Source organism: Heloderma suspectum, chromosome 1, assembly GCF_057233095.1.
Source record: "Heloderma suspectum isolate Gila_16-S chromosome 1, 16-S_ref, whole genome shotgun sequence".
In the NCBI taxonomy this organism is placed as follows: Eukaryota; Metazoa; Chordata; class Lepidosauria; order Squamata; family Helodermatidae; genus Heloderma; species Heloderma suspectum.
The window spans coordinates 193,660,754-193,949,111 of record NC_139458.1 but is presented as its reverse complement, the minus strand read 5'-3'; the positions used below and the strand labels follow the sequence as shown (position 1 = coordinate 193,949,111).

The window sequence follows — 288,358 nt, the reverse complement described above, 5'->3', positions numbered from 1 at the left end:
TAACTATGCTCTTTTCTCATGCTAGGCTGGCAGTCTTGGTCATTCCTCCCCACACTGCCAGAGTAATGTGAGAAACCCTGGTTCATGTGGAAAGAGTCCATGTCGGTCCTTCCCAAACCAACATTGCCCCAGTTTACAGAACAGCATCTTCTTAGACTCCTTTAGTTTATAGGGATGCTCTTTCTTCCCTTTGTCCCCCCCCCCTTTTTTTTTGCTCTTTCCATGTGTCTTGGGACCAGGGCTAGCCCAACATACTTGGCTGCCTGAGTTAAAGGACAAGATGGTGCCCCTTCCCATTCCATGTACAAAAGTTGACTGGACTGGCAGTTGAATCTTCTTTCAACACTGGAAAGGGGACAGCATCCCTTACCACATCTGAAGACAGCAGGATAGGTTAGGGGGAAGGCTGCTTGGTACACAGCTCTCTCCTCCAACACCTTGCTGCCACCTCCCAGCATTTGCCGCCTGAGGCAACCACCTCACTTTGCCTAATGGTAGAGCTGGCCCTGCTTGGGACTTTACATTCCGTCAGCCCAACAGCAGCGTTGTGTCCCATACCCCCAGTATAACAACCCAACCGAAGGTTTAGATCAGCCTTCCTCAACCTGGCACCTTCAAGATGTGTTGGACTACAACTCCCATGACCCATGGTCACTGGGAATGATGGGAGTTGTAGCCTCATATACCTGGAGGGTGCGAGGTTGAGGAAGGTTGTTACAGCAGGTAGGGTTGTTGCATCTTCTCTTTTTCACTGGCTCTGCCCCCATGCCTTTAAACAGCAGTCTGGTGTGCTCAAACACAGCAAGTGAAGCTTTTCCCACCATTTATTGTCAGGCGACACTAGGTGAAGAAGGCACACAATGAATATGTCAGTGTAATCATGCCTGGAAATTTGTGCTTGTGGGCATCGCACAGTTGTTTGAAGTAGGCGGAGACGCTCAGAATCATATCAAAACATTATATGTAATAAATCCCTGGAGTTCCTGTTTCTTTTTCTTTTTTACATTGTTTTGTAAATGCCAAAGAAACTGAATGACAAATCCCCCCACTATTCAAAAGCATAATTATGTTTGATATGAAATAAATCTGTGGAGTTTATTTTTCTTCTCTGTTTTTACATTGTGGTGTAAAAGGCAAATCAACTGAACAACAAAAATCCTTACTATTCAAAAGTGTAATTATGGTTTATTTTTCATACGAAATAAGTCTCTGGAGTTTATTTTTCTTGTCTTTCTTTACACTGCAGTGTAAAAGCCAAATCAATTGAACAACAAACCCCCTTACTATTCAAAAGCATAATTATGTGGTTTTTTTGATAAAATAATAACAAACATTTGAACCAAAATGAAATAGGCCACTCCCATTCAGAGCTTTCCCTCTATTGTGCACTTACGCCTTCACATTGTTAATAAACAATGGATGTGTTTACAAGGGGAGAAAAGGCTTTCTGGGGTATTTTTAACCACAAAGGGTAGCATAAAAATAAAGTCCTTCATCTCATTTACTCTCTTTTGTGAGGGAAACCTCAGTAATTACTATCTCAACCAGCTATTTCTTTACCCCAGGTAGCAAAGCTAGAAAAATGGTCTTATCTGGGGTTGCAAATGAATCATGGTTCACAAGGGCTCAGCCGTGGAACCTGTTTTGAAGGCTAGGGTGCAGGCTTAGGACATGTCAGATAATACTACTATGTCTCTGAGAATATGCAAAGTGCCTTTGTCTCACCTTTAGGAATGGAAGACACAGATCGCGCCATTTCAGTAAAGAACCACTAAGGTTGGTTCATCACAGTCCATCTCCTCCCTCATCACAATCTGGACACGCTTGATCTCATAAACTAAGCAGGGCCAGCCCTGGTTAGTACTTGGATGGGAGACTGCCTGAGAATCAGGCTTCCTGCATTGAGCAGGGGGTTGGACTAGATGGTCTTGTAGGCCCCTTCCAACCCTACGATTCTGTGGGTGCAATCCTATGCATGTTTAGACAAAAAAATGTCCTACAACCCCCAGCATGCCCTAGCCTGCCATGTATGTACCAAATATATACTTAGATTTCATGGAAGCATGAAATCTTTACCTGGCGATCCAAGAAATCCCTTCCAGGTGATCTGTGGTAACTGTGCACATAGCTGGTTTTTTTTTTTTAACCATACAAAGGCTCAAAGAAAAAGAAAGTGCAATCAGCTTTCAGTTGAACAGTTAGTTACCTGACCTTTTTTCTGATCAAAATTCAGGAAAGCAGGAGAGCAGTTCAAAGTGTGTGTGGGGTGGGGGGAGAACTGGTCAGAATGAACAGGCATTCCAGAACATGTGTGTCAACCCTACAAGGGCATTTTCTTCATGGCATTTCTCCAGGCTCTTCCACTGAGCTGATTGTGGTACCAGGAGAATATTTCCATTTCTAGCTTCATGAGCTACATGGAAGTATTTTTTCAGAGGAGACAGTCACACTACTCCTTAGGGTGAACTGTATATCTATTCAACCTTATTTTGTACCTCTCATTCTCAATAATAACTTCCTACACTGCCCTCCAGCTAATAAATGCAGTTTAGGGAGCAATCATATGCATGTTTAGACAAAAAAAAAGTCCAACACATCCCAGCATAGCTGGCTGGGGAGTGCTGGGAGTTGTAGGACTCATTTCTGTCTAAACATGCATACTATTGAGCCTTTGAAAACTGAACTAACCAGGGACTTTAGTTCCAGGTTAGTACCCGATGGGAGTTTAACTCCCATCATGGCCCTGATGGGAATTATTTGGTGTTGCTACCTCCTGTTAAAAAGGCAGTTAGCAGAGAAAAACAGAATGAGCATTTACCAGTAGGGATATACGAACCCCCCACTGGCCGGTACAGGGAGGGGCCAGCTGTGGGGCAATTTGGGCCACTTGGGGCCCCATGGAGTCCTCTGGAGCCCTGCTGCATCCACCGGAGTTGCTGGAGCAGCTCCCCGGCTTTCTAAAAAATGCGATATGTTAATGGCGGCTGCCATTAGCCTTTCATGGGAAAATTACAGCTGTAAATGGTATATTTTGCACCATTTGCGGCCATAAAGCACTTACTTTTACCTAAACTGCAGCTGTTTACAGCTGTATTTAGGTAAAAGTAAGGGCTTTACAGCTGCAAATGGCACCCAAGTTACATTTACAGATGTAACTTTCCTGCAATAAGCTAATGGCAGCCACTATTAGTGTATTGTGTTTTTTAGGAAGCTGGAGAGCTGCCCTACAGGAACTGCTCCAGAGCCGGAGGTAAGTGCAGCCCGTCTGCCACAGACTCCAGAGTTTGGATTTGACTCATATGAGTCCATGGTGGGTTCCTCCAGCATCCCTATGTACAAGTCCCACATGCACACAAAAGTCTGAGAGAGAGAGAGACCAACCACACCTTTCTTTAGTGAAGAAAGAAAAATAGCTTTACTCACAAGTATTCTTGCAATATAAATGCAGGCACAGCATAGGGTTTCGAGAGGTGCTTGTTCAGTCCACTTTATGTTCCTTTACACAGGGCAGGAGCGAAAGAGTAGGCAGGGGGGAGGGGAAAAGGGGGAGAACAGGAAACCACTGCAGGCTGCAGAGATGCTAAGGCTAGCTATGCTCATGCATTAACTAACTGCAACACTGCCCCCTTCCCCTAGGTTGCAGACAAGGTTGCAATATTCCCAACAGGTCCATGGGCCAAATTTGGCCGTCCAGGGCTCTCCAGATGGCCACTCACGTTTCCTTGGCTTCACCCCCTTTCCACTAACCATGGGGTAGGTTCTCAGCCTTTGTGCATTTTTTTCTCATTCTAAATGGTTAAAATGCCTCTTCTAAGATCTTATTACTGGCCACAAGAGCTAAAATATGCCAGTGTTTACTTTCGACTCCACCCGCCATTGGGATGTGGCCTCCCCGGGCTTCTCCAAAACAGAATTCAGCTTTCGGGGTAAAAGAGGTTCCACACCCCTGCTTAACTTAGAGTTTACATAAAGCTGGAAAATCATCATATGACTTTAAATCTCCTGATGCAGCGGGAAACAAGGTAGCCAAATTTTCATCTGCTGTTCCCTTCCCAACCCCTTTGCCCATTCAACTCCAATTGATAGGGGCTCCAGGTGTGCCACACAGCCAGTAGGGGAATGAAACAGGGAGAAGAAGTCATGACTGCCTTTTGTGACCCCAGGTAGAAATGAGGAGGCAAGACACATAAGTTGGGTAAATTTTATTCACTTACAACAAAGAGCTCTGCAATGGAATTTATTTAATTATATTTGTATCCTACCTTTTTTCCTCTTGCAAGGGAGCCAAGGTAGCTTATATGGTCCTCCTCCTCTTCTCCATTTTGTCCTCGCAGCACCAGCCCTGTGAGGTAGGTTGGGCTGAGAGTCCATAACTGGCCCAAAGTCAGCCAGTGAGCTTCATAGCCGGGTGAGGACTAGAACCTGGATCTCCTGAGTCTCAGTCCAACACTCTAACCACTACACCACACTGACTCTCAGAATTGACTGTGCAGGATTCAACAGTGTTACGGGTGAACTTACCCCAGGTGGCCCAAATAGCCTACTGGATTTGGACTGGACAGTCCTTCAAATAGAGGGCTGTCCATGATAAAGAAGGACAATTGACCACCATAATCACAATCCTAGTCAGAGATCAATTTGGTTGGCTCTATAAACACTGCAAAGGCAGATTTACCGCAAGGGTCAGTGAACTGGAAAGGAAAATGGGATCTTTTTAAAAAGGACTTTATCGTCATCATCATCTGGGAAGTCCTGAGTTTATAACAAATGCAACAGCAGCTCCTGACACCACCACCCACCCCACCTCTTCCTCAGTGTCAAAGTTCTTTCATGGATGACAAATGTGGCCCAACCAAACTCAGCGTGAAAGTGCCTGGGTCTAAATTTCATGATGTGAAAATTCAGCAAACATGAGACAAATTGGTGATTAGGTAATGGAGCGGATGGTTCCATCTGCTCTGGGGTTTAACACAGCAAAATTAACCACCTGATGCCACCCTGCCTCTTGTTTACTGAACTCAGTTTATTATTGCATAGCTTTTGCTATTGTGGGTAGGTAGATTTGTGTACATAAAAACCTATTTGAGTAAACTAATTTTGCTCTTAAGGTGCAATTAAAATTCAATTCATTTTATTAGATTGCACATTGATAACACAATTTTCACTCTTTGGGTGGGTCTGTTACTTCCTTGGAAGATCACTGTTTTTATTTTATATGATTTTTTAAAATGTGTCTTTATCTTTGCTCTAAGCTGTTCTGAGAGAACCCAGTAATAGGGAGGCCAATAAATACTGGAAATGAATAAAATCAATAAACTTAAGCCTTTCCAGGGCCTCTCAGGCTCTAATCCTATGCCCGTTTACCTGGGAGTGATCCCCACTGAACTCAGTGGGACTTACTTCTGAGCAGACCTGTATAGGGCTGCAACATAAGAGAGACAAGTTGAAGAAAAAAGCAATGCAAGAAGCTGAACAAATGACTGACTGATACATCACAATTGGCCAGTTATTGATACTCATATGAGTTATCAGGGTCACTTGAAAATATGGTTTCTTGATCTTAGCGGTTGACAGAGCTGCATCATTTCTTCAGTTAATAACTCCCACTTTGCACTACTCATGTAAATTCATCATGTGTGGGGGGCAGCAGGAGGGAGTAGAAAAAATAAACAGTCATTTCTGATGCTGGCCAACTTCAAAGAAGGACTGCTTCATGCGACATTGGATTGGTAGCTCTTCATATTGCCATAATCACCATCCACATTGTCATTCTTCTTCAAGTGTTTCTACATTACTGCACCATCTTTCCTCAACCTTGTTTTTAGAATAACCATGGTTAGAGAGCATTCTAAGTAATTCTATGCACTTGGAAGAAGTCCTACAGAGCTGAATGGGGCTTGCACCTGAATGAGCTTGCAGTCCTATGCACACTTCCCTGGAAGAAAGCCCCACTGAGCACCGTTGGACTTTCATCTGAATAAACATGCACTGGATTGCACACTGTACAGCCTTATGGTGCAATTATATGCATGTTTATTCAGATGAAAGTCCCACTGTGTTCAATGCGACTTACTCCCAGGGAAGTGTGCACAAGATGCAACCCTCTCTCTGTTCAGCACCTCTTCTGAACTGCCCGCATTCGCTCCTTTTTCAGATATGGACACTTGTCCACAAAAGCAGAGTCCACCAATATCTGATAGACTAAACAAACCCAAAACAAAACTCAAAGGTGTTTCTATTTTTTACAAAGTGCTTCAATTAAAAAAAAACAACATTTGACAAACATTTATGAATTCCCAAAGAAGACATTCAACTGCTAAACACACATTGCTGCATTACAGAGAACTGCTTTGGGTGTTTCAGGATGCATGACTAAGTAGGAAGATACAAGAAATAGCAAGTGTGTTGAGACACTATTGCCAGTACCGGGTGCCATTGTTTTTGAAATAAAAAATTTACTTATCAAGGTTTTCCATGAGTCACCCTGTTTATAGCCTTTTTGATACAGACTATAAAGACTTCATTTATTTGCTGGTGCAATTGTTAAAAGTAGGGCTGTGCAGGGACTCCCTGATCTGAAGCTTCACAGCTTCCAAGGCAGGCCCGATTCCGCTCAGGCAGATTTGGTGGGGCCCCCAACCTGCCTTGGCCCCAAAGTGAGGTTCGGATGGCAAACCCTCATTCGGGTCCCCCCCAACACCCCTGTGCAACTCCCCAACTCTTTTCCTGGGCAGCCTCCTCCTCCGCCACCTTCTCCGTCACGCCGCTGCCTTCACCACCTGCCGCTGCCATCTCCTGAAGCCTGGATGCATGGCGACTCGTCGTCTTGGAGGGAGTCTTTTAAAAATGGCGACTCCCTGCAAGAAGATGAGTCGCCGTGCATCCAGGCCTCAGGAGATGGCAGCGGAGAAGACGGCGGCAGCAGCAGCAGCAGCAATGGAGGTGGCGAGGATGGTGATGGCAGCTCAGGTAAGGACCTGGAGGTGACGGGGGGGCTGGGGGGGATCTCCAAAGCTCACCGAGTGCTTTGGAGAGCCCCCAACCCTCTCCGGATCACTTCGTGGCCCCTCTGCTTCGCCTCGGTAGGGGCACAAAGTGACTCGAAGCAGCCCGCTTTGACTCGAGGTTTGGGCCAAAGCGGTGCACAGCCCTCATTAAAAGGGTGCTGTCCCTCCTTCCCTTTGTAGCAGTCTTCAAGCCATAACTGAAGAACTGGAAAACCAGATGCCTTCTTTCTATTAGCTACTTGTAAGCAATGAAGAAAGCTAGTCTATCTTTTTAGTGCCTTTGCAAATCATCAAGGGGTGTTTAAGCATTATGATTAGCTTCGAGTAAAATCTTGGAGAATAACCCAAATATTGAAACTACATTTTGCCCCTCAAATACCCACAGCTTACATTACAGAACAGGAATGCCATTTAGAATCTCTTCTCCATATGGATAGAAATGAATTTTAGGATTACTTGGCTTACTTTAGCCATGTGGGAGTACTAGAACTGTATTTGAGTCAATGTGTCAAATGGCATTCAATAAAACAGAATAATAATTACCATTTGGTCCAGCACTGAATCAGAGGTCACAATTTCAGAGACAGCTTTCAGAGAGTCTCAGTGACAAAGCTTCCTTCAATTAAGCCAGCATGGTGTAGGGGCTGGAGTGTTGGACTGGGGCTGGGAAAACCTCTTCCTGAAGCTTTGGAGAGCTACTACCCGTTAGTGTGGATATACCAGTGGTTTGGTTCAGTATAACAATGCAGCTTCAAGAACCGTCTGGAGTTCACAGTAATCATAAGTGGACAGCAAGGCAATATATTTAAGGCTACCTCTGCTTCCCACACTCCTGCTTGGTGCCTTACAGTATGATCTCATACAAATCTACTCAGCAGTAAGTCCTACTGAGTTCATTAGGCCATACTCCCAAACAAGTAGGCGCAGGATTGCAGCCTTAGCGCTCAAGTGAAAAGCATTCTGATTGAAGTATGCCTGTGGAAAAAGCAGAAGCAATCCAGACATCCCCATGCTAATGCTTCACCTCCTTGTGCAATGGACATGCAATTAGAAACTGCCCTGCAATAGCTGGGTCAGGCTCAGCCCGCAGGCAATCCCACTCAGTAAAGGCAGCAGGCAGGCAAAACCTTGAAGCATAGTTTTATCAGTCCAGCAGAAGGGCAGCTCAAAGCAGAAGCAGGCACTAGGCAGGGAAAAGGTCAAGAGCACAGAATTACCCATCCAGCAAATAGGCAGTCCAAAAACAGAGTCTTATCAGGGTCCGGGGAGCACCGGCACAAGAAATCAGCCCAGGCGGTAATGACGTTTCAACATGCTGGGAAAAGGTTGTTCCAGCAGGTCTCAATTGCAGGCCAATATAGCCAGGTCTCCCAGTCTACTACACCCAGATACAGCTGCAAGCCGTTAGCCTAAGCTTCAGAGTCTCCCTACATCTGAGGAGTCCCTTGCTGTCAAGTAGATCTTTGCTCTCGGGGAGCCTGGTTGTCTTGCCTCTGAGTAACAGCCTGTGTCTGCACCTTCTGGAGCTAGCACCCTCTTGGGATGGGCAGTCGCTCAGCCTCCTCCCCTGACACCGTGGGTGAGGCACATCCCTCAGAGCCCATGTCCGTGGGTTCCTCAAGGCCCACCACTCTTGAGGGGCCTGGTTTAGCTTCCTGGCAAAGGGGCCTGGGCTAGCAGTAGCATCAGAAGGTTCCACGTGGTCTTCAGGCTCTCCAGCTGAAGAGTCATCCTGGCCTGAGTCTGAGTCAGACGTGACAGAACCATAGAATCCGAAGGCCATTCAGTTCGATGCGGGAAATCTGGTGCTAGGGGATCTTCTAGCAGGCAGCTATCCGGCCTTTTTGTAAAAGCCTCCAGCAAGGGAGAACCCATCACCCCTCTAGGTAATTCATTCCATTATCAACCTGAAAGTGGATAGGGAGACATTTTTCTCCTTCTCTCATAACACTAGAACCAGGGGTCATCCCATGAAGCTGAGATTCAGGACAGATAAGATGAAGGACTTCTTTACACAGCGCATATTTAAACTACGGAATTCACTTCTATGAGACATAGTGATATGACCACCAGTTTGGATGGCTTTAAAAGGGGGTTAGACAAATTCATGGTGGAGAAGGCTATCAATGGCTACTAGTCCTGATGGCTATATGCTGCCTCCAGTATGAGAGGCAGTATGCCTGTGTACACCAGTTGCTGGGGAACATGGGTGGGAGGGTGCTGTTGCACTCATATCCTGCTTCTGGATTTCCCATGGGCAGCTAGTTGGCCACTGTGTGAACAGAACACTCGACTAGATGGACCCTTGGTCTGATCCAGCAGGGCTCTTTTTCTGTTCTTATGTTCTCTTACTGTCCGGATGTTCCTCCGAATTGTTCCCCATGTACTTTGAAGACAGATGGGAGAGTTCAAGATGGTCTGAATGTAGGTATTGTATAGGTACCTCTGGGCTGGATGCACAAAAATGTTATGTCCAAAGATGCAGTACCATCTTATGTGGTCAGATCCATATAGTAAGATGATTTCTGGGGTAACACTGGACGCCACCTTATACCAGGACAGACTCTTTGTCCATTGCCCAGTATTGTCTGCTCTGACTTGCAGCAGTGTTCCAGGGTCTCAGGCAGGATTGTTTCCCTTCACCTGCTGAGATATTTTTCACTGGAGATGCCAAGGATTGGGATCTTCTGCATGCAAAGGGTTTTATCCAATGTTCATCCTACTCCTTGGCAATGAATGGGACTCAAGTTAGTCATGACCAACTTATGTCCTATTTATTTCAACCAGTCTGCTCTAACTGACTGGCATCTGACATTGGATAAAACCCTTTGCATGTGCTTTACCATGGAGCTATGGTTCCTCCCTGAGTAGTGGAGCTGAGTTTCTTCCATTTCTGACTCATGGATATGACCCATCATCATACTTCATGTTTCCCCTTCTTAGCAGCCAGTCACATTGATTGGATAATTTACTTCCCAGCAGGAGGTCCATGGTTCTGATCTTGTATTCTTCCCCTCTACCCCCCCCCAAAAAAAAACCTTATTAGTAATCCTTTAGGCAAGCCACTGTCTCCCATCCTCAGATCTCACCCCCACATCTGCAATACAGAGAGAATAATACCTTACAGGGTTGTTGTAAACTTTCCTGAAAGAAGGTATGTGAAGAACTCTCAAGTACTACATACATTTGTGTATTTATTACATTTTGTAGAATGAACATAGGAAAGCTCATTCTTAATTTTTACAGAAACCAGTTGACATTTGGACTGACTTGGGGCACAATCCTATGCAGATAGGTGGCCGCCTCCGAACTCAGAGGTGACTGCCTATGCAATGCAGGGCAGGAGAAGCACGGAGGGGTTCCCTCCGTGCTTCTCCTGCCCTTCATTTTTGGCTAGACAGCCGATTGTGGCTGTCTAGTCCCGGGAGGGTGGAGCGGGGTAGGAGGCTGCCGGACAACACATTGGATGTGTCCTACCAGCATTTCCACCCTCCCCGCCCAGGAGTGCCCCACAGCACGCCCCGTTTTGGCCGCTCTGCCCTCCTCTTCCGAGCGCGGAGCATGGGGCTGTTCCACGCTGCCTGCGAGGCAGCACGGAAGGGGGAGGAGGTCGGTTCTCCAGAAACTGACCTCAGCACACAGGCTCTGAGGTCAGTACCCAGAAAACCACATATCCTATGGCTGTGTAACCGCTGAGTAGCGGCCATAGCATTGCTCCCTCCATTGATTTTAGGTTGGTTGGTTAGTTGGTCTTTCTTTCTTTCTTTCTTTCTTTCTTTCTTTCTTTCTTTCTTTCTTTCCTTCCCTGCGTTGCTTCAGATTGCGGTACCCTAAGATAGAATGGCTTATTAACCACAGATCAGAAGGTTAATAAGAACATCAACAAAACAAATGTACTAAATTAGAACAATGCATTAACATTCATTAGTAGCCCTCCATCGATTCCTTCAGCATGCTGCTTTTGCTATTGCATTAGCATCCGACAATAATTGTTATGTCAAATGACGGGGCCCTCACAGCTCAGCAAGAACCCACTGGGAGATGTCCTCATATGAAAGTCAATCAGAAAAGGGATCCTGTGAGGAAACACTTCATCCACCAGGGAGCAGCTGTCACTTCGTCCACAGTCATTTGAAAGGCTCAGCAGCTTCTGAAAGAAATAGCTTTGTGCCCTGAAAAAGGCACCTTTTTGTTGAAGTGTCCCAGTTCTAGCACGGACCCAAAGCTTTGCCTATTGTGATGATGGGCTCCACAGAGGTCTTCAGTGATTATGCATCATTAAAATGCTCTGCCAGACTGGAACTGGTCCATTAACTCAGATGACATGACCAGACATTTGCTTTAATAAACTAGGCAACAGTTCCTATACAGGAACAACAGCAGAATCCAAGGCTCTAGTTATGCGGGTTGGAGAGCCTTAGGACCCTGAGCAGACCATGCCAATGGTACACTGACATTAGTGAGTCACCAATGCAGGGGACCATAAGATTTGCCACTCGATGCTGCAGTCATTCAGACATGGACATGCATGCATAAGGGATCTCCCAATTCCCTAGGGAGGTGGTGGGCTCTCCCACACTGGAGGCATTCAAGATGAGGCTGGACAGCCATCTGTCAGGGATGCTCTGACTTGGATTCCTGCATTGAGCAGGGGGTTGGACTCAATGGCCTTGTAGGCCCCTTCCAACCCTACTATTCTATGATTCTATGAAGGGTGCAATCCTATGCATGTTTAGACAGAAAAAAGTCCTACAACTCCCAGCATCCCCCAGCCAGCCATGCAGGCTGGAGAATGCTGGGAGTTGTAGGACCTTTTTCTGTCTAAACATATCTAGGATTGTGCCTTAAATCAATTAATCATTAGCAGCAGAATGTTAACACATCTGCTCTGGTTCAGCCAGAAAGGATGTCTTCTGTACCAGACTGTGCATAGACATGCTGCTCTCAATGACCTAGACGTGCCACTTCTATTAAATCTCTCTCTCAATATCATACAGTCAGAGAAGACCAAAAAGGCTACCTAGGCTGGATCACAACAGCATGGGATGCTCAGGTAGAAGGCCAAAGAGTAAACTGTACCACTTCAGATTGCAAGCCACACCATTTCTGAATGCTATTCCACTTTAAGACAAAAAACAAAACAAAAACATCCTGCAAATAGAAAACCAGCACATCAGAGATAAAAGATTATGGTTGAGTGTTTTCCCTGCTATGCTAGCTTTCTACTTGCATGGAGGTTTTTGAATGTCATCCTGTGTGACTCCCTGCAAATAGAAAAATACATAGGAGTGACTAGAACCTTTCTCTTTGATATGCTAGTTTTCTGTTTGTATGATTTATTTATTTTTATGTGGAAAAGCATGCAAGAATGATGAAATGGCACAGTCTGAAGTGATATAGTCAGAAGTGGTGCAGTCCACTCTATCTCCTTGGGCCTGACCATCTTGTTCAGAAATGTGATCTGATCCCCTACCTGCATTCTGCACCCCATTTTACATTCCAAGATTCTACCACCACATTTTCCACCTCATTCTACTGCAGCTCTGGTCCTGCCCTTGCCTGAAAACTCATAATTGACTCAAGGAAGTGAGCTAAGCCACATACTAGAAGGGACAGGCATACTGATGGGAGTAAACGGAATTTATTCTTTGCCAGCTTCTGAGGCAGATTTTACTGCCTGTGGCTAAACCAGGTAGATGCTTGCTTGAAGCATTCATTCCCTGACTAATCCAGATGACTCCCCAAACCACAGGAAGCTTTCTTCTTTAGATGACTCATACTTTTCAACGGATATTTATGAAGTTGCAGGCAGGCTTTAAAAACTGCCGTGATTTTGGAAACCAAGGCCAGATTCTGTTCCTGCTTTTGTATCTCTAGTGCATACCTCTGTAACAACTGAATTCACCTCCTGCTTGTTCCTGTTTTATTGTACAAATTGTTTTGACAAGCTCCCCATTTTATCTTGAGCCTTATACCCAATGGGCTTAAACAAGTTTGCACAGCCTAGTTTCTGTGTAACATTCCTACTCATCATTTGCTTGACTGAAAAGAAAAGAGAAGAAAAGAAGTTAATTAACAGACAAGGACCTGGCATCTCACTCCTTGTTCCTTCGAAAATACAGACTCGGCATATAATAAAGATCCCACGCTGTTGCTAAATGCTTTTGTTAAACTTTACACTAGTCTAAGAGAGGGCTGATATCCACTCTGTGGAAATCTATCACAGTATAGCATTTGTTTTTCAGAATTCTGCTTGGATGACCATTGGCAATATCGTCTAGATGGTGTGAATAAAGGTGGTAAAATGAATAAACATTTTCATAAAGAGACGTATACACATCCCTTATATCCCTGTAAAGTAGGGTGAATGTAGTTAGTATCATCATCATCGACATACTGCAGATGGGGATGTAAGACTGAGAGACTAGTGTTTTGCCTAAGGCAGGAGTGGTGGATCTGTGGCCCTCCAGATGTTGATGGACTACAGCTCCCATCAGCCCTAGCCAGCCTGGCCAATAGTCAGAAATGGTCACCCAACAGGAGTGCCATTTCAGGTCTGGGGGCAGAGATATTTCAGTGTCAGAGGAACAAGCAAATTTCAATGGCCTTGTATAAATTCAAGATTAAATTGCCAAGAAAACACACATACGCATACTCACACACACACTGCATTTTAAATAATGTTTGGTGAGTGTGTGCATATGTGTGCGTTTATTTTAATACTTCATAATAACCAATGAGATTGGTGTTCCTGAATAATGTGGTCTGAAATTCAAGGTGAGGAAGAACTGCCCTTCTCTGACCTCCTTAAATAGTGCCCCCCCCCCTCGACTGAATTTATGGTAGAGGCAAGTTTTGGGTCAGGCAGTGCCATGAATAAATGGGGGAGCAGGGCCCGAGTAGATTTTGCCCTCGCAGATAAAACCTTTGCTAACTGAAATGTCTCTGTTTTTCAGGATACTTTTGTGATGCTGCCCCCTCTCTTCCTTCAAGTTTTGCTTCCTTCAAGTCCCTTGAAACCCCACCAGTTCCTCAAAAATGGCACAACCCCTTATAGTGCTTCCCTGCATGCACAACTGGATGCTCTGTTATCTGCACATCCACTTCCCCCCTGCTTCCTCTGTTACCTCTCTCTGTGTTAAATTTTCAGGATGGGGTCTGTCTTCTGTTCATAGTCCTATAAAGCGCTCTAGGTATAACACATGTATAACACCTGTAACTATACAGGTAACATACATTCCTGCCCTCTTGCTAAGATCATTGGAGGCTCTTCCCTGGGCGCCACTGCCCAGAGTGTTGCAACGGGTGGCTACCAGGGAAAGAGCCTTCTCTGTAGTGTTCCCTTGTCTGAGGAATGCCTTTCCCCGGGAGATCTGCCTGGGGACTTCATACATCTAGACGCCAAGTTAAGACATTCCTTTTCCAACAGTCATAGGCAGAGCTATCCTATGGTGCCTGGGAGAGCATCCCACGAACCATAGGATATTTTGGATTCCCCCTTCTGAGACCGTAGACTCTCCTATGACCTTGAGAGGTGGAATCTGATATCAGATCCCTTCCCCTGCTCCCTCCCTTGCAGCCATCGCAAAAGACCCACACCAGCTGCTTTTGTGTGACCTCATAGAGGTCTAAAAGTGGGTGTTTTGGTGGGTGGCAAAGGGAGGAGAGAGGAGAAGCCAGGACCCCAGAATCCTATGCCCTCTCCGTCACTCATCCCTGGCCACCAGCAATAAATCAGCTAGACAGGCTCACAGGCTTGTCTGGCTGTTTGGGTTTGTTTGGAGGAATGGGAAGTGAATTGCCTCCATCCTCATGCCATGCCGGCAACAGCCCAAAGGGCATAGGATTTTTGGAAGCCTCCAATCTTGGAAGCTTCCATCTAACAGGCAGGAATTTCATAAGACTGCGCCCTTAATTTTTAATCCGTTGCTCTGATTATAAACTTTACTGCTGGCTCCTTAATATTGTTTTAATGTTTCAATACTTGATATTTATGTTGTTGTATGCATTGTTGCAGTTGTTATTGAATGGTTGGTTTCTTTATTTATCATTGTAAACTGCCCTGAGGACACCTGCCAGTTGGGCGGCATATAAATTTGATCAATAAATAAACATAGGCAAACTGCTGCTAGATTTTATTTTGGTTTTTATTTTTTTTGATATTGTAGTTCTAAATGTTTATATTGTATTTTATAATGTTGTATTTTATTGTTTTAGGGAGCAATCCTATGGCTCCTAGACAGAGTCGGGTGCAAAGAGGGTAGGATATTGCGCTCCAACCCCGCTTCCCCTCGCCCTCGCAGCTGGCATGGAAAGAACTGCGCTGGCTGCCTCTCCAAGGCCAGGAAGTTGACCTCAGAGAGGGGCTAAAGGGGGTGTTCTGGTGGGAGGGGAGGGGAGGAGACTGGAGAGACCAGGAGAATGGAGAGACCAGGATGCGCGCTCAGAGCACCCGCCCCAGGTAGATGGGCAAAAAAGCCCATCTAGTGAAAATGCACAGCGGGAGGAGCAGGGAGGCAACATCACCCCTGCCATTCGTCCCGCCCTGCATTGGGTGACTGTAATCCTCCAAGTTCGCAGGCTTACAAGCATCAGGATAGGATTGTGCCCGTAATTGTTATGAATCGCCCAGAGAGCCTCGGCTATTGGGTGGTTTAGAAATGCAATCATTTCTATAATAAAACCATTGGCCCACTTAGCCCAGTGTTATCTTCTCTGGCTGGCAGTTGTTCTCCAGAGCTTCAGGCAGAGATTTTCACTTCACCTCCTGCTTGATCTTTTTAGTTGAATATGGTAGGGATTAGGCCTGGGCCCTTCTACATGCAAAGCATGTGCTCTAATACTGAGCTATGGTACTTTATAAATAGTAAGATTAGTCACTATATTTCACATTAATCTTCTGATCCTAAACTTATTTATTAAATTTCAGTAAGACTGAAATCCAATTAAGTATGTTTGGAATTACAGCCTTAATTCCAATTCTAATTTAAGATTCTATTTATGGTTTAATTTAACTGCTATGTACTGCTAATAATTTATTATTATTATTATTATTATTATTATTATTATTATTCCAAACAGAGAACAACAATGGGATGCTTTCTTTTTCTGTCTCATAGAACTAAGTCTTAGGCAGATGGGAAGATTTGCCTTTAACAACAGCATGGCAGAAATTCAACAGGAGAAGCTTTTCCTAGCATGGATATAAAGCAATGGAAAGTGTCACCTGTTGAATTTCTGCCTGTTGTGCAGGAGCCCTGGCAGGAAAAAAAGTGGCAACCATAGCTACCAAACTGAATCATTTGGACCTTGAGAAATAAAACAATCCAGATGGCTTGAGTAAGTGAGTCAACACAAGGCAGTAAGGCAAGTGAGGGTGCACCTGCCTTCCCCTATATACACCCAGTCGAACTTCAAGATCTTCGGAGAAGGACTCATTGGCTGTTTTGTGATCCATATAATGTTGCCATGTAATATCATGAACATGGGGCCTTCTAAGTGATGCCCACTCTCTGGAACACCCTCCCCTGTATAGTTCAAGAGGAAGAAAATGTGGCGAGGTTTTAAATCCTTCTGAAAACTTACTTGTTTATGCAACATTTCCCTGGCTTGTAACTGATTATCAAACTGCTAGATTTTATTGCTTTTATTTGTTTATTTTGTTGTTGTTGTTGTTGTTGTAAGATGTAACAATTCATTGCTATTGTATATATATATATATATATATATATATATATTTAACAGTGGTTTTTAGTATTTTTCTATGTAAACTGCTTAGAGATTATATTATATTAACTGGCTTATAATAAGTATTATTAATACATTCTAAAATGGAAACCCTGAAGCAAGGGCTCTAATTCAGAGAGAGAGAGAGAGAGAGAGAGAGATGGAAGTAGTGCTGAGCTGACAAGAAAAAGGTGGAAGGGGATGTGAATTAAACATTGGTAGCAGTGGAGACTTTTTTCTTCCTCTTTGCTTTCTAGCTGCTTCAAATTCTTGCATGGTTCTTTGTCTTCCTCCCTTCTCAGGAAGAATATAAAAAAGTGGTTTGGAAGGAAAAGTGTTCGCCCCTTTGTTATTATACCACTTAGAATCCTATGTGATCCACACTTGATACTCATGTGGCTTATGAGTATCCAGTGCAAAGCAGGAGGCATGGCAGAGGTGATCCTCACCTCCGCCATGCCCCCCGCTCTGCATTGTAGCTAGACTGGCTTTTTCACCCATCTAGCTGAGGCGTCGTGGAGAAGGAGGGAAAGAGGCTGGAGTGGCCTGAGGATACTGCACATCCCGGCTTCTCTGGTCCCCTCCCCTCCCCGCCCACAGGAATGCCCCATTTACCTCTTCTCTGAGGTTGCTTCTCTGACCATGGAGAGGCAACTGGCGTGGTTCTCTCTGCACTGGCTATGAGGGGGAGGGGGCTGGGAGCACAGATTCCTGGGCCCGAAGTCGGAGCGCTGTCTCCAACCTTTGATCCAGGAATCCGAAATATCCTATGCTCCCCCCCCCCAACATTGCTTGGGGCCATAGGATAGCTCCCTTAATGTCTTCTGCTTAAAGAATCCTAGCAGTGCCTGAAGGAACCCATCTTGACTGGCTAGAAGAGGCAGAATGTGCCAAGTAATTTATCAGCAATGGGATGAGCCCCTTCTTCATAAACGATGAAGGCTACAGTCCTATACCCACTTGCCTGGGAGTAAGCCCTGTTGCGCATTCAACTCAGAGCTACTTCTGAGCAGACATGTATAGCAGAGGGCCCTCAACCTTATCCAGCAGCCTCTGCGGTCACCCATTCCACTCTGTACCTTCCCATTCCAGCCACCACTGTTGCCGCATGGAAAAGGAGAGAGTGACCCAGTTCGCATCATCATGGATGGGGAAATAAACCACGGTGACTTATTTCCCCCGCTGCATGAGCCGGTCACATGCCAGGGGGATTAACATAATTACCCTCAGCAGCGAAGCTTGTCATGTCATGTGAACCCAGCCAGGGGGGCTTGTTGCCTTGGGTAACAAGCAACCCATAACCCAGCAGGAGACCAGCACGCTCAGGCTGCTTAACAAACCACCATGGCTTATTAATCACCCTGCGATCATGCAAACCAGGCCAGAGACTGGCAGGTAGCTTGGAGGCTCAAATGGCCCCTCCATTACTTGGAGGAAATGTGGACCTTGATGGAAAAAAAAGCTGACCACTCCTAATGTATAGGATTGTGCTATTAGTACATTTTCCTTAAAGCTGGAGTCTTAGCCAGTAACCAGAAGAAGCAGCATGACTGGGAACTATATTGTGCCATGCACCTCTTTAGTGGGGGGTGGGGGGAGAGAAGGGCAAGATAATTTTCTGAGGGGGCAGTTGCTCCTTTGCCCCTATCCTGCCCCATGGCACGGTCTTACTTGCTGGTTCACGGTTCTGAGTCTTAGCCACTATGATATACTAATTATAGCATAGCAGCACTAGCAGTGTTACATTTCAACCTCAGAAAGAGCAGCTTATGTGCTCAGTTTTTCTTCTTCTTCTAGAAATAACGCAACTACGTCAGATGTATATTTTTGGATCATCGAAAGCTTTTGGGGGAGGATGCACAGCTGTGCCAGGGTGGGAAAAGGTCACGTCCCATAAGATAACAGATTAGGAGCCCCCAAATCAGAGCAGGAAACACGATGCAGGCTTCAAGCCAACAGATGTTCACAATGTTACAGACGCCGTAACCCACCCATATGTTTTGTGAGCAAGCTTCTGCCGCGACGGCTGAAAGATAGGGATCTGCTTCAGTTACCAAATTATAAAGTGCTCAGCTTGTTGAGCCAAACTGAGATCATTCCTGTAGCACTGCTTATGCACGATAGCAACCGGCACAGTAAGAACATGGAGTGGCAAAGCTAGTGCAGATATTGTGACCGGATGTTTCCCGCACACCACCTTTTCCTCCCATTCATTTGTGAGATTGAATGGCTGTCCACTGGCACCCTTTTGGCTCTCGAAGTAGCTTTTTTTTAATTTGGCATTGTTGTTCAGCACGGCAAATTAGTGCCCTGAATATCAAGATAAGCTGCATCTCAATGTCTTAAAGAGAAAACACATAGCTTGTCAGTGGTGATGCTTTCAAAGACCAGGGTAATTATCTATATGGCACATGAAGGACTATGTTCCGTAACAAATGCATGGTTGCCTGGAGATTTTCCCCAGGGGAAACATGAGCCACAACTGCCAAGAGGCACAGATATGATTATCTCAGTAAAAGCAGGTGGGCCTCAAGGGAAATATTACAAGTGATATTCCCCGAACAGCTCTGCCTTATTGATGGTAATGGGGGTTTGCCAGGTTAATGGAGTAATGAACAGACCTACCCAGATTGATGGTCCCATTATATAAGAACTAGGGTAACAAGCTTTAATTGGTTTAATTGGTAGATTAATCAACAAAAGTTTTAGTTGATTAATATGGTGAGGGCACATTAATATGGTGAGGGTGGGACTGAAGCCAGAGATCACATTTGTTTGACTTTATTTTTAGATTATTTTTGTTCTGATAAGTTATTTTTTCATTGCAATTGAAAAAATGTTCTGATGAGTTACTTTTTCATTGTAATTTTACTAATTTATCTCACACTTCATTCCATATCTCACAAAGGCACCTCTAATGACTAGGTAATTAGGAAATTTATTACATCTAACTGATTAATCCATTAAAAGCCATATGCTTAATTAACTAAAATGCTTTTATCAGTTGACAGCCTTAATAAGAACATATATATAACAAGCAAGTGATCGTATGAAAGGGTATTTATTTGTGACTGAGATTACAACCTAGTATTAAGTCCACAAAATAAACACTATCAACTTATTTTAACTTTTGTGAACTGCCCAGGGAACTTTGGCTACTGGGCAGTATAGAAATGTGATACATACATACATACATACATACTGTTTGGGCAGTTGGATGCGGACTAAGTACAACTAGTTCATTGAAATCAGTGGGACAAATAACTGAACTCCTATTGTTTTCATTAGGAACTCAATTCAAATACCTTAGTCTGCATCCAATCTGTTGTGTCCATTGCTCGATAGCAGTGACTTAGTAAACATTTTTACTAAGTTTAGAGTAAACATATATAAAATACACAGAAATCTACTGCCTGCCTCTGCCTAACATGAGACTTGGCCTTGACTTTAGTAAAATCAAATTACTTAATAGAATGTATCAATATTCTACTACTCCAGCCGAATATTTCTATTACTTCAATAGAATATATTATACATTTAATGGAGACTGCTACATTCTCTCTCTCTCTCTCTCTCTCTCCCCCCCCCCCTACACACGCACAACACACACCCTACAGTTTTACTACTGGCTTTCAAAACAACTCTATAATACTACAGACATGCAAATGCCTTTACAACCAATGTTGCCACCTCACAAAATGGTACCATCTAATAATGCAAGATAGCCACAGCACCAAAAAAAATACATTTTGATTTCTAGTAGATTTTTATAAAGGGATAATAATCCCTTTATAGGTACAGTCAGACACCAGAATCAAACAGGTTACACAAACCACAAATGACAGTGCTATGTGTAGAAGGATGCTGGACATTCTGCCTTGGTTAGTAAATGGTATCATCAACAAATTCAGCCTGTCCCCTCATTCACAGGGAAAGGAATGTGAGGGCTTTGTTTTCCTCAATGATATCATTCCATATGATTGGCACCATGGCTCTGTGATGTCCTCATGTGATCCCTGATTGGCTGGGATATTACCAGAAAGAACAACACATGTTTTGTTTTAAAGTGCAGAAGGAACTGCTAACTGGGCCCATAAACAGTTGAAGACTAGCACAAAAATGTAATCTGGAAGGGGGATTCAGTGAATATTTCAACCCCCAAAGCCTCCCTCTTCTGCAAAACTATACACTAATGATAATTGCAGTTGGAGTATATATCGAACTATTTTTAAGCTAGTTCTATGTAAGGGTCTACTACCTCTTCTTCCCCCACTAAGCCTTCTCACTTCCTCAATGCAACATAAGAATCTATTTTTATCTGACAGGTGTTGGAAAGGGACTTCTATGTGGCTATTTTAACTCACGGGAAATGCTCAGCTATTAATTAAATATTTCTTTAAATGTACACCTTGGATTCATATGCCTGATTCTGCAGGGTTGCTTCACAGATACCCCTCCTTTCCCCTTCACACAGCATGTGTTTGCATGTATGCATATGATGTTGTAATGTGTACGCCTAAAACATGTGTGAATACAACAAACACTCATTTGCAGACATAAGAGTTAAGCGCTGGGCCAAACTACACCTGACAAAGGAGATCATCACTGGATCTCTTCATTATTTGGGGTTTGTGTTTTTAGGCTTAAAAGCAGCCATGAGGGAAGGGTGTTTAGATCAGGACTATGGTGCTGTGGAAAAAGCATTAACCTTCTTCACTAGCACTATTTCACCAATTTAAATCACATATGCTAATGTTGCAGTAAACTGTGAAGGGGAAAAAAGACAGATACCTGTAGCATCATGGCCCCAATCCAATTCTCCCCCCCACACACACACACACACTGCCCTCCCTATTGCAGAAGGAGAACTGAGATGGAGAGAAAGTGGTTTGCCCAAGGCTATTAAGGTCACAATCCTATATATGTTTAAACAGAAAACAGACTCCTACAATTCATAGAATCATAGAATAGTAGGGTTGGAAGGGGCCTATAAGACCACTCAGTCCCACCCCCAGCATTTCTGGGCATAGGACTGTGCCCTTAGTGAGTCTGTAGCTCAGGTGAGATTTTCACTTCCCAGCTCACACTGCTACATCAGCTCTGTCTGTGTCAACACTCTGTCCAAAAAAATCATCATGATTTCTGGATTGAACAAACAGAAGGAACAGGTATCATAAAAAAAATAATCTGTTTTTTCTCTGGTTAACAGTTTGGAACTTCTGCTGCCCTTAGAACCCAATTCGGGGCAGGCAAATATCCCTTCCCAGGCCAAAAAAATGCAAACAACAGCAGCAGCAGCAGCAACAACAACAACCAAACAAGCAACCACCACCACCTCATGCTTCGCATGACTGCGGAATGTAACAAGCTGTTCCCATTCATCCTCCGAGGCCAGTGAAATGTGAAGCTCAAACATTCAAAAGTATTAAAAGCTCACATCTCCAAAGAAAATTTATCTTACCATATGTTTTTCACCACATGGCCCTACCAAGAAAAGAATGTCCTTTATGGTGAATGGGAGGAGATAAATCTCCAATATCAATTTAGATCTTTCAGCATTGCTGCACACACAGCTGGTGACATGGAACTATCACTTACACTTAAGTCTCTAATGCTCCTTCACCTACATATTCTACTGTCCATGTGTTCACACAATTTGCAGTCATTAAAAAACCACAATTTGTTGTTGCTGACAGGTCTCTGATAGCAACCTCTAGGTCCCATTTACCAAAGATTAACTGTGATCTTTTGTAATTCTCTACATTTAAGGATAAAGTGGCGTCCTGCAAAAATATAGCTGAGGAAAGGAAGGGCCTGCTTTAAATATAGTTATTACCTAGCTTAGTTTATCTGTATGCCAGTGGAGGCTGGTGGTTGCTATGTCAACGGGGCAGTGAATCTACCCTGGGTTTCAGTCAGAACCAGTCGGAACTCTAAAGGAGCTATCTAAGGTGCTGAACCCTAGCCCCAAAATGGGTTCAGCACCATGGATAGATCCTTTAGAGTTCTGACTGGTTCTGACTGAAACCCAGAGTGGATTCACTGCCCCACTGACATCGGAGCCACCAGCCTCCACTGCTGTATGCTTTCTTTTAGTTCTATAGAAGATTTTCCTTTTAAAGGGACTCCTAATAACTCTCTGTTATGCTTAGAAGCAATATTTGCATTCAGATTCCATTACTCCATTTGTTTGTTTGTTAATATGAACTGGAGCAGGGGAAGGTGCTTGTACTATGCTTGGTTCAACCCTCACAAACCTGAGAACAAATGCCAAAATCCTCCTGTCAGCTCTAATGGCTGCCATGATGTGAGGCTTCCTTGCTACTGCCCTTCTATTTCCCTGGCTGTTGCCATGACACCTAAAATGGTTGCAAACCAGGAAGTGGTGGCACGGTGGCAGATGTGGAAAGTTAAAACAGTGGGTAAAATAAGGGGTGTCTCATAGCCTTGTCATACACTCTGATCAAATAGCTGAAACGGAGTATGTCCAATATGGGTCTTCCCTGAAACCTCATAAACAACTCTCCTAACATAGCTTATTTTAAAGTTTGGATACTATCTTATTCAGTATGAGAGCAGGACTGTATATTGTGATGGATGTGTGTGTGTGTGTGTGTGTGTTTCTCATAGTGCTTGGCTCTGAAGTCCTAGAAAGAAAGACAAGGTGGGAAAAGATATTCTTCCAGTGTTAATGCTAGGCAGGGCCAGCCCAAAACATTTTGCTGCCTGAGGCAAAGGTCAAGATGTCACCACCTCCATTTCACATACTGAAGCTAACTGGACTGGCAGTTGAATCTCACTTCAACACTGGCAATGGGATACTGTCTTCCACCATACCTGAGGGCAGCAGGCTCACTTAGGGGGTTCAGAGCAGGCTGTGTGGATGTCTGGGGGGCTCAAGAGGAATGGCTGAGTGGCTGCCACCACTGTCCCCAGAATCTGCCTCATTCTGCCTCCAGCACTATGGGGCTTTGTCCTTGTGTGTGCAAAGCATACACATCTCAAATGTGGACAACAAATGAGGATGAGTCACTGCTCTCACATGCCAGCAGTTATCAACTTCTGTCTTGTGGTAAACAGATGGATAATTAGGATGACTCTGTAGACTTAAGTCTTTGCAGGGCCCTAAGCCAGTAGTTTTCAGTGTTTTTAGACCCAAGACCTACCATTAACCTCAACACTTAAACCCACTTTTATTTTTATTTCACACTGCATATGTCTGCCTTTCTCCTCCTCTTTGCCTTTGTTCCTCTTTCTGTTCCTCCTACTTACTTCAGGCCCACACAGCTTGTGACCTGACAGGCCACACACCACCTGTGATATACGTGACTGCATCTTTAAAGAGGCCACTTCCTGTCCCTCTTGAATATCCGTGGGTGCATCTCTCCCTCATAGTTTGATTCTGGCAGGCAGCCATGTTCTGTACTGTAGTTGGAATAATGGATGCTGTTCTGCTGGTGGAATCAAAACGCAGTAGCCAGGAAGCAGTTCTAAAGGAAGGGCCCAACCTCCTCTGATTCCCTAGGATTCAAGAGTTAGCCACTTCTACAACCTTGCAAGTGTGAACAAGCTGTGGGCTATAATGGCTTATGAGCTGAAGGCAAGGAGTCTTAATGGTCTCCATTAAGTGGCTCCATTAATGGTCTTGAAGAAGACCATTAAGAGTCCTGTGTGAGAGCTAACATTTGAGGGTTGCCTTCTCTGAGAACAGTAAGAATATTTATCCCACTGGCTGCAGCAACCTAGAGCAAGATCAAGTTAAAATGATTGCTGTTGTTGAGCTTAAGGGGTTTGGAGGATGGAGAGTGATCTAGGTCAAGGAATTCCATTCATTTGTCAAACAGAAGGAAGGTGTAAAGCAAGATGACTTGCTGATTTAAGTAAGTATCAATGTGTTAAAGCTAAAATCATCCATCCATGCATCCCACTACTGCAGGGGTAGGGAACCTCTTTAATCCTGAGGTCCAAATTCTATTTCAAACAAGCTCTCTTTGGCTGTGTTCTAGTGGTGTGTGGGGCCAAAGCAAAGAGGGCAGGACAAAAATATTTTATTTATTTATTAAATTTATTAATCTCCCACCTGGCTGGTCAACCAGCCACTCTGGGCGATGTGCAAAGTATATAATGAAACAGTTTAGAACAATAAAATTCTACAGTAAAAACATTTTCTAAAATACCCTAACCCACTCCAAATGCCTGCCTGAACAACCACATTTCTAATACACGGTGGAAGCTCATTAAGACACCCCCCCAAATGCCAGCATGTTGTAGCTTAAGGCTCATATTGTACCAGTAACTAAGGCGTAGGAGTGGCATTTCAACCTTTTGGAATGCAGTGTATTGTATTGTATTGTACTGCGTTGCTTGCAGTGCAGTGTACTGTTGTGTATTTTACCAGTAACTAAGGCATAGGAGTGGCATTTCAACCTTTTGAAATTCAGTGGGGTAGGGGGACTGTACAAAAGCTGGAAACCACCAAATAATTGGTGGTTGGAGGAAGGGGGCTGGGGCCAGTGGAAGGAGGCATGGCTCTCTGGGAAACCCCAGAGGGCTGCCTGGAATTGGCCCCCAGGCCTGAGGATCCCCACCCTTGCTCTTTTGGATATAACCCTCAAGGGAGGACCCTTGCTTTTGTACCTGCTGTATGCAAGAACATGGTTTGGAAAAAACAGGGGCCTTTGTTTTTGCCATCCCTTTAGGCGAATACTTCCAAAACACTAAATGGCATTGAAAATCAGACTGTTGTTGATGTTGATGTTGTTGTTGATGTTGTTGTTGTTGTTCATTCTCATGGTACCACCATGAAATATACAGTGCTGTTATAAACTGTAACATTTATCCTGTTTTTATCTATGCAAGCCAGGGGTGCACAATCAGATATGGGCCCATGACCTCCTCCCCCCCCAGCTGCTGCCAACACTTCCACCTATCGGGGTTGCTGCTTCTGCACTGCTAATGGTGATGAGTAAACAGTGCTCCCAATTGGAGCCGGTTGTCAGGGCTCAGCTTCAGTACCGCAGTGGGCCTTGTAGGTTATAGCCAGGATTTGATTGGAAGTAGCCTGGAAGGGCTTGGGCCTATTCAGCCTCTGGAATGTTGGAGTCTGTGTGAGCTTATCTCTGTCAGTGTTCTCAGAGCAGAGCCAGGGGGAGTCACCCCACTCCCTGTCCACCTGCTGGTCTGGCCTTGGCAGCTAGGGAGGCTGGAAGCTGTCCGTGAGAACCTGACAGAGGTGGGGTGGGGTTTGCAGAAGGGCCGCCCAGGTTGAAGAGTCACTGCTGGAGGGCTGAGCAGTGCTGACCCATTCAGACAGGGGCCTTGCTGAAAGGCTAAAGGCCCGTGTCTGTCAAGGGATCTGCAGGGGGTGTCTGACAGACTTTTAAGCTGATGCAAAGGCAAAGAGCCTTTGCTAGGTACATCTTGTCTTCATTGCCCAAAGCCTTCTTTGTTTGGATCCATCACCGTCTGGGCTTTTGGAGGCACTCTGCACATGGACTGGAACTTTGGATTGTTAAGGACTTGCCATTAAAAGTACTGTGAGGCTTTTCGTAGACTTGAACTCTCATTGCTGTGGATTGCATTGCTGTGTGTCTGTGTTTGTAGTCAGCTCAGTGTACAGCAGGATGGGTTTGATCTATGACTTTTGGACTTCCCTCTGCCAGAACTCATGCAGTGTGGAGTTGCCACTGTGAGAGCGGTGGCCTGGAACTCCTTGCATGTGTGGGTATGCCCTTCGCTTGATCTTGATGGGCCTTGACCATGTAGCCTAGAGTTATCAACAAAAGATTCAAAGTTGGACTCTATGGGTTTGGGTTGTTTAGGCCTTTCAAGAAGTTATCCCCTGATTGCCTGATGGGTTCATTCCAGGAATCATTCCCTTTCCATGTCCGGTGTTGGAGCCCCGTGAAAGGATTGTCTGCGTTAGGTACCCAGGAATACAGAGTCCCTTCCTTTGTGTTCAGAACCGTGGAGATGGCAATGGAGAAACCATGTTGAGGATCTCAGTCACAGTAGTAGTGTTTAGCTTTGGACTGTTCTGGAATTACATAGGGCCTATAGCTACTGACCATCAGCTATATGATTTCTGAAGAGTGTAACCATTCAGCTTTTGCCATGGGATTCCTTGAAATAAAGAAATCTTACTGATTTGGGTGTTCAGTGTCAGACTGCCTGAACATGTGAGCTGGGGGGATTGGGAAACCTGACACAGCTGGGCTATGGAGGAGGCTGTAGCCTTCCCTTCCCCCAGTGACCACAAAGCCCCTGGCATATGCTCCTCCGTCTTTCACAGAAAGTGAAACACTTTCTCTCCAACAAGAGAGAGTAAAATCTCCACAATGAAAGAGCCCAGCCCATCCTTAAATGCCTGTGGGAGGCATGCTAGAAGGACATAAATTGCATGAGAAAGATGCGCAGGAAACAGGAACAATATTTGTATATGCTTTTCATAGGACAAGTATTCTACTGAGGTTAGGTTAAGGATGCATACCCCCACCCCACAAACATCTATAGAGGTATATAAATCCAACAGAAACTATTATTGCTTTAAAGGTGGAGAAGATACATGTGGATACTTTTTTAACATGTCAGTTTTTCAGACTACCGTACTGTAATAAACATTGATTATCACAGAAACCAGACACAGACATCTTTGTGGCTATCAAGAGAGCTCCAATCAGTTCTTGACATCCAACCAAGACAAAATCCTTCGAAACAACCTGGCACGTTGACAACATGCCGTAATGATCATCCTTTTGAATGAAATTCATTGATGAGTGGCTGAGATAAGGCCAAGAACTTCTAGAACCAATTCATCTTAAGCACAGAACAAAGAGACCCATTGAATTGCCGTTTTTGAACCAAGAGGCAGGCAATAAATAAAGATGTCAAATGAGCAAGGATGAGGTTGGGAGGAAACTGCTTAGGTCAAACAGGAACATATTAACTATAGCACCACCAAGTGACCACATTTAAAACATCACAGGCATATGTTGCAAAGAAATAAAAAAAGCGGGGACATACCAAGGCCTGAAATCTACATGAAAAAGGGGGAAGTCATTCCAAGAGTTCAGCATCTACATGAAACTGCTAGGAAAGGTTAGGGTCTCCCCAAATATGCTCACCTGGTCCCTGCATTATGGTCTCCCTGTCACCAGGTGAATATCTTTTTATTTTGCTAGGTAGCTTATAAACTGTTTTTAGCGCTTTAGACTTTGCACAGTTTCAGCCTGGTTAATGGTTTGACTTTTGGTTTTTATCATGTTCTCCTGCTATTTTCATCCTGTTTTTATCTTCCTTTTTATTATTATTTTATCATTTTTATTACCATTGTTTTATTGTTGCTTTGTATTTTATGTTTTAATTAGGACTGTGCATGGACCCTCGCTTCACTTTGGATGCCACTTTGGACCCTCCAAAGCAGCCCCGCTTCACTTCAGACTGATTCAGACCCAAACCCCTTCGCTTCAGATTCAGCCATCCGAATCATCCGAATCATACTTATATGACATTTTTCCATTGTCTTGCATTGGAAAATACAAATGGCTATAACTTTTTCTGTTTTCAAGATAAATACATGATATTTGGAGATCTGTCAGTCCCCATGGAGGGGATTACCCCTGCCAAATGTCAGGTATTTTGGCCCAGTAGTTTTTGTGCTAGACACAGGTGCAATTTGATTTTTTTTTCAGCAAAAACTCTCAAAGAGAGCTATAACTTGTCAGTGTTTCCACAGAACCGCATGACATTTGGGGACCTCTCAGCCCCCATAGAGGGGATCCCACCTGCCAAATTTCAGGCAGTTTGGCCCAGTAGCTTCTATGCTATGCACAGGTAAAATGTGCTATTCTCAGAAACTCAAACCAAAGGTCATAAAGAGATAATCAGAGAAGTTAGGTGTTAGAGCGGTAATTAGGAGGAGGTCGCTATCCCTAATCTCTGCTCTAGGTTTCTTTGAAGTGCTATACCCCTCTCCCCTTTCCCATTCAGCTTCAGAGTGGATGACCGCAGGCTTTCTTTGGGAAAACAGGCTGCAGTAATTTTTGTGCTAATGTGCTTTTTTTTTTTTTAGAACACACTAAATTAATATTTTATATTTAGTTTATATTTTAATTTAAAAAAATTAGCCACACCACACCTGCCAAAATTCAGACAGATTTTAATTTAAAAAAATGATGCAAGTGAACGGAAGGAACTGAGAGCGTATCAAAGTGCACATCTTTATCCAGTTTATATTTATATAAGCAGTTGGTGATCTGGTCGGGTGTTGGAAACCTCCACTTTGTGGACCCCTACTTCCCCCACCCCGTCTCTCCCATGGTGGCCGGCCTAAGCCTCTTGGGGGTGAGAGACGGAGAGCTTGCAGGGGTTCTGGCACTCCCAACACCTGCTTGCCCCTGCTGCCTGCCTGCTGGGATGTGGGGCCTCTTCCCCGAGCAAGACCGATTGGTGCTGCCTCCTTCAGTGCAGGAGCAGGCCGCTGCTGGTGGTGGCCTGGCTGTTTCCCCCGCTCAGAGACGCCATGCAGTGGTGGTGCTGGGATCCACTCCCACTTCTGAGTGGCCCCGCACCATGCTCCCTTGATGTTCTGTGCAGACAGACTGCCTGCGTTGAATCTTGGGGGTCACTGCACGAGCAGGCAAACAATGGAAGCGGGGTTGGGTGCTGGAGCCTCTGCCTGCTGCTCGTCCTCCCCACACCCTGGAGGATCTCTTGACCCTCCACCACACTGAGGACGTCAGACACCTCTGATGTAACGTCCATCAGCGGGCTGCCCTCTTCTGCCACGGAGGGAGATGCCGCTCCTTTGGCAAGGGTGCTGCTGCCCACATCGGGCTCTTCCAACAGCGGCCTCCGGGCCCTGCGCCTGGCCTCCACAGTCTGCTGCCCATGACACCAGGACACACTGGGGGAGAGTCGGCTTGCCTATCTGTGCTGCTAGTCCCAGCAGCACCTCGTCCACCTCTGCCCCTGCCAGCGAGACCCTGAAGGTGCCTTGTGTTGGGCTTGCATGCTTTGCCACACAGGGTAGTATAAAATTTAAATAATATATATGTTGCATTGTGCTTTGCCCACTGTTTTTTGAAATGTGGCCTGTGTAGTGCTTTGCCACACACCGTTTGCTTGTCCACAGCACAAGCACGCGGGTGCGCACACGCACACACATGAGCGAGCAAAATAAAAGCAAAGAACTAAACTACAAGCAAAAGGGGGGGGGGGCTAACTATAATCCTAACAGAAGAGAAGAGGGTTTTGAATTTTTTCTAAGGAAAAAGAGATCAAAAATGGGAAGGGAAGGAATACAGGAACTGAGAAAGGTGGGGGGTGGAGAGGAGCAAAGAACAAGGACAGGAATGAAGAGACAGAGATAGAGATAGAATCAAAATAAGGGCAAACTAACGGTTGAGAGAGAATTGAAAAGGGTGGGAGGGGAAGCTAAAGAATGAGGCAAGGCAACTAAAGTAAATTTTTCTGTTTTTTTAAATGAGCAAACAAGAAGAATGAAAGGTAAAACCTATTAGAGAAGGGTGGGGTGGGGAGACAAAGAACCAGCAAGGGCAGCCTGATACCCCCTCTCTCTCTCTCTCTCTCTCTCTCTCTCTCTCTCTCTCACACACACACACACACACACACACACACACACACTGTTTCTTACACCCCCTTCTCTTTCTCCCTCCCTCCCTCTGTATGCATCAGGCTGCTGGGGAAAGGACAGACGGCTCTTGCCAGAGGTCTGAACTGATTGCTTCCAGTGGGCTTTTTAAATTAGGCTGAGGGCTTCATGAGGAGACTGGGGGGCCACAGGTCACCCCATTCTTGTCTTAAAGCCTTGGCAGAAAGCCATGGGAATACACACTGGTGGAACTTGGAAGTCAACCCCAGCTTTAAAACTGTCCCCTAAAAATGCTCTGGAACCTCGCATCAGGTCTCCCTGGGGCAAACAAGAGTGAAGGAACCTCAGGGCATGAGCAAGTCTTCTTTTGCTAGCAGCTGATGTTTCTTGTTCACTTTCTTGTTCACTTTGAAAAGGCAGAGGTGCTCAATTCCTACTTTGGCTGAGTCTTCTCCCAAAAGAGGGTCTATGACCCCCCTGGCAAAGGCGAAGTACAGGCTGAAGGGGCAGGATTGCAGATTGAGATCGATAGGCATATGGTCAAGGAACACCTCATTACTTTGAATGAGTTCAAATCTCCAGGGCCAGATGAACTGCATCCTAGAGTAATAAAGGAACTGGCAGAAGAACTCTCAGAACCGCTGTCTATTCTCTTTGAGAAATCATGGAGGATGGGGGAAGAGCCAGATGACTGGAGGAGGGCTAACATTGTCCCTATCTTCAAAAAGAGTAAAAAGGAGGAACCTGGGAACTACAGACCAGTCAGTCTGACATCAACACCTGGGAAAATTCTGGAGCAGATGATAAAGGAATCCATCTGGAAGCACCTTGACAACAATGCAGTGATTACTCGAAGCCAACATGGATTTGTCAAAAACAAGTCCTGCCAGACGAATCTGATCTCATTTTTTGATCAAGTAACCTCCCTTGTGGACCGTGGGAATGCTGTAGACATCATATACCTCGACTTCAGCAAAGCTTTCGACAAAGTGCCCCATGATATCCTGATGAGCAAACTAGCTCAAAGTGGGCTAGATGAAACAGCGATCCGGTGGATCCACAGTTGGCTGCAGAATCGGACTCAAAGAGTGCTTATCAATGGGAACTTCTCAAACTGGGGAGGGGTAACGAGTGGGGTACCGCAGGGCTCAGTCCTGGGCCCAGTGCTCTTCAACATTTTTATTAATGACTTGGAGGAGGAGGTGCAGGGAATGCTGATCAAATTTGCAGATGACACAAAACTGGGCGTGATAGCTAATACTTTGGAAGACAGAAACAAAATTCAAAGTGATCTGGATAGACTGGAGCGCTGGGCAGAAAACAACAGAATGACATTTAATAGGGATAAATGCAAAGTTCTGCACCTAGGAAAAAGAAACCAAATGCACAGTTACAAGATGGGGGATACGTGGCTCAACAACACTACAAGCGAGAAGGATCTTGGAATTGTTGTTGATCACAAGCTGAATATGAGCCAACAATGTGATGTGTCTGCAAAAAAGGCAAATGCTATTTTGGGCTGCATTAATAGAAGCATAGCTTCCAAATCCTGGGAAGTACTAGTTCCCCTCTACTCAGCACTGGTTAGGCCTCATCTGGAGTACTGTGTCCAGTTCTGGGCACCACACTTTAAGGAGGATGCAGACAAACTGGAGAGGGTTCAGAGGAGGGCAACAAAGATGATCAGGGGACTGGAAACAAAGCCCTATGAAGAGAGACTGAAAGAACTGGGCATGTTTAGCCTTGAGAAGAGAAGACTGAGGGGAGATATGATAGCGCTCTTCAAGTACTTGAAAGGTTGTCACAGAGAGGAAGGCCAGGATCTCTTCTTGATTGTCCCAGAGTGCAGGACACGGAATAATGGGCTCAAGTTACAGGAAGCCAGATTCCGGCTGAACATCAGGAAAAACTTCCTGGCTGTTAGAGCAATACGACAATGGAACCAATTACCTGGGGAGGTGGTGGGCTCTCCCACACTGGAGGCCTTCAAGACGAGGCTGGACAGCCATTTGTCAGGGATGCTCTGACTTGGATTCCTGCATTGAGCAGGGGGTTGGACTCGATGGCCTTGTAGGCCCCTTCCAACCCTACTGTTCTATGATTCTATGATTCTATGATTTTTTTCAAAGAAGAGACATCATTCTGTAACTGAGAATGAAAGGCTAGTGCTACTTCCATCATGAGATTAGGAATATATAGACTGTGTAAAATCCGTTCCATCTGTGTTTCATGCATTGTCAGGGGCCTTTTATTCCATCCTCCACCCATCGATGGAATCAGATTTTTTTGTTTTGTTTCTGAATTTGTGCAAATGCACATTTGCACAATTCCACATGTGTGAAAATGTGCAAATCCCCTCAAAATGCACATTTTCATGCTTTAGCCTATGAGGAAAATGTGCATTTTGGCCAGTTTTTTTTATTTTGCATGTTTTTCTATGAAATTTGCACAAAATTCAGGAAAGCTAGAAAGAAGGTCTGCAAGTCTGTGGAATCCGCCCAACAGGGGGAAAAGCTCCCCGCTGTGGAATTTGTGGGTTAGATTCATGAAAATCTGAACGCATTTTGTTTCATTGCAGATTTCTCTTACATCCCTGCATGAGATCAAGCTAGGGCCCCCAAATTGCCTCACTTTCTACAAAGTAATGCAGGACTTTGCTTTGAGCCTCTTCCCAGTTCTAAGTTAGAGCCACAGTGGCCCTGTAACAATGTCATAACCCCAGTGACTTTTGTTTGTTTGTTCTCTACGCAATATTGCCTTTTTTATTTTGTAACTTACTGGATGCAATAGAGCTGGGGATGATGGGAGCTGTACCCAAACATGTCTGGGTGGTGCCAGGTTGGAGAAGGCTGAAATAGAGCAACAAATCTCTACACCAATTAGTAGGATATTTTATTAAGCACCACAGGAAATCAATATCGACACAGGAGCTAATAAATTCAGCAGGATTTTTTTTTTTTTAAGCTCTCCTGTAGGTGGAGCTACTCTCTTAGCTATCTTATAGCCTCTCTCATCCTCATCACTTTGTTTGGAAAACACTGACTAATGGTACTCACAGAAGATTTACAGTAAGTACTGGCTGAGAATCAAACTTATTAACTCTGCTGTATAATGAAAAATGTTAATCTGAACACTAATCTAATTGAAGGGCTTAGTAAATGCTGGATGATTTCTCCCTCTCTGGTATTTATAATTATTAATGTTCAGTTCAAAGTGAGTGTACACAGCCTATAAATTGCAAGGCTGTTCCCATGCACACTTCAAGCACAAGTAAGGTAGTAACTGTATCTTTATTAGAACAGTAGTGAAATTTCTATCACTGGTGTGTGTGAGTGAGTGAGTAGAACCTGTATATTACAATGAACTGCCTGTCGAGGAAGCCATGCTTGTGGGTTTCCTGTTGACAGCTTGTCAGTCACTGTGTGAACAGAATGCTGGACTACATGGACCTTTGGTCTGATCTAGCAGGGCTCTCTTTATGTTTGTAAGTTCTTGTTGTCAGGAGTGGTAGGTGGGTTTTGACCCAACTGGAATGTTGTCCCTGAATCCTGTGCTTTATTTACCTCTGCATGGATGGGTGGTAGCCATTTTCTTATTTGGAAGGAGGTAAAGAAGTACAGTTAGGGCACCATTGGGGGTGGGGGCTAATTCTTTCCCCTGTGATCCAGTAGCTGGAGAGAGGGCCCGGTTTTATCCCCCTTTCAGCTGTGTTCCAGGCTGATGACACCTTACTTTGACCCACAGAATCGCAAAGGCAACCACTGAGAATTATGTAATTCCACATCAGCAAAGCCATTTATATCTATCTTGTCCTGGCCCCAGGCCAAGAGCCTTTGTAAGTGGAGTTCTTGAGTAACAGCTGCTCTGAGGAGGAGTCAGACTTGCTCCCCCCTCTTTCTCATGTATGCGTCCTGGATCCTGCACCTTACCCACTGACCCCTGGGGAAGTACCACTGCCATTGGACTCTGAGGAGCAGACCTCAGACTCCTCCAATGAAAAGTGAGGCCGAAGAGCATTGCCCACCAGTTCACTTGCCAAACGTCAAACCTCGCCCCCAAGAAGAAGCCAATGAGTGCGATAAAAGATACTGACCCTTTAAGATGGCTAAATGTAGCACTTGAGGGGGTGGAGCTTCAAGGTGACTCTCTTCGCCAGACCACAAATCTTGGGCGGTTGCTCCAGGCCAGTGTGCTGAGTAACTTGCCTCCTACCCATAGCTGCAGGATTGCTGTCTCTGGTTCTGAAACCTAGCATTGGTCTTTGGGCCAGCATCTCCAGTCTTGTCTGCAAACCATATTCCTGCTCCAGGACTACCCCAGTTTACAGTTTTGCCCTTTGCCTGAGTCATTGCCTCTCTGTTTCAGAGGAATTTATGATGGATCAGGACTAGGGATGGGTGAGAATGTTGTCTCAGTTCAGTTTTGATAAGAATTTATCAACATTTGCTAAGCTCTCAATATGCAGGGCAAAAATAACTTTTATTGTTGTAAGCCACCTTTGGAGGTCTTCTGCCCTGAAAGTTGGCCAAGAAATATTTTAAATACATACATACATACATACATACATACAGGAACTTGAGTTAAAGAAGAAGAATGTGGGAGAAGCTGAAACTGACAGATTTGTCCATCTAGGACCAAGGCTTTGAGTGCTTGGCTCTGAAAGGTCTGGGTTTGAATCCCTGCATATTCAGCATAATTAGTGCTGAAGTAGGATTGCCACCTCTCTTTTTTTCTGGCAGGCCCCTCATCTTTAACAGCTCCATATCAGGCAGGTACATCACAGAAATAGCTGCACCTATTGAATTTGACTGGTGCAGATGGTTGAGAATTTTGTTTCCATTCATTTTTTACAAGAATTTACCAAAATCCACAAAGTTCACCATATTTGGGAGAGATAGAACTTGAGATTAACAAAATTTGAATGGAGGAGAAAGTGAAACTGACAGATTCACTCATCCCTGATTAGGACACATGGGCATCTCTCTACCATGGTGAGTTCTGTTTTGTTTTTTTTTAATGTTGACAGTACAACATGATTCTGGAGCAGTAGTTTTTAAAACTGTGTTCCATGTAACCTTGGGATTCTCCTACAGTGAAGTCTTCTCAGGGGGTCCTCAACACAAAGACAAGCTCTATTGAAAGACAGCTTGCCTACCAAATGCCAATTTTCTCCTGCCATGAACAGGCACAGGGCAATGCCGGATGTCTTGCTGGATGGCACATTGGCAGCACATGCAGGATGATGATGAGACCCAGTAGGTTTGACCATGTGAACTGAGTGTGCAGCCTACAGCAGGGGTGGGCAGAAGGTAGACCTCCAAATGTTTCGGGGTTCATCTCCTGATATTCCTGACCATTGGCCATGCTGGCAGGGGCTTCTGGTAGTTGAAGTCCAAACCATCTGGAGATCAACCTTCTGCCTAGGAAGATGCCCAGGAACCCTCAGCAATGTCCATGGGATGTGTAGTGCAATTGCCAACCATTGTTTTCTAAGGAGGGAGAACAAAATCAGTTCCTTTAAAGCCCTAAGAAGATTTCAGTTTAGTGTATATGTATATTGAGGCAACAATTTAATCTCACCAAAGCTTTAGATAATCTGTAAACACCTGTGTTTGCTGTTTTTCCATCCCATGACTGTCCTTAGCTAAAGGGTGTATTTGTCTTTACTCATGGCAGTGATTCTTCTGCATCTGGCACAAGTTATTATAACAAGGCATTATAGATGGCAGCTAATGTAGCTCCTATGAAACCTTGGCCTGTTGTTCATTTTGAACCATTGCATCTCAGCATCCCTCTAAGGCCATGGAAATGTACATGGTACAATAATTAATCCACTATTTCAGAATGCAGGTTGGACATTACATATTGAATGTTTCCCATTTTTTAAAGTAATCTCTCTGCCAGTGGACAGCTAGCATTTTAAGCATTTTACCCTGACATGCTAGTTTTCAGCTTAGAGGAAGCGTCTTGCATGTGGGAACATTTGAATATATGATTCCCAACCTGTATTTTTTGAAAGTGTACACTGTGGTGGGCAGAGCCAAAGGCAAAAGGTGTGGGGCCAAAAATACCAGCATATTTTAGCTTAAAGCTCTTACTGCCTTAACTAAGCCTTAAGAGAGACATTTTACAATGGGGAAAAACTGCACAAAAGCCAAGAAACCCCCAAACAATCAGTGGTGGGGAAAGGAGGAGGGGCCACTGGAAGGAGGCATGGCCATCTGGGAAATCCCAGAGTTCAGTATTAGGACCTCTGGAATGCTGGATTTGATCCCGAGGTCTGAGGTTCTGCACCCCTGAGTACAATTTGTACAGTGTGATTTTTTGTAAATGTGTAGATTGGGTCTTAGATATAGGACAAGAAGTGTATATCAAGAAAAGGCTAACAGGTGACTGGGTGTGCTCTTTGGAACTGCTGCTGTACATTTTTGCAGGGTGCAGAGCCACACAGAACCAATCCTATGTATTTCTACTCAGAAGTAAGCCCCACTTGAGTTCACTGGGGCTTATTCCCAGTTAAGTGAGCATAGAACGACAGCCTTAATGTATGTGTGTTGAACATGCGCTAGCTGAGCTGTTTGCATGGCTGGATTCTTCAGGAGGAAACACATTTGTTTTTCCTGTGGCTCTTGCTGCAAGCTGCAAATGCCAACTGCACATGGCAGAAAGCTGCCATGCAGATTGCTCAAAATGTGGAATTCCAGGAAAGATGTATTTCAGTGTGGAGAAAGGACGTTGTGGAAAGCCAGCGAGGAGCACTGGGTTAATGTACATTGGGCCCTGTAGTAAAAAAAAACAAAACAGGCCATGCTCTCTCTTATCTATATGCAAGCTGAAGCTGGAGAGTCAGTTCCCCCCCCAGCCCACATCAGCTTTTTAGAAAATGGACAGAATTTATGGAGTAGTCCTCTTGACTTGTTAAGACTTCAGTTTGAGTTTTCTAGTTATTTGAGTATGGTACCTATGCTTTCCCACTCACTTTGTTTTAAAAGAGAAGCTTCTAGCCCTCATGATAACAGGGAAGCAGTTTACATTATTATTGTTTGCTTACATGCACAGAAATAGGAAGGTGGGTCAATAATGGAGTTCAATTTACAGTAATAGGAAATCTTAGGCGGGCTTTCAACCAATTAAAACATGGGGGTTATACCAGAATAATCCATTGGGATCGAAATTGAAGACAAAGGTGTTGTGTTTTTTTAATGCACCAATTTTGTATAGCACAGAAACTAATTGCCTATAAGGATTAAAGCACATTTTAAAACTGGTTCTTGAGATACTGACTCTGCACGTTTATACATGCAGTTGACTCCATTTTGGAGTACCGCTCTTATACAATCTGCTATACTGGATGTACGGGGTGCTGTTTTTATGACCACAGGACCACATACAAGTAAACATTGATGGCAAAGAGTCTTCTGTGCATGACATGGCTTTAGCTGTGAAAGGAATGCATCACAAATTCACAATCTGTACTTTCACTCTAAGACATTCTATGGCATGCAGTGGTGGCTGGTGATTCCAGTTCCAGGGGGGCTGGGATTCCATTCCAGGTTTTAGTTTCAACCAGCCAAAGCTCTAACGATGCTACACAAGGTGCTGGACCCATTTTAGGGATAAGGGCCAGTACCTTGGGTAGCATTTTTAGAGTTTAGGCTGATGTTAACTAAAACCAAGAATGGAATTACAGCCGCTGATGAAATGTGCATTCAAAAATTGTACAAACAGTGAAGCAATTGCTTCAGCCGGCAGAGTATATCTCTTAAAATACATTAAGATGTAGAGCAACACAGGCAGGATCCAGATTTAGTCATACTTAATTTAGTCCCATTGATTTCAAGGGGTCTGCTCTAAGTATGCCTAAATCTGGATCCAACCTGATGTGTATTTTGACTTGGCTGTACCATCTTCACATGAAAGATATCATGTTGATTCCACTTAGATACTTGTAGTCATGTCTGAGTCTCAAAAACTGAAGCAGCATGTTTGTTTCCAGGACAGAATGACATCCGCTTGCCATCTGACCATTTGCTTCTCTGTGCCATGATTCATGCTGAGAATACTGCATGCTTTAAGAGCAGAAAAGAAGGCCTGCCAGGACAGAAAGCAATTTCCCATGGCAGGTGCAGGGAGCAGGTGGTACACAGCATTACCTGCAACAAAAAGGTAGCTTTGGCCTATGATTTTTTTATTATTATTGTTGAACATGGAAATCTCATTGCATCCTGAGCCACTCCTGATGAGGTGCCAACCCCGCCCCCCCATGTCCGCAGCATGATTTATTATGTGGAAATACCACTGAACTAATCAGTAGAGTCACTAATTAATACGGATCTGCATTTTTGCATAAGCAATTAGTGCAAAGAGAGGGTGCAAGGGTGCGGGGGAAGGAAGTTGGGCTTGTTTAATCTCAGCACCTATTCAAGTGGAAAGGCCCACCAGGGCAAGGCTGAGGCCTATCCACATTTGGAATTTCTTTCTTTTGATTAGTTAAAGGAACGTAAAGGTCAGATTATCAATATTTAATACAAATGGAAATGAGTTTCTTAAAGAGGAAGTTTTTTTTTTTAAAAAAAACCCAACCCACAGGCTGTGCACAATATTTTATTTATTTAAAGGTTGAGACTCTTGGGTAAATGCCCAGATCAAAAATAATGAGATTGTCCACTTACAAATCCTGTCTGAGTAGAGTCCTAGTTCCTATTAATAGAGGAGGTTGACATCAATGAAAAAGGTTGCAGGGTGGGGGGAGATGAGGGGTTCTGGCAAGGTAGTGGTTTGTCTTCCAACAGGGCTGTGGGCAGACTTCAGGCTTGTGGGAATCTACTTTTCTTTTTCTTTTTTTACTAGAACCCAAATTTCCACCTACTGGAAGCTGGTGCAGAAGACATACACTTAGAATGAAAGAATTCTGAACCCAGGATTTTGTTTTGAATACCAGAACTGAATGTCCTTCCACACAAACCCCCACTCCTGGTTACCCCAAACTTTCTTCATTTCATGCAGAGTCATTTTGTTGCTGCTGTTGTTAAACCATTGGGAGTTGAAACCCATGCTGATCTACAGCAAATCATCCAGAGATCTACCAGTAGATCCAGATCTATCTTCTGTCCACCCTTGCCTGACAACCCTCTACACGTAGATGATTGTGTGGCCCCAGTTTTTAGGTGATTGGACTTATTTCTTCTTTAAGTAAAATCTTCTTTAAAAATCTATTGTGGTTTCATAATTCTATGCCAATGAGCAAAAGGCTCACTTAGCAAGCAGATAATTAAAGTCTGGGTCTGGATGTAATTTCCATTAACTAAATAGAAGTTGTCATTTATAAAATTAAACAATCTCATTTAGCAAGGAAGGGGAGAAAAGGGAATAGGCTATTCAAATGAAGATGTTATGGGGATGCCAAAATTAAAAAAAATGGCCACAAAGATCTTATGCAAATCCATTCTTAAATACAGGTAAGGTTCATTTCTGTTTCAGCTCACTCACTTCTGAGTAGTTTGTTTTGTTTTGTTTTTTGTCCTTGTGAGCTTACTCCAGAGAAAATATTTTTGGAACTGCCACTGACTGTCTTTACAGTCACAGCACTTAATCTTTTTTGCTGGTGTGTAATATAGGGCCCACTGCAATCAAGCGAAATAGGTCTTTATACATAAATATTCCCAAACACACTTATTCCTCTCCATAAATATACCTATTTCTTGTATATGTATGCAATCCATCTACATGAAATTCAGACTAACAAAAAATCATCCCCATTTTATGGTTTTGGAATTGTAGAGTTGAAATGTGGATATAGACAAGATTCAGAACACAACCAAAGCCTCCAAAAAGGAAAAAGTGTTTTTTCCCAATGTGCTGTAATGTCACCACTTGCTCTTTGAATTTGCTTTTTCGAATAAAATCTTTCCTTATGGGCTTATCTTATCTCCAGTAGCTTCCACCCAATTACTGAGGGCTTCTGAGAACAACCTCTGTGGATTTTCTTCCGGAAGGAAATTCAAGAGAACTTTTCAACCAAAAATGGCTGGGGGTGGGAAGGATAATTAGTTGTGGCTCTTCCCTGCACTTTGGCGTGTCCCTTTTTAGCAGTGGTTAGCCTTCTGAAAGAAATATGCAGGGGGCGGATACTGACTTCCATCTGGCAGTTAAAAAGAAGAAGCTTTCAGCAGTTCATCGCGAAGCTTTGCAGGCCATCGGGGACCAGCTAGCCGCAAGCAAAAAGAAACGACCCCGGCAAAACCTTTCGCCTCAGGACAATCTGAGGCTGCGAGCTGTCCAAGGTGCTGATCTCCCCGCTTTCTCTTCCTCGAAATTGCAAATTGGCTGGTTGTCCGCAACTGCTGTCCCCGAAGTTAGCTTCGCCCGGGGTGTTTCCAGTCTCCTCCCCCCACCCTCTTTCCCCGACTTAGCTTGTGCTGATTAAACCCAACAAAATCGATAGATCACCTTTGTCCGTAGTCAGGGCCCTCGCCTGTTACCTGGCTCCGGCTCTCCTCAATCTGTTTCTATGGCAAACAGGTGTGAGACTTTTACCTCAAACCCGGGCACGTCGCCCTCCATGTACTTCTTTGGCATATACAAAGCCCCAAAGCTGGGTCCTTTTTAATGAGCTGGGCGCTTCTCTTGGCAAAATCCGCCAGCCTCGTACATCTATGTATACTGCATACGATTTAAACTTTTTATTATTTTTATTTTTTTAAGATAATGTTCTGGCTTAGTTACTCTCTTGCAAGGGTTAGGAAATTCAAATAAACAGCTCTGCCCTAGCTGCTGCTGCCATCGTAAATCACTCAATATAAGCCAGGCTTCCTCTTTCCAATAGCTTTAAGCTATGATGGGGGGAGAAGAGGGGAGCGACTGAGAATCCTTTTCTCCCTTCATTCTCGCAGGTGCAATATGAATCAATTATCTTAATTAAGATAATGCCGCAAACCCCAGAGATTTCCTTGGGATGGATTTTGCACTCTCTGGACAACTGTAAGGCATTTTAATAACATTTCCACTGCCTCCCACGCCGCCTTCCCTGGATCTGTAGTAAGTCGCAGTGCTTTGCATTTTAGGTCATCCAGTACTTTGATACTCCCCTCCCTTTAAAAGGAAAAAAAAAGTTTCACAAAGCTCCCTCCCACGCACGCCTAACAGAATTTTTAAATAAAATAACGCTCTGCCTTGGTTGTGGCTTCTTCAGTTCAGTGTTAGATGGAAATATATTTTAGGTAAAAATGAGCTTTGTCTGAGGTGCAAAATTAAAAAAAAGGTGTGGGGAGGAGAGAAGAGAGACAGAGAGAGAGAAGAAAGAAGGAAAGAAAGAAAACAAAGAGAAAGAAGGAAAGAAATACAGAGAAAGAAGGAAGGAAGGAAGGAAGGAAGGAAGAATAGTATTAAAACAGATAACCAAATATTGAATGTTTGGGGAAATTCGAGTGATTTAGGAACGCACCCGCGAATAGCAAAGATGAGGTCTCCTGTCCTGGCCTGTTTCTTTCGACCTGTTTGTCTGTACCATCACCGCCACCGCCACCGGCTTTCCCCCTCCTGCCCTGTCCGGACGCTGGTGCTGCTGCTGTTAGCGTGGGCCCAAGAACTGGAGGCGGCAGACGAGCTGCCAGCGGGCGGCGGCAGGGCAGAGCAGATTTGGGACGTGGCAAAGGGGTAGCGAGCCGTGAAAGCGGCTTGTGTCGACAACGCGTGCCGCTCGCGTGCCGCTCTGCAGGCAGACAGGAGTGGGGGGCGGGGGGCGGAGTGTTTGTGAGTGGTCGAGGGGAAGCAGGAAGATTCCCTGGGAAGGAGGGAGAAAGGGGGCAGATGATGCTTTGGATTTCTCTCTTGTTTCTTTCCAGTGAATGTGTCCATGCTTACTCCGAACTACCCCCCCCCCCATTCAGTGTGGTGCTTAGAGTGTTGGATTAAGACTGGGGAGACCTGGGTTCTAGTCCCCACTCGGCCATAAAGCTCACTGGGTGATTTCACTGACTCTCAGCTTAAGCTACCTCACGGGGTTGTTGTGAGGCTAAACTGGAGGAGAGGAGGAGGGCCATGTAAGCCGCCTTGGGCTTCTTGGAGGAAAGGCGGGATGTAACCCATAAGCAAGCAAGCAAACAAATAGAATGTAATGATATATAATAAACTATTATTATAGTTTATTATATATTTAAATTTATATTTAATATATTTATATTTAGCTGCACTAAAACCAGATGGAGAGGGCGGAGGGGGATATTAGAAGTCAGTGGCTGGAGATCAAAGTGATGGATTAGATTTGCAGGCTACGGAGGGCTATGGAGGCCATGTGGGCTTGGTGGTGATGGTGGCGGTGGTGGGGAGACACCATTTAATAAGTCACAAATTGGAGCCGTGCAGCCCAATCTACAGTCGTGACTCAAAGGTACTTATGATCGCTTGTAGGGCCCCACAATCCTTGGGTGAGCCTTCCACCCCAAATCGACAGCTCCCCCCCCCCCCCCCCAGCAAGTCCTAAAGCTGCTCTCTCCACTTGCGGGACAAAGTACCTTAGCCACTTCCAAAGCTGAGATTGGACCCCAGAAGAACCAGGAACTTGCCCAATGACCATCCAGGGACCGGAATCCGGCTCCAAGCTCAACGTTCGATCCACGTGGCTCTATCAATTCAACCCAGGTAAAGTTGGGTTACTACAAGTAGGAGAAACCCGTCCTATCCGGGATTCTCTTTAGAGGATTTGGCTAAATGGAGGGCTTATTGGGGGTCGAAGACAGAGCCAAGAAGAAGAGAGAGATTGGGGGGCGGCAGCAGCGAGGCTAAATCCGCAAGCGGGGAGCGGGAGAAGGAGAAAACGCCTCCAACCAGAGAGAATCAGTTCTGTAACCTCCCTGGTTCTGTTTTCTAGCTCGCCTTACTAGTAGCTGAAGCATCATTCGCAGATATAGACGGCCTACCTGCAAGTAACTCTCCGGTTCCTTCCCGTCTGTCCTCAAGCTGGCCTCCCCTGGCAGACTTGCTGGACCTCCCTCCCTCACACACGCACACAGAACTCTAAAGAAGTTATCCAAGGTGCTGAACCTAGTTTGGGGATAGGGTTCAGCACAGTGGATAGCTCCTTCGGGGTTCTGGCGGGTTCTGACTGAAACCTCGAATGGATTCAGAGCCCACCGAAATCGGATCCACCAGCCTCCACTGCACGCACACGCGCGCACACCTGCCTGCCATTTTGCCTGTCATTTCTTGGAACGGGAGAACTTGTTAAAGGGAAGAGAAGGAAGTTAATACAGGCGAACAGCGCGCGACGCTTATTGAATCGCCTGTCTGTAGTAATCGGGGGCTTTCTGAATTGCATTGTACATTCTGTCCCCGGCTCTGTTGGGGAGTCCCTCCTCGGTTCCCTCTCCTTTCCGAGGTTGTGTGAAAAGGAGCTCTCTGCGAAAGGGAAGAAGGCGTAGTGGTGGCTTATGTTTAATCTGCAAAGCCAGCAGCAACCCAAACCGAAACTCGTCGAAAATGTTCGCGTGCAATGTTCACATCATTCATTTTTTTTCACTCAGCGTGCAGACGAGAAGAAGGTAGGCCTCCGCAGATGAAACGAGATAACTTGCCTACTCTTCATGAAAGTGAAGGGACCATCGATTCAGAAATCTGACCCAGCCGATTACCTTCTCCAGAGCCATTGTTGAGGCCAAGAGGCTAGCCAAACATACGACAAAAAAAACAAAAACCGGAGCCTCTGGAGTCTCGGTGTGTGTGTGTGTGTGTGTGTGTGTGTGTGTGACAGAGCGAGCGAGAGCGTGAGCGAGCGAGAATAACACCTCCCCCCGAAATTTAGTTTTCTAAATATTTCTATTACTATCTGTTAACCTGACACAAATAAAAGGTTAAATACTGAGAACCTAATACAAGTGAAAGATTACAATAAGTGGTACCTGCTGTCGAGTAATTTTAGACTCGGGGCTTAATGTTCTGAGGAGACCTCTCTTTAGATGGCAACGTGTATAACTTCACTTAGGACACAATTCTATGTATGTTTGGACAGAAAAAGTCCTACAGTTCCCAGTATTCCCCAACCAGCCATATTGACTGCTGGAAGTTGTAGGATTTTTTTTTGTCTAAACATGGATAGGATTGCGCCCCTACTTCAAAATGTGTCCAGTCAGCCCCGTTTGGGTGGACCTCCTGCTCTTTCTCCTTGATGGCACCACCTGGTTAAATACTGAGGCCATGAGAGAATTATGAATAGGTGGATTTGCCCACCCTTTAAAATATCTAGGTAGGCCAGGCCCACCCTGCCCATCTGAATGCCACCCCTGCTATCATTTCAAACGCCCCTCTCCGCCTCTACTGTTGTTCTGCAATTGTGGTATCTAATGCCGCCTCCCCAAAACCCTGTGAGGTAGGTTACCAAAGTCAGGCTGAAAGTGGTTTGCTCCAGGCCACGAAAGTGAGCTTCACAGCCATAGCCAGCATTAGACCCTTATGGTCGACTTCGTGTTAGTCCAGGAGAACGACCACTCCCGGTTCCACATTCACCGCCACTATGGGTGGTGACTCAGATCTCCCCTTCCCTTTACCTGCCTTGACTGTGAGAGTGACGCGGATGACCGGGATAACGAATCTTGCCTGGAAACCACCGTGAGTCCGCACTTGAGGCGAGAATGTGAAGAAGAGGTCCAAACCCAAAGTTCCCCTCCACTGCACCATATTAGAAAGGGAGTCTTAGTAGCCCGCCCACTTTGTACATTTTCTGGACGGCTTGGTCTCCAGAAATACCCACGAGGCAAGACCAGGCTGATGCTTCACTGCCTCTGACCATAGGAGGGTACGCGGGCAGCGCTCAAAACACAAGGAGTCAGAGCGGAAAACACAAGCCGCAATGCCTATGATCCTATCCTCTGCCTATGATCCGTCCTTCAAAGGATCATAGGCAGAAGAATCGACACCACCTAGAAATACTGGCGGGCAATCAAGAAAAGGAACGTTCTCTGCCTTCGGATGTCTCATAGGGCGCCATCGGGATTTAAAAGAGGCTCCGAGTTAGGTCTCCCGCCGAAGAAACAGCAAAGACGAGTTAAACCGCAGTCACCGCCAGGCAGAATCTATACTGCAGCCACCGGCTCGTGTTTGTAGCTCACTAATTCAAAGCCCAAGGTCTATTGATTCCCTGTTTGCCTTTTTAGACTGATGCCTCCCCCTAGCCTTCCCAACCCTGGCACCCTCCACTTGTGTTGGACTGCAACTCCCATCGTTCCCAGCCAGCCGGGGTGGGGGACATGTGGGGACTTTTCTCTTTTGTTCTTGAAAGAAAGGGAGAGTTATGAGGAGTTCCCAGTGGAAGCAACCTGCAGGACGCCCAAACACACGTCTCCTGTTCCATCATAGAAGTGCTTGAAACTCTATCCTAAAGTGTTCTGCTTATTCTTCTTTGACAAGGCTTCTCCTTGTCGGAATGAAGAAGGAAGATTCAAACGGATCCTTCTCACATGTTTGCAAACGCGAGAGGTTTGGGGAGGGACTTTCCAGGTGATCGGCTATCAATGAAGTTTTGAAAATATGGAGTGGTGCAACGATGCCATTGTTAGAATTAAGTTGGGTTGACGTGTGAGGTGAGGGAGGGAGGAAGACTGATGTATAATCATATGCTTTCAGGGCTCGAAAAACCATTTATGCACACACACCGAGTAAAAGTGGCCCGCTTCACAGGCTTTTCCCAGAAATAGCTACAGTGCGATCCTATGCATGCCTACCCGACTGGGACTTACTCCCAGGTAAATGGGTGTAGGATTGCTGCCTAAATGGCCTAGGGCAGGAGTGCCCTACAAGTGTTTTGGACTACAGCTCCCATAATCCCTGATAATTGGCCATGCTGGTTGGGACTTGATAGAAATATTTATTTATTACATTTACCGCCCCAAACCCTATACTCTCGGGAGGTATAGAAATGTAATAAATAAATAAATAAGATTAAAAAAAAAAGATTAAGAAGTTGTAGTCCAAAACATCTGGAGGGCACCAGGTTGCTTATCCCTGGCCTAGGGAATGACCTAAAGAAATACACAGACCGAATGCTGAAGGTAAGCGCAACTGCTTGGCCCAGTAAGGAGTCGGGTTGGGAGTTTACCGGGGAGCCCCATGGAAACAGCTCTGAATTCTTTGGAGGAAGCTCGGTCGACTTGTGTCCCATTTCCCGGTAGAAAGGCGGGGTACAAATCAAATCAAATCAAATCAAAGTAATAAAAGCTTTCTAAGGGCACAATTTTTGTCTCCGTTTCACCTCTTCCTCCTCCTGGGCGAATAAAGTATTAAGTATTCTTTAATAGTCCTAGGTGTATTAAGATGTGTGTGTGTGTGTGTGTGTGTGTGTAGACAGATCTTCAATGTAACAACATTTGAAAATTGATTTCTTTCCTTAACCATTTGTGTCCTCCTCGGTTAAGAAAGTTGTTTGGGGTTTGTTTGTTTGTTTGTTTAAACGATAAGTATAAAACCACCTTATCCTAGGGACGGGTGGGTGAGGCTCCTTTTCGCTGGAATTTCAAGGGGAGAGCCTCATTTCGGGAGACCAGACACACACATCTCTTGCCCCTCATCCCCACCCAGACTGGCTGCTATCTGATGGGTGGGTTCTTGCCTGCGGAAGCTCCTGCCTCGGGATCAAGTTTCTCGGTCTCTGTCGCTTGCTCTGCCACAGAGCGAGCACCGCTTTTCGAACGGATGCGGCACGTCTGTGCGAGCAGCTCGCTGTGCGATCTCTTTCTCTCGAGCAAACGTGCAATGCGGACCGCTTGGCGGTGCGGATGAAGCTTGATTTCTTTGGGAGGGAGGCGGCGAGATGCTGATGCGGCGAGGCTGTTGCTACCCTGGCCCGAAGGTGTATCCGCTGACGCCTGGCCTGTCTCGCTCTCCACACAGACGCGAGGCAGGAGAGAACTCCGAGTCCTCAGGAGCGGAGTGACAACACCAGTGGAAGATCGAAGGAGGAATAATCCCCGACCTTTCCGGATATTAGGCTCTGGCCTGTGTGCGTGTGCGTGTGCGTGATGCGCTGAAATCGTTCACCAGCGTGTGACTGTGAGCGATCCCAGAAAGAGCTGCCTTTTCCACCTCAGCGCCTCCAGTTCAGCAACCTTCGTCCACTGGGGGAACACGTGGACGGGCAACTGCATCGCTTGGGACAAACCAGAAGAGACTCTGGATAAGTGGAGGCTGGTGGCTCCGATGTCAGTGAGGCTGTGAATCCCCTCTGGGTTTCAGTCGGAACCAGTCAGAACTCTAAAGGAGTTCACCAAATGGGCTCAGCACCTTGGATAGCTCCTTTGGCATTCTGACTGGAACTCAGAGTGGATCCACTGCCCCACTGACATCGGGACCGCCAGCCCCCACTGTCTGCCATGCTCCTTGCTTCCTGGCGAAGGACGTCGGCGATCTCGAGAAAAATCCCTCCCTGCTGGCTTTCCTGTGCCAAAGCCAAACAGTTTCGCCATCCAAAAAGATAAAAATAAAAATAAAGGCAAGGGCACAATTACCTCCTCCACACATTTACACCTTTCTCCGTCTGCCCCCCGCCCCCGCTTCTTCGAGCAGCCAGCCGCAAGCCTCTGCCCATCGGCGAAAGGGTTAATCTCTCCTGCGGGTACAAACAGGTCCGCAGAGTCTCTGGCTGGCGACAGATGGCCACGTTCTTCGGGCCACAAAGGGATGGGATGGAGAGGCGGGCGGCATACAAATGGGCAGCTCACGTGACCCCCTCGGAGCTTGACGTGGGCGACCATATGGCGCGTGCCGGGGAAGTCTGCGGGGGGGGGGGGGCGAGGGGGCGGGGCTTGCCACTCAGCCCTCACCAGGGGCTGCCTCCAGTCCCCGCCCCCTCCCCTTCCCCCGGCAGGAGAGCCTGGCTATATAACCGGAGCCTCCTCCACGCAGCCTCAGAGGAAAATAAAATAAATAACGCACCCTCACCCAAGGAAAGCTTTCCAGGAGCAACAGGGTTATGAGACCATCACTGCAAAGGACACGCTGAAGAAGGAAAGGTAATTCTGAGCCTTGATTCCCTGGGTTGGCTAAGAGGAGCGCTTAGGCATCGACTCTTCTCCAGGCAGAATCGGTGACTTCCACGAAAGATGTTCGTAATTGAAAGGGGGGGGGGGGAGAGAGAGAGAGAGAGAGAGAAACAGCCAACATCCCATCGCATGGCTGACTTTATTTCTACAGGATGCGATGGACTGTATTCTAATTCAATATGGAAAGACCGTTGAATTGCTTTTCCTATTTTCTTGTTCTTGTCTTATTAGGAAACCCTTTTCGGCGTACATTGGGTGGGATTTCCAGCCCGATCCTAATTATATTTACTCAGAAGTAAGCCCCACTGATTTGCAACCTTAGCGGCTCTCCAGATTTTCCCTCCTGTTATAGAACTAAGTCTTGTGGCGGGGCGGGGGGCAGGGTGAGAAATGCTATAGAAAAGATCCAGCGTAACTGTCTGTTGTGGCTGGCTGGCACTGATTTGGGGAAGCAAAAAGAATCCAGCGGATCTTGTCCATCCGGCTGGAAGGAGCGGGCTGCTTTCTAGAATCGGGGTTGTGTCCATTGGTAGTCTAACTCAAGTCCCATTCGTTTCAATGGGTCTACTCTAAGTAGCACTAACATGGGATACAACCCTTGGTGTCTATGTTTTGAGGGTGATGCGGCGGCGGGGTGGGGGGCGAGGAACAATTGCCACTCATTTGATCCTGCTTCACTGTCGTTTGAATGAAGTTTGGAAACTAAAAACAAAACAGGGAAAAATCAATTCTGGAGAGGGGAAAGAGGCAGCAGGCGGCACAGGGATGTTTTGAAGGGCTAGATGAGCAGAAGGTCTCAGAAGCCACTAACTGAACTACGGGGCTCAACTGTTGCGTTTTTTGATTGCACTGGAAAGGAGACTTAACTAGCATCGCTTGCCCTAACAGCCTGCAGGTTTCATTCCATCCCCCTCATTAGCAAACGTTTCCCCAGAACATTGACGTTCCTCTAAGACAACCAAAAAAGGGGGGGAGGGAGGAGGGACGGTTTATTAGGCGATTGCTGCACCTGATCCCCCGTCTCGACGGCAGAGTTTTCCTTGACTCTGAACAGTTGGGGAGTCTGTACAGCTATTGTACAGGACGGAATCGGCAGCTATTGTGGACAGGCAGAGAGCATGAAAAGGAGACCAAATAAAGGAATAAATGTTGCCCTGGTGGAATCATTATTGGCAACTTGCCCTGTTGAATTGGCAGCCTGCTTCTTCTTCTTCTTCTTCTTCTTCTTCAAGTGCATGTTTTTCTTTTCCGTGGTGTCACTCAAATTTCCTTCTACATATAATCTCCTTAGAGCCATTGGCACGAATATGAACAAGTTACATAATGCTATTTGAGGCGATAGATCGCACTGTAGTGCCGAGAAAGTTAGACGTTTTTTGCTCGAGGGAGGCGGAAGGAGTAAGAGAGAGTAATCGGGCAACATCTGTAAGTGAGTTCAATAAACGATTGGGATAGAACCAATCCATAGACTCGCTTGTAAACGTGGAAAGAAGGTACTGGATGGATATCTTGGATGAAATTCATTGCAATCAATGATGACCTTTTCATTGATTTGAATGCAGTGACAATTAAAGTGCTTCCCAAACAATGCTGATCATGCAATCCCATGGTTGTTTACTCGGAAATAGGCCTCGCTGTAGTCAGTGGAGCATACCCCCTAGCAGTGTATTTAGGACTGCAGCCTGAAAGAGGGAATCTCTGTGGTGCCCTCTGTTCACTGTGTCCCTCTCGTGATCTCTTCTGTGTCCAGGATATCCCAGGATGACCAAATCGTACAGCGAGAGCGGGCTGATGGGGGAACCCCAGTCCCAAGGCCCCCCTAGCTGGACTGACGACTGCCTCAGTTCCCAGGACGAGGCAGACAAGAAAGAGGAGGACTTGGAAACGATGCACGCCGAGGCCGAGGTCGACTCACTGAGGAACGGCACGGAAGACGACGACCTGGACGAAGAGGAGGAGGAGGAGGAGGAGGAGGAGGAAGACGACGATCAAAGGCCCAAGCGGCGCGGGCCCAAGAAGAAGAAGATGACCAAGGCCCGCCTGGAGCGCTTCAAGCTGCGGCGCATGAAGGCCAACGCCCGCGAGCGGAACCGCATGCACGGCCTCAACGCGGCGCTGGACAACCTGCGCAAGGTGGTGCCCTGCTACTCCAAGACGCAGAAGCTGTCCAAGATCGAGACGCTGCGCCTGGCCAAGAACTACATCTGGGCCCTGTCGGAGATCCTGCGCTCGGGCGAGAGCCCCGACCCGGTCTCCTTCGTGCAGAGCCTCTGCAAGGGCCTGTCGCAGCCCACCACCAACCTGGTGGCCGGCTGCCTGCAGCTCAGCCCGCGGACTTTCCTGCCCGAGCAGAGCCCGGACCTGCCGCCCCACATGCAGCCGGCCAGCGCTCCCTTCCCGGCCCACGCGTACGCCTACCAGTCGCCGGGCCTGCCGAGCCCGCCGTACGGCACCATGGACAGCGCCCACGTCTTCCACGTCAAGGCGCCGCACTCGTGCGGGGCCGCGCTGGAGCCCTTCTTCGAGAGCGCCCTGGCCGAGTGCGCCAGCCCGGCCTTCGACGGGCCCCTCAGCCCGCCGCTCAGCATCAACGGGAGCTTCTCGTTCAAACACGAGCCTCCCAGCGAGTTCGAGAAGAGCTACGCCTTCACCAGGCACTATCCCGCCGGCGGAGGCCTGGCCGGGGCGGCGGCCCACGGATCCCTCTTCTCCTGCGCGGCCTCTCGCTGCGAGATCCCCCTCGACGCCCTCCTGCCCTACGAGAGCCACGCCCACCACGAGCGAGTCATGAGCGCCCAGCTCAACGCCATTTTTCACGATTAAGCCCTCCGCGGCGCTCCGGAGTCGCTTCGGTGCCCAGGTGGAAACGAATCGACGGGGCGTCCAGCGACTGTCTTGCTGAGAAAGGGGGCCGCCGTGGCTGCCGAGGGCAAAAACAGAGGCGGGGGAAGGAAGGAAGGAAGGAAGGAAGGAAGGAAGGAAGGAAAGAAAGAAAGAAAGAAAGAAAGAAAGAACCTTCCAGGCGCCAGAGTCATCTATATGTATTATCGTGACTGCCTTCAGGACCAATGGGGATGCTACACTTGTCCTGTTCCCCTTCTGTAATTTCCCCCCCTCTCCGCCCCGAATCGAAACCTGCGCTGGGGGTGTAGCAGAGATTCAGCTCGCCTCCCCACTGATCTGATCGGGACAATAAAATCACGAGCAATAATTAGGATCTATGCAATTTTTTTTTCTAAACTAGTCATGGGCCAGTTACAAAAAAAGAAAAGAAAAAGTATATATAAAATCTCTATTTTTCAATCAGCATTTTTTCCTACTTGTTACCTTTCCCATGCTGAATTATTTTGTTGTGATTTTGTACAGAATTTTTAATAACTTTTGATAAACTATTTTAAACCATGCAGCTTCATCAATTTTTATACGTATTGGAAACAAAGTAGAATTATATCTAATTTATACAGAATAATTTAAGTAATTTAAACCAGCAGAAAAGTGCTTAGAAGAAGAAAAAGTTGTTCTGTTGCCTTAGCACCTCTCCACCCCCATCCAATTTCCTTTTGAATCCTTCACACACAAAAATTGCACAGAACCAGCGACTTATTTCCCATGAACCTTTTTATTTCTCTGTAGTAATAATCGGAATTCTACAGTCTTTTTTAAAAGGATAGAAGAAGGAAAATATTCTTTTTTTCTATTAAAGTATATCATTCCAACATATGTTTTGCAAAAACTTGTGTAAATATACACCCATATTCTAATGAGGAAATGCCAACACCCCTCCCCACACCCAATCAAAAGCTGCTTGACTATCAAATTCAATTTGCACTGTTTCTTTATGATCTTTGGACCCCACCTCCACCCCTTAGCATCGCGTGATTTTGAAGAAAAAACAGAGATAACTTGAAAACACTGATGTTTCCAGGCAATGTTAAATGCATGATTTATTATACATAGTCACATGAATCTGTGGTTTGTCATATTTCTGTCCAGGAGTCGAAAGCGAATCAGGTTTATGATGGTTTGATTATATAATATATACCGATTGTAGTCAGTAGTCTCAAACCAATTTCAAACCCCTTGACTTCGTAATTAGGACAATATAGTTATGCATGTACAATGCAATCCAGAAATAAGTGCTGTCTGAAATGTAACGCTGGTTCAACTGAAATCAATCTGTACTGTAATTTTGTTCGTAATCCTGTATATGACGGTGTAATGCACATTTGGGATTTTAGGAAACACAGCTTTGCAACGAGATAGTGAGGAGCCGGTGGTCAAATGTTGCATTTCTCTTTAAGTGTGATTCCCCCTCTTCCCCCCACCCCGCCCCACCTTAGTGGAATTCCTATGGGATTATTGTAATAGTTCCTAAAAGGTGCAACCTTTACTATTTGTCCAATAAAATGAAATTTAAACGACAGGACCATCTTGAGGCGCTATCCAACAGGAACCTGGGGTGGGTGGAAACTGTGGCAGACGCGCTAAACTGGCGAACAGATGTTCTCTGGGCAATCTGATCTGTGGGCTACAGCGAGCTCGGCCTCCCCGCCAATCGCGTGCAACACAGCAGGCGCCGTTCACGTGCTCGCCTACGCCCGCCGAGGTTCCATGTAGCCGTCCGCCTCCGCGCGGCAGGGCGGCAGTAACCGCGGTCCAGCAAGGCCTGGCCCGTTGGCCCAACGCCACCTGTGGTCGAGATGCTGCTGTGGCTGAAACCGGAAGCCAGGCGCTCCAGCCCGGACGCATTTCTCATTTCAGTCCAAGGTAAAGAGAAGGGGAGTTGATGATGGTTATTCGGAGGCTTCTCTCCATCATTTTGCATCTGCGATGGTCGAGCTGTGGAAATGGAAACGGGGGCCTGAGGCTATGTAAGTACACTGGAGGGGTGATGGTTGGTCTTCCTCCCTGGGGCAAGTCATATTCAGTTCCATTCCTATCTGGGGCTGCCACTTAGGTTAGGTAGGGGGAGACAGTCACCCCTCCGTTGTGCTCATGCCACGGGCAATCGAAGTTCAGGGGCACTGCCTCCTGCACACAGCACTGCCCAGTGGTCACAGATCTCTCCAGTGGAGGTTGGTGGCTCTGCTGTCAGTGGGGCGGTGATTCTGTCCACTGTTCCAGTCAAAACCACTCAGAGCTCTAAAGGGGGCTTCACACCTTGCATAGCTCCGTTAGAGTTCTGACTGGTTCTGACTGGAACCCGGAGCGGATTCGCCAGCCCACTAACATAGGAGCCACCAGCCTCCACTGGATTTCTCTCTGTATGTTTTTTTTTCTCCTCTTCCCACTGGATCATCTCAAATCTGATTGAAACAAAGGGGTGCTATTTGGGGGGGGGAGAGGACATTCCCTCCACCCCTGTTTTTCATATCACATGGGATCATTGTTCAAGAACACCTCTCTCTCTCTCTGGTTATTGTGAGCTATAAAGAAGTACCAAAAAACTATACACACACCCCTCATTTTATCTTGAGTGTATACCAGAGCGGGCTGCTGGTCCTTCCTGAGAATCTTGTCCCCAACCTCCAACAGAATCTCTTTGCTGGTCCTACTAAAAACTGAAATGACACCCTTGCTGCTATCGCTGACCTGGGGTATGTGGTGTTTTGGATAGTGCTATGACTAAAATGTGTCATAGTGAGCTCCCGTCTTCAGTCCCAGCTCCTGCCAACCTAGCAGTTCGAAAGCAAGAAATTGCAAGTAGATAAATAGGTACCGCCTCGGCGGGAAAGGTAACAGTGTTCCGTGCACCTCGGTGTTCAGTCATGCCGGCCACATGACCACGGAAGCGTCTTCGGACAGCGCTGGCTCTTCGGCTTAGAAATGGAGATGAGCACCGCACCCTAGAGTCGGACACAACTGGTTGGGGACACCTTTACCTTTTTATGACTAAAATGTGGGGCTCCCAGGCGTTCTGAAATCAGGTGCTGCTCTACATCCAGTGTCAGCAACATTTTCCCCCTCAAACAATATGGGTTTCTCTTGGAATGGGCTAAGGAATATATCACGAAGACATCCAGTGATTGTGAAGCTACCTTTGGTTTAGCCCTTGCGTTTCTACGGCACAGCCCATCTCGATTTAAACACTGAGGAACGGCAGCAGCCGGATCCGTGGAAGTGCCATGTACTACTAAATGAATGATCACAATAAGTTCAAGAATAATTTCAGTGATCACAACAAGGATGTAGCTCAGTGGCAGCACAACATGTTTTCCATGCAGAAGGTCGCCGGTACAATCCCTGGCCAGTAAAGGCTGGTGGCTCCAATTTTGGTGGGGCCGTGAATCTAATCTGGGTTTCAATCAGAACCTGCCAGAATTCCAAAGGAACTGTCCAAGTTGCTTGCTCTATCCCCAAAATAGGCACAGTACCTTGGATAGCTTCTTTAGAGTTCTGGCTGGTTCTGACCGAAACCCAGAATGGATGTGCAGCCCCACCAAAATTGGAGCCACCAGCCTCTACTCTCCCTGGCATGTCCAGTGGGAGGGAAAACATCTCAGATAGCAGGTGATAGGAAAGAGCGGACAGTACTAGGCTAGATGGGCCAGGAGTCTGATTTCGTATAAGGCAGCTTCCAATCACTGCTTTCCAAAAGTCCCAATCTCATTGCCTTTAGTGAGAGTGCTGGCTGAAATTCATGTACTTTGATCCAAGTTAGAACAGTAATATTATCCCCATATAGATGGAGAGCTGAGCCTGAGAGAATAGTGCCTTGCCTAAAGCTACTCAGAGAGCCATGTTATCTGTGTTGTGTTCAGTGGGCATACTAGGATTGCTACAATGGCCCCTTGCCCCAGAAGAACAATGCTGTATATATGCCAGCATAATTAGACCGATGGTGGTGTGGCCAGAAGGAAATATTAAAAGGAAGGCTTTAAGTTATGGAGGCCACATTTCAATCTTCTAGGAGTGGGACCCAAACCCACATCCCCTGTTTCTTCTTCTGGCCCTCTTTTCCCAGTGAGCTGCTGTGACCTTGCTGTGCATTCTTCCCTGTCAATACTGCTCCTTTCCCTCTCCCTGGCAAAATGTGGGGCTCCCCCCCCACACACACAGACGCTTATACACACATATTGTGTGCAATGTTCTGGGTGTACTAGCTCTGTGGAATTATTGGCATCCCAGCACGATTCCAACCTTTCTCCTGGGAAGCCTGTTGCCTACAGATTCTACATGTAAGCCTGCTAACCGTCGGGCTATGGGAACACTTTTTGGATGGGCAAGGGACTGTGGGGTCTTCCTCAAAAGTGTGCGCTAATGCAGGGTGTGGGAAGGGGTGTGGACTGGATTCCATGATATCACGGCTATCAGGCTGTAGGAGGGTCTAGAACCACTGGCCTCTTGATCTTGGCACTTCAGCCTGTTGGTGGTGAGCCACAGGAAAGGCCTGAAACACAAGGATTCCACTTCCCTGGCTGTTCTCAGTTTCCCAAACAAATCTAACCATAACCACCCTGAACCAGGTCCCATTGGCCACCTTCTTGCAGGAAGTACTAGAAGTGTCCCAAAGAAACACAGCAACCTTGTTGGGACAACCACAGTCCTGCTCTGTTATCCTGGCTAGCAGACAGGCTCTCCTTACCTGATCTTGAACCCTGGCTTGTTCTTCCACTATGCGTGTGTTTGGGTATCTTGGGGTTGGCCACCTTTTTGCCCCTGCAATGGGCAAAGGTGGTGATGGGTATGCCCAGGGACAATATCCCGGTCACCCCCACTTCTTTCCACACATATAGAACCTTCCCCTGACTCACTGTCATATATAAACACGCACAGCCTCACTCACTCACTCACTCACTCACTCACTCACTCACTCACATGCACTCTTCCTCCATACCTGTCTCAGCACCCAGCCCTGGCTGCTGAGATCCCAGCTTGCCTCTCCTTTCCCCACTGCCCAGAGGATTGCTGCTGGGAGCAGTTGAGGGGTGCGCATCTGCGCACTCCACAGCTTTTCCCAATGGCAATTAGTGGGAGGCGCACCATTTAAATAGGGGAGATGGTGCATGGGGAGAATGATTTAAGTAGCGCCACAGAGCCAGCCTGCCCAACAGCTTTTTGATGCACTGAGAGGAAGAGTATTCAGTTTGGGGCAATAGTGCACCAGGAGAATCATCCCAACATGTGGCCTTCCCTATTGCAATTGTGTTCCTGGCAAGAGTGTTATTTGGGGTGGCAGTGGCAGGAGGGCATTCATGAGCTACACTAGAGGCATCGGTGGGCCACCTACATATGATATGGCATTGGGCTTGGTGTCTGTGGTGCTGGCTTGTCCTAAGCCCCTGCTTGGTGATTCTGCTCAGTCCTGACTTCAGGTCTTCTGCCTTGACCTCGATCCCATCCAGTTTGTTCCACCACACTCCCTGCCTGTTCTGCCCCAGGTGCCGGCTGCTCATTGATGCTGTTCACATCCGAGCATGACCACGGCATTACTGCCATTTCTGCAGGTTGATTTGTGCATGGATAATGCAGAGTCTTCACTGATTAGCATCCTCATGGTTGGTGGCCAATGACATAGTCGCCAGGGATGCTCTGGGCATGGCTGTTGGTGTTGCTACATCAGCGCTGGTTGTCTGAAGGTATTCTTGTACTTTTGGCTTTGCTTGTGAGGAAGCATAGGGCCACTGCTATGGGATGCCAGTGAACTAACCTGGTGTGGGTGTGGGCAGCATAGCAGGGCCATAGGATCCTCATGTGAGTTTGTGACTAAAGGGAGATTCGAATCAGGATCTTCCCAGCTCATTCTCTTAGCAGGACACTAGTGAAGGGGTAGCAAAAGCAGCCCGGCCAAAAGCAGAACAAAGGAGTAACAAATCGAGAAAAAGAGGAACAACTAGATAAAACTATAGATGCCCCTTGCTAATGACAGTTAAGCCACTATCACTACTAGGCTTCCAGATGGTGGACAGGTCACCACCTCAGTCTTACCCAAATCTCTTATGAGATCCATCTGGTTTCTCCTCATCTAATGGAGCATTGGCAAGGACCAGCCATCATGAATCAGAGTAACTCTGTTGTGGATAAGTGTGTCAAAAGCAGGTGCACAGCTAGTTTGCATATACAGGGATGCATGCTTAAATCAGCATGTTTGACGCTGCTCAAGTTGAGATGAATTGAATAACTCTACTGTTTCTTGCAAATGTGTTATATGTGTAAGGTTCATTATGGCCTTAACATTAAAGCACCGAGTCTTCATGCTTGACATGATATGCAAAAACTGTTTGGATTCCATTAATGCCATGCATGCACAGAAGAAGTGCAGAATGGAGTATTATGCTTCTTGAGAATCTCAGTTTTCTTGTTTCTTTAAAAAGCAAGTTCCTAGCCCTTATGATTGCAAAGATAGTTTATGCATGTACATATGTAATTTTATTTTGTGGATTTATAGCATAAATATAAGTATACACATTTTATACTGTGTCTTTTGAATGAATTATCCTCAAGGCAAATTAATAAGAGTTTACCATATTATAAACCAAACAACAAAAACTCTGATATACGCATACATCCAAGCTGTCTTCAGTCCTCCAGACGATGTATGAGGCCAGAGTGTGTTGCAGTCATTTCTGCAATTCCAGGGCAACTGGCAGTTATAACGTGTTATTTCTGGTGTGTGTGAGGGTGGGGTGGGGGTGGGGAAGCAAGCCCCTCCATAGCTGCTCCTTCTCTGGCTGATGTGCTGGTTTTCCCATGCCTAGTAAAAAGTGTGCAAGGCTAAGAAGCCAAAGGAACCACTGAAGAAGATTTCGAGTGGGCAGGCAAAACAGTAAAAACTGCAGAACAAAGTAAGCAGAGTAAGAGAAATGTTTTGCCATTGCCTGATTTATACATCTTGGTATTCTGTTTTTTCTTGGTGTAGAGTGGTTACCTTTGGCAAAGACTTTTTAGGTTTGTTTGTTTGTTGAAGCATAGAATATGCATAGCCATCAACATGCTGGGTATGGTGTTAAGACTGCCCTTTCAAGTTCACACGCTGATGTGGAGAAAGGACAGAATATTCTGCTGGCCTAGAAACTGGGCTGCCTCTGCTTCCTGCCTGCCCTTTACATGGCAACTTATTAAGCTGATACCCTTTCTAGCATCAGTAGTTCTGGAAACAGAGAAGCAGTGCCTGACTATCTCTCCCTTGTGCTTAGTGACTATGAAATGAGACCTGCATCCAGGTTCACAGTGAGAAGGAAAGAGTGAATGCAATCCCCATGCCATCTCTTGTTTCCTCCCTGGATTGCCTGACATTTGAAAGTGAATTAACACACTGCAGTCTCCCTACTGCTTACTCTTGGTGCTTCCAGGTGGAGGGTTCCTAGTGCTACCTGCCAAACTGCATTGTGCGGCTATTCCGTCTTTCCCTTCTTAACAGATTTTTTGTGGAGAGAGAAAAAAAGATGGAAAAACATGGGAGGGTTATTAGTGGGAGATAACAATGTCTGGACCCCCTGCAAAATTCCATAAATGAAAAAGGGATATTGCACAATAAAAGCCTTGTCTCGAAGCACTCTCTGTCCCAGGAATGGGCAGACTTCAGGCTTGCGGGATCTGTTTCCCCCCCTAGAATACCGAGATCTACAAATAGGGTCCCGGCACAAGAATTCCGAGCCCAGGAATTTCTTTTGTGTAGCAGAACTGAACGGTGCCTACAAACAAAATCTGCTGCTGCTTTTCTCTCCAAGCTTTCTTCATTTCAGCAGAATAAAAAAGGGTCATTTTGTTGCTGCTAGTGTTAAAGAACTGGGAGCCAGAAATGCTTGCCAATCTACTGCAGATCACCCAGAGGTTTACCAGGATATCCAGATCTTCCTTCTGCCCACCCCTGTACTAAAGTGCCACCCTAATGTTTTCTCCCACAACCTTCAATCTTGGAGTGCCTCCCCTGCTGCTGCATACCACACAATCACCTTGGCTGAAAAAGCAGTAAGAAGCCTGCTCAGAATATAATGTCTGAAGAACAATTTTTTGGCACCACCCTCTAGATCAGCCTTCCCCAACCTCAGGCCCTCCAGATATGTTGGATAAGAACTCCCATCATTCCATGCTGGCTGGGAATGATGGGAGTTGCAGTCCAACACATCTGGAGGGCACCAGATTGGGGAAGGTTGATCTAGTACTCAGCTGCCATATGATACCCCTTTCTAAATGCCGCACAGTTTTCTTCTTAGAGCCAAGGCCACGATCTCAGGGCCACCCCAATTTATTATGCACTGAAGAAGTCACAGACATGGTTTTAAATTATCTTGTTCTTGTTCTTTCAAGGTGAACATAAAGCTACCTAATAACCAACAACAAAGCAGTTACAACCTCTGCATACAAGAGGTTAGAGCTTTGTTATCACAAGTACATGAAAGTTATTCCAAATCATATGACTGAAATTTGCAGGGGGTAGATCCCTCACTCCCCCCAATTTCACTTTTTCATTGACTGTCTGTCAAGTCTATGGCAGGGCTCCAAAGAAGTGTACAACTAATTCCATATGCCACAGGGGACTTTGGGCTTGTGCTTCTCAAAAATCAGCTCCCGTCTTGCTTGGCAATCCATAGCAGACAGAGGAGACTTTCAAAAGTAGTTTCTGAAATTGCTGTTCAAAGACAAAAAATAATAAAAGTAAAAAACCTCACCAGCCGTGCTTGATCTTGGACACAGCTAAAATAGCTCTTCGGAGCCCAGACTGTTTATAAACATATGTGAAGGTTAATTGCTACTTAATTATACAAATATAGTTGCAAAATGAATAGTCGGGTACTTTTTTTAAATTGCAGGTTGATAAGCAACAGCGTAGATCAAAATGTACACACTTGGTTAACTTATTCCAGAGAGTTATCTCAGAATGGGGGAAAGTCAGATGACAATTATTTTTTAAAGAAGGAAAAAGAAAGATTTGCTCTTGTGTTTTGTTCCTTTTGGTTAAGTGCTTTCATTCCAAATAGAAGGATTCTTCCAGTCAGTCAAGGGGCAACTCACATACCACCATCTTTTATTCAACGGCAGGGCACAGATGTTCCTTCTGCAGGGGAGGTTTTAATTTATGAAAATGATATTGTTTATGCATGAATGCACTCCACATAACACACAGCACTTCCATCTGATGAGAGAAAACTGCAGAACCAGTGCCAATGTGAGGAACATATTCTGCAAATTTACTCGCTTAAATGTTTAATGAAGATTTGGAAGGCGTTTACAAACCACAAGAAAGCTTTTCAATTACCTACTCTTTTTTTCACAGCTAACAGTAATGTTCACCTTCTCCAGCCAATGCAATTGACTTTAGAGGCCTGACAAATGTTTGCTGCTTCAGTACTTCAAAAGAAATAATAAGTATGAGAACAAACAAGCTAAATAGGATATTGGTGAGAGTTTGAAAATCCTACTCGGTATTTTATTTCTCCCCCTTAGATAGCAAAAAAAGAAAAGAAAAAGATTGATAAGAATTCTGTTCTCAGTGATATCAACAATGGTCAGTGTTTGCACACAACTTTTGATATCAGCAATGGAAGTAAAAGAATATTTAATAATCTCTCTGCCTATACTTCTACACATTTTCCACTGGGCTGATTAGTAAATTGGTGGAAGAAGGCCCTTGAGAGTAATCCCGTAACTTACAAGACTGGAGTCAGTGCTGTTATTTTGGCCCACATTTGTGCAGATGGTGTTTCCTCATCACTGCTGCCATAACAAGCCCCATCCATTTTCCTAAAGCAAGTATGGGTGGGATACAAGGTGGCCCAGGCTTAAGTGTCTTCCATCCCAAACTCCCATCTTCTCAGGTAACCTCATTGGTTTGGATCCAGACTTGATCATACTTAGAATAGATCCACTGAAGTCAATCAGGCGTAAGTTATGACTAACTTCAGCCTCACTTATTTCAATGGGTTGTATCCAAAGTTAGTCCTACTTAAAGTAGATCTATTGAAATGAATGAGACTTATATTAGACCAACATTGGATACAATGCAATGGTTCTGTTCTAAGTATGACTGAGTCTTGATCCAACCCATTACTTTTAAGTAGGAAAGTATGCTTTTCCAATTCTCAAGATGCATTTTTAACAAAATAAAATCTGCTTCAGTCCTTAGAAACTTTTTTTTAGTAAATTGTTATTACTTAATATTCATCAAGCATCATGATCCTAGCATTATATAAGTATCAGACACACTTAAAAAAAAGAGAGTTAAATATCTTTATCTCTTGGTTCTAAGAGATCTCTTTTAAAAGTACAGCTATCTATATTCTATCAAACTAGATTGTGTTAGAGTGACTGGATTTATTATGCACTTTACCATGGCCTAAATATGCTATTTAGCTGAAAGACCACTAGTGCAATTGGGTCCCCCCCGCCCCAACTACTCATCTACATAAAATATATTAATGCATATTAATGCATAAAATATATTAATGCATATTAGATTGATGGGATGAAAAACTGAAAATAGGCTGTTGTTTAAATGCCTACAGAAGTGGTTTCCATAAAAATATTTTACTGAAATATGTATTTAGCATGCTGTCACAAGTAAGGTAATCCAAAATTAAGCCTGACATTGGTCTTAATGCATTTGCTTATACTGTTAAATTACCTACAGGGTATGTTAGTCGCTGAATTTTCAGTTTAATTTTAATTTTCAGTTTCCAAGCTTGTAGTACGTTGCATCACAGTGATATTTAATATGAAAAGCATATGTGATCAATAATTGTGATATACAAAATGTAGCATCATTCTGGTGGGACCAACATATAAAGTGAAGTGATCACTGGGCAATGCTGAGAGCAATGCAGCTGGAAGACTGCTTGTCTTTTCAATGAACTGAAATGAATGGATCATGCATATAACAGTAGTGTTTGGTGCACAGTGTTTGTTAAAATGACATGTAGTGCAGTTAAAAGGGCAGGGGGGGATGAATTCAATATCTCTGCTTTGTGACTGCTTGAAATAAGGTGCAATGATCATAACGGACCAGAATTTCCAGAAATTCACCTTCAGTGAAACCCACATGGAACCTTCTCTCTTTATTCAAATTCCACCTTTTTAAATGAATCCTTTGGCATAACCACTTAGATAGCAATTCTAACCCCCTTGGACGAGGGGGCTAGAATGGGGTGGACATGCCCTTCCACTGGCAGAAAAGAGCCCCACTGGCAGGGAGGGGAATGTGTAGGTGTTTCCCCACCCAATCAGAGGGATTTTTTTTCAGATCACTGGCAAGAGGAAGGGAAAGATGGGCCTCCCCACATGTGACATGACCCAGCAGTGCTTTGAACTTGGTGAATGATCCATTCCTCCCCCCCCCCTTCTACTTAGGATTGCTCTGCCCATGTGAAATGAACCTAACCCTAACTACAGGCCAATTCACACACCAACCAGCATCACTGCAAGCAACATCCCCTGGGCTTTCCCCCATGGAATTCTGCACATGTGTATGAAGGAACAATGGGAAAGGAGCTTCCATGTTGCTGCTGGTGAGTGTTTATTGACTGCACTTGTAACTGCACATGAATGTTTGCTCACATTCACTTATCCTGTTCTTCTCTTCTTTCTGTTGGCTGTTATTCTTGCCTCTTCTCTTTTGTCTCCTTGACATTTAGGGCCAAACTAGATATGATGGATCTCCTACAGAGGCTTTTCAAAGCCAGAGTAGACACTGGGGCATGTGATCCAACTGAATTGGGTGTGTGTGTGGCCTGAGTAGTCCCAGCAGCTGAATGGGCAGGAAGCTTCAGTCTGTTTCCCACCTCCCAGCTGAGCAGAGCAGAGCAGAGGAGAGCAAGCTGCTCCAGGGACTACAGAAGCAAGCCAGCTCCCAGAGAGTGAGCAGCCAGAGCGAGTGGCCAGGGGGAGCAAACAGGAGTTGGCCAGGGGAGTTCGGCAGGGGAGGACAAGGGGGAGGCCCCTAACATTTTTTTTCTTTTTTAACAAACTTTTTTTTTCTTCATTTATTTGTCTTGTAACACACACTTCCACACCAGTGGGACTCTGCTTTTAACCTCTACTGAGTAAAGGAGCAGGCACAGTCTAGTCTAGAACAATCACAAAGCTAGACACCAAAAGGGAAAAGAGGCTATGGAAGGACAAGACTCTCCAGTGGTGGTGACCTGCAAGGTGTGTGCAATGTTTGTTTTCTTGCCTGAGAACAACATGGCCTACACCTGCAACAAGTGCAAGTTGATCACACTGCTGGAAGAAAAAGTAAGTGGACTGGAGCGGTGACTGTCGACCCTCGGGGGAATAAGAGAACACGAAGAGTTCTTGGACAGAATGGGGGAACTATAGCAGCAAAGGGAAGACCAGAAGCTTGAAGAGCAACAGCAAGATGAGGCAGAAGTGGGAAATGCTGAGGGGAGGAAAAATGCAGTAGAGGATACTCCTTGGAAAAGGGTGACAGTTAGGAGAAGAAGAACTAGACACCACTCTGCACTAGTGGAAACAGTGGAGCTGTGGAACCGATTCCAGGTACTTGAGGATGAGTCTGGAGGACAGCCTGCAGAGGAAGAATCACAGGGGAACCTACATGAGAGTGAGCAAGAGGCTGAAGGTCAGTCAAGCAGAGGCAATGAAACCCAGGCCTACAACAAGAAGAAGAGAAGAGTGGTAGTAGTGGGAGACTCCTTGCTGCATGGGATTGAGACCCAAGTATGTCGCGAAGACCCGTGGACTCGCCAGGTATGTTGTCTTCCAGGAAGATGGATTAGGGACGTGACTGAAGGGTTGCCTGCACTCATAAAGCCCACTGACAGGTATCCCTTTCTTCTCATCCATGTGGGAACAAATGATACCGCCAAGCGGAGCTACGAAGAAATCATGTTAGACTTTGAAGCTTTGGGAAGGAAACTCAAGAACTTTGGGGCCCAGATAGTTTTCTCATCCATACTTCCAGTAGTTAGAAGAGGGATAGAAAGGGAACGAAAAATACGCTGGGCGAATGACTGGGTACAAAGGTGGTGCCGACGAAAGAGATTTGGATTCTGGGACCACAGGCTACACTTCCTGGAAGATGGGCTATTGGCAAGGGACGGATTGCACCTCACAAAGGATGGGAAGAATGTGTTTGGCCACAGCATGAAGAACTTCATCAGGAGGGCTTTAAACTGAATCCTACTGGGAAGGGAGATGTAAAGCTGGGGGTAACAATGGACATAGGCTCATGCACTGCAACAGAGAGAACACACTAATAGTGCCCAATAATAGTCTTCAGACACATGTAGGAAGAAAGCCAGACCATGAAACACATGGTCTTTGATGTCTATATACTAATGCCCAGAGGATGGGAAACAAACAGAACAAACTTGAACTCTTAATACAGGAGGGGAATTATGACTTGATAGGTATAACTGAGACTTGGTGGGATAACCCTCATGACTGGAATACAGCAATTGAAGGATATAACTTGTTCAAAAAGAACAGGAGGAACAGAAAGGGAGGTGAGGTTGCACTGTATGTGAAAAATACATATCTCTGCACAGAAATACAGGAGGAGGAGCTTGGTAGCCCCATTGAGAGCATCTGAATCAAAATAAATGGAGCAAAGAATAAAAGGAACCTGGTGGTCTGAGTCTACTACCGGCCACCCAATCAAGGAGAAGACGAGGATGAAACTTTTGAAAAGCAAATAGCCAATGTTTTAAGGAAGCATGATGTAGTAGTAATGGGGAACTTCAATTTCCCCGATATTTGTTGGGAGACAAATTCTGCAAAACATGGCCTCTCCAGGAAATTCCTGACTTGTGTGGCGGATAACTTCCTCCTACAGAAAGTAGAGGAAGGAACTAGAGGATCAGCTATCCTTGACTTGATCCTAACCAACAGAGATGACTTAGTGGATAAAGTAGCAGTTACAGGAACCCTGGGGGAAAGCGACCATGTTGTACTTGAGTTCTTGGTTCTAAGGGAAGCAAAAGCCGAGTGTAGTCAAAATGTGCACCCTGGATTTTAGGAAAGCTGATTTTAATAAACTCAGAACAATAATCAGTAAGGTCCCTTGGCAAGCGACGCTAACGAGAAAAGGAGTCCAAGATGGGTGGGAGCTTTTAACAAAGGAAATTCTCAAGGCACAATTACAAACAATTCCAACAAGAAGAAAAGGTGGAAGACAACAGAAGAAGCCAATGTGGATTCACAAAAAGCTTAGAGATGACCTGAAAACAAAAAAGGACACACATAGGAAGTGGAAAGAAGGCCAAGTAACAAAGGAAGAGTACAGGCAGGTAGCACAGAATTGCAGGGATGGCATCAGGAAGGCTAAAGCTGAGAATGAGCTAAGGTTAGCGAGGGATGCTAAAAACAACAAAAAGGCTTTCTTCAGCTACGTACATAGTAAAAGACAGAGGAAAGAAATGGTTGTTCAGCTATTAAATAAGGATGGCAAAATGATAACAGATGACAAAGAAAAGGCAGAGGTGCTCAATTCCTACTTTGCCTCAGTCTTCTCTCAAAAGAGGGTCTATGACCCCCCTGGCAAAGGCGAAGTACAGGCTGAAGAGGCAGGATTGCAGCTTGAGATCGATAGGCATATGGTCAAGGAACACCGAATTACTTTGAATGCATTCAAATCTCTAGGGCCAGATGAACTGCATCCTAGAGTAATAAAGGAACTGGCAAAAGAGCTCTCAGAACCGCTGTCTATTATCTAGGGATGTATGAAAGTGACTTACCTTTCGCAGATTATGTTGATGGTGGGGCGGGAGGTGCTCCGTCACTCCCCCTGGAATCCTCGCTCGGGGGGAGGCGCTCCGTGCCTCCCCCCTGGAATCCTGGCCTGCCGGCTGTGCTCTGCAGGGATTCTGCGGAGCCGCCGGCCGGCTCCGCCAGCAGCCGGACATCCGGCCACTGGCTAGCAGGGACGCAAATGGTGGCGGCCGTAGCCACCGTCGTTTGTGTCCCTGTAGTCAGCTGTGATAGGCTATGTAAATCTTTATGTAGCCTATCACATCTGACTTAAAAAAACCACACACACGTGCGTACGCTATTTGCGTTCCCCTTATTTTTGCCGTCTTAGTCTACATAAATATTTACGTAGACTGACGGGCCAAAATAAGGAACGCAAATGGCGGCGGCCGTAGCCGCCGCCATTTGCATACGCACGCGTGCTTTTTTTTAAAAGTCAGACGTGATAGGCTACGTAAAGATTTACGTAGCCTATCACGTGTTTTTTTTTTTTAACCTAGAGTAAAAACATAATCCATCAACATAAAAATTTGTTTTTAGCCAACGAATGCAGACACAGCGATGGTTAACACACTCATTATCTGGGTGTGTTAACCCTTCTGGGTGTGCTGAGCCTTTGTGGGTTCTTCCCTGTTTGGAAGTAGTTGTAGCCTCATAAAAAAACAATTTTTAAATCCAGGAGTTTCCTGTGGCTGGATTTGGGCAGCAGTACATCTACCCCAAAACAAAACAAAAGGTGGCAGTAAAGACAGGTCTTTACTATTTTTTTTTTAGTTCATAAACATTAAAAAATTGCCTTGACAGTGTGTACAGATATAGTTCATCCTTGTTATACACGTATTGCAGGAGGCAGGGCTGTGGTTGAGCAAGTTCTATGTCAGGAGCGCCCTAGCGGCCTCTTTCAGTAGACTCCAATAGCCAACTCAAGACACAGATGAAAGGATTCTTTTCAAGACTTTAATCCTTTTACAACTTAATGACTCTTTCGGATGCTAATCACCAGCGACTAAGCAAGGAACAGCAGAGTGGCCTATGCTCCGAGTAGGCAGTTGATCCCCGTTTGAAGGAGAGTCACTTGAAGACCCTGAACTTATGGGCTAGGGAGAGATCCTCCCTCTTTCCCTTGGGTCCACGGGAGGCGGCCATTGCTTGCGCGCCAAATGGGCGCTACACCTCCTTTCCGCGCCCTCTGTTGCTCGTCGCTCCCTGAGTCTACGTTGAGCATCTAGCAAGCCCCGTTCCCGCACTTTCTCACTATCTATCTCAGGAATGCCAGCAGGAGGAATCTCTGCCAGCTGCTGTGCCTGTGAGGGATGAGCTGGCTTCTCTCCCACGGATTGCTGATCCTCCTCAGAACTGCTCTGGGGTTCTATCGGCTCAGTTTCCACCCTGACATTCTACGAAGCAGCTCAGGCTGTTATTCCCACTTCGTGGAGAGGTGTGTGTGTGTTATGAGTACTGGATGACAACTCTGCAGTGTAGTCCGGTCTTGCTGGTGATTTAGGCCGCAATCCTATGGAGGCGACCGCCTATCCAATGCAGGGCAGGAGAAGCACGGAGGGGATTGTTCCCTCCACACTTCTCCTGCCCTGCATTTGCTGCTAGACAGCTGATTTCAGCTGTCTAGCCGTGGGAAAGTGGAGCGGGGGAGGAGGCTGCCGGAAGACACATAGGTGCGTCGTACCTGCATTTCTGCCTTCCCCGCCCCGGAATGCCCCGTTTTGGCCGTTCCGTGCTGCCTGCGAGGCAACGCGGGGGGGGGGGTAGCTCGGTTCTCCGGGAACTGACCTTGGAGTGCGGGCTCTGAGGTTGGTTCCCAGAAAACCACATATCCTATGGCCGTCTAGCCACTGACTAGCGGCCATAGGATTGCTCCCTCCGGGAAATACAGATGGGGCTTTGAGACTGATGGAAGCAGCTGTGCAATTTATGAAGGGTTAGAATGGGTTGTTGTGATACATACATCTTGCAGGAGGCCCAAGTGAAACCTCTCCCCACATCTGTCTATTAGTGTTGGCCTTGGAGCTGAAACAGCTCCACAGAAGTTAGGGTTTTCTCATGTATTGTAGAAATAAAGAAACCTTTTGTGAAGGTACCTGAATCTATTGTGCATCGCCTGTAGAGCAGAACCTAGCAGTGGCTTCAAGCTGAGTAGGTCACCCACCCCTGTTAACCATGCCCTTCAACCCTGTAATGGCCTTTGGCCCAAAGGGCCATTACGGGGGTGAAAGGAGTCATGGAAAGAACTGAGGGTTTCAGCTGTGGGTGGAACAACACTGTCTGGACACCAGGTCTACCCACTGAGAAACAGCAGAGGGGTAGACCTGGTATACACATTTCTTGGAGGGCAGATATGTCTATCTTGGTAGACCTGGTGCCCAGGCCTTATCACTGCTCAATTATGAGATCTACCAGACCTGTTTTCTGATGCTAACGGGGCTTTTTTAAAAATGTGCAACCATACACAAAATGTTCAGTTCATGGAAAAATGCAATTCCAAAAGAACTTCACTGTAGTTCAAAATTCAAGCCATGCAAAAGTTGTATTGTTACCTGATATAAAAAGTGGCTGATAACAATGTGAAAAGTAATGTGAGTAGTCCAGGCTCCTGTAGAACCCTAAAGCCTGATCCAGCACACTTACTTTCCCTTCCACTGCTAAAGGCACTCCCCGCAGCCTCCACTGCCACTCTCCACAGCTGTCTTCCCCATTCTGGTGCCCTTCAGATGTTTTGGACTTCAACTCTAATCAGCCCCAGACAGCATGGCCAGTGGTCTATGCTGCAATGCTGGGGTTGCAGTCCGAAACATCTGGAGGGCATCAGATTAGGGAAGACTGTTCTAGAGAGTATTGGCCAATGTTTCCAAGATGAAGGATATCGTTCTAGGATGAGTCATGTGAAGTTATCAGTGTTATGATAAGGGCAGTGATGCCACAGAATATGCAACATATTATTAAGACAGCTGTACTGTGTTTGTCTCCAGCAAAGGAGATCGTTACTTTGTCATGGTGCTGGAGCTTGAGCACCTCAATGATGCCATGACCTAAACCGTGAAGGGACACCCAAGACGGGAAGGTCATGGCAGAGAGGTCAGACTAAATACGATCCCTGGGGAAGGTAACAGCAAGCCACCCCAGTATTCTTGCCGTGAAAACTAAATGGATCAGTACAACCACAGATATGTCGGTATACCATCGGAAGATGGGACTCCCAGGTCAGAAGATGGTCAAAATGCTACTGAGGAACAGAGGATAAGTTCAACTAGCCCCAGATGTGATGACACAGCTAGCTCAAAGCCGAAAGGATGGCTAGCAGCCGACGGTGCTGGTGGTGAACGACGAATCCGATTTTCTAAAGATCAACACACCATAGGAACCTGGAATGTAAGATCTATGAGCCAGGGCAAATTGGATGTGGTTACTGGGGAGATGTCAAGATTAAATGTAGACATTTTGGGTGTCAGTGAACTGAAATGGACTGGAATGGGCCACTTCACATCAGATGACCACCAGATCTACTACCGTGAACAAGAGGACCACAGAAGAAATGGAGTAGCCTTCATAATTAATAATGAAGTGGCTAAAGCAGTGCTTGGATACAATCCAAAAAACGATAGAATGATCTCAATTCGAATTCAGGGTAAGCCATTTAACATCACAGTGATCCAAATATACGCCCCAACCACAGATGCTGAAGAAGCAGAAGTAGATCAGTTCTATGAGGATCTGCAGCACCTACTGGATAATACGCCAAAAAGAGATGTTATTTTCATTACAGGAGACTGGAATGCTAAGGTGGGTAGTCAAACGACACCTGGAATTACAGGCAAGCATGGTCTGGGAGAACAAAATGAGGTGGAACATAGGCTGATAGAATTTTGCCAAGACAACTCACTGTGCATAACAAACACTCTCTTCCAACAACCTAAAAGACGACTTTATACATGGACTTCACCAGATGGTCGACACCGAAATCAGATTGACTACATCCTTTGCAGCCAAAGGTGGACGACATCTATACAGTTGGTAAAAACAAGACCTGGAGCTGACTGTAGTTCAGATCACGAATTTCTTATTGCACAATTTAGAATCAGACTAAAGAGAATAGGGAGGACCTACAGATCAGCTAGATATGAGCTCACTAATATTCCTAATGAATATGCAGTGGAGGTGAAGAATAGATTTAAGGGACTAGATTTAGTAGATAGTGTCCCGGAAGAACTATGGACAGAAGTTTGCAACATTGTTCAGAGGCAGCGACAAAAAACGTCCCAAAGAATAAGAAAACCAAGAAGGCAAGATGGCTGTCTGCTGAGACACTGGAAGTAGCCCAAGAAAGAAGGAAAGCAAAAGGCAACAGTGATAGGGGGAGTTATGCCCAATTACCCCTTCATGGATCACTGCCTTGTTGTGGCGAAGGGGCTTGCATAACTCAGTGAAGCCATAAGCTATGCCGTGCAGGGCCACCCAAGACGGACAGGTCATGGCAGAGAGTTCTGACAAAATGTGGTCCACTGGAGAAGGAAATGGCAACCCACTCCAGTATTCTTGCCAAGAAAACCCCATGGAACGTATCACAACGCTAAAAGAGATGACGCCGGAAGATGAGCCCCTCAGGTCGGAAGGTGTCCAATATGCTACTGGGGAAGAGCAGAGGGTATTTCCAAGTAGCGCCAGAAAGAGTGAAGCGGCTGGGCCAAACCCGAAAGGACACTCAGCTGTGGATGTGTCTGGTGGTGAAAAGAAAATCCGATGCTGTAAAGAACAATATTGTTTAGGAACCTGGAATGTCAGATCAATGAATCAAGGTAAGCTGGAGGTGGTCAAACAGGAGATGGCAAGATTGAACATCGACATCTTGGGAATCAGCGAACTAAAATGGACAGGCATGGGCGAATTTAATTCAGGTGACCATCATATCTACTATTGTGGGCAAGAATCCCTTAGAAGAAATGGAGTAGCACTCATAGTCAACAAAAGGGTGGGAAAAGCAGTACTGGGGTACAATCTTAAAAATGATAGAATGATCTCAGTATGAATCCAAGGCAAACCATTCAACATCACAGTAATTCAAGTCTATGCCCCAACCACTGAGGCCGAAGAAGCTGAGGTTGATCGGTTCTATGAAGACCTACAACACCTTCTAGAACTAACACCAAAAAAAGATGTCCTCTTCATCATAGGGGATTGGAATGCTAAAGTAGGAAGTCAAGAAATCACCGGGATAACAGGCAGGCATGGCCTTGGTGTACAAAATGAAGCAGGACAAAAGCTAATAGAGTTTTGCCAAGAGAACATGCTGATCACAGCAAACACTCTTTTCCAACAGCACAAGAGGCGACTCTACACATGGACGTCACCAGATGGTCAATATCGAAATCAGATTGATTATGTCCTTTGCAACCAAAGATGGAGAAGCTCCATACAGTCAGTAAAAACAAGACCTGGAGCTGACTGTGGCTCAGATCATGAGCTGCTTCTTGCAAAATTTTGGCTTAAATTGAAGAACGTCGGGAAAACCACTAAACCGTTCAGGTATGACCTAAATCATATCCCTGATGAATATACAGTGGAGGTGAGGAATAGATTTCAGGGATTAGACCTGATAGACAGAGTGCCTGAGGAACTATGGACGGAGGTCCGTAACATTGTTCAGGAGGCAGCAACGAAATCCATCCCAAAGAAAAAGAAATGCAAGAAAGCAAAGTGGCTGTCTGATGAGGCTTTACAAGTAGCTCACGAAAGAAGGGAAGCGAAAAGCAAGGGAGAAAGGGGAAGATATACCCAACTGAATGCAGAGTTCCAGAGAATAGCAAGGAGAGACAAGAAGGCCTTCTTAAATGAACAATGCAAAGAAATCGAGGAAAACAACAGAATGGGAAAGACTAGAGATCTCTTCAAGAAAATTGGAGATCTCAAGGGAACGTTTTGTGCAAAGACGGGCATGATAAAGGACAAAGAAGGCAGGGACCTAACAGAAGCAGATGAGATTAAGAAGAGGTGGAAAGAATACACAGAAGAACTATACAGGAAAGATCTGAATGTCCCTGATAGCCATGATAGTGCGGTCACTGAACTTGAGCCGGACATCCTCGAGAGTGAAGTCAAGTGGGCCTTAGGAAGCATTAGTAACAACAAAGCTAGCGGAGATGACAGTATTCCAGCCGAGCTATTTAAAATCCTAAAAGATGATGCTGTTAAAGTGCTGCATTCAATATGCCAACAAATCTGGAACACTCAACAGTGGCCACAAGACTGGAAAAGGTCAGTTTACATTCCAATTCCAAAGAAGGGCAACGCCAAAGAGTGTTCAAACTATCGCACAATTGCGCTCATTTCACATGCCAGCAAGGTGATGCTCAAAATCCTACAAGCTAGGCTTCAGCAGTATGCGAACCGAGAACTACCGGAAGTACAAGCTGGGTTTAGAAGAGGCAGAGGAACTAGAGATCAAATCGCCAACATTCGCTGCATCATGGACAAAGCAAGAGAATTCCAGAAAAACGTTTATTTCTGCTTCATTGACTACGCTAAAGCCTTTGATTGTGTGGATCACAACAAACTGTGGCAAATTCTGAAAGTGATGGGAGTACCAGACCACCTTACCTGTCTCCTGAGAAACCTGTACGAGGGTCAAGAAGCAACAGTAAGAACCAGCCATGGAACAACCGATTGGTTCAAAATTGGGAAAGGAGTACGACAAGGCTGCATATTGTCACCCTGCTTATTTAACTTATATGCAGAGTACATCATGAGAAATGCCGGGTTGGATGAATCAGAGGTCGGAATTAAGATTGCTGGGAGAATTATCAACAACCTCCGATATGCAGACGATACCACCCTAATGGCAGAAAGCGAAGAGGATCTCAAGAGCCTCTTGTTGAGGGTGAAAGAGGAGAGTGCAAAAGCTGGTTTGAAACTCAACATTAAAAAAACGAAGATCATGGCATCTGGCCCCATCACTTCCTGGCATATAGAAGGGGAAGAAATGGAAGCAGTGACAGATTTTACTTTCTTGGGCTCCAAGATCACCGCAGACGGTGACTGTAGCCATGAAATTAAAAGACGCTTGCTCCTTGGGAGGAAAGCTATGGCAAACCTAGACAGCATAGTAAGAAGCAGAGACATCACCTTGCCGACAAAGGTCCGTCTAATCAAAGCTATGGTTTTCCCAGTAGTAATGTATGGCTGTGAGAGCTGGACTATAAGGAAGGCTGAGCGCCGAAGAATTGATGCTTTCGAACTGTGGTGCTGGAGAAGACTCTTACGAGTCCCCTGGACTGCAAGCAGGTCAAATCAGTCCATCCTAAAGGAAATCAACCCTGACTGCTCATTGGAAGGACAGATAATGAAGCTGAAGCTCCAATATTTTGGCCACCTAATGCGAAGAGAAAACTCCCTGGAAAAGACCCTGATGCTGGGAAAGACTGAAGGCAAAAGGAGAAGGGGACGGCAGATGATGAGATGGCTAGATAGCATCACGGATGCAATGAATATGAACTTGAGCACGCTCCGGGAGAGAGCGCAGGACAGGAAGGCCTGGCGTGCTATGGTCCATGGGGTCACGAAGAGTCGGACACGACTGAATGACTGAACAACAACAACATGCCCAATTAAATGCAAAATTCCAGAGGTTAGCCAGAAGAGATAAGGAATTATTTTTAAACAAGCAATGCGCGGAAGTGGTAGAAGATAATAGGACGAGAGACCTCTTCCAGAAAATTAGAAACATCGGTGGTAAATTCCAGGCAAAAATGGGTATGATCAAAAACAAAGATGGCAAGGACCTAACAGAAGCAGAAGAGATCAAGAAAAGGTGGCAAGAATATACGGAAGATCTGTATAGGAAGGATAATAATATCAGGGATAGATTTGACGGTGTGGTCAGTGAGTTGGAGCCAGACATCCTGAAGAGTGAGGTTGAATGGGCCTTAAGAAGCATTGCTAATAACAAGGCAGCAGTAGACGACGGTATCCCAGCTGAACTGTTTAAAATCTTGCAAGATGATGCTGTCAAGGTGATGCATGCCATATGCCAGCAAATTTGGAAAACACAAGAATGGCCACTAGATTGGAAAAAATCAACTTATATCCCCATACCAAAAAAAGGGAAACACTAAAGAATGTTCAAACTATTGAACAGTGGCACTTATTTCACATGTCAGTAAGGTAATGCTCAAGATCCTGCAAGGTAGACTCTAGCAAATCATGGAACGAGAATTGCCAGATGTACAAGCTGGGTTTAGAAAGGCAGAGGAACTAGAGACCAAATTGCCAATATCCGCTGGATAATGGAGAAAGCCAGGGAGTTTCAGAAAAACATGTATTTCTTTTATTGACTATTCTAAAGCCTTTGACTGTGTGGATCATAACAAATTGTGGCAAGTTCTTGGTGGTATGGGGATACCAAGTCATCTTGTCTGCCTCCTAAGGAATCTGTATAATGACCAAGTAGCAATGGTAAGAACAGACCACAGAACAACGGACTGGTTTAAGATTGGGAAAGGAGTATGGCAGGGTTGAATTCTCTCACCCTACCTATTCAACCTGTATGCAGAACACAACATGCGACGTGCTGGGCTTGATGAATCCGAGGCTGGAGTTAAAATTGCTGGAAGAAACATTAACAATCTCAGATATGCAGATGATACCACTTTGATGGCTGAAAGCGAGGAGGAGCTGAGGAACCTTATGACGAAGGTGAAAGAAGAAAGTGCAAAAGCTGGGTTGCAGTTAAACCTCAAAAAAACCCAAGATTATGGCAACCAGTTTGATTGATAACTGGCAAATAGAGAGAGAAAACGTGGAGGCAGTGACAGACTTCGTATTTCTAGACACAAAGATTACTGCAGATGCTGACTGCAGTCAGGAATTCAGAAGACATTTACTTCTTGGCAGGATGGCAATGACAAGTCTTGATAAAATAGTGAAGAGCAGAGACATCACACTGACAACAAAGGTCCGCATAGTTAAAGCAATGGTATTCCCCGTAGTAACCTATGGCTGCGAGAGCTGGACCATAAGGAAGGCTGAGCGAAGGAAGATAGATACTTTTGAACTGTGGTGCTGGAGGAAAATTCTGAGAGTGCCTTGGACTGCAAGATCAAACCAGTCCAGACTCCAGGAAATACAGCCAGACTGCTCACTTGAGGGAATGATATTAAAGGCAAAACTCAAGTACTTTGGCCACATAATGAGAAGGCAGGATACCCTGGAGAAGATGCTGATGCTAGGGAAAGTGAAAGGCAAAAGGAAGAGGGGTTGACCAAGGGCAAGATGGATGGATGATATTCTGGAGTTGACGGGCTCGACCTTCGGGGAGGTGGGGGTGGCGACGGCCGACAGGAAGCTCTGGCGTGGGCTGGTCCATGAAGTCTTGAAGAGTTGGAAGTGATTGAACGAATAAACAACAACACTGTGTTTGTGCATTTGGTTTTTTCTCTCTCTTGTTATTAGGTGTTGTTGTTTTTATCCCTCACTCCAAATAAAGTTTTGTTGGAGTTCAGAATACGTCTTGAATATAACGCTCCTCTGCATTTGTGCTGTTTAATTCCCAAGATCTTCTACTACTCTGCTTAGGCTTCTAAATGTCATGGAATGAAACACTAGGCAACAAAGACCACACATAAGGGAAGCGCACAGGTGTGTTGTGGCAGTGTGTGCTATGTACACAAATTACAACCACAATCTGCTGTGCAGCTTTGCCCCCCTCCCCGGAAAAATTCCAGTGGACGCCCATGCTAGGAGGCTTATGATCATCCTATGCTCGTAAGGGTGGGAGGAGTGGCAAAGGTGACCTTTGGCCCAAATGGCCATTACAGGGGTGAAGGCGATCTTCACCTCCCCATCCTCCCACCCTGCATTTGTTGCTAGCTGGGGCACTTCAGAAGGGGAGGCTAGAGAGGCCTCAGGATAACTCATATCCTGGCCTCTCCATCCTCCTTGCCTCCCCACCCAACAAAACACCCCCTTTCCTCATTCTCCAAGGTTGCTTTCCCAACCTTGGAGAGCAGCCAGCATGGTTCTTTCCATGCTGGGTGTGAGGAGGAGGGGGCTTGGAGCTCCGATTCCCCCCTCCGAGGTTGGAGTGTTGCCTCTGACCTCAGATCAGGAAATCTGAAATATCCTGTGGCCCCTCAGAGGCTCTCTAGGAGTCATAGGAAAGCTGCCTCTGTCTTTAATTAAAAAAGGACCTGAGAGATCCACCATCATGTTTAGTTTTTTCTTTAGACTGTTTGCTTGATCAGAAAAGAGCTGTTCCTTCTTCTTTTCTTATGTTGTTATCATTTGTGTCCTCCCCCTTCCTCCACAGAACACAAGGCAGCATGCATGGGATTATCCTATTTTGTCCTTACAACAACAAAGCGAGGTAGGCTGAAAGACAGAGTAATTGGCCCAATGTCACCCAGAGGGCTTCATGGCCAAAAGAGAGTTAATCAAAGTTTCCCACGTGGAAAATGCCAACATCTTCTCCACTACACTATCTTTGCTGTCCGTCAACTATCATCAACAGTGCTGGTACTGTATCAAAAAAAGAAACAAATCTATCCATAGTGATGGGATGAAATAGCCACCCCTCCCACTTTTTATTTTTATATTTTAAAAATAACACATTTTCTTATTGGCCGCTGGGATCGTTTCAAAGCAAAGTGAGGGCCTCTAGTTGTTCCCGTCTTATTTTGCCATGAATGCCTCTTGGCCACACATGAGGCTCAGAGACATTCTCAGGGAATGGAGATGGCAGGTGGCTGCAAACAGATGCTTTCATCTGCAGCACACCATTTTGTGGTGGTGCCCAGGACAGTTTCTCAAATTACCAAATGTGCCCACAGGCCGAAAAAGGTTGCCTACCCATGGGTTATCCTATGCCCAAGCAACAAAGAGTGAGAGATGAATATATTTATAAAACCCAAGTTGTATTTTTTTTGTACTGTAGATCTCTTCTTATAGAATCTAATGTTACATGTGCTTATGTTACATTCATTATATTATCTATGGATGGAAAACTGCCAGTTTGATGTATGAATATTGACATGGGGTGAAAGCAGAGTCCATTAATGTCAGCGGCAAACTTCCCACCAGCTTTTATGGAAAGAGGGTTTCCCTACTGTGTGTATAAATGTCATTATTAATCCTTCTCAGAGAAAAAAAAATAAGTAAAGAGAAGGCAACATCTCCATCCTTGGGTTTATGCAAGGTTTGTTGTGGCTTGGAATAACTTTAAAACATTAACCTTAGATACAGATTGACATCTAAAGAAAATGTAACCATCATTCTCAGTTCTGACAGCTTACGGATTTAAACTATGAGAATCAGACAAGATTGCCAAGATTTCAGTGTTCAGTATAGCATTTAACAATGTTATGCCTCAGTTTAGTAATTGTTTACAGCAGGGGTGTTGAACCTCAGGCTTGCAGGCCAAATCTGGCCTTCCTGGGCTTCCAATATGGCTCTCCGAGGTTCTCCAAATGGCCATGCCCCCTTCCCCTGGCCCCACCCCTTTCCGTCAACTACTGATTGCTTGGTGGTTTTCTGCCAGTTGCACTGTTTTTACCACCTACTAAAAGGCTGAAATGCCTCTCTTAAGGCTTAGTTATGGGCAGTAAGAACTTCAAGCCAAAATTTCCTGGTTTGGGGGGTATTTTAGCCCTGTTTCCTTTTGCCTGTCATTTAATGCCTTGCACAAATGGAAGCATACCTCTGGGTTTTCAGTTCATTTTTATCTTGCAAAGGTCTTGTGCTGCCAGAAAAAAAACTTTGGAAGAGATCTTCTGCTTGTTGCAGGTAATCTCTGGATCTAACCCCAAAACTTGTGTTAGTAGCCAAGTTATGGAAAATTCTTGTCAAAATTGCTGCAGCAGTCTGCACTCTGCAGTGTGTTTAGGGTATACAGACAACAGGGATAAGCTTACAATGAGATTTTAGTATAGGACCATGTTACCAATATTCAGGCATGGCTGCAGAGTTGGCATAGGATTTAACGGAGTCACACACACAAAATGTTTTCCCCAAACTGGGGAATCTTCTTCAATTACTTTGTTATTGTAATTGTTTCATAACAAAGTAGAGAGTAAAGGCGGTGGTGTACTGGTAAATTTTGAAGTGTAGGCACTCACCATGGCAGCCCCCATAACCATGTACCCAAGGAGAATCCAAAATTCGGCAGCTCTGTTGATCTATATCTATATATGCGTGTGTAGTGTGTGTGTATATACATACATACATATACATACATACATATCTACACACACACACAAATATCCCAAGAGCAGCAGTACACAGCGTAATACTCAGTTTATTCGGATCAGCTGACAGTCATAGAATAGTGAGCTGGCCAAGGGTAGTGTAGTGGTTAGCATGTTGGATTTTGGCTGGGGAGACCTGACATTGCATGAGACATGTGACTGGCATGTGCAGGGAGGGCAAATAAGCCACTGTGACTTATTCTCCCTCGGTGATTGTGTGAACCCACCCAACATGTCCCCAAACAGCCTAAGACTACCATATTGTTCTCTGTTGTAATGCAAAGTATTTTGGGGTAGTTTCGTCTGTAATGGGCAATGGAGGGAACAATCCTATGGCCGCTAGACAGCATCTGAGGGGCCATGGGATATTTTGGATTCTCCAATCTGAGGTTGGAGACAGCACTGTGCCCTTAGAGGGGGTAATCGGAGCGCCAACCTGAGTGGGCTGCTCTCCAAGGTCAGGAAGTCAACCTCAGAGAAGGGGAGAAAGGGGGTGTTCGGGGGAGGGCACTGGAGAGGCCAGGATATGAGTTATCTTGAGATCTCTCCAGCTTTCTTTCCTCCCCTTCGAAAGTGCCCCAGTTAGACAGGCAAAATAGCATACTACATGCAAAAAAAGCCTGTCTAGTGAAAAATGGAGGGTGGGAGGACATGGAGGCAAAGACTGCCCCCGCTGTTCCTCCCTCCCTGTATAGGATGATCATAAGCCTTACGATCATTGAGGGCGCAACCCATAGGACTGCATCCTAGGATCCTTTAGCTTTCCTAAAACTCTGCTTCTGGTGATGAAAACTGCTAGAACTATGGATCAACGCAGCTATATACATTTTGGGACCCTTCTTGTGGGGCATAGCTATGGGGGGGGGGACTATCATGGTGCATGCCTGCACATCAAAATGTACTGCTGCATGTGACATGCACGAACATATCCAAGAATGCATGTCGTACTAAGCCTGTCATGTCATATGCCTGTGATGCTCGTTCTGAATGGTTGCCAACAAGTTGCAAGCAGACTAAAGGTATCTTTGTGAAGAACAACCACCTTAGCTTTTAAAACAGTGCACAACTGCAGCAGTCTCAATGAACTGAGCGTTTAGCAGAGTAGGGTCTTCAGCTGTATGTAATATTGGACAACCCATCAGGTAGCAATCCTTACAATGCAACCCTGTGCACATTTACTCAGAAGTAGGTCTCAGTGTGTATGGCTTACCATAGAATAGCGGGGATGGAAGGGGCCTATAAGACCATCGAGTCCAACCCCCTAGGAAAGTGCATATAGCTCAGCAGGCTAAGGGCTTCATCACACACCGTTTTTATCCTGCGATTGAGATGGCTCCTTCACGGAAGTTTGCAGGCTCTTTACATGACGCTGTGACCCTCCACAGCGTCTCCTGCACTAAATGCCCTTTGTTCCATTTTTAAATCGGTAAGGAGCTATCAAATTACCCTGTTGTGTTCTGCTTCAGTTTCTCCCGTGAAAAGCGCAAGGAGTGAGATCAATGAAACATAATGGAAGACTCAGATACCGGGGGAAGGGTGGGTGGGGAGGAAGCACATGTAAAGGGAGTCAGTGGTGATTGTACACTTAAAACGGAAGCAGAAAGCCCCATTTAAAATGCAGGATTTTAGGCTGGTGTAGAAATGCCCACTCCTAAAGGAAATCAACCCTGACTGCTCATTGGAAGGCCAGATACTGAAGCTGAAATATTTTGGCCACCTAATGCGAAGAGAAAACTCCCTGGAAAAGACCCTGATGCTGGGAAAGACTGAAGGCAAAAGGAGAAGGGGACGGCAGAGGTTGAGATGGCTGGATAGCATCACCGATGCAATGAATATGGACTTGAGCACGCTCCGGGAGAGAGCGCAGGACAGGAAGGCCTGGCGTGCTATGGTCCATGGGGTCACGAAGAGACTGAACGGCTGAACAAGAAGAAATGCTCACATTGTAGGAGAATAGCGGCATTACATTGCAGGGAGCCTTTTGTTTCTTGATTGGATAATGTAGGCCTTCCCCGACCCCACCCCGCGGATTCCAGCATTCTTCTGCGTGGAGGAATCAGTAGGGCCCAAACCTAATCTCGCGCCTGGCGCCTTTCCCGCCTTGCACAAAAGCGCCCAAGGGAAGTTCGCGTTCTCTCCCGCCTGCGGCTGCGGCGAGGCCGGCCGGCCCCGTGACCGGGGGAGGCGGCGCGAGGTAGAGCGGGGCCGCGCTCTTCATAATGAGCCCAAAGCCAAAGGCGCGCGCTAGGCCGCTAATTCCCCTCCCCCACCCCCTCGGGCGGGGGGGAGGAGGAGGAGAGCGGCTCACGGCTGCCTTGGCAGCGGCCGCGACGCGCCGGGGCTGCTCTCTCTTCCTCCTTCCCCTGGGCGGGCGAGGCGCGGGAACGACGCCGCGAGCGCCCCCGAATGCAGCGCCCCAGGAGAACAGCGTGGGCCGAGAGCCCCGAGGGCGCCTGGAAGCTGAAAGCGGCCGCCGGGCGGAAGGGAAGCGACGCCGCCTCTCGCTCCTCTGCGGGAGAGGAGGCGGCTGCGAAAGGGGAGCCCCCTCCGCAGGGAAGCGCCCGGGCGCGCGAGGAGGGGACGGCGGGGGGCGAAGGCGACCGGCCGCTGCTCAGGGGGATCTTCGCGATCCGGAAGAAGAGCTGCGACGTGGTGCTGAGCGCCCAGAGGCTCAGGTGGAGCCCAATCCGGCCCGAGAGCCCCGTAGGTGAGGGCGCGCGCGCGGGAAACACGCACGGAGATAAGCTCCTGCTTTTATTAATTCCGCGCGGCGCCTCGATTTCCTTGTGCGCAGTTCCTCGGAAGTAAGCGCCACTGACCCCAGTGGCGCTTACTCCCGCGTTAAGGGCGGAGGGGTTTGCAGCCCGCGCGCACGCAGGTTTGGTCGGAAGCAGATCCGCTGAATTCAGCGGGGCGCCCGCTCCCTCCCGTGAGCGGGCACGGCGCACCCGAAAGCCCCCTTCCAGGACAGACGCCGCCTCTGTGTATCAAAGCCGTTCAGTTAGGGAGGGCACGAAAGGCCTGACGTCGGGTGGAGTCGCCACTCCCCTTCGGGGGCAGCGCTGTCGAAGAAGAGTTTCCTTAACTTCGTGCCTCGAGGGCGCCCGGTGTGTGGCGAAGTAGTCTAAGAACAAAATGCTGCGCAAGGCAGCTGCTGGAAATCTTAATGAGGAAGAGTCAATTTTCTGTTAAGCGGGGGTTGAAATGTCTCTCTCCCCCCTCCACCTACCGGGGCGCTTCCAAACGAGGCTTATATTGTGCAATTGCCATGCTTCAAACATGGAATTTGACCTGGGGTCCAGACCAGCCGTGTTTCCAGATCAGGCGTTTATAGAGCCATCCCCTCGCCTCATTCACGGAATAGTGCGGGGAGGGGTGGGGGAGCGCTCCGGGGTCGTCAGAGCCTTCCGCTTGTAACCCATGTTTTCCCACCATTTCTTCTACAGAAAATCCGTTAAGGAAAAAACGATGGAATAGCTTCACAGTACCTTCTAACTGGTAGAACTAGGAGCCCGCTGTCTGGGCACATCCCACATCATCTTCCTTTTGTAATCCTCTGGTATTTTCCCAACACTTCTTCATTCTTTTTTCCTTACTACAAAAAAAAAAAAAAAAAAGGCTGCTGAGGAAGAAAAGGTGAAATAAACTGCATAGTGCCTTTTGATTGGTAGCGCTAGGAGCTGCCCATCTGGAAGCACCTTGGATTGATTTAAATCAGCAAGAAAAAGTTGTTTTCAATCAAGTTTCCCACTGATACTATTTCATATATTTTGTAAACAATGGTGCAAATCTGACCACTAAACTAAAGTAATTTACACCTAAATAGAGTATTATTTATCCTGTTATTTCATTCTTATAACCAGGCCTTTCATCTGTTCGTTGCACTGTATATATTTTCCATTCTTTTTTTTTTTTTTACCCAGAGAGGAAATGTCTTTAAAATATTCCCTCATAAGGCTTTTTTTAATGATCAGCAGCCGTGACGGTTTGTAAGTATGAGAATATAAGAATCTGAGCACTGGACAGTTTTCTTTCCAGTGTTGCTCTTTGGCCCAGCTCCAGCTTCACAAGAACACAGTAACAAATAAGAATGAAATACTCATGACTGATAGCAGAAAGTTTTGGTAGTAACTGGGCAGACTAGAGCAATTTATTTTCATAAGTGAGAGTTTGTTTTGATGGCTGTATAAATATTCATATTTGAGAAATGATCAAATTGGTTCTTCATGTATAAAGAAAAACTTCCTTAGAAGGAAGCCTCTGATCTCAGAGGCTTCCAAATATTCAATGCCCTGTTGGCTGCTGCAGGCAGGGTGGGTGGGAGGCGGGGGGCAGCAACAGAGGCGGTTTTCATCTCTCCATCCTCTTTTTACAATATTTTTCCTCTAAGGCATTTGAGCCCATCTAGAGAAGGTGTGCTGTTAGGGGCTGGGCCGGGGCTGGAGAGGCCATACGATTTCTCATATCCCGGCTACTCCCCTCCCTCCCTCCCTCCCTCAGGAACATCCCCTTTTCCCTTCCTCCGAGGCCACATTTGCAACCTCCAGAAGCCACCGGCACAGTTCCACAGTGGCTGTGAGGGAGTGGCAGCGGGGTATCAGAACTTGGAGTCCCCTTCCTGAGGTCTTAGTAGTGTCTACAGACTTGGGAGGGGAACTCTGAACAACCCTATGTTCCCTGGGATGGTTCTGGGCACCTGTGGTCCCCCAGATTCTGATTTTTCAGATTCCTGGATCTAAGTTGGAGACAGCTCTCTGACCTCGAACCCAGGAGTCTGCGCTCCTTGTGCACTTGTAGCCAGTGTGGAGAAAACCACACTGGCTGCCTCTGTGAGCTTGGAAGCGCAAGTGGTAAGGAGGGAAAGGGGGCGTTCCTGTGGGTGGGGAGCAGACTTTGGAAGAGGGGATATGACCTATCCCTTGCTGTCCCCAGCCTCCGCCCCTCCCCCCCTCCCCAAAGCCTCCAATCCCCCTAGCTAAAATGCAAGGGGGAGGTGCAAGGCACCTCCCGCTCTGCATTGGATACCCATAAGCATCCAAGTTGGAAGGCTTATGAGTACATCTCACAGGGATCTTTGCCATTCCCCATGGCATGTATCTTATGATGTATCTTATGATGTGCTGCAGGGCTTTGTCTTGTCCCTCCACGCTGTTTTAACATCTACATGAAATCACTGGGAGAGGTTATTAGGAGATTTTGAGTGAATATATGTGGATGACGTCTAGCTCTACTTTTCTTCTTCATCTAATCCAGATGAAGTTTTGAATAACTTGAGTCTGGAGTCAGTAGTAGGTTGGATGAGGTCTAAAAACTGAAACTGAATCCAGGCAATACCTGGATTATTGGTAGATGGAGTGGACCATGGATGTGGTATTCAGCTTCTACTGGTTGCAATGCACCTTAAAGGTTACGCATGCAGCTTTGGGGTACTCCAGGGTCCAGCTTTGCTGCTGAATGCCCAGGTGGAGTCCATGGATCAACGTGTCTTTTCTAACTGTGCCTCTTCCTGAAATGTATTGATCTCGCAACAGTTATCCATACTGTAGTAACACCTAGACTTGATTACTGTAAAGCATTATTTGTGAGGCCCCCTTTAAAAAGTGTTCAGAATTCTGGTCCAGAATTCAGCAGCTAAGATACTGACAAAAGCTCCTTACTGTGAACCTACTATGCCAGTTCCTAAAGAACTACACCTAAAAAAGGATATTGTAGAGTTGGAAAAAGTGCAGAAAAGGGCAACTAAAATGATCAAAGGGCTGGAACAGCTCCCTTGTGAGGAAAAGTTAGAGCAGCTGGGATTGGTTAGCTTAGAAAAAAGGTGAATAAGGGGGGACATGATAGTAGCGTACGAAATTATGCATGCTATGGAGAAAGTGGATAGGGAAACATTTTTCTCCCCCTCTCATAATACTAGAACCCAGGGTCATCCCATGAAGTTGATTAGTGGGAAATTCAGGACAGATAAAAAGAAGTACTTCTTCAGATATCACATAGTTAAGCTAAGGAATTCTCTTCTGCAAGGTGTAGTGATGGCCACCAATTTGGATGGCTGTAAAAGGGCATTGGACAAATTCATGGAGGAGAAGGGTATTGATGGCTACTAGTCCTGATGACTCTATGATACCTCCAGTATCTGAGGCAGTATGCCTACTTACACCAGTTGCTGGGGAGCATTGGCAGGAGGGTGCTGTTGCACTCATGCCCTGCTTGTGGGTTTCCTGTGGGCAGCTGGTTGGCCACTGTGCGAACAGAATGCTGGACCAGATGGACTCTTAGTCTGATCCAGGAGGGCTCCCTCTTCATATGTTCTTATGTAAACTGACTCCCAGTTACATTTTGGACACTATTCAGAGTGGTGGTTTTAACATATGAAGCCTGAAATGGCCCGAGACCAGGGTATCTAAAGGAACTCTTGCTCCTGCATGAACCTGCCCAGCAGCTGAGATCTTCATCGGAAACTCTCCTCTGGATGCCCCCATGTGTGGAGGTTAGGCGGGTACTGGGGGTAGGGCTTGTTCTGTGGTTGTATCCTGATTGTGGAACTTTCTCCCCAGGGGATCTGCAAGGTGCCACCGTCATTATCTTATAGGCACCAGGCAAGGCAGTTCCTTGTCAACAAACTTTTGCTATTTGTTTGGTGTGTTTATCCCTTGGTTAATTTGGCGTTGTTTGTGTTCCAACTCTACGGCTACAATATCTGATATTTTGCTTGTAGGCCCTGCTGATTTATTAGCATGTTCTTAGTTTGGCCGCTGTTACATTATATTTTTTATCTTGGGTTGGATCCAGACCAAGTTAGGTGCACTTAAGTCCCATTGAAATCAATGTGAAAAGCTAGTCATGACTACTTAAGTCCCACTGATTTTTCAACAGGACCCAAGTCTGGCTAATGTTTTTTAAAATAATATATCTTTTTACATTTTTCCATAACAATAATGAAAAAACAACCAACCAAAGAGGGCAGTATACAGATTATTGGAGGCAATACTATTCATTAATTGTTGATTATAGACAGATCACATCTATTGAAAAGAGTCCTGCCAAATTGTTCCATGGTTTTCTTTCAGTGGCTTCATTGCTGATATAGTCCATAAAAGAATACCTTTTACTAGGAAAGGAGTCTGTTTCTTGCTGCCCTCAGAGTATCCTTACCTGGTTGCTGAGTTTTTCAGCCAGTATTATAAGTCTAGTTTGGATCCAGCTTGTATTTTTATGATGTTTTACTCTTTGTCAAGCCACCTTGAGTGCAATTTGCAGAAAGGCAGCGTATAATTTAACATAAATAAATATCACTCTCAGAGGGTGATTAAATTGTTGTATCAGAAAGCTTTATTTTTCATAGCTAGGTTATAAGATTGTTTTCCACAGCTAGGATACATGACAGGACAGAAATGAAGGGTACCAGTGCTTTAATGCATTTTAAAATGTGCCCCTAATTACCCTTGGTTTGTGGTTGCTAGCCTACGTTTTCCGTGTAGTGTAAAGAAGGTATGAAAGAAGTTTAAAAACGATAAACCAGTAGTGACTGCTTGTTGTCAAGCACAAGTATTATCTTTGCTTGTTGTCTTGTTTGTATAAGCACATTGTGTGTGTATTATTTTGTGAAGTTCTATTTTTGTTAATAGTGAAACTTAGTATCTCTATATAGCATTTACAGATAAAAACTTGAATAGCTGTGAATTCTGAGCAGTGTGTGCTTTGCATGCTTTAACAGACTGTCACAATTCTTATGTAGTTGCTTTTCATGAAAAAAGCATTAATTTCTGCTAGTTATGCATTCTTATCAGAACATTCTGTTGAAACATAACGTATTGGGTATTTGATACATATATTACTATCCTACCATAAGGGCCTGCTATTATTTTAGACACCAACTGATTTTATGATAGTATTGGATTTCTTTCACATATGCTTATGTTTTTGTCCAGATGAACTCAAAGAACATCTGTTACTTTTGTGGTGGTATCTGCTGTTTCCTTTTAGAATTTGCCCTTTTGGTTAATTACAGCTACAATTCTGCAGTCTTTCAGTATTGTAGCCTCTAATACAAAGGAATATTTTGCACTAATCAGCTACCAATGGATTGTTCAATTCTGTCATATATTGCCTTATCTACATAACAGAACTAGTTGTAAAATGGTCCTGGTTATTTTAAATGTGGTGTGTTACGCTTTATAATTAGTGAAAAAATAATTCCGTTCCATATTTGCGTGTAGAAGATTTGTAGTACAGGTTTCTTGATATAGTAGATGTTGGGAATCAGGTATTCATGGTCCAGTTCTGCAACTAGAATGAATACACACAACACTCAAACACACACACAAGGTAGATTATATGAATTTACTTTTTCATCCTAATCCAGTAATGTACAGAACTGTTTCTGCTTACAAGTTGACCTCCTAGATCTGTACCCCCCAAACTGGCTGCTGAGAAGGGCAAATCTCCACATCTAGCACCAAGAGTTGTATCTTGATAGATGAGTGGCATTGTCAGCATGAAAACATCTCTGGATTTAAACCACTATTTGCATCTGCTCACAATAGTCAGATTTTAAAAGAATGTGGAATATATTGCGGGGAGGGGCAAGGGAATGCTGTGATAGAGGGAAATGCACAAGAAGTGGGGTTGAGTCTGGTAAGTGGACTACCTAGCCAGGCTTGCTTTAATTTCTGAGCCTCCCCAGCCATTGCCTAAATCATCAAATTCTGTATCCGATACCATTTCTCTTGTAATGTGTTCATTGGTGTGATGCTAGAATTTGATGCATTTATGGGGCGGGGTCTTTGAAGAAACCCAGTTTTTAAAGAAAAATTGTATGTTAATTGGCCTGATAGCATAATGTATGATCATGGGCAGGGCTTCTTATTGAGTCCTGTTGACTTTCAGAATTTGAAGCCATGACAGTATGTATTGCTGCTTGGGTTGCAGCACTCCTAAAGTTGCATAGGTATATTGCCAGGCTCAGCATAGGTCTGTCCCCTTTGTTCTGGCAGAAAGTTAATGTTGCATGACACAGTCCATCCATGTTAGTTGCTGCTCACTAATGATCCAAAGCATTTAAAGCTGCTTTTTGGACTGTTTTTAAACAGTTTTATTATCTGTCAAAGTGTTGGGTAGCTTTCAAGTAAGTGCCACATGTAGGATGTCGAATAAGTCGTTAAACCCTCTAAAATTGTGCTGTTGTTGATTTGAAACTTGACTTATATGTTCATACTTTTTTGGGATAAACAAATGCTCATTGAAATGTTGAAAATGGCATATTTGCACATGTGTTCCAATGTTTTTGGAGCTCTGCAAGAGTGGAAGATATCAGATGAATATTTTGTATGTAGATTCTTTTCTTTGGGTTCCTTTACCTCTTTGGTTAGAGTAGGACAAGTCTAGGTTAGATTAGGACAATTCTTTGACAAGTAAACGTCTAAAAATCTGACTTCGCATGATTTCAACATTTCATTTTAACTGTTTTAATGCATTAACGTATGTTAACAACACTGTATTTTGTACTGGCTAAACTTTTTTTTTTATTCCTACATTGAAGAAAATACATCTCTGGCTATATAACTATATTATTCCAAGATGGTTAGAACAGAACATTATCAGTACAGGTTTTCTAAATAGTAGAGCTATATGTGGTAAAAAATTAGTTTGCCATGTTCAGTTTATTTAAACTAAGACAGTATTTCTCCCTATAAGTTAGGAAAGTATGGTTAGGTAGGTTCTGCAAACCTTTCAATCTTTGAAGCAACAGATGTCATGCTCTTGCATAGTAGTGTGTATCATGGAAACAGAAGGATTGCTAGAAAAATAAAAATTGGCTGAACAAATGACATCATTACTGGTACCAGCAAAACCTTATTGTTTGACCATGATACGATGTGGTTATGCAGATATTTTTGAAAAAGAAGATTATGTGAGAAACACTAAATGCAATAATGAAAAAGAACTGAAGCTATAACAAATACATGTTTTAGTTGGTTTTCCCAATACTCTAAAATAGCTCTGTCAGTCACAATGGGTTTGATCCTGTTCTTTGTACACAGATGGGAAACTGCTGCTGTTGTGAGATAATGGAGGGGAAATGGGTAAGCTGGCCGTGGTGCCCCTCCAACCCAGCATAGCCCAATGTTTTAATTGTGGCCATGCCAGGAGTTGGGGATGGTCCTACCTTGCCCAGTGCATTAATAATTAATTGATTAAATTAAGTAATTAAATAATAATTTATTAATTATTGTATTAATTAAACAAGTTCTCTTCCTACCCCTCAGTCATCAAAAGAAGCATGCCTGTGTTTCCCACCTGGATAGATTGCAGTTGGAACTGTTGGGCTGATCCCTCCATGTACTCATAGCAGGGGCAGGTTGTACAGGTGGCCATGGCTATCTGTTGTCCAGGGAATTGGGCATTCTTGCCTTGCTATGCCGGGGCAAGAAAAGTTGGGAATGGGGGCTGTTTAAAAAAAACTGATTTGATTATTATACTTTGTTTCATACTCAAGAAACACATTCCTAGCCCATATACTGTGTGTGTGTGTGTGTGTGTGTGTGTGTATATATATATATATATATATATACACACACACACACACACACACACACACGCGTATGACATCATATCCTTTCTGTTATCCTTACTTCCCCAATGCTGAGTACAATTCTGAATATGCATTTGTGTTTCTGTTTGGAGGCAGTTGGTATGCATAAGACAGGGAAAAATATTAAGAGAAGGGAAGACGATGACTGCAGAGAATGGTAGGATTAAATATTGTGGTTACCATGGATGAAGGCTGCACTGTAATAATGAAACCTACATACAGGATTAGTTTTACTCCTTATGCAGCTGACACATATATTACAAATAAGAACACAGACAATTCTTTTTCAGACCTATAAATCAATTTAATCCAGTCTTGTGTTTTGCAGTGATTGGTTGTTATATTAATGCCTTTCATTTATGCAACATCCTGTATATATCTACCTATTATTAGAAATGTCAGGTTTTTTAATTACATTTCTGATGCATGAACTTACTATTTTTGACCTGATTGACAAATCTGATTCACAGGTGGACATTATGATTACAAGCACCATGCAGGGAGACACATGGCATGAAACAACATGGGGGAAAGGGTACACAGTTTGAACTGGAAATCATTTTGTGGTCTGAATGCTATATGCATGTCCGTTGCATGTATGTCTGGTACATAAGAAGCACACAGTATCTTGATGTTTAAGGCATACAATAACATATGAACACTTCTAAAATTGACTTCATTTTGTGAAAATACACGCACGCTTTGGTGAAGTATTACAGTGCATACAAATACTTCTTTGCTTAATTGTATGTGAAAAACAAAACACTGTTTATAAATATACTAATACCTACAGCTTATGTTCTGCAATGTAAAGTGTTTCAGTAACTTTCTTTTAACACTACTGTTAACACCTACAGGAAAATGCATGTATGATTACTTGATGGCTGCAGCATCAAATGATGAGTGGCATTTGTTAACAGTCATCACAGATCAAACACCACAGAAACAACTTTCATATCCATTTATGTTGTCCCAAACAAAGTGGGGCACTTCAAATGTACAGCTTTACGTCATTGAGTAATAAATTACAAGGATATGAGATACCAAGAGATGAGCATGCATGGGTGACTACTCCTTGGATTCACCCTTAGTTCTGCTGCTCTTAGTGCTAAGTGGCTTTGAAGTGTTTGAGTCTTAGATCATTTGATCCTGCAGATATACCTACAGCAGTCCAACCAGTATAGGTTGCTGTATCATATTTAGTGACACTACATTCTTTATAAAGAAGGTATTTTTAAAAGGAACCTTCATCCATCCAGAAGCAATAGACTTTTCTAAGAGATTGCACAGTATTATTTAATACTCTGATTTCTTGCTGTGAGTGAAGAGTCATTTTGCTTCAGATGGATCAAATCATATTGCTATCGAATTTCTCTGGAAAATGTTTGACAGGAGCATTGAGCATATTAGCTTTGTATAGTGGGATTTACTTCCAAGTAAGTGTGCATAGATCACAGCCTTATAGTTAAAGAATAAGATTTATAGTACGTGACCATTGTAGATTAATCTAAATGGTGTTTTTAATTTGGCATAATTTTGTAAGACATAAAGCTTGACTACGCTATAACTTGTGCTCTTTGTAATGTAGGTCTGGGGTATAGGGGAAATGAATCTTAAAGCTGGAGACTGAGAACCTCCAGGGTGAATCATTATATGACAGTTTCTCCCATGTTGCTGAACAGATAGCACTTTCAGCCCTAGCAAAGGTGGCCCTCAGCTGGTGTGAAAGAGGAAGGAAGGGGTTGGAGTTATTCCTGTCATCCCCAAACAGGTAATTGGCGCTGTCAAAACTAACAGTGCTAAACATTTTTTTCAGTACTGCATGTGGGGTGCAGGAGCATCTGAAGTGAATGTGCATTTTTGTTATTCTGTGGAAGACTCGTTTGAATGGGCAGGACTCTCTCCAGAAGAGCAACCTGTATAAAACAATGCATTCACAAGTTTTACCAACTGCAATGGTACATATACATACATGACTAGTTGCAGAATTGCACCCCAGATGAGTTTATTTTTACTTTACTGCTGAAATCCTGATTTTAAATTATTTTCTAGGCTTCAAAAATAGATGAGCATATCCAATTGCCTAAAGCCTTGTCTCTTGTTTTAACCTTTTAACAAGTAATTATTAGGTGATGTTATAAGATTAGACCAATTTAAAATGGTATGTGTATATCCAATATGGTGTGAGACATTGCATTCAACAGAATGTACAACTGTGTATCCACCTCAGTGTGCATTCCACCGAAAGCAATGAAGTGGTGACAAACCATCTACATCCTATATACCTTGGGTTCAGTGTTATGGGAATGGGGAGTTGGACAACGTGTGCCAAAGGGTGCATGTTCTCTGGCCAGACCCCCACCACTTGGTCACTTAAGTTGTGGAGTGCTACTCTTGGGTAGCAGTACACAAGAGGAACCAAGGAGCAACAATATCCCTAAAGCTTGGGACACAGCTGCATTTACCTTGCAGCTTAAAGGATTCTGTGAAAGCAGGAATATGGCTCAGCTGACACGCACCTAAGGGTGTGTTTCCTCTATGACGAATTTTCCCCCAGTCCACAGTTGCTTGAGGAAGCAAGTGAAGAGAATTAGGAGTCTTCCTCCACCCCCACTGAGTCCAGGCTGAACAGAAGTGTGAGGGAATATTCAACAATAATTTGGATATTAATTAAGGGAAATTCTAATCTGAAACTGTTTTGGAAGGGCTCAGTTACTTAAGAATATAATATACCTTACCTAAGTGCTTAACACATGCTGGTAGATGTTAATGTCTTAGCCACACTTTTTTTCATGCTGTATTTGAAAAAGTGGACATGTGCAGAAACTGTGAGTACAATTAGTGTCAAGCGGATAAATCCAGCTCTAATCCTGTTTATGCTCTGCATCAGGCAGATGTGCCAAAATTGATGTAGACAAGCTCTTGGCTTATAATAATACTTTTAAGAGTGATGTAGTATTGTTTTTGTTAAGACCTTTCTTAATGTTAAGTGTCATTAAAAAGAGAAGAAAACCTAACAAGTGTAACCTACTTTATGGAGGTCTCTTCTCTTATGGTGATGGAACAACCTAGCAGGAAAGATTATCTTTATTCCTTGTAATTAAATTGACTTTAAAAAATACAATGGGAAGTGGGTACTGAATTAAATAAATAGCATGATATCTAATGTATACCTAAATCCCTTGTAAGAACAGATGGTACTCTGTATCCTTCTAGGTAATATGAGAGGAGAGTTAATGTTTTGAAACAGCTAGCAATAATCAGTATGACACTAATGAACAGATAGTTCTTGAATGGAAAACATAATTCACAGTAATTTTTTAAAGCAAGTTAGAAGATGTACTTTTTAAAAGCAAGTTATTTAGAAGATTTTAAATATGGAAAATAAAATATTTTATTTTAAAGTTTACTGAGAAACTAGTGCTGAAATTCCATAGCTTCAGATGAAGTTAAATGTTTGAAAATAAAAACTTGACTTCTAATGTTAATGATTTATAACTGTTGTACATCAACTTGAGCAACCACTAGGTTGGAAATGTGTTTTTAAAATGGTAAAAAATAACACTGATTTCCTTGCTGTGCAGGGGACGGGCTGCAATCCAATCCAGTGGATCATCTTCATAAGACCAGTTAATCTAGAGTTGGAAGGCATGTTTGTAACACGCTAACCAAAGGCAGTTGCATTCTTTTTTTCTTCCAGTACCAGCAAAGAGATCATCCTATACTGGCTTCTTTCATAGCGAGGCAACAACAGCAAAGCAAAAACAAAAAAATGTTTTTTATTTGGTCGACTAGTCTTTGGCTTACCGTGTGTATAAGTGGCATGTAACCAGGGGATTTGTCAAAGATGATCGCTTTGCTCCCTTGATTTTATTGGCCCTGGGCCTTTGGCTGTGACACCTCACCAGCTGCAAGACCAGCCTCAGTGGCTGAAAAGAGACATGGAAACGGTTTTATTCAGGAGCAGGTGGCTTCCCTGCTGCATAGGTGCTTTATATTTAGCCCTTTCTAAAAGGTAGAGTGCATCTTCAGAGACACGCACAACTAGGGAAGTATATGGGAAAAGGTTACTTTTCTTAGGGCACAAGAGTTGTAGGCCTTTTTCTGTCTAAACATGCATAGGATTGCACCCTTAAAAGCTTCAGAAAGAGATCTGTAGCCACCTTGGTAGTCTACCGCAACAGTTGTGATACGTTTCATCCCCTTTTTCATGGCTCTGTCCACAGTGGGACATTGAAAGAAGAGGTTAAGCCTTTTGGTCCAGGAGACTCCTTTTTCTTCTTGTTAAGCTTGTTCTGAAAGAGGACAATTCAAAGAATGGGATCCTCATTTGAGGGCTGTTCATGCTGTAGGTCATTGCATAGCTGCACTGAAGTGGAGGCACAGAGATGGGTCTCAGAAAAGCAGTCGCAAAATCTTGGCTCCTTCACGGGTACCATGGGCCTTGAACCTTCAGCCATGAAGAACATGCTCATGGAAATTGGGATCCAAGCCGGTGTCTTTGCTAGACTGGTGTAGTTTTAAGTTTTGTAGTTTTAGGGTGCAATCCTATTCATGTTTAGACAGAGAAAAGCCCTACAACTCCCAGCATTCCCCAGCCAGCCTTGCTGGCTGGGGAATGCTGGGAATTGTAGGCCTTTTCTCTGTCTAAACTTGAATAGGATTGTGCTCTTAGTGTACTCCTAAAGGGTAAGGCAACCAGGGCTGGCTTGAAAAGACTTATCATTCTCTGGCCTCTTTTCAGTTTGATACTAGAGCATTGGTCATGCAAAATATGTAGTTTAGTCCTTGGATCTGGGATGAAAAACTAAAGTTAGGCTAGCAGCTGTGTATTGTTGCTGTTGCTGTTTTGTGTTTTGTTGTTATTATATAATGGATTAAAAACTTTTATTAGCATTCATAAATGCAGTGGGTGAGGCTAAGGATAAGAATGAATGACGAATAAGAAAGCCCTACCAATGTCCTACTAGCAGGAATATGACTCCTTTTAATCCAAATATCAATTTTGATGTCAAGAGACAACCAAATATAGTTTGACTTTTGCTTCAGCTACTTCAGGGTAAACAACATTGTGCATCTCTACCTGCACAGTGCAGTGACTTTTTTGCCTCTCTAAGGTTTTCAGGGATTTATTGACTTCAGTATATGAACCGTTTTGTGAGGGAAAATCAAGAATGGGAGATGATGATGATTAAACAGATACAGTGATGAGAAAAAGTTTGTGAACCTTTTAGGAATGTCACATATTTTCAACCTAAGATGTTATTAGTTCGTAATCTAACCCCATAATCCTAGATAAAGAGCAATAGATAATGCTTTTTGCTTAAGCATGATGATGATATTGTCCATTCAGTCATGTCCGACTTTTGGCAATTCTATGGATCATCTCTGTCCACATATCCCAATCTTGTACTGTTTCTTTGAGCTGTTCCATGCTGTGGTTGGTATCAGTTTTGATGGTATCCAGCCATCTTGTTCTTTGGCGGCCAGGTTTCCTTTTTCTGCTAACAAATCCGAGCATAATTGCTTTTTCTAGTGAGTTCCTCCACATAACATGGCCAAAATAAGACAATCGCAATTTCATGATTTTTCCATCCAGTGACATGTCTGAGTTTATAAGTTCCAATACTTGCTTATTTGTTATCTTAGCTGTCCAAGGAATGCGCAGGAACCTTCTCCAACACCACAGCTCAAATACATCAGTTCTCTTTCTGTCTTGTTTCTTCATTGTCCAACTTTCGCACCCATAAGTAACTATGGGAAACACGGTGGTACAAACTAATCTGCATTTAATTGTCAAATGTCCTTGTTTTTCCATACTCGGTTCATGCTCATCATTGTTGCACGACCCATCGCAATTTGACGTTTTATTTCTGAGCTGCATTCACCGCTATGATTGATCTGCGATCCTAAGAAAATAAATTCTACACATTCAAACTCTTCACCATCAACTACTATGCTGATATTTCCGTTCTTCACAGTGGACATTAGCTTGGTCTTTTTGATGTTTAAGGAGAGGCCAAATGTCTCATTCTCTTGATCGTATGTTCCAGACCTCCTTTGGTTTCTGAGAGGAGAGTTGTGTCATCAGCATAACGAAGATTATTTATAATCCTTCTGCCAACCTTTACCCCGATTTCTGTTTCTTCGAGCTCTAACTTCCCCATGATCATTTCGGCATAGAGGTTAAAAAGAAAAGGTGAAAGAATGCAGCCTTGCCGTACTCCTTTCTCTATTTTAAACCAATCAGTATCTCCGTATGATGTTCGAATGGTGGCTTCCTGATTTGTGTACAGTGATTGTACTAACTTGACCAAATGTGCTGGTACCCCCAGATCTGGTAGTGCTCTCCACAACTTGTCATGCTCAACATAGTCAAAAGCTTTCTTGTATTCAATAAAGCATAAGTAGATGACCTTTTGATATTCATTAGATTTTTCCATGATCCCTCGCAGATTTGCTATGTGGTCACGAGTACCACGTCCCTCTCGGAAGCCAGCTTGAACATCTGGTAATTCCCTTTCAATGGTTGGTACCAAGCGCTTTTGTATAATCTTAAGCAAAATTTTGCTAATATGAGGTATGAGAGCAATTGTGCGGTAATTGGAACAATCTTTGGAGTCTCCCTTTTTTGGTAGTGGAATAAACACTGAACGTTTCCAGTCCCGTGGCCATTCATTGGTTTCCCAGACTTTCTGACACAAAACTTTGATAATTTTGGATGGTACAGGCCTTAACAATTCTACAGGGATGTTGTCAATGCCTAGGGCCTTGTTGTTTGGTAGTTGTCTCATAGCCCATGCAATCTCTTCCTCAAGAATGGATGGTTCTTTTTCCACTTCACAATCCTCAGCATCCAGCGGCAGTGCGTCTTTGCTGCCAGTATACAGCTCTTTAGTATATTCTCGCCATCTGTTCTTGACATCTTGTTGGTTGGATAATATTTTCCTTTGCTTCTTTTTAATAGTACCTTTGCGAGCAGTAAATGATGTTTGAATCTTTTTAACTTGCATAAATGCATTCCTCATATGGCCCCTCGTGTAGTCCTCTTCTACGCGAAGAAGAGACTACTTCTATTGCTCGCCCCAGTAGACTTCATTATCTTTCCTTGCTGCCCTCTGGAAATCTGCATTCAGTCTTCTTGCGACTTCCCATTTTCCTTTTGCTTTGGCTATTTTTCTCTGCTCTGCTATTTTGATAGTTTCACTTGAGAGCCACTTACACTTTTTCTCTGGCTTCCTATATGGTATATGCTCAACTGCTGTTTCAATGATGATCTTATAAAGCTTATGCTTTTTCAGCATTTATTTATCCACAACTGATTCAGCAACGTTCAATATCCATGTGTGAAAAAGTATGTGAACCTTTAGGTTCAAAATTGAGTAGAACGGGGTGTGTGTGACTAGAACCAAGGGTCGGGGGAGGGGCTTTGCCCTCCTCTAGCCATTTTTTGGCAGGGTGTGTTCCCTTCCTATTAAAGCCAATAGATGAATTGCTCCATTGGCTTTAATAGGGAGGGGGAAAGCACCCCTGTTCAAAATTGGCTGTGCGGGATGAAGGTCCCCTCCCACCAAAGATCCTGTTGCTCCAAGGGGGGCAGTACACTTCGCCGTCCACTCCAGCCATTTTTCGGGAAGGAGGACTTTTTCCCCCTTGTGCAAGTGAGGGGTGACCTTCACACTGCCAGAGGGGAAAAATAGCTTGGCAGGCACCTCAGCCTGGCCTTGTGGGTGCAGTAGCACCTGTGGGTGCCACATTGGAAACCCCTACAAGACATACTTAATTCAAATGCATAAATCATTAAAATAACATACAATAGGAGCGGCAGGTAAAACCCTTAGTTAAAAGCATGGTACACTAAAATGGACCAAATGCAGACCGGAATATATAAGTCTTTAAAATCTTCCTAAAGGCCAGGAAAGGGGGAGTCACACACACACTGTGGGAAACAGCATTCCAAAGATGTGGGGCCACCACAGAAAAGGCACTTTCCCTGGTACTTGCCAATTTGATGCCTCTTATTGGTGATAACTGTTAGATCTGTGGTAAAGTTTTATTGCATATCCCTGCCTTTTAAGTTTTGGAAGGGGAATTTAGAGCACTTTGCAGGGACTTTTTATTAGAGCTGTGTGCAGATGGCCTCTCAAAATTCTCTAGCCTATTTGTGGGCAGAGAAATTGGGGGGACAATTTCATCGAATTTCCCCTAGGGAAGGAGGAATTCTCCAACAGTTTCTCACAGACAGGGCTCACTATCAGCAGGGGTTATAGCACAGATTGTTTTCCCCTCAGGGTTTTTGGTTTACTGCACTGCTTCTGTAGGTGGCAACAGCATCAACTGTATTGTGACTTCCACTTTTTTGAGGCAGAATTTTGAATTTGTTTTGGTGGTATTTTTGGGCTTTCCTAATCACTGCAAGGTGGCCAAGGGTGCTGAGTGTGTTTTCTCTCTCTATTACACATCTTTCCATTGCTCTGCAGCCTCCCAGGCCACCTGCACTTCCTGAACTGAAAAACCCCCATGGAAGGAATTGCCTCATGACGTCTTCCTCATGATGGCTTTAACTGAAGTGCGGGAAGCCGAGGAGGCTACAGGCTGCATTGACAGACAGGATGCTCATGCACACTCTTCAGCCACCTCATGAGTAAGGTAAGCACAAGAGCCCAAATCCAACCCATGAGAATTTCTCTGAAATTTCTCCTCCTTGAATTTCTTTTCGAAAGCAATTTCTTTTATATCAAATTGAATGAGAATGGTTGAAAAAATGTTGGAGACATTTTCGGCACAGCACTACTTTTAATTGTTAAGGAAATTAGGAAAAAAAGGCTCTGTGCTCATCCTCTCTTCACTGTGGCCAGTGTTTCTTTCAGACAGAAATGGTGACAGTGGTTTCCTGGCTATTTATGTCTACAAGGAACACTGGCCACAGTTCAGAGGATGAGCATTTACCCCTTTTCTCCACTGGAGAAAGAGAGTAACATACTCTGAAATGAAATTATCCTCCCTACAAAGAAGAAAAATCTTCTGCCTCTTTCATTACTGAACATAGCATGGGAGCAGCTGTATCTCAGCAAGCCCCACAGTACAGCTAGTAATGTAAGTACTGGGTCTGAACAATCCTCAAGTGTAAAATAACGTTTTAAAGGGAAGGATCTGAAAAAACAGTATTAATAGATAATTTCTCTGCATACCTTTATTTAGGAAGAAACCATAAGTGATTAAATTGTGATTTACTATGAGACTTAACCTTTTTTTCATCCTTTGGACAGGTGGATCCAGTATGGCCTTGCAGCATAAAGAGGAATATGTTGAAATGAAAGATGTATTTTCTGTAAAACTGAAACGTCGTCGTTTTGTTGGGCAGCCAAAAGGTGGCTCATTATTAGGTATCACAGTATTTGTGTGTCTAAAAAAAGAAGGAAATAAACTTGAGGATTCCATCATCCATCTAAGTAACATAAGCGAAGACCATTGTCACTTGTGGTTTAGATATTTGAAAGAAATATTGAATGGTAAGTACTTTACAGGAATACTTTATTTCTGTTTTTTTCTAACAGCTCTTGTGTTAAAAAACACACATCAATAGCCTATCCATGTTTCTGAATAACAAGTTCTGTTGATCTCAATAAGTCTTATTTCCAGATAAGCACACTCAGAATTTCAATCTTATTCTGTCACCTAGATATCACATATAGCTGATTTCTTTAGCTAAACTATTACTTGTTTTATAGACCAGTAGCACTAAACTCTGATTTAGCATTACATACCTGAGCATGGTCAATCATTTTCTGAACTTAAGAAATCACCTGATTCCTTACTGGCTTGCTTGGTTTCTGTGCTCACCAAAAGATACCCTCCTGGTGGGTATCCAAGGTTTTGTCCATCATAGCTTGGAATAGGGCCTTCAGTACTGTAGCGGCCACTCTGTAGAACTCTATAGCACTACAAATTAGGCAGGCGACAACCCTTCTGGATTTTCGGTGCCTACTGAAAACCACAGGTTGTGCTAACAACTAGTTTGCCGTTACACCTGAATTCACAGGCAACTTGGCAAAGCACAGTTAGGGATATTGCTTTGTCTCAAGATGCTGTGGCATCATAGAAATGGTTGTTGTTCTGCCTCAAGTGGATGCTGCGTTATGGAGATAGGAGTGGATTTATGAAAATGAGTCCTCAGCAAATGGGAAATAAAAGTGGATCAAAAGTACCTGTTATACACTTGAAAGTTTAAACTCTGGTGTAATGTCCTTAACTGTAGTTCGCATAGCCTAAATGTGATCAATGAGCTCAGATAACACTTTTTAATTATTTCATCTGTGTTAGAATGGTGTTTGACCCTTCGGTTGCCTAAAACACTTCACGCGCACAGCTTGCACAAATTAACAGTCTGTTTTTCTGAGTGACACGGAGGGCATTCTCTACTTTGGGAACGCACCTCCTCCTGGAGCTTGTAGGCAGCATCCACATCTAAATTTTATCTCTCCAGGGGAGGGGCCGTCCTATATCCCAGACCAGCCCTGCCTAGCAAGCAGAGCGGTTGGTCATGCTGGAGCTCTAGAGAGCTTCAGCCTACATCTTAGTTTCACTTTTGTTTCCTACATAGGAAAACAGCTTTCTCTCCCTTTATTCTTCTCTGTTCTCATTTCTCCCTCTCTCTCTTTCCTTTCTCCCTCCCTACCCCATCTCCTGTTCAGCAGTAGCTAGAGTTGGGGAACACAAGTTAGAAGGGGGGAAGGGTCTTCCTCAGCCTTTCTGCTGAGGCCTAGGAACAGCCTGCAGCAGACACCCCACTAAGGCATGAGCGCTTTATCGGCAGGAAAAAAGAGCGAGCGGCAGCAACGTTTGCAAGGCTCCAGGGCTGGGCGCAGCCTGCATTCAGTTCTAGGCGTGGCTCGGCTGGAAGACACAGAAGATGCAAAGGTGTTTCTTCCTGCCTTACAGGGCCACAGAAGGCCCAGACTGCCACTGCCACCACCACCGCACCCATTTCCAACTCCCTTCCATTACAGATGGGGTTGGTGGGGAACAAAAGGGGAAGAAACGGTGGTCCTGGCCTGACTCCTTCAAAAGAACATGGAGAGGGCTGGGGACCAGCCAGAACAGGGAGACAGCTTCTCAACGCCAAGCAACATGGAGTGCCAGAGCAAGGTGGGGATGAGTATTCCAACATTGCAAGCCCGCACCACGGAGTTGTTCCAGGAGGAGATGGAATTTCACCAGTGCGTGAGACATATATCCCAAGAATTACTGGGTCAAGGGAAGGGGCCCACCAGGAATAAATCCCGCCCCCTTGGTAAGAAGCACAAAGGGAAAAGTAAGAGGAGTAGACATGAGTCTAGAAGCTCCACTAAACACAAGGATAAAAGGGAAAGGAAGAGGGTTAGAGTCACTTCCTGAGATTCCAGATCTTCCAGCCCATCTTCATCATCCTCCACCTCCCCACCTTCTTCCCCCAGATTCCATAAGGGTAGCCCCCCACCAAAACCCCTTGAGGCCTCGGATGGGGGCAGAAGGAAGCTTTCCAAGGCATGTAAACTATCCAAACAGGACTCTGGTTCGAATTATGAGGAGGAAGGAGAATTGTCAGAGGAAGAACTGGATTCCCCTACTGCTCAGAGACACTTCTTTTCAGTAGAATTTTTTCCAGCCCTGTTAGCTAAAGCGAGTAACATTCTTTAGATTAAGGAGGATATACCTAAACCAGAGGATTCTACACCCCCCTCTACCTTTGCAGGGGCTAAGATGGTCTTTCCATCTGCACTACCCAAACCCTTGATAATCCCCTTCTCAGAAGTCTGGAAGGCAGAGTGGCCTCACTGGGGAAAATCAAGCAATCACACAAATTGGCTGATAAACCTTACCCTGCCAGCTAAGATTATGGATCAGCTGAAAGTCCCGGTGTTTGATGCCCCTATTGCTGCACTGACCTCAGCAGCCCTGCCCACTGATGAGGAAAGTGGGCCTAAAGATTCTTGCAATAAGTGAGTAGAAGCAGCTCTATGCAGAAGGTCTGAGGCAATCGCTGCTGCTTTCAGGGTATCATCAACTAATTCCTTTTGTGCTAGGGCAACTTACTTGTGGAGAGAGGAATTGGCAGGCTCAGATTTGATTCCCAAGCCAATTAAGGATGAGTTGAAGAAAATAATTCATTCAGCAGCCCTTCTTGCTGACTCTTCCTTGGATGCGCTCCAGTTTGGAGCCAAAGCCATGGCAGTGAACCGTCATGAGGCGTATGGCTTAGGAACTGAGATGTGGACCCAGGCTCCCAGATTAAGCTGGCCACTTCACCCTTCGCAGATGCCTGACTTTTGGGGGAAGGGTTTGGTTGAAAATAAGGAAAAAGAAAATGTGCTTCCTTCAAAGAAAGAAGAATGGAAACCCAAATCACAGCAGTCCTTTTATCCTAACAGACACATGCACAGAACAAACCAACAGGGTAGTTGGCAAAGAACCTACAGAACTGACAAGCCTAAGATGCAGGCAGCATCCTCAAACTATGCCTCAGAGTACAGCAAAGGGCAAAAGAAGACCTCATCCATCTGACGCCAGTCCAATTGTGTGGGTGCCTTGGGAGGGTGGCTGCTAAACTTTGTTCCCACATGGCTCCAGACTACTTCAGAGAAGTGGGTGAGAGACACAGTAACCAAAGGTTACACTCTGGACTTTGCCTGTCTTCCTAGAGAGATGTTTACAGCCTCCCCATGTTCACACAAGCATTCCAAGCCTCAGAACTTTTTAAAAGCTATCAATTACCTATTGGAAAGAAAACCTATAGAACCAGTCCCAGCCAGAAAGATCAAAACTGGTATTTACTCCATCTTTTTCATAATTCCCCAAAGGAATGGGGATATCAGAGCCATTTTGGACCTCAGATGGTTAAACACATCATCAAAAGACATTTCAAAATGGAGACTCTGAAACTAATTGCAGCAACTCTGAACTATTAGGATTTCCTAGCATCCATAGACCTGTCCGAAGCATACTTGCACGATCAGATCAAGAGAAAGCACCTGAAGTATCTGTGGTTTTGCTACAACAGCCAACATTTTCAATACAGGGCTCTGCCGTTTGGACTCACCTCGGCTTCTCGAATGTTTACAAAGCTCCTGGTAGCTGTTGCAGCACATCTTAAGATGAAGAAGGTGTACCTCTACCCTTCCTTAGATGAGATTTTAATCAGAGAGTGATTGGAGCAACAGTGTACAGACAGTACCCAGCTCTCACTGAAATGCCTCAAGTACCACAGATTTCTGGTAAATATGAAGAAGAGTGCCTTATGCCCCATCCAGCAGCTAGAACACCTGCGGGAGATGCTGGACACCGCTCAGTTCAAGATGTTTCTCACACAAGAACAGATTGGGGAACTATCTCAGTTGGCAGTGTCCATTCACTCTCAGAAACCAGCAGACCTGATGGCCCTGGCTCAACTATTGGGGATGAAGTTGTCAGGTCAGGGCTTGATATGCTGGTCAAGATTTCACTCACGCCAACTTCAGAGCTTGCTGCTTCCATTTCAGAACTATATTGCCTCCCGCATGCACAGACAAATTGACATTCGGAAGCGACTACATCAGGAACTGGAATGGTGGCTGGACCTGACGAGGTTGCAAGAAGGAATGAGCCTAGAAGATCCAGATAGAGTCACCATAACAATGGATGCCAGCCTCCTGGGTTGGGGCAGGGCATCTGGAACACAGAGTGGCTCAGGGGGTCTGGAGCCAAAAGGAACAACAGTGCAACATCAGCTGGCTTGAACTAAGAGCCATCTGGCTAGCCCTAAAGAACTTCAGTCAGGAGTTAAGAGGGGTGCACATCCTCATCAGAACGGACAGTGTTTCGACCATAGCCTGTGTGAACAAGCAAAGAAGGAACTCATTCAAAATTTCTCATCAAGGAGGCCCACAAGTTACTGATGTGGGCAGGGAAACATCTTCAATCCATCAAAGCAGAGCACTTAGCGGGGAGTTCCAACAAGGTGGCAGACTGGCTCAGCAGGATGTCCATCAGAAATCAGAATGGACACTCAATCCACATATTATTTTCAGGTCAATCACATTCCGGTTTGGGATTCCGATCATGGATCTGATTGCTGTCGGACAGAATGCCCAAGTATCCAAGTACATGACAAACCTTCCTGACCCTGGTGCCAAGGGGTTGGATGCCCTCACATCTCATTGGCTGGAGGGTCTACTCTGCGCCTTCCCCCCTTCCGCAGGTGCTCAAGAAGATCAAATGCACAAGGGCGACAGTAATTCTAATTGCCCTTCACAGGCTTCGCTGTCTGTGGTTCTCAGGCCTCCAAGAATTGGCGGGGACAAATTACTGGAGACTACCTCTCAGGAGGACATGCTGACTGAGGGAACAATATGTCATCCACAGCCAGGACTCTTCAGTCTGACAGCCTGGATGTTGAACGCTTGTGGCTGAGGCAGATGGGATATACGAATGAGGTACTGAAGACTCCGCTGTCATTGCAAAAACCCTCTACCAATAAGGTTTACAGCATAGCCTGGAAGTCTTTGTTAGCGTGGTGCACAATGACGGGGAAGACCCCATCACCTGGAAAGATAAAGTGATCCTGGGATTTCTCCAAGAAGGATTAAACAGGGGTCTGAGCACTAACACCATCAGGAGGCAGCCCTCAACAGCATCCTGGGTTGCAGGGGAAAGATGTCACTATCTTCTCACCCTCACTATAAGCTCTTCCTAAGAGGAGTGGGGGTGTTAAATCCACCTACAGTACACAGAATCCCCACTTGGAATTTGAATTGGGTATTAACGACATTGATGAGGGCTCCATTTGAGTTGATGGCCAGGTGTTCCTTGAAACATCTGACACTAAAAGTGATGGGGGAGGGGGCTATTGCCTCTGCCAGGCGAGTTGGGGGCTCTTTCATCAGATTCACAACTGTGTGTCTTTAATTTATACAAGGTGGTTCGTAGGCCAGACCCCTCCTTTATCCCTAAAGTCAATTCCCTGTTCCATAGAGCCCAAGCCCTTACCTTCCTTCTGTCCAAATCCTGTTCATTCTCAGGAGAAAAGTTGGCACAGGTTAGATGTGTTCCCAGCACTTCGATTTTACTTGGATAGGACTTCAGATTTTAAAAAACTGGAAGCCCTATTCATGTCTTTTCAGGGAAACTCCATGGGGAATAAGGTCTCCAAGTCCACCATTTCCCGATGATTGAAGGAATGTATCATGGGGGTGCATAAGGCTCTGGGGAAACCACCTCCACAGGGAAATCATGGCCCATTCACTTAGGGGAGTGGCTACCTCAGCAGCCCTTAGAGGATGTTATTCTATTGAAGTGATTTGTTGGACAGCCACTTGGGCTTCTGTACGTACGTTTGCAAAATGTTATAAAGTTGATGGGTGTTGCTTCTGCATCAGTAGCTTTTGGAAGGCGTGTGCTCCAGAAGGTGATAGTACAATAGCATGACGTTCTTGGAAGCCCAGCTGTAGTTTACACAGCTCCGAAATATCCCAAGGTGGAGAATGCCTGTGTGACTCAGGAAAAAGAAGAAATTCTTACTGTGAATTTCAGTTTTCTGAGTCCCACAGAGGACATTTGGCCTGCCTCTACTTCCTGTCAGGCATTCAAGGAACAGGATGTGGATAATTAAATGTGCAATATTTGTTGATAGTTTAGAGGCTTCTGCCACTGCCATACATAGCGGGTGGTAGGCAGCTTCTAGGAGTTCTTCTTAACCTCTGTTTCTTTGATTACCTTGAGTATCTGTTTGTAGTCTGACATGCGCTATTGGTGTAGTTTGTCATTTTTGTATTAGGTTAATGAGGGGTGAGGAGCATTCACTTTTTCCAGTCTGGTCTGGGAGACAGGACGGCTCCTCTCCCTGGAGAGATAAAGTTTAGAAGTGGGCCCTGCCTACAAGCTCCAGGAGGAGGCGCCTTTCCGAGGTGGGGAATACCCTCTGTGGGACTCAGAAAACTGAAATTCACGGTAAGAATGTCCTCTTTTTCTATATTAATGCCAGCCAGCTGTGGGAACTATCAGAATGTTTTTCTGTTTAAATTGAGAGCATCATGACACCAATCAAGGACATGCACCTCTGTTTTCCATTACTAGCAGCAACTTATTTCTTGAAATTGGCCCTGACAGGTCTCCAGGCAAGCTAGTCTGCTGAACAAGGGGTAAAGGGATTTGTACGTAGTGGGTTGGAGGCAGGGGAATCTGTGTGCTTTTGTGGTACAAACATTTGTACTGTGACATCTACTGTGGTATTGTGTGTGATGGAACAAATGTTACCATCTTTAAGTTGCAAATCTACCTGGGTTTAGTTCAGTAGGCTTTACTAGAATAGGTCCAAGTATTATAAACGTATCATCTCATATTCTAGTGACAAGTTCTTTCGTAGGTTGAATCTACATAGGTTTAAAAACAAGTTGGGGCTGGTTGGTGCGGAGTTAGTACAGTGAAGTTGGTGCAGGTGCATGTATGCATAAAAGGTTGGGGAAACGACTTCCTCATTCTTGAATATTTCCTACTGACCAGTGTAAATCAAGTAACAGGTACTATAGATGACAAAGATTCCACATATACACTCTGTAAGAGTATCTCACCACTCTGGAAAACTTAGGTTTGTTTTTCACAGTATTCCTGGCTCTGTAGTAATTTATTTTTCTATACTGTCTTTCAGCCCTAATGAAACCACAAAGCAGTTTACAAAAGAACATACAAAAACCAATTTAAACAATAACAGAAATAAAACAGGTATTAAAAAGAAGAGAATTAAAATGTTCATCTCAAACACCATTAAAAGTCAGGCAGAATAAAAATGCTTTTGCAGCCAGCCTAAAAGTAATCAGGAATGGGTCTAGTCTAACCTCCCTTGGGATGGAATTGTGAAACTGGGGTGCTGCCACAGAAAAGGCTCTCTAGCATGGTGCGCCTTCATCATTCCTGCCCTTTCCTGATGGCGTTTAGGGATCCTATCAATCCTACCTGGATAGGCGGCCGCTTCCAAACTTGGAGGTGATCGCCTATCCAGTGCAGGGCAGGATCCCCTCTGTGCTTCAGCTGCTCTTCATTTACGGCTAGACAGCCTATTTCAGATGTTTAGCTGCAGGATGTTGGAGCTGGGAAGCGACAGCCGGACAACACGTTGGATGTGTCGTACCGAATTTCTGACTTTACTGCCCCAGGAACGCCCCGTTTTCACCGCTCCACGCTCCACTTCTGAGTGGGGAGCATGGGGCCATTCCGCACTGCTTAAGAGGCAGCTCAGGAGGGGGTGAAGGTCGGTTCCCGGGAACTGACCTATCCTATGGCCATCTAGCTGCTGACTAGCAGCCATAGGATTGTGACCTTAGTGATATGGATGATATGGCTAATCCATTAGGGGAGTATGCTTATGAAAAATTCTGCCTTAATACAGGACATTGTGGTTCCTATAGTGAGCTCATCCTTATGTTTTCACTCATTCAGGTAAGCAAAACCTTTTTTAAAAAATAGCCAGAATATTATGCATACTGGTTATGTTTTACCATATTATGTTTTTTTGCATCTCATTTTGTATGAATAGAACACTGATGATAGTTGTTGTTACATGCAGGCTAGTACAAATGGGAAAGGTGATTACTAAAGTAAATATTATCTATATGTGGTCTGCTAGATGCACGTTTTGTTTTCCTATCAAATATGAATAATATTAATAATAACAATAAAACAAGGGTGAGCTAACCAAAGTTAAGGTTTATTTTGTTGAGGACCACTCTATAAACTTTTTTGGAAAGTTATAACAAAAAGAATGCCCCTTTTTGGAAAAAAAATCTCAATAACTTTTGATATGAATTATTCTGTTGTGTCCTCACATCTCTTTCCTGCTGGAAAGCCTTCCTTTAAAGAATTATCTTAAAGATTCTAGTGAGTGTGATTTTGCATGTGTCTCTAGAGTGACACTGTACAGGGACAATTAGCAGCACCTTTGGAGAGTTTCAGGCAAAAGTCTGATTTGCTAATGTTTTTAAGAGCACAAATATTAAGGTACAAAAGGAAGTCATTTTGAACTTGATTTCCAGTATTATGCTTTAATGTTCATTGTAATGCTCATCAGTAAATCTGATTTAAGGGTTTTAAAAGCTCTTTTAAAAAGGAGAAACCAGGTCTTTATAGTTGAATGAATAATAGTTCAGTGAAGAATCCTTTGTGTATAATAAATCTGTTGATTTTATGGAATATTAATGTAAAACATCAGAATAGGCTTATTTCAACACAGCCATTCTTTTTTTTTTATCTGTAATCATCTTAGCTTTACTTCGAACTAAACCTACAGAATATAACCCATGTCTTAGAGATATTTGCATTTGTGAATCTGAAATGTTGTTTCACTTTAGCAGTGAGCAGTATATAGCTGTGCTTCCAGAACAAAAGACAGAATGGTTATTTATAGAAGAAACGTGTTATCAGATCTCCCTTGCAACATGCCTCCCACACCAAGTTCTAATGCGAATGTCTAAAGCTTCATGCGTGAAGGTTTAATTATCCCATTAATGTTATACATTAACAGTGTAACATCAACAGTGGTATATCTCTAGTTAGCATGAAAAATGTTTATTCACATCATTACTTCTGTCTCTATGTAGCAATTTTCTTATTGCTTGTTGTATAAAATATTAATAATGTATATGACAGTGACATCATTTCAAGCTCTTAACTTTTGTAAACATACGCCTGCTGCCATAAAACTGAACACTAAAAACAGCACAGATGTGTGTCTGAGGGCAGTGTCTCCGCCGCCCTATGAGCCTTTGTTTTCAGTACACCCTGATTAACCCGTACCTTTCATGGTTCATTGATTCACTGATAGATCAAGTTTAAACTAGTGCATATTAGCACATTCTTACTACCAGAAGAACAGTTGGGTATTCTCTTTTAAAGTGCTATTTCAGTTTAGAGGGAAGCTACAATAAGGAGTCCAGTAGAACATAGATTCTGATTATACCAAAGGCTGCAGCTTGTGTATGCTGGTAATGAAAGCTGAAACCTTTTAACATTATTAGAGTATAAAATCGTTTGCTGTAAGACAGCTGAATAATATGCTTGTGGGAGGTGAAAAAGATATTAGATAAAATAATACCTGCCTAGGCAAATCAGTTTATCCAAACCATTTGGTATGGATTGGGAAATGTTCCGTTTCGATTGGGCACTTTGCTGGCAGGAAGTTCTGGTTCAGCTATAACAAGCACAATAAACCATGGTTTATCAGATTGAGCATGTACCTTGTGCCTGTACATTCCCTCCCTACCATTCCCTTTCATTCCCTTAGCCTTTGAAATAGAGTAGCTAAGTGGGCTGTCTCAAAAGGTAAGAGGTCCAGGGTTCCTCTGAGCCCCCCCCCCCCCCAGCATTGAACACTGCAACAAGGCCTCCAGCCCAAACAGCAGAATCCAGCTTCTCTCTGTGTAGTTCCTAAAGACTATTTGAGTTGGAGTTCTCCTGCTCATTCCTTTGCTGGTATTGCGCCAGATATAAGTTTTAAGGAGTTAGTGTAGCTGTTCCATTTGGCTGGAAAGTTCTCATGGACATCAAGAAAGCTGGAGCGTGTAGGGTAGGGCAGGAGACCCTGATTAACAGGAGGGTGTATCTGACCAAACTAGGGGACACACATCTGGTACCCTCTCAGATGTTTTGGACTACAATTCTGATAAGCCCCAGCCAGCATGGTCATTGGTTAGGAATTATGTAGTCCAATGTAGTCCAAGCCATCTAGGGCACCAGGATCCCTATCCCTGGACCAACTCCATGTTCCTATTCATGGGAAGATAGGAACAAGCAGGCAGCCAGCAAGCTAAAGAGAGATTCTTTCTCAGGGTGTTACATAGGTGGATTTGGATAAACACCCTGAATAACACCAGTGCAGAGCTGGAGACCAGACTGCCCTTCTCAGGTGCAGAGGCACAGAGAGACATGGTGGAGAAATCCAAACTGGGTGGGCCAGGGGGCATGGAGAGCCTTTGAACAGAGGTGGGCAAATCATGGTCCAAACTGTAGTCTTCTAAAACAGTAGCAAGGGGACTTTTTCAGAAGGTAAGGGGTGCTTCTCCCATAATTCGAACACTGATTAAGAAAGAGAACTTGATGACTTTGGCATAAATATATGCAAAAGACTGGCCACACAAAACATGTTAGTATGAGCATAAAAACAGTTCCTGGGCTGATTTTGAAATACTTTCTTGGTGTGAACCAGGAAATGACCTATTCAGACAGTGTGATGGTTATTTCTACCCTTTATATACCTGGGGCCATCTACACGGCACTGCTTTCAACCTTCACTTGTCGTAACTGCACAGCATTACACTTGCAAATTAGCTTCTGCTGCAGTACACACACGATTTACTGTGGACTTCTCCAGTGGGAAAATCCGTGGTGCCCTGACACACGGCTGTTGAAGCAAAGTAAACTGCATCAGTTGCGCTGCTCTCTTTTTTACCATTATATTTAAATGCGCAGCTGTGCAGGTACGTGGGGGTGTGAGATTTTGCGGTTTAGTGGCTGTTTTGTATTTTAGCGGTTCTTTGGTGTCTTGCCGTTCCTCGTTAGGTAAAATGTGGGTGGGCTTCTCCTTCATTACCATGCCAACTGTTTGGCAGTTCTCCAGCCCAAGACTCTCACGATGGTTTGCACACACCAAGGCCTGCCCATCATTCCAAAATGGTGGCTGGAGCAAATTTGGCCCTGGACCTTTTGCTCCCCCGACACCCCCCCCAAGCCCTTGGCCACTGACTCCAAAGCAGCCTTTGCAAAGATACGAAGCTGCGAAGGTGTGGTTGAAGAAATGAGCATGCTTCTCCGTGCCTCTGTAACTGCGCAGCCGTGAAAGAATGGGGAGAAGTAACACAAGCACTAGGCACGCCTACCATATGCCCACCACAAGATGCGAAGTCAGTTCAAGGAAGGGATAGACAGCTTGCAACCGCTGGAAACCTTCAGCAAACCAAAAACATCGCAGCAAAATGCCTTTTTGGAAATCCGCATTTTCTGGATGAAAACCACGGTTTGGCTGCAAAATGGCGACTGCGTCATACGTCCTGAAGGACCTTGAATTGCAGCAGACCCAGAGTAAATGGCGCATGTAGATGGGGCCCCTGTTTCCTTCCTTCTTCTCCTTCCAGATACTTCAGTCCCTTGCCCACTCTGGGAACCTTGTTAAACAGCTTCTCTGTTAATGATCTGTCCACACAATATGATTCTTTCTATCCTTTTTATATAATGCATTTCTTCTGCCTCCAATTCCAGCCACTTCATTCCATTTTCCCCTCCCACCCAGTTGTCAGTTCTCAATCTTGTTTTCTCAATCTGTTAATGGCTGGTTTTGAGGGGTTTCCCCCACTTAGTGTTTTTTCTTAACATTTTTTGTACTCCTGCACACCTCAGGGTTGCCTCAAGCCTGCTGATGCTTCCCTTTTGTGCATGGGTGGTGTGGTTTTGGCTACAGCTGCGTGAGCGCAGAAAGACTTGAATGGGAAATAGAAGGAATGGTAATATTGCAGTGCCTCTGAGCATATCCAAAGGTCTGTTGTCACCACTGAGAAACTGTAGCCCAAACATGTGAACACACACAATTAAGGCAGATGGCATATCTCCTGCACAATTTAGAATCCCAGCATCTCTCTTGATTACCAATTCCAATTAAGTACTAATTCCATCAGCATTGCCAGAAAATTGCAACCAGAGACAGGGCTGGTCCTGTCATCAGGAAGCAGATGCCAGGGGACAGGAAGCAGCAGGAAGGTGTTAGAGCTGTGTGTGCTATGCAGCCTGCTAAATGCAGTGGAGGACACTGCCCAGTCACCAGTGTTGAAGTAAGATTCAATTGCAGACCCAGTCAGCTTCTGTATGTGGAATGGGCGTGGGGTGGCATTTTGTTGTTTGTCTTAGGCAGCAAAATATCTTGGGCTGGCCCTGACCAGAGAACTCATACATTCTGTTCCCATCTGTGCAACTATTTACTGCTAGTTTCCCCTCTCGCATTCTTTTTTGATGACTTCACAAAACACGATTATTCCCCCCCCCCACACACACACACAGTTCTTCACCTTTCCTTTTTTGCATATGGGAAAAGGCTCTGTCCATTCTCCACCCCCCACACCCCCAGACTTAATCTGTGCTGAGACAACAGGAGCCTGTTTCCAATACAAGGGCTGAGTCCTGGAGTATCTGAACATGTGCAGTGTGGTTTCCTTTCAGCACTGCAGTTTTTCCTGCATACTTTTAATTCAGGTGTACATCACCTCTGAGCAAATGCTTAGCCGAAGCTTTTCAGTATAAGGGCAGAGCTCATAGTCTTTCCCGCCAGAAAAAAATCCGTTGTTGGCATCCTCTACCCCTACCAACTTCCTTTATCCCAGCAACTCAGTTAGCAAAAAAAAAAAGTAGTCATTTTCTTCTTTTTTATAAGACAGTTTACCAGGACAGTGGAAGAAGGTATTTTTTCATTTTTAAATTATCTTTGACTTGCGTACCTTATCAATGCATTAAGGGAATCAATGGAGGGCTGATCCATGCACATTCCTTGTCTCACTTTCTCCTCGGCTGTTGTCCAATCCCTCTGTCCCCCCGCCCCCCACCCGGCCTCAGTTGGGCTGGGAGAAGCAGAGAGAAATTATTACAGTTACATGATCAACAATTACAATATTACCGTCACCATAAGGTAAAGAATATGAAGAATGTAAAGGTTTGTAAACAACTTTGGTGGGCAACCTCTTTGTAATGCCAACTCTCAGGGTTTCAGTTTTAGCTAATGAAGTTCTTTATAGTACGAAAGAAAAAAGAAGTAGATCTGTTGCTTTACATCATGATATTTAGGTCTGTGATTTTTTCTGGGATTGTTGCTATCCTGGGAAAGCTACAGGGCAAGTCATTCATCTACTCTTAAACAAATGACCTTCTGCCTCTGTAAAGTCTCATCTGATATAAACATTGAATAGCACTGATGATGAATAAAAATGTTTGGTAGTTTGGAGGTAAAGATTATTAGGGTGTGTTTTTTAACTAACAAAAATGTAGAAAATCAGCTACATGTTTTGGCTAAAATGTGCATTAAATAATACACATTTTGCCTTGTTCTCCTCTCATACCCTTATTTCTTGATCCTTTAATCAAGGGCAGATTTCTTTTGCACCTGCTCCTTCTGTGTGGCATGATAGATAATCTGTAAATCCTGAAAATTGTAGTATCAAATCTCTGTACCAACTGTGAAGGAGTACTATTATCAAATCCTTGCTGAGAGGCATTTCCTTTTAAATTCTCAGGAGAATATTCTCTCTCTATCTCCCTCCCTCTTTCAGATTTGAACCATGACCTAAAACTGCTTTCGTTATATCTGTCACATAATGCTCTCGATAATGGTGACTGACTCATTTGTACTGGTTATTCTTGGCTGTAGACTCATAAGTGAGTTAGTGCTCCAGTTGCTCAAGGATATTACATAGGTGCTTGATATAAGTAATGAGCATCTTCATGTAAAAAAAAAAAAGTTTCTAGACAACCAAGAATTGCTGTACTTAATGTCAGAATGTATACATATCTACATGTGTTAACATTTAAAATTATGCTTAATATTTTCAAGGCTGTGTGTTGTTTGAATAAATCTAAAAAACATATGTGTTTTTGTTTTGTTTTTAGGTTTTCCAAGTAGGCCAAAGTCATTAAAAGTGTTTATCAATCCAAATAGTCATAGAAAAGAGGCTACCCACATTTATTATGAACATGTTGCACCTCTCTTTAAGCTTGCTGACATCAGAACTGACGTTATAGGTAAGATGCTCTGCAGAACTTGATTTAATCCATTTTTAAAGCAAACAAGGCAGTCTGCATGTATTTCTATTTCAGCGACCCCATTTTGGATAAATGAATGCATTTAAAGAATTCCATTTCTGGTCAGTGAAGATTATTTTACATGGTTGTGCCGGTTTTTTTAATTAAATATTTAAATTACATTCTTGCCTTTTTAAAATACCTCTCACCAATCTGATCACTGGTTACTGGAGTTATAGAAATTAATGAACATTAGTAAAAGTACATGATTCATTAACGCTGCAACAAGCATATGTGCTTTCTAAGGAGTAAGGGTGCAATTCTATACTGAACTCAGTGGGTTTTGCTTCTGGATAGATACGCATATGATTGCGCTATAGGTCCCACAGCATTTATTTATTTATTTATTGCATTTATATCTCGCCTTTTTTCCTCCTTGAGGAACCTAAGGCAGCGTACATAGTCCTCCTCCATTTCATCCTCACAACAACAACCCTGTGAGGTGGGCTGGGCTGAGAGTCTGTGACTGGCCCAGAGTCACCCAGTGAGCTTCCATGGCCGAGTGGGGACTAGAACCTGGATCTCCCGACTCCCAGTCCAACACTCTCGCCACTACACCACACTGGCTCTCAGAATTCAGTGGGACTTATTTCTGAGTAAGTATGGATAGGACTAGGCTGTTAAGGATAGAATGGAAACAGTCTGGCCTCTTTCTAGAGATTCTCCTGCACAAGATCTTCCTCTTCTTTTAGTTGCTGAACAGTTGATTGAGGGTGTCAGTTCTGACAGACCAAATAGTGTATCAGAGGCTGGTGTTCTGTCCTCAGTCCCCTTACCTTTCCAAACAGATGAACAGTGCATTCAGAAATGATAAACAGGCTTGCATGCCTGTTGTATGAGCATTAGATATGTCCCCCTAAGAGATAAATGTGGAAAATGCCCTTCCGCATGCCAAGGAAATCCAGCAGGTTTTCCATGCATTGACCATCCTTGCTAAAGAATCAGTGACCAGGGGGGTGGGGTGGGAATCTTCATGACAATGGAATGAGAAGTGCGTTGGAGTACTAGCCACATTTCTGTGGAATTGGCTTTGCTCTGTCAGGGACACACCAAACAAGATAAGCCGAGTGTACCGTACCTTTAAAATCTGGTTTCCAGGGGTCACACAGTGCTTGAAAGGAACATATTTTTGGGTGGGTGTGGGGAGTAGAACTGAACTTCATCAAACTGGCAGGGGCTGCTTAACCAATGAGAAAGGCTTGTCCACCCCATCCAGGCTCCCTCTTGCTACTACATTATTATGAAAGGAGAGCAACTAATTTTTCCCGTGTGTGCAGATTTCCCTGAAAAAGCCAAAATCCCCAGTTCTCCAATGCAGCATCTGAAGGGTCCCCTTGAGAGCTTTCCCGCACCCCAGTTTTGCCCCATTCCAGCAATCTGCCACGGAATTATTGCTCCTATCCATTTTGCCCCATGTGCGCACTTTTGCCTATTGCTTCCACACACACACCCTTTTTCTCTTTCTCCCTGTTCACAATGAGAAGCTCTCCTAAACCAAGCCTTTACTGCAATAAAGTCATAAAGTAGAGAAGGGGCTTTACATAACCGAGGAGAAACAACTTTACATCAGAGAAACTACAGAATATCAAAGAAGCACAACATCCAGTAGCAATTTAGGGCACAATCCTATGGGGATAGGTGGCCTCCTCCGAACTCGGAGGTGGCCGCCTATCCAATGCAAGACAGGAGAAGCACAGAGGGGATTGTTTCCTCCACGCTTCTCCTGCTCTGCATTTGCGGCTAGACAGCCGATTTTGGCTGTCTAGCCTCAGGAAGGCGGAGCCCGGGAGGAGGCTGCTGGACGACACGATGTGTTATACCGGCATTTGTGCCTTCCCCGCCCTGGAACTCCCTGTTTTCGCCGCTCTGTGCCCTTCTTCCGAGCGTAGAACGCGGGGCTGTTCCAAGCTGCCTGCAAGCACAGGAGGGGGGGAAGGTCAGTTCTCTGGGAACTGACCTCGGAGCATGGGTGCTGAGGTCGGTTTCCAGAAAACCACATATCCTATGGCTGTCTAGCTGCTGACTAGTGGCCATAGGATTGCTCTCTCCCGTGAAGAGCACTTTAGGGCAAATTACTAAATAACCCTTTCACTGCAGGGGAGTGAGATTTCTTTCTTCCTTCTGAGTAAATATGCACAGAAGGGGGGCTATGTTAAAGATTAAAAGCATGCTACCTAAGGTGAATGAGTGTCCTCACTACTGCGGTAATGTGAGGGGTCACTGCTGCCTCCCTGGGGATTTTCTCAATGGGAAAAAGTACTTCCACTGGGGAAAGAAGAGGGAATGGGGCATCCCACCCCCTTGACCACGTCACTGCCAGGGCACAGAGGCATGCCCAGGATTTAATGCGGGAGGGATGTGGCACACTAGTAAAACTGCCAGGGGAACACTTTTAGTAAAAAAGCTGGAGTAAAAGGAGTTTCAGAAAATGAGGCTTTTCAAGAGGGAGGTGGCTGGTTGGCAGCGGATGGGTGATGACATCATCTGTCACGAAGGAATTCAGACTGCTCTAATTTCGTACTAAATTACCTGGCTTTGCACGATCATTGCGGCCCATTGTGGCTTATATAAGCCATGGTGGCTTACATACAGCATGTGCCACCCCCCTTTTTGAATACTCAAGCAGGTGGTCGCTGTGGCTTATCGTGTTGTGTTAACCCAGTGAGGATGGCTCATGCGAATGTTAAACACCCCTAATATAATCCTAATGGGTAATGCGAGGGTTGTTTTACTCTTGCATAAGCCACTCTCGCTGGGTTCACGCGGTATAAGCCATGGCGACTGCCCACTGCGGCTTGAACATTCAAAATGGTCACCGGCATGAGCTTGAATAAGCCACAGAGGGCTGCGGCAATCCTTCTAACTGGCCCAGTGTCTCTGTGGATTTTTCTTGACTAAAGAGTTAAAATATTCAGTAAGACACCAAACTAAACATCGTCAGAAGGTCAAAATAATTGAATATGTAATCTAATCTGCCTAAGGAGTGCTCATTCTATCTTGATGTTTGTGGCTGGTCTATAAGTTTTGATTTCAAGTGTCAAAATAAAGACACGTCTCTTTCAGAAGTGGCTTTTGCTTCAATTGCTAAAACTGTTTTTGCATAATTCCAGCAACTCAGTAACCAGTTGACAAATAAAACATTCATAAAATAATCCTTTGGCCCTCTTTTCAAAGCACTGATGTAAAACAGTTTAAATAAAGATAATTTAACTCATTTTTTTAAAGGATAGGATAAAATTAAACACATGTAAGGTCTATACATTTTGTAACAATTCAAAGCATACTGCTGTATTTATTGGCTAACACTCCACCTACAGGATACTTTGGCAAATTGCAAGTACTTCAGTTTTGTCAAATATATTTTTATTTAAGAGAGTAATTCTTGTTTAATCAAATCGCATGACAGTTCATACATGAATGTCTGAAATATACATTTCTTTCTCAATATTAAAAAATACATAGAGAATGTATATCGGGGATGTATATGGGAGATAGAGCTCTCCTTCAAGAACTGCAGTAGACCAATAAAAACATGTCTGTTTAAAACCTTCCCCCATTCTAAATGCTTGCTAGAATAAAAATGTGTTAGCTATGGTCAAACTCCATATTTAGCTCTAGCATTATTTTACATTTAACTCCTACATTATTTTTGTCATGCATAGAGTTTGCATTGTTCAGCCAGTAGAAAGCAGATTGTGTTAAAGCTTTTCCTAAAGGTTGGATTGGGGTCCACCCCATCCTAAAGACGCCCTGGTGTCCTTCAGTAGAGTAGGTAGGCTTTAATTAGCAGATTGCCAGATCCTTCTTTTTTGTGGTAAAAAATTTCTCCACAAATTTGAGATGAAAGACAGGCCTTTGTATACTTCTCATTAAAATCATATCAAATCTGGATAATAATCTGAATTCTGCAACTTGTATGAATTAGCAACTTAAGTATTTGCCTATATTTCCTTTTTTGAGGGTTTTTTGAGGCACTTGTTTTCTCTCTGGCTGTATTTGGATGTAATGCTAAACTATGGTTTAGTACTACGTGAAGGAGCCTCAGGCTCATATATCCTCCCTCCCTTTCCTCTGGCAAACCTGCAAAGAGATCAGAAGCATTTGCTTCTGTTTTCAAGTAACTGCAGTTTGTTGTTATGTCTGAACATAACTTTTAAGGTTTAACGCTGATTTGTCTGAACAAGCCAGTTTCAGATCTTGCTTAATTCTGGATTGTTTGGATAAACCATAGTTTAAACTAACTGTTTTGTCCTGGTTAAGACCTAACAACAAATCACACAGCAAATGCTTCCAAAAGTAAATGCTTCTGATCTTGAAACTGCACTAGAGAAGAAGAGAGGAGCAAGCTTGTGCATGTAACACTAAACTGGTTTAGCATTACATCTGAAGACATCTCTCTCCCTGTGGCCCCTGAGTCTTTGCTTTGCATTCCAGTTTAGTTTACTGCTTCATATTTGCCCCCCTGGTTCAGAAGAGGGCATCAAAGGAGCAGGAGGAATGGTCAAGGGACTGTTGTGTTAATAATGAAGGACAGGAGTGTATCTCTGAACATGTGTGGAATACATAATTATTGCGGTAGTGTGAAAGGTGGGATGGATAGGGCCATAAGAGCATCCCAAACCTGCTTCCCAAGAATTAAAAAAAGGTGCATTTTTTGTGTTATAGCTTTTCATCTACCTAGCTCTACATCTTTGAAGGATGGTGGGGCTAATTTGCACATTAGTGATAATGCCACAATGATGCTTCCGGCTCTGCACACTGCTATTTGGGCCTTTAAAGGCTAAGGGTCAAGAGTATAGCATATGGAGTGATGACACCATAGTGCTGTTCCATGGCTGGAGTTCCTTATTTGAAGCCGCAGGCCAGAAACTGTGCAGTGGTGTTCTGCATGTTACTCGACCTACTCACTTTAAGGACATTGTTACCTATTGTAATGAAGTAGGTCAGTGGCTAACTGTAAAGCTTTTTAATTAGAAATGTTTTTAGATATCCACACAATAAATTTAACAATATTTAGAAACACTAGACAAGAAAGAATGTACTATCACAAAAGACAGACAGGCATGAAAGATTAATGTAATCTTGCATATACTAATGCACATTCTTACACAAAAAATCCATCTGGAAGTGTCATGTCAGTCAGCAGAAATCTTTGATGAGTGGATGCAGCTGGGCTGTCTCTTCTGGCAAGGATGCCCTAGAAAATGCTAAATGTAGTTATGATGCTTTATGCCATCTGCACTATGCTAGCTTATTCTTCCTTTGCTAGCATTGACTGTACTGTATAAGGTATCAGCAATCAGAGACAGCAATGTAGATTGACAGATTCATTTCCTCCAGAGGTTACAGATTCTGGTGTATACTTGTACCACCACCCTCCTGTGTTATATTCTTTTGTCACTGGTATCCAGCTTTATTATTTCCACAGATAACTAATCCAAGTTAAATATTTGTATTTACCATTGCATTGTGTTTTCAGGCACTTCAGTTCTATGTGATAAAATGATTACATCCAGTAGAACAGGGATGGGCAGCCTTTAGACTTGTTGGATCTACTTTATCTTTTTACTAGTACTGCTAGATCCACCAACCAGAATCAGGTGCAAAAGACATAATTTACTATTAAAGAAAAGAGTGCTTCTGAGCACAGAAATGAACTGAGCTGAACTCAGTGCTTACACGCAAAAGTCCACTCCTGGTTACCCCAACCTTTCTGCATTTCAGCAGCAGAACTATATGAGACATAATGTTGTTGTTGCTGTTGATAAATAACTGGGAATCAGAAGCCCTTGGTGAACTATTGCAAATCACGTGGAGATCTACCAATATAGTAATCTTCACTATTTTTCAAGCAGGAGACACTTTGGTGTCAGGCACTGCTGCTGAGGCCACTTTGGGGGCCTTTCCTCTCCTTATTTATTTATTTCATTTCTATACTTCCCAATAGCCAAAGCTGTCTCCTTGCCCTTGGTCAAGTGGTGTCACTGCTGGAAGCCTGTTGGGGCCTGTCCTCCCCATTCCCCTTCATGCCATCCAAGCAAGGCCTCATCAGTCAGTCACAAGGCAGGCACATTCCAACAGTCTCATTTAGTCCTTGGATGGGGATGGATCTTTTCCTCATCACTGAGAGAGTGCTCCACTCTGCTCAGTGCTGCAAAATCTCCCTACATTGCTTATGAATGCACACACATTCAATTCCCCCTCCGACTCCAGCACCTGCCCTGTGCACTGCTGCAGCTAGCCAGTCATGTTGCTCTTTCCTCTTCAGCTTCTCCCATACAAGAGTTTATTGGCTGATTGCTCCTGCATTGTCCTCCTCTCCCCCGACCTTTACAGGGGGAGTAAAGCTTTACAGCTGATGAGTGGCAGGTCTTGTGGCTCCCTATCCCCGAAGTGTTCTTTGGTAGCCCAGATCATAGCAGCTGGCGCTCCGCTAAACAACAAGGTAAAGGTAGAGAGCTCCTGCAGAGCATGTACAGCTAATGCAAAAACGAGAGAGGGAGAGAGAGAGGGAGAAATTCATATTTGAGGTGATGGTCCTTGCGCCTTGCAACAAAGAACACTGTACCCGTAGATCATGATCTACCTTCTGCCCATCCCTGTTGTAAAAGATACCTGTTTATTCTTGTGCTGACATGTATACCTCATAAGTCAATAACTAGTGTTCTATAAATGAAATATATCTATTGTCTTGCCTGAGAAATAGGAGATGATTTATGTAGCTTAAGTATACAATCTACTCTTCATTTACAAAACTGTTAAGAAGTTATTACAACTTTTTTATGTTCCAAAATTAGAGGGAGAAATAATTTCCATGACCATAATCCATAAAAACTAGCGGATTGGTTCCGTATGCCCACAGGGGTTTTAGAATTGTGTTTCTAGATCTGCACTACCACATACTGCATAGCAGTCTGTTTGGAAAAGTCAGGAGAACTTGGTATTTGTCTTTGAGGTCTGCTGCTCTAAGGGAAAAGGCACAAATCCCACTGGGTACACTGAGTAGCTCTTTGGATTGTAATTTATGGCTTCTAAAACACGCTTATTGTTCTAAATTGAGAAGCTGAGTGTTTAAAATGGTCTCTAATCATTTCTGTGTTATAACGAATGATGTATCTTTCATAGTTACTGAACATGAAGGACATGCTCTTGCATTGCTTAAGGAATGTGATCTAAAGCCTTTTCATGGGTAAGAGTCTCTTTCACTGTTTTCCTTACTGTAAGGATGCTGTTAACTCAGGGAAAATATCATAAGTGACAAAGGAGCAAAGGTTTTTAAATAATCCATGGGAGTCTATCTCTTGCATCACAACAGAGGTTTTCCGCAAACCCGCTATTTGAGACAGGAGTTCCATTGTGCACACAGAATTTCTCCACCAAATGAATCGGTCTATGTTCAGAAGACCTCAGTGCATCAGGGCACTTGTAGGTCTTTTAAATCAAGGTGTTAATTTCAGATGTGTACAAATGAAATAGGTGTATGGGCCCCATAACCTGGAATTCAAGTATTTAATAGTTATCATTTTCCTTGATCATATTTAGTACATGCGTTAATAATTGAAATAATTATTAATGCATATACTGAATCTGATGAAAGAAAATGATAACTCTTAAGTTTCGAATATTTTAATTGGGCAATCGGCAATTAATAAATGTTCTCATTTCCTCATCTCTCATGCTTTCTTACACTAATAAAATAAATGTTAGATTTCTCTTTCAAATAACCAGTTTATTGGAACTGCTAACAATGTACAACCGAATACTACTTAATGCCTATTCAAGACCATCTGTACCAGTTTGCTTCTGATGGGATGTACCGAGTGCTGAACCTCTGAAACTTGAGGCGTTGGTAGTAAGATGTTATTTCAGGAATGCTATGCAGATATATAACTGTAAACAAATAAACCTGTTCAAAAGTTTTGGACCAACATGTTGGCATTGAAGAGAGGTGTAGATTTTGTTAATACTTAATACATTTATGTCTCGTCCTTCCTCCAAGAAGCAGATCCATGTATTCTGTTTGCTTTCTTTGATTTTATGCTTTCTTTGATTTTATCCTCACAACAACCTTGTGAAGAAGGTTAGGCCTGTCTTCCCCAGCCTGGTGCTCCCCTTGTTTTAGACTACAGCTCCCAGCATTCCTGACCATTGGCCATGCTGGCTGGGGCTGATGGAAGCTGGGTGAGGTGAGAGATGATGACTGGCCCAAGGTCGCCCAGCAAGCTTCATGGCCGAGCAGGGATTTGAATTCAGATCTCTCCAGTCTTAGTTTGTCACATTAACAACTACACCATGTCGACTCTGTTCTAATGTAACTGTTAAAGGCAATAAGAATATGGCCGTTGACAAAACTGGGATAAAATCAGTTATGCAAAATTACTATGATTTGAAAACTGCTGTAGCATAGTGACTAAGACTGAGATACAAATCAGGATGTTGCTGATTCAAATCTCTCCTCTGCCGTGAACTTACTAGGTGGCCTTAGGTAAGCCCCCCACCCCCAGCCTCTGTGCAATATGAGGCATATAATACTGACTTACTTTACAGGGCTGTTGTAACAATTGTAGCTAGATAATGCTTGTGAAGAGCTTTGGACACTTGAAAGCACCATACAAATGATAAGTATTATTGTGTGTATTATTGTGCATTATTAAATGCAGAAGTATAAAAGTTAGTAACTCAGTTATGGATAAAATAAAGTCTATTTGTTTGAATTTGCCCATCCATATTTTTATGGCAAAGAGTCAGATATATTTTACAAACTCATTCTGCCAGATTTGGACTCTACCTTGTAACAGATCTCTTTTCCACATACGACTTGTCAAAAAGTGTTGTTTGATTTGAAATTATGTATGTATTTATAACATTTTATCCTGCCCTTCGTCTAAGGATCTCAGAGTAGTCTACATCGTTCTCCTCCTCCTCCTCCCATCTTATTTTGTCCTCATTTTGTTAAAACTAGTAAAATGAGGGTACAAATTACAATAGCAGGCTGTAGTGTAAATTGCACTGCATTAAGTGAAAAATAAGAATTGCATGCTTGTAGCCATTAAAAGAAGGAAAATGTGTTTGTGTGCATGATATTCTTTTCTACAGTTGAATTCTATTCTTATCCGGTTTCACTGATCAGAAAGATCAACCTGGAAATTATCATATTTGTAAAGGTTAAATAAGTCAAAATTACGTAAATAATTGTACTGGAGTGCATGTGGTCAATATGCTGCCCTAGAAAAATTATAAAAGTAATCAGTTTCAACTTGATCATACACGGTGCCTGACACTGAATTGCATTCCTTGCCATTTTTTCTGCTTTAGGGTTGTCTGTGTTGGTGGAGATGGGACTGCCAGTGAGGTCGCTCATGGTCTTTTACTTAGAGCCCAGATGGATGATGGAAGGGACAGTGATGATATACTTGTACCAATTAGAGCACAACTTCCTCTTGGAATAATACCAGCAGGTGACAGTATAAATATGAAGAATACTACAAAATAGTTGTTGTGGTGTGATGATTTAGAATCTCCTCCAAATTTGATATTGTGTAGTGTGTTCTTAAAATATATACTATTATTGCCTACTTATCCTTTGGATTATTCAAAAGATTCCAGTAATCTGTCCTTGCTAATGACACATGCCATACTCTTTGGCTGGCTCTCAGTAGAAGTCTGTCTTCTCCTCACAGACTTAGGTATGGCCCCCGTAAAACCAACCTTTGGCCTTAACTGGAGACCATTTATGGAAGAACAGCAAAAGTGCTGGCCGTTGTTTCAGTGTGGATTTATCCAGTGGTGTCATTCTGCTAGTGCAAAGTTTCTACTGCTTGGAGAAACCCTGGCTTTCTTGCACTAGTGTCAAATCCAGTACTTTGATTCTGCATGTGCAAGCTGTTGTGCATGTGGCTGCACAAGGTGTTTCACAAGTTGTTCTGGAAATCATTGCACAAGACATTGCACAACTCATTACGACTTTATTAGACTATGTGTTGCTTGCACTAGTTGCACTGGTTCTGGGTTATAACCAACATTATGCTAGCGGAGAAATTGTAAGAGTTGGCGTTGTTCTGCTAGGGGTTGGACAACTGCTATCAGAACTAGTACAACTAGTGCAAGCAACACCTAGTCTAATGAAGTTGAAATGGGTCATGTAGCACCTTGTGTAGCGATTTGCAGAACAGCTTCCGCAACAGCTTGCACAACGGCTTGTGAATCAGCCAACTGGCAGTAGTTTGCACAAGCAGAATCAAGTATTGGATTTGACACTTGCACAAGGATAAAAATGGTTTCTGCAAGTGGTAGAAACTTTTCACTAGCACAATGACATTATTGGATACAACCCTATATGAGCAATGGTTGGATGGCAGCAGACCTAAGCTAACACTCTGGGTTGCTGTGGAAAAATATGCTTGCAAAGAGGTGGCTGCCGGAGTAGAAAAACCCCTCTCCGATCTATCAGTCAATGTTAGATTTTTACACATTCATAATCTATAAAGATGATTTAGAGCAACTGTGCCAGTTCACCTTGCATTTCATTTCTCTCAGTGCTATTGTTTAAATGTACCTTAAGTAAAACGTTAAAATAAAATGCAGAATGCTTTGTTTTGCTATGGGTGTTATATTGACTTTGAGACATACCCCCCCCCCCTACACACAATGTAAAACTATTTAAACTTGGCAAACAAAGTTGATATATGAGTTAGAATAAGATGAACAGGGACTGAGTTAGCAAGAAGCATGAAATAATACTAATTACATGGAGCAAACAAAAATTAGGCTAACACTCTTGACCTTCACTTGTCATTATAGTTGCTGTGAAAGCTAGGTGACATGGAATGGAATCTCTCCAGATCTTACTCTGCACAGTTTAGAAGGCTTAGTTCTCTGTATTAATAAGAATGTGTGTATCACAAGTGAGAGATGTTTGTGTCAGACTGCAAGGTGATGAAACGGATTTAAATTAGCATCTAACAAATAATTAACTTTTAACATTTTTCTTCTAAATGCATTTTAGAGAAGCTCTTATATTAGACTTGCTAAAGTCTATAAAGGAGATGTTTTGGGTGCTTGAAGAATATGCTATTAGAATGTTAGCTTTGTACAGGAGTACATTTTATAAAATCTGAATTTAGCTGGTTATGAAAACAAAATTCTGAGTAAAAGACTGCCACCCATTTCCTGAATTCTGACAGCCAATATGTGCCTCAACTGTAGCTTTCCAGGCTTTATTTATATCTATCTATCTATCTATCTATCTATCTATCTATCTATCTATCTATCTATCTGTTCTTGAAAGAGGGTGTCCTCTGCAGGAAAGAAGGTTTTGCTAGGCCAATATATCAAGCTACTATACTGTAGTCAAAATAAAACCAATCAGATGGAGGCAGCCTGTGGTGGTACTGCTGGCCATTTAGGAATAGCGTTTGTTGCTATGGGAACTACAGCTGAGGAACAGTACAGAGGGATTTGGATAAAAAGGAGAAAAACTGGAAGGACGGGGAAAGCCGTTTAATTGCTGTAGAACAAAGGGAAATGTATATATGGACTGTAAATCTTATAGTCCTAAATCATTCACTTACATTAATTCCTGCTTCCAATTAATTTGTGGAGAATAAAATATTGTTATGAGACACTCAGTTGTTTGGGCAAAGAACCACAATGTTGGTGCAATTTTCACGAGACTCTTAGATATGCTTGACTAGGAAGTCATTACATCACATTTATCTGTTTGGATGTGGGAGACATTAACAGACTTATGAATATTCATGTTGTCTGGTTAATTAAGTTAATTGTTCTGCAGGAGTGCTTGCACTTCCAAGGATATTTCCCCCCACAATTTCTCTCTGGTACCTTTGTCAGTCATGCTTTTACGTGAACTGCTGATACTTTTGTCCTGTTTGGCATCCTTCGGAATAAGGATTGGTTAGTAGTTGATGTTAGAAGAAACAGAAGCATTTGAGCCTAAGTTATATTTTACAGACTGTAGTTTGTGAAATACATATTTGCAATATTGTGAGAAATGCCACAACTTGAGCAGTCTTAAAATACCCTTTAATAAATAGGCCTTCAATTATTGCTGTGCTGTCACTGTAAAATGTAAAATCTGTGATCTTCAAGGAATAAGAAGCCTTTATTCATGGTTACGTGTCTTGCTAGTATTGTTGTTAATGCCAAATAAATGTTAAGCATCAGAATAGTAATAATCATGATGAAGCTGTAGAACTAAACAAAAGGAGAAGTTATCTAGAGCCTTTACTTTGTGTAGAGAAAAGTAGAATATAAAATATTCAATTAGGATTAGTACCTTTTAGACAAAGACTACAGAGGGAGCAATCCTATGGCTGCTAGATGGCCATAGGATATGTTGTTTTCCAGGAACCGACCTCGGAGCCTGTGCTCTGAGGTCGGTTCCTGGAGAACTGACCTCCCCTCACTTCCGCGCTGCCTCGGAGGCAGTGCAGAACAGCCCTTTCCTCCGCGCTCGCAAGAGGAGCGCGGAGTGGCCAAAAAGGGACGTGTCTGGGGCGTTCCAGGGTGGGGAGGGCGGAAATGCCTGTATGACACATCCAGTGTGTCGTACAGCAGCCTCCTCCCGTGCTCCCCCCCCCACCCCATGGCTAGACAGCCAAAATTGGCTGTCTAGCAGAAAATGCAGGGCAGGAGAAACGCAGAGGAAATGATCCCCTCCTGCCCTGCATTGGATAGGAGGTTGCCTCCGAGTTCAGAGGCGGCTGCCTATCTGAATAGGATTGCCCCCTTAGGGTTGTATCCAATGTTAATCTAAGCCCTGTTCATTTCAGTGGGTCTGCTCTGATTAGGACTAACATTGGATACATCCCTCAGGTTTGAAGGTTTTAAGTTCCTGGACCTTGATACAGCATAGCTTGCCAAGTCAAGAAACACAGTTGGAGCTCCTTTAGGTGCAATTATGCTGCAGTTCTAAGATATGGAACTTAGCGTTTCTAATGGCAGTATCCAAGTCTGCTTGCGTGCCAGCTTTTTGAACCCCGCTAGCTTTTCGTTGCATGAGTGGTGGGCCTCGCTTGCGCAACAAGTCAAGCAGGAGTGCAGCAGCAGTATTGGTATCCCTAAGTCAACACGTTTAGGATCTGAGCATAGGCTGTGGGAACTCACTCTTGTCCTAGGTTATAGCCAGGGTGATAACTGGGGAAGGGTCAGAGCATGGCTTGCTTTGAAGATTCCAAGGCAAGGCAAGGAAAAACAAACAGTACAAACAGTGTTTCACTGGTTGAAATATTATAAAGGTAAAATGATAGGTTTTGAATTGCTACTTGCCCAAGATATATATGAGCTTGGAAGACGTTCTAGGTCTTCCAGTATTTTACATTTTAAATAACATGGTACCAAATTGAATTTAATGTTGGCAACTGAGAAAAGAGATGGTGAATGGATATTATTTAGTTGCTCAGATGACCACCATACCATCTCTTATTTGGTAGTGAGACACTCATGATTCTAGTATGGAGATGATTATATTTTGACAAGATGTTTCACTTAATGCAGGGATGGACAACTTCAGGAGATCTGGGAGCCACTGTGCCCTCCCACCCCCCGCAGGCCGCACCTTCCCCCAGTCCGAGGCACTGAAAATACAAAAATAATTTTAAAAATAATTTTCTAAAATGGTGTTTGGACCAGCTAAGGATTGACAAAAGAGTCAAAAATAGCTTGTTTGCAACCCAATCTTGACACTTCTGGTGCTCCTTCGTAGCTATGGAACACTAAAAGGGTAAAAAGGGGGTCAAAATGGCCACTCCGGATGTATTTTTTTTAAATAAAAAGCTACAACAATCTGGGAGGACAGCCAGGGGGGTGGGGAGGTCAGCATGCAGCCCTTGGATTGCATGTTGCCCACCCCTGATTTAACTGGGTTAGTGGAGCCATTTTAAAGTATTCTTTTGTATGGTTTCAGTGTTTGCCTCTCTGTCTCTAATATTTACAGGTTCTACAAATATTTTGGCACATACTTTGAATGGAGTCCAACATGCACTAACAGCAGCATTGCACATAATAATGGGTAAGTATTCTGTATCTGAGAATTTCAGAAAAGGAACTGAACTTAATATGCTATATTAAATCAGGGTGGTTCATAAGTAGTTCTAATATTATACACATATAAAAAGAATACATTTACTTTTTTGCACATTGAAGTTAATGAGGTAAATGAGATTATACTGTTTAGACATTTGTAATAATTATATGATTTAGAATAGTATCACAGTAATGTATGTAGTCTAAAGAAGTGTAAGTAAGCTCTGCCATGCTTCCAATTCAACAATTTCTGGATAAGCTTGGAACAAGTAGATGAAAGCCAGAGTATGACATCCAGCTGGGGACCTTCTCTATTCATTCTCTTTTCTCTTGCATGAGGAAATGGTGGTGGGGAGTTAATTTCTAATCTGCTGGGTATAAGGTAGAGCAGAGGGCCCCAAGCCCCGGTCCGCGGACTGGTCCCAGTCCGTGGCCTGTTAGGAACCGGGCTGTAGTAGGGGTGTGCAAAACCCCCTTACCTTGGGTCCGTGGGGGGGGGAGGTGATCCGTCCCCCCCCCCCCCCCGAATCCTCGCCAGTCCTGGCTGGCTCCGCTCCGCAGCATGTCCGCGGAGCTGCTGGCTGGCTCCAGCCTCTAGTGGACTTCCGGCCGCTGGGACATAAATGGCGTCTGCATAGCAGACGCCATTTGCGTCCCTGTTCTTCAAGTAATAGGCTACATAAATCTTTCCGTAGCCTATTACTGCAAAGAACAGGGACGCAAATGGCGTCCGCTATGCGGACATCATTTGTGTCCTAGCAGCTGGAAGTCTGCCAGTGAAACCATCCCCCCCCCCCCCCCCCCGGTCCGTGGAAAAATTGTCTTCCATGAGACCGGTCCCCGGTGCCAAAAAGGCTGGGGACTGCTGAGGTAGAAGGTGGGAATTTCCATCTTCCATCTCCATTCTTCCATTTGTTAGTGTGTCAAAGTGGGGGAGGAGGTACTGCATAGTAGATGGAAGAGGAATGTTGGATTCAAGTTATTTTTATTAGTTTCAAATAACAGCTTAGCAGATGTTAATAAGAGGCTTAGCATTGCTTTTTCAATGTGAATGCAGAATGCCATTAATTGTTAATTTCTAGCATGAGCTGTCATTCTTTGATAGCTATGTTTTCAGTATACTTTACAGTTTGAGAGCGTAATTTTTATGTATTATAATTACTAGTAAATCTGATTCCTCCTTCTGGAGATAAGTGTCTTTGTACATTTCTGGCATCCTTTTGAAGGATGTTTATTACAGTTCATCCACTTTGCACACACAATCTGCCATTGCTATATTGAGATTTGTGTGCTAGTTCTGCCACAGGTGGGTCTCCCACTCAAGTGAGAATTCACTGGCCAGCTTTGCACAATCAGCAGGGAAAACTATGCAGTATGAATTGTTTTTCCCGCCCCTGCTTATACTGACTGTGCAACAAGCATTTCCCTAATTAACCATGCCACATCGCGGGTTGCTGTGTTGTCTGAACCCAGCATGCAGGCAGCAGTGGTAGCTTCTTACCCACCTTACAACCCGTGGCTTGCAGTAGGGGTTGTGGGATGGGTGAGAATCCACCCCTGCCCTGCGTGCTGGGTTTGGACACCACAGCAACCCGTGGCGTGGGTAATTAGAGAAATGCTGGTCACATGATTGGCATGCGCAGTGGAAATTGCCCATACTGTGTAGTTTCCTCTGCTGATCGTGCGAACCTGGCCCCTATGACAATGGGTGAAAGGACTGTGAGGCACATTCCCGTTTTACATGCTTGGGTCCCCACCCATCTCTCGCCACTATTCCATTGTCAACAGTCTCTTGTGAAGTGATGCAGTGTTTGCTACTCCTACTTTGAAGGCAATTACTTGAATTTGGAATCCCAAGAGAATTCCAGACTCCTGCAGACATGTGCACACACTCTGGACGCCATGTGCCAAAGTCTGCGCTGGGTTTTTTTTTATTTTTTTCAGTTACAATTGGAAGGTGTACTATGGCTAGAAATAAATTATTTTCCTAGCTTAGTTAGATAACTTAGTTAGAATAAATTTACTTCCCCTCTGTTAGTAAGGTATACCTGAACAGTGGAAGTATTAGTAATTAGCATTACTGGAATCTGCCCTGGGAATCTGTTTGAGGGGAAAATAGACATTCTCACAATCAAACAACCAATACATATTTTGCCTTGTTTCATTTCATACGGTGTAATACAGACAAGATTAATTGTATGTTCCCTATATATTATGTTTTGTTCATAAATTTGCTTACACGTATTGTGCCTGTGCTAGTTCACCTACATAAACTTATTGTTCGGAGTACGCTGCTTACCTCATAGATAACCTCCATGTAATGAAAAACTGTGTCCTTCACACATAACACTTCTTTTCCTATACACAATCCGATGGTTGCAGGAGTGGAAGGCAGCTCACACAACCAGTCTTTCCCATCCTTTCCTCTGCTTCTCCCTGTGCCCCTGAAAAGCTTCTCCAGAGGGTCAGGGGCCCTCCTGAACAGTCTGGGCTGCGTTGCATGGGGGCTGCAGTGGGTGGGAGTCACTGAAAATCAGACAGAGAACCTTTTGCCAGCTGAAGGTGATAGACTGTTGTTGCTTTTTAATCAAGTGAGACATTTTTCATCAGATAGGCACTTATTATCGAGAGAAGATATAGGAGCTCCAGCTTTCTAAATATTTTAACTGTTTTATTATTATCGAAGTTAAACAGCAAATGCTTTAATTTGGTTTTGATGATGAGACTTGAGACCTGTCATCATGGGTGAGGAAAAATGAAACGTAAAAAAAGCCATACATAAGTTTGCTTTAATGTTACCATTTCAGGGCATCTGCAGTCGGTGGACATGTGTACTTTCAGTAGTCCATCCAAACTACTTCGCTTTGGGTTCTCTTCTATGTTTGGTTTTGGGGCAAGGACTCTAGCTTTGGCTGAAAAGCATCGTTGGATGCCATCAAAGCAGCGAAAAGATTTTGCTGTGATGAAGACACTGGCAAGTCTGAAGTATGATAGATTTTAAAAAATAAAATCTTGTGCTACTTCTAGGATAAAAAAAAAATTGTACCATTTAGACAAAAACATGTGGATTCATATTTTTACCAATTTGTAAAAATCTAATGATATCTTAATATCTACAATCTAGATAATAATTCAGACTTGTAACTATTGTTAGACTGCAAACTTATATCTATTTGACTGGGAGTAAGCATCATTACATTCAATGGGATTTACTGTTGAGTAGACATATATAGGACTGTGCTGTAAGTCTTAAAATATCAAGATGATGAAAATATTGTAAATATTTAAAGATTGATGTACGATCTCATAACAGAGTTATCTGTATAGGAACTAATCTTATTCTGTTCTTAGGCCAGAAGAGTGTGAATTATCATTCCTACCCTTGAAGAACTTACAGCAAGATGCCCAGGAAAATGATAGGTAAAAATCAACAAATCACAAGTCTGTGTATTCCAAATGTAATGTTATCCATAACAGTCCCAATCCAGTTTAGAACTAGTTGTAATGAACTTAAGCACCATTGAATTCAATACAATTAAGTGACTAATGTTACTTGCTTGGCAGCATTGTACTGGACGGCTTACTGAACGTGTTTTTTGAAGTGATGGAGGGAGCAAGCCTACCGGGATAGGTGGCCGCCTCTGAACTCAGAGGTGACTGCCTATCCAATGCAGGCAGGAGAAGCACGGAGGGGATCGTTCCCTCCTCGCTTCAGCCACCCTGCATTTGCGGCCAGACAGCCAATCTCAGATGTCTAGCCATGGGAAGGCGGAGTGAGGGAAGCTGCTGCTGGATGACATGTTGGATGTGTCGAACCGGCACTTCTGCCTTCACTGCCCTGGAACGCCTTGTTTTCGCCTCTCTGCGCTCCCCTTCGGAGCACGGGGCCATTCCGAGCTGCCTGTGAGGCAGCACGGGAGGGAGGGAAGGTCAGTTCTCAGGGAACCAACCTCAGAGCGTGGGCTCCAAGTTTAGTTCCTGGAAATCGATGTATCCGATGGCTGTCTAGCCACTGACTAACAGTTCAGTAAGGGAGCAATCCTGTCAGAATGGGCAGCCGCCTCCGAACCGCCTGTCCAATGCAGAGCGGATGGAGTATGGAGGGCCAATTTCGGCTGTTTAGCCAGGACGCCGCGGGGTGGGGGGCTGGATGGCCCATAGGAAGCACCATAACAATGCTTCCGCCATGCCCTCCACGCCTCCGGGAACTCCCTCTTTCCTCCTTCTCCACACTGCTCTTATGAGTGTGGAGCCTGGGATGATCTGCATCGCCTATGAGGGTGTGGGGGGGTGGTTTTCTGGGAACTGACCTTGGAGTGTGGGTTCCATGGTCGGTTCCTGAAAACCGAAAAATCCTATGGCCTTCTAGCCACTGTCTAGCAGCCATAGGATTGCACACTTAGAAACTGTATATAAAAGAAATTAGATACTTTTATTTTCAGATTTTGCTATAAGCAGTTTAAAATTTTTCACTAGTATGCTTCATTTGAAAACCTTAATCAAAAGTAATTCCTGTTGACTTCAGTGGGACTTGCTTTCAAATAATGTCCTTAAGATCAAAAACCTAACATTCTTTCATATAAGACTTACTTGAATTCTCTTATTCAGTGTTAAATTTTTATTTTGTTTCTATTCAAGCACGAACATTGCATTTTCTTATTTGTTATTTTACATCCACTGCCTTTTAATTATTTTATCTAATACATTTGTTTTTAGAAAGAAGCAAGAGAGACTTAAATCTGGTAAATTTTCAAGCTTAATCACTTACAGAAGTTAATTAGGATTGCTTGAAGTAACACGGTATGATGTTGTATTTAGACAACGGGGATCAGTGGCACAGGATCCAGGGTCATTTCCTGAACGTGAGCATTATGGCAATCCCTTGTCTCTGTTCAATGGCACCCAGAGGCTTGGCACCTATTACCAGGTCAGTAAGGATTTATAGAATTAGGGTAATGTCTCTGACATCTTATTCTAAAACCTTAGCTTCCACAGGATGCATGTTTGTGTCATGAGCAGTCTCTAGACCCTCTTAGCCTGGGAGAGGAGGATGAAGAGGGTTGAGCTGGACTACAGTTGACTCCCTAATCTCAGGAACTGCAATCAGTTTTTGGATCAGGTTGATGAGGTCTTCTACCTAGAATAATCATTAGATAATTACAGTGATTACATTAGTTTACAAGTCTGTCTTAAGTGGTAGACATCAAGTAATAATCTCCCGGGGGCTTTGTTAATAGGCAATCTAGTTCTTTTGAGCTGAATGGTTGATTTCAGTTTATTGTAAATACTCAGTTGTTGTAACAAATACAAAATACAAAAGTTACAGTGAAAACTCATTTGCAGAACAAAAAGCAACAGAAGTACAACGAAGGGCCAGACTAGTATCACTACTAAAATGATCAACTCTGTTATTTTAGAGAATCCTTCATATTGTCTGGTTGCGGCACTTGAAAAAGCCACTAGTTCACCTCTTAGATTCCTGTGGCCTCCTCGAAAAGGTACCCAGCTGTAAGATGGGTTGTGTTTAATACACAGTAAAGGTTGGGCTCAGTATTCATCCTTGATGTCTTTAGGTGTACAGCAAGCAAACAAGTCACACGGGAAGTCTTCTACCACTTCAGTTCTGTAGCTGCCATGCCTTAATTCATAAGGTGTTTTCTTTACATGACCATCTAAAACTCCTCAAGGCATCAATTAGAATCATCATAAAGGAAATTCTCTTCAATATGAAGTACAATAATTTCAGATAGGTAATTTTCAAAACCAAAATGTGGTTAAAGATACGCTGTCAGGATGTTCCGCTCAGAGAGAGAAACGGCAGCGAGCCAGAGGTAGTTGCTGCGTGATGCTTGGATTGAAAGGGAGAGAGGATTTAGCGTGCGGGGGAAGAGAAGTGGGTGGAAGTTGAAAGAGCTGACAAGGAAAAGGGAGAGAGCGTGAGAGAGGAGATCTTTCCTCAAGCTCTGTTGAGAGGCATGACAGAGTGAAGGGGAGCGGGATCCTCAGTGGCAAGGCAAACCCAAAAGGCAGGGAGAACAGGTGTTCCCAGGCTATGGTAGAGCTTTTACTGGGCAGGATCATGCAATGCAGAGGTGCAAGGATGGGCCTCGGGTTGAATGCTTTCAAGAGTGAGTCAGGCAAAGTGTCTTCCAGCAGATTGGCTCTTGGAATCACACTAAGTTCAGGATTCCAAGACCAGTTGTGGTCTTATAACCCCTGCAGCAGCAACAACAACAAGTAGGGTGTATATAGAAAGGGATTTTCTGGGGAAACAAAAGAGATGCTCAGACCATCTTCTGCAAAGGTCAAAGGTCACACAAGAATGCAGGGCTCTTGGCATTGTCAATTAATATGTGAAAGGTGTTGCCCTGATTGAATTAGGATGCGGTGGACTTCGGCTTGGCACATCCAAGAGTTCCACAGTCCAGGGCACTGAGAGCTAGAACACTCTCTTTTCCACATCAGTAGAGGGTGGTGACTGGTCCTGCTGTCCCCCCTTGTCCTGGATTGCCAGTCAAGCAGCTATATTCAAGATGGAGACTGAGACACAAAATGGAAATGTGGGGTCAAATGAAGGCAAGCTGGCAACCCTGGAGTTCAAACCTCATCTCTGTCATGAACTCAGTGGTTTAGGCAAGCAGCCTAATCAATGAGTGATTCTGCTCATTTCCAGGGTTAGTTTTAGAACTGCAAAATTCCCATGGGCACAATAGGATGTGGTGCTTAATTGAACAGGCATTTTACTTTAAAAATATTGCCATGGGCAAAGTGCTAGAGCCACTAAGTGTATTTCTAATTATACCTTGTTTTGATTAATTAATTTATAAACACGTTATCAAAAACAGTGGTGGTTGCAATTCCATGCTTTAACTGAACAATGTCATTTTTAGATTGAATGATGGAAGCATAGCTCTTATTGTTGTACGAAACACTTCTCGTCCAGAGTTTGTTAAACATCTGAAAAGATATGCTAGCATGAAAAACCAGGTAAAGGCTTACTGTTATATTTTGCAAAGTTGTTTAGATTAGATTTATTTAACAACTGCATCCACCAGAGGCCACAGAAGAAAGAAATATGAGGCAAAACAAAATATCTAAAACATAATATATGTTTTAACATATAATATAAAAACAGAGTAATAAAGTTTTAAGATGGAAGTAAATGCACTACAGGAGATGTCATAAGGAGACTTAGCTTCCTGTCAGAGTACATTAGCCCACTTTCATCTGATTTTTGAAAATCACCAATCAGACTAATACCGATTAGCCTATTTCCATCCATCTGTTGTGGTTTAGTTATAAATGGTTCTTATATATATAGGAGGTACTAGTGTGTAAAGCTGCTAAACTGATTTTAAAAAACCAAATTCTCTATTTAAATGTAGACTACACTGTGATTAAGGGCAGGTGGAGACTCATGATGTTTTGTGGTTAGGATTTTTAAAATTTCACCCATACAGATTCAAAGGACCATGAACACAGTGGCAAATAGCACAGTACATTTACGAAACGTACATACACACACACACATACCACTTGTCTCATGCAGTATATCTGTTGGATGAGAGACGAGCCTCATCCTTCTTTGTGTATCTACTTGTGAGTATCTACTTAGAAAAAAACATCCCTTTAAAGGTTTGGAAATAGGGGAGTTCAAGAGCTATAGGGAACTTAACACTGCTTTAAAGTAATGACAATGTTAGGAGTATTCAGGCAAAGGCTCACTAAGACAGGGGTCCTCTTCCTCTGCAGGCTTTGGTGAGCACAAACCCTGGCTGCATATGCATGTTCCTGTGTGGTAGTGGTAGAGCTGTGAAGGCCTGGGGAAAAAAACTGTTTTTTTTTTTTCCCAAGGACCATTTTTGTTTTTTTTTTCCCAAAAAATTGGAAAAATCGAACAGTTTTGGATTATGAAATATTTTCTTTTAGAATTTAAGACAAAGTATTTATATATAGCTACCCAGAAATTACTCCTCCCCAAAATGATTTCTAAAAACTATGTAATAAGTTTAATCTTCTCTGTAAGATTCCTAGCATAGTTAGTTCTTTCATTCCTTCTTTTGGTCTACAGTATATTTTACTGATAGACATTTATGCTCAATTTCCCAACATGTGACTGGAGTCACCATTGTGCATTCTTGACAGCTTGGGTTGTTCTGTAGAGTGCTGTGCTTCTGGTGCTGTAGCAGTCATGTCATGTGCTTCTAATCTATTCAGACAATAATTACAAATTTACTACTTTTTAAAAGTAAACTACTGAGTTTACTTTTAAAAGTTTTAAAATACAATGATGATTTTATGAGCAAATTAAGGGGATCTCTACACCTCAAGTTTATTGCACGTTCATGGTTGCTCACTCACTGAATTGTGCGGGTCCATTACACAACGTCGTCGTTGTCCAGTCATTATTCCACTATTTCCTCCCACATATCCTGTGTTTTCCTCAAACGGAAAATATGGGGTATTTTTTCCAGCCCACGGAACAGGAGCGGCGTGACCTCCACGTGAAATTTTCCCATAGTGGAAGAAACCGCTCTGTCTGCCTGCTGCGGGTGTTTGTTTTTGGTTGTTGGGGGTGCGGTCAGGATGAGGAAGGAAGGCGCAAGGGCAAGAATTGCTTGCCGATTGTGTCTCCTGCCTCTGCATTTCTCAGTTGGAGGGAGAAGAGGGTAAAATGCCTCCCTGCATCGAAGGGAGACACATCTGATCCCCACCCCACCAAGCTCAGAAGCAATGTCCTCTGTTTTTTTCAGAGCACCCTATTAAGTTGAATGGGGCTTACTTGAGGGTTGCAGATGTACAGGGTGATCTTATGTCTACTCAGAAGTAAGTCCCATTGAGTTCAGCGCAGCTTACTCCCAAGTAAGTGGTCAGGATTGGGGCCGAGAGAAAAAAGTTAAGCTACAAAAACAAGACTCCCCGCCCCCCTTTGCACACATGCCAGGGAGGGAGGGAGGTGCTCCCTCAGTTCAAATCACGTGGCTGCTGTGTAAAGAAGCCTTTCCTTATCCCGCAAAGAAACCAAAAGCAGGAGGGGGGGAAGGGAGCGTGTGTAAAGGCAGTCAGTGGTGATCCTGCATTTAAAACAGAAGCAGAAAGCCCTGTTTAAAATGCAGGATTTTAGGCTGGTGTAGAGATGCCCTTTGTCATACATAAAATATCTGCGGGAACAAAAAGTCTGCTTTATGTTCCTAAAGCAGCCCTCCCCAACCTTTCGGACTTCACTGCCCAGCATTCCTGAACGTTGGCCATGCTGTCTGAGGCTGATGGGAACTGAAGGCCAAAATATCTGGAGGGCATCAGGTTGGGGAAGGCTGTCTTAAAGCGGCAAAGTAACTAGATCTGTAAAGTACACTAAATAAAATAAGTATTGCTTATTTTTCAATTTTTCAGAAATTTCCAATTTTTTCAAAAAAAAAAAAAGTGAGGGGAAAGACAGCTTTCTTCCATGGCCTCGACATTTCTGGAAATTTTGGCTGAATCGACACATAGCAGTTTTGCCATTATCATACTTCGTAATAACTCTTGGTGCCCGTTGGTGTCATGTGACCAATAGTTATCATTGCAGTATGATAAGGATAAAACAGCTATTTATTTATTTTATTTATTTATTAGACTTATTAGCCGCCCACCTGGCCAGCTACCCAGCCACTCTAGGTGGAGCACAATACGAATAACAGCGCAAAATACAGCAAATTTACATAACCAACTGAACAAAACAACGTTGCTCTAAAAAACCCTAACCCACCCCAAATGCCCGCCCGAACAGCCAGGTTTTCAAAGCCTGCTATGTGTAGATTTGACCTTTGCCTCTCTAAGTGGTGTTGATGATTTTCAGGATGGCTTCTGAGAGTCTTGCAAGTCCCTTACCTCAAGGCCTGCTCCATGTCGGGGTGGAGGGAGGGGGGGGGGTTAGGCAAAGTGCCCTTTGATGGGGCCCCTCCAATATCACTGCTGGCTTACCAGCAGGAGACAGCAGCTCTGCAAGTTGTGCCAGGCAGCTGTGGGCCGCCTGCTGTTTTGATTACCCACGGTGCCTCAACGTCGTGTTGCTCTGGAGCACTTCAGGACGTTTCAAATGGTGGGCAGCTTGTAGCTGCCTGCCACTGCCACTAGGCAAGCCCTAACCCACTGAGGGCTCCTCTGCACGCTGCATTGCCTACATAGGCGCATATTATAGGTGCAATGCTGACACAAAGGTGTGGAGCAGGGGCTTCACAATGCACAGCATGGGGCGAGTGATCGTACAGTACATATTATAAGAGGCAAGGGGAGAACTACATGCAGTGATGCCATTCTCCGCTGGAGCCCTGTCTCGAGTGCAGAGTTCTGCCCTGCTATTGAACTAGGATTTTCAGACACCCTTTATTTCAAGGGAGACCCCTTATTTGATGGTCTCCTCATTTAGAAAACCAGAGGCCCATGACCTGGATTTATGAAATTGTGCTCAGGCAACTGTACCCTCCCTAACACAAAGCTGAACCTTCTTTGCAGTGCTGTTAAAACAGGGTGCAGGACATGGGTCCTTGCAGGCTCTCTCTGCTATGCTGGTAAGCACAGGATATAAGGCAGGGATGGAGAACCTCCGGCTCACGGTCCTCATCCATGGAGGTTTGGGCTCCCTTCACAGGCCCCACCCTAACTCAGTGCACTGTTAAGTGCTAATTGGGAGGGCCAGCAGTGCTTCCCTGGCCAAGGCTTAGGTGCATGTACGCTTTCTCCAGGTGGGGAAAGTGTGTGTGCGCCAAAGCTGGGCATGGAGGGGACTGCTTTGCCCCACCTGGGCTTTCCCTGGCTAGGAAAAACCCAGGCAGAGCGAAGCTGATCTGGCTTGTTCCCTTTTGCTCCCCTGCCAGAGGAGCAAAGGGGACTCAGCCAGCCTGGCTCAGCCTGCCCCACGTCCTCTGCAATATGGGAAGGTGCAGGGCAGACAAAACTATCCTAACCAAGGCACCAGGTGGATCCTGCACTCCGGTCAGGGTGGCTTTGCTGTGTATGGGCCATCTTAGCCAGCGAAAGCCTATGCACAGCAGAGCCTCCCCCCCACCCCCCAAGCTGGGCCTGAAGAGGACTGCTTCCCTCTGCACAGGTCTCCCCAGCAAGGGAAAGCTGAGGTGGAGTGAAGCTGAGCTGGCTCATTCCCCTTTGCTGCCCCTGACAGAAGAGCAAAGGGGACTGAGCCAGACCAATTTTGCCTGCCCTGCATCCCCAGTGGGGGAAGACATAAGACAGGCAAAGCCTCCGTGACCGAGGTGCCAGGATCAACCGAGGTGCCAGGATCAACCCAGTGCCTTGGCCGGGGTGGCCACGCTGTGTGCAGGCCACAGTGAAGTCCGGTCCCCAGCCTAAGTGCCAGCTGGACGAGCTCCACCTGGCGCTTTAGCTGGGACTGTGTGGCGTCAGGGGGCACGGCCATGTCCCCTGACATCATTCAGCCTAGGGAGGGTTAGGTGGAAGTCATCCTGCCCCCAGCCCAAAAGACGTTGTCCAGCCCTGCTTTCTTTTGTCAGTCTTATGTGTGTTGGGGAATGAAATATAATTCCATGCTTGTACATAGTACAAGTATCCTGTAAATGACTAGATTTGAAGCAAACTGTAAGTATGCTTTGCTGTTAATGGGGAGGTATTTTCAAAGCTAGATTACAAGTGGCATTAGCATTCTATAAAACATTCAGGACACAATCCAACAAACTTGATTTCAGTGGGTCTGCTCAAAGTATGACTACATCTGGATCCAACCTGTTGGCTACAAATGTATTTACTTAGAAACCCTTGGTTCTGATTTGAAGAACTCAGAAAGATAATGGGATTTTCAAATCTCAGCCATGCCTTTTTAAGGTTATTGTGTAGATTTGCTTTGGGGCTAGAACAGAGACATCAGAAAAAGGAGAGTCCTGTTCAGCAACTGGTCATAGTGGCATGTCACTTGTATCTTGTTTAATCAGGTAATTCCTTTGGAAACTGTATGCTATGTGGTCGTTTGAGATTATTACCATTTTTTTTCTTCTATAAAGTGTAGGCTCATATTTATTCCATGACAGCAACAGTGAACTAGCAATCTTTCTCCTAAGGAGATCTTAAGAAGTTTTAACTGTTGCATTCACAAAGTTTTATCTTCTGCTTTGGATTTTAGTTCCATTTTCCCTTTATTGAAACTTACGTTGTTGAAGAAGTAAAAGTCCAACCAAGGATTAGAAAGGAACATGTCACTGGAGATACTTTGCATTCTGCAGAAAAGAGCTATCCTTGGAATATAGATGGAGATTTAATGGAATGGGCCTCAGAAGTTCATGTTCGGTAGGTTAAAGTGATGTTTAATTCTTTGTAGCCTGGTAAACTGGTTCGTTAATGTCAGTAGTTCCTCTGATTTTAGCATACATTTTTTATGCTATAGTTCAAAACCCTGCACGTGCGAATCAACAAACCTACCTAAAGTCATCTTGGGTTTACCTGAAACCTGCACACCTGCTCCAATTTCTTCAGGATTATGCTGAACAGCAAATGGCAGCAGAAAGCGCACTCCCTAGAAGCTTACCCACCAGAGAATCCATTAAGGGCATTATTTTCATCTGCCTTCTTCCTTTAGAGTGGGACAGTGATAATAATGGCATAATGAAGTGGATTCTCTGCTTCTGACTCCAGATGATGCTGTTGGCAGAGCACTGCTAGATGCCTTTATATTTTCGCCTTTCTAGAGTGGAGGTGGGCAACCTGCAGCCCTCTGAGGCTGCCTGTGTGGCCTGCTGCAGACACCCAAGGTGCCCCCTCCATTCCCCCGCTTGTGCTAAGGCAGCGCGATAGTGCTGGGGAAGAGGGTGCACCGGGATGACTGTCCCCACGCATGCTCTTCCCCAGCAAAGTTGTGCTTCCAATAGTGCACCAAGCAGCTATTTGGCAGGCTGTTGGGAGCCCGATGGAGCTGGGGAGGAGCATGTGCGGGGACAGACATCCCGGTGCACCCTCTTCCCCAGCACAAGTGATCGTGATACAGCCAGGATCAGTTTTTCTGCCTCTGGGGGTAGGGGTGGGGAGAGGCTCTCGCCTTCCCCTGCCCCAGCAATCTCATCCTGTATTTATGTGTATGTGGCCCCCAACTCACCTCTCTGACCACATACAGCCCCTGGCGCGAAGATGCTGCCCATCACTGATCTAGATAGAGCCTGCCTGTATTGGGGGAGTGGAGTCATGATTGCTGTCACCTGACATCAGTGCCTTGGATGTCACATTTGTATATAGATCAAGGCATATTGGTCTGATTTGTGCAATCTATACATGAGTTTTGTAGGATGCTGCCTGCATGCAAAGTGTGCAGATTCGGCGGGGCAGGCTGGCCTTGCCCCAGTCCCCCGTATTAGAAATGCCAGCTGAGTGCTGAGTGACAAATATCTCATTATTTCATGATGGATTGTTTGTTAAAACCTTGCCGAGTTAATAAGCGCTTGGTCATATGTAAATACAGTGCAAAGTATTTTGCATATATCTCTGCAGACCAGAAAATACGCTTGAAGAGAACTATAAAATTCCAGTCACGCATTGTACGTGCTGTATCTTCTTTCAAGCAAGATTGTAGAAATGTCGGGAGACTCTCTCATGTGTCTGTCTGTATTGTGATTGTGTGGCAAAATGCTTAAATTGAGCAGCCCCATGAAACCAATCTGTTGTCAGAGAAATGCATCTGATAAAGTCTGACTTATCTGAAGAAGTTAGTTCTAGTTGATCCACATTTATTTCAAATGAAGGACAGAGACCATAGGTCTCAAATTCTCTGCATTTGCAATTTCACGTACAGTGTTTAGCATCCATGTTATAACTCTGTCAGTTCCATTTGACTCAACTTGTTTGTTGCATGAATAACCCATTTGTGTTAAATTATTTGACACACAAGTATTCCAGGGGATAAGACTAATAATCTAGGAAGGTAACTTTCTTATGATAAATTATATTAGATTGTAGGAAATATGAGGGTTTTCTTTATTTTCTGTAGAGTTGATATTTTATATACATCTGCGCTCAGATAAAATGTCATACTAGTGCTATAAAAGTAATAGATTTTCCATTTTTGTCCCATTTTCAGGGTACATCCCCAATTAATTAATATGTATGGAGGGAGTATTGATACACTGGATAATCCAAAAGAATCATGCATCTGTCTTTAGAAGCAATTTATGAAGAGAAATTATGTTTTCCAGCTAAATCATGTTTGTATCTGAATTCTCTGTAGCATGTGATAAATGGTGCAGCCTGAAACCCAAGCTGGATGATACAAATTCCTGATCATTATTTCTATAGGAAAATTTAACTGTTCTTATTTTCTGGATCCCCGTCATCTTGATAAACAGCTTTCAGTGATTGAGGAGAGATCTGCAGCATGTTCTACATTCAAGACTAGGAATGTGTACTCAGTGGTAAGATGATCAAGAAACTGTTTCAAGAGATTAAAATAAAAGGAACATTTAGTTGAGCTTAAAACCACTACAGGTGTCCAAAAATGTGTAATAGAATAAGAGATCAAATTAAGATATTTGCAAAATTGAACTTAGCATGTTATCAAATTAGTGTGTTACTGCAGCTGCAGAGAGGGTGGGAAAGGGATAATCCAGTCCTCTCCCCCCCCCCCCCTCCCGGGTCTCCACAGTGCAAAGGGGTGTGGGAAGATGTGGCTTTGTGCAATGCTCTCTAAGGGAAGAGGCAGCAATGGAGCACAGTTCTGCTGATATTCCCCTGCCTCTTTCAAAGTGGCCAACAGAAGCTAGGCTTTTGGCAAGCCATTTAAGCCACATGCTCCCATGTATTGCATAGTGGAAACAGTTTTAATTACTGTTTTGTTTTGATTATAAACTACACTGGAATTGTGCAGTGAACAGCACAGGAAGATAAATGCTGGTTGCTTTTTGGGATTAGAGTAGGACTTTTCCCCTTCAACCCAAATGAACCTTGACAAGAAGTTTTTTTTTTTCACCTGCTCTGTATTGTAATTCTAGAGGATAACAGTTTTGAGTGCTGGATCAGTTGTGTAGATTTACCCAGGTTGGTCACAACATGCAGGGTTAGGGAAGATTAAGGGATAGCAATTAGAGTAAGAAACATGGGGAAAGATCCTGAAGGTAAAGGGAGTTTTTTTAAACCAGTCTTCTAGAAGTATGGGGCTCAGGGGAACTGAGCCAAGAGCCCTATGCGCTCGGGAGGTGGTTAGTCATCATGAATGCCTCGACAAATTAAGGTCAAGGTAGAATTGCCAAGAGGTATGGAGGCAAGCAGGGTCATTTATTGCACTTCATCCCCAACAGTGAGCTTCCGCAGACTTTAAGAGGCATTCCCATTATAAGGAGCTCTCATTTGTCCTGTTACAGATCGTTCAATAAAATTCATCCAATGTCTTGTGTCTGTCTCTTCCCTTTGTCCAGCAGCCAGGATTGTATGAGCAATGCACCTTAGTTGCATAAATACCATCTAAGGCAGTATTTCCTAAACTTGAGTAAATGTGGTCCCCTTCTAAACTTATTCCACCTGCTTCCCCCTCTCCTTCCAGTCAAGTTTTGTCTGTGGTCCAGAGGCAAGCCTGCAGAGATTCTTCCTTGGAGTGGTGTAGATGTAGAAATGAAATAAATGTGCACGTTACAAACACCTTTTTAACAAGTTTGTTTTAAAAGTATTTTAAGAACATCCTTATATCTTACACCACTTTAAATCTTGTCCTTTGAAACAAAGAGACTTAAAATACTTAACTTTGAATTAAAGTACATTAACATGACATGGGGACAGAAATCCACATTAATACCATCCAGTTTCATCACAGGATTAGATAGGGCTCTTTTACACAATTGTTCCTATCTTGTTATATTCCATTCCTTAACTTTTCATGGGGTGGCTACTTTTCCATGAAAAGCCATTACACGCACTGGGGGCATCATGAAATTTCCTCCCTGGTTCCTGCCCCTTTTCCTCTGCTTGCAGATTACTGGTGGTTAGGTTGTGAGTGACACGAAATGCAGGTGGACAGCAACCTCCACCAAACTGCCCGAACCCCACCCCTGCAGGCACAGGCTTCCTGCCAAACTGCTGGAATGCCAGCATGTTGGCCATTCTGTGAGGTGGAGTAAGCAGGGAAAGTTGGTGCATTGCATTTAGTCATGTCATGGCAGCAAGCCAGCAAGTCATTATACCGACATGCCCAACCCCCCCGTCATCACTGCTGTTGTCATCATGCCTACACCCCCACAAACCAAAACATCGCCCCGAGAATGGGTTCGTCACGCTATGGGAGAAATACACGGTCAGGCCATGGCGCTCCTATGATGCAGGCTCAAAAAATACTGCATTTTTTTCCATTTGGGGATAATGGAGGATGGGCAGGGATAAATGATGGGAAAATCACTGGAGGATTACGATGTGTAATGGATCTGCAAGCTTCCGTGAGTGGCCAATCGTGAACTTGTGATAAATTGCAGGAGTAGCAATGCCTTAAATTTGAATTAGCATCTTGCAGAATAACTAGTTAGTTACATACATTTAGGGCTCAGCTTAACCCTATGAGAGTTTCCTTGCCGCAACCCACTAGAGTAGATAGGGGTGGGGGGGGGGCATTCAGACACACGGCAGTGGGGAGGGGGAAGAGAAATTTCATCCACCAACAGTCTGTTCCACTGGATACAACCCTTAATCTTTAGGGAAAAGATAGACAACAGAATTAATTTTGTCAGATATGTACTTCAGTGTAATACAGTACTTTAGCAGAATTTGGCCAAATACAAAATAAAATTTTCTTTATTAAATATCAATTACCAGATAAGTGGATTTTTTTCTTTTAAGAGTCAGAACATTTTAACTGATAGGCTATCAAACCATATTTGTATTCAAATTAAACGTCATCCTCATAGGACTTCTTGACCATTTATAAAGTAAAAATTGGCAGTTTCCAAATACTTATAGTTTCATTTGGTAAAAAGTAGGTCCAGATTACTTTGTACTATGTTTCAGGGTCTTTAATGCTAAAACTTCGGAGGTATAACTCATGACAGTGACGACACAAACTGCTTGTTCAAATCATGTTTTTTGGGTGGTTAAAGTGCAGTATTTTATCTTGACCTTTACTAAAAGATACTACATTATGGTATTGTGTATAAAACAAAATATTCCGCTATAAAAAAATACAAAATTTCTCTATATACATTTGCTCTTAACACAGTTCAAAAATAAATACAATGATCGTATAAGGTGTATTGGCTGCTACAGTTCCTCAAAAGCTGCATTTCTGGAAGACGGGCTCCAGCACACCCTATTAGAGCATCCAAATTACGACTTCGCGGCAAACTGGGGGACTGCCCATGGGAAACTTCACATAGGCTGGGAACTAAAAGCCCTAAACAAATGTTCCATCTCAGAGTTTAAGTAACATGCAAGGACAAGCACACTAGCACTATATCCCTCTCCAGATGTTGAGGATGAACCTCTGCAGGCTTCCCATGTGGATTTCAAACCCTGATTTTCCAGGGTTCTAAACTATGGGGTGGGCCTGCACAGATAGAAAACGCTCCCTGCTGCATTCGCTGCCCTGACCACATGGAGTGCAACAAGAACAGCAATGGAGGAAGGCGAGCAGAACTGTTGGAAAAAGAATCCTGGAGAGAGCAATCCTATGTCCTCTAAACAGCATCTGGGGGAGATAGGATTTTTCGGTTTCCTAGCTCGTAGATCACACTACGAGCTTGTAGCTCGCATGGAATCGCACCCTCGGAGCACCGAGGGGTGAAAACAGCGCGTTCCTGGGGGCAGGGATGGGAGGAGACAACGGAAGCTGTTTTAGACAGCTTCCTGTGTGGTCTCCAGCCCTGTTCCCGCCTCCTCCTTGAAATTGCGCATCTAAGGCAAAGCGCCCTGCATTGGATAGGCAGTCACCTCCAACTTCAGGGGAGGTCAGAGGCACCTGTCTATAGGATTGTGCCCTAAATGGGGTTAACGCTTTCAATGCTTCTGTTCGCAGAAGGGGTCTTCGTGTGAGCACTGCTCTTCTCTTGTGAATGGAAGATGCTTGCATTCAGACCAAAAAGGGTCCAAGCCACTGTCTTCTACGGGAGTGAATATACAGTGCTGTGGTACAAAGATTAATTTCAGTGTATGCGAGTTGGGGTTGAGGAAGGTTAAAGATCTCTGATGTTGTGCTGTGTTTTGGCTGCAGGCTGGCTCTGTTAAAAAACCCCATTTTTCTTGCAATCCTTGCCTGTGCAAGCCTCACAACTGCCGCCACAGTCGTCAGTTCAATCAACTGGGAGAACTAGGATGCACTATAATTGTATGAATGGCCATATTTGTCTAATTTAGTAGTGTGCATTTCATACAGCTGCATATTAGGAAAAGTCAGTTCCTTTGTACATAGAAAAACCTGTTTATCCTGTATGGTTTTAAAAAATTATCAAAGGTATTGTTTATTGCTATGCCCCAGGGTCTGCTTAGTTGACTTCGAATAGTGAGTTATGCACTTTAATTCAAGTATGATTCGGACCATTCTCCTTATCAAAACATTTTTAACAAGGAGTAGTTCTTCCCTAGTGTTTCCTTGTTGTCATTTGGCTTTATTTTGCCTTTGCAGCCAGTCTAGTCATCTTGATTATTGTTATATTTATTCTTCAGAGATTCTATGATGTATATTTTAGGAACCCAGTTAAGATGAAATCTTTCTTCTGCTCAGGTATATGTGACAAGGACTTATGATTTGCACATTCTTGTACAGTGCCTTTGATAAAATGGATGCTTCCAGTGTTAGAAAAGCTCTTATTCACATATTCACTGATTATCATTTTGATATTCACTGGAATCATTTTCTTTGCTTTTTACAAAGCTCCAACTTTCTCTTCCTTCCTGCTCTTGTGGCAGAAGTCTATATTTTCTTTTAAAGAAACCAACCTGTAATACACAATTTCAGAATTAATTAAAATGTTGGCAAACTGTAAAAATTTAAATGGTTAAAATTCATTTTTAAAAGCAAGGGCATGATCCATCTAAAGGTAAGCACCTTTTAAGTTCCACTGATTTCACAGAGAAGTTTTAAGCCTGTGTTTTAAATCTTGCATTGAAAGAAATGTGTCAGTCTCTGGTTGGATCGTGCCCAATAATGTTAGGACTACACTTAGTGTAGTGTCTTATTGTTAGTGTAATACTGATGCTTTTCCTAATTAATATGGAAGATCTTATAAGGGAGCAATTCTATGGCCACTAGACACTGTCTAGAGGGCCATAGGATATGCTCATTTCCAGGAACCGACCTTGGAGCCCACACTCTGAGGTCAGTTCCTGGAAAACCGACCGCCCCCCTCATCCGCGCTGCCTTGGAGGCAGCACAGAGAAGCCCCATCCTATTCTGAGCGCGGAGCAACTGAAAAGGAGCGGGGCTGGGGCCGTTTCGGGGTGGGGAGAGCAGAGCTGTGTGTATGACACATCCAATGTGTAGTACGGCATCTTCCTCTCCTGGTCAGCCCCTCCGCTGCTAGACAGCCAAAAACAGCTGTCTAGCAAAAAAATAGCAAGGCAGGAGAGGCGCAGAGGGAACAATCCCCCCACCCCGCCGTGCCTCTCCTGCCTTGCTTTGGATAGGCGGTCACCTCCGAGGTCGGAGGCAGCCGCCTATCTAGTTAGGACTGCGCCCTAAAAGGCATTCATAGAAATAAGATCGCCACTTAAGTACATACCTTCCATAAAATACATGCAAGAAGCAAAAGCAAAGTAAGTCCAACTATCGAGCCTATTCCAATGATCAGCATTGTAACGTGAGTTTTAGACTTTCGGTTATGAAGTCCCTCCAGAATGACCTGCACAGAATAAGATATGCACAATAAATATACCAGGCATTGACATGAATGCAGAACTGTTAGGAGGGCTGTGCCGGTTTTCTCATACAAGCACCAACAGTTTCGTCTGAATCCATGTGGCAGGGCTGCTTTCAAGGTGCAAACAGGGTCTTAAGGACATTAAATATCATTGATTTCAGTGGTGCTTAGTATTTCAGGCTAACAATCACACCAAGGGCTGGAGCGTACTGCATAACAAATTTGGCTTTCAGCATGATACCCAAGCTGATTATCAGATTCCTGAACATACTTAATTGGAAGTGAATTCCACTGAAAATAGTGGGAAGTACTTCCTCATAACAGACCTTGGCCCAGCAGGAGGTTGTGCATCTGATGCTGAGATCAAGTAGTAACAATAAGAGATCCTAAAAAACAGCTGTAAAAGCCAAGGCAAAGACAGATACACTGTTTCTAGTTCCTGATGCATTTCAAGAATGTCTCTATCAAGGGCAATTCTAGTTTCAGCCACAATGCAGAACTCTTTGCTTCTAACTCACACTTGAGTCTTCCATGAGTGAATTACAGGGTGTTCAGGGGGAGCCACTGGGCTCCCCCTGCCCCCATTATTTACATATTTCTCCATGCTGCAGCGTGGGTTGGCATGTTGTGCTAACCCAGCGTGTGGCAGGGATGACTTTGTACCAACCTACAACCCCTACTGCACATCATGGGTTGTAGGGTGGGTACAAAGCCACCCCCGCTGTGCTGCGTTTGCACAATATGCCAACCTGCGTTGCAGCGCAAGCAATTATGCAAACAACAGGCTTGTGCGCAGCATGTGCAGGGGTGGGGGGAGAAGCCACGATGGCTTCCTTTCCGCCATGATTGTCCAAACCCAGACTTAGAAGCAAGGAGTTCTAAGCATCATTTGGAAGTTGTGGATGAATTACGAATTGCTCTTGATAAACACACAATTCTCCAAACATGTTGGGATCTATAAACACTAGTGCAGCTGTCTTTGTTGTCTTTGCTGAGTTCGGGCACCTTACACAACTCATGATCAACGTTGTCTGTTCTCACAGTCCAATCACCTGTTTGTGGGCACTTCTTTTCCTCAATCTGAACTGGAGCAATCAGAGGTGGATTCTCCAGTAGCCAGCGATCAACCTACTCCCTGCTCCACTGCATGTATCCCAATCTACATCCCTTCCTGCAAAGAATTTGCATTCTTTGACATTAGGGCAGATTACCCAAACTAATATTGGGAGGTGCTGCCAACTCATTCATGCTGAAGAGTTTGCACGTAACAATTCAAATTTGCTTTTGAATTACACCTTTAGCAATTACACATTGAGCGACGTACTACATATCTAAGAATGGTGTAATAAATTGATTTGAATAATTTATCATGCATGGCTATTAGAAACAGGGAGGATTGTGTACTGAACTAAGATATTCAGCAGACAGTTATTCTTTCCTAATCACATGTCATTTAACAATACTTACATGTGTCGTTTGTTTGTCCTTGTGCATTTCAATGACTCTAGGATCTTGATATGCTGAAACTTTTCCTTTTATCTCAAATATAAGCGATGAAGCTTCATCCTGTTTTTAAAAGGTATGTTACTCTCTAAAAACCAATGCTACATGAGGAGCAAATGCTAAGTTGTGGTTAAAAATGCAGAGTTGGGAACCCACATAGAACATGGTCCAGCCAATGTTAAGTACTTTAGAGTTCCACGGATTTCAGAGAGTGAGTTGAGTATGTGCTTAAATCTCTGTCAATGAAGTCCACAGGACTGAAAAGCCAAAACTTTTGGCTGGGATTTTGCCCTGAAGTTTCTAGCGTGCAGGTACATGTATTTATAACCACCAATATGATAGTTCAAAGGTTAAATATTTACCATGTTTAACAATGAAGGGGTTACTTCCAGATTAATGTGAACAGTTGCTTCTTTTCCACTTTCCATGTCTCCAAAGTTGCAAAGTATTTGCAAACAGAATGGGTCATCTTTCATACAGTACTTCAGAAGAGAGAGCAGACATATGAGATGTTACTATGCAGAGCCATAAATTTTATCTCATTTTTAAAAACCGTAGTGACTTATTTTGACTGTCTTCATGCAGAAACTGTAAGAAAGTTTTCTATGAAAGTTGGGTCACAGTGGGGGCAAAGTGGGCCTAGCTGCAGCCATGGCTGAAATGTTCCAGCTGCTGCTTTGGCTTGCGCCTTGCCACATCTTCCCCCCCTGGAGAGGATGCTGCATGGGCGAAGCCATCATCCACCCCATGGAGGGCTGGGGCACGGCATCTGACCCCCAACTTAGTTCCCCTCTCTTGGTCTACACCATAAATCTGGTTCAGCCATAAAGTTTACAATCTTTTTCATAAATTGATAAAACCTCTAAAGCACTAAGGGTTTTGTCAAAAACATACCACAGACCTGAGCGCCTTAATCTGTAATAGTAGTTTCAAGGACATTGTGAATACTAAGCCACTTCTGGTAGATACGTTGCATTTATTTTTGGCATGTGGGAAAATCTGCATAACAGCAACAGAGCACTGGACTGGCCACAGAACTGGGAACCAGATTCATCTTCTTCACTGGGAGGGTTCACAAGTAATGCTAAACCATGGATTAATGCTACATGCATGATCAGAAAAGAGCCTGAGCAAAGCCAGGATTCACAGTTTAAAATCAACTCCAAGTCTACTGCTAAGCAACCTAACTACAAACTCTGGCTTGTTCAGCAAACTAGTTTATTTTAGACCACAATTCCTGGTCTGTAAAAGTCAGGAATTGGGCAAAATGAAACTGAATGCTGGTTTATTCCTCTTGGCCATGCTGGATGACGGAAGGGGAACATTTGAGCCTTGCGCTGGCTCCTTTCTGCTCATGCACATAACACTAAATGACGGCTTAGCATTATGTGTGGATACAGTAGCTGTGGCAGCAAATATTGTGGCAGCTGTCCCCGTGGGGATGGGGAACAGTGTAGAATGCCACACAAAGGTTTTTTAGAACATGGGGAAGATCGGGATAGAAAGCAGAAGGGAAGCCAGGACTACTCAGAACCCATCCTACAGCATTTTAAGGACTTTGATTGGGAGCCATATAGTCTGCCCTCCTGCCATTACCAGCTATTGCAGAAAGCTGGAGGGTTGTTGATTTCAGAGGAAAAGGGGAAACTCGTGAGCAGGAAATCTATTTAGATATGACGTAAGTCTACACTGCAGTAACTAAAGCCCTAAATACAGTTGCGTTATTCAGCAACTCTATATCCTAACAGTGACAGATAGCTCTACTGCCTCAAAATTTTAACAACAGGGAACATTAGATGTAGAAAACATAGTGACTGTGGACTTTACAAGACTTGCTTCTTTGCTTCTGCACCTTCTGCTTTTATTGCCATCGTAGTTTCAAACAAAAAGTTGGGAATTTCAGTATTTTAGCATCCCACTGCACACATACACCATGCCTTTGGCACCGCATGTCATCTTATCTACACACTGTGAGTAAACGACATCTGCCTAGTTACTGAATGACACTATCCCTCATGACCTGTATGAGTTACTTGCACTATTTTGTAACACCTTGATAGAAAACCTTCCTTGATTGATTTTGAAACATCTTTGAAAGGAGGCTTTCACTCTCATTTTGTAAGTTTTCTTGAACACTTGATGGCTCATATTCCAAATTCAAAAGTACTGAAACCTTAGCACCTTTTGCTTTCCTTTTCTTTATATGTCCAAAGTTTACTTTTAACTGTTATGTACTTACATGAAATCTCATCCTAAGTATTAATTTGTTTTATACATGATCAAGCCAGTTTTCTAGTACTGGAAAATCACTTATCTAATTATGAAAATATAATGTGGAAGTGTGTAACAGAAAGACATTATGGGTTAAATCCATGACATTTCATTTAGGTACATAATACTTAAAGGTAAAGGTGCAACAGGACTCCCCGCCCCGCACGCCAAGCCACCCAAATCTACTCTGGATGGTTGTCTAATCCTCCAGAGCAGATTTGGGGGGCACAATAGGGCTGCAGGGGACGGGAAATCCATTTTGCCAGCATTTCCGTTGTGATGGCTATTTGATTCAACCCAATATTTTTAATTTAAAACATTATAAAGACCATTGTAAACAAAACAAAACAGAAATTACCAATGGCCTCTTGTCAAGCTTTGTAAAGAACGTAAATAAATCTTGCAGTATATTTGCATTTCTTTCCGGTAAAGTACAGTTTCTTGTATAATTTTTGTAGCTACATCGTCCAACAGTTGTCTAAAAGTGAGCAAATGCACAATTATATTTGGTTTTCAGATACTATGAGAGGAAGAAACTTCTAAAGCTTGCATGCACCATCATGTTAAACAAGTTTACTTAGAAATGAATCACATTATTTTAACAGAAATTACTCAGTTCTTAAAGCTTAGCCAAAAAAGGAAAATCAAATACAGGTAGCTTTGGAAAAAAGAGAGTGGTCTAAACTTTATCCATGACTAAATTTGATCCTTTCAACTATGCTGTGCTGGAGGTGGAGGGGCAGGTTTGCAAAGAAAACTGGACCTGATCCAGCTCTTATGTGTGGGGCTCTGTGCCACCATAGATGATGGAGAGTGGGCATATAGAGGAGGGTTTTCAGCTCTAACTGGGAGTTTTGGATTTACCAGGCCACATCTTAGGGCTAGGTAAGGGCCAGGGTATAAATGGCATGCAATGGCCACAGACACAATTGCAGGACCCAAAGATTTCTGCTACACAAAAGTCTTCATACCCACGTCTGGCGTGTAAAAGGTGCTGTGTGATACAGTAGCCCCATCCCAACTGCCTACACAGCTGTAACCTTGTCAATGCTTCACTATTTTGATGCAACACCATTATTTGCAGATTCTACGTGGGCAGTTCCACATAATCCTACCCCTTTTTCTGCTATGGGCCATGGAATTGAACCACGATGTCCTTAATCAAGCTATCAGATTTAATGCATTTCTGGATCACAACTATACTGTGGAAACACATTTGTCAGCATCAGGCACTGACGATTGTAGCGTTATGTAGGGAGTTATTTGGGGAACTTGAAACAATATGTCACATATAGGGCTTCAGTTGCAGAAAATAAACTAGGTATACCTTGACATTCAGAACATTAAACAGCTTGATGTCTCTTGGTGCAAAAGAATTGGGTATCTGTATCTTCAAGTCTACAGAAGGAGCCAGACTTAGTCCAGGATTACTGACCTTCGGAGTAAAGTAGGCCACAATTATGGCTGAAACATCTCTCAAATTGGGCTCTGAACCAGACACACATACATACACACACAGCTTCAAATACTGGAACTCTCTCTTAAAATATTTGAATTCTAAAGTAACAGAATTTCTGGTATTTTAATACTTTAGAACACTAAATGTTTGTATGTTTTAATATTTGCAGCATATGTTCACGTACCTAAGCCCCTCTTGCCTTTCAGGGCTTATATATCTTATGTTTCTAATACTTTTTAAATGATATGAGCTACCATAACCCTATCAGGAATGGAATGAATTTGAATTGAAAAAAACAGACCTGATACAAAAATAAATCATCTCAGTTACCATCCATTTCTAACTTCAACCTTCTCTCCCACCCCACCACCACCCCTGACCCATTCATAGATGTGAAAGACTTGTTAAAAGAGTAAAAATAAGTAGCCACAGTGTTGACAACCATTTTCAAAAGGGGTGTTTTCGCTCACTGCAAATGTGGCTTTATTCACTGGTATATGCAATTGAGAAACTACACTAATATTCTTTTTCACTTAAACTTAGAAAGCAACTGTGATACAACAGGTAATACTGAAGAAATTGTGTTACAAGATGGATAGGCAAACTGGTGCCCTCCAGATATTTTGGACTATAACTCCCAAGAACTGGCCATGCTGGCTGGGGTTTATGGGAATTGTAGCCCAAAACATCTGAAGGGCACCAGGTTGCCTACCCCTGCAACAGTCACTGTAGGGAAAGCCTCAGCCGAATGTATATATTTACTAAAATCAGATTAACTTCCTAGCAAGAAAAAGCAATTTGTCCATGAAGAGTGATGATTTGCCCATTTCAAATTTCATTTTCTTTGGTTCACTTTTTTTGACAGCAGTGGGAATATACAATGAGGACTTTGTTACATGGATTACAGCTCTTACGTGGAAAGTGAAGTTGATAGTCTCCTTCATGCAAGTAACTGATGAATTGTCTTCACTGGGTCCATAAGCAAATGATGTTGGCAACACAGACCTACAAATGGTGTTTTCCAAAAGAAATGATAGAAAATGCATTGTGAATCAGTCACCAGTACCATCCATTATTAGTTTCCTTAGGGCACAATCCTATGGCTGCTAGACAGTGTCTAGACGGCTATAGGATTTCTCAGTTTCTGCAAACTGAGCTTGGAGCCAGCGCTCTGAGCTCGGTTCCCAGAAATCCAGCTCCCCACCCCCGCCACCTCGGAAGAGGTGCGGTTTGTTCCTGGCTCATGCTTGGAAGAGTAGCGCGGAGCGGCCAAAAAGGAGGTGTGCCTGGGGGCGAGGAGGGGACAGCGGAATCGCCGGTATGATGCTTCCCATGCACTGCCTGGCTTCCCACACCCCCGCTCCGAAGCTCCCCGGTTAGATAGCCGAAATTGGCTGTCTTGTCACAAATGTAGGGCAGCTGGAGCATGGAGGAGACGATCTCCTCTGTGCTTAGCCTGCCCTGCGTTGGATAGTCAGCCGTCTCTGAGATTGCGCCCTAAAGCGTCATTTCCTACACAGTTCTAAGAACTGGATGTTTGGCATTGCGCTTCAACAGAAAGGAAGACCGAATTAAGCTTGTTGGCAGCCTGATCCTGAGTCACAGTAGAGATGCCAAGGGATTGAAACTGGGACCTTCTGCAGGCCAAGCACATGCTCCACCCACAGAGCCCCCTTTCCCTTTCAAAAGTCTTCTTATCCCTCCCTATTCACACCTACTTTCTGGGAGTTTCTAAGCCATTAAGAGTTAACAAAATTAACAGAAATCTTAAGAACATTTTTTTAAAAATTGGGTATGTTCATAATATTTGTAGTGGATACTAAATTAAATCAACAGATTTCCAGTTCATTAATAAAAGTTTACCAGGACCAGGGCCACTATGCATTTTAACACTCATTTCAGGAAAAAAGGCTTTTGCTAGTTAATTAAGCCTCTGCTCTGCACCTTTATAGTACATAAGGGCTTACTGTGCCTCTTTATAAAGACTAGTACACAAATTCTGCATCTAATCCAATTATCCTGCTACAGTTGTATTTATTTGTAACGCTTTTATACTGTCCTTCCATAAAAATGCACCAAGGGCTGTACCATCAGTTAAAACAACCAACAATTAGTTTTTTAAAGTGCCATGCTGACTTCCTCAAAATCCTGTGGAGAGAGAGCAAATGCACATAGTACTCTGTGAGTACTTTTAGATGGAGGGCTCCTAGATCTAGCAATCCAAAGGTAATGCACAGCTGTTCCATCTTTTGCTCCCTAACGTATTTTCTGCATTAAGGGAAAAGACAGAGGAAATTGAAAGAAAAAAACATGAGAGGGTCATCATGAGTAGGAGATGACAATGATTGCATCTCTCATAAACTTCTGTGAATGAGGCAGGGCGAAGGCACCATAAAAGCCTTGTTTGGAAGCCCCCTGTATGTTGCTTTGTAATTCATAAAAAACTATGTGCATTTGCAAATTCATTAGCTTACCCATGGGCATTCAGCTCAACCTCATGCTTCTGAGGCAAATTTAAAATTAGGCTGTTATCCAAGAGCAGGTCATTGTCCAGTTCACTTTCACTATAGAAGGAAACAAACATTAGAAAGCATCACAACACAATCTGTATACATACAGATCATATTTGGTTAGATAAACTTTTATGCAAAGCACATTTGGTATTAAAGGATAGCACAACCTAACCAAAGGTGAGTAGTTTGAGTCCCATTAGTTTCAGTGGAAGAGTTAAGCACATTTGGATTGTACATACGGTCTATTATTGCAAACCAAACTAAGAGAATCACTTCAACAGCTTTTATTTGCTTTCTCTGGGGCTTCTGCAAATTATGGAATACTTGCTTTCCTGCACTTCAGTAACTCCTTGTATAATTCTCTGTTATGTCTTACAAATGCAGAGACAATATTAGACCAAGACAGCAATCTGTAGTAAATAACATTTACCAAGTGGCATTAATGCTGATGTTGAGGTCATCTCCTGCCCTGCTAATTGAGCTTGCATCCAACACAAAACTGAAATCCATCTGTGGAGCAAATGAAATGTGTTAGGGTTGAATACATCTGTATCTTATTGGTAAGCATTTTATTTATTTATATGAAGTATTATCTATCAGCATTAATAACTTCTGTAGAAATTATATTATTTATGTTTGAACTCTATGCTGTCCTTATAACTCATTTAATCATCGGCCTAGTCCTCAACACACCTACTTGGAAGTAGGTACTCTTGAGTTTTATAGAATGTACTTCCTAGCAACTACGATTAGGATTGCTACCTTCAGTATCTTCAGTCTTGCTTGTTGTCTAAGCACGTTATATATTTTTGTGGCTGTATCTATTTCAAATACTACTTTGACCATATACACAAAATATGAAGTTACATCCAGTATTATGCTAGTGGACAAATTACAAGGGTTGGCATTGTACAAGCAGTTGCGTCCGCTAGCAAAACTATCACAACTAGTGCAAGGAACACATAGCCTAATGGAATCACAATGAGTTGTGCAACGCCTTGAAGAACATCTTACAGAGCACCTTACAGAATGGCTTGTGCGTGCAGAACCAAAATATTTAAGGCTTGTGCAAGAATGAAAATGCGGGTTTCCCAAGTGGCAGAAATTTGGTATCAGCAGAATGACACTATTGGATACAATCCATAGTAAACAATTCCCAAAAAATGCTGGCAGCACCCCATACACTGCAGTTCCTCATCACCAAAAATACTTCATTCTGACATCATTACCTGGTCTCCTACTTTTATTCCTCTACAAAGCTCAATTGCCAGAGAGATGGGAGTATTACAAAATGTGCACAGACACAAATGACAGTGAAACAACTATATCTTAGCTGCAAGGCTATTGGTTAATCATAAAAAGGAAAAACTTGAGGAAAGGTTCTTGCAAGAAAAGCACGTATTTGAGGCTATTCATTATACTACATGATGAGTGTGTTCCTTGGTGCAAATAATGGTGAAACAGTAAAGGATGTAATTTGTTTTAAAAAGTAAGATTTTTTTATCTTTAATCTGTTGATCTATTTAATTTTTATAGTTACATTGTTTTCATAATTTTATGTATTTATTGAGCAAATAAAAACAAACAAACAAATAAACTGTACCTTTGATAGGTGATCTACGTATAAATGCCCAACACTGCAATCAAGTTTGACTGCACGGCTTTCCGTTTCTGTCACTTCACAACGTATCTGGGTTTCTTCCTGTGCCAACATCAAACAATGTATAAAAGCAGCAGACAGAAGAAGAATATGGATGCTTTGCAAAAGTAAGATTTAAAACCTCTGAGGAAAAGACATTGACAAGACAATGGGAATCTGTAATTTGATCTCCCATTATATTTTTGTAAATAGGAGCAATGAATCCCGCTAATTTTGGCAGAGATGTAGTGAGGGCTTATCGCTTCCCTCTATGCCAGTTTCCTGACGGAAAATGCCCCCCGCTATTATTTGCTCTGATGGGGAAACCTTACATGTACACATCTTCCCAAACAGGGCAAATATCTTTATGGAGCAATTTTTGTTTGGAAAATGGTATGGGGAGAAAGGGTTAACCACAATGCTGATTTGAAACCCCCGCCCACACTTACTACACAGAAATAACGATTTGGGAGATCAGATTATGAACTTCATCAAATCTAGGATGGCTCAGACATTCCTGTGGTAAATAAATAAAAATACGCCAGTTCTCCACCCAGTTGACTCCAGTGCACTTTTGTTTAAGCAGTATCTCTGTTATTGCATTTGCTGCTGACTTGCTGCTGAATGTATTGGTTTACTTAAATTACTTACACACAGAAGTATAAATTCTACACTTTGATGAGGAAATAATGCCCTTCTAGCTATAAATTCATTTTCAGGCCACTTAAATAATTTTAATCTTTTCGTGATCTTAGAAATATCAAGGTCAACTGTATTCAAGCAAAGGGGAAGCTCTATTTTTTTATCCCATGGCACAAGATACTGGCATAGTTTTAGACATGGACACACCTTCAGCGGCACTAGGGAGCCGCTCCCAACCATGAGGTATGTGTCACGTGTGTCTCTACGATAAAGATGGCAATTGGTAGACTGAGAATGATGATCTTTCATGACCACATTTGTTCACAGGAACAGATCATACATCCATCTCATCATTAGAATTTGACAGCAGCATTTCTAGGGATTATCTTTCAAATGGAAAAAAGGGTGCGTCCTTTTTCTACATGTCACATTATCCACATTCAAAAGTTCCAAAAACATCACATTAAAGGCACAAGTAATTAACTGCGGAATCAGCCTTGGATTTTGGGAAGGAAGGAAAGGCTATCAGCTTTTATACATACTAGAGTCAGACCCTAATGGACAAGAACTACGAGCCTATCGCTTGCATGATCTTAATAAGCAGATTGGCCCGTCGGGAAAACTACAGGATCCGATTTTTCTGAGATATATTTTAAGTAGTGCTGTGCTGAAAATTTCTTCTCTTTTTATTATTCTCATTCAATTTGATGGAAAAGAAATGGCCTTTGAGCCTGTCCAGCTGTAGCATGCTGCCGGGGTGGGGACCAAGGCTGAGAGGCTTGTGGATCCAGCAGAATCACAGCCTCTCCCCTCCCCATCCACCAGCACACACCCTTTCCTTCCTCACCATTATCTTCCTAGGGTCAGAACACCAGCCTCAACTGGGGAGCCACTGTGAAGCTTTCTTCAGCAGCTGGGAGCAATGGTATAGCAGAGCCAGAGCTCCCAGTGACACAGTGCCAACACCTCATTATTAGCAGGGATGCTAACTTTATCTGCCACCCCCTCCTCAGGCTTCCCTTTACCTCTGAGCTTAGCTGAAATACACACAGTAACTGGGGGGAAAAGAATTTTCCCTGCAATAATATATTGTTCCCTGTTGTAAGGCAAAGTATTTTTTTTGGGGGGGGGGGTTGTTTTTGAATGGGCAATTAAACCCATTTGCTTTACAAAAGAGCTGTTCCTGGTGGAGACGAAAACTGCTGGAATGTGTTTGTTGATATGGCCTGCCTGAATTTTTCGACTCTCCTTGGGGGTGTGGCTAAAGGGACCATCATGATGAGCGCCTGCACTTTAAGATGTACCACTGGCTGGGAGAGATGGAGGATGAGTGCGGGAGGGGCGATCCACGATCAGATCCTCCTCCTCCAGTTGGACCTCTGTCTCTGGCCTTGGAGGAGGAAATCTGCAGCATCCTACAGCCCCTCAGGTGCTGGGATTGCCCTGCCCAACCATTCCATATTTTATGCAGATTTTTGCTGAAAGTTCAGTACTGTCACCCCTTTGCTTTAAAAAGTGCTAGACTAGCCTATAACTCAATGGGGAGGGGGAAATGCTGGACAATATTAAAAAATGTCTAATGCTATATTTGCACATTTATTGACGGCTACATGGCTTGGAGGAGTGTCAGGGTAATCAGTTCATAGAAAAATATACACCCACTTCTTACCTGTTCTAGAATTTTTGTGAAATAAAGATCTTTAGGGAGTTGGATATGGAGAGCAGTTTGATAGGCATCATCACCGGCATTGTACAGGGTGACATTTAACATTAGCGTTTTCACATTTCCCACTGCAAGGTAAGATTTCCTTTCGTGTGGCCTATAGGAAATTAAAGTAACATATTAATTTAATTTTGGCATGTCCAAAAATGCACGTTATTCAAGTAAAAAAGGAATGGCCAAGTTGTCCTCTAAGAATTCTGTATGTTTACACACTGGAAAGTCTCACTGAAAGAACTGCAACTTGCTCCTAACTGTGGTGTCTACACAGAACAGGGTCCAGAACGTCTTTCTGCCCAAGGGCCAAATTCTATTTCAAAGAAGCTCTCAGGGGCCACATTACAGCAGTAGGCAGGGCTGACAGCAAAGAAGACAGCACCAAACATATCAGCCTATTGTAGCTTAAAGCTCTTATTTCCAGTAAGTAAGCTTTAGGAGAGGCACTGCAACCTTTTAGAATGGGGGAGAAACTGCAAAAGCTGGGAAAACATCAAATGATTGGTGGGGGGGGGAGTGGGAACCATCTGGTGATGAGGGAAAGGGGCCGTAGCCCTCTGAGGAGCCATGGAGGACCAAACTGGGACCCCAGGCAGGATGGATTTGTCTGCAGGCCTGAGCTTCTGCACCTCTGACATAGGAGAACAAATAATCCCTTGTGAAGCAAGGCTGCTGCACTGGACTACCTTCACCATGTTTGCACTACTTGTGGGTTAAGAAAGCACCTTCTCCGTATAACAGTGTGAAGTTGTTGTTGTTTTTAATACATAAACAATACCTCTTGCCATCTTATTTGGCCCACTTTGAGCTCTGGCTAACTAGAACCAATCATTTGTCAAGTTGTAACTTGCCATGGGGTGCATCATGTAACCACTTGGTAAGTTTGTCATCCGAGACCATGCAGAAGATCAAACTACCCCAGGATGAGCTCTCTCATCTTGGGATATCATGGCTATCTGTATCATTTTGCCAAGTGGCAGGGAAGATTTAACATGTGTTATCTGTGTGAGTCACTATATCTCACTCTAATCTGCCTCATAGGGTTGGTATAAGCATAAAATGTGTGCGGTTGTGGATGGGAGGGGAAGAACCATATATGACACTCTGAGCTCCTTAGAGGAAGGGCTGTAATTAATAAAGAAATTGCCATCTACATCCACTCTCTGGACCATTACAGGCAACCAAGCTATTCTAGGAATCAGGATAAACTCTATCTTGGTTGTCTGTATCTTTCAGCCAAAGGATAAGAAAGATATTATCACACATCTGATCCAAATACATGGTAAGACCATCATCTGTATGGTGTCTTTATTGTCCTGCTAAATGATGGGGAGAATTTTACCATTTCCCATCTGATCAAGGGCATGTGTGATACAATTCTCCTTCCACTTGGCAAGGCAATTACAGATGATGATCTGCTTATCAAGTGGTTATACACCCCGCCCAACACAAATGGTTCTCTTTATTCTGCATGAGCCTCTTCCCAAACACCCACTCTTCAAACATCCTTGATGTAGTTTTTGTGTTTGACTGGAATTGCTTGGTCTCATTAGCAGTGAATGTCTTCTTTGTCTACTAGTTCCATTTCCACCATTTTAAACACATTGCTAAGTGTGACTGTTTAATGCTGCTTTTATATTACCTTATGCTACACAAGAGCTGTCGTCTTTTAACTCTCCGTCAAGGTTAATATCAGACAGGGCTTGTGCAGATGAGTGAACATGTCTATCTTATGTCCCACCTAGTGTTCCCTAATCACGTTAACAAGCAAAAGGTACCTAAGAGGATTTAAAAGTAAACTTCAATTTGACATTAAAGTTTAATTAAGACTTGCAGAAGTGCTGCCTTGAAATAGACATTTATCAAATATTCTGGCTTGAGACCAAAGCATTAGTCACTGAACACCTTGGGGAGAAAAGTTGGCACTTAGACAGGCAACAGAAGGTAAAAGCACTACATAAGCAGCTAAGTTTCAAATTAGAGAGAGAAGTGCGAATGCTAACATTTCAGTGGCTGGATCAGTGGGTTTACTGTTTGTTCTAAAGTTCTCCCTTTATATTTAAATAATTGGTGTTCTTCCCTTTCCAGTTGTATGTGTTACTGCATTTTGCTTTGTTAACAGGGTGCCAAAAGGGGGTGGGGAAGATGCCCAGAGTGGAGTGTATGCATGCATATAATAAATCACTAGGTGCACATCTGGGAATGTGGGAAAGCTGAACCACAGTTTTTCACCTGTAATCATAGTTTATTATTATTATTCTTTAATCAAATGCATAGTATTAATTTGACATGTGTATGTACGTATCAAACAAACTAAGCTATTTGACCAAAGTAGATAAGGAATCATATAAGTAGATAAATACATAAGCCTGCAGTGAAAGTGATCACAATAATTGCTATCTAATTTTCTTAATTAGAAAGGAAGCTAGCAGCCTACTTTACTAAAAAAAAAAAGAAAAGAGCATTGTTCTGTTCACAGATAAGGAACATAGTCTGTCCAGAGAAAATAAATTAGTGCTTCATAGACAGCTTAATGTCTCACACCTTGTGTAAAGGCCAAACAAGACGTGATGGCAGCAAACCCATTTGTTTAAATCCCAGGCTGCCCCATTCAAGTATAAAGTGTGTGTGTGTGGGGGGGGGGGAGAGCTTACAGCAAAAGAGCACATGGTTAGGGGGTGCTACACTCTGAACTGACCCACAGCTTACTTCCCCTAAACACATTTCTCTTCAGCCAAGTTTAAAAAACAACAGAAGTGAGCTTACCTGGAAGAAATGTGGGCCAAGAAGCAGCTCAGGGAGGTAAGTGGTGAGCACAGGGAAGGCTCTGCTCCCTCATCAAAACATGTATTTTGCTCTAATAATTAGACCCCTCCCCCTGCTCCAACATGATCAGAGCAGACCCAGGTTTAAACAAATGGGTGTCTCTCACCATCAAATGCAGTTTGACCCTAAGCAAGCTAGGTGGCTAATAAATACAATACCTGTAGTGCTCAAAATGGAAGTTCTACTCCAACCCTAAGAACACAGGAAGGCCAGTAGGATCCTCAGTTTAAACTTCTCAGCACCATGAACTACTGAATGGATGCACGATGCGTATGCACTCATATTCCCTTCTGGGAATGGGCATGGAACCTCCAGTATGAGCATGAAGTTCTTCTGCCCACAGGGAGTTCTCTGTCCACTTTCATGAAAGGAGCTGAACCACTTACATAAACTTACTGAAAGGAATGGAGACACCCCAGGTGTACAGGTGTTCCATGAACGCATGTGAGGTTTAGAATTCATGCTAGGCTCTAGACCAGCCACCACAATTTTCAATGACTTTGTTTTCAGACTCTGACTAAATAGATTTACTTCTAAAAATAAAACACTAATTTTGTGGAGTTAATCATCAAACTTAAATATGCATTTAGATTCTGGCACAGCAATCGTATCTCATAGACTTCTTATTAAATTATATTGTATTATGGTAAGCTAACATTGGCATTGTCCAAAGAACAGCACATGGTGTTCTATACATGCACCAGGGTTCCCCAGCCCTCTTTCCCACTGCAGTCCCTCTAAAGACCTGGTCCCAGGTGTAGGGAGTTCCTCTCAACCTGCATATTTATTACTTATTGGAAACTCCATTTCAGTAATCTAGTGTGTTAGTAACTTAAAATGTGATACTAAACTGGGAATAATTGCATTCAAGGAACAGAGAAAGAACGGGATGCAGGGGGAACACACAACCTGATGGTGATCTTAAAACATTAAAAACAAAAATGAAAGACCTTATTAAACCTGTTGAACCAAAGAGGATGAATTAAAAACACACACAATGCCTATCCATCTGGTGTCTCCATACTAAGTACAAAGAACAGCTTGCTGAATGTTTTAAAAAGTATTTTAATGGTTCCTACATTAATTTGGCGAACTGTGATTGCCAAGCTAGCATGTTTCTATTTGCTATCTCCCAATCTCATGTCTTAACATTAGTAGCACAACTATTATTTTTAAAATACAAAATTAAACTAAAATAACAGTGTGGGGGTTCAATTTTCATAGAGATATTAATGTGCTGACATCAATAAAGGTTTTTAAACCAACAGAATACTTCGACAACATAAATAGATGAATAATGGTTTTTAAAGATGTACTATCTCATGTAGCACAGGTCTTGCATATATACCCAGAGGTCTCACCAATTTAGACACACACACACACACACACACACAGTGCCGCTGCAAATAAGTTGGCATCCTATTCAATACTTTCTAAAGATGGTCTACCTTTCATTGAGGTAGAAAAGTAGATCTGTAAAGCTATACAATCTTTTTACCACATAAAAATCATATTCGACTTACTTTGGAAATGCGAGTTTTCCAGAAACTTGCAAGTTAGCAGAACAACTTTCTTGTGAGCAAAATCTTGCAAACATAAACTTTCAAAGAACAAAGCAAAAATTATTCATGTTTAAATATAACATATCCATGCATTCAGAATCCTTTTACCATGAAGCCCAGAACTATTAATAATATTTTGCTAATGGAGCCTTGCTTCCCGGCACTGTTCGCACCCTGCCCCCGTGCTTCCCCCTTTCTTTCTTTGCATGCAAACCTGGTACCTTCCACTGTCAGTAACGCCAAATCATGAGATATGAGACAGAAGGTTCTTTCTATGCAGCCACATTAACTAATACCTCAAGGAGGCACTTAACACCACTAGAAGGCTTCAGCCTACACATTGTGTAAATGGTATTCCATCCTGCAACAGTTTACAGTGGCCTGATTTGGACTCTCTGGAGCATTACAAGACAACAAAGTGGTTTCAGAAGACTTAAGGGTCTAAATCTGAAGCCCTGAGGCCACCTGTCATCCAGACAAGTTTGTTTAGGCTTAGAAATGCCTACCACTGGCAGCAGCTCTTCGTGTTGTTGCACTCTTTCTGTGGACTTGCATAAAGCCTATCTATAACCACTGGGCAGGGATGGCCAAAAACATTTTTCTGCCTGTGATGGTGCAGCAAATTCCCCCCCCCCCACACACACAAATCAAGCCAGGATGCCAAGTTATTTTGACACCTGAGGCAGAAAATCCCACAAGCACCTCTCCCCCTTACCAGCACTAAAAATATAATAAGAAGAAATTAAATCACTATAAATTTGCAGCCTTTCCTGGACACCAAAATCAGCTGCTTGAGGCAGCCACCTCACTCTGTCTAATGGTAGGGCTAGCCCTGCTGTTGGGCGATGAGACTTGAATACTTCTACCGAATGAAACATTTTCCAAAGCAACTTAACAATATGTAAGCTGCTTTGTCACTTAACTGGGAAGCTGGCACAGGCAAGTTTGTATTTGACATTTTTTCCTGTGGTTCTTTCAATGCTAGTTAAGAAGCTTCATGAGGCAGGGAAACAAATCTTTCTGACCTTTCATCAACACATTATTTGTCTAGGGAAACATTTCATTAATTTGGAGGAGTTGATTAGGTTCTTAACCACTGCCTTTCCAGTCTTTATATTGGAAAGATTAGATCAGAGAGCAGAAATATTTCCCGTGATCTAGAAAACTATGCAAGCAACAGAAGGCTGCATACAAATATACACTTGTATGTATTATCAGCTATCTGAAGTTTCCTGTGGAGTAAGGCAATGGCTCTGTATCCACAGCTGACAGTTTTGAAGCCAACCTTTCTAGGCTATGCATATTTTCCAAAGCTTTAAATATGCCACAGCAGTCTCACATGAATTGGAAAAGAATAGATCACATCAGTGGGCGTGATGCAGATCTCCATATCAATTTAGTGCATACAGACCTTGGTGTGAGTATGGACTGCCCCATTCACTTCTGTATTGGGATATGCTCTATGTGCAATTGCATGTGTGATCGTTATAAAGCCTAGGCATGTTGAACCTCTTTCAGCCCGAGGGCCAGATTCTATTTTGGAGAAGCTCTTAGGGGCCACATTTCTGTGGTGGGTGGGGAAAACTGCAAAAGGAGCGGGGCAAAAGAATGGGACCAAAATACCAAAAATGCCACCATATTTTAGCTTAAAGATCTTACTGCCAGTAACCAAACTTTAGGAGAGGCATTTCAATCTTTTAGAATGGGAAAAAACTGCAAAAAAAACTGGGAAACCACCAAACAATCAGTGGTTGGTGGAACAGGGGTGGGGCCAGGGTAAGGGACACCTGGGGGACCCCACAGGCCTGCATTGGGCCCCCGGGCCTGATTCTGCCCCCCTGCTATAACCCTATTGTCACTATCATACAACCACAATGCTGGTAAATGTTCAGTGATGGTGGTTCTGAAACAGTAAAGTAACATATTCATTAGCCCAAAATGAATATACAGTGCAAGCTGCTTAAATCTGGATTATGTATGTATATATTTCATACATTGACATTCCACACCTTCAGCTCCCAACGGTTTCCTGGGTGGAAAACAATACAAATACAGCAATACAAAACATACAATTTTCTTTTTAAAAGCACAACTGGAATTCCATTCCAGTTTGGCAGCCATACAGAAAAAAACAGTCCCATAAGGAAATGAAAATGAAACACATCTGGAAGCCTTCTTCCAAGTTTCCTTTGGCTATCTCTATATTCTAAGTACCATTAAGTATCTGTATTAAACTGGCACACACAAAAAATACATCCTTGATTTATAACATACCAATGCAAAATTTGCTTCAGCTATACATATTTTATAGTTACAGAAATGGAAGTAGTCCATACTCTTACCTTGCTGCGTATAATGTCATCCTCTTTTTGTTGCTGAAGAACTGGTTGGAGTGGTGGGAGTTCATCTGTACTTCTTGTCCTTAAAACATGATGTCCGAGGCGATAGCTGGCTTCAACATGTACAGGACCAAGAATATCCCTGACATCTTTCTATGAAAATTGGAAACCTAATGAGTTAATTATATACAACAAACAAACATGTATATATGTAAAGAATATCCTGCCTCATATGAAAGCTAATATTAACTTAAGTCACAGCTTTAATGCAAACAGCAAATTACTGACAATTTCAGAGTGTTTAGCTTAGCTTAGGTAAAGGTGAGTAAAGGAGACATAATAGAGATATACAAAATTATGTATGGTGTGGAGGAAGTGATACTAGAACCCAAGGTCATACAATGAAGCAGAATCGTGGGAAATTCAGGACAGATAAAAGGAAGTACTTCTTCACAAGGCATATAGTTAAACCATGGAATTTGCTACCACAAGATGCAGTGATGAATGCCAACTTGTACAGCTTTAAAAGAGAATTAGGCAAATTCATGGAGGATAAGGCTATCAATGGCTACTAGTCATGATGACTATATATTATCTCTAGTATGAGAGGCATTATACCTCGAAATGCCAGTTGTTGGGGAACATAAGCGGGAGGATATTATTGCACTTATGTCCTACTTGTGGGCTTTCCACAGGCTTCAGAGTGGCCACTGTGTGAACAGAATGTTTGACTAGAATAGGCCTTTGGTCTGATCCTGCATGGCTCATCTTATGACAACTGCTCCAGCATACATGAATGCCACAGGACCTTTCCAAGTACAAATTAAGAGTTCCCTTTAATTTCCATCGAGAATATATATATATATATATACACACACACACACACACATACATACACACATACATATACACAAACACACACACACGTCTGTTTTTCCAGTTTCATTTTTACTACATGAACACATCTTCCCCTTTCCAGCTACATTTCAGTGCCTCTCCTAAATGTTTGCATTTTCCATCCAAGTTTTGGGTTGGATCCAGGATCTCCTTCTTTTGATGGAAGAGCTAAGCTGATTGTGGGACAACACAACTGTGCAATTCTATACAAATAAACTCAGAGGTAATCCTCAATTAATTCAATGGACCTTATTCCCAGGTAAATGTGTATAAGACTGCAGTTTAAATACCTTGAGCACCACATACCTTAGAAACTGGCTTGTTCTATACATCCTGTTACTATCTCAGGGTAAGCTCATCATACAGCCTTCACATTCTCTTGGCCAGGGGTGGAGAACCTATGGCCCTTCAGAAATTGTTGAGCTCCAAATCCCATCAGCCTCAGCCTACATGGCTAATGGTCAGTGATGATGGGAACTGGAGTCCAACAACATCTAGAGAACAACAGGTTTCCCAGCCCTGCTCTTGGCTAATGAAACAGAAGAAAAACCCATACAAGAGTCTGAATAATAAGTCATCCAGTTTAATTAACCAGTATATAAGGCCTCCACTGAGTCATACTTCAATTAGGAATGGGGAGAAGTTTGTTCTGCTTGCATTTTAATGCAAACTTTGCTTTGACCAATTCATGTATTATCCAATTCATTCTAATTTCCACAAAGCTTTCCCTATATCTGCTCTTTTATTACATCAATTAGCTATTAATAATTTTCTCAGATATAGGGCCGATTTGCACAACACAACAGCTTATTGTAGTTTAACTAATATGCGACCTCCAATCAGGGGTTAGGGTGTGTTGTGCGAACCTGGCCATCATCGGTTAAACAACCCACACTTATCCCAACTACTAATCGAGGGTTAAGTGTGGGTTATTTAACCCTTGATTAAACTACAATGGCCGGGCTCACACAACATAATATAGAGCAGCAGTGTTAAAAACAAAGAGAGCTAAGTTAAAACTGTAGAAAATTCAACATCTTAAAAAGCCAGGCCAAATAAAAAGGTCTCCACATGTTAGCAACAAAACATCACTCAGCACCAGGCAACTCTCCCTGGGGAGAACAGACTAGTGTAGGGATGGTATAGCACAAAAGGCCCTATTACCGATCACCAGCTGCCTTACCTTGGAAAACGGGGAGCCAAAAAAGGGCCTCTAAGGAACATCTCAATAACTGGGCAGGTTCATGTGACAAAGGCTGTCCTCTTTATTCCTGTACCTTTAACAGCAGACATTAAACTAGGGCACACGTAATGACAATCCATCTGTTTAAAACCTGATGGGCTGTTATGCATGAGTGTGTGCACCGCCTGCCACTTCCACTTTTACTGCACAGCTCATGATCTGCTCCTTTCTAGGTTGTGGAGCGTGATGTCTGAACCTGGACCGATGGCTTGTTTAGGGGCTAAACAACCCAGCGGTTAACCTATGGTTGGTTGTTGGGTTAACTGCTGGGTTGTTTAGCCCTTAAACATACCATCAGTCTGGGTTCAGACATCATGCTCCACAACCTACAAAGGAGCAGATCATGGGTTGTGCAGTAAAACTGGAAGTGGCAGGTGTGACGCAGGCAACGCTCCTGCTCTTCCCTGTTCATGCACCCATCAGTTTTTAGTTCCCCTTTCTCCCATCACTCTCTTGGTTGTTACCATTTCATGCCAACTAGTCTGATTTAAGGCAGAGAACACATTACCCTCATGAATGCTTGGTGTGTTGTGCAAGTAACGTTGTTGCTGTTGTGAATCTTGATGCTTCCAGAGGTTGTTTCAGATGTTCCATTAGAGATAAAATAAAACCTTGCTGCAGTTTCTGTCCTCCTGCTAACATCCAGGCTTAGATTATAAAGCAATACTGTAAAGGTTAAAGGGGAAAATGGATAATATAAGAGGAAGGGTTCAAAAGTAACTCAAGGGGTGTTTCCAACTTAATTAAATGAATGGCGAACTATAGTAGGCAACTTCTTAAAATGCCACACGCTTCCATTGTATCGTTTCTCAAATCATTCTAAACGTTTTGGATCTTCAGTTGGATCTTTGGAGCAGCAATGATATGATCATTGCACCTTTTGTGTGTGTGTTTATATTCTGATCAATGTGCCTTTTTTATTCAGTTTACTAATGTCAGTAAATTCCAGTACCAATGCCTTCCTTTATTATCTCATAGTGCTCTCATCCCCGTAGGGTAGAGCAGTTAAGACTAAAATTGTTAAGGGCGCAATCCTATTATGAGTACTGTAAGCCCCCGAACTCGGAGGCTTACAATCATCCTACGCAGGGTGGGAGGAGTGCCGGGGGTAAGCTTTGCTTCCCTGTTCTCTCTCATAGCATTTTCAGTAGATGGGCTTTTTGGCCCGTCCTGTGAAAGCATCTCTGAGGGGATGGGAAGGAGGCTGGAGAGGCCTCAGGACAGCCCATATCCTGGCATCTCCAGTCTCCTTCCCACCCTACCCACCGAAATGCCCCCTTTCCTCATCCTCTGAGGTCATGTTCCCAACCTTGGAGGGCAGCCAGCACAGTTCTTTCCATGCTGGCTACAAGGGGGGAGTGGGGGCAGAGCTCCCATTCCTAGCTCTGAGATCGGAGTGCTGTCTCCGACCTCAGATCTGGGAATCTATGGCCCCTCAGATGCTGTTTATGGGCCATAGCATCATTCCCTAAAGTATAAAACTTTTAGGGGTTTTGCCCATGATCGGTTGGCATGTCGTGCAAATCCAGACATGCCAACCCACTGTGGGTAAAGGGCATTAGGCAGTGAGCCGCTCGGCAAGAGCGGCAGACACCCCTGCCACTCTTACTGAGCGGGGCCACGATCATCATTCGTGACTGCTGCCCGTGCCCCTTCCCCTTGCCTGTGACAGCCCCTCCAGTGGTGCCAAAATAGCACTATGGAGGGGCTGTCATGGGAACCCCCTTCACCCCCACCGATCCCCATCTGCTCAGCTCCAGTCATGATCTTCATCATGGTCAAAGCCCTTTTTAAAAACTTTCCTGGCTCTGTTTGGTGCACATTTTTTTAAAAAGCACCCCATCCAGAAAATTGGATTTGGGGGGAGGATACCAACCCTCCAACATGGGCCCTTGGGGCAACAGCACCCATGGCAGGGGGTTGGATCCCCCCCACACACCTGAGTTTCTGGTCAGGGCACTTTAATCCCAGTGCAAGCCCAAACATTGGTATTTAAAGCTTCGTCCCCAGGTTGGGGGGAAAAAACTTTCTCCCAACCTGGGGACAAAGTTGTTTCTTTAAGGGAAGGAGGGGGGTGCTGAAGGGGGTAGTGGGGGGCATGTGGGGGAACCTCTGAAGAGGCTCCCCCACTGAGGCACAACTAGAAATGTCACAGATAAGTGGGTGATTTTAACCCCTTTTTCACCACTCCACAGGGTGGAAGAACCAAGGCCTAAAATTATCCACTTACCTGCAGGTTTCTCATTTGTGCCTTGGTGGGGGAGCCCCTTCAGGGGTTCTCTCACATAGCCACCCCACTCCCCATGGCACCCCCTTCTTTTCCATTAAGAAAACAGGTTTGTCCCCAGTTCGAGGGAAATAGCTTTCTCATGGCTTGACTTCTGACGGTCAAACAGCAAGAAAGATCTTTACCCTGACCTAGGGAAGGGGACTTACTTACTTATTTATTTCATTTCTATACCGCCCAATAGCTGAAGCTCTCTGGGCGGTTCACAAAAATTTAAACCGAAGAGCACACAATAAAACAATACAAAATATATAAAAGACTTGATACAGGCTTGCCCCTCCTGCACCCCTGTATGTTTGCCAAGTCCAACATACATGGGTGCAGGAGGGGTAAGCTGGTATCCTTCGGTTTCCCGCTGTTGCACATCTGTGGAAAACTGAAGAAAATAAAATGAGTAAAAAAAATTACCGCATATTCCCTGGGCACGGGGAAGTGTGGAAAAAATTTCCTGGTCCCATTTTTGTGCAAAAACGGGACCAGGAAAACATTTTTTAAAAGGACTCCAACCAAGATCAGAACCAGGAACTTGGTGGCAGGGGACTTGGTGGCAGACAAGACAGGTTTGCCACCAAGTCCCCTGGGATGCTGGGTGGAAGACTGAGGGGGAGGGAGGGGGGATGACAGAGCAAACAGGACATGCACGGTGGCTTGTTTGCCTGGTCGTCTGGGGAATGCGCTAAACACACAGGGGTGGGTTGTTCCAAAAACAACCCACCCCTGTATGGCTAGTCACCCATCATGGGTTAGCATGATGTGTGAACACCTCCACTGTAAAGCATAGTGCCCCTGTGCCAATAATATACAATGTAGTCAACAATAATTCCCAGAATAAGCTTTGGACCACCCCAACCATACACCCCAAACTCCAGGGAAATGTCCTCTACGAGCTGGCACAGAATTGCGCTCCTCTCTCATGCCCCCACAGATCTGTTCCCAAGGGTCCCCCAACCCTCCAGAGCAGAATTTGGGGGCAAATGGGGACTGCAGAGGGAAGGTGAATCTGTTCTAGCAGTGATGTTTGTTCTGTTGGCTGACAGACAACGCTGGATTTCACCCAGAGTGCTGAAGTCCTACTGGCTTTAAAGTGTCTGCAGTGGCTTATGGTTAAAAGCAATAAACATCTGTATGTATGTATAACTTTAAAATGTATTTAGGCAGGCTTAGCTCTCTTTAGAGCTATAATCCAGCAAGCCTACCAACATGCATACAAAGGATTGTGTGCACATCCCAGCCTTTTCGTATTGTTTTCAAAAGTGAATTGCAGTACAGCGCATGTGTTTGCATGTCTGTGTTTCTTGAAGAGATCTGCAAGGTGTGAGCAACTCTCCCTTTTTATAATCTGCTAAGTGAGACCAAATCATATCCCCTGGACCATTCTGGGCTCATAATCTATCAGGATAATTTATCTTTCAACTCATATTAATTTTTGTGCCTTTCCCCACTTTGTCAGCTGGTTTAGCCCTCCTTTCAGCTTAAGTGTTTATTGAAATAAGAGATACAAGAAACCTGCGTACATGTGGAAATTTGAGGCACACACTTCTTCTCTATTGTTAGGTTTCCAGATCTCAGGGCTTTACCCAAGATTTCAGGTTTTAACCTTCTTCTCAGTGCTCTGGGGGAATGAGCAATTGTCAGGAAATGGGACCAGGATCAAGACAAGCTATTTTGTTATTGGCTTGAGAACTTCTGCTAATTTCTCCACCCACCATGAAAATCAAACTCCACCCTGGGGCACCAGACACAGCCACGCTCTTCTCCAGACTTGCCAGGTGCTATCTTTTGCCAGTATGATAACCACCAGAAGGCTCTGTCATACCACAATCTGTTAGGCACCAGCCCTTCGCTCCCATTCTCTGTAGGGATGTCTGGATTTTGTGTGTGTTTCGTGGATTGTGTAGTGTCGTTCATTCAGGCATCTGTTCACAGATGGATTCAATTTTACTGTTATGTGGAAAATTACGCAAATAATTCCGTAAGAGGGTTTGCGACAATTTACATAATTTACGTTAGTATGGAATACTTAGTGCATTGTCCCGCACTCCATCGAACTTTTCCCCACGTATATTTACCAGTCTCAGCAGAAACTTGCATATTTCCCTACAAATAAATATGCACATGTTTCGGGAAATTACGAAGCAAGATCTGAAAGTCCACGGATCCCATGTGACCAGTCTGCAGCGGATTCCACAGGTCGGGTTCTTAGAAATCTGAGCTCATTTTAGTCCGTTTCGAATTTCTCCAGCATCCCTAATTCTCTGTTCCTGTGTCTGGGGGCATGAGCCTTGCAAACCTATCTATATGTTAGAGGTACAGTTAACACCCCCAAAGTATATGACCTTCATTTACTTTGACAACAAGAGTGAAAACAAACATAAAGTCAGGCTATGCTACTAAAAATGTAAGTTAGATTTTAACTACTGTATTGCTACTCAATACAGACAACCTGGGCAGTTTCACCTACCTGTAACACTTTATATGGTGCCAAAAATAAAGACGGTACCTACTGGCATCAATATGAGTCTAGTAATAAGTTCTATCTATCCATCAGCAATAAGCTGGTTTTTAAGCAGAGAAATTAATGCATGTACTGAATCAACAAAATACTGAAAAAGGATGTTGCAGCACTTAGCAAGCAGCTTACCAAGATAACCTGGAACTGTGCGGCCACTATAGTTAAAACAAAGCATCAGATTCACACACACAGCTGGTTGTCCATTTCTTACACAGTCCAATTTAGTTCGATTTACTGAATTAGGGTGTTTTAACGATGCGTCAACAATGACTACTGCCCTTGTCCTAAAACGTAAGAATTCATTGTCACAAGATGCTCCTTTATCATTCATAATTCTGTGCATGCTTCTTTATCATTTGGGCATCCCATTTTTTGTGAAGACAGAATAATTATACACTATGGCTTGTATTCTAAGGGTCAAAATACACATTATGTTAAATACATACTGTGTATCTGTTGCTGTTGTTTTAACACAAAAGTAAGCATGGTGGGAACCCAATCTGGATCAGGATGACACTGCACTGGGAGGGAAGGTTTAATTCCCCCCCACCCCAGCGAGGACCCCCACCCAGCTGTTAATGAACAGGGCACCCAAGTTTATTTTAGAGTAAAAAAACAAAGACTTAGCTATGTGCTACGCCAGTCTTCCCCAACTTGGTGCCCTCCAGATATGGAGCTAAGGCTGGCTGGCTGGCGTATTATGGGAGTTGTAGTCCAACGTACCTGGAGGGGATCGGGTAGGGATGACAGAGAACGGCCTCCTGCCCCCCCCCCCCGTGGAATCCCCCTGGGACGGTACTTACCTGGGGCGGATGCGGCGGATTCGGTGGCGGCGGCTCCAGCGGCTGGTCTCCTGGCTGGCCGCGGCCAGGCTGCTGCTGCCACCAATGCTGTCCTGGCTTGCAGCCATGATAGGGTACATAATAATTTACGTAGCCTATCATGGCTGGATAAAAAAACAAAAACAAAACCCCAGTGTACGCAAATGGCGGCGGCTATGGAGGTCGCCATTTGCGTTCCCTATTTTTCGCTGATTTATCTTACGTAAATATTTACGTACGATAAAACAACGAAAAAAAGGGGAATGCAAATGGCGGCTGCTGGTTGTTGTTGTTTTTTTAACCCAGCCGTGATAGGCTACGTAAATTCTTACGTAGCCTATCACGGCTGCAAGCCAGGATGGCAATGGCGGCGGCAGCAGCCCGGCCGTGGCTGGCCAGGAGACCAGCCACCGGAGCTGCCGCCAGTGGAGCCGGTGCCGCCGCTGGAACCGCCGCCGCCACCACCACAACCACTGCCAGCCGTTGAGGATTCCAAGGGGGAGGACCGGATCGCCTCACCCCCTGTTGAGGAGTCTGGGGGGAGGGACGGAGCACCTCCCCTCCCCGCAAAAGATTCCACGAAAAGGTTTGGTACATCCCTAGGATCGGGTTAGGGAGGGCTCTGCTATGTGCTTAATGTAACAAGTAGTTTAAGATCATTTGACTTAAGAAAATATAACAGAAGGAACATTTCCTGTCCCTCCTGCCCTCATAAGGGGGGCAATTCATTGACTACATGGGATGAGGCATAGGGAGAGGAAAAGATGGGAAACTTCTCTTAGCATCTAACCCATGACTGTAAAGTACTTTTGACACATGGATTCTGAAGTGTTCACTTCTTGGATAACTTTTTAGTGACACTGGAGTCACACGATTTGGACTCGATGGCCTTGTAGGCCCCTTCCAACCCTACTATTCTATGATTCTATGATTTGTATGTGCTCCAATTAGGGATGGACGAAAGTCCCTTACCTGGTCCCGCAGCTTTTTCTGGGGGGGGGAGGCGCTCCGTTTCTCCCCCCAAAATTCTTGGCGGGTGGGGAGGCGCCCTGTCCCTCCCCGCCAAAATTCTGGCCAGGGGGGAGCGCCCCGCCTCTCCGGCCACGAAAAAAACAAAAACAAAAATGTGATAGGCTATGTAAAGATTTACGTAGCCTATCACGGCTAGATTTTCAAAGTCAGCCGTGATAGGCTACGTAGATTTTTACGTAGCCTATCACGGCTGACTTTAAAAAAAAAAAAAAAGCAGCGCGTACGCAAATGGCGGCTCCCATGGGCGCCGCCATTTGCGTTCCTTATTTGGGCACAGGTAGTGCCGTGCATAAGGGCACGGCTGCATTGCCCTTATTTTCGTCGTAGTCTACGTAAATCTTTACGTAGACTACCCGTGCCCAAATAAGGAACGCAAATGGCGGCGCCCATGGGCGCCGCCATTTGCATACGCGCTTCCCCCCCCCTGAAGTCAGCCGTGATAGGCTACGTAAAGATTTACGTAGCCTATCACGGCTGACTTTGGAAATCTAGCCGTGATAGGCTACGTAAATCTTTACGTAGCCTATCACGTTGTTGTTGTTTTTTTTACTTTGAAATGGCGGCGGCGGCAGCCGGTCGGAAGACCGGCCGCCGCCGCCGAACCGCTGCCGGGACCCGCCGCCGCGAGGGACATTTGCACGAGGTAAGTCCTATCCCGGGGGGGGCGGGGGGCGGAGAATTTCCCCACCAATTTCGGGGGGCCGAATGCGTTGGCATTCGGCCTCCCGGAGATTCGTGGAGAAATTCTCCGACATCCCTAGCTCCAATGTATTCATTTAAATATGTCAGTGGTATATAGAACTCCAGAGCTTAATGACTTAAGTTAAGAGTTTAATAAAGACCATTATGAGGTCAGTGGCACATTGCAAATTTATTTAATTGCATCTCATAATTTACCATTATATCCAGTTGTCTCTAACTGCTGAAATGTGTTCGACTCACCTCAGCAGCACCGCAGAATCAGACAGAAAAGCACCAACTGCTACATCTGAAGAAAAAAACACACGCACCACAGATGGATGATGATCATTAGTCACCAGAAATCTTCTTTCAGGCACAATCCCCTGACTGCATATTCACCTCTGGACTGTATTAAATCTCTATTTGCACATTATTAATTAGAGGGAATACGCCGATACATCAAGCCACATCTATCATTAGAACTTCCTCTACAGAATCATTGAGATGGGGCTATATTACTTGTATTCCTTGTGCTAAATAATTCCATAGCAATTGTTAATAGCATAGTTAAGCTGCTGCTCAACTTCCACAGGAATTCTGAAGATGAGCCATTCAGCCAGAAAAGAGTATTTTAAACAAGAATATTTATGGTGGGGATCTCCTGTTCAAACAAATTTTAAAGAAAATTGTACAATTGGAAACAAACATTAGAAGGAACAACAGATAAAGAATATCCCCTTTCTGAAGGTTTCCTCTCATACACTCAAACAATGTGTGGAAAGAGAGTGGAGCCATGTGCACTAGCCCATTCCCCAACATGTCAAGTCAACTCCACCTCTCACCTTCATGTGTTGAGGCCAAAGGTCTGAAGGAGGAGTCTTACCACATCCGACCGAACACACTTAGAATCCCCCACATGATCAGAACCTCAAACTTGTGAAAAAAACCCTTCATGCCTTTGGCCTCTATGGGAAAATGCTGAGAGTGGGATATTGGGGGTGGAGCTAGTGTATGTGACCCCCTCCATATGTTGTTTGAAAGCATGGAGGAAAGCTTTTGAAGGGCACTGAAATGCTATTCTTTTCAGGAAATGGGAACTGTAGAATAGGGATCTTCAACACAGTATTCTCAGCAAAGGGTACTTCCCAGGATTCAGAAAGCTGTGACTATACACCAGTTGCTGGGGAACATGGGCAGGAGGGTGCTGTTGCACTCATATCCTGCATGTCAGTTTCCCAGGGGTAACTGGTTGGCCACTGTGTGATCAGAATGCTGGACTAGAGGGACCCTCGGTCAGATCCAGAATGGCTCTTGTGTTCTTAAATGGTACAAGCACAATATAGGTTTGTAATGTAAACATGTCCAAAGTCTTCTATCATTATTCCCCATTCCTCCATGACTTCTTAGGACTGTGACTAGGAGAAAGTACTCACCTGAATTGTCAGAGAGCTTGGGGGAGGGGGGTGCGAATGTGTGCCTGGGTTGGATGCAACAATAGTTGTACCAGTGCAATTTCATGAAACAAGATTATACAGGAGTAGAAGGGTTATGCCAGTATCATAAGCAGTTACACTGGCACAACTTGAGTTCCAATCTATACCTCAAGTCTTTTTTGAGATAGGGTGGGACAGAAATGTGTTAAAGATAACGTTTAATATTTCTTGAATTTCATTTCATTTTTACAATGCTAATCTCGTGTTCTTTAGTGTGTTCTCCTTATAATACCGGTCAAAACTTTTAAAACTTTCCAGATTGTTATGACACACACAGCCCAGTCCTGTGCAGTTACTCATAAGTAATTTCTGCCAAGTTCAAGAGAATTCCTCACGTGCAGATGTAGAGTGAAACAGCCTTAATGCTCTTCTCCCAATACATGTAATAAGTCACAGCTATTTTCAAATAAACGGAGTGCTATCAACACTGTACACTGAAAGATGAAATCATTCATAGGTACCACGGCTACCAACTTGGTCTGTAGGCATAAGATACCTGTGTAGCATAAGTAGAGCTTTTAAAGTTTTGAGCTTCCTGTTTCACTACTAAAAATGCCTAACAGAAATACATTTTTGTTTCTGCTTCTCAGTTTTTTTCCAAACTGTAAGACTCCATTATATGTCAGGGATAATGGCATTGCCGGAAAATGAAATTAACATACTGAAGTTGTAATCCTATACTCGCTGACCTAGGAAGAAGCCTTATCAGTGGGTTGGATTCAGTTGTTCTTAGTTAGACCAATCAACAGGACTTAAGTTGGTCATTATTAAGGTCACAATCCTATTGAGATTATCGGCAGCCTCTGAAGTTGGAGGCTGCTGAGTATCCAATGCAGGGCAGCCAGAGCACGGAGGTGATCGTCGCCTCCGTGCTCTGGCCGCCCTGCGTTTTTGGCTAGATGGCTGATTTTGGCTGTTGAGCTGCAGCTTTGGGGAAGGAAGGAGGCCACGCAACGCATAGGAAGCTGCGTAACACAGCTGCTGTGGTCTCCTCACCTCCCCACCCCCAGGACTGCCCCCTTTTTTCCATCATCACACTCCATTTCCAAGATAACCATGCTGGCTATGAGGGGGCAGAGGAGGGGGCAGGGAGCATGGTTTCTGGGACCCAAAGCTGGAGCCCTGGCTCTGACCCCAGTTCCCAGAAACCGAAAAATCTTATGGCCCTCTAGACAGTGTCTAACGGCCATAGGACTGCTCCTTAAGTCTCGTTAATTCTAACAGGTCTATGAAGAAATCTGGATCCAACCCAGTGAGACTTACTTCTAAGCAGACATGTATAGCATCGAACTTTTAATTTGCTTACATATAATTTGGTTGTTTTTAAACCGTGCTGGGTTTGCAAATTAATATTTCATGCCAGTTTCATTGTTTTATTGTCTTGTTCATATTGGTTTTGTTTTATTCATTTGTATCCTACCTATGCTTTAGAGAAGGATAAGGAATAATAACAACACAAGACATTATTCCTACTGCTTTAAATAAACAAAAGAGAAGCAACATTTTTAACTCACCTGAATACCCATTGTTGTCTACATCAATTCTCCCAGCTATGGATTGACCAAACATGCGTAAGGTATTGCTGATCTGATGTCCTTGTATTCGCTAAAAAAATTAAGATAGGCCTGATATTTTTAGGTCACCCGAAATAAGGATTTTGGGGGGATGCATACTTATTTAAGAAGTATTAATAGCTGCAATCGATGAACAACAGAAAATAAAATAAATCAGCTTTCCCATTATATTATCCCTTTTTCATTGTAGTATATTCACATTCACTTTGGCATTTAAGTAATGCTCTTTTCAGCTCCCTGGAAAGCTTTCCCTTTTCTGTTGTCTTCCTTTACTATCGTCTTAGCAGGGTTGGCCAAGGCACGAGTTGCTCCGAGAGGCTGAGTCACATGAGCTCTTACTATGCTGGGACATAAGGGTTGATGGGATGACAGCAAGGGAATGTTCATAATCAGGATATTCTTGGCACAAGTTGTACTTGCCTTGTTTAGAATGGTGCTTCTCCTGTAGTTTAGCCCCAACTTTCTCTGCAATTTCACAAGAGAACCTAGTACGCATTTCTCGGATAGTGAGCTGTTTCACTGGCATTAAAATATTGCAGTTGGGTGGCCCTAAACCCTGAAACCTCAAGCCTAGTTTCATTCTACGACTCATACTATTTGCATTCTGTACTTTTGCTACAGTATTTACAGAATACTTATGGAAGAAGACTGAAACTAGCAATTTCTCTTTCCCCCATTAAATAAAAGAATGGGAGTTAGTGAGTTAAGAACGTAAGAAGTGCCATGCTGGATCAGACCAAGGGTCCATCTAGTCCAGCATTCTGTTCACACAGTGGCCAAACAGCTGTCGACCAGGAACTCACAAGCAGGGCATGAGCACCACAGCAACCTCCCACCCATGTTCCCCAGCAACTGGTGTACATAGGCTCACTGCCTCTGGTACTGGAGGTAGCACATAGCCATCAAGACTAGTAGCCATTGAGAGCCCTTTCCTCCAGGAATTTGTCCAAACCCCTTTTAAAGCCATCCAAATTGGTGGCCATCACTACATCCTATGGTATTCCATAGTAAAACTATGCACTGTGTGAAGAAGTACTTCCTTTTATCTATCCTGAATCTCCCACCAATCAGCTTCATAGGATGTCCCTGGGTTCTGGTATTTTGAGAGGGGGAGAAAAATGTCCGCCTATCCACATTCTCCACACCATGCATAATTTTGTAGACCTCTATCATGTCTCCCCTTACCCTCCTTTTTCTAAGCTAAACAATCCCAGCTTTTGTAACCTTCTCTCATAGGGGAGATGCTCCAGCCCCTTCATCGTTTTATTTGCCCATTACTGCACTTTTTCAAGCTCTACAGTATCTTTTTTTAGGTGTGGTGACCAGAACTGTACACAGTATTCCAAGTGTGGTCGCACCATAGATTTGTATAGGGGCAGTATGATAGTGGAAGTTTTATTCTCAATTCCTTTTCTAATTATGCCTAACATGGAGGTTGCCTTTTTTTTTTTTTTACAGCGGCTGCACATTGGGCTGACATCTTCATTGACTGTCCACCAGAACACAAGATCTCTTTCCTGGTCAGTCACCACTAGCTCAGATCCCATCAGGCTATACTTTAAGTTGGGATTTTTTGCCCCAACATGCATCACTTTACACTTGCTTACCCTGAACTGCATTTGCCATTTAGATGCCCATTCTCCCAGTTTGGAGAGATCCTTTTGGAGCTCTTCACAACCCCTTTTTGTTTTAACCACCCTAAATAATTTGGTGGCATCAGCAAACTTGGCCACTTCACTGCTCACTCCTAATTCCAGATCATTTATGAACAGGGTGAAAAGCATTGGTTCTAATACAGATCCCTGTGGGATCCCACTATTTATTTCCCTCCATTGGGAGAACAGGACAGATAAAAGGAAGTACTTCTTCACACAGTGCATAGTTAAACTATGGAATTTGCTACCACAGGAAGTAGTGATGGCCACCAGTTTGGATGGCTTTAAATGGGGGTTAGACAAATTCCTGGAGGAAAAGGCTACCAATGACTACTAGCCTTGATGGCTATGTGCTACCTTCAGTACCAGAGGCAGTGAGCCTATGTACACCAGTTGCTGGGGAACATGGGTAGGAGGGTGCTGTTGCACTCATGCCCTAGTTGTGGGTTCCTGGTCAACAGCTGTTTGGCCACTGTGTGAACAGAATGCTGGATGGACCCTTGGTTTGATCCAGCATGGCTGTTCTTATGTTCTTGGAATTTACCATTCATTCCTGCTCTCTGCTTTCTATTCTTTAACTAGTTACTGATCCAGAAGAGGGCCTGTCCTCTTATTTCATGACTGCTAAGTTTCCTCAGGAGTCTTTGCTGAAGGACTTTGTCAAAAGCCTTTTGGAAGACCAAGTAAACACTGTCTACCGAATCACCCCTGACTACATGTTTACTGACACTCTCAAAGAACTCTAAAAGATTAGTGAGGCAGGACTTACCTTTGCGGAAGCTGTGTTGATTTCAGCAGGTCTGGTCCTTCTACATGCTTACTAATTTTATCTTTACTAATGACTTCAATCAATTTACCCAGAACAGACATTAAGGTAACTGGCCTGTAATTTCCTGGACCCCCCCTGGATCCCTTTTTGAAAATTGGTGTTACACTGGCCATCTTCCAGTCCTCTGGTATAGAGGCTAATCTTAGGGACATGTTGCATATTTTGGTTAGACGATCAGCAACTTCAAATGAAGATCAGCAATTTCAAATGTCATTGGCGTTCTTTGAGAACGCCCAGATGGATACCATCTGGGCCCGGTGATTTATTTGCTTTCAATTTATCAATAAGATTAAGAACTTCATCTTTTCTTACCACTATTTGCCTCAGTTCCTCAGACTCCCTTCCTGAAAACATCTGTTCAGGCAGAGGTATCTGTCCTATATCTTCTGCAGTGAAGATGGAAGAAAATAATTCATTCAGCTTCTCTGCAGTCTCCTTATCCTCCTTGACGACTCCTTTATCTCCATTGTCATCCAATGGTCCAACTGCCTCCCTAGCTAGTTTTCTGCTTCTGATATTTTTAAATAATTATTTATTGTTGGCCTTTATGTTGTTAGTGATATGCTCTTCAAACTGCTTTTTTGCCTCTCTTATTGTCTGTTTGCATCGCCTTTGTGCAAGCTTGCACTCCCGTTTATTTTCCTCACTTGGGCAAGACTTCCATTTTCTGAAGGAAGCTCTCTTTTCTCTAATAGCTCCCTTAACACTGCTCGTTAACCATGCTGGTGACCTCTTGGACTTAGTGCTACCTTTCCTAACCTGTGGTATACATTTTAGCTGGGCTTCTATTATTGTGGTTTTGAGTAATCTTCAAACATTTTGAAGGGATTTAATCCTCTTGACTCCCCCTTTCAACTTCCTTTTCACCAGTTCCCTCATTTTAGAGAAGTGTCCTCTTTTGAAATCAAATGTTCATAGAATCATAGAAGAGTAGGGTTGGAAGGGGCCTACAAAACCATCGAGTCCAACCCCCTGCTCAATGCAGGAATCCAAGTCAGAGCATCCCTGACAGATGGTTGTCCAGCCTCATCTTGAATGCCTCCAGTGTGGGAGAGCCCACCACCTCCCTAGGGAATTGGTTCCACTGTCGTATTGCTCTAACAGTTTGGATGTTTCTCCTGATGTTCAGCTGGAATCTGGCTTCCTGTAACTTGAGCGCATTAGTCCGTGTCCTAAACTCTGGGATGATCGAGAAGAGATCCTGGCCATCCTCTCTGTGACAACCTTTCAAGTACTTGAAGAGTGCTATCCTATCTCCCCTCAAGTCTCCTCTTCTCAAGGCTAAACATGCCCAGTTCTTTCAGTCTCCCTTCATAGGGCTTTGTTTCCAGTCCCCTGATCATCTTTGTTGCCCTCCTCTGAACCCTCTCCAGCTTGTCTGCATCCTTCTTAAAGTGTGGTGCCCAGAACTGGACACAGTACTCCAAATGAAGCCTAACCAGTGCTGAGTAGAGGGGAACTAGTACTTCCCAGGATTTGGAAGCTATACTTCTATTAATGCAGCCCAAAATAGCATTGGCCTTTTTTGCAGACACATCACATTGTTGGCTCATATTCAGCTTGTGATCGACAACAATGCCAAGATCCTTCTCGCTTGTAGTGTTGTTGAGCCACGTGTCCCCCATCTTGCAACTGTGCATTTGGTTTCTTTTTCCTAGGTGCAGAACTTGGCATTTATCCCTATTAAATGTCATTCTGTTGTTTTCTGCCCAGTGCGCCAGTCTATCAAGATCACTTTGAATTTTGTTTCTGTCTTCCAAAGTATTAGCTACCTTGCCCAATTCTGTGTCATCTGCAAATGTGATCAGCATTCCCTGCACCTCCTCCTCCAAGTCATTAATACAAATGTTGAAGAGCACTGGGCCCAGGACTGAGCCCTGTGATACACCGCTTGTTACCTCTCCCCAGTTTGAGAAGATCCCATTGATAAGCACTCTTTGAGTCCCGTTCTGTAGCCAACTGTGGATCCACCGGAGAGCTGTTTCATCTAGCCCACTTTGAGCTAGTTTGCTCATCAGGATATCATGGGGCACTTTGTCGAAAGCTTTGCTGAAGTTGAGGTATATTATGTCTACAGCATTCCCATAGTCCATAAGGGAAGTTACCTGATCAAAAAATGAGATCAGATTCGTCTGGCAGGATTTGTTCTTGACAAATCCATGTTGGCTTTGAGTAATCACTTCATTGTTTTCAAGGTGCTTACAGATGGATTGCTTTATAACCTGCTCCAGAATTTTCCCAGGGATGTCAGACTGACTGGTCTGTAGTTCCCAGGTTCCTCCTTTTTACTCTTTTTGAAGATAGGGACAACATTAGCCCTCCTCCAGTCATCTGGCGCTTCACCCGTCCTCCATGATTTCTCAAAGAAAATAGAAAGTGGTTCTGAGAGTTCTTCTGCCAGTTCCCTTATTACTCTAGGATGCAGTTCATCTGGCCCTGGAGATTTGAACTCATTCAAAGTAATTCCCCCTTCATGGATCACTGCCTTGTTGTGGCGAAGGGGCTTGCGTAACTCAGTGAAGCCATAAGCTATGCCGTGCAGGGCCACCCAAGACGGACAGGTCATGGCAGAGAGTTCTGACAAAATGTGGTCCACTGGAGAAGGAAATGGCAACCCACTCCAGTATTCTTGCCAAGAAAACCTCATGGAACGTATCACAAGGCTAAAAGATATGACGCTGGAAGATGAGCCCCTCAGGTCGGAAGGTGTCCAATATGCTACTGGGGAAGAGCAGAGGGTATTTCCAAGTAGCGCCAGAAAGAGTGAAGCGGCTGGGCCAAACCCGAAAGGACACTCAGCTGTGGATGTGTCTGGTGGTGAAAAGAAAATCCGATGCTGTAAAGAACAATATTGTTTAGGAACCTGGAATGTCAGATCAATGAATCAAGGTAAGCTGGAGGTGGTCAAACATGAGATGGCAAGATTGAACATCGACATCTTGGGAATCAGCAAACTAAAATGGACAGGCATGGGCGAATTTAATTCAGGTGACCATCATATCTACTATTGTGGGCAAGAATCCCTTAGAAGAAATGGAGTAGCACTCATAGTCAACAAAAGGGTGGGAAAAGCAGTACTGGGGTACAATCTTAAAAATGATAGAATGATCTCAGTACGAATCCAAGGCAAACCATTCAACATCACAGTAATTCAAGTCTATGCGCCATCCACTGAGGCCGAAGAAGCTGAGGTTGATCGGTTCTATGAAGACCTACAACACCTTCTAGAACTAACACCAAAAAAAGATGTCCTCTTCATCATAGGGGATTGGAATGCTAAAGTAGGAAATCAAGAAATCACCGGGATAACAGGCAGGCATGGCCTTGGTGTACAAAATGAAGCAGGACAAAAGCTAATAGAGTTTTGCCAAGAGAACATGCTGATCATAGCAAACACTCTTTTCCAACAGCACAAGAGGCGACTCTACACATGGACGTCACCAGATGGTCAATATCGAAATCAGATTGATTATGTCCTTTGCAGCCAAAGATGGAGAAGCTCCATACAGTCAGTAAAAACAAGACCTGGAGCTGACTGTGGCTCAGATCATGAGCTCCTTCTTGCAAAATTTCGTCTTAAATTGAAAAACGTCGGGAAAACCACTAAACCGTTCAGGTATGACCTAAATCATATCCCTGATGAATATACAGTGGAGGTGAGGAATAGATTTCAGGGATTAGACCTGATAGACAGAGTGCCTGAGGAACTATGGACGGAGGTCCGTCACATTGTTCAGGAGGCAGCAACGAAATCCATCCCAAAGAAAAAGAAATGCAAGAAAGCAAAGTGGCTGTCTGATGAGGCTTTACAAGTAGCTGAGGAAAGAAGGGAAGCAAAAAGCAAGGGAGAAAGGGTTCATATACCCAACTGAACGCAGAGTTCCAGAGAATAGCAAGGAGAGACAAGAAGGCCTTCTTAAATGAACAATGCAAAGAAATCGAGGAAAACAACAGAATGGGAAAGACTAGAGATCTCTTCAAGAAAATTGGAGATCTCAAGGGAACGTTTTGTGCAAAGACGGGCATGATAAAGGACAAAGAAGGCAGGGACCTAACAGAAGCAGATGAGATTAAGAAGAGGTGGCAAGAATACACAGAAGAACTATACAGGAAAGAGCTGAATGTCCCTGATAGCCATGATAGTGCGGTCATTGAACTTGAGCCGGACACCCTAGAGAGTGAAGTCAAGTGGGCCTTAGGAAGCATTAGTAACAACAAAGCTAGCGGAGATGACAGTATTCCAGCCGAACTATTTAAAATCCTAAAAGATGATGCTGTTAAAGTGCTGCATTCAATATGTCAACAAATCTGGAACACTCAACAGTGGCCACAAGACTGGAAAAGGTCAGTTTACATTCCAATTCCAAAGAAGGGCAATGCCAAAGAGTGTTCAAACTACCGCACAATTGCGCTCATTTCACATGCCAGCAAGGTGATGCTCAAAATCCTACAAGCTAGGCTTCAGCAGTATGCGAACCGAGAACTACTGGAAGTACAAGCTGGGTTTAGAAGAGGCAGAGGAACTAGAGATCAAATCGCCAACATTCGCTGCATCATGGAGAAAGCAAGAGAATTCCAGAAAAACGTCTATTTCTGCTTCATTGACTACGCTAAAGCCTTTGATTGTGTGGATCACAACAAACTGTGGCAAATTCTGAAAGTGATGGGAGTACCAGACCACCTTACCTGTCTCCTGAGAAACCTGTACGAGGGTCAAGAAGCAACAGTAAGAACCAGACATGGAACAACCGATTGGTTCAAAATTGGGAAAGGAGTACGACAAGGCTGCATATTGTCACCCTGCTTATTTAACTTATATGCAGAGTACATCATGAGAAATGCCGGGTTGGATGAATCAGAGGTCGGAATTAAGATTGCCGGGAGAATGATCAACAACCTCCGATATGCAGACGATACCACCCTAATGGCAGAAAGCGAAGAGGATCTCAAGAGCCTCTTGTTGAGGGTGAAAGAGGAGAGTGCAAAAGCTGGTTTGAAACTCAACATTAAAAAAACTAAGATCATGGCATCTGGCCCCATCACTTCCTGGCATATAGAAGGGGAAGAAATGGAAGCAGTGACAGATTTTACTTTCTTGGGCTCCAAGATCACCGCAGACGGTGACTGTAGCCATGAAATTAAAAGACGCTTGCTCCTTGGGAGGAAAGCTATGGCCAACCTAGACAGCATAGTCAGAAGCAGAGACATCACCTTGCCGACAAAGGTCCGTCTAATCAAAGCTATGGTTTTCCCAGTAGTAATGCATGGCTGTGAGAGCTGGACTATAAGGAAGGCTGAGCGCCGAAGAATTGATGCTTTCGAACTGTGGTGCTGGAGAAGACTCTTACGAGTCCCCTGGACTGCAAGGAGGTCAAATCAGTCCATCCTAAAGGAAATCAACCCTGAGTGCTCATTGGAAGGACAGATACTGAAGCTGAAGCTCCAATATTTTGGCCACCTAATGCGAAGAGAAAACTCCCTGGAAAAAGACCCTGATGCTGGGAAAGACTGAAGGCAAAAGGAGAAGGGGACGGCAGAGGATGAGATGGCTAGATAGCATCACGGATGCAATGAATATGAACTTGAGCACGCTTCGGGAGAGAGCGCAGGACAGGAAGGCCTGGCGTGCTATGGTCCATGGGGTCACGAAGAGTCGGACACGACTGAACGACTGAACAACAAAGTAATTCGCTGTTCCTTGACCATATGCCTATTGATCTCAAGCTGCAATCCTGCCCCTTCAGCCTGTACTTCGCCTTTGCCAGGAGGCTCATAGACCCTCTTTTGGGAGAAGACTGAGCCAAAGTAGGAATTGAGCACTTCTACCTTTTCTTTGTCATCTGTTATCATTTTGCCATCCTTATTTAATAGCTGAACCACAATTTCTTTCCTCTGTCCTTTACTATGCATGGAGCCAAAGAAAGCATTTTTGTTGCTTTTAGCATCCCTCGCTGACTTCATTTTCAGCTTTACCCTTCCTGACGCCATCCCTGCAATTCTATGCTACCAGTCAGGGTGGAAACTGAGCCAATAAAGCCCCAGAGCAGTTCTGATTCTGAGGAGGAACAGCAATCTGTGGGAGAGGAGCGCGCTCACAGGCACAGCAGCTGGCAGAGATTCCTCCTGCCAGCATTCCTGAGATAGTGACCCTGGCAGCGACAGAGTGCGGGAGGGGGGCTTGCTGGATGCTCGACGCTGGGATCGACGACAGCTGGAGGGCGCGGAAGAGAGGCGTAGCACTCGTTTGGCGCGCAAGCAACGGTCGTGTCCCGAGGACCCAAGGGAAAGAGGGAGGATCTCTCCCTAGCCTATAAGTTCAGGGTCTTCCCGTGATTCTCCTTCAAATGGGGACCAACTGCCTAATCTGGAGCATAGGCTATTCTGCTGTTCCTTGCTTAGTCACTGGCGATTAGCATCTGAAAGAGTCATTAAATTGTAAAAGCATTAAAGCCTTGAAAAGAATCCTTTTGTCTGTGTCTTGAGTTAGCTATTGGAGTAGACTGAAAGAGGCCGCCAGGGCGCTCCTGACAGCTTGGTCCTCATTCCTCTTTTTTTTCCTCTCTCTTCTGCTACTACCGATGGAGGTTGCCATGGACCCAGAGGTGCTTTTTCAGCCAGATTGGGCAGGCGGTGGGTTGCAACCCTGCGCCTACCACTCCAGGAAGCTGAACATGTCTGAGAGGAATTATACTATCTGGGAGAAGGAACTGTTGGCCATCAAGTCCGCTTTGGAGACCTTGCATCATCTGCTAGAGGGGGCACAGCACCCAGTTGAAGTTAGAACCGACCATCGCAATCTGGAACATCTTCAGACAGCCTGTGCCTTAAACCAGAGGCAGATTAGGTGGTCACTTTTTTTCCCCCGGTTCCACCTTAAGATTTGCCATGTGAAGGCCTCTGAAAACCTACAAGCAGATGCTCTTTCTCGTATGCTGGACCTCCAGCCAGGAGGTGAGGGAAATCCCCCCCCTCTGATTCTTCCTCCCCAGAGCCTGGTGGCAGCTGCGGTGCCTCGCTCTTGGGAGGAGCTCCTTCACTCTGCACAGGCTTAGGATGCTTTTGTTCGCACAAAAGTGGAGGAATTGGGGCTAGCCTTTGCCCCCCCCACTCTACCCCCTTCTCTTTGCGAGGTGGTCTGCTTTACCATTCCGGCCGGGTCTACGTGCCTTCTAGACCCCTCTGCGAGAAGGTCCTCCATCAGCGCCACGACTCCCCCACCGCTGGGCATTTTGGCTTCGCCAAGACCCTGCACAGAGTGACGTGGGAGTTTTGGTGGCCTCGTGTGTGTCGGGACGTCAAGTCCTATGTCACCTCCTGTCCAACCTGCCAGCGGGCGAAGGCCCCCTCAGGAAAGCCCACAGGCTTGCTTCACTCCCTGCCTACCCCCTCAGGACCTTGGAAACTGCTCTCCCTTGACTTCATCACTGACTTGCCTCGCTCACATGGTAAGACCACTATTCTGGTGGTGGTGGATTTGTTTTCTAAGATGGCCCATTTCATCCCCTGCTCTGGGTTGCCTACAGCCAGGGAGATGGTGGAGTTTTTTTTGGCGCATGTTTTACGGCTCCACGGATGGCCTGAGGGTCTCATTTTGGATAGGTGGGCCCAATTCACTGCCCATTTCTGCAGAGAGTTACTTGGGCTTCTCCATGTGACGCTCCATCTTTCCTCCGCCCACCACCCACAGACAGACGGTCAGACCGAGCGCACCAATGCGATTCTGGAGCAATATTTGCACTGTTACGTCAATTACCAGCAAGATGACTGGTGTTCCTTGCTGCCTCTTGCAGAATTTGCTTATAACAATGCCTGCCAGGTTTCCACCCGCCAAACTCCATTTTTTGCCAATTTTGGTTACCACCCCAAGGCTTTCCCATCCACCCTAGCTTCCTCTTCGGTGCCAGCGGCCCATGACTTTTTAGGAGTTGCAAGCGGTACACCACCTCTTAGGGGGCTCCCTTGAGCAAGCCAAGTCAGCCTACAAAGCCTCTGTGGACCGATGGGGCAAGCTGGGTCTGTCTCTGCAACTGGGGGACTGGGTTTGGTTGTCCACCCAATACCTCCCCTCTCACTCACCCTCAAGGAAGCTTGCGCCTCGCCACATGGGGCCTTTCCAGATTACGACCCAGATTAACCCTGTTGCTTTTCGCCTGGCTCCCCCCCCCCATGAAGATCCATCCTGTTTTTCATCGGTCCTTGCTGTCCCCCCTGGTTTCTGGTGACCCCCATTGCTTGGCCAGCTCCCCCCCCCCGCTGCCAGTGCTGGTGGAGGGGGAGGAGGAGTTTGAGGTCGCGGAGATTCTGGACTCCCGCCTTTCTCGTGGCAGCCTGCAATATCTAGTGGGCTGGAAGGGGTACGGACCAGATGAGCGGTCCTGGGAACCCACGGAAAATGTGCATGCTCTGCTGCTGCCGAGGCGCTTCCACCAGCTGTACCCCCACAAACCTGGGGCCCCAGGGGAGGAGCACGAGGGGGGGCCTCATGGGAGTGGGGATGATATCAGGGTGGAAACTGAGCCAATACAGCCCCAGAGCAGTTCTGATTCTGAGGAGGAACAGCAATCCGTGGGAGAGGAGCTCGCTCATCTCTCACAAGAACAGCAGCTGGAAGATTTAGTGATGTCAGAGAATTTCGCCATGAATCTCGGGGAGGCTGACTGCCAGCGCATTCGGCCCCCCGAAATCGGTTGCAAAACGGTCTGCCCCCCCCGCCCCGCATGGGACTTACCTTGGGCGAATCTACCTGGCGGCGGCCAGTCTTCCGACCAGCTGCCGCCACCGCCATTTCCAGCAAAAAAACACAAAAAAACAAAACAATTTGATAGGCTACATAAAGATTTACGTAGCCTATCACGGCTAGATTTTTAAAAAATACCGTGATAGGCTACGTAAATGTTTACGTAGCCTATCACGCCTGAGTAAACAAAAAACAAAAAACCACTCGTACGCAAATGGCGGCGCCCATGGGCGCCGCCATTTGTGTTCCTTATTTTGGCATGTCTAGTCTACATAAACATTTACGTAGACTACAGCGAAAATAAGGGGAACGCAAATAGCGTAGACGCTACGCTATTTGCGTTCCCCTTATTTTCGCCGTAGTCTGCGTAAATGTTTAAGTAGACTAGACATGCCAAAATAAGGAACGCAAATGGCGGCGCCCATGGGCGCCGCCATTTGCGTACACGTGGTTGTTGTTTTTTTTTACTCAGCCGTGATAGGCTACATAAACATTTACGTAGCCTATCACAACTGACTGCAGGGATGCAAACGGTGGCGGCTACAGCCGCCGCCATTTGCAGACCCGGCCGGCCAGGATTCAGGGGTGAGGGACGGAGCGCCTCCCCCCCGGCCAGAATTTCGGGGGGAGGGACGGAGTGCCTCCCCCCCACCTCGAATCAGATTTCGTTAAAAGGTGAGTGACTTTCGTACATCCCTACAGAGATTCCTCCTGCCAGCATTCCTGGGATAGATAGTGACCCTGGCAGCAAGAGAGTGCGGGAGGGGGGCTTGCTGGACGCTTGACGCCGGGAGCGACGACAGCTGGAGGGCGTGGAAAGGAGGCGTAGCGCTCGTTTGGCGTGCAAGCAATGGTCGTGTCCCGAGGACCCAAGGGAAAGAGGGAGGAACTCTCCCTAGCCCATAAGTTCAGGGTCTTCCCGTGATTCTCCTTCAAATGGGGACCAACTGCCTAACCTGGAGCATAGGCTACTCTGCTGTTCCTTGCTTAGTCACTGGTGATTAGCATCTGAAAGAGTCATTAAGTTGTAAAAGGATTAAAGCCTTGAAAAGAATCCTTTTGTCTGTGTCTTGAGTTAGCTATTGGAGTAGACTGAAAGAGGCCGCCAGGGCGCTCCTGACACTACCTGCCTGTTCTCTTCCATTGTTGCTTGGCCTTCCTTCCACTTCTTACATGTGTACTTTTTCATTTTCAGGTCAGTTCTAAGCTTTTTGTGAAGCCACATTGGCTTCTTCTGTTGTCATCCACCTGTTCTTCTTGTTGGAATGATCTGTAATTGTGCCTTGAGAATTTCCATTTTTAAAACTCCCACCCATCTTGGACTTCTTTTCTCATTAGGGTCACTTGCCATGGGACCTTACTGATCATTGTTCTGAGTTTATTAAAATCAGCTTTCCTAAAATCCAGGGTATGCATTTGGCTACACTCAGCTTTTGCTTCCTTTAGAACCAAGAACTCAAGTATAACCTGCTCGCTTTCCTCCAGAGTTCCTGTAACTGCTACTTTATCCATTAAGTCATCTCTGTTGGTGAGGATCAAGTCAAGGATAACCAATCCTCTAGTTTCTTCCTCTACTTTCTGTTGGAGGAAGTTATCCACCACACAAGTCAGGAATTTCCTGGAGAGGCCATGTTTTTGTCTCCCAACAAATACCGGGGAAACTGAAGTCCCCCATTACTACTATATCATGCTTCCTTAAAACATTGGCTATTTGCTTTTCAAAAGTGTCATCCTCATCTTCTTGACCATCATGTTCCTTTTATTCTTTGCTCCATTTATTTTAACCCAGATGCTTCAATGGGGCTACCAAACTCATCCTCCTGTATTTCTGTGCAGAGATATGTATTTTTCACATATATTACAACCCCACCTCCCTCTCTGTTCCTCCTGTTCTTTTTGAACAAGTTATATCCTTCAATTGCTGTATTCCAGTCATGAGAGTCATCCCACCAAGTCTCAGTTACACCTATCAAGTCATAATTCCCCTCCTGTATTAAGAGTTCAAGTTCGTTCTGTTTGTTTCCCATACTCTGGGCATTAGTATATAGACATTGAAGACTATGTGCTTCATGGTCTGGCTTTCTTCCTACATGTTTGTGAAGACTATTATTGGGCGCTATTAGAGCTGTTCTCTCCGTTGCAGTGCATGAGCCTTCGTCCATTGTTACCCCCAACTTTATGTCTCCCTCCCCGGTAGGATTCAGTTTAAAGCCCTCCTGATGAAGTTCTTCATGCTGTGGCCAAACACATTCTTCCCAGCCTTCGTGAGGTGCAACCCATCCCTTGCCAACAGCCCATCTTCCAGGAAGTATAGTCCATGGTCCCAGAATCCAAATCTCTTTCGTTGGCACCACCTTCGTAGCCAGTCATTCACCCGGCGTATTTTTCTTTCCCTTTCTATCCCTCTTCTAACTACTGGAAGTATGGATGAGAAAACTATCTGGGCCCCAGATAGTGTTACTGTGTTGGACTTCCTGGGAAATTTGCCATCTAAATATGTATTAAATCTGATAGTACTGTGATCACTGTTTCAAATTGGTTCAACAACATTTACATTTCATACTAGGTCCTGGGTGACACCACTTAGGATTAAATCCACAGTCACCTCCCCCTGGTCAGTTCCATGACCAACTATTCTAGAGCACAATCATTTAAGGCACTGAGAAATGTAACCTCTTTTTCTTGGCTGGAACATGCATTTATCCAATTAACGTGGGGGTAACTGAAGTCACCCATTATTATAACACTTCCTTGTTTGGAGGCTTTTCTGTTTTCCTTTTCCATCTCAAGGTCACTCTGAGCATTCTGGTCTGGGGACGATAGCACATTCCTAGCATTCAATTAGTTTTGGAGCCTGGTATTGTCACTCACAGCACTTCTGTGAAAGAGCCTACCCCGTTTAGGCGTTCTAGTCCACTTTCTTTCCTTCCTCTCTCTTCCTCCTCTGGTGGCTTCCCCCAGAATCCCAGTGGCTGTTCTAGTGGACACTGGTTGCAGGGAGAAGTGCTAACATAAGAATAGCCATGCTAGATCAGACCAAGGGTCCATCTAGTCCAGCATTCCATTCACACAGTGGCCAACCAGTTGCCTATGGGAAACCCTCAAGTAGGACATGAGTGCAACAGCACACTCCTGCTCTTGTTGTCTCAAAGCATCCCTAAATTCCATGCCTTCTGGGTAACATGTTCTGCTTATTGTTCTATGTTCTGCTTATTAGTACAATTAACAAATATTTAAACCATAGTCACAGTGGCAACTTAAAGAGACCTACCTGTGAGAAGGTTGCCGATATTCCATCTTTCCTGCCATTGTATATGTAAATTGCTCCTTCTAAATCATTTTCCTGTGGAGCCCCAATGGCTACATCTGTAAAAAAGAACATTTCAGTGGAACATTAAAGACTTACAACTTTGCTTTCATAAGCTAATCTATTAGCCTACAATAAACAGAACGTGATGAGGCATAGTGCCTCCCGCCTCTTTAACAATCTCAATGATAACATATTAAGTAGATGCCATTGGTCTTATATAAGTTTTAAAAATGCACTAAACACAAAATATTTGCAAGGGTAGTTCACAATCCTATAACTAAACTTCCAAGGTTTCTCTTTGTATAAAGGATTCACAGTAGTCACACTCATTTGAACAGCAAAGCAGACCAGGCTTTCCTCATGACTCCTGGATGAAGTCAGACTCTTGACCCAGCTCTTCCTACTGATGGTTCTTTATCTTTATTCCAGATGTGGACTGGTGGACAGTATTAAAAGCCAATGAGAGACCCAACAGAATCAACAGGATTGCACTCCCCTTGCCCCCTCTCTTGGCAGTGGTTGTCTGTCAGGGCAACCAAGGCAGCTTCTATTCCAAAACCAGGTCTGACACCTGATTGAAATGCATTTTGAAAATCCTTTTTATTTAGAGATAAAATCTGAAAGTAGGGATCTAGCTACTATGCTAAACACGATACAATTTACACATGCACACAGCTATATCTATATATTCATATTCATTCTCCATCCAAGTTGGTTTAAATGGTTAGGTTTAAAGTGGGTTGATAATTCTCAAGTAGCAGATCTAGTGTATTTTTATTCATTTATTTACTGCACAGTTTTTCCTTCAAAACAAATGTTAATTAACCCGATTCAGAGGAAAGTGTGAAATGTAAATGTTGCTCAAGCTGCTTGGCAAATAAATTTAGCTGTTCAGTACATTAATGCACATATAAGGAAATCTGAAGATGACAGAAACATTAAGGGCTAGAATGAAAATCATTATGTAGGTGATGCCTTAGAGATATGATAAATCAAAATGGGAAGCGCTATAGATTAAAGAAAATTTCAACAATGTCAGACAAAACACAATTCATTTAGCAGAGGTTTTAACGCTACTGTCAGCTATTGAAACCCACTTATTCAGAAGTAGCCTTGCTAGAAAGGATTCTTTCTGTCCAAGATCATCTAATGAAATTATGGTATTCACTGCCAAATAATGCAGTGACAATCACTGAGTGCGTTCGCTCAAGCAAGGGTGCCGGGTGCATGCTACCTGATTTCTGTAAATTACCCTTCTCGGGTGCAGCTTGTCGTTACATGCAAACCCAGCAAGGGTGGCTGGCTGAGGTGTTTAACAAACCACCCAGCAACCCTACAACAGAGTGTAGTTTGTTAACCACCGCAGCCACCCACCCTTGCCAGGTTCTCACATAATGATAAGTCATGCCCAACAACAGTAATTAAGGAAATCAGGTAGCACATGCAGGGGTAGTTAATTAGTCACAGTGGGTTATTAACCACCTTTGTGTCATGTGAACTGGGCCACTAGTTGACGTGGCTTTTAAAGAATTCAATCCATGGATGACAGGCCAATCAAGGACAATAACTATAATCAAACCTGAGGAGAGTGATAGCCAAAGGCGTTCAACTGTGTTGGGACACCCCAGTCAATGCAGGCACATCCTAAAGCAAGCCCAGGGAGGACAGAAAGGTCCCATGAGGCAAGGGATTCACCTGAACTTGTGTTTCAAGTTGAACTTGACCCTTCTGACTGTTTATGTTTAAACTAAAACTTGTCAGAAAAGTTCTAGGGATGGCTGAAAGAAAAGTTTAACAAAGAAACTGAAGATCTTGCAACCCCCAGCACTTCCAAGTCCTCAGCTCTGCCACTGGACTCTGCTTTCCCCTTGGAAACTGGGAATAAAAAATGTTCTGGCTTGACATAATTGCCACTATCTGAGCTCTCCAAGTGAGATTCTCAGGACAGGAAAAAGAAGCCCATCCATCTCCATGCTTGGTGGATGTTGTTTTTCTGTCAGAAGAACAGGCAAGTATTCCTTCCCAAAGTGAACCATAATTCTCCCAGAAACTCTGCATGCTGGTTGGGTTAATGGCTACCCACTTCCACCCACCCCAGGCAAGTCAACCCTGGGAAGTCATCCCAGGCACGCCTCCACAAGTGCCACACTGGCATTCAAAACTCCCACATGCTTTCAGTGCTGATCCAATTAAGGGCCCGCCCTACCAGGCATCTTCCCCCCTGGCCCCAGTGTTTCCCAGGCTGTCTCCTTCTCAGGGCCTGGCTACTTTCCTTGAACAGGATTGGGTGTATTCATGTTTTAATGACTGTGGGCCCCAGAAGCCAATTAGAGCTGGAGAAAAACTGCTGGCAGGCACCTGCTGGACATAAGGCTGCCACCGGCATCTGCATGTACATGTCCAGAAGCATTCTGGAGGAGATGAAGCCAGACACAACTTGCCTAAAATGGAGTGCACATCCGTTTTGGGAGGAACAGGTACTACTGGTTGGCAATGGCCTGGTTCGAAAATCAGAACAGTACTTTCAGTTCTTGCAAACCATTTTTAACTTGTGTGATTACAGATCAGAATGCACCCATCATAGTCTGAAGACTGCAGAAAATGATCAGTGAACTTAGCACTTCAACTATGCTAATCGATAATTCTGTAGTACTCTACAATTCTCCCTTGGTATTAGCGAGGACGCTTAGTGTTTGTTTATAACAGGGCACTTATTTTCTTCTTTTAAAAATCTTTAAGCAAGGAATTAGACCTTTGTTATGGGCAGGGAATTTAAAAGGGAAATGAAGGCAACTAGTTTTAACTGAACTAATGTATTTTATATGCCTGAGTAGTTTTACTCCTGCAGGGAGCACAGAGACAAAAGAATAACAAACCTCAGTATTACCTAAGGCACAACGATAGTTATTTATAGGGTCAATGATCCAAGGAGATAGAGAAGTAGAATAAATTGCTTCAAAATGCATCAAGTTTTAAAGAAAAATAAAAATAAATCCATGTTTTTATTCACAAAAGTTTTCAAACTCCAAATACATTGAGGCTGGAGCTCAAAACTACACAGCATGCACTGGATCTCAGATTCAATTATAATTGAAACCAATCAGGGTAAAGAGACTTCCTAGGTACATTCTCATAGTTTAAACTTGCTCACAATTTTTTAAAAATTATTATTTGAGGCACTTAATTAAAATTCCAACTTATATTGCTGGTTGGAATTAATAATTTTTTTAACATATAAAAATATTGAATTTGGCAACAACAACAACAACAACAACAAGCTTCCCGCAAAGGTTACTTTCAAAAACAAAATAAAAATGCTCTAGTCTCCATTCCCAGAGTCTCCCCCTGCCCCCCTGGGAATTATCACTTCCAGAGACTCAGAGAGCTGCTGCCAGTCAGGGAAGACAATATTGGTTTAGAGGGACCAGTTAATCAACAGCTATTAGCACCTATTAGTCATAAATAGATGCTCAGGCTAAAACAGATTACCAGACTGCTGAAACTTTAGCTGATCAAAATGATTACATATCCCTCTACTGGTTGGTTTAGCATAGCTGTCTTCAGAGGTTATGATAAATTATCCAGCCTTCCTTTCTATTTAGATTTTTTAAAAGATACTTATTAGTACCTTCAAAGCCATCATTATCAATGTCTCCTAAATTGGCAATGGAATCTCCAAACCTTGCAGCATACAAATCACTCCCAGCCAGTGCTGTCTCCAACTCGATCAACACTGCTCCCTAGAGAAAAATAATAATTCTGAATTAAACACAGTAGTTCTAGGAGTGTAGATGCAATTATAGTAGATATAGCTCTCAATGCTTTTAGAAGAAAATGTTGAAATTTTCAGAGCTCTAGTGATAACATGCCAAATGAAAGAAGAATGTAATGACCACATAGAAACACTCTTATTTTCCTCCTGCACTAGCTTCTGCAAGATGAAAATAAGAGCGTTTTTATGTGAGTATGATTTCAACTTCGAAATCAATGAGACTTCAACATGAAATAAGTATATGCTTAAACTTCCCCATTGAAATCAATATTATAATTTATATACTGCCATCAGTGTAAAGCCTTTACTCATTTAATCAGATTCATATGAAATCCTACTACTCTTAATATAACCAGTTACAGTATAAGTTACATAAAGTGCAGATCAGATCCAAATTATACCATTTTCTTTATTTACAAATATTAGACCTCTTTTGTTGAACATAGTCAAGTTCCTAGTTTTCTGGTAGCAACCTTAGCAGACAAGGGGAAGGATCTAATGGTGTCTGTGTTCTTCTGCTAGTGATGTCATGCTAGAAGAAACTGCTCACTGTTCCTCCTGATTTTTATTTCATTTCTTATTTTTTAAAAAATTAAAACTTTTTTTTTTAAACCAGGAGGCTGTCTTGCTGCAACAATAAATGCTGCCCTCCAGCCCCATCTTTATTTGGGTTCAAAAGCACAGTTTTCTTGTTTTGGAACTCAAACCCCACCTCTGCCTTGTACTTAGGTTCTTGGGCAATTTACTTTTCTTTTAGTCTCACCAGTTTGGCTTCTGGGAAAAGTGTGCTCTGCGACCAGCCATGCCCACCACAGCAACTCTTTTATGAAGAGACAAGATGCTTCATGGCATCCATTTTGTGAGAGCACCCACAACACTCCCTCAAAATTCCAAATGTGCCTACTGATCCAAAAAGGTTGGGGAGCCCTGATTACTAATATCCCCTCACTAATATCAATAGAGCTGCTGACTTTTTTCTGGCAGGGCTCCTGTGTTTTTAACAGCTTATAAGACAGAAATTCATCAGGTAAGTTTTTTTCCATCACTTCATCTCCATGACATAAAAACCTGTACCTGTTACATTTCTGCCTGAGGGAAGCTGTCAAAGGCACAACAGCTGTATGAGAAAAACTGGTCCTATGAAAGGGGCATCAGTCATCCCTCTGAATCAACCCAGAGGGTAGTATCCAAGCGGGCCATTGCACAAGCAGAGACCAATGCCAATTCTGTTCTGCAAGCAGCACCCACTGCTTGTACAATGGGGATTTAGTGCTTCCTCTATAAACTGGAAATGAGTGAAAATGCTTATTTCTAGAACACAGCAAGTCGGCACAGATCGCATAAGGGAGCTCCACCAACTTATCCCGATTCAGAAACGAGCGTCTCTGCTCATTTTGGGGCTACCTAAGGGAAGTGCTAAATCCCCATTGCACAGCAGTAGACACCACTTGTACAATGGAATCTGCAGTGGACCCCGCCTGCAGACCGGAATCAGTGATGGGCCCTGCTTGCGGAACAGACTGCTTGGATACTGCCCAGAGTGCACTTGTGTTTAAACAAATAAATACTTACAGAGCCTGAGTTGATGTAAACGTAAACCCTTCCTTCTTCTCTGACTTTACTGTCCATTGGTGCACCAACCAGTAAGTCTGAGAAGCCATCTCCATTGAGATCCACGGCACAGACAGCAGCTCCAAAATAAGAACCAAGCTGTCCACACACAAGAAAGAGTTTTAGTTATGGAATCATCAAGGCATGGTACTGCATATATCAAGTTCAACGTTTATAGAAGTATTACCTTTTTACCCTTTAATTCAGTCAAAATCGATAGTTTTTTGGGCTCAATGTTTAAAATGTATGCCTAAAATAAAGATAAGAGGAGTTAATTGCACCATAGGCCAAAAAACCTAAGCATTGAAGCAAAGCAAAACCAACAGGTCAAGAAAGTAAGAATATCCTTACTCTGTTTTCAAACTCAGGTTACAGTATTTGACAATGGCCTGATCCAGACACTTAAAAATAGTATACACTATTCTCTCATGTCCCCTATTAGGGCTGCTTCACATATTATAGTAAAATATCCCCCATCATGCTTTCATCTCTAGTTGACTATGGATGCTTCCAGATGGAGGACTCTTAGCACTAACCATCAAAAGACATATTTTCCCTGTTAATGGATTTTTAATGGAAAGAAAAAAGATGGAAGAAGCAGTGGGAAAACATGGGAGTTGAAGACATCACCACTGGCACCTTCCATAAATTCTGAAACACTCTAATTTTTGTCTTCATTCACTGGAGCAATGCAGTGTATGAGCTGACAAGTCACAGATGTCAGCTTCTGTATCTTCTCTTATCAGTTGTATACTATTTTAAGTGATATTGTTCACCTCCCAGATCAAATGTACATTGACAGCTGTATTCATAAGAATATTATTCAACAACACATCAAAAAACCCTCTGCCTTAAATAAATATATGTGGAAAATGTGTCATGGAATCTCTCTGACAGACAGCTTTTCTGCACAAAGAGTCTTGTGGAACCCTAAAGATTAACAAATATATTCTGGCATAAGCTTTAATGGACTGATGGAGAGTTTCACGGGGTTTTATACAGTACATGGGGTGAGGGTGGAGAAGAAGAATTGCAAACAGTGAAGTCAGAAAGAAATTCAATGCAGAAAGTACTGATGGTGACAATCACATTATTAACAGTAGTCATTTACAGTGCAACTGTTACTGATAACAAGCATCCTGTCAGCAATACTGTTTTGCATTCTACATAAGGCAAAGCACCCAGTCTCTACGAAAAAGAATAAATGGTCACAAATCTGACATTAGAAATGGCAATATTCAGAAACCAGTTCAAGAACACCTCAACCTCCTAGGATATGCCATTGTAGATCTTGGCCATTGTGGAGCAAAGGAACACCAAAGGAAGATCAGAATGAGAGACTGCTGAGTTAGAATGAAATCTGTTGATGAATTCTGTCACAAAGGTTTGAATCAGGATAATGGATTTTTACCACACCACATGTGTTAATTGGCTTACCTAGTGCCAGGATGTTATCAGCAACAGCTGCACCGTAAATGACCACTGTTAATGATGTGATTATCACCATCAGTACTATCTGCACTGAATTTCCTTCAGACTTCACTGTTTACAATTCTCCCACCACTACAAGTATTGTATAAAAAATCTGAAACTCTCTATTATTCTCCATGAAACTGATGAAATGGAGAGTCTACAAAAGCTTATGCCGAATAGATTTGTTAAATCTTTAAGGTGCCGTAAGACTCTTTGTTGTTTTTGCTGTAATAGATGAACATGGCACCCCCCCCTAGAAACTATTAACTTGCCTTTATATGCAAATATTTCGATACCCTACCAGTACTGAGAGGGAAAAAAATAACTCTTACTTTACCAGTCTGCTCCTGCTGGGGAGCACCTCCAATTACTTCTGTACTACTTGGAGAGAGGAAATGACCAGCTCCAACAGCATACCCTGTCCATAAGACAGCCATGAATGAATCAATGGGTTTCAGGTTCTATACAATTTGAATAACAATGTTCTGCCCAATGCCCAACTGAAATTGGAGGAATGAAGTTTTTGAAGTAATTCTCAACATATGCCAAAAGCTGAATCCTGTGGTTGGTAGTGGATTCACATAGCTTCTTGTGGCAAGCCAATCAAGAGGCATATCCTTAAACACTTGTCAAACAGCCATTACCCAATCCCTTTTCCACCATAAGTTGTTTTGGGCATGTTTGTACTTTGTCTTTGTTTCTCCTGCTCTAAAATAGGGACAACCTACTTTTACTATTAGGCTGAATGCAATTAAAAGAACCAGGCACATATTTCTACAGAGCAATTTGCATTTTTCCTATAAGTAACGGATTGGGATGCACTTTCCTGACTGTCTTGCTATATGGGTGGGAACATTCCTATTGCCATCTTAGGTCACTAGTCATATATTCAGTTGCGTAAATTGCAGTTACAGACTGCAATTACTACAAGAAATTGTAAAGGTGTTACTAGGGGTATCTCCAGAATTCAGTTGAAAGCAGTTCTGGTAGTATATTTGGGGTTTCACTTTGTCAGAATCCACACTGCCCTCCAAAATTCCAGCACTGGACCTTACTGCAATCTGATATTGGCTAGGGAGAGTTTTTGATTGCTTTTGGGCTGTACTATGTTTAACTGAACATATGCAGGCAAATTGTAATAGCATACTAATCAGTCCATATTGCCGTGATGTATTGGCACCTCTATTCATGTCAAGCAAGGCCTTGCACAATCTGCTACAAGAGAAAGTGTGGGTGTCCCTTTCTATTTAACCAGGTGCAAAGAAGATACTCTTTAAATGTCTCAGGTGGAAATGTTGTTGTCTCTGTTCTTACAAGCAAGTTCCTTCCTAGCACTTTTTCCTGGTTGGCAAAACCAACCACAGCTAATGAGGAGAAGCATGTCCATAGCAACTGTATTAAACTAGAAAACCATATAAAAACATATTGATAACATGTTTCAGTTACCTAGATAGCTCCCAGACTTAACTTGATTATTCTCATCCACATATGAAATAAATATATTTTTGCTTTTATTGTATACAAAGATGGATCCAGTCCAATAATCTGATCCTGGAGCTCCCATAATAATTAAATCCTGGAAGAAAACAAAAGTCTTAAGTCTTAAATTCTTAAAGATAATCAGTGAGTCATGTTTCTTCCTGCTCTGTCTGCTTTAAAGACTGTGGCATTACCTAGCCAAGTTTGTTCAACTGGTACATCGTTCAGTAGGTACAATGAAGTCAAAGTGCATATCAATTGTTTTATGTATTTGAAAATATAGTAGCCCTTCCTGCTAAAGATTAAGTCTGCAAACTATTCCAATCAGACCACAAACAAAACAAAAAACTGCCCTTCTCTGCAGAATATTTTAGAACTCATAGTTTTTTTATACAGAACGTAAAGGTGCATGGTGAAGTACATTGATCTTTACAACCCCAAATAAAATGCTGTTAGTTTTATTACTGCTTTGAATAGGTAATTCTGAATCAGACAATAAAATCTTATGTTCTATTATATTATTTATATGTTTCCAAATCAGAGATAGTAATTCTATATTAAAAATATGGTCCATGACATGCATTCAAAATCTTGCTGCAGTGAATTTGCCTGTTCTAAAATATATTACAGAACAGAATGGCAGCAGCGCAAGTAGTCACTTACACCACTCCACCTGAAGCCTGGTTGTATTATTCAAAAATGGAACAGAGCAAGCCCCCAGGTCAATCCCTTCCCTTGCGGTTACAAGGTACAGCTATGGGACCAAAAGTCCCATAGGACTGGGGTCACCAATGTGGTCCCCATGCCAACAGACAACTCTGTTGGTGCCCCTCCCCTGCCCCTCCTGATTTTTATTTCATTTCTTAAGACCGGTTTTTAAAACGGGGAGGCCTGTATGCTGCAAAGCACAGCGCTGCCCTGTGGTTTTGAGTTTTGGAGCTCAGACCCCACTTCAGCCTTGTAATTAGATTCTTAGGAAAGTTACTTTTCTTTTAGTCTCACCAGTTTGCCTTCTGAGGAACGAGTATTTTGTGACTGGCCATACCCACCATGGCAGCCATTTGATGCACAGGCAAGCTTCTCTGACATGGCAGCACTTTTGTGAGAGCAGCATTGACACACTCAACATTCCAAATGTGTCCACTGACCCAAAAGGGTTGGGGGCCTATAGGATGTTGCTCAACAGAGACCCCACACATCCAAGTGACACAATGGCCTTTGTGTGTTGCACATGGTCTCCAGGGAAAAAAAGCCTGTCCATAGCAGCATGACAATAGTGGGTGGACCAGTATGCAGGAAGGGTGGGAACTGGCTACATGTGCAAAAGAAGAACCTCTCTCTGCTGGGCCAGATCAGAGATCCATCAGGCAGTAGTTTGTTTCCAACATCTGGCTAGCTTGTGAGAGGCTCATAAAGCCAGTCATGAAGGTAACAACTTTCTCCTATGGCTTGTTCCCAACATCAGGAACTCTGGACAGCCTCTGAACATTCTCTGAAGTTCCATTTAGGCACCATGACTAACAGACTTTGAAAAATCCTATGCTGCATGAATTTGTCTAATCATTTTGTGAAGACAACGTAATATGAGCCCTGTCGGATCAGATCAAAGGTCCATCAAGACTAGCAACCCATTTCCTGCACTAGCCAACCAGATGCTGTCACGAAGTCCCTCTAGCACAGCATGAAGGCTATGGACCTCTCCAGCTGTTGCTTCCCAGCTCCCCTGGAGGTTGCAAGCAGCCATTACAACTAGTGGCCTTCTGTAGTGTGTCATCATCAGGGGAATCTTTAAGCCCGAGTCTCTGTGCTTCAGAAACAGAGAACCCAATATTAGGTTTCAGTGCTAAACAGACTACCTGTTTATTATGCGCATCTTGCTTTTTAGCCTAGATCATCACCAACAAATCTAGGTCTCGCTTCCCTATAGTAATATATAATGCTGAACAGAAGGGAGATACATGTCTAATATATATAGTTTATCTAACCTATAAAGAGACAAGGCAAACACATATGTACTGTAAAAATATGTACTCGGGAAGGAGCCTGGGGAAGGAGGACCAGCCAGCAGCTGCACCGGGTGATCCTGAGCCTGAGCCTGCTTCTGCCCCCGCCCACAGGTACTTAAGGCGGGGCTGCCAGAGGCAGCGCCTCGGCGTCGCGCCAAGTGTGACGCTAAGTGCGACGCTAAGTGCGTACTTAGCGTCTCACTTGGAGTCACGTAGGACCTGAAGAGCTACCCACCTGCTTCTCCAGAGACACCAGCAGCCACAATACCAGCAGCAAATAGCAGCAGCAGCAGAGGGCAGCAGCTTTAATGACAAGGGGAAGGGGCAAACGTGGACTATCTGCTCCTTCTTAGCTGCTGTTCTCTTTTATCTCTTTTATATTCTTTTAAACTGTTGTGTATTTTATATCTTAATATTTTAATATGTGCCTGGGAGGACTATTGGGCAACTCAGGGGGTGGGGGAGGTGCCACCATAACTGTGGTCACGGGCAGGGGGAGGTATGGCGTTGGGGGATTAACAGGCCAGCTGAGGAGAAGAGGGGCTAGACACCTTACAGCTGTCCCCTCTTCTGGTTCTTCCCCCAACCTGATGGTTCCTGGCAGCCTTACCAGTCTGCCCTCGGGTCTGGTGGTGCTGCTGCTGAATGCCAGGTCGGCCCAAAATAAGACCTCCTTCATCCATGATTTGATTGTGGATGAGGGGGCTGACCTGGCATGTATTACTGAGACCTGGGTGGGGGAACTGGGAGGGGTCACTCTCTCCCAGCTGTGCCCTCCTGGATACTCGGTGCAGCACCAACACCAACTTGAGGGTCGGGGAGGGGGGGTTGCCGTGGTCTATAGGAATTCAATCTCCCTCTCCAGGCTTCCTGCTCATTCGAGTGCAGATCTTGAGTGTTTGTACCTTGTGTTGGGTACCCGGGACAGATTAGGGATTCTGTTGGTGTACCGCCCACCCCGCTGCCCATCAGACTCCCTGCCTGAGCTGACGGAGGTGGTCTCGGACTTGGTGTTGAGGACACCCAGGATGATGGTCCTGGGGGATCTCAACTTCCATGCCGAGGCCGCTGTATCCGGGGCGGCTCAGGACTTCATGGCCGCCATGACAACCATGGGGCTGTCCCAACATGTCATCGGCCCAACGCATATAAAAGGACACACGCTTGATCTGGTTTTCTCGACTGGGCAGGTGGATGGTGATCTGAAAGTGGAGGAATTAACATCTGTCCCTTTGTCATGGTCAGATCACTTCCTGCTGAGGTTTAGACTCCTGGCGGCCTTTCCCCTCTGCAAGGGTGGGGGACCTATTAAAATGGTCCGCCTAGGGAGATTAATGGATTCCGATGGATTCCAGAGGGCTCTGGGGGATTTTCCTGCTGGTATGGCTGGTGCTCCTGTCGAAGCCCAGGTCGCTCTGTGGAATGCAGAGATGACTCGGGCGGTTGACACGATCGCGCCCAAGCGCCCTCTCCCTCTGAGCAGAGCCCAGCCAGCTCCTTGGTATACACCTGAGCTGAGGGCAATGAAGCAAGAGGGGAGACGGCTAGAACGCAGGTGGAGGAAAACCCGTGCTGAGTCTGACCGAACACAGGTAAGAGCCCACTATCAAGCCTACTCTGTGGCGGTGAGGGTGGCAAAGAGGCAGTTCTTTTCCACCAGCATTGCATCTTCTCAGTGTCGTCCAGCGGAGCTTTTCCGAGTGGTTCGCGGCCTGTTACATTCTGGGCCAGGGAGAGAGATGGTGGAACCCTCGGTAGCACGCTGTGACAAGGTTGCGCGGCACTTTGAGGATAAAGTCGCTCAGATTCGTCATGAATTGGACACCACCATTAATGCAGTTCCATTGGTAGAGGCGTTCAGAGCACCGTCTGGTCCAGTTTTATTGGATGAGTTTCAGTTACTGAGGCCTGAGGATGCGGACAAGGTGCTTGGCCAAGTCCGATCAACCACTTGTGTGCTTGACCCTTGCCCTTCATGGCTTATTAAATCAAACAAGGAGGGGTTGTCCGGCTGGGTCCAGGAGGTTGTAAATTCCTCCTTGAGAGAGGGAGTGGTGCCTGCCACTTTAAAAGAAGCGGTAATTAGACCACTCCTGAAAAAGCCTAACCTGGACCCAGAGGATGTTAACAATTATAGGCCAGTGGCCAACATCCCCTTCCTGGGCAAGGTGCTTGAGCGGGTGGTTGTAGGACAGCTCCAGGCACTCTTGAATGAAACGGATTATCTAGATCCATTTCAATTGGGCTTCAGGCCTGGTTTTGGAATGGAAACTGCCTTGGTCGCCCTGTGGGATGACCTCTGCCGGGAGAGGGACAGGGGGAGTGCGACCCTGTTGATTCTCCTGGACCTCTCAGCAGCTTTCGATACCATCGACCATGGTATCCTTCTGGATAGGTTGTCTGGGTTGGGAGTTGGAGGCACTGCACTACAGTGGTTCTGCTCCTACTTGGATGGCCGATTCCAGAAGGTGGTGCTGGGAGATTATTGCTCTGTGCCATGGCAATTGTGCCATGGGGTTCCACAGGGCTCTATTTTATCCCCCATGCTGTTTAACATCTACATGAAACCGCTGGGGGAGGTTATCCGGAGGTGTGGGCTGAGGTGCCATCAATATGCGGATGACACCCAGCTCTACCTCTCTTTCTCATCAAACCCAGGTGAGGCAGTGGCTGTTCTGAACCAGTGCCTGGGCACGGTAATGGACTGGATGAGGGCTAATAAACTGAAACTCAATCCAGACAAGACGGAGGTACTGTTAGTGGGTGGTTCATCTGCCCGGCTAGGTGATATTCAACCTGTTCTGGAGGGGGTTGCACTCCCCCTAAAGGATCAGGTTCGTAGTTTGGGGGTGCTCTTGGATCCAGAACTGTCACTTGAGGCACAGGTGAACTCAGTGGCACGGAGCACTTTTTATCAGCTTAGGCTGGTATACCAACTACGCCCTTATCTGGACAGAGATAGCCTAGCTACAGTTATCCATGCTCTGATAACTTCTCATCTGGATTACTGCAATGCGTTATACATGGGGCTGCCTTTGAAAACGGTCCGGAAACTTCAGCTGGTCCAAAATAGGGCAGCAAGATTGTTAACAGGGACTGGCCTGAGAGCTCATATTACGCCAGTACTTTTCCAGCTGCACTGGCTGCCAGTCCATTTCCGGGCCCGATTCAAAGTGCTGGTGTTAACATTCAAAGCCCTTAACGGCTTGGGGCCAGGTTACCTGAAGGATCGCCTCCTCCCATATGTGCCTGCCCAGACCTTAAGATCATCATCAGCGGCCCTTCTCCGTGAGCCCCTGCCAAAGGAAGTGAGGCAGGTGGCTACTAGGAGGAGGGCTTTTTCTGTTGTGGCACCCCGGATCTGGAATGAGCTCCCTAGTGAGGTTCGCCTGGCGCCTACATTGTACTCCTTTCAGCGCCAGGTGAAGACCTTTTTATTTTCCCAGGCATTTTAGCTTTCTAAATTTTTATCTTTGCTGTTTTAAATCTGTATTTTAAACTCCTGTACTGCTGCTAGGTTTTATTGTGGTTGTATTGTTATATTGTGGTTTTAATGTTCTATATATTTTAAATTGTTTTATTGTGTGTTGTTTGGTTTTAATTTTTGTGAACCGCCCAGAGAGCTTCGGCTATTGGGCGGTATAGAAATGAAATAAATAAATAAATAAAATAAATAAAGACCAACACATTGTATTTCCTAGAAGGAATTAACAACTGTGAGAGAGAAGCAATATTCTTATAACATGCACCTCTGTGTAAGTTGTTGCTATCCCAGCCTGGCATGATCCATATTTTTCTCCGTATCTTTTCCAGTGATCTAAATATTCACAACAAAACACGGAAAAACACTTTTATGTATTAAAAAACAAGCAACTGAAAACAACAATCCTTCATGGATAGTATCACAAATTCTCTACAGCTCTTTTGACAAAGCAGTTGGGATTAACTAGAACTACTGGCATCTGATAGCATGACAATATCCTGCTTAGTAATATCTGAAGAATAAAGGATTTGAGAAGTGTATTGTCACAACTCAACCTTGCTTTCAAAACTCTAGTTTATATTATTCCAATAAAATTGACAGATTAATTTTGGAAGATGTTATTCCAATAAACAAGAATGCCAATGCCACCATTTTTACAGGCTTCATAAAGAAGATGTGTTGGTTTTTATTCTCATCTCTTTTGTCATTGCAGGCAATATCGGGTAGAGGGAACAATAGTACTTTCCAGGGTATCTCAGAGCATAGCAAAAAAATAAAAGTGGTAGCAGTAAAATATGCAATTGCCATTGAGTGCTTCTGGGGGGCGGGGGCGGGGAGAGAATGGAGGCATGGTGGGCACAGTTCCACCAAGTCTCCCACAGTGGTAGGCTGGCAACAGCATCATTTGCTTCTTCCCAGGCCAAGGGCAGGAGGTAGATGGTTGTCATAACACTAGGAAGTAGGCTGGCATTGCCACCAGCTCGCCTCCACTCTGAACTAAGTTCAGAATACACTTTCAGGAAGCAGCAGGGACTCTGTCGACCTGCTGTCTGGGGCTGCTGCCTTTCCTGCCATGGGTACATCAGGCATGAAGCCACTGAAATACCTGATGTACCATAATAGCAAGGAAATAGCAGTGTTGCTTCTCTGTCCCTCAGTCACACTGAACATTCCAGCACTGCCTCTTCTGTGGATGATCTCAGAGTTACTGTGAGGTAGGGTTGGGTGAGAAGTTGGTTTGCTTCCTGATAAGAACTTCCAAAATTCCCAAATGTTTCCATTAACCAGAAGAAAAGAACTTGAGATTTTAAACAAATGTGAATGTAGGAGAAAGCAAAACTGATAGATTCATCCATCCTTAGTCTCTCCTGCAAATCTGTCCATCCAAGCAGGGGACTCTGAGTGCTTAGCTGTTAAAAGTCTGGATTTATATCCCTGTGTATTCAACCATGCTTGACAAGAGAAACTGAGAGTTTTCTCCATCCCTACAGTGAGGTAGATGCTTTTCATGCTTTTTTTTTTTTTATACCCATGGCTGCAATCATACAGAGTTGTATAATCAAATGCATTTTCATTTGATTATACAACTCAAAGTGGGCTAGATGAAACAACTATCAGGTGGATCCACAGCTGGCTGCAGAATCGGACTCCAAGAGTGCTTATTAATGGGATCTTCTCAAGCTGGGGAGAGGTAACGAGCGGGGTACTGCAGGGCTCAGTCCTGGGCCCAGTGCTCTTCAACATTTTTATTAATGACTTGGAGGAGGAGGTGCAGAGAATGCTGATCACATTTGCAGATGACTCAAAATTGGGCGGGATGGCTAATACTTTGGAAGACAGAAACAAAATTCAAAGTGATCTGGATAGACTGGAGTGCTGGGCAAAAAACAACATAATGAAATTTAACAGGGATAAATGCCAAGTTCTGCACCTAGGAAAAAGAAACCAAATGCACAGTTGCAAGATGGGGGACACGTGGCTCAACAACACTACAAGCGAGAAGGATCTTGGAATTGTTGTTGATCACAAGCTGAATATGAGCCAACAATGTGATGTGGCTGCAAAAAAGGCCAATGCTATTTGGCGCTGCATTAATAGAAGCATAGCTTCCAAATCCCAGGAAGTACTAGTTCCCCTCTACTCAGGACTGTTTAGGCCTCATCTGGAGTACTGTGTCCAGTTCTGGGCACCACATTTTAAGAAGGATGCAGACAAGCTGGAGAGGGTTCAGAGGAGGGCAACAAAGATGATCAGGGGACTGAAAACAAAGCCCTATGAGGAGAGACTGAAAGAACTGGGCATGTGTAGCCTTGAGAAGAGGAGACTGAGGGAGACAGGATAGCACTCTTCAAGTACTTGAAAGGTTGTCACAGAGAGGAAGGCCAGGATCTCTTCTCGATCATCCCAGAATGCAGGACATGGAATAATGGGCTCAAGTTACAGGAAGCCAGATTCCAACTGAACATCAGGAATAACTTCCTGACTTTTAGAGCAATATGACAAGGAACCAATGAACTAGGGAGGTAGCGGGCTCTCCCACACTGGAGGCATTCAAGATGAAGCGGACAGCCATCTGTCGGGGATGCTCCGACTTGGATTCCTGCATTGAGCAGGGGGTTGGACTCGATGGTCTTATAGGCCCCTTCTAACCCTACTATTCTATGATTCGATGATTTATGAGACATCGCCCTCCCACACACACATACAGCCCGGTTTTGTTGTTGTTGTTTTTAAAGATAAATGTTTACAGCAATCATGGCTGTCACAAAATCTTTAAAAGGACAGAGGTTGAATGTTGACATTACTGATTATGAAATGTCGAGCATTTGCCTGCTGTAAACTAGTACTCCTTGAACTAATGTAATTGCATTCTATCAATCAGCAGCATGTATGCTTACCTTTATAGCAAGGACATATTCTTCGACTCAACAATGTCCGAAAACTGGAAGGTATCTCATAACAAATGCCATTAGGCAATTTGTCTTCTGTGATATAATATATATTTTTCCAACGATGTCCACAGGCCTACATAAAAATGAAGGAAATGTGAAAATAAGTGTGATGGACACAAATGTACTCCGAAGTAAAAGCACGTAAGGCTGCCTTTTACCAAATCAGACCCTTGGTCCACCTAGATCGGTATTGTCTACATCAGGGGTAAACGTTTTCAGCCCTGAGGGCTCCAATAGGTGTCACCTGGAGAAGCAAGGGACCACACATGGGTGCTTATGCATTCTCTCTCTCTCTCTCTCACACACACACACACACATACATACACACACACACGGGCTGCGAGGAGCTCTCCAGGGTTTCAGATAAAGGTCTTTCCCCACCCTACCTGTAGATGTCATGGACTAAACTGTGGACCTTTTGCATGCAAAGCATGTGCTCTTCCAATAAGTTACAATGCATTCTCAAATGCAAGTATTCCCAAGTATTGGGAATGTAAGGCAATACTTACAACAATGGATCCATTTTCTCCTGGCTGCCTTGACAAGCTCACCCCAAACCACTGATTGTCTCTTTCTTCCTTACAGGTTTTTCCACACTTTTCCCCTTTTGGATCACCTTTAAGCAGAAAAAATACATACATAAATATAAAATAGCAACCTTTGAGAACACATGAACCACACCAACACTGTATTCCTATCCTGAAATAAAGTTAGCTGGGTGAGGATAAGATTACAATTAACACCTTATGCTGGTATAATTCAAAGTTACACCAGCACAGTGATGTTATTACACAGCACAGTGATGACATAACATGAGTGTAACTTTAACTTGACGTGAGTACTTTATCATTGTAACTATGTCAATGTAATGGGGGTGGAGTTGGGCCATAGTGGAGGAGGTGCAGTGGGGGGGGCAACTTACTTGAGGAATTGGTCTTGTTCCCTCCACTGGCACAAAGTTACGTCTACATAATAGGTGGCACAAGTAAAAATGCTCCAATAGGCGTTAACAAGGATGTTGTAGGATGTTTGCAAAAGTATCAAAGAATTCATTAGGAAAAGACCCTCAAAACAAACAATTAGGATTAAGTAAGCTAGTGACCACAAAATGCTGACTCTGGGAGGTGGAAGAGAAAGCCAGAGGGTGGGAAATGGAATTGAGTACCCTCAAAAAAGGCACAGCTGGCAGGTACTGGAACGGGAAAATTCCACCATGCAACGCTCATTTTATTTAATTAATTAATTAATTAATTAATTTCTATACCACCCAATAGCTGAAGCACTCTCATTGGTTCACAACAATTAAAACCACAAAATACAGCAAGATAAAACACAACATAAAACATTTAAAAGTTTAAGACTACAGTATAAAACAAAGGAAAAACCAGAAGCAGTGTAAAGATTTAAAAATACAATAACAGATTTTAAAACAACAGATGCTGAAAGACTAAAATGCCTGAGAAAATAAGAAGGTATTCACCTTGTTGAAGGTTCCGCTTGTACTAACCAAGGGTGCTTGCAGATGTGGATTTTATTGTGCCTCTTTCACAGAATTTTACAGGTGATCCAGAGGACACCATTCTTCCATATGTAACCCACCTGTGTTTTCCAACCACTTATTCTTTCTTCTTTACCAGAAAAAGATCAATTTAAAAGGAAATACAAAATAGCTGTATAACCTTTTTGATTGGTAGCACTAGGAACCCTCCATCTGGAAGCAGCCCAGATAGTCAGTTATGAGATGAAACAAGGAATATGTAAAGCCCAAGCAAAGAAAAACAACTCACATATTAAGATTTGTGGCACGAATCTATATTACTTTGCTCCAGTGTCTACAGTTCAAAAGAATGAACTGGTAAACAGTCACTCTGGACAAAGGGACCACTATACGTAAACAAAGAGGCATGGGTAACAACAAAGAAGGAAAAACAACAAGAAGTCCTCTGGCATCTGATGAAGTGAACTGTGTCCACAAAAGCTTATCTCAGTATATATTTGTTAGTCTTTAAGGTGCTACAAGGCTGTGTGTTGTTTTGCTGCAAAAGATTAGCACTACTATCCCTTTGGACATTGTAATGAAGAAGGAGGGATAGATGGTTAACACTTTTGTTCTTCTCGGAACCTTTAAGTTCCCACTGTAAAGTAATGACAAATGTATTTATCACCTGAGAAATTATTTACTGTAGGCAAACACACTCAATAAGTTCACAGTTTGTCCAACAAAAATATGTTTTGAAGTATCAGTAAACCTATCAGTAAATAAAAACTTGCATTTTTAGAGAAATGTACAGCCACATTATTGGTAACAGCTTGGGACCACACTGGCTACCTCAGTGCAATCTGAGGCAAATCTATGTGGTTATCGCCACAAATCACACATATATTTTATGTTATTTAAAAGCACGTGTTTTGTGTGTCCTGTCTCCTTTTTCGAATCAGTACAATCATCTGCTCATCATCAACATCTTCCAACGCATCTTCACAGACAATGGACAGACTCCAATAATACAGATATACTCTTAATTCAACCGATTTTACTTTTCAGTAATATGTAAACTCAACTAAGGGCATCTCTACATCAGCCTAAAATCCTGCATTTAAAATGGGGCTTTCTGCTTCCGTTTTAAATGCAGGGTCACAGTGACTCCCTTTTTAACGCGCTTCCTTTCCCCCTGCTTCTCCCCGTATCTGAGTCTTCCATTTTCTTTCACTGATCTCGCTCCTCTACTTACCGCTTTTCCTCTTTTCACAGAGAGAACTCAAGCAGAACACAAGGGGTAATTTGATAGCTCATTATTTGCGATCTATTTAAAAAAGGGCATTTAGTGCAGGAGACGCCTTGGATCATCACGGCGTCGTGTAAAGAGCCCTCAAACTTCCATGAAGAAGCAATCTCAATTGCAGGATAAAAGCTCCATGTGAAGAAAACCTAAGATACTTACAGCACAATACTATACATGTTTTCTCAGAAGTAAGTCCAACTAAGTTCTATGGGGATTACTCCCAGGTAAGGATGCATAGACATGCAGCCTTAATCATCTGTCTCCCAAAATAATAAGCATCCATGTGGGGGAGCTACAAGATAGTTTTGTAGGTCATAACCCTTTGGGATCTCAATTGAGGGAAGTCTATGAGGTCACCACCTTTCATGAGCATGTACTGCTTTTTATATTCTTTGAAAACTCATATTTGCAAGCCCTATCAACATCCACACTTCCCTCCCCCAACACTGCATCCGCACAAGTTAAATGTCACATCTGAAAGAGATTTTGCTAGGAGATGGTTTTCTATTATGGGTGTACCTAACATGTAGCAATAATGTATAATTATTTTAATTTGCTCTGTAAAGGAAAGATTGTTTAGACAGGCAGACAATCTGGTGCCCTCCAGATGTTTGGGACTACTTATTCCATATTCAGTGACCACTGGCCATACTGGTTGGAGCTTATGGGAGTTGTAGTCTAAAACATCTGAAAGGCACTGGGGCAGTATCCAATGTTGCCCGTGTGCTAGCGGAACCCACCACTAGCACAACGGGAAGTTAGCACTTCTTAAAACAACTGGATGTGAGCCAAAACACTTGTTTCTGGAACAGAATGGGTCAGCAAAGCTAGCAGAAGGGAGCTACGCTGACCTGTCCCATTCTGAAAACTATGAATGGAATGTGGCAAGAGCTGAAAAGAGACGCTGGACAATATCCAACAAGTAGACACCTGTTCTTGCAACAGAACTTTCCCATCCTCTTCTCCCCCTGCATCCCCCTGAACCTCCAAAATCTCCTCTGGGGGCCCCCCAACCCCCCAAAATATGCTCAAGAGAGCCAGGGGGCTGCAGGGGGAGGGAAATCCATTCTGTTGGTAGACAAACACAATTGGAAACACCCTGCTCTCTTAAGAGGAGACTTTCATTTGTAAAGTTATGTTGTCCCACATAAGTTTATCCACAGAACTGCGGCTGTGCTACTTTTTAAGCGTAGTTCCATAATGGGTTCAGATTAGGGATGGGTGAGAATTTCATTTGGTTCTTTTTTAAAAAACAAAATAAGAACTTACCAAAATGTATTTCTCCATAAAATTAATGGAAAGATGTTGAGATTATTTTTTTTAAATCAAGCATGGGAGAAAACAAAATTGACAGATTCATCCATAGTTTCAATATTTAGTTCTTTATACTATCGTTACTTTTACAAGTTTTATACTTGTGCAACACTTTGCATGATATGTAAATTGTACATAACTAAAGATAATGTAATGATGGCTTTAAAGCAGGGGGGGCAACACGCAGCCTGCGAGCCACATGCCGTCCCCCAGTTAATTTTGCAGCCTCCACTGCCCCACTGCCATGCCACCTATTTGCCACTGAAATCTGGAGCTGGAGCAATGAGAAAACCACATAAATTTCCTTTAAAATAAGGCATGTGAAGAGTACGCACCTTGTTTTAAAGCAAAATAGCACTCTCACAATCTTCCAGAGAGCACAATTTTCCTTAAACCAAAGTGCAGGCTTCCCATGTGCCTTATTCTAAAAGAAGGGTTTTTTTCCTGCCGCCGCCACCACCACACTGCCAATTTTGGTGACAAATTTGCCAGTGCGGCAGTGGAAATTCTGGGAAGGATGCAGCCTGCACTGGGTTCCTGGGGGGCAGGGGCGGAGAACTGGCTCTGGACCAGTGGAAGTTGCCTATCCTTGCTTTAAAGGAAACATGGTTCCTTGTCATGAAATAGGTATTCTGCAATCACATACTGTCTAAAACAGACACAGTCCTTTACATCTAAACTACAGATGTTAGCCTTTCTAAAATCTTAGAACTGTGCTTGTTAAACTAGAAAATGTGCCATTTTGAAATATGAAAAAGCCATAGCAGTGAATAACATGCACCTGACAACACCTTTGTTTTTTTTGGTCCCAATCCAGCTCTAATTTTTCTCAGGTATGTTATTTGTGAGTAAGAGCTATATACTTTAAAACCATACTAAGGGTGCAATCCTAAACATGTTTAGACAGAAAGAAGTCCTACAACTCTCAGCATTCCCCAGCCAGCATGGCTCGCCAGGAAATGCTGGGGGCTGTAAGACTTTTTTCTATCTAAGCATGCACAAGATTGCGCCTTAATTGCGCCAGGGATTGCTAACCCCACAGTCCTTATTCTCTCCCTTCTAACACCTTGCATTAAAGACTGCATGCCTTTAAACGGAATTATATTAAATGGCAAATTGACAAAAATATGCATTTTCTCTACATAAGAGCACACTGCATAAAAACAAATTGTTCTGTGGGACGCCACATTTCCCCAGATAAAATTCCTTCTTTTAAAGGAGGATCATTATTTCTAACAGCAAATTTGGGTGGATGAGTGTGTATCAGTTTGGAACCAAAACAAGGTCATCCCAAAACAAGTAGTTTGTACATACTTGGGAGATTCCCTCGGTATGCAAAAGTATTAATGTTTGAAAATTAAAAGGAAAAATCCCGGAACAGCCTCATGAAGACCTGAGAATTTCCAGTCCTTACAGAATGTTGGGGTGCCACCTCAGGGGGAGAAAGAAGGAAGTGGCCTGCTCAAGCCCATAACATTAGTAAGCGTCCCATTAGAAGAAGATTGGAGTTGAAATTATTCCCTCCATGCATTATGCACAGGTATGCACCCTGAAGGGGGTCCAGATACACTGCAACATTTTGCTAGAAGTCCCGCTGGTCTTTTCTACTCCAGAAGATACTTTTTCAGCTCTTTCAACATTCCATTCAGAATCTATCTTGTTTCCACCCAATCTCCCTTTAAACAGATTTTCTTCCTTCTTACAGATGCTTCTGCAAAGCCCACCACAAGCAAAATGAAGGCAACAGACCTCCCATGCTTTTTAGTACATTTAGAGGAAGTCCAGTTATTATGGCAGCTTTTCATTATGTTATGCCAAGGCTACAATCCTATGCACACTAACTTGGGAGCAAGCCCTATAGTAGAGACTTACTTCTCAGTAAACATGCATAGGATTGTACTAGAGTAACATAATAGTTTTGTTTGTCTGAGGCTAGATCTACACTTTAAAGCACTATTAAATTGAACTGGTAACTCTTGGGCACATTACACATTCGATATACCGCTTCTGTAGTGTTATTTCCTGCTTTTTATTCCAATATAGCGCAACAAAAGTCATTGTGTGTCCTATGAGGTATAAATGCACAAGGATACAGTTACCATGTTGGGATCGTAATGATACGACACAAGGTGTAGATCTGGCCTGAGTTACTAGCCATTCTTTCTACATGATCGCTTCTCTATCTCTCAAGAGATCCCTTCTGCATTCTCGAAAACAGTCCACTTCTGAGCAGTCCCTTTATTTAACTCATTGCTCATAACAGTAAAGTGAATACACTAAACTGAAGTGTAAAAACATAAGAGATAAAAAGTATCTCTGTGATTATTAATTCTGAGGCAGCTCTTCAGAGGCTGTGACCATCTTATCCCTGCTGCAGACACACTAATGTGCAAGGGCATTTCTGATTAATTTCCCAGTCTGAAAACTGTCAATGACTCAGTCACATTTTTGTAGGCCCCTTCCAACCCTATGATTCTATGTCTATTTTGTAAACCACTGCTCTGCTGGACTTGGATTCAATACTTCAAAATTTAGTAGGTTCTCTCACATCTGCTTCAGCTCAGCAGCTTCACTGGCTGCCCCAAGGAAGACATCTTTGATTACATCAGGGGTAAGTAACCTGATGCCCTCCAGATGATTTGGACTACAATTCCCACAATTCTGACCACTGGCCATGCTGTCTGGGGCACATGTGAAGGAAACTTGTGAAGGCTTATCCAATCCAACTTAGAGGATTAAGTAGAACTGTTTCCATCTAGAGGAAAACAGAGGGAGAAGAGATGGGAAGCTTGGCCATTCCACCAAGACCACTTGCTTCCCCGCCCCCACTTCCCTCCCCATCCCTTATGCCTTTTGTGTCACACTTTTTTAGACTGTATGCCTACAGACAGGGTCAGTTTTGTTTTTATTGACTGAATGTAAGCCACTCCAGGCGTCTTTTGGGCTGAGGAGCGGGATAAAGATGCTTAAAATAATTAATGAACAAGTATCTTAGGGCGCAATCCTATGGCCGCTAGACAGCACCTAGATGGCCACAGGATTTTTCATTTTCTGGGAACCATTTGCGCTTCACCTGCCCTGCATTGGATAGTCAGTTGCCTCCACATTCGGAGGCAGCCGACTTCCCCATAGGATTGCACCCTTAGTGAAGTATCTTGAAATGTTGCTATATTAAACTCTCCTGACGTTCTTGTGAGTGGCTTTGAGCATCACTCACCATGAAGAAGTGGCATATAAATAAGCTGATGATGATATTGCCTTTATTTTGTTCTAACATCATGGAAAGATCAGCAGATGGCTTTTGCCAGTCAGTATCTGTACTTCTCATGTACATGACTACCCTAAGCATGACTTTGTTGTTCAGTCGTTCAGTCGTGTCCGACTCTTCGTGACCCCATGGACCATAGCATGCCAGGCCTTCCTGTCCTCCGCTGTCTCCCGGAGCATGCTCAAGTCCATATTCATTGCATCAGTGATGCTATCTAGCCATCTCATCCTCTGCCATCCCCTTCTCCTTTTGCCTTCAGTCTTTCCCAGCATCAGGGTCTTTTCCAGAGAGTTTTCTCTTTGCATTAGGTAGTCAAAATATTTGAGCTTCAACTTCAGTATCTGTCCTTCCAATAAGCACTCAGGGTTGATTTCCTTTAGGATTGACTGATTTGACCTCCTTGTGGTCCAGGGGACTCGTAGGAGTCTTCTCCAGCACCACAGTTCGAAAGCATCAATTCTTCAGTGCTCAACCTTCCTTATAGTCCAGCTCTCACAGCCATACGTTACTACTGGGAAAACCATAGCTTTGATTATGCGGACCTTTGTCAGCAAGGTGATGTCTCTGCTTCTCACTATGCTGTCTAGGTTTGCCATAGCTTTCCTCCCAAGGAGCAAGCATTTCTTAATTTCATGGCTACAGTCACCGTCTGCGGTCATCATGGAGCCCAAGAAAATAAAATCTGGCACTGCTTCCATTTCTTCCCCTTCCATATGCCAGGAAGTGATGGGGCCAGCCAGATGCCATGATCTTAGTTTTTTTAATGTTGAGTTTCAAACCAGCTTTTGCACTCTCCTCTTTCACCCTCAACAAGAGGCTCTTTAGATCCTCTTCGCTTTTACCCAGAAGTAATTCCTATTTAGTTTACTGGGACTTACTCTCAGGTTAAGTGTGTCTAGGATTGCAGCCTTAATTCTCTCCACCCAGAGGAGTGACTCATTTGTATACATGTTTCACGTTACATTTGAGGGCTTCTTCAGATATTATGTTCAAATCTTTAGGAAGCCATTTCAAACCTATCTACATGGTTATGCATAGAAACCTTAAGGAATTCACGCTATCAAATGGAAATAACATCTCACTTTTCCTACTCTTCACCATTAAAAAATGTCAATTAATTACTTCCCTGAAAGTTAGATTTGGGAGGCTGTAGTTAGGTTTATGCATGAGAGAATGTAAATGTTTGAGGAAAGCAACAGATTTTTGTGCTACATACAGGTCAGTTCTGTATTTATATGGGTTAAATAAATATGTAGGAATGGGTTATAACATGCAGTGCCGGCTCCAGGTTTCTGAGGGTCCCTGGGCAAGACACCCTCAATAGCCCCAGTCCCTCAGTGAGACTATCTTCCCACCGCCATTGTCACCAACTGCTTTCTCCTCACCATTGCTCCCACTTCCTTGCCTGATAGGCAGAGAAACAGTGAGCAAGCAGGCCATGGCATCTACTGCCCCTCCTCACCACTACGATTGTCTGGGCCAGAGAAGGAAGCAGGTGAACAAGTAGGTTGTAATGGTGGAGGAGCAACTCAAGGGGGCTCTTGTCAGTAAGCCATCCTGGGATGTGGGCCATCAGCAGGTACGCAATCATGTCTTGACACTGGCCCTGATAAAGTATAACACTGAGTTTAGTTATTTGACAATGCCTTGGATCCAAAGTCTGCAAGTACACAGGCTTCCTACAGATAATCACAGGAATGCAAACATCTGCACTCATGCATTTCAACAGAGCCCAATGGAAAGCGTACAGATTTAAGTCCTTCAGCATCATGAGCAATAACATTATTATTCTGGAACATCATTTTCATGTTTAAAGTATGTTTCATAGAACAGTTACAACTCACACAGCCTGCATGACAGATAGATCAAGCTCAGAACATAAGAAGAGCCCTGCTGGATCCATCTAGCCTACCATTCTGTTCACACAGTGGCCAACCAGCTGCCCACAGGAAACCCACAAGCAGGACATGAGTGCAACAGCATCCTGGTGCAATCACAGTGCTTGGATCTGCACTGGACCAAGAGAAATGTTACCACAGAACTATAGGTCTGTGGTGGCAGAGTATAAGATGTGAATGTGTTGGGAGACAGTTAACCTGAAATAGAGATCAAACCTGGAGTAAGGAATCAGCATTGAGGAACATACCCCAGCAGGAAGGCCACTGCCAACCCCTAGAGCCGTGGCCAGCTCCAGATTTGGGGGGGGGGACTATTGACACGCCACCCACAGTGCTGCCCAACACCCATTGCCACTTGACACACACACCAGTGGCAGTGCTGCTCCAACTGCCAGCCTCCCTCTCATGAGTGAGCAGGCTTACCTGGCAGGAGCCAGGTAAGCAGCCAGGAACCAAGATGGCTTGCAAGGGCAAGACTAGCTGCTCCTGCAGCAATGCCACCAGGGAGTCCATGTGGCAGTAGATGCCATGCAAGGCGTCAGCCTCAGTGGGCCCTGCCGGGATTCATGGAGTCCAGCAAATGCTTGCATAGAGACACTGGCAACAGCAGCACTGAGAGGAGGAGGGGGGCTCACTCAGGAAGGGGGTGCACTGAAGGCATCTTGCCCAAGGGCCCTCCAAATCCAGCACTGAGAGAGATGCAAACATGGCCAAAGGGCATCTCCACATCAACTGCTTTTCGTAGGACATATGGGGGAGGGGGGGAATTGATGAATTGCCTCAAACCCAGTGGTGTTCCTAGTTAGAATTCCTCAGTTTTGTAACACAAGTTACTACCCTTATAAGGAGGCATTACCTTCCCTGCAATGTCTCAACAGGCAGCACGAGGAATAACGTCACCGAGGGCTTGCTGCTTGGAGAAGCAGGAGAGGGTACCCACTAAATAGAACCACTCATGAGTATGCTCCTCAGCCTGCCGTTATTAAGTGGCAAGTTTTATTTATTTATTTATTATTGCATTGATATCCCGCCTTATTTCCTCCAAGGAACCCAAGGTGGCTTACATGGTCCTCCTCCTCTCCCTTTCATCCTCACAGCAACAACCCTGTGAGGTAGGGCTGGCACTCCTGCACCAGCTGATTTACTTGCAAGCAAACATCTTAGTCATGCACTGTAAATGACAGGCTAGGGAGCCTGTCGATGAGAAAGGGCATGGCTTGACACCGCAGGCAGGAACCCTTCCCAACAGATTCATTGAAGTGTAAGTGCCCCAACTCACTGTTTGATATGGGGCTCTTACCATCAAGTAATTAAAATGCTACTCTTTGCTTATGCAGGCAGCACACATGGAAAAGCAACGCAGGAATGAATCTGGTCTGCACAAGGAGGGCTAGCACGGAGGCCGTTCACATAGCCAGCTGCAATTCGTAAAGCGGTGAGCAATACAAATGCAGGGGAGGGCTGTATCTCAGTGGCAGAGCACAAACTTTGCATGCAAAAGGTCCCAGGGTCAATCTCTGGCATCTCGAGGGATTTCTGATCTACCAATTCAGACCATTAGTCCGTGTGGCCCAGTACTGTCTACGGTGACTGGCACTGGCTTCCCAGGGTTTCAGACAGGGGTCTATTCCTAGCCCTACCTGGAGATGTCAGAGATTGAAACTGGAACCTTCTGCATGCAAAGTAGGTGCACTGTCATTGAGCTACAACCCTCCCCCCCCCCATTAACATCACTCATCGTTTTGATTCATTGCAGCCAACTGTGCGATAGGAAAAGCACTGCATTTCAGGTAGTATCAAATGCCTCTCTATGCTGGCTCCTTCACACATACATGTTATCACTACTTGATGCTGCAGCCATGAGGCAATAAACATGCATGCATGAACCAGCCCATGGAAATCCCTAAATGGAGAACAGCTGATCTTTCATTTAGTCTTCAAAGCATCAACACCAGCCTGTAAAAAATAAAGCCTGCAGGGGACGTAACACTCATTATGATCCTTTTTCTTGAATGGCTATACTTTATAGACATCTACACATTGTGGAGGCAGACAGACACACAATGCCGATAGCATTCCTCCACCAATTTATCCATGAGACCCTCCATTTCCAGCAACTATGACTCAAGAACTGGAATGCATTTAGGAAAGACACATTTTTCTGCCCAATTTAAACTCCTCTCAGCATAATTTAAGAATTTGAGGGATTGCCCCCTCCTTCTCCTTAGTGACTGCAGTTATAAGCGATCTTGGCTCCAAAACTCTTGGACTCTTGTTTCTATAAAACCTTAAAAGTGTATCTTAAGCTCCCATAAGCTTATGAAATAAGTGTTCTGTGAACATTGAGAGGGGCAGGGGCCGGAAATGAGACTGTGCATAAGGCTTTCAAATGTCATTTTTAGTCTTGAGCAAATTCAGTCATAACCAGCCAACTAACTTGCCATTTGCAAACCGCCAATGCATTTTTAATATGTTGGTAGTGGACATTTTAAACAAGTCATTCCTTATAAGAATACACATTAAAAGGCCACAATTCAGAATACTGTTATGTCATGTAAGCCCTTTGATTTCAATGGGCTTAACAGCCCCACATTCTATGTTGATTTGTGCATCTGGGACTGGGGGGGGGCTGGGCAGTGAATACCCAAATCATGTTTTATCCAGATCTAAAATACTCTTTTGTATTGCTGACTTTTATGGTACTTTTCGTATTTTTATGGTACTTTTATTTTTGAAGCTGCAATTCTAAACACAATTTGTAGGGACGGAGCTGCATTGAACGAAGTGAAACTTACTTCTAAGAGTAAACATGCTTAGGATCGCACTTCATGTTTTCTTAGCTTATTGGCTCTCTTGTTTTTATTTGGTATGTGTTGCTTTGGGTATCTTCTTGAGAAAAACACAGCTCAAATAAAAATGAATGAATATGCTGAAATAAACAAGATACAGAGGAGTATAAACAAACCAAGAGCTGAAGTATCACGAAGGAAAACACACCATTCTTTGAGAATCCCCCCTAAAAAGCAATACCCTATAACACCAATAAATCAAGATTAAAAGTAAACAGTTTTGTGCTGATTCTGCAATTACAGTGACTTTTCACCCAGCTTGTAGACATCCTAGCTCCATTCTGGAGAAAGAACGAAGAGAGAGAGAGAGAAATAACTTCAATAACTATTTATCATTTCGATACTTCGGAGGCGTTACTGAGTGGAAACAGAGGGAAAGAAATATCACCACTGAAAAGTGATACACAATGAACTTGTATGTCTTCGTTCAATTGATCTTGGGTAGCTTCACTACAGCTGGATCATCATGTTTGGCTGCCAACAAGTCTCGGTTCCACTCACCCACTTGGAGTGGTTCACAATCTCTCCCAGGATTCTTCCCAATTTGGCATCTGAAAATTGCACCTGGATTCACCACTGAGGTATTGGCTGCCCAGCTGGCTTTAGGAGCACCCACTACAAGCCTAAAGAAGAAAAGCAAGGATTACCAAAGTGACAGCAAGACATCAACCCCTCTGGAGGCAGAACAGGCATTCTTTGGCAAGCCTCCTGGCCAGGTACAGCCGTAAATTGGAAGAGAACGCGTCTAGTCCACATGATGATGATGATAACAGAGAAGCAGTTTTCCTCCGTTAACAACTAGGATTCTGGATGGGACGGGTGGAGGGCGCGGGGAATGCGTGCCTTTAAGTTAAACACAGTGAAGTTGGCTCTTTTTCTTCACTAAAGGCTCCGGTGACGGGGCGGGGGAGACGCTATTTGTTAGCTTGACTCAGAGCAAAAGTCTTCATGCCCTCCACCCCCGCCATAAAACCATCGTGTTTTTGTTAGCAGTCGGTGATAGTCAGGGGAGATGTTAGCCTGAGGAGGAGGAGGCGGCAATCGAGCTGCCTCGAGAGAGAGCCACTTACCATCGGCTGGGGCCAAAGCTGTGCAGCAGCACCGAGTACCCAAACAGAGTCCCATTGAGCCCTTCGAAGACCAGCGAGTGCTGCGTGTCGAGGTTATAGGGCTGAGCAGCCGTCGGGAAACAGCTGAGGAACAGAAGCAGCTGCGCAACCCCCGTGGAGGGGAATCCCCCCTCCGCCTTATTCCAAGCGGCCCTCATAACTTTGCTTTCCTATTTGGGGGGCTGGGGTGTGTGTGTCAGCTCCTGAGGCAGAAAAAGGTGGCCGCCTTCAGGCTCCCCTCCCCAATACTGGCCGTGGAGAGACTCTGCAGAGCGGGCGTGCAGAGGAGGAAGAGGACGGGGGCCTCCTTCCGACGCCGCGCCGCTTGAGGGCTGAGGAGGCGCAAAGCTCGAGGCTTGAATTGCCCCGTCTGCGCTGGAATTACAGCATCGTGCTGCTGACGGCGCCTTGCAGGCGTTTCGGGGGGGCGGGGCGGGGCCGCGGCTGATCCTGACACGCTGCAGGGGGCGCTATTGGGCCTCGCGCCGACGCGCCAAATCTATGCGGGCAGCCCTTGGAGCGCGCGCGGAGCTCTCCCAGCTGCTCCCAATTAGAGCCGACGGCGGATGTTAGCGGTGAGGAGGCGGGGGCGAGGATACTTCGGCTGGCGGGCCCCGACCCCCGCGCTGAAAGAGGGAGGGGGCATGACGCGTGGAGAACGGCTGTGGGAAATGGCTGCGCGGCCTTGCGCCGCCCTTAACTCCCCCCAAGAAGAAGAACGGGCTGGGCGGAAGAAGACGAAACCGAGAGCTGGACGGGCGAGGGGCGCGGAAGCCTCGCGTGCCACACGTTCTCTCGAAGTTTCCACAGCACGCTGCTTGGTGTAGCTGCGCCTACCTACGAAACAGCCTTCTAGCCGCCAGCTTCCGCCGTGCGTGATTAGCCAGAAGCGGATCTCCCACCGCTCCACGAGGATCCACAGTCGAGCGACGCCCTTATTGGGTTCGACCAAAATGTCACGCAGTGATGCCCGGGCGCTTGTTATCATGCAGAACTCTTCTTCGGGCTAGACGGGATGTTTTGCACAGCTGAAGATTTTGGAATGATGATCCACAGGCAGCTTTCCCAGGATTTCCTGACTCAACGAAGGCAAGCTGTGTGTGTGTGCCACCTCCCACCACCTTCTCCATCGCCATCTGCTCGGTGGAAGCCTTGTAACCTGAGAAGGAATTGCGTTTTCCCCATGCACAAAATAAAGTTGCTTGAGTGATGGGGGAAAATGTGACCTACCTGCTAAAACAGAGTTTCCTTAAGACCCTGAGGGAATCCTGTACAAGGAGAGATGGACTGGATTGGGACGGTGCAAGACCTTCCCATGGGAAGACCCATAGGTTGGGATGCGGAATGAAATAAAAAGAAAGGTAGTTCTAGCACTTGAGGAGAAATCACAGCGCTGCCACTGTGAAGAACAATGTTGTTCTTATTGAGGGTTTGGGTACTGTATCTAAAATGAAGAGTTTTATATAATAAATACGAGAAGGAAAGTTACAGATAGGTAGAGTACATTCCCGCCACTGTGATAACACAGGGTTTTAAGAGCCCAGGCATGAGTCCTTGAAGTGATAAAAACTTGTGTCTTGTTCTGCCCATATCTGATGCCCGCAGAAATATTTCAGTTTTTCCAGAAATATTTGTATCATGGCAACAAATGATAACTACCCAGTCGCAAGAGATTACATATTTGCAAAATATGACCCATCACATTCTGGAGTTTGGGCCTGCTAGCGCTACCATACTGAAATGTGGAGGCAGGCATGCCTAAAACTGCAACGCTAAATACATTTGCTTCCCAGTAAATATATATAGGATTGTGCTGAACATGTGGTACAACAACAAAAAACAGGCTTAGGCATGCCTAACTATTCATAGGCTTGCATCCTTACTTATATACAGTTTAAGTACTTCTAATTGTGCATATTTTGGAAAGCCCTGCCTAATTTTCAAAGCTGTTGGGCTATTGTAAGTAGGGACAGTATCATAAAAGTAAAAGTGGGATCTCAGTCATAAAAAGGGAAACTTTGAGATGGAGAATTCATTATAGCACCAGAGGGACTTCTATGCAGTAACTTACCACAGTGGGCATGCAACCACTAGGTAACTTGGTCAACTGCAATGCACTGCCAAGAGGTGAGAAGAATGTTCTGATTCTCTTGCGTCTACAGATTTCTGGGTGCAGAGGTATGGCAAAATTTGCTTCATCTCTTTAATTTCCAGTAGCTACAATTACTGCTGTGTAAATATTCATCTGTATTCAGTCAGCATGTCATTTTCATAGTGCAGTGCACTATAACATTCCCATGACACTGAGTTCAATAGTGCTTACTCTAGCAATATTGTCTTTTGCTCTAGTAAGACTTTTGCCCCACACTTAACACACCCAACTGCACAGGGACGGCTTCCTCTGTGGTGTTACTTCCTGCAGCTGTGGTATATGTATGAATAACACAATATGGGTGGAACCATTTAGCAGCCAGCTTGGAGCAAGGTTGTCAATTTGGCCGGAAGACCACACGGTCAACACCATCTTTGTGGTTGTGTCAGTCACAGATGCTTCTCTGCTGCATGGCATAACATCATGGGGAAACAGCTGGCTGAGGGTGTGAAGGAAATTTAGGATTAGAGCAGCCTCCCCTAAGCTGGCACCTTCCAGACTGCTGGACTACAACTCTCGTCATGCCCAGCTATTGTCATGCTGGCCAATGATGATGGGAGTTGTAGTTCAACATGTCTGGAGGTAACTCAGGGAACAGTAATAGCTGAATCCAGGTAAGGGAAGGCTGCATTCGGCTATTAGTGTTCCTTGAGTAGCTAGTTTAGCCTTCCCCAGTCCGGTGCCCTCGAGATGTGCTGGACTACAACTCACATCCTACAACAGTCTTGGTAATTCAATATGTTCGTACAGAGTATGGGGTTAAACAAAGATGAAGATGAAAGATCTGTTCAATACTGAGCACATAAAGCAGCAGTGAAAAGACTGGTGGTACTTTCGAAATTAGGAAACAAACCAGCTATAGGCTACAATCCCCTTTTGAACTTCTGTTTTCACTGAAAGTGAATTGTGCAAGTTGCAATGGACAATTTCCATCATTTCAGTGGGAAACCTCAGCACTATGGGGTTTGCCTCAGACCACACAGCTCTTGTGAAATCTGGAGGCTTCCCAAATTGAGTGCACCTTTGACAAAAAGGGCTAAGCAATGACAACTAGAGCTGTATGCAAATGGCCTCTCAAATTTCTCCACCCTAATTTGTGGGCAGAAAAAAATGGGGGATCACAGGGGAAAAGAAGTCTCACAATTTCTTGGGGGCAGAGGGTGCTTACAATTAACACAGTAGTAAAGCTTTCTTTCTAAGTTGTTTCTTTGCAGCGACTATTTTGGCAGCCTGGCCACCATTTTGCATCTTCCACAACACCCTAGTTCCAGGGCTTCACATGTGTATGTGTCTGAGGGGGGGGGGGAGGGGGAACACAAAACAAATGGTGAAGTATATGCTGAGAAAATTCTGCAAAGTGACCTTTCTTGGTGGCTGGGGATGAGTAGAAGAAAAATCTCAGACATTTTCCAAGAAAAAATGACTTTTGAAAAATTTCAGCTCAGCTCTACCAACAGTATGAATGAGAAAGAGAGGAAAAAACATCTGCTGAAATTCTGTGAATGTTTTTAGAGGTTCAGAGGCATTCAGAATCTGGGTCTGGTACCTAACGGCAGAGTTACCTAAGAAGTGGAGTGTGTATGTGTGTGTATGTGTGTGTGTGTGTGAGAGAGAGAGAGAATTTGATTTGAACTAACCAGCTGTTGTTGAAGCAAACCCCAGGATGGCTTCCCAAAGCCTCCCCATCCTCAAAAAAAGGTAACAGTTGACCATTGTGCCATCAGGCTCAGTTTTGCATTTCATTGTCCCTCTGGCACTGGAAACTTTGCCTTTGGACAAGCATAGCTGAAAGTAGCCGGTATGGCAGAAAGCAACCACAACTCCCTCCTTCCAAACTGTAGACTACAAATGAGCTGTAATGACAGCTTTAGGCTGCAATCCTATCATGTCCATTTACCAGAGAGTAAGTCCTGCATCATCATCATCATCATGGCGATCACTCGTGACCGAGTAAGATTGTCTTCCAAAGATAGAGTCTATATAGATAACTCTTTAAAAGGATCAGACAGATTCATAGAAGATAGGTCAATCGACACATTAATCTCTAGCAGTGGGTCTGTAGGTGGCTGTAAAGGCCGATTCTGGATCTACACAGCCTCCCACAGTGAGGACATAGGTTTCCAGGTGGAAGGCGGTCACGGTGAGGGTTTGCTTGACTTGCCTTCCACTGAGCTCGTTTCTCCCTTTCACTCTGTACTCGTGCTTCTTCAAAGTCCATAGCGCCTTTAATGTAGGCTGACCTCCAGTTGGAACACTCATGGGCTAGAGCTTCCCAGTTCTCAATGCTTATGTTACATTTTTTTATATTAGCTTTAAGAACATCTTTAAATCTCTTTTGCTGTCCACCAATATTCTGTTTTCCATTCATAAGTTGGGAATAGAGTAACTGCTTTGGAAGACGATAATCAGGCATTCAAACAACATGGCCGATCCAGCAAAGTTGATGTTGAAGAATCATTGTTTCAATGCTGGTGGTCTTTGCTTCTTCCAGTACGCTGACATTAGTCTGTCTGTCTTCCCAAGTAATTTGCAGAATTTTTTGGAGGCAGCATTGGTGGAATTTTTCGAGAAGTTGGGAGTGGCGTTTTAGATGGTCCATGTTTCACAGGCATACAGTAAGGTTGGTGGTACAATGGCTTTGTAAACAAGTATTTTGGTCTCTCTGCAAATGTCCCAATCCACGAATACTCTACGCTTCATTCGGAGAATGCTACAGTCACAGAGCTCAAGCGATGCTGAATTTCAGCATCGATGTCGGCTAGGGACGTACGAAATTGCCCTTACCTGGCTCTGCCAGGTTCCGCTGGGGGGGGGGAGGCGCTCCGTCCCTCCCCCCGGAATCCTGGCCAGCTGGCTCCGCTCCACGGGGATTACGTGGAGCCGCTGGCCAGCTCCTCCAGCAGCCGGACATCCGGCCGCTGGCTAGCAGGGACACAAATGGCGGCTGTAGCCGCCGCCATTTGCGTTCCTGTAGTCAGCCGTGATAGGCCATGTAAATCTTTACGTAGCCTATCACGTCCAACTTTAAAAAACAAAACAAAAAAAGTGTGTACGCAAATGGCGGCGGCTACGGCCGCTGCCATTTGCGTTCCTTATTTTGGGCCGTCTTAGTCTACATAAATATTTACGTAGACTAAGATGGCGAAAATAAGGGGAACGCAAATAGCGTCCGTTACGCTATTTGTGTTCCCCCTTATTTTCGCCGTCTTAGTCTACATAACTATTTATGTAGACTAAGACAGCCCAAAATAAGGAACACAAATGGCGGCGGCCGTAGAAAACTATCACATCTTTTTTTTTCAACAATGGAAATGGTGGCGGTGGCAGCTGGTCGGAAGACCAGCAGCTGCCGCCGCCCGGAATATCTGCCCCAGGTAAGTCTCGTCCCGGGGGGGATCCGCAGGGGGGTGGGGGGGGTGGCAGGCTGTTCTGCCATGGAGTTCAGGGGGCCAAATGCACTGGCATTCGGCCTCACCGAGATCCATGGCGGAATTCTCTGATATCCCTAATGTCAGCTTTTGTGGAGAGTTGGCTGCCAAGATAAGAAAAGTGATCAACATTTTCCAGCATCACAACGTTAAGCTGGATTGATGGCACTACAGAGGGATTGTGTTTGTGCGTGCTGGTAAAGCACTTTGTTTTTTTTGATGTTAAGCGAGAGGCCGAGCTTTTCATATGCTTCTGTGAAGATATTTAGGATAGTTTGGAGATTTTCCTCTGAATGTGCGCAGATTACGTTATCAGCATATTGAAGTTCTATGACAGAGGTTGTAATTACTTTACTTTTTGCTTTCAGCCTACTGAGATTAAAAAGTTTTCCATCTGTTCGATATATGATTTCTACACCAGTGGGAAGTTTCCCTTCAACAAGGTGTAGAATCATAGCGATAAAGATAGCGAATAAGGTTGGAGCAATGGCGCATCTCTGTTTAACGGCTGATCCCACTCTGAACGGATCACTTTGAGAGCCACTGTTATCCAAGATTGTTGCCATCATGTCGTCATGCAGGAGCTGCAAGATGTTCACAAATTTATTAGGGCATCCGGTTTTCAGAAGGATGGTCCAGAGAGCAGTATGATTTATAGTGTCGAAGGCCTTAGTCAGATCAATAAACGCCATGTACAGGGGTTGGTTTTGCTCCCTGCATTTTTCTTGGAGCTGTCGTGCGGTGATCATATCCACTGTCCCCCTGGTAGGGCGGAAGCCATTTTGGGATTCAGGGAGGATGTCTTCTGAGATAGGTAGAGGGCGGTTTGCGAGGATCATTGCCAGGATTTTGCCTGCCGTAGCTAGAAGGGAGATGCCTCAATAGTTTCCACAATCTGTTCTATCACCCTTTTTAAAGAGAGTGATAATTATGGCATCCCGGAAGTCTGCTGGGATCTCCTCCCTCATCCAGATTTTTTCAATGAGCTTGTGAAGCTGTTGTGTAGCTTCAGGCACACCTTCTTTAAAGACTTCAACAGGGATCCCATTGGGTCCACTAGCTTTATTATTTTTCATTTGGTTAATGGCTTTACTGACTTCCTCCAAACTAGGGGATACTGCAAGCTCATCTCTGGATTGTTTTTGTGGGATTTGTGAGAGAACCTCATCAGCCAATAGAGTTACAGTTAAGGAGGTTGTGGTAATGCTCTTTCCAACGCAGTGCAATAGACTCTTTGTCCTTTAGAAGTTCGGCACCATCTATTGAGTGTAAGGAGTTTGTACCATGGTTTGTTGGTCTGTAGATGGCCTTTGTGGCATTAAAAAAGCCCCATGCGTCATGGGCATCTGCAAAATGCTGGATTTCTTGAGCTTTCTTTATCCACCAGGTGTTCTTAAGTCCTGCATCAGTACCACCTCGAACATAGACAGAAAGGTGGAAATACAACATATATTTAGGGTGCAATCCTATGCATGTTTAGACAGAAAAATCCTACAACTCCCAGCATGCCCCAGCCACCATGGCTAACTGGAGAATGCTGGGAGTTGTAGGACTTTTTTTTGTCTAAACATGCATAGGATTACGCTCTAAATAAATCGGTGCATTTAAGCATTCATTACTGGGTACCTAAGAGCCACTTCATAAATTATGTTTTATGAAAACTGATTTCCAAGTACATGGAGAAATGCATACATGGAGAAAAGCAGGCAAGCTGCAGGAGAGAAGGTGAAGGTTAGAAAGAACCTTCATAATGTGCATGTCAGCATGGCGGCATTAGTACCAATTAGGGGGAAGTGAGCTGTATTATTTTGCTCCAAGAAAGAAAGAAAAAAGGCAGGAAGGCAGGAAAAGAAAACAAGACCAGACACAAAGAAAGAACTGGATTCCTAGATTATGACCTGGTTCCCAATTGTCCTTTGGGGTACTGCAAGGGTGCCCAGCATCTTCCTGAAAGGTTGTTGCAAAGCTACCACCCAACCCCAGAACAAATTGCAAACAGTGAGGACAAATTCCCAATCTCGGGGGATCCCTACACCTCAAGTTTATTGCGTATTCATGGTTGCTCACTCACTGAATTGTGCGGGTCCATTACATGGCGACGTTGTCCAGTTATTCCACTATTTCTTCCCACTTATCCCGTGTTTTCTTCAAATGGGAAAAATGGGGTATTTTTCCAGATATGCGCAAATGTGCCATGTCCCCGTGTATTTCTCCCCTAGTGTGAATGAAATGCTGAGTGTGGTTGTTGGGGGGTGGTCATGATGTCGAAGATGGTGACGAAGGTCTGATGGGTGTTCAGCCTTTCCGCGCCATTTTCAGCCTGCCTGTTCAAAACAGAGCGGCAGAGTGGCAGCGCATGGTGGGGTGGTGGTGGCAGAGCGGAGGAGCAAGCAGAGGGGCTGAGTGGCAGGGACTGGCCAAAAGAATGGAAGATGGAGGCGGGGCCCGGGGGGGGCTGTCTGCATGTGGGGGGGGGGCTGTCTGCATGTCAGTCCCCACCCACCACTAATGTGTGAGGGAAAGGGGCAGGAACCCAGGAGCAAGTATCGCTGAATCTGGAGCATGTGTAATGCCTCTTCATGGAAACATAATGCTATGGGAACAGCCATCTACTGAGAAGGGAGCGCGTGTAAAGGGAATCAGTTGTGATCCTGCATTTAAAACGGAAGCAGAAAGCCCCATTTTAAATGCAGGATTTTAGGCTGGTGTAGAAATGCTCTGAGAGAGATTATTATCTTGATGAAACAAGACAAGACATAGGACAATAGTTCAGCATGGGAAAGAGACCAAAATAGACAATTTAATAAAGCATTTGACTGGGCTGTCCTTAGGTGCTCTGTTTTATATGGATGGGAGAGTTAGTCGATACAGATTGGAAGTTATCTCTGAAGATTTGTTCCTTCCCTCATTTTGTTCTGGAGCTGCCTGCTGTCTGCACCTCCCCCCTTTCCAATACCCCAAGTGTAGTAAGACAAAGATATGCCAGTTCAAGACTCATCAAAAATGGGGCATACTAGATCTCCTCAGTCAAATGCCCCAGAGCCTAATTAGTTAGCTGTGCTCTACAGATGGTATTAATTAAAAAGAGGACACTACATTGATCAAGGCTACAATCATTCCTTGGATGGAAGCTGCATTTATCAGGGTCCTCCTCCCTCCTGCTGTTTACTGAGCTGTGTTGTGCTCTCAAGCCTGCCAAAAAGTTTGCTGGGTTATTTTGCATGCAGACTCTGTTCAGTGGAGTCTGCTCAGGTCAATGGAAAATTGTCCCATCATTATGAGCTGGATGTGTATGTTCATGGACTCAAGGCCATTACCCTCCTTCATGTATAAATATAGGCCACAGAACAAATGTCCCTGCTCCTTTCCGAGCTTTATACATCTTGCCACATGTTTTTAATCAGATTCTATCCATGTTTTCATCACGTACCATAGCATTTGTACATGAAAATATTTCTGAGTTAGTTTCCTCTGCTCTGGAATACTATGCTAAGAACTGTCTTGCTGAGTCAGACCAAGATCAATTCAGTACAATCTCTGCTTGTAGCCTCACCCTACAATCTGATACACACCTACCTGTGAGTAAGTCCAATTGAACTTAAACTTATTTCTGAGTAGATATGTATAGGATTGCACTGTTATACACACCTACCTGGCAATAAGTCTCATTTAACTCAATGGGGCTTACTTCCAAGTAGACACATATAAGGTTGCACTGTTACTCTATCATTCTGTTCCCAGGCAGATTCCTCTGGCAGGTCACAGGGAAGACATGAAGGCAATGCCAATCCTTTTGTTGTTTGCCTCCTTCAGTACTCGGAGAGCTATGATGCCCTTCTACATGGAGGTCAATGAAGCTGCTGTAATGGCTAGTAGCCTGCGATAGATCTTACTTTGATTGATTTGTCAAACCTGTTAAAAAAAAAAGTGAGTCCTTGGCCACCACCATATTTTATGGAGATATCCAGGTTCAAGAATTAGCAAGAGTCCTTGTTAGTATCATCCAGCACAGGGATAGGCAGACTTCAGGCTTGGGAGGATCTAATTTGGTTCTTTACTATAACCCTGAGATCCATCAACTGGAGCCTGGTGCAAAATAAATACACTTTGAATTAAAGAATTCTATGTTCTACCAATAGATCAGGGATGGAGAGCTCCCAGTTGCAGTCCTGGTTCCTCCATATGGCCCAGCTGCAGCAGCCACTTCTGTCACTGTCCCCTTGCTACAGAGTAGAGCTCTTATCTCTGGTTAGCAGTTGATCAGAAATAAGTGCTTTTCTCTACTTATCACTGAAAAGGCTCCTTTTCTTAGAACTTAGCAGGTGAAAGCACTGATCTTCTATCAGTGGCTGATTGGAGATAAGAGCTTTTCCCTGAAGGGCCAGCAACAGCTGAATGGTTCAGTCTGCTTCCTTCTGAGTAGTCATGCCGAGGCTTGCCCTTCTTACTTGTGAGGAGACATGTTGTGCATGCTTACGTATGAGTAGAAATGCATAGGCTTGATATTTGGGCTGTTGTTTGAAAGTGCTGCTGAAAAATTCAGTCCAGCTTACTTCTGAGTAGACATGCAGAGGCTTGCTCTGCTTACCTGTGAGTAGACATGTTACTTCTGAGCAGATTACTGGTGAGTAGACATTCTACTATACATTGATAATGATGGAATTTGGGGGAGGGGTTTGGATTTGTAAGTCTCATGCACTTTTGCCTTTGCCCCCTGCCCTGGAATCTGGCCCCAAAGAGCTTCTCCAAAATGGGGGGGGGGGCAGAGGGAGAGAGAATGTGCCAACATGTCAGATTTCTCCTAACTATTGTGAGAGATCTGGGCTCTAACCAATTAACTTTGTTTCAAAAATGGTGCCATTAATTAGGCTTCTTTTGAATAATAAAAAAAAGACTTTTAGATACATGTTTGGATGTTTGCTCTTTAACTACTATATGGAATGAGAAAGAAATTGATAATCTTTATTTTGGAAATTTTATTTTATTAGAAAATCCTAATAAAAGAGAGAGAGACTTCTGGGATCATTAGATCCAATCCCCTGCATTGTGACAGAATTAGGGCACAATCCTATGCAAGTTTAGACAGAAAAGAGGCCTACAACTCCCAATGTGCCCCATGGCTGGCCTTTTTTCTCTCTAAACATGTTTAGGATTGTGTCTTTAATTAGATAAACCACCTTCCATTTTCTCTTTAAAAATGGGAGTAGATTAGATTCTATCTTTTCCACAAGCAACCTTTTCAATGGCCAATTGTATGCCTTCTGGGAGATGCTATTATTTGAAAGGAAGGAAAAAGGGAAATTTGGCATTGTTAGAATATGAATTACCCAGTACATGACTGCAATATAATCCTGTTGAAATCAGACAGTTTTGACAATGAATTACTATATAATCATAACAGACCCATAGAGATTAAAAATAGAGATTAATTTCAAGGTGTACTGTTTTCATATGTACTAAAATGATGATGGAAAGCTAAACTTTTGTGATATTTGTTTGGCTTTAAGAATCCAGACTATTTCTACATACGTGTTAACAAGAGAAAGGCTTACATTTTATCAAGCTAACGAGCACTTGAAAAGTGTGGCTTGATCACACTTTATCACAAATATCAAACTATTATAAACAACAGCTGTCTTGGAGTTACGTAGTTTGGAAAATTATTATTTATTTGCCAATTTCCCCCCTAATAAAAATAACACTAGACAATAAAAGGATTTGTAGTTGTTGCTTGTATTAGTGGTAGGTTGACTATTTGATGGAAGTAGCAGCTATTATGTTAGAATTCTATTGCAAACAAAAGATTTCTTCTTGATTGCTCTAATGTGTACTTATTGAGAAAATTACCCCCTTGACAAATTGAAAGGTGAGTAGAAGAGAGTGCTTTCCAAAAAAGATAAAGGGAGCTCCCTAATATCAGATTAACAGTTTGATCAAGTGATATGCTGAGAGGCATTCCAGATCTATGAGCACAACAGCCTATATAGCTCACAAAGTCGCCAGATGTTGTTGCAGCCTTCCAAAGCTTGGCATCTGGGGCCCAGCACGCCTGAAGAAAAGCCTCAGGTGGTAACGCCATTGCTGAAGGAGGTTCAGAAGGAGGGTGAAATGGCAGATGAGGGAATGGATTCCTTGGCACAGCTACATCTGAAATTCTACCTTCAGTACAATATAAGCTCTCTTTAACTAGAAATGTTTTTTTAAACAGTCTGGGAAACCAACAAAATAAATGTTGATGTAAAATAATGCTTGACAAATGCAGGTGTGTGTGTATGCCACAAAAATGCAATCAAGCAGCATGTTGATATGACTTTACTGTAGGTTAAAGGCAGGAGAGAAAGAGGTAAATAGAATTTGTTGGCACTCCAATATTTTGCAGAGGTGGCCCTATACATCAAAAGGGGTTTCATGGTGAGTGCTGGTATAACCTCATGGCAAAGGGTATCTAGTTGGCCCTTCCACCATAGCCACTCTCTTCTGTACCATGAATGATGCAAGGGTGCTGCGGAAAGCAGCAACTCCATGTCACTCCCTCTTTCTTCCCCTGGTAACATGTAGAGCAGGGATGCAGAACATCTTTCAGCCTGAGGGCCAAATTCCATTTGAGAGAAGCTCTCTGGGGCGGCATTCCAGTGGAGGGTGGGCCAAAGGCAACATGGGTGGAGCCATAAACCAAAAACACCCATATGTTTTAGTTTAAAGCTCTTTCTGCTTTCAACTAAAAGCCTTAGAAGAGGCATTTCAACTTTTAAGAATGGGAAAAAAACTTCATAAAAACCAGGAAAACACTCAATGATTGGTTGTTGCGGGAAAGGGTGGGGCTAGGGGAAAGGTTCTTGGGAACCCCAGTGAGCAGGACTGGAACTGCTGGAGGGCTGGATTTGGACCTGAGGGATTACCACCCCTGTTGTAGAGAAACACACAATATGTGACATTATCAGGCTCAGGATTTCCCCAGCCCCAAGCCAAAGGACCTGAGCATGGGGAGATGGAACATGGGGAACGATGATGTGGTTTCCTGCAGTTTATGTCTCTATGTATTATCAGGGGAGAGATGAAGACAGGGTAGGGCAAGGCCGGCCCTACCATTACAGGCAGGATGAAGCAACTGCCTCAGGCAGCAGAAGTTGGTGGACACCAGAAACACCCCTCAGCTGTTTGCCCTGAACAACGCAGGCATTCCCCTCTGTTGTAAAACAAAGTTGTGTGCATACCACACAGCCTGATTTGCACCCCCTAAGCTGCCCCACTGCCCTCAGGTGGGTGGAGGATGCTATCCCATCGCCAGTGTTGAAATAAGATTCTATTGGCAGTCTAGTCAGCTTCTGTCGCTGGAATGGGGAGAGGGTGCCATTTTGCCCTTGGCCAAAGGCATTTGGCTGCCTGAGGCAGCCCCTGAGGCAGGGGGCTGCTTGTGCTTCAATGGCAACCACACCTAACATCTAGCTCAGGGTGGGGAACCTGTGACTCAAGGGCCACATGCAGACCTTGGTCTAGTTTCAAGCTCTGCCTGCTCTTCAAATGCCAGCCACTTCCACCACAGCCCTGCCCACTTTGAGCTCATGTTTCGCCCACTGCTGGAATGCCATCCCTGACAGGCTTCAACACAGGTATTCCGGACATTCATACGGTGGAGGCTCGTGGTTCCGATTTTGGTGGGGCTTTGAATGCACTCCGGGTTTCAGTCAGAGCCAGCCAGAACTCTAAAGGAGCTATCCAGGGTGCTGTACCCACTTTGGGGATAGGGTTCAGCACCTTGGATAGCTCCTTTGAAGTTCCTTCTGGATCTGACTGAAACCCAGAATGGATTCACAGCCCCACCAAGATTGGAGCCACCAGCCTCCGCTGCCTTCATAAGAAAAAGGCTCCTTGCCCCGATCTAGCTCCAGCCCAGAAGGCTGAGTTCTAAACCATTAAGTCCACAGTCCAAACCATACTGCTGCCACTAGCGTGGCCTTAAGTATACCATGATCTCTCAGCTTTAAGTCCCCCATCTGCCATATGAGGATATCAATGCTGACCTACCTTACAGGGTTGTTGTAATGATTCCTGAAACAGAGTATGAGAAGAGTGTTCTAAAGTAAAATGGTTAGCATTCTTACTGGTAGCAGGACAAGAAGGGTTCAAAGAAAATGCTGGGGAGATAGTGTCAGCCTTTTGCCTTCTATGTTTTCCACTGAGCTGGCTCAAGGACAGTTCTGCTTCTTGGCATCTTTGCTCATGGCATCTATATATGCCATTAGGCAGTGCACCCTCAAGAAACCCCCGGATGGGGCAGGATATGCTCATCTTCTAAAATATACATTATTGACATGGCATAACTTCCATCATTTCTGTCTTCAGCAAGCCAGGCCACCTCAATTTGCTGGAATCCGGTCATGGAAGTGTCTCTGGCAGACAGTTTCTGTGACCTCATTAATGACGAGGGGCGCAAGTCTCTCCCTTCTCCCCACCGCCATCCCCAGGCCCTGTTGTGAAGCTCAGAGCAGTGCTTAACTTGCAGAGATGAGATTTGTGCCAGGAGATACGGCTGACTAGCCTCAAGGCAAAGAGCAGTACTTTGAGTTTCATGCCCAAGAGTCCATGTAGCCAAACCTCACCTTGAAACGTTCACAGGGCGACGAGGGCGTGTTGAGGAGGAAATGGACATTTCCAGAACTTGTTTTGCGACTAGCTAGTTTTTATCCTATGCAAAACCCCACTTTGCAGGCTGGGTGCTCCCCCTGCCATGCACATTCAGTCTTAAAAATGAGGCTCTCATTATGAGGGGCAGCAGCACAGCTACACACACACATGCGCACGTACACACACAGAGCGCACAAGCAGGGTTTTTCCTTCTGAAGCAAAGGTACCCCTGTTCCATTCCATTGGAACTGGATATCGCTCTATTGCCTTTGAACTGGGCTTTGTAGGACTATTCTGCAAAAGCTGCTAGGGAATAGCTGCATGCTTGAAGAAGCCTTTGCCTGGAAATGGAGGAAGGGCGCCGATCCATTAGGGCCACTACTTATGTGTTGCCAAAAAAGAGGAATTTCATCACTAAAAAAAGAGGACACCGATTTGCATAGCATTTGCATGTGCTAATTTACATGCAGAGATGCACATTCAGAAAGAATAACTATAATTTAAACAGAAGTGCAATATATCTCACCACAGTGGAGAAGGCTGACTAGGTGACCTCCGTGCCTGCCTGCTCGATCTGCTGTCTGGGTGCTCACCGTTGATGGGCGACTTCAAGGCCCCTGCTCTCGCTCTTTGCTGATAAAACAGGCTTGGACTGGACACCTCTTCCAATAGAGAACACCTTCAAATAGAGGACTGCCCTTTGCCAGCTGTCCAAAATAGAGGACTGCCCTCTGTAAAGTGGGACACCTGGACACCCTACTATCTGCCCCCGTTTCCCATAATCTACGCTAGTATTAAGTGGTCCTCTACTTCAAATTAAAGAATTTGTCTGATAGTATATGATGAGGATATATCCAACACAAAAGCATCTATGATGATATTTTATTTTTATATTATAATTCTCCTCCTCCTCCTCCTCCTCCTCCTCACTGCTGTAGAATCTGGAAAGGTGTTCCATGGATGGAGCCATCCAGTTTACAGAGCTGACACTAATAACACAGAGACCCTTTGTGCAGTGGACTTGGCAAGAGTGGCTTTTCAGCCATGGTGCTGAGAGAACAATATCAAATCAATGTCTGCATCTTTCCGCGAAGGGCAACGTTAGCTCAGCTGTGCCGGCAGCCTGCAGCAGAAGCCATGAAAAAACTAGCTGTGTTAACTACCAACAACTCCAGTGATCATCCTGATGAAATTACACTGATCTAATTTGCACGCTGCGAAGAAGACATTTGGCACGGGCGGGCTGGACGTGAGCCGGGTTGACATCTTCATCGGAATGAAATGTACAGTGCGAACGGTGATGTTACATTCCTGATGATTTCTACACGGCTACAATAGCCTTTCCTATTCTTCCTCCTCCAACTCATCAAAGGGATTCTTTCAAGAACATGTCTCTTGGCTCAGGAAAACGTCTGCCATTTTGTGGCGCCTCGAGTGTGCTGCTGCTGAGCCAGAAAAGCTCAGCTGTAATAAAGTTTGGCACCAACAGCCCACCATATACCTGCCCCATCCTGTGCAGTTTAATTGGCATTCAGTGGGTTGATAAATGGATTGAGTTAATGAGACAATATACTTGACATATGCAGGGCTCTCCTGAGAAATAAGGTTCGTTTTTGCACTCTGCACATCAACATGCCACAGATACCGATGCAGCCACCTACAACAGCTGCGTTATAAACAAGGGCAATGCCTTCCCTGGCTCTGACCAATAATGCTGCCAACACATTCTAGTCTAACATTCTTTCTAGAATGCACATCATCCTTTCATTTATTCATAGCTTTACAGCAGTCTTCCCTGACGTGGTATCCTCCAGGTGTTTTGAAATATAACTCCCATCATCCCTGACCATTCCCCGAGCTGGCAAGTGCTGATGGGAGATGTTGTAGTCTCAAACATCCAGAGGGCACCAAGTCAGACAAGGCGGCTTTACAGCATGATCCTAAGCAGCTCTACACCAATGTAAAACCCACTGAAGTGTTCAGATTTATTTATTTGCAAGATTTATATAATGACCTACATCCAGCAGAATTTCCATGTGGCAAACAATAAAAGAAAGAAAGCAGAATCAAAATGCAGAATTAAAATATTTAAACTCAGATTATAACACTAAAACTGTAAAACTGTGGCTGGTCAGTCAGGGAAGACTTATTGAAATAAAAATGCCTTCAGAGGGCACAGAAAACAAAACATTGGGACCTGCCTGATATCAACATGTAGGTGGTTCCATAGATAGAGAGCCAATACACCGAAGGCTGTACTACGAGTGGACTCCAAATGGACCACAGGTCCACCTGAAGCCACCCTCATGTGATGACTTCAGTGACTGGGCAGGCTGGTAAGGAAGAAGGCACTCTCTCAAATATGTGAAGGAATCCCAGAAGCACTTCATATAATGTGACAAATTGCCTTATATATAGGAACCAAGAGCCAGAAATTGAGCTCATGTAAAAGGCTGAAGTCAGTTATTTAAACCATGGACCTATAGGCCTGAAGGGATCTTTAGTCTAACACCCTCCTTGCAAGGAGGTGGGAGATAATCAATGCTCAGAAACCTTACCAGATTAGCTTCCAATACCCTCCAGTATACAGACTGGATAAGCTTAGAATACATATATACATACACACATGCGCGCACACACACACTACAGATTACGAGAAAAAATTAATCCAGGGTCAACAGTCAATTTATCCTGTTTGTTTCTACCCCCTTCACAGACTATAGGAGCTGGACCCAACGGCGTCATTTTGCAGACATGGAAGTGGTATAGATGAGCAGAATGGATAAGGGTGCCACATAAAGTTCATGTGCAGAAATAGTTGCACATCAGGGATCCAGGGTGTTCCCAGACAGACAGCTCCTAGTGCTACTGCATTGGGCAGCTGTTCTCTCTTTTCCTTCTTAACCTATTTTTAAAGAAAATAAGTCCAAAGAAACACTGGGAAAACATATGAGGTTTACAAATGGAAGATGGCATGGTCTGGACAGACACCCAGCAAAATTCTTTGTTTGAAGCAAGGCAATCGCACAATAAAAGCCAGCAGGACCCATTGCAATAGGAAGCTAGAGGTTCTAAAAGCAACCCAAAATGAGTGGAAATGCTTGTTTCCAGAACAGGGCAACTCAGCACAGCCAACAGAAAGGACCTTTACTGACCTTCTTTGCTTCTAGAACTGCTGGCTCCCCTAGTTGAGTGTTCTTCCAGGATGCATTTTGTTGTGTATATAGCTCTTTATAGCCTCAAGAAACCCATGATGCAGTGAGACTTTGAACACAATACGCATGTGGAGACTAATGATTATGTCACTTTTAAGACTGTAAAATCCACAATGCAACATGTAGTCGAACTAATATGCATGCATACAACCATCCAGGGCCTGTAAGTGAAGAGAACAAAATTGTGCTAACAGGACAGGACGAAATATGAAAGGGGAAAAAAGACTCCATAGCATAAGAACATAAGATGAGCCCTGCTGGCTCAGACCAAAGGCCTGCCTAGTCCAGCATTCTGAATCCCACCATGACCAACCACTTTCCTATGAGAAGCCCTCACACAGGACATGAGTGCAATCTTGCTTTCTTGCTGTTGTTTCCCAGCAACTGGCATGCAGATGCATACTGCCTCTGATACTGGCAGTAACAAATAGCCATCATGTCTGGTGACCACGGATAGCCTTATCTTCTATGAACGTGTGCGATCTCCTTTTAAAGAAGCTGTCCATTGGTAAATGTCACTACATCTTGCAGCAGCAAAATCCAAAGTTTAACTACACGTTGTGTTAATTTAATTTGGAAATTTTGGATATACCTAAATGCCTATTATTGCTTTAGGACGCAAATCCTATGCAGGTGTAGACAGAAACAAAGTCCTACAACTCCCAGCATGCCCCAGGCAGCCAGCATGGCTGGGGGATGCTGGGCATTGTAGGACTTTGTTTCTGTCTACACCTGCATAGGATTGCACCCTTAGTGCGTGAAGTGCTTTGGAATGCTTGCTTCCAAAATCCTTACAGCAATCCTGTGGGGCTGGTCACAACCTTCCCACTGAATAGAGTAGGGCTGTGCACCACTTCGGTCCAAATCCCGAATAACAAAGCTAAGTGAGCTGTTTTGGAGGTGCCTTGGCATGATCTGAAGTGGATCAGAACAGCACTGAGGCACCCTGAAGCGAAGCACGTCGTTGTCGAGGCGCCTCAGTCCACCTCAGAGATTTGTAGCTCTTCTGATGACTTGTGAGCAGCCCAGACAGCCTGGCTCCAAATGTATCAACTTGATAAATCAGGGAGAGAAGAGGAGGAGGGAGGGGGGAACGGGAAGAGGAGGAGGCGGAGGCGGAGGCAGAGGCAGAAGAGGGAGTGAGCTTTGGTGAATGGCAATTCTAGTTGCCAAATTAGGGCTGAACGTAATCCAGCAGTCTCCAGTCAGTGACAGTGGTGGGTGGTGGGTGGGGAGGAATACTGGAGTAGAAAGATCAGCCTGCTTTTGTCATTATGTGAGAGACAGCCTGCTGGTTAGGTGGTGGTTTTATTTGTTGTTAGAGAGAGATGTATAGGGTGTGTGTGGGCAGCTTTGTGTTTCTTCTTTATTCCCAATCCCAAACTATTCTTTCTTTCTTTTGTAGATTCTTTATTTAAAAACCCAAACATTTAGTACTTAGTTTGTTTCCTCCCTAGTTCTTTGTCTCCCCACCCCACCCTTCTCTAATAGGTTTTACCTTTCATTCTTGTTTGTTCATTTAAAAAACCAGAAATCCCACTTTGCCTCATTCACTTTGCCGCTTAGCTTCCCCCCCACACACACACCCATCGACCCCCCCCATACCCTTCTCAATTCTCTCTCAACCATTAGTTTGCCCTTACTTTGATTCTGTCTAGATAGATATATAGATGAGTACTTTCTTGTCCTTGTTCTTGGCTCCTCTCCAGCCCTCCTTCTCAATTCCTGTATTCCTTCCCTTCCCATTTTTTATCTCCTTTCCCTAAAAAAGATTAAAATTAAAATTAAAAACCCTTTTCTCTTCTGCTAGGATTATAGTTAGTTCCCCCCTCCCTTTTGCTTGTACTTTAGTTCTTTGCTTTTCTTTTGCTCGTGTGTGTATGTACTTGTGCTATGTGGACAAGTAAACAGTGTGTGGGAAAGCAGTACATTTCCAAAAACTGGGCAAAGCACTGCACACACATTAACATCTGTTATTGAAATAATACAATGCTACCCTGTGCGGCAAAGCACACAAGCCCAACACGAAGCATCTCCGGGGTCTTGCTGGCAGGGGCAGAGGTGGGCGACGTGCCGCTGGGACTAGCAGCACGGGTAGGCAAGCCGGCTCTCCCCCAGTCTGGATAGTGTGTCCTGGTGGTGCAGGGCAGCAGAGTGCGGAGGCCAGGCGCAGGGCCCAGAGGCTGCTGGTTGAGGAGGCCGGTGCAGGCAGCAGCATTCTTGCCAAAGGAGCAGCATCTCCCCCTGTGGTGGAAGAGGGCAGCCCGCTGATGGACATTACGTCAGAGGTGTCTGATGCCCTCTGTGTGGTGGAGATCCTCCAGGGTGTGTTGGAGGACAAGCAGCAGACAGAGGCTCCAGCACCTGTCCCCAATTCCATTGTTCACCCTGCTCGCATGGTGACCCCCAAGATCCAAGGCAGGCAGTCTATCTCCACAGAAATGTCATGGCAGCATCAAGTGGGACCACTTTGAGGTGGGAGCGGATCCCAGCACTGCTGTCTGCTGCCACTGCAAGGCGTCTCTGAGCAGGGGGAAACAGCCAGGCCACCACACCAGCAGCAGCCTGCTCTTGCACTTAAGGAGGCAGCATCAATAGGTCTTGCTTGAGGAAGAGGCCCCCACATCCCAGCAGGCAGGCAGCAGGGGCAAGCAGGAGGCTGGGAGTGCCAGAACTCTTGCAAGCTCTCTATCTCTTACACACAAGAGGCTTAGGCAGGCCACCATGGAGGAGCTGGGGTGGGGGAAGTATGGGTCCACAAAGTGGAGGTTTCCAATGCCCGACCAGATCACCATCTGCATATACAAATATAAACTGCATAATGATCTGCACTTTGCTACACTCTTAATTCCTTCAGTTCACTTGCATCTTTTTTTTTCTTAATTAAAAACTGTCTGAAATTTGGCAGGTGTGGTGTGGCTAAAAAAAAAGTTACTAAAATATAAGATAAATATAAAATATTCATTTTGTGTGTGCTAAAAAAAGGACATTAGTACAAAAACTACTCTTCGTCCACCTGCAACCTGTTTTCCCAGGTAATATGTATTCCAAATTGAGCCAAAGACAGCCTGTGGTCATCCACTCTGAAGCTGAATGGGAAAGGGGAGAGGGGTATTGCCCTTCAAAGAAAGCTACAGCAGAGATTAGGGATAGTAACCTCCTCCTAATCACTGCTTCAACACCCAACTTCTCTGATTATTATCCCTTTATGACCTTTGATTTGAGATTCTGAGATTGGCACATTTTACCTGTGCATAGCACAGAAACTACTGGGCCAAACTGTCTAAAATTTGGCAGGTGGGATCCCCTCCATGGGTGCTGACAGCTCTCCAAATTTCATGCACCTCTGTGCAACCAGTGAAACGTTATAGCTCTTTGCTTTGAGAGTTTTTGTTGAAAAAATAAAATTTTAACTCTGCCTAGCACAAAAACTACTAGGCCAAGCTGTCTGAAATGTGGCAGATTGATTCCCCTCCATGATGGCTACTAGGTGCTCAAATTTCATGCACTTCTGTGGAAACAGTGAAATGTTATAGCTCTTTCTTTTGAGAGTTTTTGTTGAAAAATAAAATTTTAACTCCATCTAGCACAAATGCTACTGGACCAAACTGCCTGAAATTTGCAAGTGGAATCCCTCCATGGGGGCTGCCAGTTCCCCAAATTTCATGCATTTATCATGAAAACTGAAATTGTTATGGCCATTTGTGTTTTCCAAAGGGAAAATAGGAAAACGTCAATTACAAGCAATTTGGATATCCGAATCTCGCTTCAGATTCGGATCCGAAGCAAAGCTTATGGAGTCCAAAGCAAAGTGGGGCTGCTTCAGAAGGTCCGAATTGGCATCTGAAGCGAGGTGGGGGGCCGTGCACAGCCCTAGTATAGAGGGGTAACTGAGATAAACTGCATTGGCAAAAGCAGTTTGGGCTGCAGTTTGATGTACAGTTATTTGGAAGTGACCCCCAGCAAGAACAGTGGCACTTCCCAGTAAAACATACAGAGAGATCAATTTACAAGGGACATAAATGAGCAGGAACTAAAACAAACAAGCAACAGTACCAACTGGGATCAGAAAAAACAGCTGTAAAGCTGGAAACCAAAATCAAAAAAGGAACAGCTGCACCAGCTGAATTTTAAACACATTTCAACATGGGTCTTTTTCAAAGGAAAAATTCTTAGATACTTTAAAACCCAGATCTCCTGGGTTAACTATTCTGCCTGCTCTCTGCTAGTCTCCATTGGTTTATGAGAATACTACTATGCATAGTGGACTTGATTCCATTTAGGCCCCAGGCCGATCTACATTGCGCCCGCCATCGCAATGAATTCGGTGTCCTGTTGGGTTAAACGCTCTCGCATTAAAACGTGATTATCCACACTCACCCATTTTCCCCATTGCGGTGCTTCATCAGATGCGCGAGCTCAGTTCACACTCGAGTGCTGTGCTGTTTTCCTGCTCTTAAAGACGGAGGCTCTCACTGGAGGATCAGAAACTCTTCCTGTGTCTGCTGATGCCATGCCCACTACACTCACAGCTCTCAAAGGCCCCATGTCATCTTCCGGCTACTGATCACATAGCTTCCTCAGGACTCAATGTTTCCTCAGCAACAAGCAAAGGGCTGGATATGCGCGCACTTGTCTGATCTCGGAAGCTAAGCAGGGTTGGCCCCGGTCAGTAGTTGGATGGGCGACCGCCTGAGAATCAGGCTTCCTGCACTGAGTAGGGGGTTGTTCTATCCCTTCAAATGAGACTAAGTTTTACCCCCTTCTATCCCCCACTTTGGCCGTTTTTTTTTTAAATTAAGGTGTTATCTCCGAAGAATCGTGGCTTCTCCGCGATGTTTTCTTTTCTAATTCAGGCATGATCTTCGAAGATTCGAAAATTCGAAGATTTGAAGATTCGAAGATTTGAAGCTTCAGATCTTCGCATTTTCTAATCTTTGAAGATCATGCCTGAATTAGGGGGGGAAAATCATGGAGAAGCCATGATTCTTTGGAGATAAAGCCTTAATTAAAAAAAAAACAGCCGAAGCGAGGGATAGAAGGGGGTAAAACTTAGTCTCATTTGAAGGGATAGAACAACCCCTTGCTCAGTGCAGGAAGCCTTATTCCCAGGCAGTCACCCATCCCACTACTGACCAGGGCCGACCCTGCTTAGCTTCCAAGATCAGACAAGCACGCGCACATCCAGCCCTTTGCTTGTTGCTGAGGAAACATTGAGTCCTGAGGAAGCTATGCGATCAGTAGCTGGAAGACAACATGGGGCCATCGAGAGCTGTGATTGGACAGGAGGGAAATACAAACACCTCCGTATATGGACAGGCAGGGGAGGGGACTACGGCCAGATATGGTAGTGAAGGCAGAAAATCAGAGCACATTAAGGGGAAATACTGGGATATCAGAGTATTGAAAACAGGAGCACAGAAGCGGGAAATTCTGGTTCCAATTCAAGGTGGGCACTGTGTAGTGTGAAAGACAGGTGGTGAAACCTAGGGATGTCAGAGAATTCCATGACGGATCTTGGTGAGGCTGAATGCCAGTGCATTCGGCCCCCCAAAATCCATCACGGAATGAAGCCCCCATCCCCCAACCCATGAAAGGTGCACGGGATGAAGTACCTGCTGCCCCCACCCCACAAAAGGCATGCGAAACGGAGCACTTACCTGCTGCTGTCCGTGCTGCTTTGCGAATGGTGGCCATCCTGCGGCCGCCATTCGCTTCCTCTTCTCAATAGCCATGATAGGCTACGTAAATACTTACCTAGCCTATCACGGCTAACGCAGGGATGCCATTTGCGTCCCTGCAGAGGCCGTCATAGGCTACGTAAGTATTTACATAGCCTATCACAGCAGGGGGGGGGAAACCCCAGCATACGCAAATGGCGGCGGGTACCGCCATTTGTGTATGCTGGGTTTTTTCCCCCCCTGCCGTGATAGGCTATGTAAATACTTACGTAGCCTATCATGGCTCAATACAGGGACGCAAATGGCGGCGGCTACGACAGCCACCATTTGCGTCCCTGCAGGGCTGCCCAGCAGCCGGATGTCTGGCTGCAGGCAGCCGGAGTCGGCTGGCGGCTCTGCAGTTTGGCCATGAAGCGGAGCTGGCCGGGCAGGATTCTGGGGGGAGGGACGGAGCGCCTCCCCCCCCCCGTCGAGGATTCCAGGGGGAAGGATGGAGCGCCTCCCCATCACCACGGATTGCCCGGCGCGGAGCCAGGTAGGTGTTTCGTACATCCCTAGTGAAACCTCATTGGAAGTGAAAAAAACCTGTAAGTGTAGATCGCGCCCCTGTATAAGAAATGATGAATATTGTAATGGTTGGTTGCTGCATATTCTTTTATTGTGGACAAGGAGACTACCAGATCCTAGAAATGGAACAAAGTCTGGCTGCATCTGGCTACTGCCAAGCAGTGCCCAGGGTTGTTATAGGACCTGCCACTGGCTTCTTGTCCATGAGGTGGAAGAGACCCACATGCCAGGGTTTTAGATTTTAACTGGGTGCCAGTTTGATGCTTGCAATTCCACTCCGAGGGAAGCCTCATCCATGCAAATAAACCCAAGGAAGCTAAAACACAAACACAAACACACACACACCACGAAATGGTGTGTAACAGTTTCTAATTACTGTGTAAAAAGAACATATGGAAACTTCATTGTCCATTTCATTCCTCAGCATGTACTATCAAGTCAGATTTCTTTTGCTCAATCATTCTCTCTGGAGCCCCTTTTGCATGCATTCAAGGGAGAAAAAAAAAGACCGTCGCTCTGGTGCTTTCATTTCTCCATTCAAACTCAGTTGATTTCACTCAGATAATTTTATTTTTAAAATTCCACTTAGTTTGGTACTGATTAAGCCATCCCGTTATGTCTCAAAGGAGTTTTATTTTCCAGATTTCTTCAAAAAGCATTTCAGTCCATTATCTGGAGTTCTAATCCAAAGAATATGTATAAACCCCAATTCAAATGGGCAAAGTCATTTTGCTGAAGTAAAAATTAAAAGATTTCAGATCTGAGCAAAGCTAGAACATTAAAGATCTTGCCCCCAAGTAAACAAAGAAAATAACAAAGAAAATAACCAAATAATTTTGAAATATAGCTATAATTCTCTCTCCCCAAATAAATAAACAAACAAAAAACAAAGATATCATATATATTGGGCAGTATCCTATTTTGCACTAGTGCTAATGTAAATTATGTTGGACTAAGCATAAGCAACCTCTAGCACAACAGCAAAGGCATTTGCCGGTGCAGTGGATTTCCCCAGAAAATCCATCATGCCAGTAAACACTATTGGCATTGTGCTAGGGGTCGCTTATGCTAGCACAATGTAATTCCTCTCAGCGCTAATGCTGAGTATGATATCTGCCATACATACACACACACACACACACACACACAGTTTCAGTATTCACAGGTGACAAGAGTTTTTGCTGATATTCACATTTAAATACTAATAATGTAGATATGTAGATGTTAGCAGATATTGAAAAGGCTATGTTTGGGTCAGTGAAGTGAGGCATACATCAAGGCCCCATTTCTGAGGAGCAAAAAAGCCTCCCAGCTTTTCCTATCATAGCCTCTGGCCACTGAAGCAGAGTCAGTTAATGAATCAGAAAAAAGCTGGTTACCAGATGTCCTGGCTTATTAACACACACATCGCATTCTGTAATGGCATTCACTGAGCAATCTGTGCTAAAGCAGACTCTTCCTCAGCAAAAAAAAAAAAAAGCCTTCAGAAGGCTTTAGAAACTTTCCCTTGTCTGTGCTTGATTTCAAGGGACGGCTATTATTTGCTTAAGTTTGTTTAAAATGCTGTCGAGCATTTTGTCTAGTGGATATTATACAAACACACACAGCTGCAAATGCTAAGGAGATTCTTGAGCAGTCAGGAGACACAGTAGCATTCATCCCTATCCACCTCATTCTTTAGGGAATTCTGTGTGTGTGTGTGGGGGGGGGGGGGAGACATGACTGAAAAATATAGCAAAACCTTAATCCTAAAAACTTAAAAGGGCAAAAGGAAATCAATTCTCCCTGATTGGTTTCCCCTGCTGGTAATTTTAATGCCACCCATTGTTCAGCTTGGAAGTCTAATTTTATGTTAATGTTCTGAAAGTTGTCAAATCTTGGCAAAACCTATGCATAAATTACACAGAAAGTAGCTCACAGGAGGGGGAAAAGTAATGACTGTCATGGTTAGCCAAACCCATTAATAGTCTGACAAGCAATAACCCAAGAGTTCTGGTCAACTGCTGCAGACATCTGTGAAACTTTTGCAATTAATTTCAGGGGAGATTGGGGAGAGATGCGGTATCAGCTGCAGAACAATGCAGAAGCGGCTCATTATTATCATCGTCTCTGTTGGGGAGGGCAGAGCTGATCAACACAAAGCCTCCCTCCCTGTTTGGATGACACAACCTTCATTGGGGCTTATTTTTTTATTGTTTGTTGCTGTTGTTGATGATTTATTTGGATGAATACAGGTTTAATGCTTCTTCATTTCTAACTCAGTTTAGTAATGGAAGAAGACAGGTACAGGCAATCAGCCATGTGAGCCAGAACAGAGACTATGGCAAGTGCATGGATAAACCAAAGGCTGCCATCTTACCTGCTTCGTGCTATTCAGGGCACCATTTTGGATTTCAGTGAGGGGGGACAAGATGCTGGATAAAGTGCAAAGGCTTGTTCTTGAATATATTCAAGGTTAAATTTCAAAATGCAGATCACTTTCGAAATAGGGAGGTTTCAAAATCAGTTTGGGATCTGGCATGGGAGGAGGGCTCTGCTGTTTGAAGAACAGTTTAAAATAATCCCAGTGAGTTGGGAAATGCACAATGTTACAACATGGGATACATGTTACAGATGAGGAGAAGTCAACATTTTTGGTGGCATCCCCATGTTGTTTGTAACATATCATTCTACCTCTAGTAACACTAGAAAATGTATACTCTTTTTTCACTAAGGTTTTGTTTTTAGTCCTTCAGCCACAACCCAAGAATGCCATCTTCTTATTTAGTTAGCCTCTTTCATTAAAACTGTGAACAATCCGACACAATGCATGTAAGTGTAGTACTCTGGCTAGAACTGACCTAAGTTCTAGGGTCAGTCTAATAGGAACAAGGCCAAGCTGTCTGAACCACAATCTGACTGGGTTACAAACAAAGGCATCATTGATATTGATAACAATTCACTTTACATCTCTTACGTGGTCATCTGCTGCATCTGTTTAATTTAATCATTTTTAATGATGGTCTCTTCTGCAAAACTCTTATTAAATACTGTGATCACAAAGAGGCATGCCAACGGGGGCACATCCATGCACTCACTGTCCACCAGTGGAAGTTGGTGGCTCTGATTTTGGTGAGGCTGTGGATCCATTCTGGGTTTCAGTCAGAAGCAGCCAGAACTCTAAAGGAGCTATCCAACGTGCTGAACCCTGCCCCCCAAATAGGTTCAGCATGTTGGATAGCTCCGTTAGAGTTCTGGCTGCTTCTGACTGAAATCCAGAATGGATCCACAGCCCCACTAAAATCAGAACCACTGGCCTCCACTGCTGTACACCATCTTTTAAATGGCCTTTACTGTCTGGTAGTTAGTTACCGCTAGACCTTGGAATCTGTGTCATGCTACCCCTGCTTTGGGATTAGTATCGTGTGGATAAGAATTGGCTTGCCATCTACTCAACCTATATGTCTGTAAAGAAACTGTTTAGCAGAAAAGGTACTATTCATCTCTGGTATTCCTCTCTCGATATGGAAAATTGATCCTAGGAAAGGTGTCCTATCTCTTGAAGGAGCGAGGAGCATGAAACCATTGTCAGAAACTCTGGGTACTGTGCTTCTCTTAACAGATTACAATTTCAGTTAATGAAGCTTTCCAGGAAAAACAAGAACAAAAGCAACCCTGTCTAATGTAGGACTTACCGTATAAAAGTGCAGGCTGGATTGAAAACCTAATGTCAATCATACTTGGGGAAGGCTTAAAGGAGGCTTAAAGAAGGCTTATATTTTCTTTATTATTTTATATTGAAATATTTAGAAATCCACACGCTACCATGAAATGGACGTGTTTTAAAAAGAAGTGTCTGTCTTTAAAAGTTCAAGACAGAAAAGCAAAAATACTGACATCTCACATAAGACAAGAATATTCTCTTCCAACTGTGTCTTAACAGCCACATGAAAAATTGTGGATTGTTTTATTCCTCTATTTGGTTCATTTCTTTGCCACCCCTTTTGCCCCCCCCCCCCGTGTGTGTGTGTGTGTGTGTGTGTGTATGACATCATGAAAAATTATGATAGTTCAAACAACCCTCCTATTTCTGCAAGCCAGATAGATATCAATATAGATATCGATGAAGCACACTGATGCAATTTTCTCCCATGCTTCCGGTGGAAAAAAACCCTCCGACTTTTCTGCATTTAATGATAGCCCGATCTGTAAACAGAGCTCCTATGCAATGCCTTATGAAATAATGTCACATTTGTTTTGAACACTGAATAATTTGTCAGAAGTAGTATGCATTTAAACTTGTACGATCGATCTATGAACTAAGAAGCCCCCTTCTTTGTTTTAATTTTTTCAGACTTATGAATGGCTCTTCAATGGAGTTGCCAGAGTTTAAGCATACATGGAAATCAAGATGTATCAAGTCGGGAGACCTGCCTTCAGTGAACAACTAGTTATGCACAGTGATTCCATTGAATTTTGTAATTAGTCAGCTTGTTGGGCAAAACTCATCGGTTCATAATGGTCACAGCGAGCCATTTTGAATTTGCTATTAATTTCAGAATTGATCCTGAGCTTCAGAGCGTATGTAGTAAAGTAGTACACAGACACCCCCCTCCCATTTTCAGTCATCCTACCACCTAGAATCTGAAAGGGGCCATATAACGTGGTAACACATGCTATCATGCCACGTTATGCAGTTCCAAACTACAGCTCCCAAGATGCACCCTAATACTGTGCATGCACAAAAACCTGTTTACCTGGAATGAAATTGCATATTAAAGGAGAACTGTCATCCGAACCCACATGGACAAATTCATTGCTTTCCAACTGAATAACGAATTCACTTGGGCAAGTTTGCCCATCCATCACTTGTTATGGATTAGGAACTAAGCAAATCCAGCCTCTCACCCAGGGCTGGCCTTAGGGGTGGGTGAGCCAGGTGGCTGCCCGGGGAACCGAACTGAGGTTAGCACCACGCTGAGGTCAGTGGCAGGGTTTTTTGCATGTACTGTCTGCAGTGAGCTAGGCAAAAAGCAAGTGTCCACAACCTTTCTTTGACAGGTGGTTTGGGTGCTAACTGCAAAAATGATCTTCCCTCAATTAGCCTGAAAGTGTGTTTCTTTTTCAGTTTCCACTTTGATGTCAAATGTGCCAGGTAAAAATCAGTGAAACACAGCTTTTCTTTGAAGCAACATTACTGTGCACTTAGCACTTCAAACAGCGTAAACCCTAGAAGCACTATATAAATTATAAATAAAGCCATAAGCTGCGAGAGGTGAGCTGGATGTCTTTTTAAAGTAACTTCCCTTTATTATTTTTAGAGATAAAAAATGGATATTCTAAAATAAAGAATGCTTACCAAAAGAAAGGAACTGCTACAGAACAAAACATATTATAAGTAAAACCTGTGACAATTCGCTGTGTTGCAAAATGTGCTGCCAACTGCTCAGAATGTGTTTTTTTGAACATGGGCTTGTGCAAACTGTAGCACAGTGGCTGAGATCAAGGTTTGATCAATGTTATCCTTGATGGACATCACACCTGCACCAGGTCCCATAAATCCTCTGGGTGGCCCTGCAAAACTGACTATGGGGTGGGGCCCAGGGCGCTACTTATCCTCAGGCTGGCCCTGCTGTTTCGGCAAGTTATGTGCCAGGATGTCAATGGTGATGGGGCAGGCTAGCTTATGGGATGCAGGACAGGCCACGTGGCATATCCAGTCCTGGCCTCCAACACTCCGTTTTTTATCCTTGGGTCAATCCCTGTCCTCTGCGGCCACCTGGGCTGTAGGAATCATTGAAGGCAAAGAGGAAGTATTAGGCAACCAGGAGCAGGGCCAGCCCAAGGCTGTTTGCTGCTTAAGACAAAGGACAAGGTGGTGACCTCCCTCAATCCCATATTCAGAGGTTGACCAGATTGACAGTCAAATACCACCAACAGGACAGCATCCACCACCGCACCCCAGGGCAGCAGCCTAGTTCAGGGGCACAGGGCAAGGAGGACCATGTTTCAGTTGCATGTCATAGACATAGACTCATAGGGTTGGAAGGGGCCTACAAGACCATCTAGTCCAACCCCCTGCTCAGTGCAGGAAGCCTGATTCCCAGGCGGTCTCGCATCCAAGTACTAACCAGGGCTGACCCTGCTTAGCTTACGTGATCAGACGAAATTGGTGACAGATCCAGTTCTGGCATCCAACACCTTGCTGCAATTCCCTGCCCCCGTCACCTGCCCCCTGAGGTGGCCACCTCATTCTGCCTAATGGCAGAAAGATAAATAATCACAGATAGAACAGGAGATAAATAATGGGAGATAAAAATAATCAAAGAAGCATGGACAGCATGTAAGAGAGAGAAGAGGGAGGAGACAGCTGATGAAAGCATAAAGGGAGAGGACTTGCAGTTGGAACTGATGTCGTTCTGGTAGCATCTCACGGGCGCTCCCATGGGAGCTTTTTCAAACAGCTTTTTAAAAGGTTGAAAAACCTTTTCATTCCCCCCTGGAATTAAAAGGGGGGCAAGGTAACATCTGGATAATATCTTGGAGAAAAGTACCCTGCTCGAGATAGTGGGGGGCTGGATTCCAGGATTATCTTTCCAGAGCTTTACCAATGCAAAACGTTGTACTGAGACTCCTATTTCATAGGAGAAAACAGGGCTGACGTGTTCCATAATTATATATGCTTTAAGAAATATCAACAACTTCTGAGGGATGATTTAAGAAATGTTAACAATATTTGAGAACATCTGAGGACCTACAAGATCTGTTTGAGAGAAACATGTCTGTGCCGAGGAGAAGAAAGGAGCCAGCATCAACTCCCCTTGCACCCCCTGTTTCAAAGTTTAGAGAACAGAAGATATAGGGGAATTATTTACTCTGATAAAGACTTTATCTTCACAATTTACGGAGCAAGACAAAAGATTGGGTTTAATCCAAAATTCCAGCACCGCCTTGCAAGGAGCAGAAATGCGTCATGGCAAAAAATGAAGATGAAAATTAATGAGCTAGAAGACCAAGTGGCAGGAAATGAAACTACGACACAAATTTGTTTTAAAAATGCCTCTGATATAATTTCTCAACTGGAGGCCTTCACAAGGAGATCCAATGTATGTATTATTGGGATTAACAATCTGTCTAATGATGTAAAATTGCCTATTTTTGTGGATAAACTTTTGCATGAGATAATCCCTATCCCATTTGATTATTTACTTGATATTGAGCAGGCATTTCATGTGCCAAATGCTAAAAGGACTGATTACACGATCATAGTCCAATTTGCAAAAGTCTCCACAAAGAATTATATCCTGCGTTTGGCAAGAGAGGGTGGAAGCCTTTCCTGGAAACAAGATAAAGTTATGTTATTTCCAGACTACATCAAAGAGGTGGCGAATAAAAGAAGGCAATTTATCAAAGCAAAAAATATGGCAAAACTAATGAACTTACAATATTACTTAAAATATCCTGCTACACTTTGTATTGGGTCTGAAGGTCAGATGAAGAAGTTTCTAAATCATGAAATGGCGGAGGCATGGCTGAACATAAAAATGTGTGAGAATTCTGTTACAACCCCATGAACTGGAATCTTTAAACAAGCTTTGTTAACTGCTTGTGTTTAGTCTACATGATCTAGGCTAGGTCAGAAGATAAATGATTATACATATATTCGTTTATTCTCTTTCATCTTTCTTTTTTTCTTGCTTTTCTTTATACTTTTTATTTCAAAATAGATATGGTATGCTGTATTTAAATGTATTGTTTGAGAGTAATTGTGCACATGCATTTATATATAAAATATATTACTGATTGTTGAAGGTTTATTTTAAGTTTTATTATTATATAACACTATATTTCTTCTTCTTCTTATTATTATTATTAATAATATAGGCTACTAGGAATGAACTGTAGACCTGTTTCTTTGATATAAGATTGATTATATGATATTGAGATGTAAGGTTGTTTATTAGATTGTAAGATTGTTAAGATTATGGATATAGTTTTTAAAATAGAATGGCATCGGAGGCCGGGGGGTATTGGAGTTTAAACTTAATTCTTTAAAGGAGAGGGAGAGGGAGAGGGGGAGGGAAGGGGAAAGAATCTTCTTTTTTCTTCACTTCCTTTCCTCCTCCCTTTTCCCTTTTTTTCTTTCCTCCCCTCTTTTTTCTTCTCTTCTTTGTTATTGTGGTGTCCTCATCAGAATATTGTATTGTTGGGAAATTGTAGTATTGATCAAGTTGTTGGTAATTTTGGTATTGTTTATTTCATCTATAAAGATAAAAGAAAAAAAATTAGGAATGGTGGAGAATTTTTCCACGAATCTCAGGGAGGCCGAATGCCAACGCATTTGGCCCCCTGAAATTGGCGGTGAAATTCTCCGCCCCCCCGGGATGGGACTTACCTCCCTCGAATGTCCCTCTTGGCGGCGGGTCTCGGCGGCGTTTCGGCAGGGGCAGGGGTGGCGGCCGGTCTTCTGACTGGCTGCCGCTGCCACCATTACAAAGTGAATGTAAAAAAACCACACACACACACACGTGATAGGCTACGTAACGATTTACATAGCCTATCACGGCTAGATTTCCAAAGTCAGCTGTGATAGGCTACGTAAATCATTACGTAGCCTATCATGGGTGACTTTGAAAAAAAAAAGCGCGTACGCAAATGGTGGCGCCCATGTACCATTTGCGTACACGCTTCCCCCCCCAAGTCACCCGTGATAGGCTACGTAACGATTTACGTAGCCTATCACGGCTGACTTTGGAAATCTAGCCGTGATAGGCTACGTAAATCGTTACGTAGCCTATCACGTGTGTGTGTGTGTTTGTTTTTTACATTCACTTTTTTTATTTCGCGGCCGGGGAGACGGGGCACTTCTCCCTGGCCTGAATTTCGGCTGGGCGAGGCAGGGTGCCTCCCCCCCGGCCTGAACTTTGGGGGGAGAACCAAAGCGCCTGCCCCCCACCACGAAGCAAGCTGCGGGACCAGGTAAGTGACTTTCGTACATCCCTAAAAAAAAAATTCAAAAAAAAGAAAGAAAGTATAAAGGGAGAGGAGACAGTGGATACAATCCAACTAAAGTCCCAATTAGAGTAGATCCATTGAAATGAATGGGACTTAAGTTAACATAGTCACATTCCTTTCAATGGGTCTACTGTAATTAGGATATTATTTGGATTCTACCCAGTAATACCTGCCAAAGAGGTAGGGATAGCACTGAAAGGAGTAGTCAGTCATTAGTGCCCCACTTTTGGGAATTCATGCAGACTTTGGGACCTTTCCCCCTGTCCTGTCCTAGTTCAGCATAGAGCTCTGAGGGGAGGCTGGGGGGTAGAATCCAACTAAAGTCCTACTTAGATTGAAATGAATGGGACTTAAGTTAGTCATGAAACCCTGGGCTGCAGTGGTGGTACTGCCTGGAAAGGCTGGATCATGTCTAGCACTGCAAGGTCACATCTGTTGAGGCAAGGCCAGGTAATGCCGGTTTCCAACAGGCCAGGCTTGTCAGGACCCTGGACAGATTGATACTGGCTGGAGCTCCCTCAGGAACAGCTGTTGTCTCTCTCAACAACTTGTAGAGGCCTTTTGAAGCCTGGACCTACTTTTAACTCTGCCCCATCTGAAAGGGCCATTGTCCAGTTCTGCAGCTCATGGCTCTTACAGTGTGGGGGTGGTAAGGACTGCATCAGAGGGGTGCCCTCTGAATCTGATGTAATGCCATGTCTTCTGGTCTGGAAGACCCTGGAGTAATAGATAACTGGTTACTGGATGAAGCCTCCCCCATTCTGAGGCCACCTCTGAGCCAGTGGATGGACTGAGGATGGAGAACACACTTCCCTTTCTCCTCCACCCATGCTTTCCAGGCCTCTCCAAGGAAGGGCCCATTAATCTCCCCTTCCAAGGCCTTTCCTCTTCTCACAGGGCTTTAGACAAAGATAAGGGATGTATCTCCCTCCTTCAAGTCTTTCTCCCCCCGTTTCAAGGGACTTTACAGGAGGGGGGATTAATCTGCACCTTCCCTACGTCTTTTTCCTCCACCTCATGCTCTGCAGGCCTCAACTAGGATTAATCTGCGTCCTCCAAAGCCTTTTCCTTTAGCAACTAGACTTCAAAAGACTCATAACCAGCATGGAGATGCACAAAGCTTCTACCTCTGATTACCTGTGCTAATGTTGATTTTCTATTATTCATATAAAACTAATATTTAATGTGTAAAGGTTGTTCACATTTTGTGGCTTTCAAACTTCTGAAGATTGTACCCGGTGGCTCAGAGGGTCTGAAACTTTGGCCATCTGCAGAATATGGGATTTTGAGCTAATTAATTTTGGAATTCTTAGAAACTAATGTTAAAGTGGTGTCTACACATATAAACACTCCATAGGCCTAAATGGGGAGGGGGGATGAAAGCAGAGCACAAGCCTGCCACTTGCTTCGCTTCCTCTTAAGCAGAACTACTACATGATGCTTTGTGCAGACTTCTTAAAAACATCTATAAAATGAGCCCATTCAGGCTCTATTATTTAACGGGGACACTAGCATAGTGCAGAAAGTAGTAGGTGGGGTGAAACTAACAGGTAGTTCCACCCCAAAGGGGAGTCCCATCCCCCCTGGAAAGGACCCCTTTATCAGGAAGGGGACATCACTTCTCCGTGTGTGTGTGTGTGTGTGTGTGTAATTGGTCTCCTCCAAAGCAATGTCCCCCCACATTGCTTTGATGGTGAGAAGGGCTTGCTGTCTGCTCACTAATTATTTGTGGATAATTACTTGTAGTTATTACTTGAAACTGGAAACATAATTTTTAAAAAATATATATATATTGATCTAAAATTAATAGAACTGAAAATATCTGAACTATCTTTTGTCAACTATATATTGCTAGGCTGAATGTTATGGCTAGGGATGTAGGCCTCAAGAACTTCAATCTAAAGTTAATCTTCACAAATCAGGCTAGAGTGTATTAAAAAGCAAGAAAGGAGGGGAAAAATACCCATACTGCAGGTTAATGAAATGGATGGAATCTAAGCCAAAAGAAACTAAGTGATTATAAATTGGAGATTACTGTAGAAAGGTCCTCTGTAAGCCTTTTATACTTGACATTGTTATGTGTGACTGCAGAGGCAGGTTTATTTGATTTTAATTCATACAGTGTTTTTATTATGTTGTAGTGTTTGGGCACTGTTTATATAACTAGACCAGTCATTTTTATAGGATTTTAGTAAGAAAAAACAATCCTTTTACACGAAGCAAAAATCCTATGGGAATGCATAGATCAAGTAATAACCACAGGACAGCAGAAAGAAATGTCAAAATTATCTGAAATGCTCTAGTCCTATAAAAGTAGTCTCTTATGGGATTTCCAAAGCAAAGAAAGAATTTGCCTGCCACAGTCATGATTCTACTGTGTAGAATTTTGATCTTTTTGTGTTAAGCTTACACACAGTCAAAGCAAAATTCCAGGATTCCAGTAATTGTTTTGCATTGTTGCTATGCTAAAGCAATTTAGAAAACATACTAGCACACAAACAACTTGGAGACTGTTAAAATTTGGACACAAATTGTCCTTCCCATCTATCTTTGTTTCAGAGCAGTTTGCAATCAAATTACTTGTTTGTCTGACTTTGTTCAAACATTCTGTATAGTGTTCATTAGCTTCCAAACCTATTGAGCTCATGGGTCCATTTAAACCCTGATGGAACTGCAGTAATTTCACCAGAATTCATTGGGGATCATTTTCTCCTAGTAGGCTTAAATATAATGAATTAAGCTACAATAATGTTAGCGTATGGTGGGGTTGCGGTGGGGAATGCAGACAGGATCTTGGAAGGAATGGTGTACTCTGTACACGAGGTATTAAGGACTGATTCAGGGTGCATTCACGCAGCACCCAAGATTCTCAGGCAGTTTAGCATGCCATTAATTCTGGCATGGCCCACTGCCGACATATGCCCTGGGTCCCCTTGGGGTGGGGGGTGGGGAGTCCCGTTCAGCACTCCAAGGAGTGTCAGGCAGCTGGGTCCAGCTGCCATTTAAATTACCCACAGTGCCCTGCGGGATTATAGGAAATTTAAATATTAACTAGACCAATGCCGGGCTCTGCTCAGAGCCCTCCTTTGATCACTACTGCTGCTGCCCACCAGTGCTGCCAATCCACTATTATCTATTTTTGGTTCCATCGTGGGACAGAGATCCAAGAACTACACAAACAGCGTTTCCTTTCCTGCATTTCTGCTACATAACCTCTAGGTGGTGCTGTGATATAGTGGAATAGCACAATTACACAAGTGGAAAAGGCAGTTTCTTTCACCTCCACAAATAATGTTGCATTTTCCCTGCTCTAAAAAACTCACCAAAAGTGCTGTTTAAAAACAAAAGTGAAACTGGGTGACAACATCATTTAAAGAACCCATAAACAACCCTGCATAGGGGATGTTGAGCACAGTATGAATGCCTCATGTAGAAAAACTCTTTATGGCAGAATTGGGGGGGAGGGGCTCTCACCTTAACCAAAGGGGCACTCCTGGGACCATTTAACATAAAAGCACTTGACTCTGGATGTATCACTCCTGTTGTTTGAAGAGAGCTGAGAAGGAGCTGTGTTTCTAGAATGTCCATTTCTGCATGACTGACACATTTGCTGCAGGATTTCCACAAAGCAATTGTGTGAATGGGCACTCAAGTTCTTACAGCTGATCAAGCATGGTCTGTTTTCATTGTTGGGATTTAACCACCAAGTGCTTCAGGAAATGAATCTTTAATCCAGAATACCCTGAATGGAACTTTTCAGCAGTCCCTAAATCTGACATTTTATTCACAAGGCTTTAAAGAAAGCTCAGGCATTATGGCATTAATGCAATTTGAAATGACTTGCATTGGATTTTAAAGTATTATTTTATAGGAGCCACTTTCAATGCAAGAAGTAAAAAAAATGAGAACAACGATTACAATAATCACAATGATTATTTAGGCATTCATTAAAAGGACAATCAAATTTTACAATAGACAGTGTCACAGAAGAACCCCAAAGGGACTTCCTTCTGTCCCTCTTGTTAGTCACTAATTCCACTTAAGAAAGAATGGAGTGGTTACAAACTATTGCTGTGCTGAAAATGTCAATGTGATAGAAAAGGAATTGCTTTCAAAAAAAATTCAAAAGAGAAGAAAATTTTAGAGAAATTCTCATAGGTTGGGTTCTTGTGTTAACCTTACTTATAAGGTGGCTGAGGACTGTGTGAGAGAGCATCCTGTCTTTCACTGTACAATCACCTCTCCAGCAGCCTGTAGTTTCCTTTGCTTCCCACACTTCAGTTATAGCCCAGGGGAAGACATCATGAGGTAATTTCTCCCTTAGGGCTTTTTCAGATCAGGAAGTGCAGGCAGCCTGGGAGGCTGCAGAGCAATAGAGAGATGAGAAAGAAAAAAAGCACACAGCATCTTCGGCTATCTCACAGTGATTAAGCTCAAAAACACCACCAAAATACATTCAAAATAAGTTGCAAAATACCCTGAGAATGAGGCAGAAAAATGGAATCCTATTGGAGGACAGATTTAGGTGCAGCACTAGCTCCACCTCTTCCCTGGACCTGGATACAACCCTGCCTCCCTTCACACCTGCATTGTGAAAGTGGGGGCTAGATTGACAATAGAGTTGATGCTGTTGCCACTTGCAGCAACAGCACAAAAAACAAAAACCCTTGGGGGAATAAGAAAGAAGCTGGACTACAAACTCTTGCCAATGGTGAGCCCTGCCTGTGAGAAACTGATGGAGAATTTCTCCTCCCCCTGGTGTTTTCCTAATTTCTCTGCCCACAAATATGGTGGAGAATTTTGAGAGGCCATTTGCACATGGTCTAGTACAAACAGTACAGCTTTTCTGTTCCACTAGTAGGTTACCACTAGGAATGTGGTGAGTTTTTGAAAGGGCAGGGGGGACTCAAAAATCCTGACTGAACAGGCCACCTCCCATTTTGAATCAGATCGAGCCCCACTTCCAACTAGGTAATGTTCAAAATGCAGCTCAATCCTCACCTCATCCACTAAGTGCTCACCTCAGACATTTACTTGCCTAAGGAGCCCACGCGGTTAGAGTACTGGGTTGTTACTCAGGAGATCTGGATTCTAGTCTCCAGCCACGAAGCTCATTGCATCACCGATTCTCGTCTTAACTTACCTTACAGAGGATAAGTTGTTGTGTGAGGATAAAATGGAGAGGAGCCACCCTGAGTTCCATACGAGGGGGGGGGGGGAAGGCAAAATATTAATGTAATCATAAATAAGTAAGTAAACAAATAAATAAATAAAATAAAGTAAAGTAAGCAGAGCACAAATGAGATCACTTGGACCAAAACTTGAAAAATAGTCATTGCACCATTGAGATACCAATTCCCAACATCATCCATCCCTTGCCACTCCTCATGGGCTACTAGAAGCAGGTTGCTTCATCAGAAAAGCTATCATAACTTTTCAGCCCATGGGTCCTGATGATGGGTTGCAGGTTTCAGCTATGGATCAGATGTGGAGCAGCCGAGCAGGGGTCAAGTTCTACAGGAAGCAATCAACGCCACAGGAAGCTTCAGGTGGAAATGGTGGGGCTGGAAACCAACCAGGGTTATATTACTCCAACAAAGAACAGAGAATGACTAAGTCTTAAACAGGAAGCTAACTGGCCTCTAACCTGATTACCTCCTCCTCTACCTCTACTGAAGCTTTGACCCTTAAAGGAGCCTTGTCTGTTTTAGCAGCTTCAGGCTGTGGCCACATGGAAGTGGTTGTAGCATGCTACAACCACTTCCATGTGGCCACAGCCTGAAGCTGCTAAAACAGACAAGGCTCCTTTAAGGGTCAAAGCTTCAGTAGAGGTAGAGGAGGAGGTAAAAATACGCTGGGAAGTTGTAAAGCACAGTGCTGCCCTCCAATGCCATCCTTATGTGGGTTCAAAGAGTGGTTTTGTGGTTTGGAGCTCAGACCCCACATCTGCCTTGTAATTAGGTTCTTGGGCGAGTTATTTTTCTTTTAGTCTCACCAGTTTGCCTTCTGGAAAGACTGTTTTGTGACCAGCCATGTCCACTATGACAGATATTTTATTAATGGACAAGCCCCCGCCCCCATGGCAGCCATTTTGTGGGAGTACCCACAACATTTCAACTATACTAACTTGCCAAAATGCTCAGGGACCTCTGTACTAGAGTACACATAATGGGATCTTATGTTCACGGTCAATGTTTTTGGTTTGCTTTTGCAGCTAATATGTCATGACATTTCTCCAATAATGCTTTTTCATGTACTACATTCATAATTAGCATTGTCAGAGATTAAAAGTCCGATATAATAAAATTAAACCAATCTCATATCCTGAAATATTAATATGTTAACAGCTACCAAAATAGTTACATCATCACAATACAATGAAAACTAGAATTAACATCACCGAAAAAAGTATGCAACATTTAACCATAGTTTTACCCAATTTCTTTTTTGTGGGGGGAGAAACAAAGTTGTTTATTTTTATCTACTGACATTTCATTTTGTGATTAATTTCATACCAACAGTATAAAAACTACAAACTCATTTTAATGTGACAAGCATTTGGTAATTAATTTTCCAACAATGCTATGGGATTCTAAAAAGCACTCCTCATTTGACATGTATTTTATAATTTATTTTAAAACAATGCTGCACAAATCTGCAAAGGCATTATTCATCGGAGAGTTCATTAATTATGCAAATGTGCTGCAATTAACAAATCTGTTCTGAGGATGGCATTTGCATAATAATGAACTTCATGTTTGTGACATTATTTAATAAGATACCTTTGTGCATCCCCCCCACCCCAACAAAACACTCCTGTGAACACTTTGAATCAGGAAGCTAACAAAAATGGACTGGCAATCTTTGAGATTAAAAATGTGATCCAAGAAACATTGTTTAAAAAACACAATGATTCCCAATACAAATACAAATAATAGATACAGATATTTTTAAAAGCAGTTGTTGTTGTTGTTTTAAATAACATATGACTACTGCAACACTATTTGGCTTTAATTTACATTTTTTAAAACAACGCAATAAGAATCAGAGATTATTGAGACTACTGGAAATAAATAAAAACTGCATACAAATGACTCTTCAGTAGTGCCAGGCTGAATCTACACATACAGTTTTACCGTTATCATACTGCAATGATAACTATTGGTCACATGACACCAATGGGCACCAACAGTTATCACTGCAGTACTATAATGGTAAAACTGCTATGTCTGGATTCAGCACCAGTGTATGACAAAAATGATTCTTAAGTGTCAGAAATGATAATAAGGCCCCCTCTATGTAATGTGGAGAAACCCGACTGTTACCAGGTAATGTCCAAACAAAATCAAAATATCTAGTGAAACTGATGCCATTACACTGCCTAGACATGTAGCCCCACTTTGCATATCACAACAGCCTAGGATTTTTAAACTGTGAATGCGGCAGCATGGCTACCCAACCACTGCCACTGCAAGTGGGAATGGCTAAACAACCCATGGATCCCTGGCTTGTTTGCTGTAACATGTCAACTAAGAACTCTGTTTTTTCTTTCCCCCAACAAGCTGTAGGCCTCATTCATACATAACGCTAAGCCATGGTGTGGTTTGTTGAAATCTGGCTTGCCATTGTGTCCGAACCCATCCCTGAAAACAAACTATAGTTTGCTAATGAGCTACAAACCTTGGTTTATTGTTGGCTGATGAAGTCTGGCTTGTTTAAACTATGGTTTGCCATGATGTCGGAACCCAGGACCATGGCTTATCCCTGGCATCTTTGCACTGCTCTCTGCCTTGGAAACAGAGGTGCCCAGAAAGACCAGCCTGAAAACAAAACTGCTTTGAAGTCTGGTAAAATGGGCAGGAGAGAAACAAACTAGAAAAAGGGAAAACAAACCAATGGTCTGCAAAACAGTGCATGGCAAAAGCAGCAAACCATGGGTAACATAAACCATGGCTTAGCATTATATGCAAAAACAGCCAGAGAAAAGCTGGAGTTTCTGGTTTGCACGTCACATCAAACAACCCACAGAGAGATTATCCCTGGGTTGATTATAGAATCATAGAATCATAGAATAGTAGGGTTGGAAGGGGCCTACAAGACCATCGAATCCAACCCCCTGCTCAATACAGGAATCCAAGTCAGAGCATCCCTGACAAATGGGTGTCCAGCCCCATCTTGAATGCCTCCAGCCTGGGAGAGCCCACCACCTCCCTAGGGAATTGGTTCCATTGTCGTATTGCTCTAACAGTCAGGAAGTTTCTCCTGATGTTCAGCTGGAATCTGGCTTCCTGTAACTTGAGCCCATTATTCCGTGTCCTGCATTCTGGGATGATCGAGAAGAGATCCTGGCCTTCCTCTCTGTGACAACCTTTCAAGTACTGGAAGAGTGCTATCATCTCAGTCTTCTCTTCTCCAGGCTAAATATGCCCAGTTCTTTCAGTCTCTCTTCTTAGGGCTTTGTTTCCAATCCCCTGATCATCTTCGTTGCCCTCCTCTGAATCCTCTCCAGCTTGTCTGCATCCTTCTTAAAGTGGGGTGCCCAGAACAGTACTCCAGATGAGGCCTAACCAGTGCTGAGTAGAGGGGAACTAGTACTTCCCAGGATTTGGAAGCTATACTTCTATTAATGCAGCCCAAAATAGCATTGGCCATTTTTGCAGCCACATCACATTCTTGGCTCATGTTCAGCTTGTGATCGACAACAATTCCAAGATCCTTCTTGCTTGTAGTGTTGTTGAGCAACATATCCCCCATCTTGTAACTGTGCATTTGGTTTCTTTTTCCTAGGTGCAGAACTTGGCATTTATCCCTATTAAATTTCATTCTGTTGTTTTCTGCCCAGTGCTCTAGTCTATCAAGATCACTTTGAATTTTGTTTCTGTCTTCCAAAGTATTAGCCATCTGGCCCAATTTTGTGTCATCTGCAAATGTGATCATCATTCCCTGCACCTCCTCCTCCAAGTCATTAATACAAATGTTGAAGAGCACTGGGCCCAGGACTGAGCCCTGCAGTATCCCGCTCATTACCTCTCCCCAGTTTGAGAAGATCCCATTAATAAGCACACTTGGAGTCCAATTCTGTAGCCAACTGTGGATCCACCTGATGATTGTTTCATCTAGCCCACTTTGAGCTAGTTTGCTCATCAGGATATCATGGGGCACTTTGTCGAAAGCTTTGCTGAAATTGAGGTATATTATGTCCACAGCATTCCCACAGTCCACAAGGAAGTTACTTGATCAAAAAATGAGATCAGATTCGTCTGGCAGGATTTGTTCTTGACAAATCCATGTTGGCTTTGAGTAATCACTTCATTGTTTTCAAGGTGCTTACAGATGGATTGCTTTATCATCTGCTCCAGAATTTTCCCAGGGATTGATATCAAACTGACTGGTCTGTAGTTCTCAGGTTCCTCCTTTTTACCCTTTTTGAAGATCGGGACACCATTAGCCCTCCTCTAGTCATCTGGCACTTCACCCGTCCTCCATGATTTCTCACAGATAATAGACAGTCGTTCTGAGAGTTCTTCTGCCAGTTCCTTTATTACTCTAGGGTGCAGTTCATCTGGCCCTGGAGATTTGAACTCATTCAAAGTAATTCAGTGTTCCTTGACCATATGCCTATCGATCTCAAGTTGTAATCCTGCCCCTTCAGCCTGTACTTTGCCTTTGCCAGGGGGGTCATAGACCCTCTTTTGGGAGAAGACTGAGCCAAGGTAGGAATTGAGCACTTCTGCCTTTTCTTTGTCATCTGTTATAATTTATAATCAGTGTCTGGGCATGGTAATGGACTGGATGAGGGCCAATAAACTGAAACTGAATCCAGACAAGACGGAGGTACTGTTAGTGGGTGGTTCGTCTGCCCGGCTAGGTGATATTCAACCTGTTCTGGAGGGGGTTGCACTCCCCCTAAAGGATCAGGTTCGTAGTTTGGGGGTGCTCTTGGATCCAGAACTGTCACTTGAGGCACAGGTGAACTCAGTGGCACAGAGCACTTTTTATCCGCTTAGGCTGGTATACCAACTACGCCCTTATCTGGACAGAGATAGCCTAGCTACAGTTATCCATGCTCTGTTAACTTCTCGTCTGGATTACTGCAATGTGTTATACGTGGGGCTGCCTTTGAAAACGGTCCGGAAACTTCAGCTGGTCCAAAATAGGGCAGCAAGATTGTTAACAGGGACTGGCCTGCGAGCTCATATTACGCCAGTACTTTTCCAGCTGCACTGGCTGCCAGTCCATTTCCAGGCCCGATTCAAAGTGCTGGTGTTAACATTCAAAGCCCTTAATGGCTTGGGGCCAGGTTACCTGAAGGATCGCCTCCTCCCATATGTGCCTGCCCGGACCTTAAGATCATCATCAGCGGCCCTTCTCCGTGAGCCCCTGCCAAAGGAAGTGAGGTGGGTGGCTACTAGGAGGAGGGCTTTTTCTGTTATGGCACCCCGGCTCTGGAATGAGCTCCCTAATGAGGTTCGCCTGGCACCTACATTGTATTCCTTTCGGCGCCAGGTGAAGACCTTTTTATTTTCCCAGGCATTTTAGCATTTTAGCTTTCTAAATTTTATCTTTGTTGTTTTAAATCTGTATTTTAAACTCCTGCACTGCTGCTAGGTTTTATTGTGGTTGTATTGTTATATTGTGGTTTTAATGTTCTATATATTTTAAATTGTTTTATTGGGTGTTGTTTGGTTTTAATTTTTGTGAACCGCCCAGAGAGCTCCGGCTATTGGGCGGTATAGAAATGAAATAAATAAATAAATAAATAAACAAACAAATAAATAATTTTGCTATTCTTATTAATAGCTGAGCCACCATTTCTTTCCTCTGTCTTTTACTATGCACGTAGCTGAAGAAAGCTTTTTTGTTGCTTTTACCATGCCTCGCTAACCTCTGCTCGTTCACAGCTTTAGCCTTCCTGATGCCATCCTTGCAATTCTGTGCTACCTGCCTATACTCTTCCTTTGTTGCTTGGCCTTCTCTCCACTTCTTATATGTTTTCAGAAAAGCTTTTTGTGAAGCCACATTGGCTTCTTCTGTTGTCTTCCGCCTTTTTTTCTTGTTGGAATGGTTTGTAATTGTGCCTTGAAAATTTCCTTTTTTAAAAACTCTCACCCATCTTGGACTCCTTTTCTCACTAATGTCGCTTGCCATGGGACCTTACTTATCATTGTTCTGAGTTTATTAAAATCAGCTTTCCTAAAATCCAGGGTACGCATTTGGCTACACTTGGCTTTTGCTTCCTGTACCAAGAACTCAAGTCTAACATGGTCGCTTTTCCTCAGAGTTCCTGTAACTGCTACTTTATCCACTAAGACATCTCTTTATCCACTAAGTCATCTCTAAGTCAAGGAAAGCCAATCCTCTAGTTCCTTCCTCTACTTTCTGTAGGAGGAAGTTATCCACCACACAAGTCAGGAATTTCCTAGAGGGGCCATGTTTTGCAGAATTTGTCTCCCAACAAATATCGGGGAAATTGAAGTCCCCCATTACTGCTACATCATGCTTCCTCGAAACATTGGCAGTTTGCTTTTCAGAAGTTTCATCCTCGTCTTCTCCTTGATTGGGTGGCTGGTAGTAGCCTCCAACCACCTGGTTCCTTTTATTCTTTGCTCCATTTATTTTAACCCAGATGCTCGCAATGGGGCTACCACGTTCATCCTTCTGTATTTAGCCACTCCTACTCGCAGAGGGATCAATCAGGCAGCATGCACCAGTGTAGCAGCTGGATTGTTGTGACCTGTTACATGGGCCACAGACTGCCTTTCCTCCTCAGCTTCCTCAAGAGCTCTACAGAATGACACAGCACATTCCAACACTGCTGCTGAATCAGGAAGTGCAAGTTATTCTTTCTATTTTGGGGTTTCTGCAACAATAAAAAGGATGCCTGAACATTTCCTTTGGCTGCTTAGGGCTCTTATTTTGAAACAGCATGCAAATCTCCCAGCATGCAAATCTTTTTTAAAACAAACAAACAAACAAACAGAAGAATATGTGAAACAGGAGATTCAGGACGGATTAAAGGAAATAGTTCTTCTCACAGTGCATATTTAGACTATGGAATTTGCTACCGCAAGATGTAGCGATGGCCACCAGTGTGGATGGTTTTGAAAGGGGATTGCACTGTCACAGTCCAATCCAGTGGTGTTGAACCTCTTTCAGCCCAAGGGCCACATTTCATTTCAGAGAAGCTGATGTGGGCCGTAATCCAGAGGTGGGTGGGACCAAAGGCAAAAGGGGCAAGGCTAAAAATCCCCCAAATACCAACCTATTTTACCTTAAAGCTCTTACTGTCCATAACTAGGCTTTAGAATGGGGAAAAAACTTTACAAAAACTGGGAAACCACCGAACAATCAGTGGTTTGGGGGAAAGTGGGTACTGGCAGGGAATGAGGGCATGGCCAGCTGGGGAACCCCAGAGGGCCAAATTGGGAACACAGGCAGGCTGGATTTGACCTCTGAGCCTCAGGTTCTGCACCCCTGGTCTAATCCTAATCCTGACTGACATTACTGAGAAGCCAGTCCCATCGATTTCGTTGGGACTTTCTTTCAAGTAAATGTACATAGAGTACAACATACAGGGAGCTCAGTTAATTTACCCCTTTATAGTTAGTAAAATGTGGGGGGAACGGTCTAGGTGTGCTCCACTCCTCTGACACAGATGATACTATTGCAGCTATTGTGGCACAAGTCCTTTCCTCTCTCCACAACAGTTAACAGCCTGAGACAAGATCAAGCTGTCCACCATCCAGTTGGGCCTTGGATATGTTTTAGGACTTGTGCCTGCTGAAGCATGATTCTATAAGAGCCAACCTGTGTCTCAATCTTCCTGATATGTGAGTTCGGTCAACACAGAGAACTGATGTTTGAATGGTAATGGTAAAATTCGGCCTGGAGAGCAGAGTGAAGTTAACAACCTGTCAACCAAATGCTTACCACCTAACTGTGCGTTTACATGCAGAAGTACTCCCAAGTGTGCTTGTTCAGTTGATGTAGAATGGTTTTATTCCATGTTTAGATCTACAAGGTGACATTGCCAATAAACATGTGCCCCCTGTTTTAACATCACTGGCTTGCCTCTCCCTCAAGATTCTAAAACGGGGTGGAAACCAGGCAGAAGCCTCATGGCTTGATCACTTGTGTATTTCTTCTTATCTCATTGAAGAAGGGGGCTGCAGGGAGAGGAAAAGCCTTCTGCACATAAAAGTTAAAACCTACATTCTGGAGCCCAAAGAGACAAACAATTCAGCCATGTCAACAATCACCAACGCCTGTAATATAATGAATAACCCTAAATGGACTGCTCCAGTGCCTTCTCATTTGGTCCCCATTTGCAGGCTTCAACTTCTGGAAAGGTCCAGAGGCCCCTGGGGCTATCTACTTCCTACAGCCCTTCCAAGTAAAGCAATGAGAAGTGAGAGGCCAAAGAATTCAATTCTTCAATTCTGCCAAGCAATTAAAACAGCAAGAAAGACAGGCAGTATTTCTAGCCCCTGAGAAATGGTGGTGTGAAGAGCAGTCAGGGGTCATGGTGCAGGACCCCAGATCTCCCCAGTTACTTAACAATAAGGGCCTGGAACAGCATTTAGGCTAATGTCTAATTAGGCCCTTAGCATTCATGAGCTTGTCTCCTTTGACTTTTTCTATGGAGAACTGGTTATTGCTCAAGTCTCTTTATGGAGAAGAGTTGATATTTTACTATTATGTATTTGGATGAAACTTCTAAATAAAGGATGGGGAACAAGTGGCCTCCCAGATGTTGGTGGACTACAACTCCCATCAGTCTTAGCCAGCATATCCAATGGTGAGGGAAGATGGAAGTTGCAGTCCAACAACATCTGGAGGACCACACTTTCCCCAAACCGGATCTAAAGTGATTAGTTGTTGATGATATCAGCAGTGATATCATTGTAATGATCATACAGCATATGTCACATATAAGGCACAAAGCACTGGTTTCAGGTAAGGCCTAGATTCTAAGAAGCATCATTTTTTAACAATGTATTTGTCTGTTGACTTATTTATCTATTGAATGTATATACCAGCCAACTTGCAGATGCCCTCCAAGTGATTTTCAATCATTAAAACCCCCCAAAATACAATAAACACAACAATGAGAAGATCCAAATATTAAAATATTACAACGTTAAAATATTAGAACCAACAGTTAAGTTAATAATTAGATCAACAGATTAAAGTTTAAATGCCTTCCTTCCTCTTCCTTATACATAGAGTTGGGGAAGAAATTCTTTTGGTTTGCATTAATTTCGAGCTTTTGAACTAGTGTGTGAATGGAAACTCAGTTATCCTTCAAAATTTCCACATCTCTGAATTTTGTAGCAGAGCTCGCTGATACAAAAATGTGTATATTCATGAAAATAACATTCAAAAGGCATTTTATCAGGAAACTTGCTTGCAAAAAATGCAGCATTGTGTACAACAATGCATGCATTAGGGGAAATGTGCACAAAAATGCATACAAATGTTCATGCAAACTTTTTTTGAAAAAACAACACAAAGTTTCAGATGAACCAAATTTAAGACTGGAAAAATAAGAAACAGGGAGAAACTGAAATTGACAGGTTCATCCATCCCTAGTTATAGAACAGCAGAGAATTAATTGGCTGAGCCATAGCTGGTTTGAAATGTCGATACGACATTTCATGCCAGCCACACCCCCAGAAGTAGACTGTTAGACAGTCCAGTTACTGCAAGCACAATTCTGTTGCCAAGAATATCCACAGAAGCAGAGGGACATCAGCTGAGTGGTTTGTTTGTGTCTGTTGTTGTGTATGAGAAACTTGTGCCTAGAGCTCCAGCCTTCATGGTATATCCTCCACAGGGGCAGTTCGGGAGGCAGAAAATGGGGCATCTTTCAAGCGCCTCCTAAAAATACACATTTTCATCCAGGCTTTCCCTGGGTTGAAACTGCTGTTGGGCTTTATTCTGGTTTTACATGCTGTTTTTAAACTTTTAAAGTCTTATATTAGGTTTCATCATGTTGTATTTTATGGTTTAATTGTTGTGAACTGCCCAGAGAGCATTGGCTGTTCGGCAGCATATAAATGTAATAAATAAGAATAAATAATTAATAATTAATACACTCAAGCTGCCCATACTGTATGCTAGAGGACTGGCTCCTGCCTGTGTGTGTGTGTTTTTAAAGATAGAATATAGTATACTGTAAATGGGCTTGAAGCATACATTCAAATCTTGATTAGTTCCACTTCCTCAACACTTATCCACAACAAAATGTGTTTCTTCTAAAATAAATCTATTTCTCATGAGGCAATAGTGCTTTGTCTACAGAAACTCGTGGCTTAGCTTTGTCTCTGTTTCTTTGTACGTTTTCCAGTAGGATAATATTATGGTTAGCAATGTTCTTCACCAAGCTTAAAGAAATAGGGAGAGAGATGTCACTAGCTTTTCTTTTTTTTTAGTATTCTCAGTTCCATTTTTAGCAAATATACATTTTAAAACAATACTGTTGCAACATGCTAGCACTCCTTTTCTCCCTGTTTATTTACACACACACACACACACACGCACACGCACACGCACACGCACACGCACACACACACATAATGATTAACAAGTTAGGCTATTTATATAAGATCCTCTAATCACTGGATGTTTTCAGGAAGAAATAAATTGGAAGGGGGGGGGGAATCAACATAAATGTGCCTAAGTTATGTTCATCTTTAAACCATGAGTATCAATGTTCCTTCTGAGTTTCCAAGACATATGCTTCACCCATTACAGAATACCTAGGCACATTCGAAGCAGGCAGCATGAATTGTGTAGTGAATTACAGATGATTCGATCACTGACAATATTCCCTGTTGGAGTTGCTAAAAATGTAGAGCAGCCTGCCCCAGCCTGGTGCCCTGCCCAGACATGGTGTACTACAACTCCCATTATTGCTAACCAGCACAACCATCTTGTCTGGGGATGGTGGGAATTGCAGTCCAAAATCTGGAGGGCACCAGGCTGGGGAACGCTGATGTGTAGACACTGAGAAAATTATGTTTTGAACTATGTCTTGAGCTAAGAATTATGGTAATGAAGAACCCTGGAACATATGTTGCAAAGTTTACCTTAACACGTACATACATGAGGTGGTGGAGGCTGGTGGATCTGATGTCAGTGGGGCAGTGAATCTGCAGTAGGTTTCAGTCAGAACCAGTTTGAACTCTAAAGGAGCTATCCAAGGTGCTGAACCTATTGGGGCAGTTTGTTTGTTTGTTTGTTTATTTATTAATCGCCCATCTGGCTGGTCACCCAGCCACTCTGGGCAATGTACAACAACAAAACAGTTAAAACAATAAAATTCTACATTAAAAACATTATAAAAAATACCCTAACCCACCCCAAATGCCTGCCTGAACAACCACATTTTTAATGTGCGGCGGAAGCTCATTAAAGAGCGGGCATGGTGGAGTTCCCTAGGGAGGGAGTTCCACAGAGTGGGGGCCACCACAGAGAAGACCCTCTCCCTCATCCTCACCAGCCTAGCTGTCCTGGCTGATGGGACAGAGAGAAGGCCATCCGAGGCTGATCTTGTTAACTGGCCTGTCTGGTGTTGCTGGAGGTACTCCTTAAGATAGGCTGGGCCAGAACCATATAGGGTTTTAAAGGTCAAAACCAACACCTTGAATTTGGCCCGGAAAACAACTGGTAACCAGTGCAACTCCTTCAGCACTGGAGTGATGTGATCTCACCGGTGGCTGCCTGTAATCAGGTGAGCCGCCGCATTCTGCACCAGCTGCAGCTTCCAAACTGTCTTCAAGGGTAACCCCACGTAGAGATCATTACAGTAGTCTAAACGAGAGGAGATCAGGACATGTACTACCAATGGGAGCAGATGGTCGGGAAGGTAGGGGCACAGCCGCCGTATCAGATGGAGTTGGTACAGCACTGTCCAGCTCACAGCTGACACCTGAGCCTCCATGGACAGCTGGGAGTCTAAAATGACCCCCAAGCTGCAGACCTGGTCTTTCAAGGGTAGCTGTACCCCATTCAGCACCAGATCAACATCCCCCAACATCCTCTTGTCTCCCACCAAAAGTACCTCGGTCTTGTCAGGGTTCAGCTTCAGCTTATTCCTCCTCATCCAGCCACTCACCATCTCCAGACATTTGGACAGGGATTCTAAGGCCAACCTTGGTGAAGATTTGAACGAGAGGTAGAGCTGCATGTCATCTGCATATTGATGACACCACACCCCAAACCTCCTGATGATAGCCCCCAGCGGCTTCACATAGATGTTAAATAGCATCGGGGAGAGGATGGAACCCTGTGGCACCCCACAAGTGAACGGCCACTGGACCGAAACCTCCTCTCCCAGTGCTACCCTCTGGTATCTGCTGGAGAGGAAGGACTGGAACCACCACAATATGGTGTCTCCAATGCCCAACCCCTCCAGGCAGTCCAGGAGGATACCATGGTCAACGGTATCAAAAGCTGCTGAGAGGTCGAGGAGACCAAAGAAGAAGCATTCACCCCTATCCAGAGCCCTCCTCATATCATCCACCAAGGCGACCAAGGCCATTTCTGTCCCATGCCCAGGCCTGAAGCCCAACTGAAATGGGTCTAGATAATCGGCTTCTTCTAAGTGTGCCCTCAACTGCATCGCCACCACCCGCTCAATCACCTTGCCCAAAAATGGCAGATTCGAGACTGGGCGAAAGTTGTTCAGAACTTGGGGATCCAAGGAGGGCTCCTTTAAGAGCGGTCTTATCACTGCCTCCTTGAGGGCTGATGGCATCACTCCCTCCTCAAGGGAGGTGTTCACCACCGCCCTGATCCCCTCACCCAGTCTCTCTCTGCAGCCCATAATGAGCCACGATGGGCAAGGATCAAGTAAGCAGGTGGTCGGCCTTACAGATGAAAGCACCTTGTCCACTTCATCAGAAGGATGGATTCAGCACCTTGGATAGCTCCTTTAGAGTTCTGGCTGGCTCTGATTGAAACCCAGAGTGGATTCTCTGTCCCACTGATGTAGGAGTCACCAGCCTCCACTGACATTAAGGCAGGGCCAAAAATACCAGTGTATTTCATCTCAAAGCTCTTCCTGCCAGTAACTAGGCCTTATGAGAGGCATTTCAACCTTTTATAAGGTGTGGGGGGGTGTGGTTGTACAAAATCCAGGGGAAAGGTAATGAGGCCAGGGAACGGGGCCTAGTCATTTCGATTTGGCCTCTGGACTTGAGGTTCTGCCCCTCTGCCTTAGGGACTATGCCTTCTTTCCAATGGTTGAAATAATAACACTAACAAGGCAAATAATCTTGAATGTAACTGTTTTCTTTTTGTCATCTTCCTTACACGGAAGAATCTCCTTTTAAAAGAAGAAGGGGGTGGGGTTAATAACACCACTTTCTCCTCCAAAAATCCGAACCGTCTGTTATTTCTTTCACCAGTGTCATCACCTCAGCTATACCTGACTTGTCTCATTCAATGGTTGGAAGGATTGGACACTGGATCCAATCATTTCTCTCTTCCAAGTTCTTTCATTGCTTCTTCCCTTTGCTTCATGGCAATTGTAATCTTTCAGGACTGGTTGACAAATGCAGAGGAACTAGATAGTAGAGTCATAAAAAAGCAGAATTTGTTGAACGACTTCCGATTGCAGCAGATTGATCACATTTTGGAGTGTAATGTGTTTTTGCCTTGGGAAAAGGAGAGCCGGAGGGAATTAGGCACAAATCTTGGGGTGTTTCCAGATGACACTTTTATTGCACTATCAATCTGTCTCATTCACGGAATTTTATGTGGGGTCCAGATGACGACATCTTCCACTCATAATGCTCCTATGTTTTCCTGACACTTCTGTCCTTTTCTTACAATAGAAAGTCTGTTAAGGAAAAAAAGATGGAATAGCTGCATAATGCCATCTAATTGGTAGCACTAGGAGTTCTCCATCTGGAAGCACCCTTGCATTATATTTGTCTTGCGTTCAGTTGCCATCTGAACGGCGGCTCTCAATTGGAAACAGGAAGGACCGATCTACACTTACAGGTTTCTTCACTTCCAATGAGGTTTCACTGCCCATCTTTCACACTACGCAGTACCCGCCTTGAATTGGAACCAGAATTTCCCGCTTCTGTGCTCCCGCTTTCAATACCCTGATATCCCGGTATTTCCCCTTAATGTGCTCTGATTTTCCACCTTCACTACCGTATCTGGTCGTAGTCCCCTCCCCTGCCTGTCCATATACAGCAGTGTTTGTATTTCTCTCCTGTCCAATCACAGCTCTTGACGGCCCCATGTCGTCTTCCGGCTACTGATCGCATAGCTTCCTCAGCACTCAATGTTTCCTTAGCAACAAGCAAAGGGCTGGATGTGTGCATGCTTGTCTGGCTTCTCTGCAATTTTTTTTTTCTAATTCAGGCATGATCTTCGAAGATCATGCACCGCAACGGGGAAAATGGGTGAGTGTGGATAATCACGTTTTAATGCGAGAGCGTTTAACTCGACAGGACACAGAATTCATTGCGATGGCGGGCGCAATGTAGATTGGCCTGAAGAGCCGATCAAATTGTGTTGGGATCAGGACATCTTGGTAAAGACCTTCCCCTGAGACCCTGGAGACTGCTGCCCATCAGAGGAACAGACAATACCGAGTGAGCGCTGCTGTTTGTTTTTAACCTGTAATTTTTAAATCTCTCTTGAGGTCTTGTCCCTACTGTTCGAAAAAGAAACTGTCTCAAAAATCTTTTTCAAAAACCGAACTCTATGGTCTTTGTTACTGAAGGTTTAAAGGTCTTGTGGATTTCAGATGCTCTACCCAAGCATGGTTCTAACTGGAATTGAATGCCTACATACTTAAAAACCTTCATTTGTTCTCTAATCATTTTATCTATTGTGGCCTAAGCCTTTTAGCAAACAAAATGAGCTTAATTTTAGCATCATTCAAAGTAAGAAGTTCCTTTTTACAAAATTATCTATGGTCTCTAAGAAGATACCTCATGCCTGTCCTAGTAATAGAAACAAGAGCAAATGTCCACAATAATAAAGAAAGTTACCTCCCCAACTATGTTTTATCTCCATATATCCTGAATCATTCTTAGGTTTTAGGGAGGGGAAAAAATTAATGCCATTTTTTAAGATGTCTAAATAAAGTTATGCAAGTCCCTTTTCGCCATTTAAAATCATTTCACATTAGAACATCAGAAGGAGGAGGTTTTTAATCTTGTTTCCATTCTTTATTAAGATGCTTTGTGTAATTAGTAGTGTTTCTATTGGAATAAATGGTAATTTGGAATTCATCCAAATTGAAAACCTAAATGAAAAAGGAGCATTAGCGTTGGGTTGCATGTTAAGAGAGGCAAACTTCTCTAGGGCAGATGTGCTTGGTACACTTTGGTCTTAAATAAAATCTATAGAATCCTTGTGGAATTTAAGATGGAATAGAGTATGCGGGAGGAGAGGAAATGCAAAGCAAAACAGATTTTCAGCCAGAAGGGCAATTCACTTATAGTTTAATGAAAACCCCTAAAACCAGACAGAATTATGTATGCTACACTGAAATTTGTTTTGGAATTAAAGAGCCTATAAATAAATGCAAAAATATGACTACATATTTTTTATTATTGAATATTTTTTTTGCATCAAGAGGAGTCAATGTAAAGTCCTTGTTACCAAATGAAATTATGTTGAGTTGATTTTTAAAAAATGTGACAGTATTATAATAGCTGTCCTGAAGCTGTTCCTGGGAAGACAGTGTTACTGCCTGTTAATTATACATTCCAGTTTTTAGTTAGTAATGTAGCAAGTCTAAAGAGGTAAGAATATATGAACATTTAGAATTGTAGAGTGGGGCACATTTTAATTACACATAGCCGCGTGCACATGCATTTAAAGTTATAGTTTTGATTCACTGATCTCTGATGCCCCCTTGTATTTTAGGGTACTTTAGTGGGGAAATGACAAATCAGCTAGTGGAAATGCATATTACCTATTTGGCAATAAATGTTTCATAAGTATATTTTCAAAGATGTCCATGCCAAATGCATACACAACAGGCACAAAGATGTGATGGCCTGGGAAATCTCAGAAGAAATTGTCCCAGACCATAACATCAGCTGTCTATGAATCTAGAAGAATTGGAACTGTATTTAAATACACAACATAATGATTCATATTTAAGTTCCCTCCTGCTATAAATTCCAACATCTAGATTTTCAAAGCAAGCGGTAATCAGGAACAGAGTGTAGCTTGGGATGTGCGAATCCACCTGGGTTCAGTCCAGGGATGTCCATTGCAGGGAAATCCAGCCCCCTTGGGGCTCGATGGATTTCCCCGGAGCCCCAGGCCCGGCTTGAGGGTTTTGTCTAAATTTTTCACTTTAAAAATGGCAAGATATGTAAATCGTTTAAGTAATTTCCATCTCTTGGGAAAATCATGGCTGTAGCATATTTTATGCAAATTGCAGCTGTAAAGTGCTTAGTTATGTGTGAACTGCGGCCATAATTTGCCCAACGTACGCAAATTGTAAAACTGTAAAATGTAAAATTACTCAGTTTGTATATCTTGCTGCTGTTAAAAGGAACAAAAATGGATGAAATCCTCAAGCAGCACACAGGCCTCCCGCTCTCTCTGCTGGTGCTAAGACTGGCAGGAAGAGATGGTCTGCTGTGGATTTCGGAGGTCAGATTCTTAGGAATCTGACCTCATTGAAATCCATTGAGGATTTCTCCAGCATTTCTCTCCTAACTGGAGATCAGGATGGGAAAATCTGTTTGTTTCACTTTCTTTCATGTCCAATCTGATTTCAAATTCATTCCATCTCATTTCTGCATCAATCTGCAAACTTTTTAAAAAATAATCAGAACAAAATATGCAGTTCTTTGATGTTTCATTCTTTGCATGTTTCCTAGTATACACATTTTTTTTCTGTGCAATTTTAGTAACCTATGTGTTTCTGGCAAATAATTTCCCCTGTTATATGCCTTTGGGGGCATTATTTTCCCTAATGTACACATTTTTGTGTGCAATTTTCCCTTGTGTATGCATTTTTGTACACTTTTTTTAAAAAAATGGAGACCTGCATTGCAAAATTCTCAGAAGTAGCCATGCACCTACATTGTGCTCTTTCTGGTGCCGGGTAAGGACCTTTTTATTTTCCTAGGCATTTTAGTCTGTTTCTGTTTTAAATCTGTTCACTGTTTTAAAACTGTTCTCTGTATTTTAAATCTTTGCATTGCTGCTAGATTTTGTTGTGGTTTTTAGTTTTATTTTATAGTGTAGTTTTAAACTTTTAGACTTTTATATTGTATCTTACATTGTATTTTATGGTTTTAATTATTATGAACCACCCAGAGGGCTTCAGCTATTGGGTGGTATAGAAAGATAATAAATAAATAACTAAATAAAATTAGTGAAAACAGAAAGATAGCTGTGTTCCGGTTTGTATATTAATATGAGAAGTGTGAATTTGGTCAACTCTTACCAAAATGTGAAGCCCTGTTTTTTATATTGCATAGCCTGATGAAGAGTTCTGGAGAACTCAAGACCTTGCACATCCTTTGTTGCATTTTCGTTCGCCTTAATAACGGTATCATCCAACTTTGAATTTTGGATTTTTTTCCCCTGATGAACCAATGCAGCTCTCGTTGTTTTCTTAAAATAGTATCAATCACTTTTGTCTAAGAATTGGGGCCTAATCCAGTCCAAGCACTGGGACAATTTCCACACATGTAGGAGTCCCAAAAGGATCAGTTGAGTCCTAGTTCCCCATCCCTCCCTTGCCAGCCTGTGTGAGCACTGGGGTGCACCAGGGTTCCTGCTCAGCTTAGGTAGCTCATGGGACTATTTTAGAGAAAGGACAGTCCTGTATTCCTCCCAGAACCTCATCCAGCCTTTCTTCCATGAGCCATGCAAGATACTCATGCTCAGGACTGGAGATACATTTGCCCCTTTGATGTTTACGACCTGCCCCATTGGGAAGGAGGTGGGTTGAGCAAAGATGGGTTCTGCCCTGGCTTTGCCTGCCCAGCCTGGTTCCCATAGTGGGAGAAGGAGGCAGGATGAGTGAAGCCAAACTGGACGATTCCCCATTGCCCCTCCATTGGAGGTGCAAAAGGGACTCACCTAGCTCCGTCCACCATTTTCTTCAGCCTCGTCCACCCCAACTTCTTCTCTCCACTGGAGGAGCAAAGGGGACTTGGCTGGCTGAGCTATGTTGTGCACAGGGCTTCCCTGATTGGGAAAGCCCATGTGCAGCAAAGCAGTAGCAAGGGGCAGGACCCCCCACTGTTATCTCCAATCTGTAATTGGAGATAATAGTGGGGATTCTTCTCTGTGCCTCCTCTCCAATCATTGGGACAAGGCTTGTGGAGGGGGGGGGGCTTGTGAAGGGGAAGGGGGCAGGGCCTGGTGGCACAAGCATCCAGGGGCCAGAAACAGAGCTTTTGCAGGACAGATTAGGCCCACGGGATAGATGTTCTGCACACCTGTGCTACACCATGCCTGGTGCTGATGCCAAACCTGGTTTGATAACTAACAATGGAATTGTATGAAACATCTAACTGAATTTGATAGCTGCCATGCCACTGACAACAGGCATTCAGAGGTATTCAGTATTCAAACAGGTGCCAAACACCAAAGAACTGAAATTTCAATTTTGAATTTAAATTTGTACCTCCACATGTGCTGTATTTTTCAATCCCACTCATATTCAGAAAACTGTTCATCACTAAATTTTGTAGGAGGAGTTCAGTACAGTCGGCTATGATTCTACAAAGTAAAGCAATTCACCTTGAAAATCTTAAAAGGAATTGCTCTGTACATGGGGAAGGGAGGTCAGTTGTTTAGCTCAGACTTCCCCAACCTGGTTTCCTCCAGATATGTTGTACTACAATGGCCATTCTGGCTGGGAATTATGGGAGTTGCAGTCCAATACATCTCGAGAACACCAATGGTGAATTTTAAAGTGTGGGTGCTCATCATGATATAGTTGCCATAGTCATGTCTCCAAGGAAAAACCAAAACTTCAGACAGCTGTGTTGATCCATACAGGGCTGGCTTCAGGTTTTGGAGGGCCCTTGGGCAAGACACACTCAGTGGACCCGCTCTGTCCATAAGCCTACTTTCTCACCACCACTGTCACCAGCTGCTATCCCTCCTCATCCTCTTTCTCATCATTGCTACCCCTTGCTTGCTTGACAGGTGGAGAAGCAAGGAGCAAACAGGCAGCAGCATCCACTGCTCCTCTTTCTTTTCATCACCGTTGTCTGGGCCAGAGCAAGAGGCGGTTGGACAAGCAGGTTGCAATGATAAAAAAGAGGAGCAGGTCCGGGGGGGCTGTTGTCTGGGGTGTGGGCCCTCAGCAGGTGCCCAACCATGTCAAAGCTTGACGCCTGCCCTGGATGCATATCAACGAACCAGTTCTTACAGTTTTATCTCCACCAGGAGCAAGTCTTTTCTAAAGCTAATTGGTCTTAACTGTCCACTCAAAACCAAGGCACCATGAAATATTTTGCATTAGGACAGGGACCAATATATTGTTGCTGAGAAAATTCATTTCCCCTCAGCTACTGTGAGAATTGCAGCTAAGCTTAGAGGGAACAGGGAAGTCTGCAGGTGGGGGGCAGATTACGACAGCATCCCTGCGACTGAAAGAGTGCTGGTGCTGCATCCCCATGAGCCCTGGCTACAGTACGCTACTGGCACCAGGATGGGAAAGGCTCATTTAGCTGCACTCCAGAATGACCTCATTTTTTGAAAAAAAATTGATCAGGTACACCTACCGTAGCTCCCTAATGATGTATTCCCCTTAACATGGTCTCCTGGACTGATGACCAAGATTGTTCCACCAAGATTCGCTGCTGAACGTCACATGAGAGAAAGAGCTTTCAGTGGACCATTCGAATTTCAGTTCAAAGTGAAAGGGCTCTGATCTGTCCAACAAAAGAATCATGGCTGTGCTTCATAAGGGAAATTAATCACACACAGGGCACCGTAGGCACATGCTTCCAATCCTATAGAGGAATTTCATCGGCACTTCCGTTTTCATATAGAGAGCAGGACCCAGGACTGCAAAATTAATTGCATTTATGTGAACTAACCTTTGGTAACTCAACTGGCTGGAAAAAAACGTCCATGGCAAAGGAGAAGTAAAAGCCAAGCTGCTAGAATTCTCTTTGGATGCAGAATCTATGCAATAATGATGAAACAGATGTTGTATTTTTGAAGCTTCTGCTTCTTTGTATAATAGTCAGCTAGGGGGTCCCCCTTCTCTTTACTGCTTAAATCCCAAGAAACGCATTTATTTTCAATATGTTGATTTTAAAAGATTTTCTCAATAGATTACTGAAGTGGAAGACATGCATGTGTGTTTCTGGTTATAGTGTCGAAAGATGCAGCTTATGTCTCTTGTATTTTAGCCACTCCTTGGATGATACCCCAAGTTTATTAATCAGGGCAAAATTGTATCATGGCAAATTTAGTGATGCCCACCATACACCCTTCATAGGATCATATGCTAATGACAAAGATGCTCTAATAATTAGGCGTAAAGCCCACTGAATGTAACACCTTCCAATTAGTGCTCCGCAGCATGAATTCTACCATTAGCGTTAAACAACAAAGACAAAAATTGGTTATCAGTCCACATAATAAAAAATAATTGATGAAGTTCGAGGGTGTGATTATTTGGTGGTTACTTTACAGTTGTGCACACACACACAAAAAGTTAAAGAAACCCCAGTTAGTCGTTAATCTCTGACTACCTCTTTGAAGATAATGAAATTGGCTTCCTACTGCTGATTATTCATTAACAATTAATTCTTTCTCAGTGATCTGCTTCATTTTCAGCTTCTCACCATAAACATTCAATGGAATAATTAGAAGTGGAAATGAAAAAGCAATTAGTGGCAGATAATGCCAACATCTGATTAAAAACACCCACACCCTGCAGAAAAGATTAGCAGTTTGGTAACTGCAACTCTGATGTCTTCAGCGAGGCAAGGTGAGTTATCCAATGACATGTCAATTCTGGCTACCTTTCTCTTTTATTGTTTCCTCTTCATTATGGTCTAGCACATTTAATGCTCTTTTTATTCTATGGGGTCATCATTAGATGGTTGTACATATTCTCCAAAGATTATGTACCAGTCAGGAATATTTTTCATCCTACGTGTAGTGGGAAAACTGTAGTAGTGCTGTGCTGAAAATCTCATCTACTCCCCTCCCCCTCAGCCATTCTCACTCAACTTGGTAGAAAGGAAATAGCTTATGAAAGAAACACAAAGGATAAGAAAATTTTGGAGACATTCTCATGGGTTTGGTTCAGGGCTCTTGTGCTTATCTTACTTAGGAGGGGGCCGAGGAGTGTGCACAAGTGTCCCATGGGATGTTTAGCTGCTCCTGCTTGCAGTGGGAGTGATCAGGCAGCATTTACAAGCATGTTGCTCATAAATAGTAAGTCAGGGTTTTGGAGGAACCCTGGATTATTGTGATGTAGAAATTCTCCTGCAGGCTGTATGGGGTTCCCCCACCATCACCACCATGGGAAAACATCCAAACATTCAACACCCCACATGTATATGGATTGGAAGTGGTACAGTCAAGGAAAAGGTTTACCCTTTAATTCTGCTGCTCATATATAGCAGGCCTTAGTTCTTCTTGAGTGTGTGTGAGTGACATTACAGACTGAGCAGGTTTCAAGAATTAATGTATCACAGTCGCAATATCTGCTAATTCCTTAATGTTCATAGGAGCCCCATCTCTGTGTTTTTTAACACTTGTTTTCCTTCAACCTAATTAGTTCCCCCTTTCACCCTTTTATAAGAACATAAGAAGAGCCCTGATGGATCAGACCAAGGGTCCATCTAGTCCAGCATTCTGTTCACACAGCGGCCAGCCAGCTGTCGAACGGGAATTAGGGATGTTAGAGAAATCCGCTGTGGATTCAAATGAGGCCAGATTCTTTGGAATCCAGCCTCAGGAAGCTGTGGCAGATCGGCCCCACTTATCTCCTCTTCTGGAGGATTTCGCGTGGAATGGCACAGCTGCCTCCGCGCCGATCGCCATTAAAAAAGAAGAAGAAGCGATCGGCAGGATGTCCCCATAGACTTATATGCAAAATAGAGCCGTGACTCTTGCGTATAAGTCTATGTGTCCATAGGCTTATACGCAGGATTCACGGCTCTATTTTATTTTTCTTTTATTTTTTTTTAATGGCGATCAGCATGGAGGCGAAGGGCTCCAGTTGCAGGTGAGTGGTGGCCCTCAGCTCTGTGGAATCCTCGTGGAGTGGAGCCGCTCCGCGAGGATTCCGGGGGGGAGGAAAGGATCGCCTCCCCCCCGCGGATTCCCCACCGGAACAGACAGTGGGGAATCCGTACATCCCTACCAGGAACCCACAAGCAGGGCATGAGCTCAACAGCACCCTCCCACCCATGTTCCCCAGCAACCGGTGTACATGGGCTCACTGCCTGTGGTACTGCAGGTAGTACATAGCCATCAAAACTAATACCCACTGATAGCCTTTTCCTCCAGAAATTTATCTAACTCCCTTTTAAAGTCATCCAAATTGGTGGCCATCACTACATTCTGTGGTAGCGAATGCCATAGTTTAACTATGCGCTGTATGAAGAAGTACTTCCAACCAGTGGAGGCTGGTGGCTCCGATGTCAGTGGGGCAGTGAATCTGCTCTGGGTTTCAGTCAGAACTCCAAAGGACCTGTCCAAGGTGCTTCATGCCTTGGATAGTTCCTTTAGAGTTCCAACTGGTTCTGACTGAAACCCAGAGCGGATTTACTGCCCCACTGACATCGGAGCCACCAGCCTCCACTGCTTTCAACTGATCTGTCCATTAAGCACCGTCATTAAATAAATACACAGCTGCTTTGGTGCTAGACTAAAAAGATGTTTTCTATCTTTCTAGCATTTCATTCAAGGTCTGCTGCCCAAGTGGTAGGAAGTCTGTCCTGAAGGCAGTGACTGAATGTGAAACTATTCATAGAAGTTCCTAGATCTTTGATCAAGTTAGGTTAGTCTACATATGCCATGGTTCTTGCCTTGAATATACCCATGCCACCTTTTCATAATGTGAAGTCTACATGATTGGTTATTGATGCTACCAAAGCTTTTAGCTATCTGGTCTGGAACCCAAATTTGTTCATTTGAGCTGCTTGCAATGCTTTGCTGTATCAAGAATCAAGCGATACGTCTCCCAAATATTCTTCTCCTACTTGGAGTATAGCATGAGATTCTCTGTCGTTCTCTATGTGCACAGTCAGTGTCCAGCAGACCAGGCACCCAACTCTAGCTACTTCCTAAGCTCATCACTTGCAAAGGCCATTGAACGTTAATGCCCTTGGCTTTTCTTAACCCCTTGAAGCAGAAGAGCCTCTTTGATTGTTGTGAAACTACAGGAATGTCAGAGCCAGCTGCTTTGCAGAGCTACAGTTATTTAAAATGTGACCCTCTCTCTCACTAAAGCTCTCATTGATGGCTATGTGAGCAATGTCACCAGCCTACCTGCCTCAGAAAGCAGCCTTTTGTATGGTGAATAAAGCACTCTTCAGGAATTCAGTTGGGCTGTGCATGGACCCCCCAATCTGCTTTGAACTGATTTGGACCCTGTCCGCTCTGACTCAGATCCAAATCTGAAGCGAGATTCAGATATCCGGATAGCCCGTTTTGGCATTTTCCCATTGACTTGCATGGGAAAACACAAATGGTAATAACTTTTTTAGTTTTTACGATATAGTCATGGAATTTGGAGACCTCTCCACTACCCTGAATAGGAGGCAACAGGCAAATTTTCAGACAGTTTGGCCCAGTGGTTTTTGTTCTAGATGGAGTTAAAATCTGATGTTTTCCACAGAAACTCCCAAAGCAAAGAGCTGTAACTTCTCCCTGTTTCCACACACGCACATGACACCTTGGCCCTTCATGACCCCTTGAGGGCATCACAACCCCCAAAGCCCAGGCAGTTTGGCCCATTGGCTTGTGTGCTAGGCGCAGGTTGAATTTGATATTCCCAGAAACTCAGACCAAACTCAGAAGGGAAAGTGTGTTGAAGGGGAGGTCGCTATCCCTAATCTCTGCTGAAGGTTTCTTTCAAGTGCAAAACAACCTTCATTCAGAAGAATCACCGGCTCAGCCTCTCTATAGCTGAATACACACATTACCTGGCAGGCAGGCTGGAAGAGGTTTTTTTTTTAATTTTATCTGCTCTTGTTTATTTCTAGCACACACACTAAATGAGTTTTTTTTTTTTTTTTACTGTATTTTACCCAGTGGTTGCTGCTCTGGGCGCAGCTAAAGTTTGATTCTCTCCACAAAACTCTAAAAGCAAAGAGCTGTAACTTCTCCCTGTTTCCACACACGCATGTGACACCTGGGTCCCTCCCAGCCCCCTCGAGGGCATTGCACCCCCCAAAGCCAAGGCAGTTTGGCCCACTGGCCTGTGTGCGTGGTGCAGGTGACACAAGAGCTAAAGAAAAGCAGAACTACCTAAGCAAATAATAGGTGTCTTTAATTTGTTCTTTTATGGAAGGCAGGTTAACTTCAAGAAATACAGGAAGACAGTGGAGGCGATAAGATAAGATCCACGAGCAATATAATAATATTATATATAATAATATATTAATAGAATAGAATAGAATAGAATAGAATAAAAAAAAACCTTCTTAATTTCTGTTTGGGGCGGATCAACACAGAGAAGACACAGATGGTTCACTTCAGCATGGGGGGACGGGACACAAACACTACTCACATAGGCTGCTATAATATGCCTTTCTTTAAGAATTTAGAAAGAAAGAAAGAAAGAAAGAAAGAAGAAAGAAAGAAGAAAGAAAGAAAGAAAGAACTAAATGCTTGAATATGACTTAAAATGGGGGCGGGGGGGGGTAAAGAACATGCCCAGAAGTCAAAGTTTGCTTTGAAAAATCAAAATAAGACTGGGTTTGTAAAAATCTAAAAGAGACGGAGTTGACTGACAAAAATGACAAGAAAATAGAATGGAGAAACCCGAAGTGAGGGTTGACACTAAGCAACAAACACAGCCTTTTCCAGAGTCCAAAATCGAGATAAACAAACAAAGACTGGAATAGCAGGGGAGGGGAGAGCGTAGTAGCAACAACCGAGGAAAAGCTATGTTAGTTTGAAAAAATATGGAAAGGAGAGATGAATCTAATCAAATACAAATAACAAATGAGTCAGAGGTAGAAAGAAATAGGAGAAGGCAGCTGGAAGAGGTGCTGCAAAAGACACCATCCCAAAGGGGACGGACAATCAAGGAGCGAGGGATGGAGCTCCCAGTACAATCAAGCTGTTTCCTTTTAATTTAAATTTTGAGGAAAGCCTAATGGTGATCAAAATCAAATAAACTGAAGGAACAACTCCTAGGAATGTGCATGCACACACACACACACACGGTCATCTACCCACACCAGCCCTCTCTCCCAAAGACACAACTAGCACAATAACCAAACTCAGCCTTTCGCCAAAGTATATATACCCCCTTTGTCCACCACTCTCTGATTGGAGAGACTGCCGGCATCAGTTCCGGCTGGGTTCCTATTCACCAAAGCACACTCCCTCCTCCTCCTCTTCCTCCTCCTCCTCACGCCCCTCCACGCGAGTATTCAAAAGTTAATACATTTTGGAGACAGCCTGTATGGACTGCTCAGGCATTAAGTAGAGCTCTGAATATAAAGTAGAGCTTTGTGTGTGTGGGGGGATTCATCCCAAGGTCCTTGGTACTGCTCTGACCCACCTCGTATCACAAAGATCTTGCTCCTAATAAGCCCGCTTTGCCTCGTTATTCAGGCTTTGTAATGAGGTGGTGCACAGCCCTAGCATTCAGGGCTTCACAGGTACTACCCACAATGCTTGGCCTAGCTTCTCCCATTACATGTTGACACGTGCCACCCATGTACCCAGGTGATGTAAAGACTACGTAGTCTTTACGTAGACTACGGCGAAAATAAGGGCAACGCAAATAGCGTTGCCCTTATTTTCGCCGTAGTCTACGTAATCTTTACGTAGACTACAGCGACCAAATAAGGAACGTGAATGGCAGCTCCCTATGGGGGCTGCCATTAGCCGTATGCGCTTTTTTTTTTTTTTTTTAAAGTCACCCGTGATAGGCTACGTGATGATTTACTGACTTTGCAGATCTAGCCGTGATAGGCTACGTTAATCGTCACGTAGCCTATCACGGGGGCGTTTTTTTTTTTTTTTACTTTTATTGGAATGGCAGTGGTGGCAGCCGGTCGAAAGACCGGCTGCCGCCTCTGCCCCTGTCGAAGACCTGACGAACCGCCGCCGGGACCCGCCGCTGGGAGGGACATTCGGGAAAGGTAAGTCCCATCCCGGGGGGGGGGTGCGGGGGGCGGGGGGGTGTGGAGAATTTCTCCCCGAAACTACTTTGTGGGGCCGAACACGTTGGCACTCGGCCCCCCGGAGTTTCGGGGAGAAATTCTCCCCCATCCCTAGTTGGAAGGGGGCCTATGCACATATGGATATGGTCAACCAGGGTTCCCATCCCCATGGAGGGAGCCCTATGCATATACATGAGTATGCAGTCTGTCCCCGTCGTCCTGACACCAATCATGCATCAGCCTGAGAGAGCATGGCCAGTGCACACAGCAGCAACTAGGGATGGGACCTAGCCCATGTGCTCTTGATAGCCCTTCATGTGTTTGTTACCCACAAACACTTGAATAGGGCTAAAGTATCTTCTCTCTGTGGGTCTATTATCTTGATTGCTTCTCAGCTGTTTCTGGCCAGTGTTTATGTGGTTGACACCCACCATCCACATCTAAAATCCTGTCTTATTCCAGGGATGCTTGTTTGAGATAGGAAGAGGCAGTTGAATTTCCAGGAGGAACTTTCCGAGTTCCAGGAAGCAATATGGCACATGTGTGCAATACTATTAGCCTGCATATTCCAACGTTACTCAGCATAGGTTCCCTCTTTGAAAACAGGTGAGGTGTTTTTTCATTTTTTTCTTGAATGCTCACAGAGAAAATTAGTTAAGTACCAAACCAAACAGTGGAGACTGGTGGCTCCTGTTTCTGTGGGGCCGTGAATCCACTCTGGGTTTCAGTCAGAACCATTCAGAACTCTAGCGGGGATATCCAAGTTGCTGAACCCTATCCGCAAAATGCTGGGTTGGGGTGTTTGTCCATAGTTATTTATTATCCTTTTAAGACTAGTTCCCACTGCAGGAAATGCTGCTGACTGCAGAAAACTGATTTTAGTCTCCGCTCCGTATCAGGGGGAAGGGGACAAGTCATGTTCTTGTGGATTGTTTCAAAGAGAGGTGCTGAAATAAAATGGGGAAATAAAAGGAAATGGAGTTGTAGTGAAATGGTACAAGGGTGGGCAACATGTGACTGTCTAGAGACTGCTGTATTACAACTCCCATCACTCCTGATCATTGCCCATGCTGGCTTGGGCTGTTGAGAGTTGGAGTCTGACAACATCTGGAGGGGCACAGCTTGCCCAATTGTGGGTTAAAGTGCCTGTGGTGTCAGCAAGAGGTCCCACATTCAAATTTCATCTCATCCATGAACTTACAAGGTCACCATAATTTCTCAGTCAATGAGCCAGATGACTATTATTTCCCCATCACTGTTGCAGAGTTGTGGCCAATAAAATGTACATGAAGCTAGGAACTCTCAGGGTACTATGTAAACGCTAAGTACTGTTATTCCTAAGAATATTAGAAGAACCCTGTTGGATTAGACTTAAGTGCTCTGGTTGGACACACTGTGGGAACATAATCCAACCCAGGGTTATGTTCCCACAGTGCCCAACCGGATGTCTATCAGATGCCCACAAGCAGGACATGAGGGCAGAGATGGGTGAACTCACCATTTCTCACCCTGCGTGCTGCTTGCCAGTCACCAGACCCATGCTGGCTGCCCGACCCTACTCATCGCATGCAGTGAGCCTCCAGGCAGTCCACTGGTGCCCAGTGAGTAGCACACAGCTATTTGCTCCCTCACCGAGCTGCCATTTTGAGTAAAAATGGTGGCTTCGGCTTGTTCATAAATAACCATTTATGCAAATAGTGGCTGTAAAGTGGCCATTTATGCAACATTACAGGGGTCAATGGTCCTTTTACCCCTGTACCGTTGCATAAATGGCTGCTTTATGACTACCGTTTGCATAAATGGTTATTTACGAAAAAGCCTGAGCCACAATTTTTGCACAAAATGGCAGCTCGGCAAGGGAGCGGGCGGCTGCGTGCTTGTCTGACTTGTTGCACTCCGAGCTAGGCAAGGGAGGGGATCCACAGAGTGGTGTCCAGCAGGCCAAGCTGGGGAGAAATCAGTGAGCTTTGAGCCTCAACCAGATGCCTGCACCATCCCTACATGTGGGCAACAGCGCCTTCCTGCTCATGTTTCCTAACAACGGGCATTCAGAGCCATACTCCCTCCAATATTGGAAATAATATAAAAGCCATCATAGCTAGTAGACAGTGACAGCCTTATCCTCCCTGCTCACAAGGCTTGCAGAGTTCTGAGGAGACTTGTAGTCCTGAATTTTGTATGAGTAGGGGGTTCAAGAGTTTCTGTGCAAGAGTTTCAGATGGTGCTAGTTTCTCTGAGTTCAAATTGTGATTTTTATGGTCTGTGCACCACA

The 288,358-nt window shown here is 44.0% G+C and overlaps 3 protein-coding genes across 30 annotated transcripts; 2 read left to right on the top strand and 1 right to left on the bottom strand.

The window, feature by feature from the left end:
* The first annotated feature begins 48,238 nt into the window (after window positions 1–48,238).
* Window positions 48,239–51,630, top strand: NEUROD1 (neuronal differentiation 1). The gene is made up of 2 exons (XM_084829821.1): window positions 48,239–48,341; window positions 50,122–51,630. Exon 2 carries the CDS (start codon window positions 50,133–50,135, stop codon window positions 51,192–51,194), a length of 1,062 nt encoding a protein of 353 aa, XP_084685947.1. The 5' UTR covers window positions 48,239–48,341; window positions 50,122–50,132; the 3' UTR covers window positions 51,195–51,630.
* Window positions 51,631–80,377: 28,747 nt separating this feature from the next.
* Window positions 80,378–144,910, top strand: CERKL (CERK like autophagy regulator). 25 transcript variants are annotated; one of them, XR_014785011.1, is made up of 14 exons: window positions 80,381–80,965; window positions 98,123–98,365; window positions 112,500–112,631; window positions 119,817–119,880; window positions 122,007–122,149; window positions 126,646–126,720; window positions 129,542–129,719; window positions 130,086–130,154; window positions 131,451–131,476; window positions 131,553–131,661; window positions 133,625–133,721; window positions 138,868–139,031; window positions 140,809–141,139; window positions 144,715–144,910. XR_014785011.1 is itself a non-coding variant. In XM_084814960.1 (13 exons), the coding sequence occupies exons 1-13, from the start codon at window positions 80,482–80,484 to the stop codon at window positions 141,081–141,083; spliced, it is 1,794 nt and encodes a 597-aa protein (XP_084671086.1). In that variant the 5' UTR covers window positions 80,381–80,481; the 3' UTR covers window positions 141,084–143,030. The 25 variants fall into 25 exon arrangements, 19 of the variants coding, with proteins under 19 accessions (XP_084671096.1, XP_084671144.1, XP_084671163.1 ...); XR_014785043.1 differs by lacking the exons at window positions 140,809–141,139; window positions 144,715–144,910 and adding an exon at window positions 132,152–132,232 and having other exon boundaries at window positions 80,380–80,965; XM_084814960.1 differs by lacking the exon at window positions 144,715–144,910 and having other exon boundaries at window positions 141,074–143,030.
* On the bottom strand, window positions 142,372–222,467 carry ITGA4 (integrin subunit alpha 4). Of its 4 annotated transcripts, XM_084814935.1 has the most exons (29): window positions 222,055–222,467; window positions 221,486–221,607; window positions 220,931–221,064; window positions 209,382–209,488; window positions 208,819–208,945; window positions 206,187–206,254; window positions 200,399–200,528; window positions 199,285–199,370; window positions 197,667–197,729; window positions 197,441–197,578; window positions 195,725–195,836; window positions 192,058–192,152; window positions 177,506–177,596; window positions 174,760–174,805; window positions 172,094–172,248; window positions 167,674–167,831; window positions 165,029–165,178; window positions 162,648–162,724; window positions 158,251–158,401; window positions 155,904–156,002; window positions 154,731–154,810; window positions 154,262–154,351; window positions 152,702–152,792; window positions 151,656–151,763; window positions 150,687–150,806; window positions 148,420–148,539; window positions 148,022–148,120; window positions 146,417–146,536; window positions 142,372–145,634 (listed from the first exon to the last, which is right to left on the bottom strand). In XM_084814935.1, exons 3-29 carry the CDS (start codon window positions 220,944–220,946, stop codon window positions 145,515–145,517), a joined length of 2,817 nt encoding a protein of 938 aa, XP_084671061.1. In that variant the 5' UTR covers window positions 220,947–221,064; window positions 221,486–221,607; window positions 222,055–222,467; the 3' UTR covers window positions 142,372–145,514. The 4 variants fall into 4 exon arrangements, with proteins under 4 accessions (XP_084671061.1, XP_084671054.1, XP_084671034.1 ...); XM_084814928.1 differs by having other exon boundaries at window positions 220,931–221,607; XM_084814908.1 differs by lacking the exon at window positions 220,931–221,064.
* Window positions 222,468–288,358: the final 65,891 nt, after the last annotated feature.

What these genes read in the sequence shown, in the direction of transcription:
- NEUROD1 (XM_084829821.1), top strand. Translation starts at nt 50,133, where the DNA reads ATGACCAAATCGTACAGCGAGAGCGGGCTGATGGGGGAACCCCAGTCC.
- CERKL (XM_084814947.1), top strand. Translation starts at nt 80,482, where the DNA reads ATGAGCCCAAAGCCAAAGGCGCGCGCTAGGCCGCTAATTCCCCTCCCC. An exon ending in CATCAGAACTGACGTTATAG is followed by an intron (nt 112,632 to 119,816) that starts GTAAGATGCTCT and finishes TATCTTTCATAG; the next exon opens with TTACTGAACATGAAGGACAT. An exon ending in GCCTCAGAAGTTCATGTTCG is followed by an intron (nt 139,032 to 140,808) that starts GTAGGTTAAAGT and finishes TCCCATTTTCAG; the next exon opens with GGTACATCCCCAATTAATTA.
- ITGA4 (XM_084814908.1), bottom strand. Translation starts at nt 222,251, where the DNA reads ATGAGGGCCGCTTGGAATAAGGCGGAGGGGGGATTCCCCTCCACGGGG. An exon ending in TTGTGAACCACTCCAAGTGG is followed by an intron (nt 209,489 to 221,485) that starts GTGAGTGGAACC and finishes TTCTGCTTAAAG; the next exon opens with GTGATCCAAAAGGGGAAAAG. An exon ending in CACACCAAGCATTCATGAGG is followed by an intron (nt 165,179 to 167,673) that starts GTAATGTGTTCT and finishes CAATTTTCATAG; the next exon opens with AAAGATGTCAGGGATATTCT.